Source organism: Crinia signifera, chromosome 2 (assembly GCF_055691185.1).
Source record: "Crinia signifera chromosome 2, ASM5569118v1, whole genome shotgun sequence".
Taxonomy (NCBI): Eukaryota; Metazoa; Chordata; class Amphibia; order Anura; family Myobatrachidae; genus Crinia; species Crinia signifera.
This window is the reverse complement of record NC_139218.1, coordinates 78,431,689-78,720,046: the sequence shown is the minus strand read 5'-3', so window position 1 is coordinate 78,720,046 and position 288,358 is coordinate 78,431,689. Positions and strand designations below refer to the sequence as shown.

Sequence of the window (288,358 nt, the reverse complement as noted above, 5' to 3'; positions counted from 1 at the left end):
GAGCCAGAACTGCATTTTTGTGTAAAAAAATGTAATTTTTCATTTTCACTGCCCACTTGTATCAAAATTGGTGAAACCCCTGGGGGTTTGAAATGTACACTATACCCCTAGATGAATTCCCTGAGGGGTGTACTTTGCAAAATGGGGTGACTTGTGGGGGGGTTCCACTGTATTGGTGCAACATAGCACCCACCATTCATTCCACCAGAATCTGTGCTGCAAAATCCAAAAATCACTCCTTCCCTTCTGAGTCCTGCCATGCACCCAACTGGTATTTTTTGGTCACATGTGAGGCATTGCCGTACTCGGGAGAAATTGGGGCACATATTTTGGGGTGCTTTTTCTCCTTCATACCTTCTGAAAATGAAAAATTTTGAGCCAGAACTGCATTTTTGTGTAAAAAAATGTAATTTTTCATTTTCACTGCCCACTTGTATCAAAATTGGTGAAACCCCTGGGGGTTTGAAATGTACACTATACCCCTAGATGAATTCCCTGAGGGGTGTAGTTTTCAAAATGGGGTGACTTGTGGGGGGGTTCCACTGTATTGGTGCTTGGGGGGTCTTGCTAATGCGACATAGCACCCACCAAAATTCCACCAGAATCTGAGCCGCAAAATCCAAAAATCACTCCTTCCGTTCTGAGTCCTGCCATGCACCCAACTGGTATTTTTTGGTCACATGTGAGGCATTGCCGTACTCGGGAGAAATTGGGGCACATATTTTGGGGTGCTTTTTCTCCTTCATACCTTCTGAAAATGAAAAATTTTGAGCCAGAACTGCATTTTTGTGTAAAAAAATGTAATTTTTCATTTTCACTGCCCACTTGTATCAAAATTGGTGAAACCCCTGGGGGTTTGAAATGTACACTATACCCCTAGATGAATTCCCTGAGGGGTGTAGTTTTCAAAATGGGGTGACTTGTGGGGGGGTTCCACTGTATTGGTGCTTGGGGGGTCTTGCTAATGCGACATAGCACCCACCAAAATTCCACCAGAATCTGAGCCGCAAAATCCAAAAATCACTCCTTCCGTTCTGAGTCCTGCCATGCACCCAACTGGTATTTTTTGGTCACATGTGAGGCATTGCCGTACTCGGGAGAAATTGGGGCACATATTTTGGGGTGCTTTTTCTCCTTCATACCTTCTGAAAATGAAAAATTTTGAGCCAGAACTGCATTTTTGTGTAAAAAAATGTAATTTTTCTTTTTCACTGCCCACTTGTATCAAAATTGGTGAAACCCCTGGGGGTTTGAAATGTACACTATACCCCTAGATGAATTCCCTGAGGGGTGTACTTTGCAAAATGGGGTGACTTGTGGGGGGGTTCCACTGTATTGGTGCAACATAGCACCCACCATTCATTCCACCAGAATCTGTGCTGCAAAATCCAAAAATCACTCCTTCCCTTCTGAGTCCTGCCATGCACCCAACTGGTATTTTTTGGTCACATGTGAGGCATTGCCGTACTCGGGAGAAATTGGGGCACAGATTTTGGGGTGCTTTTTCTCCTTCATACCTTCTGAAAATGAAAAATTTTGAGCCAGAACTGCATTTTTGTGTAAAAAAATGTAATTTTTCATTTTCACTGCCCACTTGTATCAAAATTGGTGAAACCCCTGGGGGTTTGAAATGTACACTATACCCCTAGATGAATTCCCTGAGGGGTGTAGTTTTCAAAATGGGGTGACTTGTGGGGGGGTTCCACTGTATTGGTGCTTGGGGGGTCTTGCTAATGCGACATAGCACCCACCAAAATTCCACCAGAATCTGAGCTGCAAAATCCAAAAATCACTCCTTCCCTTCTGAGTCCTGCCATGCACCCAACTGGTATTTTTTGGTCACATGTGAGGCATTGCCGTACTCGGGAGAAATTGGGGCACAGATTTTGGGGTGCTTTGTCTCCTTCATACCTTCTGAAAATGACAAATTTGGAGCCAGAACTGCATTTTTGTGTAAAAAAAATAATTTTTCATTTTCACTGCCCAGTTGTACCACAATTGGTGAAACCCCTGGGGGTTTGAAATGTACACTATACCCCTAGATGAATTCCCTGAGGGGTGTAGTTTGCAAAATGGGGTCACTTGTGGGGGGGTTCCTAACTTTTAGCATCTTATGGTGCCTTGAAACCTACATGGTGCCTAAAAAATAATCTCATAAAAAGGAGGCTCCAAAATCAAGTAGGTGCTCCTTCTATTATGAAGCCTGTGGTTTGGTCACCGTGCACACTAGGGCCACATATAGGATATTTATGAAAACAAAAGAATTGGGGGAATCAATTTTCAGTCACATTTCTCTAGTAAAATGTACTGTGTTCCTTAGAAAAATGTATTAAAATTGCAAATCTGCAAAAAAAAAGAAATTTTGAAATTTCACCTACACTTTGTTTTAATTCCTGTGAAACACCTAAAGGGTTAACAAACTTCCAAAATGCTGTTTTGAATACTGTGAGGGGTGCAGTTTTTGAAATGGCATCATTTATGGGGGTGTCTCACATACAAGTCCCTCAAAGTTACATCAGAACTGAACTGGTCCCTAAAAAAATCAGTGTTTGAAATTTTCTTGAAAATTTGAGAATTTGCTATTCATATTGTAAGCCTCCTAGTGTCCCAAAAAATTAAAAGGAAGTTGAAATAATGATGTCAACATAAAGTAGACATATGGCCTATGTTAGTTATTCACTATTTTGAGTGGTAAGATTATTTGTCTCACAAGCAGAAAATTTAACATTTTGCAAATCGCTAAATTTTCCATTTTTTCACGATATTTTGGTATTTTTCACAAAAAAACACAGACTGTATCGACCCAAATTTACCACTAATTTGAAGTACAATGTGTCACGAGAAAACAATCTCAAAATCACTGGGATAAGTAAAAGCAAAAAAAAGTTATACCCACTTAAGTGAGACATGTCAGATTTGAAAAAAAGGGCTCTGTCAGGAACGCAAAAACTGGCTCTGTCAGGAAGGGGTTAATGGTGTAGGCGAGATATTCATTAACCCAGGGGTACCTTTGCTGCAGGCATAGGGCCAGATGCACTAAGCTTCAAAAGTGATAAAATGGAGAATGATAAACAACCAACCAATCAGCTCCTTCCTCACATTTTTCAAACACAGTCTGTGGCAAGGCAGTTAGGAGCTGATTGGCTGGCTGTTTATCATTCTCCATTTTATCACTTTTGAAGCTTAGTGCATCTGGCCCAAAAAGTGAGCCTTTTTACGGTATATGGGGATTTCATAGTTTAAAAAATAATAAGAAAATGCAAATGTATAAAATTGTGTGAATATATATTTTCATCTTTTGCAATTTGTAAATGATTTTTAAAGGTGAAAAAAACACGTTAAACTGTTCCAAGCATAATAAATGTACTCTAAGTAGAAAGAAAAGCCGTAGAAGTCACAATATATTTCAAAATAAACAAACTCATAAAAGTGAAACATTAATGTCTAGACATTGATTTATTAAAAATGGTTCCTGTGTTTCAGCAAACACTGGCTGCATTAAGTGTGACAGTACAAATAGGTGGAAATCTCATCTGACTAGATGTGTAAATTATTTTGTCTTTAACAAAATCTTTTGATATTTCTGTTATATTTCACCATGTCAGGGTAAGCGCACTCTTTGAAAGAAAACACATATTTTTCCATTATTATTATTATTTTACCATGAGGTTCTTGTTGGATGTAATCTTAACAGGTGATAAAGTCTTTTATAATGTGTTAATAAATCATTCAGGTCTTTAGTGTGTCATATTACGTTGGTGAGAGATTTGGGGGGATTAAAAAGGGTATGAAAACATGTATATAATGGTGATTGAGGGTGACCTTATTGATCCATTAGCCTTGGTTTCCATTACTTAGTCAAAGTCTTGTACAATGTTCTCTTCATCTTGTCACAGGGGAATGCAGTACAAAAAAATCTCTTTCATCTTGAATCTTGTTTGCTTATCAGTATTGACTGATCTATAATGAAAGTCATCTCAACTTGAAATACATTGAACTTATACACCACAAAGAAGCATTCTTGCATGAATCCAGTATTCACTGAGACATAAACAGAAATTGTTAACTCAAGTAAAGTGGTACCTGGATATAATAACAAGAGTCTTCCTCTCTCCTATTGTTTGCAGTACTGGATGTAATAACAAAAGATGAGAAATTAAATTTTTATAAAGAAATTGGCAACATCAACACTTTTTTGAGAGTGTAAAACATTTAACTATAACTTCTTATTTTAATGTACAGATAGTTGGTGGTCTTGCTTGTTGTATATAAGCATAAAACCGGATATTGATTATTTTATTATTATTCATTTCTGAAAATTTTGAGACTAAGACACTGTTGCCCATTTCATAAAGAAAAGGAGATGCCTTAACCTTAGGAAGAACTCCAACCCCCAAAAATTAAATATAGCACAGGTTCTCGAAGTCAACCCTCAGGACCCCACACAGTGCATGTTTTGCAGGTTTCCTTCCAGAATCAAGTGAAATAATTATCTCCACCTGTGAATCTTTTAAAATGTGTCAGTCTGTAATGGGTGCATCTGTCAGCTGACCTGGAAAATGTGAACTGTGTAGGGTCTTGAGGACAGAGTTTGAGAACCACTGAAATACAGTAATGGTAAACCGGGCTAGATAAACAGCTTCAGGTCTCCACATAAAAATAGTCCCATCATCAAGACAGCATGATAATCACAAGGTAATAATAGAATATACCTTCTTAGAGCACCAAAGGGCGCTCGATACAGGCATCACCCAGATGTATTTATTTATTTTGAAAATTGGTAAAAGTGAAACTGAGCTTCACAAGTAGAGTAAGAACTGAGAGAATGTCATTAACAACTTGTTGTAATCAAGAACAGATCATTAACAGGGATATCAATAGGCCTTACATGTAGAAACAAGATGTTAGAGAAATAGAATCATCAATACTGTACACAGAAAATAATAGATGGAGAAACAGAAGGGTTAGGGAAAGGTGAGAGAGAGTAAAGGTGGGACACCCTGCTGGGAGATTGCCCCACAGATAACACTGGTCAACAAAGATTTTGGTCTCCTGAAACTAAAAATAACCTTCATTTATATATTCAATTTGTAACTCATTCGTAATCCCTCTTTCACTTTGCTTATAAAAAATATTTAAAAAAGTGTTCCACAAAAAGTTATTTTTTTGTGGAACACTTTTTTTATATTTATTATATTTTTTTATTGATATTTTTTATTGAAGGTTTTTTAAACAGTGAATGTATATTTGTCTGTACATAATAAAATTTGGCACTTTTTTTGATTAATAAGAGACTTTCGTGGTTTATCTTTGGACAAGCAAAGTGAAATAGGGATTACAAATGAGTTACAAATTAAATATATGCTACATCTAGTTCACTTGACATCCATATAATTCAGCGCTGATAATCTCTTCCAATAAAATAAGCGACCAGGTCGCAGACCAAAACACATGACCTCATTGCAGGCCCACAAAGACACAATATAACACCACACGAATACATAGCAAACCACACACAAGACGTAATAAGCACAGGAACTAACCCCATAGGGCAAAGGTTCCCAAACGTGGTCCTCAAGGCACCCCAACGGTCCAGGTTTTAGGTATATCCATGGCTCAGCACAGATGGTTAAATCAGACTGACTGAGTTACTAATTAAGTCACCTTTGGCCAAGCATGGATATACTTAATACCTGGACCATTGGGGTGCCTTGAGGACGGCGTTTGGGAACCTATGCCATAGGGGTAAATGGAACCCTGCGGCACACTCTGAACCAGACAGGGCCCGGACATATAAACAAGGCAAGATAAAGATATACTGCACTAAAGTTGCAGACAAGGTAACACCTGAGCTCCGACAAGGAGCACTTACGGTGGGACAGATGTAACATGTGCAGAGAGAGTTAGATTTGGGTGAGTTATTTTATTTCTGTGCAGGGTAACTACTAGCTGCTTTATTTTTACAGTGCAATATAGATATCAGTTTGAAGCACACACCCCACCCAAATCTAACTCTCTACATACATGTTATATCTGTCCCACCTACATTGCATATGGTTTTGTCCATTAGCAAACCAAATGTGCTTTGCAAACTAACCTGAATAGGCACTATGTGTTATTAGCCAAAAATGGGTGCTTTTTTGGCTGTATCCATTGGGCTAAAGTTATAATATTAGGTTTTTTTTAGGGCTGAATATAAATTAGGCTAATAGAGTATGGCCTAAAGTAGCAACCAGTCAGTTCCTAAATGTAATTTTTAAAGACAACCTGTAAACTGACAGCTGCTGATTGGCTAGTCTCTCTCTTTGGGCCTTATTTTGGTTAATTCTTTCTGACAAAATCCTTCTTAGATGGGCAAAACCATGTGCACTGCAGGTGGGGCAGATGTAACATGTGCAGAGAGAATTAGATTTGGGTGGGGTTTTACTTCAAAGTGAGATCTATATTGCAGTGTAAAAATAAAGCAGTCAGTATTTTCCCTGCACAGAAACAAAATTACTCACCCAAATCTAATTCTCTCTGCACATGTTACATCTGCCCCCCCTGCAGTGCACATGGTTTTGTCCATCTAAGAAGGATTTTGTCAGAAAGAATGAACCAAAATAAGGCCCTTTGTTACATTTTCCCCTCTGCCTTTTATATACACTGGTCTTCATATTAGCTAAGAAGGCTGTGGTGAAACACATTATTTTACTTGCTCTACAATAGATTCAAATTACTTTATATTGTTATTACACATTAAATTCAATTTGCAGTTTTAATTATTCAAATCAAGCAAACAAACTTGTTTTAACATTAGCAATGTAATATTTAGAAATATTTTCACTTATTTAACGATTATATCTCAAGCTTATTGATCTTTTATCAAAAATTACTACAGTCAAAAGAATTTGTAATATGCAATATTACTCCTGTGTCTATAATAACACGGAATTAGATAATTTTATTATGTTGCATAATTAACTCTTCAATAAACCACTTTGTATGGTATTAAAATGCTGCAGTGCCTAGAACTAAAATTATTTATAAAGAATGTAGCAGATTTTAAAAATACCATTTGGCTAGCTAATATTCCAGCAGTTTCAGAACAAAAATATATTTCTGCAAAAAGTTCAAAATCCTGAAAACACAATTTTTTTAATATGGTTGTAAGGGTTTAGATCCCACACAAAAAAAGGCTCAAGCAGTTTTTAGATGTAATTTTTATTTTTAACAAGATTATGTTGACTTTTTAAGTTTATACTGTATTTTCAGCATTTTGAAGTTTATTTTTTTTTTCAATTTCTGATTCCTTGCTCATTCAGGTTTTTTTTTTGTATAAAAGAAAACAAATGTAAAATAAATGAATATGAAATATATAAAATGTATAGTGTAAGGTACTTTATAAGATTAGGACTATAGAGTGTATTAAATAGTATTAGAGAATGCCAAAAACTGGTATTAAATGCTTGGGTGTATTTTCAGAACATCTGGAGGGCCGCATATTTAGCAGCCCTGGACTATATCAGCGTACAGTATATCAACCATTGTATAACATGTATACTTATGGTAAATAATTACTGATTCTAGTTTCTAGTGTATTTCTTTATAATAAATGCACTGTAATATATTTATATCTATCAATCTATCTATCTATCTATCTATCTATCTATCTATCTATCTATCTATCTATCTATCTATCTATCTATCCAGTATATTTAGTGTTCCATATTGTAAATCAATTGATTCCAAGCAACTCCATATTTATCTCATTGTTTTTTTTTTTAAATATACTTTTTGCCTAGATTTTTACATATTTAAATTAAATTCTATTTGAGATATATTTAATAAGTATAAATAGCACTTGTATTTACCTATTGATATACATGTGCCACAGCTTAATACAATAGTAATTTAGTACTCTATATTCATTAAAATGATAATGAACCAGTGTTATTTCACGATTTTAAGTAAGGAATGAAAGTTTAACCTACCAAATGGAAAAGCCACAGGAGGCCAGATGTTGAGTTATTTTTTTCCTACTTCCCAAGGGTGTCCCCAGGGTTGAGCTAATAATGAGGCAACTTAAGGCAGATGCTCTCTTGTTAGTGGAAGTTGGAATCTCTGGGGTTCATTTATAAAGAGCAATACTTACACTGGAGACATCATTATTGAACATACCCTACTATTACATCAGCTTGTTTCCCATCATTAATTAGAACTTTACTATTTTTTTTTTTTACAAAATACTTTTTTATGGCTATTCTGTTTCTATCATATACTGTCATCTCTGACAAGAAATGAGACAATTTATTTTAAATATTTAAAGTTGCACACTTATGGGGGAATTCAATTAGCTTCAGTAAATTACAGTGGCTAATATATCCCCCGGGGGTATGTCAGCATTAACGGGGTATTTTGTTCTCACTTGCCAGATAAGTTGTGTTTTTCACAGCACAGATGGTGAAAACACATGGATCCAGGAATGGGGTATAAATTAGTACAATTAAATTCCCCCCAATGTGGCTTGTGAGCAGCCAGATTTACTTCTTTTGGCTGAAGTGAGAATCTGTGAACAAATGTGGGTGATTGTACCCCAGCCACTGCATCCATCTATATTAGTATTCGCGTTTGCATCAGCTCCATACTAAAGTAGGTGAAAAAGATTCCTAGAAAAATACTTCTGTTCCCTTCACATTGGACTAAGAATTGCACTGAACTTTCGATATATGCTTGTAACGCTCTTATTAAATTCCCACAAGACAGGATGGGTACATGTGATTGTATTGTTGACACCCACTTCCAGCTCCAAAAGATAGTACCAGACGCAAAGTCTGTCCAGCTCACAATAGTGGGCATTTGCAAACATGACTCCTGCATATGTGCTGTGTGGATAAAGTCACCATACTGTATGTGTTCTTGCGCAGTGATCTGTCTGACTCAGGCCATGTGTGTGTGTTTATCAGCTTTTTGACGAACTTGTGGTGTTCTTGCACCAGTAGCGGATTTACAGCTAGGCAATGTAGGCATCAGCTTAGGGCCTGGTGGGTTTCACAGCCCCCATCATGGGAAAATTGGAGCTCTTTACATAGATAAGGGCCTGCCCATTGCTGAAATGGTCAGGGTGGATGAGCAGGGCCCCTCCCCTTCAAAAGCAACAAGACCCCACCTTCCACATTCATCTGGAAGTCACTGACTAACTCAGACTACTGTACATATTGTAAGTAACTACTGTTGGGGTAACTTTTCTTGTGGGTGGCATTGCTCAGACTGCCTCCGGGCTCCACTTCCTCTGCACCCAATCACCCCCTTTCGGCACCTTACTGTACAGATGGGGCAGGTCCCATCTCCAGCCGCCATCCCCCGCCATCGACATCTGCATAGCGAGAAGGGGATGCGCGCGCAGAAGAGGTGCGCGCATCCCCTTTCGAAGGCGCTTGCAGCCGCTCCCCCGGGTCACTGCCGGCTTGTCAGCGGTAACTCGGGGTCCCCGCCGCCTACCCGCACCCCCCCTAACCCTGTCCGTCTCCATGAGGCGGAGACGGACAGGGTTCCCATCGCCCCGCCGACGGAGATTGAAACGCGCTTGCGCGTGAGACGCACACGCGTCTCAGTCAGATGGTGAGGCAGGCCGCTGGCGGATCGCCAGCGCTGACGTTCTGGCGATTCGCCAGCAAGGAAGAGGCCTGCCCCATCTGTACTTTGCTGTATTCACTCTCATGGAGCTCAGCTGCACTGTTCCATCCAATAAGTACTAATGCGCTGATTGTGGGAATATCTGCAATCAGTGGAGTCTGTAGACAACCAACTCCCTGTGAGATTGGGAAACAGTGATCAGGATTGCCATGGGTGGAGACGGGGGTCTGACACCCACTCACTATCTAATCACAGACACTGCAGAGACATGGTCTGCACATCCAGCTGTGTGACCTGTGTTCACCTTCCTCATGTGGCCTATTAACTGCCCTCCCTAGTAACAATGCAAATTGGAGCTACCGCACATGTGCAGCAACTCCTCAGAGAGACCGGATAGTCAGCCTGAGCTCTCTGTCGGTGCACTGGATGAAAGAAGCTGGGCAAAGGAGAGTTGTTGTGCAGTCTAGTCACAACAGTTCCTCTCATGCCATGTCAAAGCCTTTTGTTTCCTCCCTCCTTGCAATAGCACTGGTGAGTTAACTTGTGTGTGTGGGGGATGGGCATAGGTGTACGCAGAACATTTTATTAGGGGGTGCAGGGGTGGGTCTAGCACCACCTATTGGGCATGTCTAACACAGCTCCCTTTGGTGTGTCTAACACCGCCAATTAGACGTGTCTACCGTCATCTTTTGGCACTCGTTAAATATAAAATGTCTCCCAGACACACCATAATCTCCTGCCTAGTTCAGTTTTAATCTTCCAATTACTCTGTGTAACAGTACATGCAAATAAAGTAAAAAACATATATGGATGACACAGGTGACAATGGTCTAGTACAAAAAACAATGAAAAACACACAGAATTGATCTATGTGTGCTTCTTTTAATGGAATACAGTTCTAAAAAGCAAGTCTTTGGTAAAAGGTATTACTGGTATTGCTAGCGGCAGGAGGGGTTCATAAGGGTGGGCACAGCACTAGGGGGTGCCTGTGCACCCCTAAAACTCAATGTGCGCACGCCTATTGGGATGGGCATGGACTGTCTGCAATGTATTGTGTGTAGTGTGTCCTAGTTTTTTCTTGATGGACGAAAAGAATGGAGACAGTCTACAAGTCCAAGTCTGAGGGAAGGGTAGTCTGCAGTATAAGTGTCCATCCACTAGTGTGATTTGCCATATCATATGCTTTTTACCTCAAATTCTGTGCACATCAGATCAGGGGCCAGATTCTCTAAGCTTCAAAAGTGATAAAATGGAGAGTGATAAACAGCCAGCCAATCAGCTCCTGCCTGACATTTTTCAAACACAGTCTGTGACATGGCAGGTAGGAGCTGATTGGCTGGCTGTTTATCACTCTCCATTGTATCACTTTTGAAGCTTAGAGAATCTGGCCCCAGAGCTATAGATCACTATGGCTGGCACAAAGATTTCTCAGATACTGCAGCCATGACTGGGATTGCATACGATACATTGTATGGAAAAGGACCACATATAGTGTATTATATGCAATCCTGCCTCTAGGGAGGCTGCCATTGAGTTCAAGGGAATTTGCTGGACAGGAAGCCATCATTTGGGTATGGAAATCAGCAATTTTTTGGGAGTGTCGGAAAAAAAAACGCATGCCCAAGGCATGCCCAGGCATTTTTAGGGAGGGTGTGTGACGTCAGTTCCGGACTCAAACAGTCTGTTTCTATCGCAGCCACCAAGTAAGTCCTGGGCTACGCACAGAATGCACACAGTTGAAAGATTATTCAATGGTGAGTGGCTGCGAATGGATTTGCCTCTAATCACAGGGCTGTAATATTTTTGCAGGCTTATCTTATCCTTGCACAGGGTGGGACAGGTCTGAATAACTGCCTATGTCTCTCTCTGCCTCTCTTGATCTGTTTCTCTAACATATATTGCCATTTCCCAACTCCCTGCCAATATATATATTGCCATCTCCAATATGACTAGCCCTACTGTACTTGCACGTCTACATTTTCTCATCTTTCCCTTTGTTGTTGGCCCCCTTTGGCAAACTTCACTCTCTGAAACTGTACCACAAATCTCTTACCGCAGGGTTATGTCCACTGCCAGCTCCCACTAAACTAAATATACTGTATGGATCTGCCCCTGCTAGCACTGTAGTTAAGGGATGATTCTGCTCATCTCCAGCCTTCGCTGTCATTAGCAGCCATCATTAGCAGCTGGCCGGTTGCTGCTGGCAGAGGATGGAGAGGAGCAGAATTGGTACTCAAGACGGCTCAGGAATCTGCCCTATTGCAAGGGAAGTGGGAACAAATACTGCAGGCTCAGGCAGGGACATTGATGACAAGATATAGTGTTATGGATTGTATGAGAAAGAGGGCCCCCGAATTGTCTTGCTTAGGGCCCCATGAGGTCTAAATCTGCCCTCTGCCTTGCATCTGCATATATGACAGTTTGGAATAAACTGCAACATTGAAGTTGTGTCCTTGCTCTGGCATATAGCACTGTTATGTGATAATTCAGACCTGATTGCACAGTCATGAATTCACATAGTGGCCAATTACCGATTCACCGTGCATGTTTACAGCCAGTAGTAGTATGCATGCGTAAGGACGTGCTGCGATGAAATCCTGCTAGTTATTTCACTAGCCCTTCACAAGGTGATTGACAGGAAGTAGGCGTCTGTAGGTGGAAACTGGCTGTTTAGTTGGAGTGCTAAAAGCAGGCATGCCTAGTAAAACACTGGACGTGTTTCTGAAAACACAACACGTGCCTGACCATTTTAGAGGAGGGTGTGAGATATCAGCTCCAGGCCAGATATACCTTTGGTACTCTTTACCTAGAAGGGCGCCCACGATTTTCGTCGATGCGACCGACGCGATGACCGCGATTTCCCATAGGGAACAATGTTAAATGTCCCAATTGACCCGATTTTCCATAGGGAACAATGTTAAATGGCCCACAGAGGCCAAATAGGCTCCCTGAAGTGTGAAATGGCCCCCCCAATTGTTAACGCCACCCCACGATCAACGCCAACCCAAAGCGTGGCAAGCGCAGCGAGCCCGCGAGGGGCGGCGTTACGCGTCCTACGACCTTTTCATACCACTACTATCCACGTCGGCGTGGAGTTGAGAATAGAAAGTGTGGCGAGCGCAGCGAGCCACCGAGCCCGAAGCGTGGCGAGCGCAGCAAGCCCCGAGAGGGAACGCGGACACCTGTGAAGCCCGCGAGGGGACGCGTATACCTGTGAAGGTGTCCGCGTCCGCTCGCCACGCTTCGGGCTCGGTGGCTCGCTGCGCTCACCACACTTTCTATTCTCAACTCCACACCGACGTGGATAGTGGGGGTATGAAAAGGTCGTAGGATGCGTACCGCCTCCCCTCGCGGGCTCGCTGCACTCGCCACGCTACGGGTTCACGTTGATCGTGGGGTGGCGTTAACAATTGTGGGGGCCATTTCACACTTCAGGGTGCCTATTTGGCCTCTGTAGGCCATTTAACATTGTTCCCTATGGAAAATCGGGTCAATTGGGAAATTTAACATTGTTCCCTATGGAAAATCGCGGTCATCGCGTCGGTCGAATCGCATGCGATTTTTTAGTACATGCGATGCCCGCGATGGCCGCGATGGGCGCCCTTCTAGGTAAAGAGTACCATGCCTTTTTACATTGCACCACTGAGTAAGTCTCTGGCTACTCTGAGTCTGCGATGACTGGTGTCCAGTGTAATAATCATCATATGCTGAGCCTGTTGCGATGGGTTTTGGAAATATTAACTTAGATTGGAATTGATTTGTAGCCGTAAACATATCATTCGCACAGTGATCACATTCATTTGCAAGGCAGGATTTTACTCCATCATGGCGTTGTCTACCTGAATGCTGGCTGTGGCAAATTCAGGACTGTGCAATCAGGTCTGAATAGAGCCCTTAGTGATGAACTCCAACATCGCGGAAGTGTCCTTGCACTTGGATATAACAGATAGGTCCAGGTGTATTAAGCTTTAAAAAGTGAACAAATGGAGAATGATCAACAACCAGCCAATCAGCTCCTATCTGCCTTTTGAAACCCAGCTTGTGACATGACAGGTAGGAGCAGATTGGCTGGCTGTTTATCACTCTACATTTTATCACTTTTTGATGTTTAATACATCTGGCCCTTAGAGACAAACTCCATATTGTTAATGTTATTTTACGCACTGTAAACCACTTCTATAATTAATGCATTCTTTTAATGCACAGACGAAATGAGCAATACTGCAAATTAAAACAGACATCGAAACATAAATAAGTTATATGAACACTCTTGGGAGTTAACTACTGTACCATTTCATTGTATATATCATTTCCACTAAGGCGAAGCAACCAACGAGATACTCATTCAATTTGTATTTGCTAGATTCTGCAAAAAAAAAATCTAATTTGCCAAGACTCTCGTTCATGTTAAATGTATTCAAACAGGAAATATTTTGAGCAAATATTTGCATGAATCATGTGAGTTTTATTGCTGTGTTACAGACACACAACCAACGATTGCAGAGAAGTATTTAGCTGGATTTGAAGGAGTTAGGAGTTGCAGTAGATTTTGAAATAAAATAGGTAACAAGTCCACAGACTGCTATTGCATGAGTCCCTGAAGCAAAGAGTTCAAAAACTGAATGCAATATACTGTAACAATGCAGAGATGTAATACAGGAATGCAATGTATAATACATATTGTTTACAGCATAATACAATTTGGTTTTGACATTTTCTCTTGCACCTTATTTTCCTAATGTTCCAGGATGCCCATTACTTAATACTTTTTATTGACAAGTTGGGGAAGGTATGCCTCTTTAAGTCTATGACCTAGCAGACCTCAACCCACGATTAGAGCATAAATTGCAGTGGCAAACGCAGGATTTTCAGAAGCGGGTTTCCAGAGGGGCGGAGCAAAGCACAGAGATGGACACTTAGGTGACCCAGTATATGCCGGGTCAGTTAAAGTATTATAGATAGACCAAATGTATATAAATAATAATAATAATAATATAAAAAAAAAAAATATATATATATATATACACATACAGGGGCAGCAACAGCAGTGTAGACCCCTGGGCATAGCAATGTATTGGGGCCCCTACCGATCCTCCAGTGGTAGTGGTGGGGGAAGCTTTGATGTCCCACGGGTGGTAGGGGGTATTATATCAATCGCTCAGCATGTAGGGCCTGGATCAGTAATTTCCACTAATTACCCCTTTACTGCACAGATGGTGGGAGATGGGGTGGGAGAAGGGGGCATTGGGTTGAATGAAGGGGCCCTGATACATAACTTCCAGGGTGGTAGAGGATGTTTAATATTCAGAGGAGGGGTGTATAGTGGAGTGGGCTTATTATTCATAATTAAACAGCTTGCTTGACTGCAGATATCTCCAGTTCCCGGAAATAGATTTTTTAGATTTTAATGGAATTAAAAACTAGAGAATCCCACCTACCAAATTGTATTATGGACTAGGGGATCAGAGTTCAGTAGGCAGAGCAATCTGCCAACGAGAATATAAAACTACATACCAGGTGTGTGGAGCTGGAGCAGTAACCAGCTGCTTGAAGGCTGATATCTCTAGGTTCTGGGAACAGTAGAGATAAGCTACTAGTTTCCCTTAAAGGGGGAGAGTCCCAGCTTTTGGAATATACCCTCAAAAAAACTACGTCAGACAGAACCTGAAATATCTGACTGGGAAGAGCAATTAACAGGCTTGAATGGGGACCACTGCTTTGAAGTCAGATATCTCCGGTTCCCAGGGGCCGATTTTTAAAATTCTTGTACCCATGGAAAGAGGGGACCCTCAGATTTCAGCCTAGGGTCCTTAGACTCCTGGGGGGGGTTTCTGGGTACTCAGAAACCCCCCCTGCGTGCGCAACTGAATTGGGTATACAATTATTGTGATACCCGATAGCAAATCTCCCGTTTTCAGAGTTAGATTAGGGAATTGCAAGAAGGAAAGACTTTGATGGATTTGGGCACGCTGTCAAATTATTGCAGCATTTTGGAACAAACATTTTCTGGATTTAAATAGTTTATAAAATAACTTATCTAAAAGTGCAAATAAAATACTGGAAAGCAGCCTACTTTGCCTTTTTTGATAATGTCTTTATTTTTTTCCTTAAGTCCATTTAATTCCTGCAAAATGGAAATCTTTTGTTGTTGTTGTTGTTGTTGTTGTTGTTGTTTTTGCTCCTAGATGATTATTTTTATTTTTTGCTTCATAACTTAAAAATAGTTTTACATTGAGTTGTGTTATGTGGTAAAGAGCATGCCCCATAGCTAACAGAAAACAAAATAAGTCACTGTTGAAGGGGAGGTTGCTCAGAGCACAGTACAGCATATGGTACAGCGTGTACAAGCACACTGAGGAAATGTTCTTAGCTTTTCTTTTATCCTGGAAAAAACTATAAGAAATATACAGCCCTATAATCTCATTATGCAGAAAATACCTTTACAGTAACTCCTGCTACAAGACAATTCTGCATCTTATTTCACCAAATGAATAACTATACTACTGTATATTAGAAATAATATATACTGTCTGAAATGAAAGAAAAAAAATAACAAATATAGGACAAAATTAGCAATCATAGGGAATTGGCAATAACCAAACTGTTACAATTCAAAAATGAAGTAGAGTTTACAGCTGAATATATAATGTAATCTCATATTTGCTAATGAGTAGAAATTAGATTTTTTGTTATAAGCTAAGCATACTGATGCATGGGTGGCTTATCAGGGGCGTGTTTGTGTGGAGGGGGGGAGGCAGTGTCAGATGAAGAGGCACCCGAGGGGATGCAGTGGTAGGGGCCCATGCCTGGAGACTTTGCTAGACATGAGTGACTGCATGGCCCCATTATAAATACCATTTATATAGTAAATACTGCTAGTGCATGCAAGATAATGTACATGCAGATTTATAACATTAATAATTGCATTTTAGAAAATACACCATAGTCAATTGCAGTATAAGGTAACATATGTAGAATGCATAATTCGTGCATTATATTAAACCCATACTCGCCTACTTTTGAAATCTAGTTTCAGGGAGATTAAAGTTGGCAGTAGAATTTTGCATAGCGCCCCATTGAGGGGGCGTGTCATGCTCCACTTAAAGGGCGTGTCTAGTTCCATAAATGGAGAGATTGTGAAAAGAGATTGTGAACGTGGCACCTAGAAGCGTGGGAGTGTATTGCTACATCTGAGAGGAATCTTTTATAATGACTTATATCCAAATGTAGATGAGCCCCAAAGCAGTTAGTAAGAGATACTATAGTTGGTAAAGTGCTGGGAAATGGTTCTGATGATTCAATGTAAATGTATCTGTCTCTCATTCCTTTTTTCCCCAAAAAATGTAACAGTGTAATGTGGGCTAGGTGAAATGAGGGAGATTGCTAGACTAATGAGGGAGAGATGGAGATTGCTGCTATTTCAGGGAGTCTCCTGCAGAATGCAGGAGGGTAGGCAACTATGCTTAAACCGGATAACCTGAGGAGGGCGTGGCCCCAAACAGTGGATCATACTCAGGATTTCCTGTTACCTTTGTTGGCTGGTCCATCCCTGTTTATATCAATAAGCACAACTTGTTGCATTGATCATTGGAGTGATTGTTTCATTGCTTACAAGTTTCAGAAAGATAAAATGAACAGTATATTTTGTTACATGAAATCCATAATCAAACTGGGTAATATTAGTTTATTCCAAATGAAGTTGGACTCTCCAGAATAAGGTGGTAGCTGTATACATCGCACAATATTGTAGTTACATCAATTCACCGCACTTTTGCCTAACTTTCTACATTGTAGTTACTGTACATCAGACAGCTACAAAGGAGCACATCTGTAGATACTGTACATGCAGTTTACCAGGATGCGAGGCAAAGGGGATTTTGAATCCCCATGCTGAATTGTCACTACTTGCAATAATGCCAATAATAATTTTCCATGGCTTTTGCACACTTGCTCAGATTTACTGCACCAAAGCTACTTTATTGCAATTTGGCTTGGTCCATTAACTAAATGATTAAGGCTATAATGACACTACTACTTGGACCGACTGTTAACAACATCAAGTGAGAGGGTGTGGGTAGTAGATAGGAATGTGTATGCCTAGGCTGAGTGTCCGTAATGGGATAGTGAGGAAGCTAGTAGCAGGGCAGGGATTTGGCTTTTCATTTCTCATGGTCTCATGTCAATGATAAAATAAAATTGTTAGGGGAAAGTTTACGAAGAATCATATTTCACCTGTGTTTGACCGAGATCAAACACAGGGGATATTGTTCAGACACAGCTACAATTATACACTAAGGGCCTTATTCTGGTTAGGTCGGTGAAACGTACGTACGGTCCGTTTCAAACGTACGTACGGTCCGTTTCACCGTACGTTTCCTGTACGCTCGCGGTGAGCGAAAGTCCGCCCACAGAACAGCCGCACACGGACGGTCACAAACACAGACAATGGGGAGTGGCGGTTACTTGAGCGTATGCCACCGTGCACGGACGGATGTTGTCCGTTTTCACACCGAAACCTTCCGTATATCTGAGCGTACACCACTGTACACGGATGGGTCTCGCCTTTTTCAATGGAAAACTCAGCGTGTCACCGATCATGAGAGGAAGCGTACGTCCGTGCACGGTGGCATACCCTTCAACTATATGGGCCTGCAAAGAATCCCTTTCAAGTTTAATTATGTCAATTGCTCTTAGATGTTGTTTATGTGTCTTTTTCATAATAAAAAACTGGTATGTTTGTGCTACAGTGAAAAAGTTGACACATGTCGACTTCTGTGAATTGAGTGTCCTGCTTTTTAAAGTATACAAAAACACTTTCTTAAAGGGTGTAGATGGTTAAAAAATAACTACCTTGACATATATAAGCAGATATAGAACAATTGGTGTGTGTTGCGCAATTAATAGCAGCTGGCACAGGGCTTTGTCAAGAACCCCAAAATAACTAGTAAAAGAAAAATGGAGGTGTGCCAGCGCTTGCCGTTTTAATAATTGATAACACGGTTCTCTTTAAGATTTTTTTTATATATAAAAAGCATATGAAAGGTATACATACATTTATACAATTATAGAAAATAATAATAAAATATTTAAAATTATCTCGTAGTGGTGTGAATCAATTAGCAGATATTATTGCTTAGAGGTATTAATACCAATCGTCCCGATATAAAGGGGAAGGGTGATATGCTGACAATTATATTACCATCCTTTCTTTCTGGTTCTTTTTCTGTTAGCCAGACGAAATGTGACAACTGTGGTTCTTGTTTGCCTTATCTTTTCAAAGGCTCAAGGGTCCCAATGAAACGTCCTCCTTATCTTGGAAATTAGGGATGATGCTGTAACCCATAAATCGGAATGTCCAAGTAGTAGTGGGGGATTTCAAGGGATGAAAGACGAACCCGGTCACTTTTCTGTAGCAGGATGTAGTCAGCAACAGTGTTAAGCTCAACGCGTTTCCCTGGAACTTCCAGCTTCCTCAGGAGCATTTGCTCCTGAGGAAGCTGGAAGTTCCAGGGAAACGCGTTGAGCTTAACACTGTTGCTGACTACATCCTGCTACAGAAAAGTGACCGGGTTCGTCTTTCATCCCTTGAAATCCCCCACTACTACTTGGACATTCCGATTTATGGGTTACAGCATCATCCCTAATTTCCAAGATAAGGAGGACGTTTCATTGGGACCCTTGAGCCTTTGAAAAGATAAGGCAAACAAGAACCACAGTTGTCACATTTCGTCTGGCTAACAGAAAAAGAACCAGAAAGAAAGGATGGTAATATAATTGTCAGCATATCACCCTTCCCCTTTATATCGGGACGATTGGTATTAATACCTCTAAGCAATAATATCTGCTAATTGATTCACACCACTACGAGATAATTTTAAATATTTTATTATTATTTTCTATAATTGTATAAATGTATGTATACCTTTCATATGCTTTTTATATATAAAAAAATCTTAAAGAGAACCGTGTTATCAATTATTAAAACGGCAAGCGCTGGCACACCTCCATTTTTCTTTTACATATATAAGCAGGTCTTAGAATGAATCTTACCTAAAATTAAACCAACCTTTACATGTTTAGAAGTGTAGAAATATATGCTTCCAATGTGTTTGAGGGCTGTGTGTGGCTTGCAGGTAGTGAAATAATGGTTTTCACTTAATAGCCTGCAGCATTGCTTATTACATTCAGGTGTAGTAATCAGCATTAACTAGCAGACCCAGGCATCTGCTCTCATACGGTATCTCTAGGAGTGGTCTGGAGCTATCTTTGGCGTCCGCCTGTTTTTGGGCCAAAATGCACGGTGCGTTCGCCGATTGAGGCGGTTGTGGCACCATACATTTTGTGTGCACACCCCCGTGTACGCCCATGTTTACGCCCAGTTTTCCTCATTATTTCGGCCGCTCCCCTAAATACGCCCCCATGCCGCCCACAATGACGTGTTCTTGCGGACAGGTTTTTTCGCACGGAGAGACCCGTCCATGAGTGGTGTGCAGTCGCCGCACATGCGCATTGGGAAAGCTACGCTTGCGCAGATGAAAAAAAAAGCCCGATCCGCCCGTATACGGTCCCACCGTACCAAGCAGAATAAACCCCTAAAACACGGGAATTTGCTATGTTCCTGTGTTTTGTTAATTGTTTTTTTTCCGATGGTTTATGTGTCCATGTATATCTGCTGCATTTGCCAGCCTCCAAACATTCCCATACACAAAGCCTGATGAGTGGGATCTGTGCAGTGCTTCTGTATGCAATTACATAAAAAAAAGAGGTAACAATTAGAAAAATAACTGTGTGGGGTTCCCCCACCCCAATAAGCATAATCAATTTCATGCTCTTTGAATCAGTCCTGGTTCTATAAATACAGGGAGGGGACTTTGCTTGTATATAAAGAACCAGCAATAGGCTCTTGGAACGGGCCTGGTTCCAAAAGGATGGGGGGTGGGAAAAACGTGGGGGTCCCCCAAATTTTTAAAACCAGTACTGGGCTCCACTAGCCAGGGAGGTAATGCCACAGCTGGGGGACAAGTGTATATTGGACCCGGTAGCCAAAGCAATTTCTGGGGGAGTGGGGGCACTACTTCTGGAGATATGGGGTGAGATTTAATAGGATGAGAGATTCAGAAAGTAAGAGATTTTGTGAGAAATCTCCAGGTTTTTTTTAAAGCGGCAATCATTTACACTGAAAAATCAGTTAGATTTTGAAGTGTAAATGATTGCCGCTTTAAAAAAACTGGAGATTTCACACAAAATCTCTCATTTTCTGAATCTCTCATCCTATTAAATCTCACCCATGGACTCTGAAACTGGACACATTAATCTAGATAAGGTCGTACCAATGACCTATACAGTGGCATTGTTCTTGTTTTATTTCTGCTGCTGATTCCTATCCCTATGAAACCAAGCATATCACTTGTCTTCCTCATTGCTTTGGTAAATTGTTTTCCTGCCTTTAAGTCACCTGAAATAGTGACTATTACTGTAGATCTCTAGTACATTCCAATATAGTGCCATTAATACTATATTTAGCCTTTGGATATATGAGACCCAAGTATGTGATTTAGAATTTTTTGGGACATTAAACTGTAATTGCCATTCTTATGACCATTATCTACCTAGATCACATCATAGGCTTGAATGGGATCCTGCCTGCCCTTGCTTCCACCTTTCATTCACAGCAATGGGCCCTGGCTGTAATGCAATGCAATCCTACCACAGCACTCTGCTATAAGCAGCAAAGCTGTAGCGGGACATACAGTATCTGTATTGTTAAGTGCTGTTCCACATTTACCCTTTGGTTCTCTCTCATATGTTGGAGGATGACACCCTCGTTGAACTAGCAGCTTTGAGTATCTCATTATTTTGTTAGTTTTGAGACAGCACCATTCTGGTTTGCAACTTTCTATTGCTCTATATATCATAAGGAACCTCACATTCTAAGAGGCGCTATGTGGCATGAATAGAGAAAACGTAAATGAGGACACGTCTGCTTTGTACATTCTTCAACCCATCCAGTCATCTTTGTCCCTCATGAGCCCTCTGTGTGCAGCATGGTGTCTGGACTGATCATAGACTGACTCATGATAGGCAGTCATATGGTCGACCACTAATGGTCAACAGTCAAAAGGTCGACAGGGTCAAAAGGTAGACAGTCAAAAGGTTGACAAGGTTTAAAGGTCGACACACAATAGGTTGACAGGGACTAAAGGTCGACATGGTGAAAAGGTTGACATGGAAAAGGTCGACATGAAAAAGGTAGATATGCATTTTTTAACAAAATTTTCAGGCGAGCGCAGTGAGCCATGCGAGGGGCTGCAGTACACTTAGACAGTGTCCATCTCAACCAATGTCAACATAGACACCCCAAAAACATTAAAAACTCATGTCGACCTTTTTCATGTCGACCTTTTAACCATGACAACCTTTTACCTGTCAACCTTTAGACCCTGTCGACCTTTTGACCATATTAAACAATGCCAAGGGAGGAGAAGAGGGAAAGAAAACTCTGGGTGGGGGCACCCTTATATTACAGATCAGCGTATGTTGTACAATGTTAAGATATAGCTTTTATTAGATATACTTTAAAAATAGTGGGTTCCTGTACTGGGAAAAGATATTTTTATAAAAAAGCGCAGCAAAAATATATAGATAATAATGTGGAGACTGACACTGGTCAGGGTCAGGGCATCAGAAATCCTCATTAATCCCCTAATTCACACCAAGTTGTGGTCTGTTGTGTTGGGGTAAGTATTTAAATCATAGGATTTTATCCTGGACCAGTTCTGTCTCACAGCGCGGCAGGGATTGCAGCAGTGTGCTGTGCAGCCATGTTGAATAATGTACCGAATTGCGGGAGCATATAAAAAGTGTGGCATAAAATAAATTAAAGGTACAGCAGGTAATGAGAAGATGAAAAAAATGAAAAAAATTGTCCACTGGTCGAGACCAGTGGTTACCTGAAAGACCCCACCGGTATGGTAATGGGAAGCCGGAATGAGGTCTGCTGCTGTGGACAATTGAATATAAATAAAAATAAATAAAAATAATTAATAATGATTATATATATAAAAAAAATAATAATAATATAAGGGTTTGTTGGAGCCTGTAAAATTCCATTATATGGGTAGCAAAAGTCTGTTTAAAGCCCACGAGAAATAAGGTTGGCTTGAAGGTTAAGTTAAGTAGCAATATTCTGTAAGGAAAACATTAACCTTCAAGCCAACCTTATTTCTCGTGGGCTTTAAACAGACTTTTGCTAGGGCAGACCAGCACCGCCCATGCACTCATTGGCCAGGACGCATATTTTAAATAGGAGTGAGGCGGACAACTGACACACCTCTGTGACCAAGCGTAGCGAAACGTACGTCAGAGGACTCCGCCGGGACACGTGGTGCACACACGTGACCGGCTCATTCCAGGCAGGGACGCCAGCAGCTAGCAGCGAGCGCATACATACCCGGCACAGCAGCAGACCTCATTCCGGCTTCCCATTACCATACCGGTGGGGTCTTTCAGGTAACCACTGGTCTCGACCTGTGGACAATTTTTTTCATTTTTTTCATCTTCTCATTACCTGCTGTACCTTTAATTTATTTTATGCCACACTTTTTATATGCTCCCGCAATTCGGTACATTATTCAAAATGGCTGCACAGCACACTGCTGCAATCCCTGCCGCACTGTGAGACAGAACTGGTCCAGGATAAAATCCTATGATTTAAATACTTACCCCAACACAACAGACCACAACTTGGTGTGAATTAGGGGATTAATGAGGATTTCTGATGCCCTGACCCTGACCAGTGTCAGTCTCCACATTATTATCTATATATTTTTGCTGCGCTTTTTTATAAAAATATCTTTTCCCAGTACAGGAACCCACTATTTTTAAAGTATATCTAATAAAAGCTATATCTTAACATTGTACAACATACGCTGATCTGTAATATAAGGGTGCCCCCACCCAGAGTTTTCTTTCCCTCTTCTCCTCCCTTGGCATTGTTTAATTACAACTGTTACTCTGGGGTGCACCACTGACTGTCCCATACAGAGGCACCACTAGACACATACTGTCTGAGTGCTCTGGGACCCACTGTTCCTATTAACCGGAATCTAGTCCGTGTTTTACAGATCCTTCATTACCTTTTCTTAATAACCCCATAAATAAATATCAGTGCGGATATACTCCTTATCCCTCTCCCTCCCACTATCCCCTCCCCCTCCTCCATTGTGACCTTTTGACCATGTCGACCTTGTGACTGTCGACCATATTTATTTATTTATAGTTTTGGTACTTGTTTCCTAGCATGGCGTTCAAGATTTCCATCTTATGGCATCTCATGCCATCGCATGCATCGCATACGATGCATGCGATGCAATTTTTAATTGTATATGCACCCTAATGGGTGCTTCAGTGGCGGGCTGGGCTGGGGGGCAGGGTGCCATGTGCTCCCCGGGCCGCTTCATCAATAGGTACTGAGGGCTGCCTGGTGGTCTGGTCCACTATTGCTACAGCCTCTGTTAAGCAGCACCATCCGCGGCTCTAAGAACATGGCCGCCGGTCTCCTGCACTGAGGACATATCACAGACAGTGCAGGAGGCCACTAGAGGGCGGGCTGTGGGCAGGACGAGAGGCCAGAGCACCAGGAAGCAGCGCATCACACGGAACCCCGCCTCCAGAGGCCAGCCTATGCGTCCACTGCACCATCCCCCTGCTAGTGTTGCAGGTTTGAAACAGAGTCTCGGTCTCCACCCGGCGGAGTGGTGGAGAGCCCAGCCTCAGGTAATAGCATCTGCACAGGGGGAGAACAGGACTGAGGAGAAGCCTGTGATGTCCTGACTCATTCACCTGTTATTATGCAGGGGGAGTAGCCTGCAGTGTCCTGTTATTATGAATGGGGATTAGCCAGTGGTGTCCTCCTGTTATTATGCAGGGGGAGCAGCCTGTGGTGTTCTATTATTTTTTATGCAGGGGGAGCAGCCTTTGGTGTCCTATTCTTTTTATGCAGGGGAGCAGCCTGTGGTATCCTGGTTTATTATTATAGTACAGGAGCAGTCTGTGGGGTCCTGCTGTTGTTGTTATTATTATTATTATTATTGTAGAGGGCCAGTGCTCTGGTCTTGCCCCCCAGGCTAACATATGCCAGCCAGCCCCTGGGGTGCTTACAATGTTAAATGCACCCCCACACCACCCCCACTATCCACATCGGCGTAGAGTTGATCTTAGATAGTGTGGCGAGCGGAGCGAGCCACCGAGCCCGAAGCGAGGCGAGCGGACGCGTATTACTTTACATGTATTCCACTTCCCCTCGCGGGGCTCGCTGTGATCGCCACGCTTCGGGCTCGGTGGCTCGCTGCGCTCGCCACACTATCTAACATCGACTCCACGCCGGCGTGGATAGTGGGGGTATGAAAAGGTTGGAGGACGCATACCGTTGATAGTGGGGGGGGGGGGCATTTAACATTGTAAGGACCCATCAGGGTGCTTGTACAATATAAAATTGTATACCATCGCATTGTATGCCATTGTATACGATGCCATACAATTTTTTATTGTACAACATTGCGTTGCATTGCATACCATCGTATGCCTTATTTAGTCTTATGGTATAGGATGCGATGGGCGCCATGCTAGGAAACAAGTACCACAGTTTCTTATATTGCTCAGCACATTCCGTTGTGCTTTACAATAGTAGACAGTGATAAAAGAAACTGGGTAACAACAGACAGACTTGGAGGTAGGAGGGCCCTGCTGCAAGCATATAATCTATAGGGATATAGGAGGGAAACACAAGGACAGGCACCAGTAATAGCATAGCAGTCCCACCAAGTTACAAGTCCAGAAGGGAAGCTATATAATACATAAGTGCCTCAGTTTGTTATGCATGTAGAACTTAAATAAAATGGCCTTGCCTGAAGAGGTGAGTTTTCAGGGAACACTTGAAAGTTTGGAGGCTAGTGGAGAGTCTTATTGTGCGTGGAAGGGCATTCCATAGGATGGGAGCAGGCCAATGAAAGTCCTGTAATAGTGAGTGGGAGCTAGTGATCCCTGCAGAAGAGAGACGCAGATCTTGTACAGAGCGGAGTGGTCGAGATGGGAGATGTTTTGTGATAAGTAGAGAGATATAAGCTGGTGCAGTATGGTTAATGGTTAAGCTTTATATCAGAGTAGAAGTGTTTTATATTGAATACGGTAAGATACAGGCAACCAATGGAGGGACTGGCAGAGCGGATCAGCAGACGATGAGCGTCTTGCAAGGAAGATCAGCCTAGCAGCAGCATTTTAAATGGATTGCAGTGGTGAGAGTCTGTTCTTGGGAAGACTAGTTTGGAGACTATTGCAAGAATCAATGCGGGATATAATGAGTGCATGGATAAGAGATTTGGTAGTGTCTTTTGTGAGATAGGGTTGTATTTTGGATATGACTGTCTATCATGAGTCAGTCTATGTTTTATACCATAACAGCATGATATTGCCAATTATTAAATAAATTCCAGAGCACTGCAATCAAACACGTACGAATCTCACAGAATTGTACAAAAAGTTTATATATAGACAGTAGAGATATGTACTGTATAACAAATGTCTAAAATTATAATGACTCTCCATATTAACATGGCCCAAATGAATATGCTGTATCCAGAGGCATAGCATGGAACCATTGCAAGCTCATGTCAGTGCACCCAACCCCTCCCAAATATACACACACACACACATTGTCCCCGAAAAGCATTCCCATCCACAGGGGGGACAAAAATAAATCCTCATCAGGGGCAAAAACAGTGGGTTATTCAAACCGATCAGATATTCCCCCCCCCCCCCCCCCCCCGCCAGAGTATAATCCCACCCTATGTAAATCAGAGAATGGCTTGTGAAAATCATGCCGATCCGTGAGTAGCTGTATATCCATTTGCAACTCTCTCACCATTAAATGATTTTACCAGTCTGTGTATAACGCAGAACATATTCTGCGAGCCCAGAGCTTACATCACACACCCTCCCTTAAAGCGCCTGGGCACACCAGGGTTACCACCCTCAAATTCTTTAAAAATTGGCTTGCGTATGTGCACTACGATCAGTACACAAGCGCAATTGTTCTATAATTGGCCGCCCTGCAAAATCACAGCAGAGCTGTGATCAAGTCTGAATAACCCCTTAGATGAAATGTTCGTGGAACAGGATCGCTGGATGAAATTTGCTATTTCTAAAAAAAAAAAAATCAGACTTGCTCGATAGGCTGCTTGTTTTCGGATGGTCTGGGATGTCAGTGATGGCCTCGATCAGCCTGTCTCAGTTGCAGATTAGTAGAAGGGTCAGACTTAGTCACATTTGCACAGATTGCAAAAACGTTGTAGTATTTCCAAGACCTATAGTCATGTCTGTTTATTTTTATGTATGACCGAAATATTTTTTAAAAATGCAGCATTACAGTAACTTCAAACGTTCTCTCAAATTTGCTGCTCACATAAAAAGCAATTAGAACAGTTTGGCTAGTTACGTCTGTTTCATAAATCCATTTGGGTTTTACTGATTATCTTATTTATTAGTATTTACAATATTTGAATATGCTAAAATAATAACCCATCATAGCTTTACAACTGCCCATTTTAAATATTATTATCAATAGCTTCCAGGAAAACCTTAATCCCTGTTTGAAAATACAGCAACTGCCACGTATGTTTTACATTAAACCAATCGTAAAGAGAGTTTAATACAGATATTATTTTCTACAGTGACTTCACATACAGAATTCATTTTTTTTGTAACATTGCCTTTTCATTGCTATATGATTCCCTAAACCAATACGCACGTCATTCCCACAGCTTAAATGAATTGTTCCGCTGCTCCTGTTTAAACTTGTGTAATGTGGTTTCTAATGTATATCCACCAGAATACATTTCTGGATGAGCTTTTAGAGATTACCCCTTTAAATTGTCGTACAGTCAAGCCTAACAAACAATTTCTCCATTTCATTGATGGAAGCTCTATTTCAAAAATAAATTTTTAGGGTAATTAAAAATCACAAATTATCCTCTAGTGTACCCATTTCCATAGTATCTGTGATTGTAGCTTAGTCTCGTACATAAGGGGATTTATCCTTAATCGGCACTCACCCGTGCCTGTGTGATATGGATATAAAAATAGACATCAATAAATGACCACCTGGCCTGTCTAAAAATGATTAAAACCCTCTGTGTTATATAATACGCTCACAAGTAATCCCTAATTTCTCCCACCATAAGGTTTGTTTCCAGAGCTACTGTATCACTCTCTACTAGGAAGCTTTCACTGTCTCTGCCTTATCACAACTAAGCTCTGACAACAGAGATCTCATGACATCTTCCTCAGCTCTGCAGCTATGTTATAATTGAGATATTTATTGGCAGTTATTTATATAATACACACATATTCCACATTGCCTTACAGAGAATATTTTAGTCTGTCACATTAGCGAGTAGCCAGAGGAGCTTGCAATCTATGGGCCGAATTCAGTATCAGTTACAGTTTTTTCCAAATTTACGCCCAACATGTCGGGTCCCTATCCGCAATGCAATTGAAAAATATTGCATAAATGCGAATGTATCAGATAAATGTGATGCTCTTACATAACTATGGTAGCCCCTTGCCTGCTCCGCCTGGCTGTGAAGGCAGCTGCAGGGCCCCCATTTTACGCTTGCAGAGGCTGTGTGTGACATCACACATCTGCCGTGAACTGCCATAAAACGTTCGGGATCTGCCTCTGCTGTCTGAACTGCACCACCCAATGCTGTGTCACACCCTGCCCAATGCTGCATTGCTGCCCCCTATCATCACTTAGACTGCTGTCCCTTTTTCTACACTGTGACCGCCATTGAGTCCTTACAAATGCATTCTGCGATGTACGCGCATGCACATTTATTTATTTTTATTTTATTTATTAACAGTTTCTTATAAAGCGCAGCATATTCCGTTGCGCTTTACATAGGGGACAGTAAGACAACAAAACAGGGTATTTACAGACAGTCAAAATGTAGGAGGGCCCTGCTCGCAAGCTTACAATCTATAGGGCACCTGGCACATAATTGCTCAAATAGCCAAATACAGATTATAGCAGTTTTAAGATCAATAATGAATCATCCACACATATACTGTAGTAATTAAGCTCTAAAATAATTACCATAACTTATATTTTCTTTAAGTTTTATGCAGAAATCAATTGTATTCTATTGGCATAGATGTGCCATGATTGAGACGCCGTGTTAGTGTTTATAGATCATGTTTTGTACAGTATGTCTATATACAGACACCATTGATTGCACAATTGAATCCCATTGCTTAGCGCAGATCACGTGTCCGAGTATGGCCTCTTATGTGAGAAATTCACTTTCTTTATATGCAACCACATTTAGAAAAAGTTCCAGGCTATGCTGCATCTGTGGGGTATATGCAGCACTGATGATTATCTGAGGGCCGCGCATGTGCACGGTTTGCAGCACACATGTGTGAGCCTAGGCAGTATGCTGGTGGACAGCTGGATGGCATTTGTAGACATCAACCCAGCATTTCTGGGAGTGACCCAAAAAATCCAGGTGGGCTCGGCCATTGGGAGGGATAGCCACTGATGTCAGCAGCATCCCTGATCTCCACAAGTAAGACTAGACATGCAGTGTTGCACACTGGTGGAGTAGGAATCCATTAGACGACGAGTTATTGCGAACAATTTCCCCATCTTCACATGGGTGCCATGTTCCCAGAGATCTGCACATGTGCAGTAGACTCTGGGATATGCTAGCAGCTAGAGTCTATGGTACTTGTTTCCTAGAACGGCCACACCGATGTTGATCGGGTCAGTCGCATCGCATCGATCACATCGCATGCGACCAAATCGCATGCGATGCGACCGACGCGATGGTCCCGATTTTTACATTGATTGAAATGTGAATAGGGTCCCTGGGACCCTATTTTACATTGGATTCAATGTAAAATTATCCCCAGACCCCAATTTTAACCCCCTCAACTCCACCCCACGATTGACGCCAACCCAAAGCGTGGCGAGAGTAGCGAGCCCACGAGGGGCGGCGGTACGCGTCCTCCGACCTTTTCATACCTTTACTATCCACGTCGGCGTGGAGTTGAGAATATAAAGTGTGACGAGCGCAGCGAGCCACTGTGCCCGAAGCGTGGCGAGCGCAGCGAGCCCCGTGAGGGGATGCGTATAACTTCAAAGGTATACGCGTCCCCTCGTGGGGCTCGCTGCGCTCGCCACGCTTCGGGCTTGGTGGCTCACTGCGCTCGCCACACTTTATATTCTCAACTCCACGCCGACGTGGATAGTCGGGGTATGAAAAGGCCGGAGGACGTGTACCGCCGCCCCTCGTGGGCTCGCTACACTCGCCACGCTTCGGGTTGGCGTCAATCGTGGGGTGACGTTCACAATGGGGGGGGGGGGGGGCATATACAATGAGAAATGGGCCATATTGGACCATTTCCCATTTTTTTACTGATTTCAATGTTAAAAATATTTTAACATTGAACCCTATGGCAAAATCGGGTGCATCGCGTCGGTCGCGTCACGTGCCATGTTAATGCACCCGACCGACGCGATGGACCCGATTTTGCCTTTGCTGGCAAAATGGACCTGATTTCAAAGGAAATCGGGTCCATCGGGGGAATCGTGTATCTTAAGTTAAGGTACACGATTACCCCCGATAATGGCCGTTCTAGGAAACAAGTACCAAGTCTATTTACTGCCAAAGAGGAGGCAGCTCGCAGTGGAGGCTGCAGATGGGCTATCTCCCTTCTTAATACACCCCTGCATGGTTCATATCATGATCCAGAAAATAGCACATCTATTCAGTGTCATGTCTGAGGGAGTGTATCAGAACAGTGGCGTAACAATAGCCCCGCAGACCCCACGGTGGTGGGGAGGCTCTGAGTAACGTGTGGGCGCCGGGGGTCTGCGCCTCCTCTAACCAGGACACGCAGATCTACTTCTCTGTGGTGACCGGTCCCGGTGCTCCTCCTGGCTCAGCTTCTGCTATAATGAAAAATCTCACAGACAAAATGTCGTCCCCCTTACAGTACACCATTTTTTTGGGATGCTAGAGGAGGCGGCAGCCTCCTCTAGCATCCATAAAACATACAGCAGACCATTTTAATGGATGCTAGAGGAGGCGGCGGCCTCCTCTAGCATCCCAAAAAAACGGTCTGCTGTAAGGCGGCGGACATTTTGTCTGTGAGATTTTTCATTATAGCAGGAGCTGAGCCAGGAGGCGTACCAGGACAGCCACCGCAGAGAAGTAGATCTGCGTGTCCGGGTAAGAAGCGGCAGCAACGGGGTAAGGAGGGAAGGAATGTGTCAACTTTTCTGGGGGGCGGGTGTTAACTTTTCGGGGGGCAAAATTCCCGGCAGGGGGGCGCTGTATTTGTAGTTACGCCTCTGTATCGTAAGCTGGGTTCTTTAATGAGTTTGGGTTTCATATTCTGTATTCCTGACTGGGAGCAGGGTAGGAGACCCAAAGGCGTGGGTGTACAAGAAGTCACTGGAAGAATGGAGGATTCAGATAGAAATAATAATAAAGGATATTTGGCTTCAGCCAATATAGGCCTTGATGATGAAGAATATGAAGGGAGCACTGCAGGTGAGTATGTAGCTCAAGCTTGTATCACTAACGCAAACACAGAGGAGTTCAACCGATGATGACTGTGATCGATAGTATCCACCGATGGTGGTGATATCAATGTTGACTCACTGACTGGTGGCTGGTAATGAATATGGTACTGAGATGCGATAACAAAATGTAAATAAGCAGTGAGGCAGGAGAACAATGAATTATCAATGGTACAATGGAATAGTAAAGCTGTAGATGACTTGGATGCACCAAGGTAGTTTCCCAGTCCGGACACTGGAGGGAGCCAGGCTGCAGCACGATAAGCCGCAGGTGCTGTGGAAAGCAGGAAATACTCAGAGGTAGCAGGAGACACTGTTACCCTAAGGACATCATTGCTCTCACTGTTTGCTTGTCCCAGCTTCAGCATATTTATAGGCAGGGAGTGCAGTGGATTGGTTGCAGTAGAGTGATGTCAAAATGGTCAGTTCAGGATTGGCTGAGGAACTCCTGTGAATAAAACCAATATGGCCGCACCCATGTTGTAGATTGAAGTGTAAAGTGCAACGGAATATGCTACGCTATATAAGAAACTGAAAATAAATAAATAAGTGATGTTTGGTGTGCATGTGGAAGGCATGCGGCCTGTAATGGAGAGAAGGCCCAGTGCTGGGAGTTTGTGAACAACAGGGCCACAGACAGCGGCGCCCGCTGAGATGATATCATGGGAGACGCTGACACTGGAACGCTGCAGCACAGACCTGGATGACAGTCTCTAAGCAAGCCTAGAGAAACACCTGGAATGCAAGTAAGATTTTCTCAGACCCTGAATCGTGACACACAGTCCCTTTTTTCTGTCTGTAGCTTTTTCCACAGTGGTCAGGACCCTCATCCTTTAAACTCATGTTAATATAATTTCCAACATAGAAAAACCCTATCCTGCATAAAGACTATGGGGGCTATTCAGTCTGGGATTCTGACCGTCGGAACGTCTCAACAGTCGGATTTCCGGGCCGTTTTAGCTTCTTCAGACTGTCACTTAACAGCTAGGATTCAATGTTCCGGCTGTCCAGTGTCTTAAAGTCTGTGGATTAGCGATAACATATGCGGATTGTCGAAGAACACCCGTGAATTCCACAATCAGCGCCATTTCCGACAAAACAGATCCGACTTTTTAAAATGTCAGATCTGACACCCTGCTGTTGTTAACGGCAGCATTGAATCGGTGAATGCCGATAGAATACCCCCCCATAACTTCAATAATTCATAGCCTAATAATGTCTTCTTCTAAATAGCTTTATACAATTACAGATAACAATGCTATTTGAGTTCTACTTTTGGTATTTCAGCCCTTTTATACAAATTACTTTTACAAGTTTGTTATTCTTTTAACTTAATTTCACTGATGTAATTTCTTTATTTCATCATTTTCTTTATGAACAGTACTTATTTATTTAATTAACATTTTATTTGGTGCTTTTGCTGATAACCATGCAATGTCTGCTGGGATTTTTCCTAAATGTCATGTAATTTCAGTTTTGCTGTCGTAGCATTTGTGCTGGTGCCTGCCTTCCATCAACATCAGCAAAGGGTCAATCATTTTTGAAAGGACAATGATAGGCAATATATGATAGAGATGCTGTCCAAAAAACTGAGGTGCCTTTATATTACATAACATACAGTAGACAAATTCTGGCTCCATCTACTCTGCTCCAGCTCCCACACTGCCTTGCAGAAGTGTGAGTGAGGACAGCAGAGCCACTTACACAGTGTATTAAAATGTAATGTATAATAAACTGAAACAGACATCCAGGTCCAGGTCAATATTGTACCACCCACATAGTATATTGATAATCAATGCACTATGTTGATAGATTTTAATTAGGTTTCTTAATTATTATTTTTTTAATGAGAGACAATACATAATGTAGCAATGAAGTCATTGGAAAGCGTCCCCCATTTCTTTAGCCTACAATTATAAAACAAGTAACATATGTATTTGTTTATTGGTTAACCAAGTTATGTTTTATAATTTTTGTTCAAACATTTGTTCACATTGTCACATACAGTTCAATGTTCAAGCACATACAGTATCATTAAACCAAGAATTATTTTGAATATAGCGCTCCCACTTGGGATAGGGATATAACACTCAGAAAGTTCCAATCATAGATGATAGCTGATCCAATTCAAGTCGACTCCTTATACCTCAAAGACAAAAAAGAGAAGGGATCTCCATCCTCATAGTGCAGGTATCCAAAAATAAACTAAATTTCAATAACTTAAAGAAGATACTTCGTACCAGATCAGGGCCTTAGCTTGGGCCTCAAGATTATTCACGACTGTTCCTCAATTAATTGCGACATCCACCACTGGTATATTTATAATCCTTGATTGCCTTGGACAAGATAGGAGAAACTCCACATAGCATAAAACTATTTTTATTACACACAAATCAAAAAACAATACTCATATAAAAAAGGGCATAGTACCGTCTCAGGCCTTATCATCAAGGCTATGTGCAGGTGTTCAATCACAATTTCCACTGGAGGTCGCGTATCTCCAGAAGAATAGTCACATATGTCCCTTAGATCAAGGTCCAAAAACGGCAGAATGTTCCCCTTCCAGTAGACATCAACGCGTTTCTGCTTTCTTAAGCCTTCCTCAGGATGTGTACTGTATCCCCTTTATTTGGAGCGCAAATCTACCATTTTCTGTTTACATACAGTATTATGTTCAAAGAGCTGGTCATTGCTCTCTTCTCTTTTATGCTGTGTTTCCTTGCTTTACTTTACATTCATTTTAGCTTACCGTATATACTCGAGTATAAGCCGAGTTTTTCAGCCTTCTTTTTAGCTGAAAAAGCCCCCACTCGGCTTATACTCGAGTCAGTGGCTTCTTTCCTGCGTCCAGCCATCCACTTCGCTGCCCGGCTGCACTTTAAACATAGGCGCGGCTACGGCAACATGGCCGCCGGCCTCCTGCACTATACATGTCCTCAGTGCAGGAGGCCGGCGGCCATGTTGCCGTAGCCGCGCCTTTTTTCAAAGTGGAGCCGGGCAGCGATGTGGACGGCAGGGCAGTGGCGGCGGCCGCGTACCCCCCCCCCCCGTGGAGCCTGTCAGCGGCGCACCCTAAACACCCTGGAGTCGGATGATGGAGGAGGTAAGCGGTGGCTGCTCCCTCCCCCCTCCGTGTGTGGTGTCCCTTGCATGGGGATCAACCTGTGGTGTCCCAGCTGTCAGCACAGGAATCAGCCTGTGGTGTCCCCCAGCCTGAGCAGCCTGTAATGCATTATGCAGGAGTAGCAGCCTGTGGTGTCCTGCTATTAGGCAGGGGGAGCCCCCTGTGGTGTCCTGTTATTAGGCAGGGGGAGCCCCCTGTGGTGTCCTGTTATTAGGCAGGGGGAGCCCCCTGTGGTGTCCTGCTATGAGGCAGGGGGAGCCCCCTGTGGTGTCCTGCTATGAGGCAGGGGGAGCCCCCTGTGGTGTCCTGCTATTAGGCAGGGGGAGCCCCCTGTGGTGTCCTGCTATTAGGCAGGGGGAGCAGCCTGTGGTGTCCTGCTATTAGGCAGGGGGAGCAGCCTGTGGTGTCCTGCTATTAGGCAGGGGGAGCAGCCTGTGGTGTCCTGCTATTATGCAAGGGGAGCAGTCTGTTGTGTCCTGGTATTTTTATACAGGGAAATATACCAGTAGCTGCTGCATTTCCCACCCTAGGCTTATACTCGGGTCAATAAGTTTTCCCAGTTTTTTGTGGTAAAATTAGGTGCCTCGGCTTATATTCGGGTCGGCTTATACTCGAGTATATACGGTATACTGTATTTACGGTATCTGGAAAACAGATTTTCTTATGTTCAAGACGGTGTGGTTTGTTAGTCTAGTCTGTATCTCTTGAAGAGATACAATTAGAATCGAGACCAGCTTGGATCTTGACATGGTTTGGAATTTTGATTTAATTCACATTTCAGATTTAGGATTGCAAAAATGTCATAATTTCAGGTGTTTAATCAGGGCCGGACTAGGCATAGGCATGCTAGGCAATTGCCTAGGACGGCAGCCTATTCCTAGGGGTGGCAGCCTTGCTGGGTGACAGACGGAGTTCTGAAGACGTTTTTTATATACTTTTCTCAAAACGCCCGCCGGCCCGACCGCTCGCTGCCCCTCTGCTGGCCCACCAGCTGCCTCTCCACTGCAGCTGCATTCAGACACTGGAGGCATAGGAGTCAGATTACAGATCCAGGTTATTGCCTAATATCCATTGGAAATATTTTTCTATATCCCACTTGAGATAAATTTATCCTGTTGGAAAAGAGTGCTTTTCCATATACATAAAGAACACCAGTAAGTGGACACACTACTTTAAAAAAAAAATTTTAAACCGAGCTTCAATGGTTTAGATAATATAGCCCCTGATGAAATCATTTATGATGAAACGCATCGGGTATCATTATATCTTGGAAGAATTGGATCATTGATTAATACATTTTACATATTTTTAATTGTTTGGTCTACCCTTGAATTGTATAATAAGGTGGTGGACTGTACTAAGCTCTCTCTCTCTCTCTCTCTCTCTCTCTCTCTATCTATCTATATATATATATATATATATATTTATATATATATAGCTGACACCTGACAGCTGAGGAGTTGCCGGACCACACAATTTGTATATATATAAATACACACACATAAGATATATATATATATATATATATATATAGCGGGGGATAGACCGGCACTCCAGCAGATAATAGCACTGACAGACCGGGGTGCAGACACCAAACAATAGGTACAGGGGGGTAGACGGGCGGCACTCTCTCGGATTTGCAATAAGACGACACCAACAAGAAGGTGGGATAGTCGACGTTTCGGAAGTCACTCCTTTATCAAGACAAGAACAAATGAATAACAAAAATGCACATACCTATGTACCCCATGTCCGCGTATATCCGCCAATCCAGGCTCCACCGGAGATAGGTGTCCGCATCCCTCACTCTTCCGGGTTGCCCCGTACTTCCTGCTTCTGCGTGCTGCGTGATGACGCAACACCGCGTCTCCAGTGTGTATCAGAGTTGCTAGGAAACCATCTCCAGGGCGCTCTATGGAAGACAAACACACGCATATAGAGGGTCACCAGAACGTAAAAAACACACAGTGTGAACAAAAATTAGCAACAGTTATACAAATTACAATCATCAGAGGGGCCAAGCGGTAATGAACGTTGGATTAAAGAAATATGTTAAACGAGAATTGTTCATTGAGACCTTGCGGTCTCATAGTGTCCAATTTGTAAATCCAATACATTTCCAGTTGTAACAACTTCTTGGCCCGATCACCGCCTCTCGGGTCCAGGGGGACATGGTCGATAATGACATAACGTAGACTAGCCAGGCTATGTTTTTCTTGGACAAAATGCCTGGCTACAGGCTGGTCATTATCTTTTTTATTAATCGCAGCTCTAATGGCCGAGCGATGGAGTGCGATTCTTTCTCGGAAAGTTCTCACAGTCTTGCCTATATAGCATTTGCCACAGGGGCATTTAATCATATACACCACATGGGTGCTAGTGCAGGTGACAGGATGCCTGATCTTAAATTTGGTGCCAGAGAGGGGGTGAAAGAAAAACTTGGTGTTTGTCATCCCACTGCAGGTGGTACACCCAGTACAGGTATAGCAACCACCCTCCTTAACACGAGTATGAGCCGGGATTCTCTTCGCGATATCTGTGCGGACCACCCAGTCTCGTACATTACGCCCACGTTTGTAGCATGGCATGATAGTGGAATTTTTCAGTTTCACCAGGTCACGGTCTTGTTGAATCACAGGCCACAATTTCTTTGATGCAGATGTAATCATGTTATCTGCATCATTGTAATCCCTGACCCATCCGATCCGGTCTTTTAGATGGTCAGGATCCTTGTTTTTTCTCTTCAAGAGATTTTCCCTGGAAAGCAGATCAACTTTACTACGTGCATTCACCAGAGTGGTATCATCATACCCACGTTGTTTAAATCTGTCCATCATATTAGACAATTGTGTTGGTAGAGTCACAGCATTATTGGTGATGCGTTTAACACGGATGAGTTGGGATAGTGGCAGTCCCCTAATCAGGGCAGGAGGGTGGTGACTCTGGGCACACAGCAGTGTGTTTCTATCCGTGGGCTTGGAAAATATGGATGTCATGATTTGATGATTTTCAATAGATATCTGGACGTCCAAATATTGGATGGAGGTCTGGCTCATACTGAAGGTGAATTTAATGGGACAATCTTGGTTATTGATATCACCCATCAATTCTCTGAACTCTGTTTCGGTTCCCAGCCAAAACAGAAGGACGTCATCTATATACCTAGTATATAGAGCAATCTTGGGGGCAACCTGCTGATTAAAGAACAACATTTGCTCAACCACAGACATATAGGCATTGGCGAACGAGGGTGCCACGGGAGATCCCATGGCACACCCCGTTCGCTGTAGGAAGAATTCTTTGTTGAACCAGAAAAAATTCCTGGTCAAGGTGAGTTCAAGAAGCTGGACAAAAAGTTCAACGGGCGGACCCACATACTCAGGATCTGCCTCCAAGACTTGTTTAGTGGCTAGCAGTCCCCCTCTATGGGGTATACTCGTATACAGGCTGCTAATGTCAAGCGAACAAAGCCACATCTCTGGAGTAATATGTTCGAACTCACGGAGTTTGATGAGAAGAGAGGTCGTATCCTGCAAATAGGTGGGCAGTCTCTGTATGCAAGGTTGCAAATAAAAGTCCAGAAATTTAGAAACTGGAGAATAGAGAGATTCTCTGGCAGCGATAATGGGCCTACCCGGTGGCGACTCAAGACTTTTGTGCACTTTGGGAAGACAGTATAACAGTGGAGTTCTTGGACAGTCTGTAGTGAGAAATTTCTTCGTAGCTTCAGAGATCCATTGTCTCTTGAAGGCATCCTCTAGTACTTTGTCTAACTCAGCTTTATATGCCATAGTAGGATCAGTGTTGAGCTTGGTGTATGTCGACTGATTATTCAATTGGGAGTACACCTCTTTTTTGTAGGCTTCAATGTCCCAAATCACCACTCCCCCACCTTTGTCGGCGGGGAGGATCATGATGTCATCATACGTTTTCAAAGCTTTCAAAGCTTGCCATTCATCTTTGGATAAATTAGGCCAAAAAGGTTTTTGGGTGGCTGCTTCTTTTACCTGTACATCCAATACCTTGATAAAGCTGGAAATCGATGTGTTAGTGGATGGAGGATCAAAGCGTGATTTACATTTAAAGGGATTATTATCAACTGTGGGCATAGTGGCATCTGTTGAATTTTTGAAGAAATCTTTCAATTTGAGACTTCTGTGGAATCTGTGCAAGTCAATTTTCCATTTGAAATCATCGAACCGTTGTGTCGGCACAAATGATAAGCCTCTATTGAGGACTTTGCATTCAGGGTCAGATAGAACTCTGTTAGACAGATTGAAGATCAAGGTTTTCTCGGGCGCCCTCGGGTTTTGATTTCTTCTACCCTGTCCCCCTCTCCGCTGAGGTCTTGATCTTTTCCCCTTCCTGCTCGGGTCCTCACTCCGGCAGGAGGTTTCTGCACGTTTTTTGACCCCTGTCGATTATTCCTATTGTCGACATTAGAGGCTGTTGACTCATTGCTAGATTCCGTATCAGTTTGCCATCTGTTGGGCCGTCTTCTGGGTCGATCATTCCGTCTGGATGCCCTGGTTGATCCAGAAACCCAGAGATACACTTTATTTTCTGAATAATCTCTATTCACGCGATCAAATTTGGTCTTCTTAAATGCAACCAGTTCTTTCTTGAACGCCATGGTTTGGGTGGTAAGCTTATTAAGCCAATCCTCGCTTTTGTCAGCAGCCAGATAATCCTTATGTATTCTCTCATATTCAGCAATCTTAGTCTGTAAAACCGACATCTCCCGTGCCGACTCCTCGATCACTAATGTCATCAAATCTAGAGAGCAGGTGTTTAGTATGGCCACCCACCGTCTGCAAAATTCATTGTTGAATCGGCCGATGGTCGGCGAGTTCTTGATTCTGAAGCCTCTGGGAATTTTACGTTCTCTGTAATACTCAGAGAGAGTGATACCATGCATCAAGAACTCAATTTCTTTTTTCTTCAATTTCAGTAAGCCATTATATAAATCTTCTGTGGAGGGAGCCTCAGCCGCATCTTGGAACCGTTCTTTAAATAGGACGGACGTGGCTTCATCCTCTGAGAAATGCAATCGTTCCCCGATGGGAAATGCTGAGCAGCTGAATCCTTCACTGTCCGACATGGTGTCGACACGGCGGTGTCGTCAGCAAACTGGATACATCCAACCACATATATGTCCACTCAGTCTGATTGTAAAACACCACAGTGTAGATAAAAGCAACTGTCGTTATGCTCAATGCACCAATAGTTTGGTAAATAACGACGGTCCACACTTAAATGTTCCAGTCTTAGAAGCGAGTCTCTGGCAATACTCGCATGTGGCGGGTGCACAGATCTGGAACACAGACCAGCAGGTAAGGGTTCCAAAATGTAGCGGGGGATAGACCGGCACTCCAGCAGATAATAGCACTGACAGACCGGGGTGCAGACACCAAACAATAGGTACAGGGGGGTAGACGGGCGGCACTCTCTCGGATTTGCAATAAGACGACACCAACAAGAAGGTGGGATAGTCGACGTTTCGGAAGTCACTCCTTTATCAAGACAAGAACAAATGAATAACAAAAATGCACATACCTATGTACCCCATGTCCGCGTATATCCGCCAATCCAGGCTCCACCGGAGATAGGTGTCCGCATCCCTCACTCTTCCGGGTTGCCCCGTACTTCCTGCTTCTGCGTGCTGCGTGATGACGCAACACCGCGTCTCCAGTGTGTATCAGAGTTGCTAGGAAACCATCTCCAGGGCGCTCTATGGAAGACAAACACACGCATATAGAGGGTCACCAGAACGTAAAAAACACACAGTGTGAACAAAAATTAGCAACAGTTATACAAATTACAATCATCAGAGGGGCCAAGCGGTAATGAACGTTGGATTAAAGAAATATGTTAAACGAGAATTGTTCATTGAGACCTTGCGGTCTCATAGTGTCCAATTTGTAAATCCAATACATTTCCAGTTGTAACAACTTCTTGGCCCGATCACCGCCTCTCGGGTCCAGGGGGACATGGTCGATAATGACATAACGTAGACTAGCCAGGCTATGTTTTTCTTGGACAAAATGCCTGGCTACAGGCTGGTCATTATCTTTTTTATTAATCGCAGCTCTAATGGCCGAGCGATGGAGTGCGATTCTTTCTCGGAAAGTTCTCACAGTATATATATATATATACACATACACACACATAATATATATACACATATAGCACATACACACGCATAAAGCAATCTACAAACGCTGTAGAAATCATCTGATGGTGGGCACCAAGGCTGCAAGGCTGCGAATGGATGTTTATACTAAACATCCATATGCATGTGTGCTGGGAAATCGTGGGGGGGGGGGGGGGGGCGGCAAGGGCCTCAGATTGGATAGGGCTTCAGATTGGATAAGGCCAGCTCTGTGTTTAATCAATTGTTATCGATGTTTTTAAACTAAAATCTGTATAAGAATCAAAGCATTTCATGTTTGTTTTCAATACTGCAACACAACAACAAAATCAAAACATGACCATCAGTGCACTAATAATGCACAAGCAATACCTGCTTTTCATTTATGTCTGTGTATAAAATGGTCAAAACATATTGCACTAGATAGTATCAGAGGAACAGAAAGTCAATCAAAGTATATAAAGGATGAGTTGCCCATCATACATAATATGGTATGCAGGCAACTATTTTCTTTGAGATTATACAGTATTATGCTATATATTCTTATATACTTTAAATATTTGAAAATCCATGGGGGGATTAGATCAATATAAAGGATTAAGTCTACAATATCAATAAGGTATCAATAAGATAGACATCTTAAAACTGCACTGTGACATGCCGGTACATTATTATATACTGTATCATTACTAAGGGACAGATGTTTTAAGCTTGCAAAGAGATGCAATGGATAGTGATAAACAACCAGCCAATCAGCTCCTGTCTGACATTTTTCAAACACAGTATTCGACATGGTAGGTAGGAGCTTATTGGCTGGTTGTTTATCACTCTCCATTTTATCACTTTTGAAGCTTAGTGCATCTGGCCCTAAGTCCCTATTGCATTTCATATTGTTTCATAGTGTTTCATTTCCATTTTCCTCAGAGAGAGGCAATTTACATTGCAGTTGGAATTGGAAAAGCAAAGAACCATGTTTACTGTGCTGTTCACTCCTTTTGACTACAGCGCTGTCTCTTACTTTTTTCTGACAGACTTATCCATTGCCAAGACCAGGGCCGTTTCTAGACTATTTGGCGCCCAGGGCGAAGTTCAAAATTGTGCCCCCCCTCCTGAAAGGGGTGTGGCCTCTTAGAAAGGGGTGTGAACTTTAGAAGGGGTGTGGCTTTGCAGAAAAAGACTACTTTACATCTCAGCTTTGCCCAGATATTTGTCACCATTATTTATTTTTCATAAAAAATACCACTAATACTTTATGGCACATACCATAATGCACATGATAGATTATGCTACATGGTATGATATTGATGCCATGTGGGCCACATCACTGAAATAACTTATCTGCTGCAGTGCAGCATACTACTAGTAGTAGTACTAACTCACCAACAAAATGGTCAGAGCCAGACTGAGGCAGCAGTGTGCAGCACACAGCAGCAGATTAGGTAGGTAATGGTCAGAGCCTGAAGCTGGACTCTTGAGCAGGAGATGGAGGAGCAGCTGCGTAGTAAGAAAATGGCACCGGAGCCAGGAGAAAAGACCTGCCAAAACTTGACCGCGCAAGAATATTCCCCCTCCCAGGCCATGGAAGCACACACACAGCACTCACTCACATTACATAGTCCTGGCTGGGCTCCCGGCTACTAGAATAAGCGTCAGTCTGCTAGCCTACTCTGTCCCTCCGGAGGCAGTGAGTGATAGGCTGCGCAGTGTGTACACTAACTGGGTCGGTCAGTGAGTGACAGCCTGCGCATAAGCCCGGATCCCTCCTCCGTCCCCTGGGTGACCAATCCTCATAGCAGGAGGGGGAGGCAATACACTTCCTGTCAGTCATACAGTGCTGCGTACCACCACCGGGTCCACTCAGCCTGGATTCCAAGGCTCCCTCTATGCTCCGCCTCCACCCATCAGCCCTATGCTGTGCGCCGATCGGCGCCCACAGTCACAGCCGCCTGTCACTCACTCACTGATAGCCAGGCTCGTCAGCAGCACCAGTCCAACAGCAGGCAGCCTTGAAAAAACGGGACGAGCCGTGTGGCTCCCCGGGCAGTTGCACGGCTCATCCCCCTGTAAAAACGTCCCTGGCCAAAACCTGAAATCACTTCCCACAATCAACTGACATTCTACACAAAGTAGGTCTGTTATACTGCAGATACAGTATAAATGAAAATTAACTTTTTACCCATAACTGTTATAAATATATGCCAATTCATTAAGGAATCAGAGTTCCTTTAGGCACAACAGTAATGGCCACATTCTTCTGCACAGTTTTATTATTTCATTTTTTGGTTATAAGCCCTCATTCTGTAATATAGCAATAAAGGTACTTATGTAGTAGCCCGGCGCCCAATTTGCATACGTACGGTAACTTAGGAAAATTGCATCGCATTGCAGAGGCCTTTTTAAGGACCATGCGATGCAATGCGATTTTCCTATGTAATTTATTCACTGCTCTCTTAGCCCCGCATCGCATTGCACCTCCCGCAAAATCGCATGCACGCGTCCTCCGACCTTTTCATACCCCCACTATCCCCATCGGCGTGGAGTTGATTTTATATAGTGTGGCGAGCGCAGTGAGCCACCAAGCCCGAAGCGTGGCGAGCGCACGCGGATTACTTTACATGTATTCCGCATGCGCTCGCCATACTTCAGGCTCGGTGGCTCGCTGCGCTCGCCACACTATATGAAATCAACTCCACACCGACGTGGATAGTGGGGGTATGAAAAGGTCAGAGGACACATTCCACTGTGGTCGCCACACTTCGGGGTGGCGTGGATAGTGGGGGGTGCCTAAAGTCTCATTGTATGTCATACAATGATATTATTGTATAGCTAATGTAATGGCATCGTACACCCTATAAAATCACATGCGATCACGCGGAAGGTGTGATGCGATGCAATCCACCAGGGCTAACATAGCAGTGAATAAATTACATAGGAAAATCGCATCACATCGCCTGGCCCTTAAAATGGCCCATGCGATGCGATGCGATTTTCCTATGCAGAATAGCCCACTAAGCAAATTGCTTAGTGGGCACCTGTCGACTACATAAGTACCGCAATAAAAAATATATGACCCATAACTTTTTGTTTTACTTATGTATAGATTTTTAGTAAGTAGGCCCAATAATTGGGGCAGTCTGTCCATGTACTGGATGAAGGCATTTACTATACGGGGCTAGCAACCTTGGCTGATGCCAGCAGACCAGGGTCAGAATCTTGACATCAATGAGGATGACCGAAACAGAATTTCTACTGCTGGGATGCTGAACCTTAGTATGCTGGGGCAGGGAGGGGGGGGGGGGGGGGGGGGGTTGTACTAGAGGGAGATTTATTGTTAGGCTGTTGGTGGGAGAGGTAGGCTGCAGAACATCACAAATTAAATTGAAATGTATCACTGGGGTAACAAAACTGGTAAACTAGTGGCTACTATGACCCAAGCTAATAAAGGTAAAAATCACATTGTGGCAATTAAGTCTGACTTTTTTAATTCTCCCCTTTTCCACTTATGCTATTGTTGATTCTTTCTTCCAATACACCACAAAACTTTACATGGCAATGGCCCCATGTCCTTTTCTTGTGGACCACTTAAGTGGTAAAGCATAGCTGCCTACTCTCACCTCCTTGCAACGCTCCCCTCTAGATACTGACATCATGCGTGACAAAATCTCTACAGTTATTTCCAAGGTACAGTTATATAAATTCCCTGGCCTTCCCTTCTTCTTGACTTCTATAGGACCATTCACTGACAATACACCTCTTACCCTACTGTATGTTTAAACAAGAATATACCACTATCATTCTTAAACTGAACAGCCTACTGTAGCTTTTGCTCTTCTTACTTGTCTATTAGCAAAAACGTGTTTTTTTTTCGGTACTTGTTTAGTTTCACGGCGGAAGATATATTGCATGCGATATCGCATGCGTTGCAATGCGATCGGATGCGATTTTGTACCTGTTCATAACTTCACTATCCGCTATGCATGGATTTGATTTTATATAGTGTGGCGAGTGCAGTGAGCCCCGCGAGGGGACGCGGATTACTTTACATGTTCTCCATGCCAAACGCAGCGAGCCCCACAATGGGATGCGGAATACATGTAAAGTAATCCGCGTCCGCTCGCCACGCTTCAGGCTCGGTGGCTCGCTGCACTTGCCACACTATATAAAATCAACTCCATGCGTAGTAGATAGTGGGGTTATGAACAGGTACAAAATCGCATCAAATCGCAATCGATCACATTGCATTGCATCACATGCGATGCAATCGCGCCATTTATCCGCCGCCGTGAAACTAAACAAGTACCTTTTTTCTCATCTAGATTAAGTTAACCCCCTTGATACATTATTACAATCCTCTCCTGCTAAATGAGCAATAGTCATTCACTATGAAATTTTGAAATGACTATTAGACCATATGTTGCTGTCCTCTGCTCTACATTATTGGTTGTATTCTTTTCCCTAACGGACATTTTCCAAAATATCTTTCATTGAGATTATTTATTTCTTCATAGAAGATTTATTATTGGCCTTAGATCCAATATACATTGCCCAAAGTGTGATGTTTCTCACACTAGTTTGTTCCGTTGCCTAGTTATTGGGTTTTGGATCCTTGTCTGGAGGTTTGCTTTGGATACCTTTCTCAATTATGTTCCCTGTCTCCTGACTGGAATATCTCAGGGATAATTCTGCAAGGCATCAAAGTTTATAAAGGGAAAAACGTAATCCTGTCCATTTCATTAGCAGCAGCAAGAAAGTGCATCCACAAGGTTTGGATTCAAATAGGGATAAATTATTTTTCACTAGCATATGGGTTGGTTAAAAGCTTCTCCCATAAAAGAGAACAAACAAAAAATTTTGGAGATAGGGGAAAGCTTTACCAGCTCCCAATCTACCTCTGTCAAGGAACAGATTTGGAAATGCTTCCAATCCACACTCAATAATGATAATCGCATGTTCCTACAGGAATCTTCCTATCAGTACGGGTTAAGTATCCCTTATCCAAAATGCTTGTGACCAGTAGAATTTTGGATAACGGATTATTCTGTATTTCAGAATATTTTTATATTTTAATTATGTATTTGGAGGTATCTTGCATTTATGTTGTACAAACACATCAAACACATAAAATACACACAGATATATTTTAATTGTGCATAAAACAACCTTTCAAAACATGAAACAAAGTTTGTGTACTATCTCAGGTACTGAAATTAAATGTAAAAATGAACAAGAAAAATAATGAGATATGCTAGGTGCACTCTATAGATGCCATAATAGGATTCCATCCTATTTGGGATTATAAAAATTCACCTTTATTTGAGCTTCCCTTAAAATACCCATTATCGTATAGGGTATGTGCTTTATTTAAGTATACATATTTTATTTTATTTATATTATTTATATTAGTGTTTTAAAAAATAGTTGAGATTTAAAGTATAGATTTGTGAAGATTAGAAAAAAGAACAGTTTTCACTGTTAGATTGTGGGTGTCTGCCCTTCTTGTAACTGTTTGTATCCGGGTTGCTATTGCCCTTGGTGGCAGTATTTGATTATGTGATACATTGTGAAAGTTGTTTAATGTACGTTCTAGTATCCTGGGGTTTGCCTTACAAACTCTCTCCTGTCTTTTGCAACACTAGTGCTGTAAATGGATTCAGTATGAAATGCCGGCGGTCGGGATCCTGGCGTTCAAAATCCCGATGCCAGAATCCCGACCGCCGAAATCCCGACGTGGCTCGCCCCCCCCCTTGCGGGCTCACTGCGCTCGCCACGCAGCGGGCCCTGTGCCTCGCTACGCTCGGCACGCTAATTTATTCTCCCTCCAGGGGTGTCGTGGACACCCACGGAGGGAGAAAGTGTCGGGATTTCGGCGGTCGGGATTCCGGCGTCGGGATTCTAAACGCCGGGATCCCGACCGCCGGGATTTTAACTGCATCCCCTGTAAATGTATCACTAGAAATTAGGCAATTGTTGCCAGTTTCTATTCAGTGCTGTATATTTAAACTTTGTTACTTTGTATTCCAATCATTCTATTGAAATACTTTCCCCTGTTTATCTCCTCAGAGATTACAGGTATTATGATAGTCAAGAATAAAGTTTTTTTTTCCCCGTTAGGGATCACACCTATGGCTTCCTCAGGATATCTGGCTTCTTCTTGTCCTGAAGAAGCCGGATATCCGGCGAAATGTACATCGGCATGATGCTGGAGTGTCTGCCAAAAAAACTAAAAATAAATGTGGCTAATATAAATGTGTATGAAATGTTGTAACTGACCGCAATAGCAGCGGCATTATCCATAAGGAGTACTTGATAGTTACAGTGCACCACTGACTGAACGGCGGCAATGGAATGCTAGTTGGGTCCGGTCTCAGTGAGAAGCTTGAGCCGCAGCAACAAGTACAGCATTGCCTTACCGCAATATAAATGTACATGAAAGGTTGTAACTGACCGCAATAGCAGCTGCAGTATCCTCAAGGGGTTCCTTGGTCAGTGAGATGCTGGAGCCGCAGCAACAAGTATGGCATTTCCTCGCCGCAATATAAATGTACATGAAAGGTTATAACTGACCGCAATAGCAGCAGCAGTATCCTCAAGGGGTTCCTTGGTAGTTACAGTGCACCACTGACTGAATGATGGCGATGGAATGCTAGTTGGGTCCGGTCTCAGTGAACGTTTGAGCAGTAGCAACAAGTACAGCACTGCCTCGCCATAATAACAGCGGGATACATACGGCCCAAGAATTATACAGATAAAATATTGCAAAGGGGTAAATACACTAAAATCATGTGTGCACTCACATTAAAGTGCAAACATCGCACATAAAATACAATAGAGGTACACATCTGCAGGGATCAAACAATCTGCACAGATCCCCCTGCTAAATGTTGAGCAGTAACTTAAATTCATTAAACAGAAAATAACTCCAAGAAGAAGTGCCATAGGTGTGATCCATAACAGGGAAAAAAAAAACTTTATTCTTGACTATCATAATACCTGTAATCTCTGAGGAGATAAACAGGGGAAAGTATTCCAATAGATTAATTGGAATACAAAGTAACAAAATTTAAATATACAGAACTGAATATAAACTGGCAACAATTGCCTAATTTCTAGTGATACATTTACAGCTCTAGTGTTGCAAAAGACAGGAGAGAGTTTGTAAGGCAAACCCCAGGATATTAGAACGTACATTAAACAACTTTCACAATGTATCACATAATCAAATACTGCCATCAAGGGCAATAGCAGCCCGGATACAAACAGTTACAAGAAGGGCAGACACCCACAATCTAACAGTGAAAACTGTTATTTAAAACACATTTTTTTCTTTTTTCTAATCTTCACAAATCTATACTTTAAATCTCAACTATTTTTTAAAACACTAATATAAATAATATAAATAAAATATGTATACTTAAATAAAGCACATACCCAATACGATAATGGGTATTTTAAGGGAAGCTCAAATAAAGGTGAATTTTTATAATCCCAAATCCGCTTTTCAGTGGAATCCTATTATGGTATCTATAGAGTGCACCTAGCATATCTCATTCTTTTTCTTGTTCATTTTTATGTTATGTACCTTTGAGATAGGTAGCACCAACCCACGAATAATACCGGGGGATAATTATTACAGTATCTTACCCAATGAAAACACCAATAACAGGTGCTGATTAACTTATACCCCTTTCAGACAGAAAAAAAGACCCGGGAATTTCCCTGCTCTTGCCGTGTCGACCCGGGTTTTTCTTCTGTCTGAAAGGGTCAACACGGGTCTAAAGTTCCGGGACTTCAACCCAGGTATTTACCTGGGTTTTTCCCCTGTCAGACACGTGTTTGCGGCTGTGTGAAAGGGTCCGACCGGTGTTTTTCTCCCGACTATTGAAAAATCATGCTGATTGGCTGTGCAGCATGGCGCTGTGTGATTGGCTGAACTTTACAGCTTCCCTGATTGGCTGAGCGGGCGTGGCAGTGGCGTGCAGCGCAGCACTAAATTGCAATGGCACATTGCAAAGATGAGGAGATCCGTTTAATGCAATGTTTAATGTTTAATGCAATGCAGTGAGCAGACACCTCCCACTTTTCATGATCTCATCTCTGTGTGCCTTTAAAACTTTCCTTTTCTTATGACACACATAGTTTTGCAGGAAAAATCCGGCTTCTGTGTGAAAGGGGTCGACAGGGGAAATACCCGGGTTTTTGCTCCTGTGTGAAAGGGGGTCAGCCCCTTGCTGCCTAGTTCTACCCGGGTTTTTGTATCCGGGAAATACCTGGGTTTTTGGGATTTTTCTGTCTGAAAGGGGTATAAGGTATTAATTAACATTTATTAGTGCGGATCAAACCATTGTCCCATACCCCCTTTTTCCCTTTCTAAAACTGAAATTAAATGGCAAGCAATCATTTTCTTGCACATATTTAGTGTCAGTTACATATCATGTCCTCAGTAGTGCCAGTTACAGATGTCCCCAGTAGTGCCAGTTACTGTACATATCATGTCCTCAGTAGTGCCAGTTACAGATGTCCCCAGTAGTGCCAGTTACATATCATATCCTCAGTAGTGCCAGTTACAGATGTCCCCAGTAGTCCCAGTTACATATCATATCCTCAGTAGTGCCAGTTACAGATGTCCCCAGTAGTGCCAGTTACATATCATATCCTCAGTAGTGCCAGTTACAGATGTCCCCAGTAGTGCCAGTTACATATCATATCCCCAGTAGTGCCAGTCACAGATGTCCCCAGTAGTGCCAGTTACATATCATATCCTCAGTAGTGCCAGTTACAGATGTCCCCAGTAGTGCTTTTAGCAAAAAGAAAAATCACTTTCTGAAATGTATGGTTTTCTGAATAATTTGGATAAGGGATACTCAACCTGTATATGATTCCTAATCTGGTCTTCTTGTCTACTTTGTTTAATTGCTAAAACCACAGATTTGCATGCAGTTTTTATTTATTATATTTATAATACCATTTTTTTAGTATATTAATATAGAATTATTACCAATTTTCTTTATGTTTTATGTGGCATTGTAACATATTTTGTTGCATTCTACACTGATATATATATTTACTTCATTAAACAAATGAAGATACTGTACATATGATCAGTGAAGAATTTATCCAAAGTGTATACCGACTTATTTTATAAAGCAGTTAGCCAAATGTATCTACTATTAAAAATATATGTTTTATTTTATTAGTGTGTTGAACTTCGTTGATACATGCACATATGAAATAATAATGTAGGGACAGCAGTACCACAGTGCAGCATAGATGCACTAATTATAATAATTCTTCCAATTTAAATATATGCTACATAAATGATCTGAACTGACCATCAAACTGCCCAATTCACTATGCTTGATTAACATCATAATGCTAATAAAAATATTTCTTGCTGGAAATAGCATATTAATTGGAACCAATTTTCTATGAAGCTGCTCAAGGTCAGTGAAATCCTCAAATGTCTAATTACAATTGTAGAATTATTTTAAATATCTGCATTATACTGTAGCTCAGGAGAGGTGGCAATTTACAAATATATCAAATATTGTTTGAATGTACTTTATGGTGTTACAAACTTGTATTGCTTATAGTAATATACATTTGTCAAATGACTTAAAACCTAGGTGAAATCTCCCTAGTGGAGTGCTTAGTAGAGAATGGACAGGGGAGAAGCAACCACACTGCATAAAAACAATAGAGGCTGTGGTGTCCAGCCAGTGGCGTATCTATAATGGGTGCAGTGTGCAGTTATATTTGTAATAACCTCCAGTGTCCAGCGGTGGCGGCAGGAGCATTGCTGATATTGCTGAAAAAAAATTGCCATCTCACAGTTTCCAGTAATCTGCACATGTGCAATGGTGTCTGAGCGCCCAATTGCTCATATTCCACAATGCTGTGCTGCTGCCAGCAGCAGCAGTGCTGCGGAAATCACCAGAAAAGGACGCCACATCAGTTTTTGGGAGATTCGCACATACGCAGTAGGGTCTGAGCGCTCTAGTGCTTAGTCCCTTACATACAGTTTTGCAACTGGAAGAGAGGAGGGGGCCCAGATGGAGGAGGCTGCAGATGGGTCTCCTCCTCTCTTAAGACGTCCCTGTGTCCAGCACATACGTGAACAGAGTATGCACTACTTAGAAGAGGCTTTCTCCAAGAAGAGTCTGTTTTCAAGTATAGTTATCTCCCCCTTCCCCCCTAACTCTAACCCTCCCTACTAACCCCCCTCCTTACCACCTAAACTTAACCACCCCATGCTCCACTTAACCCCTCCCTCCCAGGCTGCATACTACCCTACCTTGCATACTCACCATTAGGGTTGTTGGGTGTTGGAATTCAACATCGGCATACAGTACTGTTCGACAATCCGGCGCCAGTGGGTTGTTTTTATTTTTGTAGCTCATGGAGCCTGACTCACATGTTACAGTATGATGATAATTCTTTTTTTTGCATCAATAATTTTTATTAATGTTTTAGTCCATTAAACATGGACAAAAGGAGAAGGGTACAACAGGAAAAAAATGAGGGTAGGGGGAAATCTATATAAAAAAAAAATTCTGACCACTGGGATGATGATTGCAGAATTGTTCATCGTTTTATGCTATACCAGATAAGCAGATCAGGCATGTTTTTAAACCATAACCAGCTCTGATTGCCATATACATACTGTGGGAGGGATGCAGCAATGTGTAAAAGGCAGACAAACCCCTAATAATGCCATTTTCTGAGGTTTTCCCATGTTCCACATATGCACCAAGCCTGGAATACGATCAATTCCAGGGCCTGGATGCGGTTGGCAACACCATCTTCAGATCAGTGTTGCCCTAAAGAAGCCTTTGGGCTTCTATCATGCCTCCCTGCTGTGAGGGATTCAATTGGATCCCTCTCAGTACCCCCATGGTGCGTACGTTACTCAACGCATGTGCAGGTAGGTAGGTGAGACAGGGGCAGTTGTGTAGCTTTGCTTAGGGCATCTAGATGGCTTGCACTGGTCCTGGATGTATCAAAATTAGGAGAGATTATTTTTTTTAACATAGCCTGTTAAAATGATAGTTATATTCTGTTTGTATGGTGCTTTATCTCTACAAGGTTTGATATGTCTGGCCAAAAGTATGATTCACATCAACAAGCCTATACTGAATAATGCTTTTCCAGTTAGGCTGAACTCTGCATCAATTAGTATTTGGAGCATGGTTAGTGTCACCGAAGGAACCTGCTGAGGACTCATACTTGTTGAAGTTTGTGGAACCTGCTGAGGACTTGGACTTGTTGAAGGATTTGCAGAAGCGGGCTTAAAGAGAGCTGGTTGAATATACGACTTGCTCATACAGTCTATTGTAAAGAAGGTGATAAATGGAGACTTGAAAGAGGTATTTGCCTTGAAGACTTGAAAGAGGTATTTCAGAAAATATTCTCTTCATTCTCTTCAACAGCACGTCACACAAAATACACTTCCCTTATGTTGAGTGTTCCCAAAGGGGTATTCCAGGATCATATTTGGATTTCGTGTATCAGTGGCAAATCCCTTGCAATGGTTGTCAACATGCAATAGAAAGGATCATATATAGCATAATACCGTTTTAATTAGAAATCCCATATAGATACACATAAAATCCAAATTACAGTAAAATAATCACAATAAAATCACAAGGTGTCGGTTATTGCTGTAGAAGCGTAGTTACCAAATGTGTAGGAACTATTTGGTGGAAGAAAGAGTTCTGAATAGGATTGTGCAACAATTGCAAGCAGCCACGGCAATCTAAAGTTGATGGGATCCTGTTAGATCAGGGCTGGGCAACAGTGGCCCTCCAGCTGTTGATGAACTACACATCCCAGGATGCTTTGCATTAGTTTTGCTATGTGGCCATGCTGAAACTGATGCAAGGCATGCTGGGATGTGTAGTTCACCAACATCTGGAGGGCCGCTATTGCCCAGCCCTGTGTTAGATGGTACCACACCTCACAGCTGTCACCTTCTCCTGGGAAAGGATTCCAATGTATTTCAACCTGTCCTCATGTTTTTTTCAAGGCTTTTGGCATGTGCAATTTGTTTTCCATTATGACCCTATAAAGTCACCCCCCACCAATCACTGGAAATGGGGGCGGTTCCAGTCCTCTATATATTACTATAAAGGATGCGTCTCGGATGTTCCGGATCACATGACCGCTTGTTTGGTCACATGTTCAGTGGGCTCTAATAGTGCTCCTCTCCGTTCAGCCATCCAAAAAGGGGAGGTGAGGTTCCAGTAGGAACATTGGTATTCTAATCCTCCCCCAATAGTCGAATCACAGCAGCCTCACTGTTAACCGTCCTGGTGTCACTTCCACCTAAATTAGGTATTTGCCTTGAAGACTTGAAAGAGGTATTTGAAAAGTAGAATGACCAAATAGAATGGACCGGAGTTGAAGAGAATAACTGCAGGCTTTATCTAGAGAAAGACCAAATTGAATAGACTGGAGCTGAAGAGAATAACTGCAAGCTTTATCCGGAGAATGATCTATAGAATGGGCCAGAACTGAAGAGAATAACTGCAGGCTTTATCCGGAGAATGATCAATAGAATGGGCCAGAGCTGAAGAGAATAACTGCAAGCTTTGTCTGGAGAAAGACCAAATAGAATGGACCGGAGCTGAAGAGAATAACTGTAAGCTTTATCCGGAGAATGACCAAATAGAATGGGCCAGAACTGAAGAGAATAACTGCAAGCTTTATCTTGAGAAAGACCAAATACAGTGGACCGGAGCTGAAGAGAATAACTGCAGGCTTTATTCGGAGAACGACTAAATAGAACGGACTAGAGAATAACTGCAGGCTTTATGCGGAGTGACCATTTCTGGGGCCTGTGCGGGCATAATTACATCCTTCACTTTTCCATACCCCCTTCTTCCAAATTCCACTTTGAACACTACTTATAAGTGATTTTGGACATTGACAAATACAACTCACCCAACAAAACCAGCTAATTATGTGCAATTTATAGAGCCATTTTGTGTCCGACTCAGACTCCATTACATCGGCCACGTTGTATATTTAACATGGCCAGACACACCTGTACGGCATTTACCGTACATCAAATTACAAACTCTATACCATTTATATTTTCTCTCCATTACAAAGATGCAAATAGCATTACCAATAATGCATTGTGAAAATATGTTGTCACAATCAGTAAGGTATAAACTGCTATAAAAGCTTGTGTACAGTTGGCATTCTGAGCAATAATAAGCTATTAGTGTGACTATTAACATTAAGACCAAGGGTTATTTTCTGATATAACAACCCCTTAAGATGCTTCAACGCTGTATTTTTTTTTTTTTTTCGATAGTTAAGCTTCCCTTAAGCTATCAGCAATAATCTCCTGGCTTCCTGAAACAGAGCAGATGAGACAGCATATCCTGAGCTGTTAGCAGGAAAACAGGGCTAGAGGCATTCACAAAACAACAGTGCCTAGGCAAGGATGGAGACAAGCAAAATGATGTGCTGTGAAGATAGAAATTCTAAGTGAAATTAGAAAAAAAACTGTCCCTAGATTACCTTGTGCAAGCAGAGGTAACACATAAGGGAAAACATATCCCCTTGCATCAGACAATGCTACTTGTATCTCCAGCAGATTAATTTTATATCTTATCTGACAAAATAATATTTCCAAAATCAATTTTATAGCTGCTCCCAAATGTAACGTTTCTACATCGAGTTCTGCAGCAAAAATATACTCCCTCAACGACCAGTCAAAAAAAAGCTATTTTTTACAGTCTGTGGTGGATGGATTGCGGTATCTTCCTGTAATTGTTTGGTTTCAGGAAATAAATATGTATCATTTAATATTGGCAACCGGGATTGCATTTTTGGAATGCATTAAATCATTTTAGAGAGAAGGAAGCATTTTACAATTGAACAAAAAATTGAGCATGTAGATTATTCAAACATACTGTACAATTTTATTGATGCAGACTTTTCATACAGCCGGAGGCTCAGACGAGAAATCTGATGTACTTCATTTATCCTTCTCATCAATGAAAACAATTCAGGATTATACTTATTTTATACTTTACTGTCAACAAAAGATAATACTAGCAGAGTTAACTGTAAAGTGAAATCTGTTGTTCCACCCATCGGATATACCATATATACTCGAGTATAAGCCTACCTTTTCAGAACATTTTTTATGCTGAAAAAGCCCCCTCGAGTGAGGGTCCCACTTCAGTCAATACGTTTTCCCAGTTTTTTGTTGTAAAATGAGGTGCCTCAGCTTATATTTGGGTCGACTTATACTTGAGTATATACGGTATACATTTTTTTCAAAAAGCCATACAAAATATTGTATCCACAATGCATTGCATGTAATCAGTGCATTATACATGTAGGGGTCACCATGACTAGTGTAACAGTTATCATTACTACCTCACATCGCAACTAGTTTCAATTCCCACCCTGGCCCTAACTGTTGTGTGGAGTTTCTATATTGCTTGGTGGGTCTCCACCAGAAACCCTGATTTTCACCCATAGCCCAAAAATACACTGGTAGGAAAATTGGCTCCAAACAAAAATGACACAAGTGTGTGCACATATGTTAGTGAATATAGGGTTTTTTTCTGGTTCACTCGCAAAGGCAAATTCACTCTCTAATGGTCAAAACTATATGCAGTACAGGTGGGGCTGATGTAACATGTGCAGAGAGTGTTAGATATGGGTGTTATATTGCTAATGTGCAGGGTAAATACTGGCTGCAATATTTTTTCAATGCACTACAGATCAGTTTGAAGTACAGACCCCACCCAAATTTAACTCTATCTGCACATGTTACATCAACCCCACCTGCATTGCATATGGTTTTGTCCACTAGAGAGTGAATTTGACTTTGTGGGTGAACCAGAATAACCCCCATAGTTTGTAAGCCCCACTAGAGCATAAAATTATGTGAACGGACAAATAGTCTCTGCAAATAGGTGCTGATTATATTTAGTCTTATCTTTATTGTGCATCATTGCCTAAGCCAAGCATGATGCACCCTAACCCATCCCTTGTGATAGTGCCAGTAAGCACCCATCCTGCTCATGTGCAGCAGAAACATAGCAACTTAAAAAAAGGAGCTTGAGAAATGCTGCTGAGCAGTCACTGTACAGTAAGATAAGTTTCAACAGGTTGTAATTGATTGACTTCATTTACTGGTTTCCATGCAACAGATCTTATTGCATTTTGGATGGTCTGTCCAGAAGACAACAGTCTTAAGTGAAATGTTGAATTAATGATATTCTATTATGAGTAGCTCAAGCCACAATCTGAAGTTCTGCAGAGCAACTCACAAGTTGTTATTAACTTATGGTATAAGTTTGAACTTGCTAAGAATGATGCTACAGGTGTGTCTGGACAGAAGGTGTTGAGCAGAAGAGGGAAGTCCATCTCTTCTCAAATTCATAAGTACCATAAACACATCAGAACCATCACTATCATTTTTGTCTAACAGGTGCTTACGTGAATTAATTTTCTATATTTTAGCTGTGGATTGCAGGCAGCAACACTTTGTCGCATGCATAGTCTACCGATAAATGCTCGGCTGTGCCAACATAGGCATCATGTGCAAATCTGAATCAGGCTCTAGGTCTTTTGGAAGTAATCTTAATACCTGTATCAAATTTAAAGTAAACTGACTGCCCACATACAGTGCACTGGATGAAACCATTTTTCCAAATGTTTTTTGTTCCTATAAAAGTACATGAATGGGATTTTGGGAGAGTGGGCAGGTCCATGTGATTTAATGATGTCATGAGGTAGTCTTGCAATTAACTTCTGGGAACATATTGAATGGCCACAATATCTTTTTGGGACCTACTGGGTCCTAGGCAAGTGCCTAGGTTACCATGCGGAAAATCCGCTTTGGACATGCATATGCATCGCATGAAAAATAATCCATGCCAAATGCCAAGCTGTGTATTGTTGTACTCATTGAGACTGTTATTGCATTACAGAAGGAATAGAGAGACTTGAGGTCATGAAGAAGATCCCTGGGGGAAGAAGGCAAGCCATGCAAAAAAAAACATTGGCCAAGATTATCCCTGAGTGTGGGATATGCACCTCCATGAACCTGAAAGAGAGGATATCAAACTCCATGACATTCAGGTCATCATCAGTATCGGGGACACCAGAGTCCAGAATGTGAACGTGTGATAAGGCATCAGTGACATGGAGGACCTTTCCTTTTTTGTACACCACTTACATATGAAACCTTTCAAGCTTGAATATGAAATGTTGAATTCATGCTAAGACACTATGCTGGAGATTTCAGAATAATTTAATCAGGGGTTAATAGTCATTCTTGACAAGAGCTGGATGCCCACAAATGTACTTTTGACAAGCAAATTTAACAAGCAAAGACTAGATCTAATGGTTCCTTTTCAGTCTGAATACACTACAATGATTATCGGATGACTATTCCATGGTGTGACCACAAACAATGTCAACCACAATGATCTTTCCAGGGCATCCCTCATAAAGGGGCTTCATGCAATGTTGGAATTCTTCACTACCAGTGCTAGAGGGTATTGGAGGAAGGTGTACCTACCCCAAAGTGTCATGAATGTGGAAGGCATGTAAGATTATGTTTCTAAAATCCACATTTGTAATACAGAGTGGTAAATATCTGCATTTAGCATGTCAGTCATTACTTGTCCACAGATCTGAGGGGGTGATGCGGTCTAATTAGAGTTTTGTTCAAATAGATAGGATCTTTGTGTGTATCAAACCATCTTTTCTTTACCACAGCAGTGATACCCAATGCTGTAATTTTATTTATTAATTAGCAGTTTCTTATATAGCGCATACATATAATGCAGCGCTTTACAGAAAATATTTGAACATTCACATCAGTCCCTGCACCCGTGGAGCTTACAATCTATATTCCCTACCACATGTACATACACACAGACATATTCTCCCCGTACTTGCGTGGGTTTCCTACGGGTACTCCGGTTTCCTCCCACAATCCAAAAATATACTGGTAAGTTAATTGTCTCCCAGCAAAATGAACCCTAGAGTGTCTGTGTGTGCGTGTACATGTGGTAGGGAATATAGATTGTAAGCTCCCCGGGGCAGGGACTGATGTGAATGTTCAGCTATACTCTGTCAAGCGCTGCGTAATATGTGTGCGCCATATAAGAATCTGTTAATAAATAGAAGAATGCTAAGACAATATGCTGGATATTTCAGAATAAATTAAACAGGGGTTAATGGTCATTAGATTTCAAATTTACATTTAGAAAGTTAATGGCATGCCTCTTTAACTTTCCAAATGTAAATAGTATCTGAGATCTGATGTAATGTTTAGAGCAGAAAGCATCCAATTTTTCATATAACCCAGAATGCGATATATAGTATTGCAGGCCACGAAGTAATGGTAGCCGAGTTAGCAAGTCTCACACAAAACAGGTTTTTAAAGTCAGACATAAATAGAGCTGGTTTGTTTGGGTAAAAATGACAGCACATTTGTACCAAATAAACATTGTAAACATAATTTCTAATGGGCCCCATACATCAGCAATCACAATTTATGGATTTCCAGATACAGGGATTTTTTGGCCAGATAAATGGATTTTACAATCTATCTGACTTTGCCCACACATTACAGATTTATTTCAGTGATCGGCAGATTTTTCCATCTAAAGATTGCATCTTCATATCTGGAAATTGCCCAACCGATTGCTGTTCATAATGTAAATAGATGGAGAAGACTAATTGGGAATGCCCACACAAATGAAAAAGAGAACTATAGAGTGTGTGGAGAAAATATCCCCACTCAGTAGCGCTGCCACACTCAATAATCAGAAACCCAGTCTTGTATAGGAAATTACAAAATATTTTACTTGGGTGTCAAATAATACATTTTAAAAGATACACATTACATACACATTATTACACTCAAAAAGGACATACATGACATACAACATAAAACATATAGGGCATGGGCTGGCTATGAGGCTTGTATCTGCATATATATGAGGCAATAACAAACGTTTGTTTATGAGCAAATAGTTACCAGTCCTCCTTATGGTCAGCACTTTGTGCTATATTGGATGTAGGTCACCAGGTCCTATATCTGAGCCTGTAGATGCTGCTGTAGTGGCTCACTCCCTATTGGGGGAGAATCGGCTCCAGGTACTTGTTTCCTACAGTGTCCAGATCCCCACTGGGATATTTGTAATCCAGAGTAGTGCAGTCAGACTAAGTGTCTGGATGACCAATCGGCTGGTTCTCTATGCGGCTAAACTGCGGAAGTCGCGGAAGCCCGCGAATGTACAGCATATAAAAACCGGCGTCAGAGGAGACAGGGCATCCAGCTGATGAAGCCGCCGAGTAAGAGAGGCGGAGAAACGCGTACTTGGAGCCCGCTCTAGCCGCATAGAGAACCAGCCGATTGGTCATCCAGACACTTAGTCTGACTGCACTACTCTGGATTACAAATATCCCAGTGGGGATCTGGACACTGTAGGAAACAAGTACCTGGAGCCGATTCTCCCCCAATAGGGAGTGAGCCACTACAGCAGCATCTACAGGCTCAGATATAGGACCTGGTGACCTACATCCAATATAGCACAAAGTGCTGACCATAAGGAGGACTGGTAACTATTTGCTCATAAACAAACGTTTGTTATTGCCTCATATATATGCAGATACAAGCCTCATAGCCAGCCCATGCCCTATATGTTTTATGTTGTATGTCATGTATGTCCTTTTTGAGTGTAATAATGTGTATGTAATGTGTATCTTTTAAAATGTATTATTTGACACCCAAGTAAAATATTTTGTAATTTCCTATACAAGACTGGGTTTCTGATTATTGAGTGTGGCAGCGCTACTGAGTGGGGATATTTTCTCCACACACTCCATAGTTCTGTTTTTTTCCACAGAGATCCACAATCTCTCTGTAAAGGTGGCAGCAGCCATACTCAAAGTGTATATTGAATTAAAGTAGGTCTGATCCCCCAGTAAAGTCAGCCAGCGCTACTGAGTGATTTTTTCACTCTTCCCATCCCCTTTTTCCTTCCTTGGTTTATTGTCACATATGAAAAAGATCTGCAGATAATACCAGATTATTAAACATGTTTAAAAACCTGATTAAGCAATCGATTGGCGATTTTGATTGGGATTGCCAAAAGGGGGAGCCCACACATCTAAAATTAATTGTGGCAATCATCTCCATATCTGAAAATTGTCACAATTAATTGCTGATGTATGGGGCCCTCTCAACATTAAAAATGAAAAATATACTTTGATCTGTAAAAATACAGTAGCTCATGTTCTGTACATGTCATTTTTCAGTTTTGTCCCCGTTAAATGTATCTTATGCTAAGTAGATGCACACGCAGCTTTTGCAAATTAAAATGATACACAGCATGCCTATATTCTGTATGTAATTGCAACTGTATGAAAAATGTTCTGCTACAGCCAAACAGCGTAACATTATTGGCTATGCAGCTACAGTCGCATACAATGATATACTGGCTTGTCTATATGTTATGTGTAATTTCAACTGTATCTGCATATTTTGGCAAATTGCAACAATTTGTGGATCAATGCATAGGGGTGGAGGCAATATGATGCGATTCCATTACAAGTGCTTCATTTTGGGACATCCACCTACCAAATGACCTCCAATCATGGCAGGGCTTAGTAATATCGTCACTGCTCTCATTCCTATTTGCAACATGCTACTGCTGTAGGTAAGATAGAATTTTAGGTACTTATGTATTATCTGGGCTCCCATGTTAAATGCACCCCATTTTTTCATACCCCTACTATCCAACTACGCATGGAGTTGATTTAATATAGTGTGGCGAGCGCAGCGAGCCCCGCGAGGGGACGCGGTCTCATAAGAAAAACGGGAGCCCAGATATTACATAGTACCGAATTTTATTTTACATGTTAGAATGAAAGACCTCAGCTACCAAAGGTTTAAAATGATATGCCAAATTAACAGTAATTTGAAAAGAATTGCTTTTTAAATTGCCTTTTCTCTTTAAGTCTTCTACACTTATTCATATCTTATTTAAAATATTTTGATAGAAACTATTTGTGTGTGGACTGATTTGTCTTACAAACTCTAATTAGTTCATTTAAAGTGAACTAATTAATCATCTAAGATGAGTAATCCTCAATAAATTTCAATTTGCAGACACTGTTTGATAAGAAAGGGGATTGACTGTGACCATAACATTTTGATTTATAATCTATCTTAATGTCTTAGTCCAATAGTAATCTAAAATTTGATAACGATGTTCCTCTATATACGTATCTTTTATGAGATAGAATGTTACATTAACACACGCATTGCCTTTCTATCCTTTTCCAATCTGCATTCAGGAGCTGCAATTTGAAAGTGTCATAACTGGCTGGGGAATCCATTAGAAACAGAGTGAATATTGCCAGTGGTGATAGGCATGCAGTGACTCCATTTTCCTCATCTAGATTATAAAGTAGCTTCAAAATCCAGAATAGAACTAAAAACTCATCAGACATTTACAGAGGCTGAATGGCTAAATGTCTTTGAATAGGTTAATTGGAATTATTTTGAACTTCATGTAGCTAGATAACTGCCCTGTCCTGAAAGAGATGTTCATGCATGGTATTCTAGATCAGTGGTTCTCAACCTCGGTCCTCAAGGACCCCCAACAGTTCATGTTTTAGGCAGGTGCACAGGTGCACTCATTATTCACTGGTACATTTTAGAAGATCCTCAGGTGAAGCTAATTATTTAACTTGTGAGTCTGTGTGGAGACCTGGAAAACATGACCTATTGGGGGTCTTTGAGGACCAAGGTTGAGAACCACTGTTCTAGATGATAGTGACTACAGAAATTAAGATATAAATAGTTGTGATCATTTGGTAACATTATCTATCTAATTTTTTAGACCGGATTAAAGAGGGAAACATACATAATGGGAAAATGAATTATACGGCTTAAGGTTGGTGCCTGGTCTACAAGAAATTTTCGAGCCCCCGCCCATCCCACCAGGTCGACATGGGCTAGGTCGACAGTCAAAAGGTCAACATGGGGTTTTCACTGTTTTTTGAGCTGACATGTGCTGACAGGCGGTATTTCATGCCCTACCATCCACTAGGGCATGGTGGGAGAAAAGAATTGTGTGCTGAGCGTAGCGAGGCACCGTGCCCGAAGCATAGCGAGTGATGTGGTGTGCGGGGGTCTCTTTCACCTCCATGGATGCCTCCTACTCCCCTCACAGCAGGAAGCCTAAGCAGGCTGTCCCCAGTGCCTCCTCCTCCCCCCTGCTGCTGTGACCCATCCAGGGCTGAAGCCCGAGGCTGTCCACAGTGTCCATGGGCTGTGGATGCTGGATTGATATGCGTAAAAAAAAATGTTTTTTTTTTTACAGGTGCACTACAAGTCCCAGTAGGCCTCCCCCACATGCTATGACTTGTCACATGACCATATGAGGAAAATCGGTATACAGTCTTAACTATTTCAGTTACTATTCCTAATGAATGGCAGTTACTCTCCCATCGCACAGTACAAAAACTGTGCGATGGGAGAGTACTAGAATGGGTTACCTTGGCTGACCAACTGCATGTACAGTAAGCCTCACAACACCAAGTCCAATGCCAAGCATCCAATGAAGTGGGTTAAAGCACATGACACTGGACTGTGGAACAGTGTGGAGTGATGAATCACACTTCTCCAATTGGCAGTCAGATGTGTGAGTCTGGATTTGGCAGATTCCAGGAGAATGTTACTTGCCTGATTACATTATGCCAACTTAGAAGTTTGGTGAAATATAAATAATGGTGTGGGGAAATGGTATGAGGCAATGCCATGCTTCAAACTTTGGGAACAGTTTTGGAAAGGCTATTTTCTATTCCAACATGACTGCCTCCCAGTGTACAAAGCAAGGACTATTAAGACATGGTTTTATTGGTTTGGAGTGGAAGAACTTGACTGGCCCACACAGAGCCCTGGCCTCAACTCCATCAAAATTAGTTGAGATAAAATGGAATTTAGATTGCTATCGAGGCCTTCTCATGCAATATCCGTTCCTGACCTCATAAATGCACTGTAGAATAAAAGAGCCCAAATTTCAACAGAAACACTACAAAATCTTGTGGAAATCCTTCCACAAAGAGTGGACGCTGCTAAAATTGCAAAATGAGGACTAACTCCATATTAAAAGTATATATATATATATATTTGATAACAATGTGATTACAGTCCCTATTGGTGTAATTGTCAGGCTTCAGAATACTTTGTCCATATAGTGTATATTGTGGAATATAAATCACTGAGTTACTGTAATTGCCAAAACATATCTGCTGTTGATCAGTTATTCATTTATCTGTATATTTTGATATACAAGACATGTTACAAAAAAAAAGTATGTAAAGTGAGTTCATATTTACCAAACTTTTAAATAACCAGTATCCAGTCAAACGTATCTACAGTTCAATCCTAATGCACAGTAAACACTGGCTCAAACAATAGATGGTCATCCACTGAAGCTGAAAATACATTTTAAACTTGATGAGCCAAATATACATGTCACCCTGATTTGCTTGTCACCTAAAGCAAATAAATGACCTGTAACAATAAATGACTTTCAAATCTCAAAGTATCTAACATTTTTCCCCCTTGAAATAAAAATATAATAAAATATGCTGCATGAAAGATGTGTCATACCTACATGACTCGATTCCAAAAATCTGGAAATATTAGCCAAGGTATTGTGTTATTCAAATGTTTAATTTTAAACTAAAATAAAATAAACATTATATATATACTGATTTAAATTGCTTCATTTCTGACAGATGTTTTTCTCAAATTACAAATGCTATGGTCTGGTTATTATTTTTAGTGGTAACTATGTCAATATTAGTTATAATATAGAGTCCTTGCTTTTGAATCCTGGGACAATATTGTCCACCTTGTGTCATAAATCTATATAATCTCTATAATCCATGTTATAAATTGAAAAATAGATGGTTTTTACGATTTTCTTACTGTATATTACAATACAGTGAACTTTGTAATGATAAAAAAAGATGAGTTACCAGGAGATAAAAGCTTACAGTGTATATTTGATAAATTATCCATAATGAACCTACTGTATACTTCTAGGTTTAAACTTCTGTGAAGGCTGGTGACATTTAATATTAATGGCAGATAACCACACTTAGATGCCTGGTGGATTTTTTTTTGTAGAGTGAACAAAGCATTGTACTGTACTTTTTCCAGCTCACGATAGCAACTGGAGTATAAGTACAGAAGGAGAATCGGTACTTGTGTAATTTCTGGGCGCCCGATGGTTTTATCGCATGCCTTAACTTATGGCATGCGATGAGACGCGATGCAAGCAGTTTTTCGAAAAAATTGGTCGCATCACATCAATCTCGACCGACCTGATTTTTACATTGGACCCAATGTAAAATGGCCCCTCAGACTAGATTTTACATTGGGTCCAATGTTCAATGCCCCCAATACCCCATTTTTAATTGTATACCCACCCTGATGGTTTATTATTATGTCAAATGCCCCCCCCCCCCCATTGTTAACGCGACGCCACGGTCAACGTCAACCCGAAGCATGGCGAGCTCACCGAGCCCGCGAGGGGCGGTGGTACGCGTCCTCCGACCTTTTCATAACCCCATTATCCACATCGGCATGGAGTTGATTTTATATAGTGTGGCGAGCGCAGCGAGCCACCGAGCCCAAAGCGTGGCAAGCGCAGCGAGCCCCACGAGGGGATGCGGAATACATGTCAAGTAATCCGCTGTGCTCGCCACGCTTCGGGCTCGTATTCCACGTCCCCTTGCGGGGCTCGCTGCACTCGCCATGCTTCGGGCTCGGTGGCTCACTGCAGTTGCCACACAAATTAACTCCACGCCGATGTGGATAGTGGGGGTATGAAAAGGTCGGAGGACGCGTACCGCCGCCCCTCGCCGAAAGAAAGTTCTGCTAAGGGTAAATGTTTTGCCCAATTGTTGTGACACTTTGAGATGTAGCAGCAAAGACATTTCCCAAGTGATTTGTGATGCATTCACTCTGCCCATTCAATTATATAACCAGAAAAAAGGCAGAGGTTGATACCCAAAATGGAACAGAATGTTCTCCAGAATTGGGTGGTTGGATACATCTATCCAAAACAATATAATGTGGTATACTCTTGCAACATAAAAATGTATTGAATGGATAATTTTGCCAGATCTCTAGAGGCTGGCAATTTTGGTTACCGAAACAAAATAAACCATCTTGGTCAAATGGTCAACTTCCACCCAGATGCTTTTACACTTGGAAGCCAATGGAAGATCCACAATAAAATCTATGGAAATGTTAGCTGCCACCACGGCCGACCATCCAGCTTACCTGGCAATTCTCCTGTACTTGCCGAGAGGATGTGGACCGTTGGCGAGCGGTGTCCTTCTCTGCTTCCAGCAGGCAGGCGTCGGGGATGTTGCCCAGCAATGCCCCGAGCTTCTGCCCGGCAGGTCTGCGGCACACCCAGGTCCCAGGTCCCAGGTCCTGGTTCTCTGCGTCCTGTGAGACCTCCTAGTGCTGTGCCTCAGTCTGCCTGCTCCAGGTTCCTGCCTCAGCTCCTCAGCTTGCTCAACCCCTGTGTCTCCTGTGGTTTCCATCTCCCAGATCAGTCAGGGGTGGTTTACATTCATTATTCTCTCTGGTATCACATTGTGTATTGTTGCACCTATTACTTAGTATTACCTTTTCCATCTCGTGTATTGTTACATATATTTATATTTCCCGGTACCATCTTCTAGCATTGTTGCTTCCCAGGGGTCCTGTGGAACCTGCTCCCAGATTCCTCTCAGAAGCCTGTAGACTCTATGGGTATCCCATCCCATCCTCTGTCTTAGTTAGTTTATCCTCTTGCCTTCTCTCTGCCTCAGTGAACGCGTTGTCTCACGTAAGACCTGGCGGCATCGGGGTTGGAGCTGGCATAACCAGCTCCTTTGAACACGGCTGTTAAAGGTGAAGCCTAGCACTGCATGCATCCGCCGACCATGGGTAGAGGCAACAGAGTATAGGGTTCCGATTTGGTGGTATCCTCCTAGAGTCATAAGAGGAAATATGAGACCAGGGTTTAGAAGGTTCAGGCAAAAGTAGGCGGGGGCTTGTGTCTGCATGGATCCCGGCAACTAGGTCTTGGGCAAGACTGGCATAAACACATTAATTTAGAATTATTGGAATCTTTAGAGGCATGAAATCTTGCACCAGAAGGATATTATGAGATAAGGAATCATCCTTTACATACGTATGGGGCCTACACATGGGGATGTGCTGCAAGAGCATTCTGAATGATACTAAATCGATCAGTATGTTCAGCATCGCTCAGCAAACAGAACTCCATAGCAATGTGTAGCTGAATGATCTGTCAGGGTCAGTGTTCTCCATTGAGAACTCTGGTCCTGACCCCAGTGACGATGGTGATTACCTAGATATTGCCAGCATGCAGGATATCAATCACTGGGGCAATAGTGACACACGTGGCCGCACATCACTATCACTATACCCCTACTCATGGAGCAATGTAGGGGCATTTTCTTAATGATCTAGTGAGTTCCCAATTTCCAACATCATAATTGATCTCTGCAAGGGAATGCTTCAGAAAAAAAGTCAGCACGTGAATGTAATTTTTCATCCATGGAATTCCTCTGATAAATGATTGCCACCACCTCCACCTCAGAGGCATCTATTTCCATAACAAATGGTAGATCTGGGTTAGGGTGACCCAGAACTGGCACAGACACAAAGGTTTTCATTAAAGCTTCAAAGGCCTGAATGTATTGAGGTGACTAATGGGAGGTATCAGCCTCTTTCAGATCAACAACAGGTGCAACAATACTGTAGGATTAATGGATGAATCTGAATTTAATGTGATTCCTAGAAAGAGTTGTATGACATTCAAGTTACTGTAGTAGAACGGACCCAATAGAAAAGCCTGCAATTTACTGGGGTCCATAGAGACTACATTTGGGTTGATGCTGTATTCTAGGAAAGAGAGGTTCTCCACTTCAAATTTGCTCTTCTCCAATTTTGCATAAAGGTGATGTTTGCAAAGCTTTGCCAGAACTTGTGTGATGTTATTATGATGCTCATCCAGTGACTGTGAATAAATCAAGGTACACTACCATGAATTTTTATTTACTAAATAAACCACACAGTTTTCAACCCATCTGACTCTTTTATTCATAAAAGGTTATATGATCCAAGTAAATCCATTTGTTAAAAGATGGTTGCTTCTCTCAGATGGACGAAAAGGATTGAGATTAGAGCTAGTTAATTCTTGACAGTGACTTTCTTTAGACCCCTTTAGTCAATGCAAGGCCAAAGCAAGCCATTTTTGTCACAAAGAAGAATGCTGCTCCTATAAACGAGTGAGAAAAATTGATAAAGTCTTTAATAATATTTTCTTGAATGCAGTATACTGTATTCCTCTATAGCAGCGGTTCTCAAACTATGGGTCCTGACCCCAAAGTGGGTCCCCACCTGCTTAACATGGGGTCGAGACTCCATGTTGGTGAACATCAGACTGATGACTTTTCTAATCTCAGTCAGTGATTGAAGGAGTCTGAACAATCTGTTGAATTGTCTGTTATATTAGGCTTCTCACATCACTGTGTGCCTCCACAATGCTGCATGTATGTGCTGTCTGCTGTATACACATGTGATGTGATGACCTTCTGCAGTAACTTGCTGGGGTCCCGTAAATATTTTTATTCTCTGGTGGGGTCTCAGAGCCAGGGCCGGTGCAAGGCACCGGAGCGCCCCAGGCGAGTCGGGGTGGGGGCGCCCCGGTGCCGGGGTACCTGTTGTGCCATCTGCAGAGCGGGCAGGGGGGTCCAGGCTGGCGTCTGACAGGAGCCAGCCCTGCAGTGGTGTCCTTGCCGCGCGGGTACCTCCTGCGGCGCTGAGTATAAAGCTGGCGGTGGTGGGGGGTCCCTTCAGTGAATAAAAAATCGCGGCGCACAACGCTGATTGGCTGAGATTCAGCCAATCAGCGTGCGCTGTGCAGCCAGTGTTTTCAAAACAGAAGCGCTTCCCGCGCCGCCGCATAGCGCTAGTGATTTCTTATTCACTGAAGGGACCCCCCACCGCCGCCAGTTTAAGCTTTATACTCAGCGCCGCAGGAGGTACCCGCGCGGCAAGGACACCACTGCAGGCTTCTGTCAGAAGCCGGCATGGACCCCCTTTGCACGGGGGGTGAGGGGCGAACTGCTGCCCTCCAGTGGCCGGCGCCCTAGGCAAATGCCTAGACCTGCCTAGTGGTGGCGCCGGCCCTGCCCAGAGCAAAATAGTTTGAGGACCCCTGCTCTATAGTGTTGGTCTCTTGGATATAGAAAAGCATATAACCTCTCTTTAGTAAGATTTGTTCCAGACATGAGCTTAATGGCACAATTGTATGGACAGTGTGGAGGGAGAGTCTGTCCTTTTATTTTAGAAAACATATAGATGAGAGAGAGAGCAACCAATCAGAGCAGTAGGAACAGAAAGCTCATAGTAATTAGTGATAATCTGCAGGTGCAGCACAGCACACACTTCTGACTTACTGAGCACCAGTTAACCAAAAACAAAGTAGCTGTCATGAAACCAGCTGGAACCTCCAGGCACTGTAGATGGAAGATGTAGTGGTATGAGGGAGCCAGCACTGTGGGGATGCATGGACTCTAATGTGTGTGGCCTTCTGGATGGAATCTACTGAAAAGGTTCCTCCAAAAATGACTGCCTCCTTGGAGGAAACAGATGCTAGAGTACCTACTGGACTAATGGGGGTCCTACTGCATAGCCTATATCACTACCTGGAAGTTACAGATTCCAGGAAGTGATATATATGTGTGTGTGGGATGCAGTGTAAATCCCTGCGGTCGGGATCCCGGCGTTCAGAATCCCGACGCTGGAATCCCGATCGCCGAAATCCCGACACTTTCTCCCTCCGGGGGTGTCCACGACATCCCCGGAGGGAGAATAAATTAGTGTGCCGAGCGCAGCGAGGCAACGGGCCCGCTGCGTGGCGAGCGCAGCAAGCCCGCAAGGGGGGGCGATCCACGTCCCCCCCTTGTCAGGATTTCGGCGATCGGGATTCCAGCGTCGGGATTCTGAACGCTGGGATCCCGACCGCCGGGATTTAATACTGAATCCGTGTGTGTGTGTGTGTGTGTGTGTGTGTGTGTGTGAAGCTGCTGTTATGAAAGTACCTTCCACCCTTGGCCTTCTTGTCAGTGATGTCTCTTGCAAAAGTTGCTCACTGCCCCTCAGGCTGGTGGCTCCTCTGCTATCTTCACTGTCATAGTGGGATATTATTATGTCATGTCTTGCCATACAATAAACTTTATTATACAGGCTGGCAGTGACTACTTCATTATGGCATTTTCTGTGCAGGGCAGGTGCTAGGGTGCACCCTCCCATACTTTACAGTGCTGAAAAATGGGTGTATAGTGCCCATAGTAGTGCTACCTATACACTTAGGGCCAGATATATCAAGCTTTAAAAAGTTATAAAGTGGAGAGTGATAAACAGCCAGCCAATCAGATCTATACTGCCATGTTACAGGCTGAGTTTGACAAATTACAGATAGGAGCTGATTGGCTGGCTTTTTATCACTCTCCATTTTAGCCTTTTTTTGAAGCTTGATACATCTGGCCCATAATGTGCCCAGTAGCAGCAGTTCCACAAATAAACATTTCAGTGTCATGCACCAGAAAAGGAATTGGTGCAGCCCCCCCCCCCCCAAATCTTATTACTAATGCCCTTTTGCTCCCCCTCCCTTGCAGCAACCGAGGGGCATTACTAGTTTGAATGAGCAGCTTTTACATTGTTTTTATATGCAAGAGGCATTTGTTGGGACCTGCATTTGGAGGGCATGCTGGTTCCTGTAGTGTCACAAGGAGAATTAAGGGGTAACTCCTTATAGGCTGGCTCTCAACTTAGATATATTGGTAAGTGTTGTTATCATGTAGTCTTACAGTAGACAATTATATGGCCCAGATTGGGTGCTGTTATCATGCAGTGTAGGACTTCCTGTATCAGAGAAGCCTTGACGAGCCCCGAAAGCTTATCATATCTTTTGCAAAATATATGTAACTAAGATCTTTGAATTACCTTCTATTATGTTGGTTTTTCAAATCTTATTACTATTGCCCTTTTGCTGTGCTAGGGGTTCAACCACCCTCCCTTGCAGCACCTGAGGGGCTAGTTTGATTGAGCAGCTTTTACATTGTTTTTTGGGTTTGAAAAATGACAGGTAGAAGCTGGTTGTTTATCACTCTCCATTTGTATCACTTTTTTGAAGCTTGATACATCTGGCCCATAATGTGCCCAGTAGCAGCAGTTCCTCAAACATTTTAGTGTCATGTGCCAGAAAAGGAATTGACACAGACCCCCCCCCCCCCCCCCCAACACACACACAGTGCACTTCAAAAATGTCAGGCTTGGCTTTCTGAGAAGGAGCCCTGCCGCATTTTAGTACCAATTCACATTACACCGCACACTGTGCCATGAAGAGCCTCTTTTACACACTGCACCAGGATTATGCACACCATAATGACCATTACACATTGTTAAACACCACAAGGTCAATTACATATTATGTCGCACACTGTAATGCCCATTACATATTATTCCACACACCTTTATGCCTATTACACACTATACCACACACCATAATGCCTTTTACATATTATGCCACACACAAAAATGACTATGACATTTTATACCACACACCATAATGCCTTTTACATATTATGCTGCACACTGTTATGTCTATTACATATTATGCCACATGAATGCTGCTTACCTACATGCTCATTGCCAGAAGTTACATTCTTGTTGCCAGGGGTTTCTTGCTTAATGCCAGGGGATACATGCTCATTGCCAGGGGTTACATATAATTGCCTGGGGGTTACATTATCCTTGCGAGGGGATAAATGCCAGTTGCCAGGGGGTTACATGCTCCCTGCCATGAGTTTCGTGCTTCTTGCAGCGGGGGGGGGGGGGGGATGAAGTGCTCATTGTCAGAAGGATTTACATGATCAATGCCATGGGGAATTACATGCTCATTGCCAGGGGGAGTTACTTGCTCCCTGCCAGTGGGAGTTTCTTGCTCACTGCCTAAAGGGGTGTTACATGATCATTGCCATGGGAGAATACATGCTTGTTGACCAGGGGGTAGTTACATGCTCGTGTCCCAGGGGGAGTTACAAGCTTGTGACCCAGGAGGAGTTTCTTGCACGTTGCTATGGTGTAAATTCTTGTTCGTTGCCCAGGGGGTGTAACATGCTAGTTGCTCATGAGAGCGCACTGTACACCAGTGCTCTAGGAATCCGCACTTCTGGGTAGCACTGGGTGCTCTGTGCTCCCTGTCTCCGCAAGCTCTCTGTGTATTCTGCAGCTGATTGAGTGGTAAGCAAAGGGCAGCAGGCGACCCGCAGCTAAGCGGTGATAAGTGAAGAGGCTATGTGCAGTGGGTGACCCGCGGCCCACCGCAGATTAGAGAATGTGGCTCCGGGTTTGCGGGTGGTGTAATACACTGATGGGCCCTGCCTCCACAGAGTGGCATTGGCGGCCAGAGGATCAGGGGCCCAGGCCCAGCAGTTTCCGGTAGAGCAGTACAAGTTCTCTCTTCTCTTTAAAGCAGCAGGGCCCAGGACAATTGTCCCCATAGTACCTTCCTGATGGCAACCCTGTGTAAAATATATTAATACAGGAAGTGAGCCTGTGGTATAAATGGGCCTTATTCTGATCGGAGCGGCCAAACGTGCGTACGTTCGCCATTACCGCACGCTAGCCGTACGCGGCCGTTAGGGTTAGGTCCACCCACAAATCAGCCGCTTACGTACGGGCAGAAATACCGTAGAAGGGGAGTGGCGTACAAATGAGCGTACGGCAACGTACGCGGACGGCCCAGCCCTTGCACTCCGACAACTGGCGTACAACTGAGCGTACGCGCCGTTTACGGACGTCTTTCGTCCGTCTTACCACCGACTTCTTGCGGAGATCTGAGCGTACGCCAGCTTGCACGGACGGGTCCCTATTGTTTTCAATGGAAAACTCAGCTTATGTCACCGCTCGTGAGAGTGAGCGTACGTCCGTGTACGCTGCCATACCCTTCACATATATGGACCTGCAAATCTTGCCTCTCAACTACTAATCTGACAATTGATTAATTAATCTATTTGTTATTCAATTATTGTTTTCTATTAACTCAATTGTCTACCTTAATAAAGACCTAATAAAACTACATTTGAACCCTCATTACATGTATATTTGTTATGTTCTAATGTGGCATTTTAATCACTATCTATGTGTCCCCATATTGCTGTTACTTTTACATCAAGTTATGTTGGTGTTTCTGTATATGTACTAAATTATGTCCATAATTACTTTGTCCACAATGTGTAACATGTATACCTACCCTGATGTTATGTGTGATGTTTTAATCTAACAACAATAAACATGCATGCATTTTCACTATGTGTTATTTTACTCAAAAACACACACATTCACACATCAATCATTACCCCTCACCTCAAATTACAAGTATAACTTACAGTACACATCTGTATGTACCTACCCTTACAAGCCCTCTAACATATTTCTGATTAAAAACACAGGCAATTTCGAACTGTACATAAACTTTTATTTATAACACAAATAATAAGGGGGGGGGGATAAAAAAAAAATTAAATGCGGGCCTCCAGAAGGCCAAACAGGATCTGGAGGTACAGGAGGGTGAGAACGATCTCCCGCATTAGGGCTGCCACCTCCTCCTGCTGCTGTTCAGTGTCTGTAGTGAAGGGATAAAAAAAATAAATTAATATATAACATACACAAATGTTTGTTGTATTTGTACATAATAAAAAGTTCAGAGTTATGTGTGAAGGCCACATACATTTTTAAACTACATTGAAGATGGGTCTGCTGTAAACACAGTACTAAAAAATAATATGTTAACACACACATACTGTACATAGTAAATAACATTAATTCAATTACTCCTTCTTGAATGTATGTATGCTGAGACCCAATTGGTAGTTTGGTTTTGGGGGACTGTCCTCTAACCTCACAATTAGGCTGTGCTATTTAAGGGTTATGACATTGTTGTGGCTTAAGCACTCCTTACTATTTAAAATTTAGGACATTGCTGTACAAATTATAGGCCTCCAGCTATGTTTGTAAAGCATGCATCCGCATGGCCTCACACACTATTAACAAAACAATATCTACATTTATGTTGCACATCATGCTGGGAACTGGAGTTACCCAACACCTGGAGCCACATTACTACCACACCACTAATGTCGGATATCTCATTGGATGTACTGTTATGTCAATTATTCAAGGGGTGAGGCATGGCCACACTCCAAAAAACCACCAAGGGGACCCTTGTTCCTGGAGAAGGACAGGACACACCCAGGGGCGTAACTAGGTTTTCAGCGCCCCCCCGCCGGATGTTTTTTCGGCGCCCCCCCCAACCCGCCCGCCCGCCACCCGCCACCCGCCACCCCCCCACCTAACCTGACCCCCCTTCTCACACTTACCTGTCCCCGCAGTCTGCATCTCGCCCGGCTCTCTGCCGGGACCTGCCTGACGTCACGGTCCCGGCCGGCTCCTGCAATGAAAACTGACTCTTAGAAAATGGCTGCCCCCATACTGCAGACAGAAAACTGTCTGCAGTATGGGGGCAGCCATTTTATAATAGTCAGTTTTCATTGCAGCAGGAGCCGGCCGGGACCGTGACGTCAGGCAGGTCCCGGCAGAGAGCCGGGCGAGACGAAGACCACAGGTAACTATACCTCCGCAGCCCCCCCGGCGGCGCCCCCAATTTCTCTGCACCCCCCCGCCACCGCGGGGGCTGCGGAGGTATAGTTACGCCACTGGACACACCTCATGGTCGCCCTGCAGTGATATGTTGCAACTAATGTTGATGTTGGATACACATATGTGGTTGTTGTGATTGTTTATGTGTAGAAATGTGTAGGTAAACATTAGACACATTATTTACTTACGGCTACTTGAGCCATCCTGGTCGCCGCTGGTTGGCTGTGCGTTGGTTGGGGGGAGCAAGGGGGATGGGATGGGAATTTGGATAGAGGTAGTGGGTGTGAGTGGGGATTGGAGAGGTTTGGGGGTGGGTGGTGGAGAGGTGTAGGGGGGTAGGAAATGGGGTGGGGAGGGGGTGGGGGTGGGGGTTGGGGTGGGGGTTGGGGAGGGGGTGGGGGTGGGGGTTGGGGTGGGGGTTGGGGAGGGGGTGGGGGAAGGGGATAGGGAAATTGTGTGGGACCAAGCATGAGCCATTGGCTCGGCCTCCTCTTCCTCCTTCTCCTCTTCCTCCTCCTCTTCTTCCTCCTCCTCCTCTTCCTCCTCCTCTTCCTCCTTCTCCTCTTCCTCCTCCTCTTCCTCCTTCTCCTCTTCCTCCTCCTCTTCCTCCTTCTCCTCTTCCTCCTCCTCTTCTTCCTCCTCCTCCTCTTCCTCCTCCTCTTCCTCCTTCTCCTCTTCCTCCTCCTCTTCTTCCTCCTCCTCCTCTTCCTCCTCCAGGGCTGCCTGGTCCAGGGCTGCCTGGTCCCGGGCTGCCTGGTCCCGGGCTGCCTGCTCCCGGGCTTCCATACGTGCCCTTGCCCGTGCTGAAATGTTCATGTTGATGGCATAGAAATCGAAGATTGGGTTTCATAAAAAAGGGGGAAAGAAAAATTCACATTAGTCATGCTCATAACCTTCAAAATTATCATTGCTGTGATATTTCAGACATTTATCATGCAAACTAATTGATATCCTACACCCAAAAACTGAGCAACTACTTAAACCCCCCCTATACACCCCCTATACACCCATATACCCCCATATACACCCATATACCCCCATATACCCCCCATATACCCCCCATATACCCCCATATACACCCCATATACACCCCATATACCCCCCATATACCCCCCATATACACCCATATACCCCCATATACACCCCATATACCCCCCATATACACCCATATACCCCCATATACACCCCATATACCCCCCATATACCCCCCATATACACCCATATACCCCCCATATACCCCCCATATACACCCCATATACCCCCCATATACCCCCCATATACCCCCCATATACACCCCCATACTCAGGAACATATTTATAAAAAGTACACAAAACATTGCTAAAAAACGCTGACATACTAGTAATCAAAACTTACATCGGGCAATATGGCGGCGAAGGCTGCTGAGTAGCACTGGCTGCCGCCTGCGCAGGTCTGACCAGCGCCGCTCAACCTGCCCCAGGCTTCTGCGGACGCCGGTCGTCGAGAAGATCAGGCGGCGGGCAGCAGTATACGCCCGCCGCTTGTCCGCATTACAAACATATGGGCCCCTGGGCCCCAGGTGACGGTCCATAACTTCGACCAGGGCCAAAAGCTCAGAGGTGGAAAAGGGCCTAGCTCGAGGACAAGTCATAGTGGCAATGGCGCAGTTATTAATTGTAGGTACATATATCACTTTTGGTACTTGCTGATTGGTCGAAAAAATTGTTTGTTTGGTATTAACTTTATTAATCCCTCTTACATTAACAAACTGGATGCGAATAGAAACTTACGCGGACCGTTCCGATATACACACACCACAACCAACAGCATGCATTCAATGAAGAGAGAAGTACTGTATTTACAGTGTGCGGAAAATAATACACGCAACCCTCTACTTATAACTACGCTGCTTAAAGGGGGCACGATACACCGATATCCATGGAGAGTACTGTATTTACAGTGTGCGGAAAATAATACACGCAACCCTCTAGTCATAACTACGCTGCTTAAAGGGCCACAATGCGACATGTTGCTGTATGACAATGTCATACACATTACATATGTAAGGAAAGCATTGTAACGTGATGTTTTGAAATGTGACTCACAAGGCATACACGAACTCCAACAGATACCAGCTGACAACACTCATCATTGGAATGACAGGTGCACACATTTCACGATGTAGCCCACAATGCTCCACAACCTGTGTATATGCATATACAGGTGATTGATCAGGTGCGTTGATACCTGCGTAATTTAAGCGGGAATTATCGGCGGCAAATATCGGCGTAAATTTGCATCTACCTTGCGGGAAAAAATATACGCCCCCTTGTTCATGGCGGGAGATTAACATATAAATATTCAGTCAGATGCAGCCCACAATTGCTGCAAACATGTCTGACTCAGACGATTCTGCAGCTGAGGACGCTCTGCAGAGAGCTACAGCACAATCCCTGCTTGATGCACTGAACAAGAGGGAACAGGAGCGGAGAAGGAGGGCCCAAGAGAGGAGTAGCCTGCAAGATCAAGCGGGCCCCTCAGTAACAGGCCCTGGTGAACCTCCACCAGCTCCACAAGGGCCAAGCAACCAGCCAGAACAAGAGGTTGCATCTCTCCAAACAGGTGTGACCCAGCAGGTGCATGGTGAGAGAACTGGGGCCACCAGAAAACGTGCTGCAACATCTAGGGTGATGACTGAGCAGGATACCACCACCAGAAAGAGAAACCCTGCATTTGTAGAGGCCGAAATGCGAATTCTAGTGCCCAGGGCACGCAAATGGATTGAATTGGCAACCAGGAAGCCGGGTGCCAGTGCAAGGAGAAACCTTTGGGACAAGATCACAGAGGAAGTGAACCAGGTGGCACCAGTGGTCAGAACTTGGGACGCGGTGAAGAAAAGGTTAGTGTGTTTGTCAGGGCAATTTTTCAGCAGTCTCCAGCAGGAACTGAGGCCCTTATTCTAGTTCACTCTTTCTGCCCAAATATTTCTTAGATGGACAAAACCATGTGCACTGCAGGTGAGGCAGGTGTTACTTGTGCAGAGATAATCAGATTTGGGTGGGGTTTTACACCTGCCTCACCTGCAGTGCACATGGTTTTGTCCATCAAAGAAATATTTGGGCAGAAAGAGTGAACTAGAATAAGGGCCTCAGTTCCTGCTGGAGACTGCTGAAAGATTGCCCTGGTCTTTGTCCCCCTGATGTCATATGTGTGTACATATGTTACATGTATGTTTTGAGACTAATAGAAAGGTGTGTTTGTAGATAGTGCTACACTTCAATGTCACATGTGAACACAACCATGTCTAATAACCCACATTGATATATGAAACATGCACCATTGGTGTGATGTGAGGTTATGGGCACAGTTCTGCTCATGTGAAGTATGTGATGGGACAAGAGAAAGTGTGTTTTTGAAAGAGTTGTTGTAACATGTTCCATATGATGCTACTGAAACAAGAATGAGCAAACTGTGCACATGTAGCTGGTGAGAAACTACACATCCCAGTATGCCATTCCATAGTTAAATTACTCCATAATAACCACATTGTCAAGCTATGGTGGAATGTGTAGTTTCACACCAGGTGGAGGTGCCTAATTTGGCCATGGATGATGTCATTTCTGCATAGTGATGTATGTATGTGCATTTAGTGGCCTAATGAATGAGATGAGACACTGAAATGCCTCCTAATTGAGACATGAATGTGTGTGTGGGACACATATGGCAAAAAAACATAAGATCACCCACACTAGGAAATGTCACGTAGCTAGGGGTACCACATAGTCCCTTTAATTCCGGACACATATTAATTACACAGGTTCTGTGGCTGGCTGACTTCAAGACTCCACTTCACCTAATTTTAAACTGCCACAGAACCTGTGTAAGTAACATGTGTCCGGAATTAAAGGGACTAGGTGGTAACCCTACACGTAGCACAGTGGTGCACATATCTCATGGTGATATTTGTATTTTTAAACTTGTAGGTGGACTGACTTCAAAAGTACACTGAAGAGGAAGATGACTGACCGGTACAACCACAGCATGTCCACCGGGAGAGGTCCTATGCCTGACCATTTGGAGTATACCCCCCTGGAGCTGGACTCCTGTGACGTGATTGATGTGGGGGAGATCAGGGGGATCTCCAATATGGACAGTGAGCTCCCGGCGGAGGTCTTTGCTGCTGCTTTTGATGGTAAGTCACAGTAATGCATTGTATTTAGAAAGATATTTTTTATTGCGTATGTGATGGTGACATTGTTTTCAATTCTTATCCTAGCAGAAGCAGAAAGCCAGGATGTACCGGCAGCATCTTCCTCTGCAGAGCCACAGGTGGAGCAAGTGGTCCAGCCTCCACCAAGACGTCGCCCCCAGCCCCAGCCACAGGAGACATGGAATGAGAGCCTGTTGGTGACGCTGGACAGGATCGAGCAGCAAGGGGTGGATGCTGCGATCCGTCAGCAGCAGGTGGCGGATTTTCTGGCGGAGTGGAAGGCCACAAACCAGCTGCAGGTTGAGGCCTTGAACCGCATTAATGAAACTCTGGCGGCTGGCATAGTAAGCATTGGCCAACACCTCAGCCGCCAGAATGAACTTCTTGCGGAGCAGCTGTCCACCGCCAGGTCCCTAAGGGACAATCCCCCATCTGCTGCCCCACCCCAAGCTGCTCCCCAACCTTCCACCTCGGCTGACCCTCCTGTGTCGACTAGGGGAAGACGCCGAAAGCCAGCTGAGCCAAAGGCCCCTGTCCCCAAGGCCCCATCTAAAAGGGGCAAAAAAGGGCCCAAATGAGACCTGGTTCACTTCCTCTGTGGTTGGAGGCCAAAGGTTTAAATTGCACTGGACATCCGCTTCCTGAGTTGGCCATCGATCCATTTGCGTGCCATGGGCATGAAAGTTCGTATTTTGACCTCTACAAATGCAGGATATTTTTTTTTGGTGGTGTGTATCTTGCTTAGTATTCACCCTGGTTGTTGCAGTACGTATTCTGGTGTCCCCATTTCTTTCACCATTGCATTTGCAGGGTAACACATGTTTGGAGATATGCAACCTCTTGTTCTGGCTGTTTTATTATTTGTGTGTCTATTTTATTTGTTTATTTGATTTCTCACATTAAAGTGTCAAGCTGTGATGCTGAACAGCAAATAAATTTATTTTACAAATTAAATCTAAATTGTGGTATGTGTCATTTCTTGTGTGAAACAAATACTAGATTTATGTGTACTTACTGACCAGGGTATTTTTGAACATTTGTTGAAGTGTGGTCGAAGTTTCCCATGTGTAACCCTCTCCATGGCCATTCCCATGTTCCTATCCAACTTTTCCCTGCTAATTAGTTTGTGTCAGCACATGTGCAGAGCAACTTAATAGGTGAGAAAGCAGTTTGTGTGCAGGTGAGGTAGCTCCTACAGTAGTAGGTAAAAGCAGGTCCAGAACAATGCTTTCCTCATGGAGTGGGTGAGGCAGACAAACAAGGGTGAAAAGGTACATTTGTGTAGGAATGCATATGTGTCCTCCCTAAAAAAAGATGTGTGAATGGGCCAAACATGATAAATTAGCTTGTGAACAAACATGCATAACTTTTTAAATATATATGATTTGACAGTGTCATAATCAGATGTAGGAATCCTTTGTTAGAGAGATGAGAGTGCAATAATGTGATTGGTGGCATCTTACATCCAGAGTGTAGTCAAATCCAAATCATAGCAGATGAGATAGTGGTACAGGTCATTATTTTGGGTACTATACAAAGATTGTGTGGAAAATAGTGGTCATGGGCTTCAAACATTGCTGAAACATCCTTTGTAGGTGTTAGATGTGGTTTATGTTATTGTATCCTAAATACAAAACCTATGTTAGTATTAGAGTGAACACGTTGACACATGTCGACTTGTGTAGATTGAGTGTGCTACTGCGTAAAGTCTATGAAAGCACGTAGTGAATGTGTCTGTTTAGCAAATACCTACCTTAGCGTATAAAAAGATTCTTACCTTAAATTAAACAAACCTTTAAATGTGGAGAAGTATAGAAACATAAGCTTCCAATGTGTTTGCGTGCTGTATGTGTGGCTTGCAGGCAGTGAAATCATGGTTTGGACTTAATAGACTGCAGCATTGCTTATTACATTCAGGTGTATGTGTTTGAGTAGTAATCAGCGTTAATTAGCCAACTCAGGCGCACGCTGGCATGCGGTATCTGTAGGGGTGGTTTGAGCTGGCGGTTGGCGGCCGCCTGTTTGGTGTCCGAAATGAACGGTGCCTTAGTCGATCGTGCGGTAGTAGCACCGCTCATTTTTGGTGCACACCCCCGTGTACGCCCATATTTACGCCCATTTTCCCTCATTATTTCGGCCGCTCCCATCAACACGCCCCTATGCCGCCCCATTACCCGTACACTCGCGTACAGGTTTTTTCGCACGTTGAGAGCCCGGCCGTAAGCGTTGTGGAGTGTTCGCGCCGGCGCATTAGCGTATCTGCACATGCGCAGATCATGAAAAACCCCGGTACGTACGCGTACGGCCCGGCCGCTCCAACCAGAATAAGGCCCAATATGTGCAGTACTGTGTCTCTTCCTCCTATCCAATTTTATTTTCTTATTTTTGTGTAACCTACTGCATATAAACTTCTATAAAATTCTCAATACAACTAGAATGATGAATATTACATTACATTAAATCACCTACAGTATGTCTAATGACATACTGCCAATATCCCTATTTATATATTTTCTCCATCTCCTCTTCTGCATGTATTGACAACAAACTGAATTGATATGAGTCACTGAGTAAATATGCATGGGTTTCTTTTTCAAAAATCTTTATTGTTTTATTATAAATCAAAATGTTTGTTGTGTTATTAAACATAGAGGTAATGTTTTATACAGTATATACTGCTCTAATATTATATATATATATATATATATATATATATATATATATATATAGACTTTGGCGGGTGTGGACGTAGCACTCCAGACACTTGAATAATCCAAAAAGGCTTTATTGAAGACAAGCAACGTTTCAATACTTGCGTATTATCGTCAGGCTCCTGAGCCTGACGATAATACGCAAGTATTGAAACGTTGCTTGTCTTCAATAAAGCCTTTTTGGATTATTCAAGTGTCTGGAGTGCTACGTCCACACCCGCCAAAGTCTACATACTCCCTGACGAGGCACCCGACCAGCAGCAGCAACAGCGCAGCTGTGCTCGGCCACACCAAACAAGTATATATATATATATATACTTGCATGGTGCGGAACTCCCAAATAGGCTCGTGCCTGTTGTGTGGGGTAATATAATTGGGTGTGGTATATTTCAACGTCAGTCGGGATTCCGACAGTCATTACTCAGTCGTCGGAATCCCAACTGCACAGCGGGGGGAGCGCAATGAAGCCCCTTGCGGGCTCACTGCGCTCGCCACGCTGCGGGCACGACTGTCGGGGAGCCGTCTGGCACCCATATAATTGGGTGGTGGATGGCGGCACGCAGAGAGTAAGGAAGAAACAGGAGACCAATGAAGTGTCATTGGTCTCCTGTTTCTTCCTTACTCTCTGAGTGCCACCATCCACCACCCGATTATATATATATATATATATATATATATATATATATATATATATATATATATATATATTATATATATTATATATTATAAACAAATTATATAAATACATAACATTTCAGTTAATATGCTCTCTCTTTCTTTATCTCTCTCGGAAAATCAATTGTTGGTGAACACAGGAACAACAGCACTGTTTGGCAGCCCAAACTTGCACAAAACTCCACATACAGTAGCAAAGACATTTGTGCAAAAGTGTGATTAATCCAAACAGGTAAAAGGCATTTAAACGCTGTGGCAATAGCAATTTGCATCATTCATAGGCATTGCATTCTCTCTCTCTCTCTCTCTCTCTCTCTCTCTCTCTCTCTCTCTCTCTCTCTCTCTCTCTCTCTCACACACTCTCTCTCTCTCTACAGTAACTCTTTCATTGTGCTGTTCTTAAGCCACACCCTGAATTAATTACATGAGTTTTTCACTTGAATAGACATAGGTCCAGATTCATGTCTGATCAGTCCCCAGCGTATTCGCTCCTGGGACCGATGTTTTTGCTCTGCGCATGTGTAAAGCTAATATACGCATGTGCAGGACCGCTGTGCAGATGCCTTCAGTGACTTGCATAGTTGCTGGGGCATTTGCACAGAGGGGGCAGGCTGGAAGCGGTCAGGGGGATGGCGCATGGGAACTCCAGACGTTTTATGAGTGTCCCCATGAAAATGCTGGGTGTTTACATGGGTACACGGCCAGGCCAATGCCTGCCGGGGGCCATGTTTATGCTAAACATCCATTCACATTTCTGTGGATATGTTTGCACAGCGGTGGGGGGTGGGCATTCACTTGCCCGGCAGGCGGCATTTGAGGGCTCGCTAAGCAGGGAATCTACGTTGCTTCGCAAGTCACCTTGAATCCAGCCCACAATGTTCTGTTGTTCTGGCTGGTCAATACTTCACTGTTACAGATACATTTGGCTGTAGAGGTTGTGGTCAATAGGCCACTGTAGTGTAATAACAATGCCCAAGACACTCAGATTTGGAATTTTACAAAGTGGTGCATTTTTTCCACAAATTGTTATTTTGGCATACTATGTCGTTTAATAGATTGTGTTGTAAAGATAAGAACTACCAAATCCCTAGAATTTATCTTTTACCTTTGAATTCTTAAACGTAACCACCCTGTGATGAATGAAAAATAGACAGAGCTATGAATTGAATTTTTCTAGATGTCAGAAACCTCGAGATGCATAGTACATCTTATCTGACTACTGTCAATAGCCTTTGACTTATACTAATACTTATAAAATGTCTATCATGAATAATAGCTATGACTGGTAGCTCTTGCTGTTAACCAATGCCATAAATCATAGTAAAAATGTAACTGAACTAGATAAAGAATCAATACTACTGGGCTAAGCAAAAACACATTTAGAAATAAAAAGCTGAACCATCTGCTCAAAGCATATAACATGTTCAGTATGTTATTTACTATATTTTTTTTAATTATGAGAACCATCATTTCAAAATTCATACCATAGTAACGTCATTACAACAAACATTGTTTAGAGTATGTGCAGTACTAATCTTTTTGCAGATTGCTGTGCAACACTTAATTGGTATGGAAAACAGAATACTATTGGCCACAAAAATAACAATTCACAAGTAGATGGCGCTCTAACTTCTTGTCAATGACGTGTAATGTATTTCAATATGGAATATCAGTGCATATTATATATCTATCTGTATAACACAACATAAAAAGTACATTTGAGTCATTAGTAAATGATAATTCATATCAGATTCATAGCAGTAAGGAGAATTGATCATTTGCACATTTGAATACAGCGTAAACTCTCTGAGAACTGTCCATGGTGCTGAAATTCAGTAGTACGCTATTAATGCATTGCCGGTTCAGTCAGTTATTGATGAAATGTAACTTCCCAGTAGTTATTATTACGCACTTTTAATCCATATGGGGAATATGAGTCAAGCTTTATATATAATACTACCCACAAATAATATTTGCCCGTTTATTCCGCGTTATAAGACACATGGTGACATAAAGCAATCATTGCAATATGAAGGGGATGCAAGCAGACAGCATGCCAGTTTAATATAAGGATGATTCCCTGACATCACCCATGCTGGAATCTCCAATAGAGGTCAGGAGTCTTGAATTTCCCACAAGACCAGTTTTTTGCACATGCATCAGGGATTCTCTAACACGCCTGTTGATGCTTCAGAGTTAAACAGAGCATTGTTGTAATCAGCAACACCTTTCTTGGCTGAAGCTATCAACATCTTGGCAGTTTGAGGCAGAAACACAAGATAATGCTGTTTACATATTTTCAGATAAATTAGAGGGAAACTAATGGCCAGTTGAAATATACTTGACATTAACAATGAGTTGGCTCTGCAGTGGCTAGCAGATCTCAATTCCCACCTGTTTTATCATTCTGTTCTGTTCATTTAAAATCAAGCTCCATTTGAGAGAGAGAAAAAAAAAACCTATTCACTGAGTGAAGATGCTCTTCACTTACATTCCCTGTGAGCAGGCTGCAGCATCACATACAGCATTGAAGCCTGTTGCTAATTCCGCTGCTTCCCAGCAGCAGGACTGAGGACAAAGAAAGTGCACCACAATTCCCAGATGCTCTGCAGACCAGAGAATAGTGCTGGTGATACAGACTGCAAATTCATTTACTAGTATGGTCAACATGTGTATTAAGCTAAGGGTGATCTGATGCTGACAGCCAGCCTGCCTGCTGCACAGTATAGAAGCTTATACCCAGGATATACTGTAGCACACTAATCTTTTCTGGAATTACTAATCAGATAATAAACACAGGGAAGGATACTGCCTTTGGCCATATCCTTAATGTTAATTGCTCAGAAATGGGGGCTCTTTTTCACTGCAGGGTTATCTCATCACGAGGCAGCTAATGAAAGGAATCCACCAGTCAAACAGCTAACATGAGAGTAATCATCCATAGCATGTCCGTTTTCATTTGTTAGCTATTTTCTATACATTAGCAGCTGTAAAGCACCATTCTCCCTGGCATTCTCTTCATCGTGAATCAGCAGCAGCAGCAGCAGCAGCAGCAATGGAGCAGCAGCCATGGGGGAGAATGTGAGTAAGGGGACTTAGGGTGAGGGGGGGATGCCAGTTCCCAAAGTATTTCATGGTGATTTATTCCTCTCTCCTTGTATTTATTTATTTCTTGAAGGAGGGACAGCCCCTGTAGCAGTTGACTAAGGGAGGAGTGGCTGGAAAAGGGGGGAGGATAGGGATGCTCGCTATAGATCATGCTGCAATAGAAGACAGCTTCCTGATGTATGAGGCTTCTATTTTCTATTATTTGGGATTTTCTTACTCTGTCATCAGAGTGTTTTGTATATTGCAGCTTTAAATATATTACTCCTGTTAACCTGTGAGTTTCCAAGTTTAATAGAGTAGTCTTTGCATCTCTGAGCAGAAGACCAGAGGCAGCTTGTTTGATGTTTGGGGGGTAGGAATATTCAGTAGTCAGTTGTTGTCTATATACTGTAGCTGCATAGGAGAACACTGGTAGGTTACCACTGCATTATTGTTTGTGTTTAATTGCAGATATTGACAGGCGTATGGCTGCTGAATTGCAACAAATGAAGATGCCAGTTGCCATCGAGTTCCCTAACTGGATATTGCTGCTGCATACAGAGAGATAGAGAGGTCTGAGCATACAGTAGCTTAGGCGTTTCTGGCTGCTGGGATTTGTGCACACTTCTCCAGTGATGTGCTGACAGTCTAAATCATCGCCTGAGACCAATGAAATACACAAAACTGTATCTATGCGATGATTATTCTTCTGTAACCATGGAACTCCCAGATTCCCGGCTGTGGCTGAGACCTCATCAAGGTAGTGTTAGAAATTTAGGACTCGGGGTGGAGGAAGAAGATCACCGCAACTTTTAAATTGATTAACTTTGCAAATCAAGACAGCCAGATTCAGATGACATCTAGCTGATGTGGTCATTTCATTGGAATTCTACCTCCTGCCACAGCTAAGAGCAGCCATGGAACTCACCTAAAGTGGATTTTGACATTACTTTGATACACTATTACACCTCTCAGTTTGCCTCATTTGTCTTTCATAATTTTTTTTTTCTCTGAATTTATAAATATCAAGTAAATGGCTGGCATTGTCCATTGTTATTAACCATGGTGTATGTATGCTCAGGCAGTAAGGACTGGCTGCCTTTACAGCCTGAAAAATTCGAGACGTCCTGTGCTCATCATGGACAATTAAAAGTCAATTCATCTTGAGAGTAAATACATCAGTTGATGTGACTGTTCAAACGCAACTTCCAAGACTGTTTTTTTTCCCGAATAATTAATTAGTTTCTGTAGACTAAAGCACCCTGGTGAGAGCCACAGCCTTTTTAGGACTGGATTTTAAGAGCAGGATTGCTCTGCTAAAACAAGCTTTGGAAAGTGAGGCACAGATCTAAATGCAATGCTATATTACAACCAAACTACAATATTTTGCACAGATATTTTGCCTTAGTGAAAAATTATTTTTCTTTTCTTATTTTCTCTTACCCTGGACAGATAATAATAAATAGCCAAATCAACCCTAAAAGCATAACGCTGAAGGATTGTTGTCAAATCTGATTTAAAAATAAAATTAATATTTCTTTTGATTTGGGAGCATCTCCGCATGTTTGTGATCCCTGATGGTCCTAGCCAGGCTCTGGGAGAGCCTCAGATCTCAGCCTGTGACTCTCCCCCTCCTTAGCTCCCTCTGCACTAGGATGTTGCGGAAGGTTCTGCACAGGGGGCTGAGAACGTGCTTTTCCAGACTTGGATTTTTTATTGCCAGCCATCCAGTTTTTTTTGTATCAGCCCCAGTGCTGATCTCAATATTGCTGGGGGCCAGTTTTAGCAGGTATAAGGTTGAGGAAAACATTGAGTATTTGCTGGCCCCTAAACACAGCCTAGCCAAGATAGAGAGAAACCTGGTGGATAGTCTATTCCCAGTCAATCGCTCCAAGCACCGTCTATACTCGGATCTCCAGACACCTGGAAGGTACGGCAGGGTGATCATAACATCATCTAGGAGAGCCAACATGTTGGACCAACATCATACAGATCTCATCCTGAAGGTAATTATGCTGCATCGCCTTGCTTTGCAAACCACCTGTTAGTACACTGCTACTTAGCTTATCAGTATCATTCTCCAGAGATAAAACAGAACATAATTAAAAACAGACTCATTTCCAAATAGATCCCATACAATATTAACCTGTTTTGCAACATACTAGATTGATATACATAGTGTTAGTTTTGCTACTGCTTCCTGCTTAATTATGCATAGTGTATTTACAAAACATTTTTAGAATCTCTGTTCATTTGTGATATCGCTAGAACTAGTATTTCTAATGCCAAACCAGTGCAGGAGGTTGGATATAAAACAAAGATTGGGGTTGATGTGTAGGTCTAAGATAAAATAAATAAATAAAAAAAGCATACTGTATGTGCTACTGAATGCAGGGCATGTTTGTTATGGCACAGACAAGTGTTGTTGTTTTTTTAGGGGGGGGGGGGGGGGGGTTGCATTCAATTTTGGCAAGATTTACAACAGGATATATCATTTTGTCATCTAGGGGATTTCCCACTGTTAATGAAGAAGGAAGAGTTATTTGAGTGTTTAGTGATTGCTTTTAGAATTGGGAGCACTTTTGGGTAGCAAAATGACTGTGAGGGGTTTACTAGAGGCATAACTTTCCCCAGTTTATTGGATCCATATTCACCTCTTTCACCAATGAGGTAAGAAAAAAATAATCTTCTCATGCTCAGATTATTCAGAAATGCTGAAAAGCCTACCCTACACTGATATAATGAACAGATGTACCTGCTTAGTGGTCGCTCATCCTTCTGTCTCTTTATACAATGTATTCTTACAGGATTGTAGAAGCGATTGTTACATGTATAAAAAGAAGCAGCTGTTGTTTAGTTTTCAATAGGTATGTTACATCTAGGGGTAAATTTACTATTATGGGATTTGGATTGAAGATGGGATATTGGCCATAACAACCAATCAGATTTGACTTCTTATTTATTTAGCATCTTCCAGAAAATAATAGATTGAATCTGATTGGTTGCTATGGGCTACATCCAAACTTCAATAGAACTCCCATCTTAGTAGAAGTTCCTTTGTCTTTACTGTATGTTGTTTATGGGTTTTACTGTAAATTTGGCAATTAATGTCCGCATTTGCAGTAAAGACTGCCAATGGCCTAATCCCCCATTTTCTTTTGTCATATACAGTACTTTTAACTATGACAACATAGTTGCATCTGAAATGTTGACCAACCTTTCCATGTAGTTATTACCCCAAAAATATACTTACATGATTATCCGGCAAATGTGCCTCTCAGCCAGCGCCGGGGCTCACCGGGTTGCCCCCGCTAGCGAGATGGCATTCCATCTGACTGGGATGCGCGAGCGTCCCACACGCACTCATGTACCAGTTACGGTGTGGGCTGGGACGCAAACCCTGCCCGTTTCCACTTCAGGGAAATGGGCAGGGTTAGAGGGGGGGGGGGAGTGGGGAGGTGGAGGACGGCACCGGGAACCGGCAATGAGGTGGTGGGGACCCAGGGGGAGCTCCGTTAAAAGGGTATGAGCATGCATCTCGTGCGCATGCATCCCCTCTCCGCGGCTGGTGAGGGCAGGAGGCTGGCGATCCGACCGCCAGCCCCTGCAAGGATGTACTTGATCCTTGCTGTCATTTTTCAGAACTTACAACTGTTTGCTAGGCTGCATGTAATTGCAGCCTAGCGAACAGATAAATGTCCGTCCATAATCCCCCCCCCCACCAGCTGCACAAATCCCCTTCCTAGCATGCAAGACATCCCCTTGCATGTGGCCGCATGGGAGAAAAATCATTCAATGGTCAATCACATCATTGATTTTTTTTTTTCCTGTTCATAGAACTCGGAGATGGACAATTTCGGGGCGGGTGCTAATACCATGTGACGTCAGCCATCCACTCTGAGCAGGCATCGACATGCCTTGAGTGTGCAGGGGAATGTCCAGTGTTTTTATGGGCACGCCCATAAAACGCTCAGTGTGCCCCACCAAAGCAGTTCGCTCCCAGGGTATTCGCATATTCGCCAATGCGCATGGGCAAACCTCGACCATCGGGGACAGGGATTCGGACCCTTATTTTGTATCTGTCAAAAAGCACACAATCTTGCGTTAAACTTTTTTTCAATTTAAGGGACCCAGAACCAATTGCAATAGTTGCAATATGGTAAACAAGTATTTTTCTATGATAAATATGTTAGATATTGTGGTTATTGTACAGTATAAAGGCCTCTTTATTAAAGGCTATATTTGATCATACAGTATATTCTAGTGATACAGGTATTTCCGTGTCATTTAGCATTATAATTTTGGGTTCCACTGAATTACAGAATTATGTGAAATACAGTACATTGTGTCTACAGCACATCGCACTTATACATTCCATAAAATCTGTGCCATGCAAAAGAGTAGATTAATTCTGTACGTCTCTTGATAAATGCTGGATCACTAGCTACATAAATATAAATAATAAAAGATTATTTTTCCAAATACTGCCCAGAAATTATCCATTTTTATGATTGCAACAGATACTTATACAGGTTGACGTTTCCTTACCATTTGGGGGCCCTCATCAATGATGTGGCATTTGTACAGTGATGGCAAAACCACTTGCCATTGGTCACAAACCAGCCATGGTTTGCAAACCCTTGGGAGCTGAAGGCCATGCCACCAGTCCCTTTCCCGCAGAGAAAAGATGCCATGTTCATGTGTGCAGAGCATTAGGTAACTGGGAGTCTACCAATCTCCTACCAACAGCAGGACACCTTGGGCAGTGGGTGGACCTGAGGGACCGTCTCTGAAAAGTGGGACTCTTCCACTGAAATTGTAAGGGTTAAGGGATGTGCTTTATTCCCAATTAAGGATCAGGCCTATGACCCTTATTCAGATCCGATCGCAGTACAAATATGTTCTAATTTGTTCTCAAAATGGGTAAAACCATGTGCACTGCAGGTGTGGTAGATGTAACATGTGCTGAGATACTTAAATTTGGGTGGGGTGTGTTAAAACTGAAATCTAAATTGTAGTGTAAAAATATTGCAGCCATTATTTACCCTGCACAGAAACAAAATAACTCACACAAATCTAACTCTTTCTATACATGTTACATCTGCCCCACCTGCAGTATACGAACAATGTAGAACTGTATCATGTGCTAATAACCTGTACATACTATATATGACCTATGTGTTATTATAAGTGACATGGCCTGCTACAAGCTGTGTGTGAGGATCCCCGGGTCTGCAGCTACAACAAAATCAGGGAATGTGCGGTGATAACTGCTGTAAATGCAGCAGGACAACACAATGTACAATCATGTGGAGGCTGAGCCGGGCTTTGAGCCCTAATGATTGGCAGAGATGGCGTTGAGTCCTTGCTGATAGCTACAGTCATAGTAGCAGATAGAGGTGGCCATTGACCATATATGGCAAACAAACCATTGGTGGTAGATGGTTTTACCATTGATGGGGAAGACCCAATTATTTTCCACCATAGCTGGCACTAAGCCCGATGTTTGTACTGATAGTGGTCACATAACATGAAATATATGTGTGTGTTAACCATTTGTGTGTCAACCATTGGGTTGTCAATCTTCTCACCATGGTGACCTTATGTACCTGATGACCTTGGCCTCTGTTACCCTATTGTACCTGATGAACTTAGCCACTGTTAACCTTTTTGTACCTTTTGATCCATAGCACTTGCCAACCAAATGCATGTTGTCCCAGTGGCGTAACAATAGCTCTGCAGACCCCGTAGTAGCTGTGTAAGTGCGGGCGCCAGGGGTCTGCGGGGCTATTGTAATGCCACTGCCGCATCTGTGCTGCTTGAGGCTTGCAAGATTTACTTCTCTGTGCTGCGGTCCCGGCTCCCCTCCTGGCTTCTGCTGCTACGAAAATGAACCATCATAAAATGTCCGCCCCCATACAGCAGAGAGTTCTCTGAAACTGTCTGCTGTATGGGGGCGGACATTTTGTGATGGTCCGTTTTCATAGCAGCAGAAGCCAGGAAGGGAGCTGGGACCTCAGCGCAGACAAGATCTGTGGGTCCCTGCTACGGAAGCGCTGAGCCGCCTCTGTGGGTAAGGCATGGGAAGGCATGGGCAGCAGCGGGGGGGGGGGGGTGTTAACTTCACTTGGGGGGGTGCACATAAGATAGTTACACCACTGTGTTGACCATATGTTGTTAACCTGCTGAATGTTTACCTAGACATTGTAGATGGATTATACCACAGCCAGTCCATCCTTTGATCTCTGAGCTTGCTGTGATCATTGAACCAGGGGTGAACCATAAGTGGGTGGACTATCAATAGTTCCTATCAATGATTTACTACGATCAAAGTTAATTACCAATAGTACCATCAATGGTGAACACACCGATGAACATCTGTATTAGCAGGGAAGCTGGCTCCTCTACTGAGCGGTGCTGCAAGAAGCAGTGAGGATGGGGACAGTGTATGTGGACATCCACTCCAAGTATTGCTCTAGCTGCATTCCTTCCTTCCTTTCCCCTCTTCTGCCACTTGCTCCTGAACTTAAGCTCCCTCTTAATATAATTGTAATATTTTTCCCAATGTAGGATTGATGTTTCCATATTGGAAATGTTTTGATTTAGATCAGCTGCAGGTCAGGTCCAGTCTCTTCCTCAACACCTTTCCCATTGATCTCCAACATTTTGCTCATCTTCTCCGATTCCTTCTCTGCCAGCCCAACATCGAGAAAACCCACAACGTTCTCAGCAATGCTCATTGTTGCTTTTTGGAAATTGATCCTTTTTTGTTCAATTAATCTTTTAAACAAGATGGCACAAGCTGTATGGTGCTGCTCCTCTCTCCTGATTGCCCCCTTTGACTCTTCACTGCTGAGTCTGCACTTGCAGATTTTTGCACCTCCAAAAGTTTATTTTATTTTTATTTGACCTTTTTTGCTTTTTTGTTATTAAACTTACTCATAGTAACATAGTAACATAGAAATTAAGGCTGAAAAAAGACGTTAGTCCACCAAGTTGAACATATCTAACTTGTAACTACTGACTTGAGTAAATCGCAACTATCGGATTCCCTTAGTGGCCAAAAATGCATCCGGTTTTTATTTAAATTCATTAACAGTAGTTGCTGTAATCACCCCCACCGGCAATGAGTTCCAGAATTTTACTGTTCTAATGGTGAAGAATCCTCTTCATAAGTACGGAATTTTTTTCCTCAAGCCTCAATACATGCCCGCTTGTCCTAAGTATAGGCCTGTTAGTGAACAAATCATCTCCCAATTCCATATGATTCCCAATCCTGTATTTGAACATACAGTGCTAATCATATCACTTCTCAACCTCCGTTTCTCGAGTGAAAACATATTCAGCCTGGTTAACCTATCTTTTTATTCTAGTGATTCGAGACCTTTTACTAGCTTAGTCTCCCTTCTGTGTACTTGTTCCAATTCATTTATGTCCTTTTTAAGGTACGGTGCCCAGAACTGCATCTATTATATGTACTAAAGCTGTTATGCTGTGATGCTAGGCTTGAAACTCGCCTACCTATTAAAATCAGGGCTGAAAAATCCTTATGTTACTGATTTGCTGGAATAAAGCTATTGAAGAATACCAAGGACACTGCTGATAACTACACCTCCAGCCTGGTCTATTTCATCTGCATAATTTGGTTTTGTTGGCACTAGTGTTTTTATTTTAGGTTTTATATTTAAACATTTGAATAATTTTTTTGTGGTTTTAACAACCGGCCAGTGTAATAACCACAATTGTAAAACTATAATATTGTATTGTTTATGTGTAAATAATAATTATTTTAGTAAAAAAAAACATTAACCAACTAGCCCTTCTCAATTTGTTTTTTTTTCTTTTTTTGAGGCACACCTCCCTGCTGCTATTGCTATACAACAGTGGTTCCCAAACTTGGTTCTCAAGGACCTGCAACAGTTCACATTTTCCAGGTCACCCGGCAGGTGCATGGGTATTTACCTTACCAGTGGCGGCTACTGCCTCATCAAAGGAGGGGAGTTGCTGCTGGCTATGCTGCCGACACCCATTCCCCCTCCCTGACTGCTGTTCAACACTGCTCCCAGACCCTACCGCTGTTCATGGTCCCAGCGCATGTACAATACATATGAGAGTGTATGTGCAGTATTGGTGACTGTACTGAGCATGCGCATACAATACTTCCATTTTCTATGGGCTGCATTGACTGCAGCCCATAGAAGTCAAATTGGGCTGCACAGCAGGGCAGGAATTGGCTTCCTACCTATCTCAGCCCAGACTGGCAGTGCCAGGGGGCCGGAACACCTTACAATGGGACTACCATTACTGTGGGTGACTGTCAGATAGAACTTGCAATGGGGAGTCACTCCCAGTCACAATGAAGCGAGTACAGTCCCACGGACTGCATCTGGCTTCACAAAGGCTGAGCACAGTTGTGGATATTCTCTGGGGGAATTCAGTCTTGCACCCAGAGGTAAAAACCACCACTGCTCCTTACTCACTGACACATTTGAAAAGATCCACAGGTAGAGCTAATTATTTCACTTGTGATTCTGTGAGGAGACTTATATAATGTGCACCCTTTAGGACCAAGGTTGATAACCACTGTTATAACCAGACACTGGCAGCTCCCTCAGCCCTGCCAGTCCCAACTTTACTCCTAGTCCCGGATGACCCAGGAGTTGCACCTTTATTTCCCCATTTTCCTTCTTCTGCCGTCTTCCTTTTAGCCTGTAACCCTGGGCTCTTCTGTAGTCCTGAGGTCTTTTACCTCCTTGCTGAATCTATAAAGAAAAACATGCAGCGGACATGTTACACGTATTATTAATTATGGTTTTAATGTGTTATATGCAATCTGTTTCTTTTCCTATTGTCATCTGTTTATTATGTACTGATAAGAAAGGGGGAATTGGAGACAGGGTAAACTTTCCAACCCCTGTTTGTAAATGACCTTCTTACCCTCCCAATTATTATACAGTACATTGAATGTGGTGGTAGTTGTTTTTCCCCCTACTTTAGGTATGCTACCCTGCATTTATTTCCCCCCTGCTTGCCTACCCTACCAGGAGGCTCCCAAAAACCGAGACACTCTTCCAGCCACCCAGAAACTTGGAGAAGTCTCCTGCATCCTCAAATATCCCCCGCCCCAATTCCCCTGTGCTGTTTCCATGTGTTACTGTGACTCCACATAGTCATAAGTCATGTCTGTGCGCATTGTGCATTCCTAGGTAAACTGGGTTCATGATCTTATGGGAATTATTATTATTATAAGTGCTCCCAAAGTATAAATATATATATATATATATATATATATATATATATATACACACATATATCTATATAATGGTGTGTGTGGGAGGGGGGTCACCAATATTGATCTTGTCTCCATGCAACTGTGATGAACTTGTGCCACCCCTAACCATAGTCTCCACTCTTGACGCATTACCCTAAGTATCCAACCTAACCCAAGCGTCTACTCGGAAAGACTCGGAAAGCCTTACCATAATCTCCTTCCGAACCCTAGGATCAACTCCTGCAGCCTAATTCTAACCATCCCACCCGTATGTGTATATACATAATGAAGAATCTCCCTTGTTATTAAGTCTGAGAAAACTCCCTTTGTCTTCGTGAGTTTACTAGATATCCTTTATTTTCTTTAATTCTACTGAACAGACGGAGTCTCCTTCATACCCTCTTTTCCATTTTTTTCTGAAACCTACTGTATTATATTCATATCAAATATTCAATGAATCTTGAATGATGACTTTAACATTAAACCACCTACTCATACTTGCCTACTTTTGAAAACTAGTTTCAGGGAGATTATAGTTGGTAGTAGAGTTTTGTAAAGCACCCTATTGAGGCCCCCCCTCAATATCATGCTCCACCCAAGGGGCGTGTCTAGTTCCATATATGGAGAGATTGTGAAAAGAGAGTGTGAACGTGGCACCTAGAAGCGTGTGTGTGTGCTGCTATATCTGAGAGGAATCTTTTAAAATTACTTATATCCAAATGTAGATGAGCCCCAGAGCAGAGCTACTATACTGTAATGTAACTGTATCTATCTCTCATTCCTTTTTGTTTCCTTTTTTATCCCAAAAAATGTAAGAGTGTAATATGGGCTAGGTGAAATGATGGAGAGTAGACTAATGAGGGAGAGAGGGAGATTACTCTTATTTCAGGGAGTCTCCTGCAGAATGCAGGAGGGTAGGAAACTATGCACCTACTGTATGTCTCAAACTTATTTGCCAATGCTCCTCTTTAACTGGGTTTCCTGATCTCCTTTGCTGAATGTATTCACAGCAAATTGAATAGAATTTAAATTTAATTTTACAAAATGCAGAATTGCTTATTTATAAGGTCAAAAAGTTGAATGTGTATTTATATCATAGGGAGGTTGTTGTATACAGTATCCTAATATTATATTTAATTTATATGTGGCATTAAAGAAAACTAATTATAAGAATAATTAACATTTTAGGTATGTACTCTAGCTCTATTCCTCTTTGTATGTGTGTGCATGTTCCCCAAATTGATATTTTAGCATACAATTTAATTTAACAGATTGTTTGTTGTAAAAATAAGAACTCCTACCAAATGCTTAGCATTTATCTCTTACCTTTGAAGTCATACTGTAACCACCCTGTGACGAATGAAAAATTGACAGCTATGAATAGAATTTTTCTAGGTGTCAGAAGCCTCCAAACGCATAGTACATCTTATCTGAGTACTGTCAATAGTATTAGAGTTAGACTAAAACTAATAGAATGTCTATTATGAATAATAGCTATGAGTGGTAGCTCTCTGTTACCCAATGTCATTACTCATAGTAAAAATGCATCGGCACAACATAAAGAAACCAATACTACTGGGCTAAGCAAATACACTTTTTGAATAGGTAACCATAACTGAAATAAAATATTTACACTTTTACATTATTAATTGTATTACAAGATATTAGAATATTTAAGCATCTGTTGAAAGCATATAGAAGTATGTAATGTAAATAGTTAGAAAATAATAAAACTATAATTTGAGAATTCATACTGTAGGAGTGTCATTAACATAAACACTATTTACAATATATATATATATATCTCTATCTATCTATCTATCTATCTATCTATCTATCTATCTATCTATCTATCTATCTATCTATCTATCTATCTATCTATATATATATATATATATATATATATATATATATATAGATATATATTACTACCCTTTTGTTGATTACTGTTCAACACTTAAGGGTTGTACCATTTGGACTGAGCCTTGTGTATAATAAAGATGTACTGTAGTTAGCCACCAGAAATTAGCCGCAGCCAAATATACTGTCAAGGCGGTGTCTAGTGAAAAATTTCTTGCCTGCTTATTTATTTGGCCAGGCGATAGCCATGCTGCGGGGCCACGCATTGCTATCACCCGCTGTGTACACTGCTTTAGAACTGTATCCAATTAGCAGTGGTAATTTACCACAGGTAATTGACTTGCCTGGGGCTATCCTATTACATATGATGTCAGCACTTATAAGGGATTTTGTTTCACCTACCTCAAATCCCCAATAAGTGTGAATTTTTTTTTTTGCAATCAGTGCCACAAAAACATATAGGTCTGTGGCTTTTCACAGATATTTTGTGATTTCCTGCAAAACTAGTATATTTCCTCACCAAAAATCAGGCTTTAATTGGATCGGCCAATAATGACCATACAGCAAAAATGTTGATAAAACAGTGCACTACAATTAGTACAGTGACCTGCATTTGTTGCACTGTCTTTTTCAGAGTGGCTTTATTTTGTCACATAGATTCTTGAACCAAACTGATGCACTACTATTACCATGTACTGAACTGTTTACACTTAAGCTGATTAATTACAGTTCATAAACTGTTCGCTTAAACCTAAGCCAAGTACTACAGTAACTTTTGTGTGCTGAACCCTTTTTACTAAAACTTTTTTGAATCCCGGAACCCTATAGTATCAAATAGTTTTTCACGGCACCCCTACGCCAAAAATGTACAATAAATATAAAAATATATTATATATAAATATAAAATTCATTAAATTATGTTTCTAGGCAATACAATTATGTGGTGGGGGAAAAGATTTGCTTCTGTTTGTCCACATATTTTATGATTTGCAGCCACAAGTGCTGGTTTTGTCTATCAGATTGACCATACAGATGCCCCTCTCATTGTTGCCCAGCGCCCGCCAGAATGTCCCCTCTGGCGAGCACCAGCGGAGAGGGACGCCATTAAACTAGGACGTGTGTGCGTCCCAGTCACTCGGCAGCAGGTCCCTGCCGTCTCTTCTTCAGGGAGATGGGCAGGGTTTGGGGGGTGGGCACCGACTCTGTTGGTGAGGAGCTCCGCCGCCACGGAGTGTGTGCGCGCCCCCTGGTGGGGGGCTGTCAATAGTTTTGCCAGCCCCTGCAAGAACAAGGCCTGTTCCATTTGTACATATTTTTAATTTGGACTACCAATCCAAGACTCTCCTCAAGACACCCCAGGGTGCCATGGCACCCAATATGTAACCAGTAATAGACTTTTTAAGAATCATGAATTGTACCAAAACTGAGCAAGTGTACTGATTATCCATTCTAATTCTCTTACAATTCTCATTAAGAATCTGTTGTCAAAGAAGCATGGTTGTCGGTCACTGTGTCTAAGGTAAGAATTGGCTGATAGGCCTTACTTCTCTGATCATATCCCATACATGGCCCTTCTATGTACCCTACACTCAGGGGTATATGGAAGAACTGGCATTGTGGGGGAGAAGAGGTATCAACCATGGTGGTTTTTACCTATGGGTTGCAGGACCGAAGCCTCCCAAGGTAGAAATATGTCACTGTAGTGAAGCCGGATGCAGGCTGTGAGACTGCAATGGATTCACTGTGACTGGCAGTGACTTCCTATTAAAAGTGCAACCTGCCAGTCACCCCAGGCAGCACCATTGGGAGGTGTTCCCTCACTCCGGGGCTGCCTCTTTGGTTTCTATGGGCTGCATCCATAGATTATCCATAATTATCTATGCACAAGTTACATCTGCCCCACCTGCAGTGCACATGGTTTTGTCCATCTATGAAGGATTTTGTCAGAAAGAGTGAGCTAGAATAAGGCCCACAGTATCAGCTATTGACTATTTCTTGGGTGCAGGTAGCGGAACCACAGGTTAGAAGATTGCAAGTCTCTTGTAGACTCATACACAGTAACAAGACTGTGCCACATATGTGCAGTAGTAGTAGCAGCAGCCATCTTGGTAAGAAAAAAAAGGGTTATTCCCAAAGGCGCCATATTAGAGACTGCACAATACTGCATTCCTAACAAAAAACACATTGGTGATATGAAGCATGAATTCTAATATCAATGTTATGAAAGAAGACATGATATTTTATTTATTTATTAACAGTTTCTTATATAGCGCATACATATTACGCAGCGCTTTACAGAGAATATATGAACATTCACATCAGTCCCTGCCCCAGTGGAGCTTACAATCTATATTCCCTACCACATGTACACGCACACACAGACATTCTAGGGTTAATTTCGTTAGAAGCCAATTAACCTATCTGTATATTTTTGGATTCTGGGAGGAAACCGGAGTACCCGGAGTAAACCCACGCAAGCACAGGGAGTACATACAAACTCTGCACAGTTAGAGCCATGGTGGGGATTGAACCCATGACCTAAGCGCTGTGAGGCAGTAATGCTAACCATTACACCATCCATGTAGCACCATCTTATAATATCGATGTTGCCTTGAAATTACCTATGCTGGATTCACTGTTATAAGTCAGGAGACATTAGACCAGCCCCCTGAATATCCTATATACTGTAGCCTGTTGTTACACATGCATCAGTGATTCTATAACATGCCTGGTTTAATAGGCATTTGTTATAATTAGCAACACCTTACTTGGCTGAAACGGTCAACATCTTGGCAGTGTCACGCAGAAACAGATGATAATGTTATTTACAGTAAATATTTTCATATAAATTAGAGTAAAACTAATGGTCAGATGAGATCTCAGTGGCCACTTGTTTTATCATTGTGTTCTGTTCATTTAAAATGCAGCTCCATCTAAAAAACTATTCATTGAGTGAAGATGCTCGTCCCCTACAGTAGATTCCCTGCGAGCAAGATGCAGCTGCAGATTCAGCATTGAAGCCTGTTGCTAATCTTTCTTCCTCACAGCATAATTGAGGACAAAAAAGTACAGCACAATTCCCAGATGCTCTGCAGACTAGAATCTAGTTCTGGTGATACAGACTGCAAATTGATATAATAGCGTGGTACATATGTGTAGCATGGTCAGGGAAGGATTTAGTATTGCTTATTTTTTATTTTTCAGTGATTGGTTATACAGTAAGCCCTCATTTGATGATAGCCAATTTAATAGAATAATAATAACAACTGAATAATAATAAAGCCGCTTACTGTCACTTTCTTATATTAATTTACTGTAGGTATACATGGGTAGAACAGTTTTCAGGGGCAGTAAGTGCATGTCTTATCTGTTTACATGCCATTCAAGATGACATATGATAGAGTGTGGAGTAAATATTTTGCTGTTACTGGTACATTTTGGGCTCATAGCACCAAAACAAGCATCCAAGTGCCACCCCCAAACAAGTGCCACCTCCAAACAAGTGCCACCCCTGAGTGCAGCGGCGCATTTCCTACTAGGCAACCTATGCATATGCCTAGGACCCAGGAGGTCCCAAGTGGCCACATTAAGATATCCTGGCCGTCCAAAACTTTCACAGAGAAACATTCCGCAACTACCGTGTGACATTTTGACATTACATGGACCTGCCACACTCTGAAAGTCCCATTCATGTTCTTTGATAGGATAAAAAAAAGTTTGGACACAAAATGGCTTCATCCACTGTATGCAGTCAGTTTCCTTTAAATGTAACACAAGTATTAAGCCTTCTTTCAAAAGACTGAAGGTGCCCTTACACTGCCTGCGATGTCTCGCAGCAGTGTATGGACACCCAACATCCTGCAAGCCGCCGGGACCTTCCCGGCGGCAGGGACGCATGCGATCCGTTGTGATGGAGGAGGAACGGGAGGAACGGGTGGTCGGACGGCCTGCCGGTCTGACCACTTGGTCGGGTCCGATGCACACGGGACTGCGCATCAGACCTGACGGCATTTCGGGGATGGAGGATTTGGTCCGATTTAACGGGTCGATTGGTCACAATCAGCCAAAATCGGACCAAATCGCCTCGGTGTGTGAGATTTGTATGTAATGCCGATGTTCACACATCTGAGCATTTATAGGTAAACCGTGCATGTGCCAAGTTACTGTACTGATGCCACCTGCAATCAGCAGCAAATATATAGTGCTAGGGATTGTTGGTGGGAGGATGGGGCCAAACCGGTATCTTGCCTACTGTAAGTGTGATCTGATGTGCACAGTAGCTGCTTATGTCCTCAATATACCAATCTTTCCTATATTTACTATTCTAGTAATACGCATAGGACATCTTTAGCAATGTTGTAAAATTTTGTAAATTTTGTAAAATTACAATTAATGTAAAATGCTCAGCAATGGGAATCCCCTTTCACTGCAAGGGTATTACATCACAAGAGGCAGCTAATGAAACAGTGTGCAAGGCAGATAGCTAACATGATACTTCCATGGCATGTCTGTTTGCATTTGTTTGCTATTTTCTATAGCAGAGGTAAAGCAACATTCACGCTGGCATTATCTTTATCATGAATCAGCTAAAGTCACGGAGCAGCAGCCATGGAGTAGATGTCAGTAAGAAGGATCAAGGTGAGGAGGGATGCCAGTTCCCATGTTTCTCATGCTGATTTATTACTATCTCCTTATATTTTTCTCTTGAATTAGGTACACCCCTTGTGGCAGTTGCCTAAGGGAGCAGTGGATGAAAAATGGTGGAGGATAGGGATGTTTGCTATAGATCATGCTGCTGCAGTAGAGGACAGCATCCTGATGTATGACGTCTCAGTCTTCTATTGTTTGAGATTTCCTTACACATGTATCAAGCTGTTGTATTATTGTAGCTTTACATTTTCTACTGTTAACCCATGAGTTTCCAAGTTTAAGCATAGTATAAATGCATTTAGGGAAGCTGGGGTTTGTGCAGACTTCCACTGATGTGTATGGGATAATGACAATGGGATAAAACGATATCCTTGTAATGATCATCCTCCTTTGGAATTTACCATAGATTTTCCAAATGACTGACTATGGTTGAGTAGTGGTAGAAATTGAGTGTCTGTAGTGGAGGAAGAAGATCACTGCAACTTTTAATATTGATGATCTCAAATAATCATGACTACCAGATTTAATTGACTTCTAGGTGCAGTGATCAATTCACTGAAGTTCTACCTCCTGCTATAGTCAAAAGTAACATTGTTACAGTGTAAATCTGTTTCCTCCACTGTCTTTAATACTATTATATCCTAGCCCATGGCTGGTTTTGTTCATTGTTAATAACAATGTATACAAGGGCCATTATTCTGGTTCACTCGCAAAGGCAAATTCCTTCTCAAATAGACAAAACCACGTGCACTGCAGGGGGGGGGGGGGCAGATGTAACATGCGCAAAGAGTTAGATTTTGGGTGAGTTATTTTGTTTCTGTGCAGGCAAAATACTGACTGCTTTATTTTTACACTGCAATATAGATCTCACTTTGAAGTAAAACCCCACCCAAATCTAACTCTCTCTGCACAAGTTACATCTGCCCCACCTGCAGTGCACATGGTTTTGTCCATTTGAGAAGGAATTTGCCTTTGCGAGTGAACCAGAATAAGGGCCAAGGACTGGCTTCCTTTACAGCATAAACAGTTTGAGACTTCTGGTGGCCATCATGGACAAACTAAAGTCCATTCACCTTAAGAGATTTAAATACAGCAGTTTATGTTACTGCTCAAGAACATCTTACAACTTTTATGAAATGAAAAGTCATTTTATTTTCTCTTACCATGGACAGTTAAGGATCATTAGTCATGAAGGATTGAAAGCAATGATGTAAATCTGTTTTTTAAAAGAAAAAAAAAATGTTTTAATTTGTTTTTTATATTTTTTTTACTTGGGATCATCTCCACATATTTGTGAACTCTGATGGTCCTAGGATGTTGCAGAAGTTTCTTCTGCTTTTCCAGGCCTTGGTCAGCCATTTATTGTTTTTTGTATCATCCTCAATGCTGATCTCAATCATGCTGGGGGCCATTTCAGTAGGTACTGTATATATTCTGTGGAGAACCCCTGACCCCTAAATACAGCCAATCCAAGATACAGTATAATGAAACATGGTGTGTAATCTATACCCAATCAATCGCTCCAAGCTCCATTAATACTCAGTAACTATTGATGGTTTAGCTACTGATGGTTGAGGTCTGTGTAACCAGAAGCTAATGATGTTACTTAACATCAGGGGGGCAATACACCATCCTTGCCCATAAGTGATGGAAAAAAACACTTGCCATTTGTGACAAAACATTGATGATCACTGTCAGAGGAGGACTGGGTTGTAAAACAGCTCTGGCACTGCGCACTTTCGATAACGGTGCAAGGCCATATCTCAAGGGGCACGCCATGAGTCTTTAGACTGTAAGCTCTCATGAGCAGGGCCCTCTTCCCTCATGCCCCTTATAAAGTCACAGGGGCTTGGCCACATGGCATGTCTATGTCTGTAGAGCAGAGCCCCTGCAGCCCCTATCTCATTGGTTGCTGTACAGCTGAGCAGATCTGCTTGACTAGTCTTTTAGGTCGGACCAACCCATTATGCCATCGGCCCATCTGACATTCCCTAGAAGTGCCAAATGTCTAGACCAGCCATCCCTATTATACTGTATAGTATTCTTTCCCAAATTGATGGTCTTTATGTGGGATAACCAACATCAAATATATCCATTAAATCAACTTTAAAATAATGTTGCTATTAAAAGATACATTTTCTATAAACAGATTGATTAACTGATTTTCAGATGAATTGAGATTGATTTTCAGATGTATGTTGCGGTAGATGAACACTGCATGTTTCTGACTGGTCACAACAGATGCAGCCATGTCAGGTAAAGCCAAGCCTGGTACGACCACCCAGACAAGTGGTTAATATCTAGAACCTAGACCAAATTCTGCTTGCAAAGTGCTTGTATTTTACTCACTTAAAGTGTATATGCTACTGATGGCAGCGCGTGCTTTCAATGACACAAAACAATCATTTACTAACATGCAGTACAGTGTTCAGTTTTCAACAGGATATGTCCTGTAGTTCTATTTGTCATATTGGGGATTTTGTTCTGTAAATGAAACATGCTTTTACTGTTATAGTGACTGATTTTCATTTTGCTGGGGAATATATTGACTTGTGGGGGATTTACTAATACCCCTTTCACATTGCCAAATTAACCCGGGTCGACGCAGTTTGAGGTGCGGTGTGAAAGCACCAAACATTATAACTTGGATTGAGTAACCCGGCATTTCGACCCAGGTTGTAAGTGGGGTTAAACTCAGGTCACCCTTTGTATATTGGGTGACCCAAATGTAACTTGAATGCACCAGATCTTGGTCTGATCTGGGATCAAGAGTTTGTGAAGTGAAAGGGGTATAAGCAGTGGTGTCAAAAGGTAATGGCTACTTTTTACAAAGGCCCGGGTCTGCTGGAAGGGCTCGGGTCCCGCTCCCACCTCCCCCATTGCAGAGAACTGGGTAGTGGGGAGAGAGATGACAGGCTGCCATCGCGGCACATCCCCTCTCTCTCCCCAGCTCAGCACATGCTGCTCTGAGTCTGTGCCATGTGCTGAGCTGGGGAGAGAGACAGCTGCAGCCTGTCCTCTCTCTCCCTCTGTGTGAGCAATGATGATCCCGCCTGCCACCTTACAACCTGCACCCCGCACCCTGCACAAATTACGTTCTTACGTTCATTTTATTTTCAGAGGGAAGTGGCCACCCCCCTCCTGGTGGCCTTGACACCCCCCCCCCCCCCCATTTTACTGGGTACTGGAGACTGGCCAACCTGTTGGCACCCCTGGTTGTAAGTCAGTGGTTTCCACACTCATGGTTCATTTATTTCGATATACAGTAACCATCTATGCTCAGCTATGGATATCCTTAAAATCTGTACTGTTAGGTTGCTTTGAGGACCAAGTTTAGAAACCATTGTACTAGGACTTTTCCAAGCATATTGAATCCATATTCACCTCGTTCACCAGTAAACTAAGAAATGTAATAGTTTGCACATGAAATGTGCTGCTGATTGTTTCCTGTGTTCCGTATGTTTCATCTGTGTACCCTGTATTTTTCTAATGTACAGTATGCCATATGTACAGCGCTGCAAGCAATGCCATCTGTGGCACCTTATAAATAAAATGTAATAATAACATGCTCAGACAGCTCAGACATTTTGAAAAACTCTACAGTGGATTCTGGATTGTTACATGCATAAAGGCAAGCTCCTGACACTTACTTTGCAATAGGCTGCCAGAAAATGTCAATCATCAAGGGTTCACATGCTTGGTAAACCCATTGGTTCTGAAGTTTATGCAGGATCAGTATGTTTCCACTCAACAATCCCGGTATTAGGCTCTGGAAAAAGGCATGAATAGCCTTTTGCTGTTCAGCTGGGATTTTTGCATGGGGTAAACCCCACAGCTTATTAAATATTCCTTTATGTAGCTTCTGGTTTAATAAGTTTGGCATTTGAGGAGCAAAATTCCAATTGGCTGATGATGACTGCTAAGGCTTAATCTCCCATTTGTTTTGTCATCTACTTTTCACTAGGAAAGCATAGAATTCATCTGGTGACCCACCTTTCTATACAATCATTTTCTCAACAATACTGTACTGTATATTGTAAGTTTTTGTCATGCTTACATGATCAACCTACAAATGTGTAATTCTTGGTCCTTGCATTCATTTTTCATCACTTACACTGTATTGGGTTCTTGTGTACTATCATGGCGCCCATCGCATCACAGACCATAAGGCATGCGATGGTATGTGATGTGACGCGATTGGCACCCGATGGTATGCAATTTAAAATTGTATACCATTGTATACGGCATACAATGCTATACAATGCAATGTGATTTTAAATTGTATAAGCCCCCTAATGGGGGCTTACAATGTTAAATGCACCCCCACGCCACCCCCACTAGGAACGTGAACCCGAAGCATGGCGAGCGCAGCCGTACGCGTTCTACGACCTTTTCATACCCCCACTATCTACGTCGGCGTGGAGTTGATTTATGCGCTCGCCACCATGCCCGAAGCGTGGCGAGCGGACGCGGAATACATGTAAAGTAATACGCGGCCCCTCGCGGGGCTCGCTGCGCTCACCACGTTTCAGGCTCGGTGGCTCGCTGCGCTCGCAACACTATATAAAATCAACTCCACGCCAAAAAAGTCGGAGGACGCATACCACGCCCCCTCGCGGGCTCGCATCGCTCGCCACTCTTCGGGTTCACGTTCATAGTGGGGGTGGCGTGGGGGTGCATTTAACATTGTAAGCCCCACTTAGGGTGCTTATACAATTAAACATCGTATAGGGGGCTTATACAATTTTAAATCGCATCGCAGTGCATCGGGTGTATGCCATGCGATGCGATTATATGTTGTGCGACCAATTATGGTGGGCGCCGTGCTAGTACACAAGTACCCTGTATTGTAACAATTTACAATAACAACAGGACCCAGAAACAATTGCAAAAGTTGCAATTCAGTAAAAAAGCTGTTTCTATTTATAATAAATATGTCAGACATTGTGGTTGTTTACAGCACATTAGCAAGTCTTTTTTCCCCCTTATTCCTTATACTTACTGTATACAGTGAGTGCTGATCTTCCTGCTACAGCTGCCTGTCATAGCAGCATGCTACTCATCTGCAGTCCTGCTCATCTAGCTGTACTATCTTATCTCCTACAATAGGCTATAAAGGTTGAGTATCCCTTATCCAAACATCCGTTATCCAAATTATTCTGAGAACCATACATTCCAGAAAGTGAAAACATTTTGTTGTTGTTGGTAAAAGCACTACTGGGGACATCTGTAACAGCACTACTGGGGACATCTGTAACAGCACTACTGGGGACATCTGTAACAGAACTACTGTAACAGCACTATTGAGGACATGATATGTAACTGACATTACTTGGGACATCTGTAACAGCACTACTGAGGACATGATATGTAACTGGCACTACTGAGGACATCTGTAACAGCACTACTGAGGACATCTGTAGCAGCACTACTTGGGACATCTGTAACAGAACTACTGTAACAGCACTACTGGGGACATGATATGTAACTGACATTACTGAGGACATCTGTAACAGCACTACTGAGTACATCTGTAACAGCACTACTGGGGACATCTGTAACAGAACTACTGTAACAGCACTATTGAGGACATGATATGTAACTGACATTACTGGGGACATCTGTAACAGCACTACTGGGGACATCTGTAACAGCACTACTGGGGACATCTGTAACAGAACTACTGTAACAGCACTATTGAGGACATGATATGTAACTGACATTACTTGGGACATCTGTAACAGCACTACTGAGGACATGATATGTAACTGGCACTACTGAGGACATCTGTAACAGCACTACTGAGGACATCTGTAGCAGCACTACTGGGGACATCTGTAACAGAACTACTGTAACAGTACTACTGGGGACATGATATGTAACTGACATTACTGAGGACATCTGTAACAGCACTACTGAGGACATCTGTAACAGCACTACTGGGGACATCTGTAACAGCACTACTGAGGACATGATATGTAACTGGCACTAAATATGTGCAAAAAAAATTATTGCTTGGCATTTAAATTCAGTGCCTGAGATGGTACACAAACTTTGTTTCATGTTTAAAACCTTGTCTTATGCACAAATAAAATATGTTTGTGTGTATTTCATGTGTGTGATGTGTTTGTAAAACATAAATGTGAGATACCTCATTGAAATATAAAAATATGCTAAAATACGGAATAATCCGTTACCCAAAATTCTTCTGGTCCCGAGCATTTTGGATAAGGGATACTCAACCTGTATTTGATTAGGGTCCGATTGGTGCTTAAAGGGCCAAATGGGGGAAATCTGTGTTAGGGCTTATGATTAGGGTTGGGGCCATCCACCGCAGAGGCTTGGCCACATGTCGACCTCATGTTGACATTTTGACCAAGTGGACCTAATTGCATGTCAACGTTTGTCATGTGTTAACCTTTTAATTGTTGACCAATAGTGTCGCTCTCACCACTGTCGACCTATCAACCCATACCCAAACTTATATATAGATAGATAGATAGTATGGAACCGTATCCCTAGGGCAGGCACACCAACAGTGCAGGTTTTAGTGATATCTAGGCTTCAGCACAGATGGTTTAATCAGAATCCCTCAGATACTAATTAAGTCACCTGTGCTAAAGCCTGGATATCTACAAAACCTGCACTGTTGGTGTGCCTTGAGGACCGTGGTTGGGAATGCCTGCCCTAGAGGGAGGTGTGAAGTCAACTGGGGGTTTCCTCTGTACCCCTGTAGGCCAGTCCACCCTTGTATTTGATAATGAATTATAATGCTAATGTAGGTATTTCATTGTATTACTGTGACATTATAATTTTAGATTATCTTTCACTAGAATGAAGAACCTGCATTGCAGTGTATGTGACAGACAAAACAGCTTCAGGGAACAATGGGCCTAAAGTACATTCCACTAAAACTGTTGCCATGCAGATAAGAACAAGTGAATTAATGTTGTAAATACTCTGTACTCCTCTTAATCAGTGTTGGATGACTAGATACATAAGTATAAATAACAAAATATTTTCCACCATGGAGTCTCATAGTAGATGAAGCGGCAAATAACAATTAAAATAAAATATTACTCTCATGAATCCAAGTGTGCCATTCCCTTCCTCATATCAATGTGCCGATTCACATTTTCCTGATTGCAGTGTGCAGCATTTTGCAAGTGCATTTATCAAGTTCCAAGTCCAGAGGAACGTTTCCAAACCAGATGAATGTTCACTTGAGCCTCTAACACATGTCTGATTCATTGTGTAGACTGGAACTTCAGTGTTTATGCATGCCTGTGCTAGCTCAGGGCCCACTTTATGGTCCAACAGAGATATAATAACTGTAGCTTGAATAGCAGTTAATTAGGATAGATTAAACCCTATTGTGCATGCACTTTCAGTACACACTAATTATTTTTTGTGCTCAGCTAACTGTGAATGTATCATGTTCCATTCCTTATATTTAAAGCAATCAAAAATGGCTCTGTATGCTTTGACAGAAAACCATTGGAAAACCTGCAGTCGGGATGCTGGCAGTCAGTAAACCGGCAGTGGCATCTTGATGAGACGAAACCTGACAGGGGCTGAATAAGTACACCTACTCTTTCCCCCTAACCCCTACTCAGCCTAACCATAACCCTCGCCATTAGTGCCGAATCCTAACCCTCATTCATTAACCCTTATTCCCCCGGTGCCTAAACCTTACCACCACACTGTGTGGCCTAACGCTAGGAGACCACAACACCCTTATGATCAGGATGTTGGCAGTCAGGCTTGCATGGTCGGCATCTCCAGAGATGTTGAGTTTTCAGCACTGATGTTGCGTACACCGATTGGGAATTCAACACCAAGAAACTGACTGCCAGCATCACGATCACCAGCATGCTGACTGCACCCCGTATTGACAGTGGGTCTAATGCAGTGTTGAACACAATTCCATCTAGTACATGCATTTTGTGTGTTATCACACTGTGACTTCTCAGAGTACCCACAGCTACAAGAACTACCCCAGTCCCAACTCTACTTGCAGCTACAAGGATGCCGCTGGGTTGTAATGGGGTGATCGCATGTAGGCTAAGTTCATTCCAAGTTATGTATATACAGAGATCTATCTATAAGTGTGCAATTGTAATGAGGATGGTTATGAAACTAAAATACAATAAAAAATACAATACAAATCTGCATACATTCAATCAACCACATTTTATTCATGCATGATATAAGACTGCAATAGCAACCAAATAATATTCAACTTTGCAATGTGAACATTTTAGTACTCAAATAACCTATTTTCACAGCTGCAGTGTTTCAGGTGACCACAATGTTGGAACACACGTCATTCACAAATAGGGCATCACGAACGCTGTAATGGCTAGTATTACTGCCTCACAGCACTGAGCTCATGGGTTTGGTACCCACCATGGCCCTAACTGTGCGGAGTATTTATATTTTTCCCGTGTTTGTGTGGGTTTCCTCCGGGTACTCTAGTTTCCTCTCACAATCCAAATCAATTGGCTTCCAACAAAATTAACCCTAGAATGCCTGTGTGTGCATGTACATGTGGTAGGGAATATAGATTCCCTGGGGCAGGTACTGTGGCAGGGACTGATGTGAATGTTCAAATATTCTCTGTAAAGCGCTGTGGAATATGTGTGCGCCATATAAGAAACTGTTAATAAATAAAAATAAATAATAAACATGGAAATGTATATTATTTGTAACATCACCCATACAGGAGGGACAAAATCCTCTGTACCCGGATTTCCCTAAATGCACAATCTAATATACCTTTACTTTCCCCCCCCCCATTTTATATGCCCCCCAAGTCCTAATGCAGCCGTGCTATATATATATATACTGATGAAACTCCACTTACAGATGCATTTGATCACTTGAGATCAACTCCATTATTCATAAAAAATTTCATCAGTGGGAAGGCGATATATAATTGCCCTGAGAACACAAGATTGTTCTTCGGATCACCGGCCATACCCATCTGCTGGTTTTCTTCCCATCTTGGGTCCTTAATCCATGAAATACTCGTAATATACTGATGCCTTTATACCCCTGAAGAAGTCCCGTAAGGGACGAAACGCGTAGGGTTATTTCAGGAAAATTGGCTCTAAACGAGATCAAGCATAGGACCATTTGTTATGAAAACCTTGTATATGACACTATCGGTTTTTATTGTTGTATGAATTCAATTTTATATATTTTTTATGCTAATGTGAAATTATTCTTGGTGAAACTCCTATCAGCGCACTTCTATACTCCCTTTTCTTTATATATATATATATATATATATATATATATATATAGTGGCTAGAATTGGGTGGTATGACTGGCGCAGTTCATAAAAAAACAGTTCATTCAGTGCACTTTTACTATTTGTTTTACATACATTTACGGTACACATGCATTGTATGTGTATGCATTGTTTTATTTGTATAGAGGAGCAAACTGCATTCATTGTATCTTGTTTCGAAAGAATTTATGCTTCTGTAAAAATAGCTGACATATTGTAGAGTGCGAAAAACCTTCATGCAGTACAAGTCCTGATGCCCCAAGCTTCAAAAGGGGATAAAGTAGAGAGTGATAAACAACCAGCCAATCAGCTCCTGCCTGTCATGTTACAGGCTGTGTTTGAAAGCAGATTGGCTGGTTGTTTATCGCTCTCCTCGTTATCACATGAAGCTTGGTGCATCTGACCCACTGTCTTGTCTGTGTATTGATTGCAGATAGTAAAGTAAAATAATATAATTATTTTACTTCATATACAGTATAAAGATTAACAAATGTGACTACTCTGCTCAGCATACATAGCTCAGTACCACTTACTTTCTCCAAATCATACAATTTATTTAAGTATACATAATTCATGAAAGTGATGGTATAGGTCAGTCCTTCCATTGCCTACAGTACCTGTATTCTATGTATCTGTTCAGGGGCAAACTCAGGATTTGTAGGAGGTGGTTTCCAGAGATGGATCGAGCTAAGCATGGGGATAGAGTCTGAGGTGACCCAGTATATGCCGGGTCTGTTAAACTAGTGTACATAGATAGACCTCTGTGAGATAATATATATTTATAGATTCTGTAGATCAAATGTATTTTATAATATTCATAGAGCAATCTCAATTCTAAAAATGTTTAAGAAAATCACCAGGGCAAAACGGGGACTGATATTCTGTAATGCGCGTGTGGATTTTTGCGTATGTGTATATGCAGGGTGCGTGCACTCATGGCGGAAAGACTGTTCACCAGGTGCACGCAGCCAGGACAGTGAGGGGCATGGCGTGCTGTTCGGCCCCATTAGCATATGGGAACACCCATCGTTTCATGGGCATTTCCATGAAAACGCTGGGTGTTCTCATGCTAATAAGGCCATGACGTGGGTGCGCGGGGGCTGGGCAGCTGACATCACTGGATGTCAGCTGCCTGCACATTTCCTTCCCAGCACGCACACATATGTAAGGTTGCTCAGAGCAACCTTACATATGTGTGCACCTTCCACATCTTTCAATGGCTGGCGACCATGGATGTTACTGTGTAAATCGCACTTGCGAATGGGTGTTACTGTGTTGCTGTTACTGTGTATATCGTGCTTGCGAATGGGTGGTTCCAGCTTAATATTCGCAAGGCGGGGTTTAGTGGACTCGCAAGGCTGCGAATTCACAGCCTTGTGAATCAACTATAATATCCCCCTTTAACTGCTCTTATGGTAGAGAAACCATTTTGTCACTAGGTGAGAAACTTCCTCTCCTCCAACCTCTAAACTCCGAAACCACTGAACCGATTGCAATGTGTTTTTCACAGGGGCGTAACTATAGCACCTCAGCCCCCGCGACCGCGGGGGGGCGCTGTGCATGTGCGGGTGCCGGGGGCTGCAGTGCTATAGATACACCCTGCTGCCCCGCCGCCATCCCCCGCAGTCTTTACCTGTCAGTGTCTTCTTCAGTACGCGCTGGTCTCGGCTCCCTTCTTCTGCTGTGAGGACCACAACAAAATGTCCGCCCCAATGTAGCAGACAGTTCTCTGAAACTGTCTGCTGCATGGGGGCGGACATATTGTGGTGGTCCTCATAGCAGAAGAAGGAAGCCGGGACCAGCGCGTACTGAGCGTAGGTAAGACTGCGGGGGATGGGGGGATTGCATGGGCGGCGAGGCGGGGGTTGGTGCGGCGGTGCGGGCGGGGGTTGGTGCGGCGGTGCGGGCGGGGGTTGGTGCGGCGGGGTGCGTGGGTGGGCGCCCTCCCTTTAACACGGGGGGGGGGCGCCCAAAAGCTAGTTACGCCACTGGTTTTTCACCATTGTGTAGGGAATCTTCCCAGGTAGATTCTAGGATGTTAGGGGCTGTGAGTGGGTACTTTATATAAGAGTGGACCCACCAGATCACATGATCATACATTTTTTTTACAATGATTGCACACCTGAACTTCTTCCAACTGTCACAAAAACCCCATTACAGAGCCACAGCTGTATCTCAACATATCTGTAAAAATAAGCATTCACAGAGACACTACTCACAGAAAATAAGCTCACTGACAGCAGCACATCCCTGCCTCCCTGATTGCAGCACATCCCTGCCTCACTGACAGCAGAACAGTGGCGTAACAATGACCCCACAGTTCCCGCAGTCACTAAGTGTGGGCATCGGGGGTCTGTGGGGCTATTGATACGCTGCACTGCTCGGGAGTCAGGCCAGCTTGCCTTACCCTCAAATGTGCCACCGGCGGGACTTGCAAATCTCCTTTCCTACGGTACCAGCACTCCTCCTGGCTCCTAGGCGGCTGCAAATTTGAGGGGTAAGGCAGTTTGGGGGGGGGGGGGGGGGGGTTTAATTTACGGGGGGGGGGCGGGGGCGTTTTGGTAATTTCTGGGGATGAGGGCACACATTGTATAGTTACACCACTTTGCTTCACTTTACGAACATCTTTGCTTCACTGACAGTAGCACATCCCTGCCTCACTGACAGCAGCACATCCCTGTCTTCTCTAAACTTTTAAACATTACCTGAAACCTCAGACAAGCGTATTCAGAACCACCAACATAACCTGCTTAAGCTTTCCTATTGAATTACATTTCCACTGTACAGTCCACACATACTGTAACTTCACATAATGGGGTATATATTATGGCATCCAAGTTTGCCATTGATGCGGGAAGCAGGCCAATCTCTGTCTGATTTTCCTACTGCTCAAGCGCATAAATTCTGGGAAAATGGCTGCTTGTGCGAGTGGAGGCACCCATGTCATGCAGTTCACTATGCAGCAGATGTTTTGTGCCTTGTATTAAAGCTCACTATGTATACAGGCAATGCTGTATGCACATTATTCAAACATTATGGTGACTCACTTCTTGAAGATATTTATCTATGCACATATATGTCCAAAATCTAAGTTTCGGTGTATTGCACTTACTGAGAAAGATTAATGTATCAGGGCACCATTTTTTCAAGAAAATATATAGAAATTGAAATCCATTCAGAAAACATAATGATTGTCTTCATAATTGCCTCTCTTAATATTGTGTATACTTTAGATGCCAATAATCGATTTTGCATTTAGTTTTTTTGCACCTTGGTAAAAGTATCACTTATATTATTGAGTGATGTTAGGTGTGATGGTGGGAATAGTTAATGGACTTTATTTCGGACTTACAGTGAGAACTATTATAATGTGAACCACTAATCAATAAACGTTCTGGATCTTGCAGAGAAGCTAACAAATTACAAAAATGAAACTTAATTACAGACGTTTGTTTTATTTTATTATGCGGCTCTCCATAAGCATCTCATTGAATTAAAAATTATTTTCGGCAAAGGTTAACAGAAAAAAGAAAATGTTAGTTCATTGCAGTACAGGATGTTCTATTGAGATAATTACAGACACTTCTTTTTACATGATTGAATTTGTTTTATTTACAATTTATTTTCCTGTGGGAAAATATAATAGAAATTCCTAAAGCTTATGCAACTTGTAATGCTACTTTTTCATTGTTTGTTTCATGGACCATTAAAGCAATTAATTAGCTGGTATCCAATTATCTGTGAAAACTCATTGGAGAAGGAAAACATTTCTCATGATTTTTTTACGTGTCTTTTTTAAAATAAGTTTTTAAATTTCGTGTCTTTTTTAAAATAAGATTTATATTTTCCTATATGGCTGCCCCTTAAAAAATCCATTATCTTGCAAAAACACACAGGTTAATTGAAACCCGATGTTTTTGTGTTTGCGAAAGCAGGCGCTTCTCGGGGACAATAGATTAGCCCCCGGGAATACAATTACCTGCGTTAAATTGGATACCCCAGAACCTTTAAGATTAATGCAGAATTTTTTATCTTTTTAATCTTACTACTTTGTATTGCATCATTTGTTATTATATTATCTAGACCAGTGATTTTCAACCTTTTTACCTTGCGGCACACTAAATAAGATTTTAATATTGCCAATGCACACCATAAGATCTCCACACATTGGCCCCCCACAGGAGAAAAAAAAAACTATTGGCCCCCATATAAAATACAATCACACAGGTAACAAAAATAAAATACAGTACATTGGCCCTTTACATGAAAAGAAGAGACCAATAACTAACAGTTGAACTGGGGGTGGCTGTAAACTGGTTTTGGCATTTCTAGATCTGGGGGCACACTTGAGAACAACTCAAGGCACACTAGTGGTTGAAAAACACGGATCTAGAAACTGACATATACTTTCATTTTACTGTCAACTTTTCTATTCTTGCTGTCCAGTACATGAAGCAAACCATATTACACAACATAATGGAATGTAGGTCAGGAACATTGGCAGGATATTTGGAAAAGTCACAGAACAGACAAGAATGAACAGTACATGTAGTTTCGAGAAGGTACAGACGTTTAGAAATGTTTACATAATAGACATAAACTGGTTTGTTATATTGTTAACATGCTAACATTGACATCACTATACTTGCAAAGTATCCCTAACTGCCAGTGGTGGCTCCAGATGGGTGGCTGTAGCACAGTTCAAAATTCAAATAGGGGAGCCACACCAAATGCTAGGGAATCAGTATGGAATGGCAGTTGGTGGTTCCCCTATTTAATTTTGAACTCAGCTGCAGCCCCACCTCGGGAGCTGCCACTGATAACCGTTTACCCTAACGTTAACATTTTCAATATGTTGACATTTCAAGTGACAACATTCTATCCATGTCATCCTTTTATCTTGCAAGTGGATCTTCACACGGAATCATCAAATTGCCTGAAGCTGCATAATAATGCATCTCAAAGTTCAGGAATGCTTAATTTGTCCAGCTATCTGCTGTAGAAATGATTAGAGTGCCCAAAGTCCTGACGGATGTGCAGTGCATGCCACAAAGTACCAATGTTTGGTACTTTGTGAATGCACCTGACCCATACTGTGCATGTGCATCTGGAACTTCAGACACATATCATCAGCCATTTGGGGGTGGGGAGGGAGCAGTAATGGCCTACATTTTCCAAAATACTGTACACATGGTTCACCATTGTTGCTTGGGATTGTCAAGGTCAGGATCTCCATCGGAAGGCAAGAGCTACTCACATCTATACAACATCTGAATCATGCCCATCATGCTTCTGTATTGGTCTAGTATAGAGGCGTGGAAGGAATGAGTGATTCTATGCTCAGAGATGCAGAGTAAAATCATTCCCAGTGGCATGTGGCTTCATAGAGAATTTAGAGCCGTAGCAGGGTACCTTGGCTGGTTGGGGCAGGCAGGCAAGCTCTTTTTTGCATCTTAAGGTTTTGTTAGAAGGTCCTCCAAGCTGCATGGTGCTATTCCATTCACCCATCAAACCAAATGCAGGTACCACTGGGCATAGAAAACGCTACCAGCTCAGCCTTGTGCCTCTTAATTAAGGGCCTACTCTAGTCAGGGACGTCGAGAGGTATGCCGGGCCCCGGTAACATTTTTGAGGCATGGCCTTCTCGCGGTAGGTGTGGCCACCTCCCGCCATTATGCCAGGCCTCCAAAATGTTTAGGGGTGCAATAACACTCTAAAGTCAAGTGGGGAGAGTTATTGCCCCCCCCCCCCCCCAGTAGCAGCAGCACACCTACAGCTCGTGCTGTGAGCAGGCTCAGCATGAGCTCTCACGCTGTCAGTGAGATGCTCATGCTGAGCCTACTGTCAGCACAGCACATGCTGTAGGTGTGTGCTGCTGCTGCTGCTGCCCCTGAAGGATGGAGGGGGAAGGCGGGGTCGGATCCCCCGCGGGGTCCCTCCAGCAAGCATGGGCCTGGGTAATTAGTACCCGCTCCCCCCCCTCTCGGCCGCCCTGACTGTAGTAGCTACATATGTTGTCACGATCCTAGGTGCAGCGATACCCCAAATACACGATACTGTGATTCACTGCCACATGACACAGTTACTAAGTACCTCAATGCGTGAGGTCAATTCAACATGGTTGCTGCCACCAGCCAGAGTACCACTTTGGCTTTGGTGAGTGTGACCCAAGGCAAAATCTGCCTCTTGTCTGCACGTAAATGTATTTATATTTAAACAAATCGGTAACTCCTGGTAAACCCATCCATGCCCAGGCCTTTTCAGGGAGGGCGTGTGAAGTCAGTTCTGCCCTTGATCAGCCTGTTTCTATCATACAGTCAGAGTAGGTTCTGGGTTATGCAAATCATTCGATGGTGAGTGTGATGCGAATGGATTTGCAGCTATTCACCAATCGGCGTGATTATCGCAAACCATTTACAGCCTTGCACAGGGCAGGTTTCACTCTACTGGGGCGGCAGCTATCCGATCACAAGAATCTGCAGTTTAGCAGACCAGAAATCAGATCTGAAAGCCCCCCAATGTCCACATTAACAGCTAGCAGCCTCTCCCCTCGGTTAAAACAGAACAGGTTTTATACAGGTTACCCTGTATAACTGAGGATGTGGTGTACTTATACAGTATGTAAAGGAGCTGAATGGGAAATGGCTTTTTCTTGGACACAATTTGTAGCGAATCTGTTTAGTATAATGAATAACAGTGGAGTTTAGAATTAAGCTGTTTTGTCAAAGAGTCTTGACAGCCAGTCAGCTTGCAATATTGAATTTTATTGCAAAAACTGTTTCATATTATAATGTTCACTGCAAAAACTTTATTCCATTTTTTATTTGGATTAAAAGTGAACTGGCAATATTCAGGTATTCTTACTTAGTCTAATGGGCCCTACACACATGCCGATGTGTGCAGGGCTACCTAGCTATGCTAGGTCGGGCTGTGCTGCGCCGCTATCGCCTAGCACACAGAGCGGACAGCCCACACACAGAGCGAGCTGTCAGCTCTGTGTGCTAAGCGAGCGGACAGCGCCAGTGTTCTCCGGTGGGAGAACACTGCCGATGCCGAGATTGATGGACACTGTCCATCAATCTCGGCCACCGATAAAGACGCGCGGGGACGCGCACGGATGCCGATACAGCCCCCACACATACACCGATATGAGGGCATTTGCTAAGCGACTTTGCAAAACTAAGCAAAATCGCTTAGAAAATGCCTTAATATCGGCATGTGTGTAGGCCGTATAAGAACAATATAGGATTGGTGTAAATACTGATATGGAGTAAATATAGTCATATTATTATTGTATTACATTTTTTGTTTTCTATTACTGTGATACAAGGTTGCTTGTGTAATAATCCGGTACTTGTGAGTTATCCGGACGCCCGATTTCTAAATCGGGTCGGATCGGGACATCGCATCGCATCGCATGCGACCATCGGATGCGATGCGATGCGATGCGATGACCCGATTTTTCCATAGGAATCAATGTTAAAATGGACTGAGTCCATTTTAACATGGAATTCAATGGGAAAAAGGGGTCCTTTTCATACCCCTACTATCCAAGTGGGCATGGAGTTGGATATAAACCTGTGGCGAGCGTAGCGAGCCACCGAGCCCGAAGCGTGGCGAGCGAAGCGAGCCCCGCGAGGGGACACGGAATACCGTCCCCTCGCGGGGCTCGCTTCGCTCGCCACGCTTCGGGCTCGGTGGCTCGCTACGCTCGCCACAGGTTTATATCCAACTCCATGCCCACTTGGATAGTAGGGGTATGAAAAGGACCCCTTTTTCCAATTGAATTCCATGTTAAAATGGACTCAGTCCATTTTAACATTGATTCCTATGGAAAAATCGGGTCATCGCATCCGATGGTCGCATGCGATGCGATGCGATATCGCATCGCATCGCATCTGATTGTATGCCTTAACTTAAGGCATACAATAAAAAAATCGGGCGTCCAGATAACTCACAAGTACCAATAATCCTTTTTAAAACAGCATTGGAGCTTGGCATAGTGTTATTTGTTAGGTGAAGGTATGTGCTATCAGCGAAGGTGAGATATGTGGGGGTGTATAAGTCTTCTCATTGCACAAAGATATACCACAAAACAGCACTTTTTTCCTGAGAAGCCATAATAGGTCCAAGAGAAGGGTTTCTACTTAAGCAGGGTGCAGCACAACGAGAGTGACACATTCACTGCAACAATAGCACCCTTTTCCAGAGCAGACTTTGGGGAGATGTCATAGGGTGTGATTTTTTTAGACAGCTAAACAATCGCACCATATAGCACATGTCACATGCAATTTGGGCTGTTTTTGAACAAAAAAATTACACATTACTAAAAATCGCACACTATTATATTTTGCCCTTTGTCTGTATATGTAACAGGGTGCAGCTTTAGGCCACACAGGGCATTCATCTTCTTGCTCCCAGTGCTTCTTCTGAGATGCTGGCAGATACTGACACAGTTGCAGGGCCGTCTTTTTGTATTGGCTTAATGGGCACTTGCCCAGGGGCCCCAGGTGTATAAGGGCCATTTACTGATAGTTGAGGATCCCCTTTTTCCAGGGATACCAGAATTTAGGAAATTGGCCCTGGGGAACTGGAGATATCCAACTTCAAAGCAGCAGTCCACATCCGACCTGTTAATTGCAATTCCAAGTCATATTTCTCACGTTCCCTCTGACTTAGAGTTTTTGTGAGATTATATTCCAAAAGCTGGGACTCTCCCCTTTCTGTCAACACTAGCGGCTTGTCTCTATCATGCCCAGAACCAGAGCTATCAGCCTTCCAGCAGCCGGTCCCTGCTCCAGCTCCAAACATCTGGTGTACAGTTTTATATTTTTGTCAATGGATTGCTCTGGCTCAGTCCTGATCTCTGATCCCCAAGTTCCCAGCACCTCCTGAAAGGGTGGACTCTAGGTTTTTATACTTTTGAAGGCTAAGAAATCTATTTACAGTTAATGGCGATATCTGCAGTCAAACAAGCTGCCCTTCCACCGGAAAATGACGAATATTAAGCCCACTCCATTATCCAACTCTCCCCTGCGTATAAAACACCCCCTACCTCCCTGGAAGTCATTTACAAGGGACCCTTCATTCAGCTCAGTGCCTCCTTCCACACGTTAGTGTTCACCCTCCCACCACCTGTGCAGTAAAGGAGTAATTAGCACAGTGGTCAGGGAACTCGGTCCTCATTACCCCACACAGTGCATGTTTTGCTGGTAACCCAGCCGGTGCACAGGTGTACTAATTACTCACAGACACATTTTATAAGGTCCGCAGGTGGAGTTAATTATTTCACTTGTGATTCTGTGAGGAGACCTGCAAAACATGCACTGCGTGGGGTAATGAGGACCGAGTTCCCTGACCACTGAATTAGCAGAAGTTACTGCTCCAGGTCCTACATGTTGAATGGAAGATAGAGCACCCCCTGACACTCGTGGGACATCAAAGCTGCTGCTATTAGCACCCCCCACCCCTAGGAGGAGAAAATGGGTAAGGGCCCCAGTGCATTGCTTTGTCCAGGGGCCCACACTGCTGTTAAGATGGCCCTGCACAGTTGGACATTAGGACAGAGCCATTGAGGGGCTGTTAGAAACAGTGAGTGAGGGGCAAATTTATTAAGCCTGGTGAAGTGAAAAACTGTCCAGTATAACACACCAGCCAATCAGCTCCTAATTGTCATATTTCAAACCAGCTTGTAACTTGACAGTTTGAAGCTGATTGGCTGGTCCATTATCACCAGCCCCCTTATCACTTAATACAGCCCCCAGGGCTACCTGCCATTGAGTGAAAACTTAACAGGTAGATAATCTGCCAAATATTGAAACATTTTATCAGCGACTCAATATGAATATTTACATTTTTAATTATTATTATTATTATTATTATTATTATTATTATTATTATTATTATTATTGTCATATTTTATGTTAGGAGCCAAAGTACAAGAATGACTGTAGTAAAAAAAAAAAAAAAAAACATCAAAAAGACATTGCACAACAGTAAACAGTACAAAACAAAAATGTAAATAGTGTGTGAATAAATGTTTGTTTAGGGCAGACTAGATGGGCCAAGTGGTTCTTAAAAATTGTATGATCCTATGATTACATAAATATTGTACCTAAACCACAGATGAGGAGCTATAAGTACTTGGGAAAGAGTAGGAAGACTTGCTGTAGCCCTAATCAACAGGTGAAGTAGGTGATTTTAAGGGGGAGTAATAACAGAGCTTCCATATTATGGGTAACATGCTAGTGTCAGAGTCACTGATGAGGAGATGGAGACAAAAGACAAAGAGGTAATCAATGTAGATTTTGCAGAGGTAGCGAGCAGATGTAATACAGGGGTTGATATATGAAGCGGTGATAAGGAAGGGGAAGTGATAAAGTGCCTGGTACTCATCTCCAGTCAATCAGCTCCTGACTGTTAAGTTACAGACTGGGTTTAACCCCTTCCCGACAATTGACGTACATTTACGTCATGGTCGGGAAGTACTTCCCGACACATGGCGTAAATGTACGTCATGGCTTGTAACTGTCACCGCGTCTATAGACGCGGTGACAGTTTCAACATGTCTGCTGTCCCTGACAGCAGACATGTCCGTGCATGCCCAGGGGGGGCTGCGATGCCGCCCCCCCCCGTCGGCGATCGCTGTGATTGGCTGTTCAGTGTGAACAGCCAATTACAGCGTTTTCTGTGTCACCGGCGAATAACGTTTTATATATATATATACCTGTCACTGCTGCTGCTGCAGTGTCATAGAGTGTTAGATAGTGAGAGATAGAGAGATAGAGAGAGATAGTGACAGAGAGTGATAGAGAGTGCTAAATTTTGTGTCTGCTGCCCCCGCCTTTTGTGCTGATCACTATATCTGAGGTGATCAGCAACTTTTTGGGGGTGCAGAGGTTTTTTTTTTTATATATACCTGCCAGTTGCACTGTCAGTTGCACCAAAGGTTGTGCACCTGCTGCCCCTCACTGGTAATCAGTGTCGCATCACTGATCACCTTTTTTTTTTTTTGTGTGTGCTGTGGGGTCTTTTTTTAATTTTTTTTTTACACACACTGTGATTTTGTGGGTGTCCTGTGGCCGCTGTGCGCTGATCAGTGACGTACATCACTGATCATCTTTTTCGGCACAGGGTTGATCTATTTTTTTTTGATCAAATTCCTGTTGCCTTTGAGCGCTGTTCAGTGATGGACGTTACTGACCAACATCTGTGCTCAATTTTTGGCGCAGGACCTTTTTTTTTTTTTTTTTAACCCCTTCAATTTTTTTTTTTTAACCCCTTCAATTTTTTTTTTAACCCCTTCCATTTTTTTTTAGCCCCTTCCATTTTTTTTTTTTTTAACCCCTTCAATTTTTTTTTTTTGTATAAAGTATTTTTTTTTTTCTGCACTACATACACACTACACACTACATACCCCCCGGGTTGAAATAAAGTTTGTACCCCCCCCTACACTATACACGTGTTGAAACATTTCACTACCAGTAACACAAAAATAAAAATGTCATCCCAAATGTCATCCCAAATGTCATCCCAGTCATCCAGAAGAATGTATTCAGCGGAGGAGGCATATGCCATGCTTGCTTCTGACTCTGACACAGCCAGTGATGCAAGCGGGGAATTTGAAGGATTCGCCTGAAGCTCCTCTTCCTCCTCTGGTGATGAGGGACCCCCTCAAAGACGCCCCCGTAGAGCAGCTGAGACCCCCCCCCAATAATTGATCTCGTATGGACCCCACCACCAGACAATTTTGAGCCCCAGGTTCCTGAGTTTTTGGCCATGCCAGGAATCCAATTTGATTCCACAGGTCTCAGAGAAATTGACTTTTTCAAATTATTTTTCTCTGATGATTTTATAAATTTAATGGTGGACCAAACTAATTTATATGCCCAGCAGTTTATTGCTCAAAACCCCACGTCATCATTTGCTAGGTGGACCCCTGTAGATGCAGTAGAGATGATGACATTTTGGGGTCTGGTGTTTCATATGGGCATAGTAAAAAAGCCAGAAATTAGGCAATATTGGAGTACAGATGTTCTGTACAGCACCCCATTTTACCGTATGGCCATGCCCGGGGCTCGATTTGAGACGATCCTTAAATTTTTGCATTACAACGATAATGCACAGTGCCCACCCAGAGATGATCCCACCTTTGACCGGCTATTCAAAGTCAGGCCGGTCATTGATCATTTCAGTGCCAAATTTGAAGACATGTACATCCCAGATAAATTCATTTGCATAGACGAGTCCCTTATACATTTTAAAGGAAGGGTTAAATTCCGCCAGTACCTTCCCAGTAAGAGGGCAAGGTATGGCATAAAAATGTATAAGCTGTGTGAAAGCACCTCAGGGTACACTCACAGGTTTAGGGTATATGAAGGGAAGGATTCAAGAATTGAACCGCCAGAATGCCCCCCCTCCCTCGTAGGTGTTAGTGGAAAAATTGTCTGGGATTTAGTGCACCCCTTCCTGGATAAAGGTTATCACCTCTATGTGGATAACGGTACTTGTGGAGTATCACGGCTCCCACGACCTGCATCATATGCAGATCGTATGCTAAAAATCGCATCGCATCGCATCGCATGTGGCATACGATGGCATACGATGCGATGCGATGTTTTACCGATTTTTGACTGTTTTAGCTCAAAAATCGTATGCCATCGCATAACATCGTATGCCATATGTAGTGGCATACGATGCGATACGATGTTTTACCGATTTTTGAGCAAAAATGGTCAAAAATCGGTAAAACATCGGATAACATCGTATGCCATATGTAGTGGCATACGATGCGATACGATGTTTGACCGATTTTTGAGCAAAAATGGTGAAAAATCGGTAAAACATCGCATGGCATCGTATGCCATCGATGCGATACGATGTTTTACAGATTTTTGAGCCATTTTAGCTCAAAAATCGTATGCGATCGCATCGGATGCTATACGATGGCATCCGATGCGATGCGATGGCACCCGATTTTGCACTGAAATGCATCAGAATGCATTGAAATGTGTATTAAAGTAGTGAAATGCCCCCAAATGCCATTTTTCATAGTGCACCACCCCCACTATCAACGTCAACCCGAAGCGTGGCGAGCGCAGCGAGCCCGCGAGGGGCGGCGGTATGCGTCCTACGACCTTTTCATACCCCCACTATCCACGTCGGCGTGGAGTTGAGAATAGAATAGTGTGGCGAGCGCAGCGAGCCACCGAGCCCGAAGCGTGGCGAGCGAAGCGAGCCCCGCGAGGGGACGCGGATACCTTCACAGCTATACGCGTCTCCTCGCGGGCTTTACAGGTATCTGCGTCCCCTCGCGGGGCTCGCTGCGCTCGCCACGCTTCGGGCTCGGTGGCTCGCTGCGCTCGCCACACTATTCTATTCTCAACTCCACGCCGACGTGGATAGTGGGGGTATGAAAAGGTCGTAGGACACGTACCGCCACCCCTCGAGGGCTCGCTGCGCTCGCCACGCTTCGGGTTGACGTTGATAGTGGGGGTGGTGCACTATGAAAAATGGCATTTGGGGGCATTTCACTACTTTAATACACATTTCAATGCATTCTGATGCATTTCAGTGCAAAATCGGGTGCCATCGCATCGCATCGGATGCCATCGTATGGCATCCGATGCGATCGCATACGATTTTTGAGCTAAAATGGCTCAAAAATCGGTAAAACATCGTATTGCATCGATGGCATACAATGCCATGCGATGTTTTACCGATTTTTCACCATTTTTGCTCAAAAATCGGTAAAACATCGTATCGCATCGTATGACATCGTATGCCACTACATATGGCATACGATGTTATCCGATGTTTTACCGATTTTTGACCATTTTTGCTCAAAAATCGGTAAAACATCGTATCGCATCGTATGACATCGTATGCCACTACATATGGCATACGATGCCATGCGATGGCATACGATTTTTGAGCAAAAATGCTCAAAAATCGGTAAAACATCGTATCGCATCGTATGACATCGTATGCCACTACATATGGCATACGATGCCATGCGATGGCATACGATTTTTGAGCAAAAATGCTCAAAAATCGGTAAAACATCGCATCGCATCGTATGCCATCGTATGCCACTACATATGGCATACGATGCCATACGATGGGAGCCGTGATACTCCACAAGTACCTGGATAACTTTTACACTAGCATCCCCCTGTTTAAGGCCCTTGGTTCAAGAGGTACAGCAGCTTGCGGTACTGTGCGCAAGAACCAAAGAGGCCTCCCAAAAACGCACATTGCCCAAGTAATGAGAAGGGGTGAAAGCAGGGGAATATGCACCGAAAATATGTTGTTGGTCAAATATAAGGACAAGAGGGATGTCCTTATACTGACAACAATTCACGGAGACAGTACCACCTCCGTCCCTGTACGAGGTACCAGTACCCACACCTCAAAACCTAATTGTATCCTGGATTACAATAGGTACATGGGCGGAGTGGATCTTTCAGATCAGGTACTGAAGCCGTACAGTGCCCTGCGGAAAACAAAAATCTGGTACAAGAAGCTGGCCGTGTATATCATCCAGATGGCACTGTATAACGCTTACGTGCTATTCCGTTCTACCGGCCAGAGGGGGACATTTATGCACTTTCAAGAGGAAGTCATAAAGGGCCTAATATTTGGGAACCAGCAGGCAGAGGGCCCCAGTACTTCTAGTACTGGCCCCCGTATTGTACCAGGGCAGCATTTTCCTGATGAAATCCCCTCCACTGGAAAAAAGGGCAGGACACAAAAAAGGTGCAAAGTTTGCTATAAAAAGGGAATAAGAAAGCAAACTATTTTCCAGTGTGACACTTGCCCCGACAAACCCGGCCTATGTATAAAGGAGTGTTTTAAAATATACCACACATCTATGGATTTTTAGGTTCATAATTTCACCGTGCTTCGGGGGTCTTGCTAATGCCACATAGCACCCACCATTCATTCCACCAGAATCTGAGCCGCAAAATCCAAAAATCACTCCTTCCCTTCTGAGTTCTGCCATGCACCCAACTGGTATTTTTTGGTCACATGTGAGGCATTGCCGTACTCGGGAGAAATTGGGGCACATATTTTGGGGTGCTTTTTCTCCTTCATACCTTCTGAAAATGAAAAATTTTGAGCCAGAACTGCATTTTTGTGTAAAAAAATGTAATTTTTCATTTTCACTGCCCACTTGTATCAAAATTGGTGAAACCCCTGGGGGTTTGAAATGTACACTATACCCCTAGATGAATTCCCTGAGGGGTGTAGTTTGCAAAATGGGGTCACTTGTGGGGGGGTTCCACTGTATTGGTGCTTTGGGGGTCTTGCTAATGCGACATAGCACCCACCATCATTCCACCAGAATTTGTGCTGCAAAATCCAAATATCACTCCTTCCCTTCTGAGTCCTGCCACTTTTTGGTCACACATGAGGCATTGCCGTACTCAGGAGAAATTGGGGCACAGATTTTGGGGTGCTTTGTCTCCTTCATTCCTTCTGAAAATGAAAAATTTTGAGCCAGAACTGCATTTTTGTGTAAAAAAATGTAATTTTTCATTTTCACTGCCCAGTTGTATCAAAATTGGTGAAACCCCTGGGGGTTTGAAATGTACACTATACCCCTAGATGAATTCCCTGAGGGGTGTACTTTGCAAAATGGGGTGACTTGTGGGGGGGTTCCACTGTATTGGTGCAACATAGCACCCACCATTCATTCCACCAAAATCTGTGCTGCAAAATCCAAAAATCACTCCTTCCCTTCTGAGTCCTGCCATGCACCCAACTGGTATTTTTTGGTCACATGTGAGGCATTGCCGTACTCGGGAGAAATTGCGGCACAGATTTTGGGGTGCTTTTTCTCCTTCATACCTTCTGAAAATGAAAAATTTTGAGCCAGAACTGCATTTTTGTGTAAAAAAATGTAATTTTTCATTTTCACTGCCCACTTGTATCAAAATTGGTGAAACCCCTGGGGGTTTGAAATGTACACTATACCCATAGATGAATTCCCTGAGGGGTGTACTTTGCAAAATGGGGTGACTTGTGGGGGGGTTCCACTGTATTGGTGCAACATAGCACCCACCATTCATTCCACCAAAATCTGTGCTGCAAAATCCAAAAATCACTCCTTCCCTTCTGAGTCCTGCCATGCACCCAACTGGTACTTTTTGGTCACATGTGAGGCATTGCCGTACTCGGGAGAAATTGGGGCACAGATTTTGGGGTGCTTTTTCTCCTTCATACCTTCTGAAAATGAAAAATTTTGAGCCAGAACTGCATTTTTGTGTAAAAAAATGTAATTTTTCATTTTCACTGCCCACTTGTATCAAAATTGGTGAAACCCCTGGGGGTTTTAAATGTACACTATACCCCTAGATGAATTCCCTGAGGGGTGTAGTTTGCAAAATGGGGTCACTTGTGGGGGGGTTCCACTGTATTGGTGCTTGGGGGGTCTTGCTAATGCGACATAGCACCCACCAAAATTCCACCAGAATCTGAGCTGCAAAATCCAAAAATCACTCCTTCCCTTCTGAGTCCTGCCATGCACCCAACTGGTATTTTTTGGTCACATGTGAGGCATTGCCGTACTCGGGAGAAATTGGGGCACAGATTTTGGGGTGCTTTGTCTCCTTCATACCTTCTGAAAATGAAAAATTTTGAGCCAGAACTGCATTTTTGTGTAAAAAAATGTAATTTTTCATTTTCACTGCCCACTTGTATCAAAATTGGTGAAACCCCTGGGGGTTTTAAATGTACACTATACCCCTAGATGAATTCCCTGAGGGGTGTAGTTTGCAAAATGGGGTCACTTGTGGGGGGGTTCCACTGTATTGGTGCTTGGGGGGTCTTGCTAATGCGACATAGCACCCACCAAAATTCCACCAGAATCTGAGCTGCAAAATCCAAAAATCACTCCTTCCCTTCTGAGTCCTGCCATGCACCCAACTGGTATTTTTTGGTCACATGTGAGGCATTGCCGTACTCGGGAGAAATTGGGGCACAGATTTTGGTGTGCTTTGTCTCCTTCATACCTTCTGAAAATGAAAAATTTTGAGCCAGAACTGCATTTTTGTGTAAAAAAATGTAATTTTTCATTTTCACTGCCCACTTGTATCAAAATTGGTGAAACCCCTGGGGGTTTGAAATGTACACTATACCCCTAGATGAATTCCCTGAGGGGTGTAGTTTGCAAAATGGGGTCACTTGTGGGGGGGTTCCACTGTATTGGTGCTTGGGGGGTCTTGCTAATGCGACATAGCACCCACCAAAATTCCACCAGAATCTGAGCTGCAAAATCCAAAAATCACTCCTTCCCTTCTGAGTCCTGCCATGCACCCAACTGGTACTTTTTGGTCACATGTGAGGCATTGCCGTACTCGGGAGAAATTGGGGCACAAATTTTGGGGTGCTTTTTCTCCTTCATACCTTCTGAAAATGAAAAATTTTGAGCCAGAACTGCATTTTTGTGTAAAAAAATGTAATTTTTCATTTTCACTGCCCACTTGTATCAAAATTGGTGAAACCCCTGGGGGTTTGAAATGTACACTATACCCCTAGATGAATTCCCTGAGGGGTGTAGTTTGCAAAATGGGGTCACTTGTGGGGGGGTTCCACTGTATTGGTGCTTGGGGGGTCTTGCTAATGCGACATAGCACCCACCAAAATTCCACCAGAATCTGAGCTGCAAAATCCAAAAATCACTCCTTCCCTTCTGAGTCCTGCCATGCACCCAACTGGTATTTTTTGGTCACATGTGAGGCATTGCCGTACTCGGGAGAAATTGGGGCACAGATTTTGGGGTGCTTTTTCTCCTTCATACCTTCTGAAAATGAAAAATTTTGAGCCAGAACTGCATTTTTGTGTAAAAAAATGTAATTTTTCATTTTCACTGCCCACTTGTATCAAAATTGGTGAAACCCCTGGGGGTTTGAAATGTACACTATACCCCTAGATGAATTCCCTGAGGGGTGTAGTTTGCAAAATGGGGTCACTTGTGGGGGGGTTCCACTGTATTGGTGCTTGGGGGGTCTTGCTAATGCGACATAGCACCCACCAAAATTCCACCAGAATCTGAGCTGCAAAATCCAAAAATCACTCCTTCCCTTCTGAGTCCTGCCATGCACCCAACTGGTATTTTTTGGTCACATGTGAGGCATTGCCGTACTCGGGAGAAATTGGGGCACATATTTTGGGGTGCTTTTTCTCCTTCATACCTTCTGAAAATGAAAAATTTTGAGCCAGAACTGCATTTTTGTGTAAAAAAATGAAATTTTTCATTTTCACTGCCCACTTGTATCAAAATTGGTGAAACCCCTGGGGGTTTGAAATGTACACTATACCCCTAGATGAATTCCCTGAGGGGTGTACTTTGCAAAATGGGGTGACTTGTGGGGGGGTTCCACTGTATTGGTGCAACATAGCACCCACCATTCATTCCACCAAAATCTGTGCTGCAAAATCCAAAAATCACTCCTTCCCTTCTGAGTCCTGCCATGCACCCAACTGGTATTTTTTGGTCACATGTGAGGCATTGCCGTACTCGGGAGAAATTGGGGCACATATTTTGGGGTGCTTTTTCTCCTTCATACCTTCTGAAAATGAAAAATTTTGAGCCAGAACTGCATTTTTGTGTAAAAAAATGTAATTTTTCATTTTCACTGCCCAGTTGTATCAAAATTGGTGAAACCCCTGGGGGTTTGAAATGTACACTATACCCCTAGATCAATTCCCTGAGGGGTGTAGTTTGCAAAATGGGGTCACTTGTGGGGGGGTTCCACTGTATTGGTGCTTGGGGGGTCTTGCTAATGCGACATAGCACCCACCAAAATTCCACCAGAATCTGAGCTGCAAAATCCAAAAATCACTCCTTCCCTTCTGAGTCCTGCCATGCACCCAAATGGTATTTTTTGGTCACATGTGAGGCATTGCCGTACTCGGGAGAAATTGGGGCACAGATTTTGGGGTGCTTTGTCTCCTTCATACCTTCTGAAAATGAAAAATTTTGAGCCAGAACTGCATTTTTGTGTAAAAAAATGTAATTTTTCATTTTCACTGCCCAGTTGTATCAAAATTGGTGAAACCCCTGGGGGTTTGAAATGTACACTATACCCCTAGATGAATTCCCTGAGGGGTGTAGTTTGCAAAATGGGGTCACTTGTGGGGGGGTTCCTAAATTTTAGCATCTTATGGTGCCTAGAAACCTATATGGTGCCTAAAAAATAATCTCATAAAAAGGAGGCTCCAAAATCAAGTAGGTGCTCCTTCTATTATGAAGCCTGTGGTTTTGTCAACGTGCACACTAGGGCCACATATAGGATATTTATGAAAACAAAAGAATTGGGGGAATCAATTTTTAGTCACATTTCTCTAGTAAAATGTACTGTGTTCCTTAGAAAAATGTATTAAAATTGCAAATCTGCAAAAAAAATGAAATTTTGAAATTTCACCTACACTTTGTTTTAATTCCTGTGAAACACCTAAAGGGTTAACAAACTTCCAAAATGCTGTTTTGAATACTGTGAGGGGTGCAGTTTTTGAAATGGTATCATTTATGGGGGTGTCTCACATACAAGTCCCTCAAAGTCACATCAGAACTGAACTGGTCCCTAAAAAAATCAGTGTTTGAAATTTTCTTGAAAATTTGAGAATTTGCTATTCATATTGTAAGCCTCCTAGTGTCCAAAAAAATTAAAAGGAAGTTGAAATAATGATGGAAACATAAAGTAGACATATGGTCTATGTTAGTTATTAACTATTTTGAGTGGTATGATTATTTGTCTCACAAGCAGAAAATTTAACATTTTGCAAATTGCTAAATTTTCCATTTTTTTACGACATTTTGGTATTTTTCACAAAAAAACACAGACTGTATCGACCCAAATTTACCACTAATTTGAAGTACAATGTGTCACGAAAAAACAATCTCAAAATCACTGGGATAAGTAAAAGCAAAAAAAAGTTATCCCCACTTAAGAGAGACATGTCAGATTTGAAAAAAAGGGCTTTGTCAGGAACGCAAAAACTGGCTCTGTCAGGAAGGGGTTAAAAAGGGACAATTAGGAGCTGCTTGGCTGGTGCCAGGCACTTTATCACTTCTGCTACCTTATCACTGCTTCATACTGTACATCTACCCGACAGTGAGAAAGAAAAATAAGATGATAGATTTAAAGAAAAAAATTAGATGATAGAAGGATAGATTGAAGGGAGAGATGCAGGAAGGCGAATACTAAAGTTGTCAAGATGAAAGATGACGAATGCAAGAGAAAGTGGAAAGATTTAAGAGATGGCTTGAATGTGCAGAGTGATGGAGAAGTTAAATTGAGGATGACAAGCATCAGACAGAAGAGAGTAATATTGATAGCAGAATAGAGTATGTGGTAGAAGAATTCTACAAAGCAGGAAAACTATGTGTTCGGGTTTCACCATGTTAAGTTATAAAGTGCTTGGTCATATAGGATGAGATTGAGAGAGATGTGATAGAACAAAACAGACCTCAGCTTATTTGGCATAGTAGTTGTAGATGGAGAGACCTACTAAGAGTAGGATGAAATAGATGCAATAGGAAAATGCTGGGAGGAGGAATTGGCCTTATGTATGTCTTTAATTTGGGTAGTGAAGTTAGTGGCCAAATCAACGTCGGAGAGGGAGGAAGACAGGAGAGAAGAAGGATGGCAGAGGCAGAAGATGAAAGTGGCATAGTGGGCTAGATTACTGGAGAGGAGATTAGGGATAAGGATTTACATATGACTGTTTAGCATGAGATAGGGTGCAGATCTGCACAACTGATAATTTTAAAATATAATTTAGCTAGACATAGGCTTGTGGTGTGTCGAGACATGTGGATAAATGTATACTTGATGTACTCATTGATTTGATTCATTTGATAGTAATTGTCATTATACAGTATGTATTGTTCTATTCCTATGCCATTTCATAATAATATTACTCACAGTAATGTAACTCTCAGAGCAGCGCAAAGTGTGAAGGTGAAAGGAGTAGGTTCCAGAAGAGTTATGGCTACTAGAGAAGTGCAACATGGGGAACAGGTAAAAGCAGTGGGACTGAGTAAGGGGGTGCATTGGTACAGAATACTGAGACTACAGCCTAAGGCACTGGTCATCGTTTTGGCATCTTTGTAGTCTGATCATTATATGTACATTAGGTGGGAACATCTTGCCTCATGGCAACATGGATGAATTTCTGTCACTAGTGGTCACGTTATACCAGAGCCTGGCATCATCATACTGAGCAGACTATTTTGAGAAATTATTCATGATTAACAAGATTTATACCCCTGGAGTAACATATTTGTGTCACAGTCTGAGCGGTAGATAGATTTGATGAAAACTCAGGAACCACTACAGACTGTGGAGTTACAGGATTACAATGGTCTGGTTTAATGAAATTCCTTTGTATGAAGAATGACAAAGGACAAAGGGAAACAAAACAAACACTCAAATATACAGTATATCCATTTAGCCATAAATTAACAATATGACAATTTTTCACCCTCTATAGCAATCCAACTGCCTTTTTAACTATCAATTCTTATAACACACACAGTTCCAAATTAGGCAGAGGAACAAGACATGGCTGTCCCCTTTCCCCTCTATTATTCAACCTTGCCATAGACCCACTCCTTAGACAGTTTATTAGAGAAAATCATTGGAAGGGGATAAGGGAAGGAGAGGCTGAGATTAAGTTTTAGGCATTTGCCGATGATATTCTCCTTTATTTCTCTAACCCTAAAGGTCCTCCACATATTGACTAAATTTGAGAGAATTTCTGGTTTCAAAATTAACTATCTTAAAACAAAGGCATTAGCCTTCTTTCCAGAAGGACAACGAGGGTGGAAAAATACCTTCCCATTTTGATGGGCACAAAATAGCTGTCTCAAATACTTAGGAATACAGATACCAAGGCACCCGTCTTTACTGTATGATTGTAATTATCATCCACTTCTCCAGAAAACCCTTTCGGATTTTTCAAAATGGGCCAATCTCCCCTTAACATACATTGGACGCTGCCACCTTTTAAAGATGATTAGTTTCCCAAAATTCCTCTATATAATTCACACCTTGCCGATCTACCCTTCAAAACATCTGTTAATCACCTTGAACAAAGCCCTTTCTAAATTCATTTGGGCAAACAAACACCCTAGAATATCCCTACTTAAACTCCAACAAAAACCTGAATTAGGAGGCCTCAACCTGCCTTGTTTGCGAACATACGCTGCCAATTACAGAATAGCCACTGATTGGATTAGTGGCACTCAAACTTACTCAAATAGTGAATTAGATCAAGCTTTTGCACCAGGATGGAACTTGGTCTCCATGTTACACACTTCACCACAGATTCTTCCACCCTCATTCAAAAACAACTTCTTACTTAACTCCACGTGCACTGCGTGGCGTACTTTGCGCCCTAGACTACATTTATTACAATACAAATCTATATTTCTAACTTTATGGGGAAACCCTAAGTTCCACCCTCATCTCAATTCTCCAATTTTTAGGGAATGGCATAGGCAAGGTCTTTGTTACATATTTCAATTCTTAAAACCAGAATCGTTCGCCCTTCTAACACAGTCCCAACTTCAAAGAAAATTCCCAACTTAACAGATACAAATATTTCCTTTCCTACAAGAATGCAGCTATATTAATGTGATAGTGTCAATATTGGGCAATAGGGGTATGTCAACTGATCTCGATAGTATCATTCGACGTAACCCGGGTTCACCTCTAACTATCTCAAGTATTTATAACCAAGCCTGTGTGACATTGAATCTAGAGGGAGACAGAAAGGATCTGACTAAGTGGCAGAGATTTCCCTGACATTCCTATGAAATCGCTCCTTCAAGCATACCAAACCATAAATAAGCAGCTAGTATCTATGTCATATGTAGAGATGAACCAAAAAATTCTACACAGGGCATATTTTACACCAAAGCTTAAATTTGTGATGGGCAAAGCAGACACATCAGCTTGTTTCAAATGTGGAGCCCTGGAAGCTGATATTATGCACTGTTTGTGGTCCTGTCCTATGGTGGGTTCCTTATGGTCAGCTGTTGAAAAATATATAAATCAAGTTTTACATCTGTCTTTTACTATTAATAGTGTGTGGGCCTTCTGGGGTATAATACCTGCTGAATCAAGACAGGGTCTATCCACGGGAAACTTGAGACTTCTTAATAAAATTGCTGCAGTGGCCAAAAAGACAAAATTATCTCAATGGATATCCCATGAACCAGTGTCGATTACCTTATTATTTCCTAGGCTATCTTATTTATTCACTATGGATTGGTCTGAGGTTATTCTGCAAAAAGAAAAGCGTACCAAAAGATTCTTTGACACCTGGTTAAATTATATTAAAACTCTATCTCCAGAAAGTAAAGCACTATTGCGACAAAACTTTCAACTAACAACATGGTATAATACAACTATATTATCTATGGGTCAACCCTTTTAAATAAGATCTGTAACATCTAGATCTCTATTTTCAGGTCAAAAGTTAGTTTGATACTATATATCAAATTGTATTAAAATTTGTTAAAAATATATATATTTTGATCAATTTTAGAATGTATTAACTATATGTCTGTAAAAGAATGTAATGTGTAAGTTATACTGTGTGAAACGACATTTTCTCTGTCAATAAAAACTATTTAAAAAAAAATTAACAATATGACAGCCCCAAATATTGTCTTTGGAGCTAAATCTGAAATAAACAATTATACAGTCCCAGAGATCGGCTTTGAAGGTGGCATATACAAGGGGGTTTAAATAAAACTGTGGATCCAAATATTAATCTTTGGAATTTGGAGAATGAGGAGACCAGTTGCAGGAGAAGTCTGCACACTTCGCCGGAGGAAATGAATAACTAGACAGGACTCCACTGACTGGTTTAGCATAGGTGATAAACAGCGGGAAGAGTTGACATTGAAGAACACAGTCCAGATGAGTGAGTAAGAACAGAAGTGGACTGAGGAATGTGAGGACTACTGTGCTAATGAAATAGTGGGGCAAAGAAGCTCCCGAAGCATGAGGAAGGTCCAGTAATTACCCAAAGGGTGTGACGTATACCTGGCTGTGGAAAGCGTTGCATTGACAACCTACTGACCAGGGTAGGCCATCATTGGCTCCTGGAAATGATGGAGTGGACTGCACCTCTGGATAGTCCAACATACTTGCCCTAATCCAAAATGGTGGCTCTAAACACCAGGTGCCATTATGACATTCACAGAACATATTTGAATTTGGTAATAGCCATCTAGCTACTAAAGGAAACAAATACCTTGGATCAATGTCTTTTAATACCAAACTGCATGTAATATAACTTTTAAAAAGTAATTGTTACATTAACTGTATATGACTGAACTTATAATTCTCTTACTATACGATCTGAAATACTTATGGCTCATTATGTCTAAGTGAAAAGATAAAAAGAACTCATTGATTTTCCATCTTTATCTACTGCAAGCTCATATTTGTCGATACTGGTGTATCAGTTAAATTATGTAGCAAAGCCTCACCTCTTTCATTCTTATATCCATTTTTAGCTGTTAAGGTGATGACAATTATTAATTGACAATTAGTTTGTCATGTTCTGTGCTTTGTGATAAACTGCTCAACCCTGTAGCTTGGATTCTAAGGAAGCCTCACTTAAATATACTGGCTGTATATATCTTTTTCAGTCTATAGTAATACAATAAAGCTGCTGAGATTACATGCATTTATACTAAATGTGCATAATATATAACAGAAGAAACAGAACAGAATATAACAGAAGAAACAAAGTCATTCATATTTAACCAAAGTCACAAACATGCTGTCTGTTAAATTTCTTGACTTTAAAATTTTTTTGTGGCTAATAATTTATCTGCAAGGTAAAAACAACTTCAGTTTTTCTTGCATTTGGAATAGAAAATCAGGATGACCCAACAATTTATTTTAAATAATACATGCTCATGTACATACACACTAAGATTATTATTTTTTAATGGGGAGCCAATTATATTTTTGGATTATGGGAGTGTAAACTAGAGCACCAGGAGGATGCCCACACAAGCCACAGAAGAATATACAAACTCCACACAGTTAAGGCCATGTGGGAAACAGACACATACAAAGCCACCCTCATCTAGCCCTTTAATAGGATTAAGTGAGTAATAGGATTACTCTGTTTATGCGCTACGGATTGTTCTATGTATTGTATTTCAGCTGAGAACAATATGGCTTGGATAGCCATGGCTCACCATGGCTATCCAAGCCTAATTCTGTCCACATCTGGCTGTGTTTTCTCCTAATACCCCTTCCGCACTTGCACATCAACCCAATATTTCTACATGTGTGAATGCTCTTTACCAATGTTATAAAGAGAGGTCAATTCAGACCTACTCGGTGAGCAGCGAATTTGGCAATATTTCCATGTGCACACCCCCAGAGTGAACGCCTTTGGGCATTTGCATAATGATTGACAGGGAGAGGGCGTGCCCAGAAAAACAGTGGGCCTGTTCATGGAAATGCTCGGTGGACACCTGTGAACGCAGGTGTGGCCCTGCCTATTTGGGGCGGGTGGATGACGTCAGCGCCCGCCCTGAATTCATACAAGAATGGCCATCAAGTCCAGGCCTACTTTTATGTGCAAAGAGAGGAAAAATCATTTGATGTTGAGTAACATAGCGTTCTGCGGGGAGACGTTTACCTGCTTGCTAGGCAGCGAATATACACAGCCTAGCGAGCAGGTCTAAATTATCCCTAGAGACCTGTGAATTTGCTGGCTAGCTAGACCTGGGAAATGCCCTGAATGTAGTCTGAAGGGCAGGGGTGGATTGGCCCGCTGGGAAACCAGGCCATTTTCCGGTGGGCCGGTCCAGATTTGTCCGCTTTCCCCCCTAGCAGCAGCGACCAAATCTTCGCTACCCAAAGTAAATCTGGCTGTAAGTGGCAGTAGGCCCCCAAAGCCAGACCAGTAGCATTACCTCCCCTCTCCCCCAAAGCCGGGTCAGCAGCATTACCACCCCCCCCCCAAAGCCAGGTCAGCAGCATTACGACCACCTCCTCTCCCCAAAGCCAGGTCAGTAGCATTACCATCACCACCACCCCCCCCCCCCCCTCCCCGGGCTGCTTCAAGATTTTTCCCGGGCTGGATTTAGTTACCAATCCACTCCTGCTGAAGAGTATAAGAGGCTTGATGTTTGACTCTCAACCCCCTCTGATTGTGATGAAAAAAAGCTAATGATGTTTGGGTAATCGAGGCCTCTGAATGCCCATTGGCCTATGTAGTCTAATGGTTTTAATTCAATGATATTAATATAAAATTAATAATCCAATAGTTTAAAGTGAGAAGAATGTTTTAAATTAATCATATAATTATCAGTATACCAAAAGCCAATGGCCTTTTTGTTCTTTTATTTAACTGAATCTATTTTGCAGATCCCTACTTACATTTAAACCAACATTTTTAAAATAGATATTTAAATTTCACAAATGTCTACAGCCATTTTATGGTTTTGTTTATAAAAGACCTGCTTTATCCATAGTTTACACGGTCAAAGTTTTTCATTGGTTTAATGTACCATTTTCTGTGCCAGGTCAAACTTGTGAACTGATTAATGAGGTTGATTTTAACCATGCTATGCACATTAACTCTGATAACTTTAAGGTCTGTAAAATTGCATGTAAGTTAATCCCAGTGGAATTCTAATATTTCATTTCTGTCATCAGACAAGAGCATGACTGCTGTAATGCAGATCACACATTTGTAATAAAACGCATTATAGTTTGCAAGAGAGTGGAGTGTACAAGTTGCTTTTTGAAGACGTTTAGATCAAAAGTAAGCTTTGAACAAGGATTCACAATATTGTAAAAATCAGAATATCACAAAGGTAAATTCATTAAACTCATATACAGTAGTACTCTATTGGTCCCTTTTTGAGGCTCTGTATATTCAACTACACTAAAATCTTCTAAGTGTCCACTGCACCAGACTAGAATAAAACATACAGTACAAACAGTGAACACCGAAAACTTTTATGAAATATAAGTTTAAGTTAACAAATCTTAGCAACAACATACAGTGATAAAAAGGCATACTGGGTAGGTTGAGAAAAGGGGGTCTGGCTATGGCAAGTGGTGATAATCCCTGAGGCACATGTAATCCCTGAGGTACAGTGATAAAGTGGTGATAAAGTGATACAGCGGAAGGTGGTAATGCACCAGCCAATCAGCTGTGTTTAAAAAATGACAGACAGAAGCTAATTGGCTGGTGCATTACCTTTCACTTTTATCACCTCTTTATCACCACTTTGTCACTTTACCATGGTTTCTTTAACCCCTTCCCGACATTTGACGTACATTTACGTCATGGTCGGGATGTACTTCCCGACGCATGGCATAAATGTACGTCATGCATTTAAAGTGTCACCGCATCTATAGACGCGGTGACAGAGGGGAGATGGCTGCTGTCCCTGACATCAGACATCTTCCCTCATTGCCCAGGGGGGGCAGCGATGCCCCCCCCATCGGCGATCGCTGCGATTGGCTGTTCAAATGTGAACAGCCAATTGCAGCGTTTTCTGTGTACCGGCGAATAACGGCGCTCGGTAACACAGGGATCGGTGGTGATTGGTGCTGTTAAGTACAGCACCAATCAACACCGGGTGTAAAGGGGTCACTGGTGGTCACCCCACCTCAACCCACCTGCCCCCAAGGCTGTGATTGGTCCGTCGGACCGACGGACCAATCACAGCCATTACACCTCAGAGAAAATAACGGAGACAGCCCTGCAGCCGCCATTCTGGTCAGGAACAGCGTGCAGAGCGGTCTCCGTGCCCATCTGTCCTCTTATACTGACCTGATCAGCGTTGGTGCTGACACTGACACAGCCAGTGATGTAAGCGATGAATTTGCATTCGTCTTAAGCTCCTCTTCCTCCTCTAGTGATGAGGGACCCCCTCAAAGACGCCCCCGTAGAGCAGCTGAGACCCCCCCCCCAAATGATTGATCCCGTATGGACCCCACCACCAGACAATTTTGAGCCCCAGGTTCCTGAGTTTTTGGCCAACCCAGGAATCCAATTTGATACTACAGGCCTTAAAGAAATTGACTTTTTCAAAGTATTTTTCTCTGATGATTTTATAAATTTAATGGTGGACCAAAGTAATTTATATGCCCAGCAGTTTATTGCTCAAAACTCCACGTCATCATTTGCTAGGTGGACCCCTGTAGATGCAGTAGAGATGATGACGTTTTGGGGTCTGGTGTTACATATGGGCATAGTTAAAAAGCCAGAAATTAGACAATATTGGAGTACAGATGTTCTGTACAGCACCCCACTTCATCGTATGGCCATGACCCGGACTCGTTTTGAGACGATCCTTAAATTTTTGCATTACAACGATAATGCACAGTGCCCACCCAGAGATGATCCCACCTTTGACCGGCTATTCAAAGTCAGGCCGGTCATTGATCATTTCAGCGCCAAATTTGCTGAGATGTACATCCCCGAAAAATTCATTTGTGTAGACGAGTCACTTATACATTTTAAAGGAAGGGTTAAATTCCGCCAGTACCTTCCCAATAAGAGGGCAAGGTATGGCATAAAAATGTATAAGCTGTGCGAAAGTACCTCAGGGTACACCCACAGGTTTAGGGTATATGAAGGGAAGGACACAAGAATTGAACCGCCAGAATGCCCCCCCTCCCTCGTAGGTTTTAGTGGAAAGATTGTCTGGGATTTAGTGCACCCCTTCCTGGATAAGGGTTATCACCTCTCTGTGGATAACTTTTACACCAGCATCCCCCTGTTTAAGGCCCTTGGTTCAAGAGGTACAGCAGCTTGCGGTACTGTGCGCAAGAACCAAAGAGGCCTACCAAAAATGCACGTTGCCCAATTACTGAGAAAGGGTGAAAGCAGGGCACAATCCACCGAAAATATGTTGTTGGTCAAATATAAGGACAAGAGGGATGTCCTTATACTGACAACAATTCACGGAGACAGTACCACCTCCGTCCCTGTACGAGGTACCAGTACCCACACCTCAAAACCTATTTGTATCCTAGATTACAATAAGTACATGGGCGGAGTGGATCTTTCAGATCAGGTACTGAAGCCATACAGTGCCCTGCGGAAAACAAAAATATGGTATAAGAAGCTGGCCGTGTATATCATCCAGATGGCACTGTATAACGCTTACGTACTATTCCGTTCTACCAGCCAGACGGGGACATTTATGCACTTTCAAGAGGAAGTCATAAAGGGCCTAATATTTGGGAACCATCAGGCAGAGGGCCCCAGTACTTCTAGTACTGGCCCCAGTACTTCTAGTACTGGCCCCCGTATTGTATCAGGGCAGCATTTTCCTAACGAAATCCCCTCCACTGGAAAAAAGGGCAGGACACAAAAAAGGTGCAAAGTTTGCTATAAAAAGGGAATAAGAAAGCAAACTATTTTCCACTGTGAAACTTGCCCCGACAAACCCGGCCTATGTATGAAGGAGTGTTTTAAAATATACCACACATCTATGGATTATTAGGTTCATCATTTCACCGTGCTTCGGGGGTCTTGCTAATGCGACATAGCACCCACCATTCATTCCACCAGAATCTGTGCTGCAAAATCCAAATATCACTCCTTCCCTTCTGAGTCCTGCCATGCACCCAAATGGTATTTTTTGGTCACATATGAGGCATTGCCGTACTCGGGAGAAATTGCGGCACAGATTTTGGGGTGCTTTGTCTCCTTCATTCCTTGTGAAAATGAAAAATTTTGAGCCAGAACTGCATTTTTGTGTAAAAAAATGTAATTTTTCATTTTCACAGCCCAGTTGTACAAAAATTGGTGAAACCCCTGGGGGTTTGAAATGTACAATATACCCCTAGATTAATTCCCTGAGGGGTGTAGTTTGCAAAATGGGGTCACTTGTGGGGGGGTTCCTAACTTTTAGCATCTTATGGTGCCTAGAAACCTACATGGTGCCTAAAAAATAATCTCATAAAAAGGAGGCTCCAAAATCAAGTAGGTGCTCCTTCTATTATGAAGCCTGTGGTTTGGTCAACGTGCACACTAGGGCCACATATAGGATATTTATGAAAACAAAAGAATTGGGGGAATCAATTTTTAGTCACATTTCTCTAGTAAAATCTACTGTGTTCCTTAGAAAAATGTATTAAAATTGATAATCTGCAAAAAAATGAAATTTTGAAATTTCACCTACATTTTGTTTTAATTCCTGTGAAACACCTAAAGGGTTAATAAACTTCCAAAATGCTGTTTTGAATACTGTGAGGGGTGCAGTTTTTGAAATGGCATCATTTATGGGGGTGTCTCACATACAAGTCCCTCAAAGTCACATCAGAACTGAACTGGTCCCTAAAAAAATCAGTGTTTGAAATTTTCTTGAAAATTTGAGAATTTGCTATTCATATTTTAAGCCTCCTAGTGTCCAAAAAAATTAAAGGGACGTTGAAATAATGATGGCAACATAAAGTAGACATATGGTCTTTGTTAGTTATTAACTATTTTGAGTGGTATGATTATTTGTCTCACAAGCAGAAAATTTAACATTTTGCAAATTGCAAAATTTTCAATTTTTTTACGACATTTTGGTATTTTTCACAAAAAAACACAGACTGTATCGACCAAAATTTACCACTAACTTAAAGTACAATGTGTCACGAGAAAACAATCTCAAAATCACTGGGATAAGTAAAAGCAATAAAAAGTTATCCCCACATAAAGTGATACATGTCAGATTTGAAAAAAAGGGCTCTGTCAGGAAGGCAAAAACAGGCTGCGGCGGTAAGGGGTTAAATATCACCATTTTTATCAGAATTTTATAGAATATTTTAGAATACTCCTTTGATTAGGTTTTAAAATATCGAGTATATTTAAAATGCAAAAACAGGATGTGTTTATATCTTTATTTTTATTTTTATATTCACATTGATTTTATATACCTATTAACTCATAGTACTGCGATTGTTTCTAGAAAAAGGAATATTCAAACAAGATAATCCAGAAGCGCTATATGAGAAAAACATGGCCGACAGCAATATAAGAATCCCCATAGAGATGTCCAGGCAGCAGTCACGTGACTTGAGATCATCGGCAATCAAGCACAAAACATAATCGCTGGACCCGGAAGTGACGCGGAGATACGAGATATGCGTCACCGGACTTGAGCGGGAACACATGACGCACGCCACCGGAAGTTGGCGGAGACGCTAGCCACATGTTTCACACAATGTTCCCTCTAATTTTACGTAGGCTGTGTGCGGCAAAAGATATTGGCTGTGCAACTTTGGAAGGAAATTTAAATTTTTGTTCGTCACATAACGTATAAAGGCCTAGGTTTCGAGTTCTGTTGAGTTAATAAAGCAATTTGAATGTTTACAGACTTCACAAACCACACATATAGGCTATAGCAGTGATTTTCAACCTTATTAAACTCATGGCACACTAAACAAGATTTTAACCTTTGTGCTCTCAGTTGTAATGTCTGTGCGCGGGCTTAGCGAGTTGTGTGCGCGCGCACACGTGCACAGCTTAGAGGGAACACTGGTCTCAGATGGCCAGGACTTATAGAAACACCAAGGGGAGCAGAAACAAGTGCTATCAGAATGGGATAGAGTAGATAGAACTTAGTGGGAACCAGGCGATCTAACTACACAACTGGAGGAATTTAAATAAAGGATTGTATAGCAAAAACGGACTTCCGGTCTGGGAGGGCGGAACTGGAAGGGGAGGTGTCTCATATGATATAAATTGGCCATCTTAGAAGCACTAGTCAGAGCCCAGAGGAAGAGAGAGGATCTCGAAACATGTTGACTCTGGACTAGTGTTTTTCTGCCATTGGACTCATTGAGGAGGAGGTAAGTGGAGACAAGGTTGTCCACATCTGTTGGAGATCTGGACCTTACAGAAGAAGTGTTGACTCCAAGTTGTCACTACCCCCACTCTGGGCACATAGCAGCTTTTTAATTTAAAGAAACCACTACGAGTGTGAAATCGCCTAACCCACCATGAGTACGGGTATGCAACCCCATCTTTTTAAAGAAACCTTGATATTCTTGTTTAATCAATCTAAATAGTGAGTCTTGGTACGCCATTGTTGATACAGAGATAAGACGTATCTGGACTGGTGAAAACAATTCTACACACTTGCCCCTTTTTCTCTCACTCATATATTCCTGGACGGGTCTCGAGATAAAGAGTGGAGGGAAGCGGAACGTAGAGATGGAGGATCAGTCATCGAAACACCACAAAAGGAGAGTATTTTACAGTTATCCATTTCCCATAGTGCCCATTAGGGAAGCGCCTAAATTCAGAGTAAATTTTGTATACCGCTGATTCAGACCTACTCGATAGGCTGCATATATTTGCTGCCTAGCGAGCAGGTAAATCCCACCCAGTAGCTGAATGCTACCTCCCAAGCCGCCCGAATTGCCTCATTAGCCGATGCATTTGCATACACATCCTCTTGCATGCACGTAATAAAAATCATTCAATGGTAGCTTTGCTATTAAAAGCCAGGCTGCTGACGTCAGCCGCCCCCCCTCTATCCGGCATCGGCACGATTGTGTTCTCAGGGGTATGCCCAGCATTTCTATGGGTGCACCCACCATTTTTGTGTGGGCCCCTGCATCTGCCTCCTGCCCACCCATCCTGGACCGAGCGCCCATGGCAAGTGTGAAACTCGCTCTCGAGGTTGGCACATGCGCATATTTGCACTCGTCAAACACCAAACATCAGGCGGTGTAAATTCGGCCTGCACCAAGTGGGTCTGAATCGTTCTCACAGCATATTTGTACAGTATATAGTAGACCCGGCATTAGCATATTTTCACAGAACAACTGCATACAAAGAGGCAGTCGCAACAGGAGTTGCATCCACCTCTACATCAGGCCCAAAGTCCATAGTAAGAAAATATGCAGTAATGGAACTCTGCAGCATCTATTTGTATGTTGGTTAATAGACGTGCGTCCTTTCCCCTGAACTACAGACCCAGAAAACTGATGGTAGTGAAGATATGTTTCCTGGAGGATGAAGGAGCTGACTACATTCTGTAACCATCTGTACTGATAAACCAGATTATATACATTATAAAATGTGTTAGTATACGGGAAATAAAGTGACTTTACAGTTTAACACTATTGCTATTTCTATCTCATCTTTGCACACTACTGCTGCAATCATTTTTATGGTGGTCTGCTGAGAGGGACTTGGGCAGACTGAGGACTATATTTCCTAATCCAAAGCAATTTTTCTTTACAGAGATAAGCTACTTCCATTTGATTACTTGATGCATTTGTAGTCGCAGCATGCTGTGAGGTATTTTCCATATATACTTCACATACAGTAGGTGCCTCTTTTTACGAAAAAAAAATAGAGTTTATTTTTATTCTTTCAGCTTAACCCTTCGCCATTTTATTCTCATCACTTTCCAACGGCAACATCATTGATTTTTTAATGTTGTATTCACACAAATTTTCCCTTCAGGAGACACTATTTTCAGAAAATAATATACTTTTTGGACTTTTCGATAAAAATTAAAAAACAATTAACTCTAATTGACAAATAAGTGTTTTTATAGGATTTTCAAAAAATGGGAACCAAAAGCAAACATGTTTTTTTTATTGTCTTAAGAACACCACAAAGAATTTTGGCAGCATGGATGGTGTAATAGTTAGCATTACTGCCTCACAGCACTGAGGTCATGGGTTTGATTCCCACCATGGGTTTGTATATTCTCCTGAGTTTACGTGGGTTTCCTCCTGGAACTCTGGTTTTTTCCCATAATCCAAAAATATACTGTTAATTGGCTCCCAACAAACATATTAACCCTAGAATGAATGTGTGTGCTTGTATATGTGGTACATAATATATAATGTAGGCTCCTCTGGGGCAAGGAGAGGACCAGTAAGAACCAGGATTCTCTGTGTAGGTTTTTTCCTTTATTTATTTAAATTCTTACTGTATGTGTAGGGAAAAAATAGCCCAACAAGAGTTATCATTATTTAAATTAGGTGAAATTGTTACATTTTGGAGAGAGAAAAAGTGCAATAGTTGCCCAAGGCACCCAATCAGCTTCTGACATTTCAAAGAATTTGTTCGAAAAATTGACTTTTTGCATTGGGCAACTTCTCCACTGTATTTTTCTCTAAGGTTTTAGACATGTCCCCTAATTGAGGGATCCCTTATTATTTGACACAAGATGGGAGAGATTTATTTACAGGTGTACAGTAATTATGGGTGTGATAGAGCATGCCCTCCCATTCATTTGAAATATGGCTAACTTCTATTTTCTATAGTGCAGTGTAATTTTGTTGAGTGAAATTTTGTCGAGTGAACTGTACAGGGAGACGAAACTTAACATTACAATAAATAAATAACAGAAATAGAAATAGATGAGTACTAGGGACCCTATAATTTTAATAAAGGGACCCCTCTTTCTAAAATTTTTGCCCCACAATTTATGAATGTCAGGTTGTTGGAGACCTTCCACTGTCTCTGGAATCCATGATTCTTCAGTTGTGCAAGTAGCTTTGCCTACCGGTCACACTGACCTTCATGCAATAATCTCTATAGGACACACAGTTTGAAAGAGAGGACACAACTCTTTCAATTAATGTTGCCAACATTATTGTAGATGGTGTGTTTGGGGAATACAATGGGATTCTTTACCATGCCATTGCATGTTACATTTCAGCATGTTATGTCTGGTATCCAGCTATAAGTATGGTTCTTACAGAAGTACAGTTTTTTAAACCAACTACAGTATATGTTTTCCTAGTAGTAAATAAGCTACATATGCTACCAAAATTATTTAAATATAATGAATGAAATGATAAGAATGAATATAGTTGATATAATACATTTAAATGATGTACTAAATAATAATGAAATATTTGTCCTGAAATAGTATGCTATAATAATTACTAATCTTTTAAACTAATAGGGGCATAATCATCAGGCTTATATACATACATATATATACTGTACATACATACTTAAGAACCTAATAAAGTACATTATGATATAAGAAACAAAAAATAAAGAAATAATTATTTAAATCTAAAAAAAACTTGCTAAAAAAGACAAAACTAATAAAAATGTGCAATTCTGTTCACAAATTGCATATCCAAAGACACAAAAACACTTAATTTTTATCAATTAATTAAATTTCAGCTTCAGATGAAATTATTACATTCTAAATATACTCAGAATTAATATTTAACTTACTGTTATCTCTTTGCAGTTTGAAGTGTCATTGTACTACATAAATCAATCTTCTTTTTAACAAATTAATCAACAATTTTCACTGTAAAGTAATTGCTTAGTATATTACTGATACATTGTAAGCATCCTAATTAGTTTTATAGCAGCTTAGATTTGAATGTACTGTATGGTCATTAAATTATTATGTATAGTATACTCAAGTAAAAATTACTTATCTTTCAATTATATTTTTAAGAAAAAGGAGGGGGAAAACCCCAATGTACAAACAGTTTGGATAGGGGAAAAAAATCCTAAATTCCTAGATTTAAAATACAGTGGTTTTGATTCAAATATTGTATTCCTAATAAAGTGCTTACACAAATAAATGAAACAAAAGAATTAGAACGAAGTTGGTAGCTTTAAGTGCCAGTGCTCTATTTCACCATATTTTAATCAAGTTGGCCCTTTCAAAAGTCTAGCTGAAGGCTGGATTATTTTTTTACTGTAAATCTTCCTCTGCTACCAAAGATCTAATACAGGAGAGTAACTTTGTAGGCCCCATAACAAAATTTAGAAAAGACCCACACAAACACAATTGTCAGTAGAGTGAGAGAGAGAGAGAGAGAGAGAGAGAGAGAGAGAGAGAGAGAGGATGTTAGGGAGAAACAGAGAGTTAGAGAGGGTGTGAAGGAAAGGCATAGATTGAGAGAGGGTGCAAGGGAGAGGCTGGGAGTGAGAGAGGATGCGAGGAAGAGTCAGGAAGTGAGAGAGGGTGTGAAGAAGTGACAGGTAGTGGGAAAGGGTGTGAGGCAGAGACATGGAGTCAGAGATGGTGCAAAAGAGTGACGGGGTGAGGGAGAGTGCAAGGAAGAGAGAGGGAGTGGGAGATGGTGTGAAGAAGAGACAGAGCGTGGGAGAGAGTGTGAGCAAGAGCCAGGGAGAAAGAGAAAGCATGTGATGGAGAGACAGTGAGTGAGAGAATGTGAAGAAGAGACAGGGGGGAAGAGGGTGCAACGGAGAGGCTGGGAGCGAGAGAAGATGCAAGAAAGAGACAGAGGGTGAGAGAGGGTGTGAAGAAGAGACAGGTAGTGGGAAAAGGTGTGAGGCAGAGGCATGTAGTGAGAGATAGTGCAAAGGAGTGACAGGGGGTGAGGGAGGGTGAAAGGAAGAGACAGGGAGTGAGATAGGGTGCGAGTAAGACAGCGAGTGAGAGAGGGTGTGAGGGAGAGGCAGAAAGTAAGAGGGTTTGAAGGAGTGACAATAAGTGAGATGGTGTGATCAAGAGACAAGGCGAAAGAGAGAGCATGTGAGGGAGAGACAGGGAGTGAGAAAGGGTGTTAGGAAGAGGGTGTGAAGGAGAGACGAGGAAGGAGACAGTGAGTGAGAGAGGGTGTGAAAAAGAAACAGGGCATGGTAGAGGGTGTGAGGGAGAGGCAGGCAGTGCGAGAGAGTGAAAGAGAGTGAGAGGGAGTAAAAGAAGGTGTGAGGGATACGGAGAGTGAAAGATGGTGTAAGGGAGAGACAGGGAGTGAGATAGGATTCAAGGGACAGACAAGGAGTGAGAGAGCGTGTGAGGAAGAGACAGGGAGTGAGAGAGAGAGGGTGTGAAGGAGAGGGTGTGCGGGGAACTCGCTCGCTGAGTTCCCTGCACAGCAATGAAGGAATGTTTCGATGACCATTGAATGATTTGGAAGGTGCACGCAAATCTAAGACACTCTCTGGTGTCTTAGCTTTGCATCTTCCCTGTATGGGAAGAGGGCAGGCAGCTGACATCCAATGACAGCCCTTCACAGCTCCATTTGCATGGGAATGCCCAGCATTTGCATGGGAACACCCATAAAATGCTGGGTGTTCCCATTGGTGCAGCCCATCGCCACCGCCCCATGCCCCTGGCCCACACTGCTAAGTGCAAACAAGACAGCAAACTAGCAGTTTGCAGTGCCCACCTTCACCTAGCATCTGCACATGCGTATAAGTGCGCATGTACATCCACAAATGCAAAGCATCGTTCCCCCGTGCAAACGCGCAGCGACCGATGATTAAACCAGAATAAGGTCCTTTATGTGTGTGGGTGGTGTGTACTGCTATATGGGGTGGTGCGTGTGTACTGTTTATGTGTTTAGTGTGTACTGTATGTATATGTGATGGTAGGCAGGGGTTGAAATGAGCCGACACAGAGCAAAACTGCGTTGCATCTGCTGTATTTGGTTTCACCTTTGCCAGCTCACCTTTCCCATCTATGAGATTATTTGTACAGGCAACGCTGTCTGCTTTCTGTGAGCTATGTTAATAGATGGGGCGTTCCCCTCTGTTGGCACTGGTCTGGGGCATGCATTGGAATACAAGGAGAGGAGCTGTCAGCGCACTGAGATGAGACAGGACCCATGTGGATACTTATAGGCAACACTAGTAACATAGGAGGCAAGTGGGGGGGGGGGGCATTTATTTGGTGTGCATACTATATATAAGAGGTACTGCTACTGTGGGCATTTATTATGTATATAAGTGGTACTTCTACTCTGGGCATTTATTATGTGTTAGCAGCACTTATGGTTAGAAGCAACACTTCTCTTTGGCCATTATTATAGTATCAACTACAGTTGACAGCTACTAATTATGGATATAAGAAGCACTGCTACCTCAGGCATCAATATGTGTATAATTAAGTGCGCTGCTACCGTGGGCATTAATATGTGTATAATTAAGTGCGCTGCTACCATGGACATTGTTTATAAGGGGCACTACTGTGTATTATATCATAAATATGGGACAGTACTATGTTTCGTAAAGTGAGCAAGGGGCACTACTCTCTGGTGTAATATGAAATAGGGGCATTATGTGTGGTGTCCTTTATTTGTTTATGTATTAACAGTTTGTTATTTAGCACAGCAAATTCTGTTGCCAATAAGATTGTGCTACTGTGGCATAATTTGAATTGGGATTATTATTGTGTGACTATGCCGCATTGTTGTGATACCATAACCCTTTTTGCAGCACATGTTTTTGACTTGCAGTGTTTCTTTAGACAGAATGGGGGTTAGGCCCTTTGTCAATTTCAGCTCCAGGCCCATGTGAACTTTATGTTGGCACTGTATGACATGGCCCCTTTCCAGAAACACCAGCCTCCCTTAACCCCGTCCTTCCCCACTAATGCCTCTGCTTGTCAATCAGGCAGAGGTGATTGCATTTTTGCAATGTAATCACCGGAGCTGTCCTTCACATGCAAAATTTCCAATTGGGAAAATGTGTTGCAAATCTCTTCTGCGACCCATAAACAATAAAGCTCTTTGTTTTATCATATTTTTTGGGTGTGATTGGACTGTACTTCTACATGTCAGGATAGCTGAGGTCCTGTATTTGCATGGTTGGATTTCACATAATTTTTCAGTCTGAAAATGGAGTTTGCATTTCATTCCACAGTGTCCTGTAGTTAAGGCAAGACTTGGAAAGCAACTAGAACAGCAAAGGCTTTCAAAATAGTGAGTGACAACACAGCAGCTGTAATTCAGACAAATGGTCTTGATTTGGTACACTAGAATTAATTTTACAAGTAATTAATAATATACATCTATTTATCATTGCAAGAATTGCTCTGTCATTGTTCTACAACATTTCATTAACATGTTTTATAATTAGCAATTGTACAATATTGAATGTCATAATTTATTGTTTCAGTACAGAATAGTGTTTTTATTTGTTCTATTATAGATAGGTGCAGGAAGGGTTGGACTGTCTCATAGGGGAAACCTTTGGTTACCCCTACTGCCTGGGGTCCTACCTTCTCTTCCACGGTGCATTACCATTATTAATCTGGTATATTATTATGCAAGCACTAGCAATATTTACTCTATATACATTGATATTGCACTCTCTATGGGTTAGCCAAACCTCTGTGGCAGCTGGCCACACCCCCTCTGGAGATTAGCCACACCCCTAAACAAGGGCATCTATCACTGCACTTACCAGTGGTCCCTTCATGTCCCAGTCTGAAAACCAAGCCTAACTGAACTCCAGGTGTCCGTTTGAATCTGAGTCCTCACTCTTATCTGCCCACCATCTTTGGATCCTGAATTGTGTCAAAACACAACCTTCCCAGCATCAGATCTTGAGTTTTATGGATTTAAAATAAGCCCCCCCCAGGGTAATCAGGTTCAGCACTGTATGGAGAGGGTGTTGGTTGGGCCTGGGTTGATTGTCTTAGGTGGACTTAATAAATATGATTGAGGATACTAATATTGTAGGAATTAAAACAGGCCCAGATTACATGATTTTAGCTAGTTTTAAGCATTTTTATATAAAAAATAAATAAATACTGTATATACAGATCCAAATCTTCAGATGGCGGTTTTGGAAAACCAGAACTAAAACCAAAACCTAAAAATAATCCAGATCCAAAACAAAATTATGGGAGTCAACCCACATCTCTATTCAGTGGCGTAAGTTTGTCCCAGTTGCCCGGAGGCAAGATAAATATTGGTGCCCCCCATATAGCTCAATCAGTAAGGGGTCTGTCTCCAGTAAGACAGGTCATGGGTTCTAATAGAGGAATACAGGTTGTGACACTTGCAAAAATGATGTTATGAGGGGGAGTCAGCCACAGAAGTGATATTGATGGCTTTGAATGAACTGATTCAAACTGACAGGAGAGGAGAGGTGCCCCCTTGGGAGCAGGAGCCCGGCGGCAGATGACTCCATTGCCTCCCAGATTTACGCCTCTGTCTCTATTCTATTATATAACCAGCTATTATAAACAGGGGACCTCCAAATATATACAAGCACTGTGAATGACCTTTTGTTACATTAATTTGCAATTTATCAAATGGGTTCCTTTAGCATATGATGAATCATATGAGAACCCCAGCAAGTGCTGCTGGATCCTGCCAGATCCGACAAATCTTATTTGCAGCACCTGCGATCTCTGGATCTGATACGATGCGCATGGGACGGTGTATCTGATCATAACTTGATGTATGGCAAGCTTTACAGTACATACTCATAACAGGTAAAACTGCAACAATTGCAAATTGTTAGGAACTGTGTAAAAAGTCCTGGAGCAGGGTGGAAAATGTTGAGTGTTTGTACTTTTTTTGTCAACAACAAGGGTAACACTGATACCGCTTTCACACTGCCAAAACGTTTCAAAAACCAGTATTTTTAAACAGTATTTAAAATGGATCTGAGCCTTCACATTGCAGTAGATTACCGTTTTAAATACTGGGTACTTGTTTCCTAGAACGGCCACAATCGGGGGTAATCGTTTACCTTAACTTAAGGTACACGATTACCCCCGATGGACCCGATTTCCTTTGAAATCAGGTCCATTTTCCTGGCAAAGGCAAAATCGGGTCCATCGCGTCGGTCGGGTGCATTAACATGGCACGCGACCGACGCGATGGACCCGATTTTGCCGTAGGGTTCAATGTTAAAATATTTTTAACATTGTAATCGGGAAAAAAATGGGAAATGGGCCAATATGGGCCATTTCTCATTGTATATGCCCCCCCCCCCATTGTGAACGGCACCCCACGATTGACGCCAACCCGAAGCATGGCAAGCGTAGCGAGCCCGCAAGGGTCGGCGGTTCGCGTCCTCAGACCTTTTCATACCCCTACTATCCACGTCGGCGTGGAGTTGAGAATATAAAGTGTGGTGAGCGCAGCGAGCCACCGAGCCCGAAGCGTGGCGAGCGGACGTGTATACCTGTGAAGTTATACGCGTCCCCTCGCGAGGCTCGCTGTGCTCGCCACGCTTCGGGCTCGGTGGCTCGCTGCGCTCGCCACACTTTATATTCTCAACTCCATGCCGACGTGGATAGTAGGGGTATGAAAAGGTCAGAGAACGCGTACCGCTGCCCCTCGCGGGCTCGCTACGCTCGCCACGCTACAGGTTGGCGTCAATCGTGGGGTGCCGTTGAGGGGTTTAAAATTGGGGTCTGGGGAGATTTTTACATTGAAACCAATGTAGAATAGGGTCCCAGGGACCCTATTCACATTTCAATCAATGTAAAAATCGGGGCCATCGCATGCGATTTGGTCGCATGCGATGCGATCGATGCGATGCGACCGACCCGATCAAAATCGGTGTGGCCGTTCTAGGAAACAAGTACCAAATACTGTTTAAGTACCATTCACATCAGTCAACCCGTTTAATCCCTGAACACGTTTCAAGGAAGAATGCAGAGGACAGCCTATCACAGGTCTGTAATCTGTTGTTTTTACTAAATACCGTTTCAGAGCCATTCTTACTGCATAAAAAACGGCTCTGAAATGTGTAGGACCGGTAAATCAACTCTGGAGCTTTCACAGTGCAGCCTTAAACGTTTTGAAATGGGGAAAAAAACGGCAATATACCGTTTAAAAAGTGCGGTGTGAAAGGGTTATGAGTTAATATAAACTGATGTTAGTACCTGATAAAACAAAATCAAGACAAGCAATATTTCTCCATGATAAATGTTTTTATTTAATAGAATTAAATAGCAGTTTCTTTTATATAAAACTATTAGACTCCGGCACATCCTTGTATGATATTTTCTTTGCTATGCTCATATAAGGAATATGTGAGGGTTAGACGCATGAGTTGGAAATTAATTTGCTTCTAGCATTAGAGTAAAAATATTTCATCATTAGAAGAATTGATGATGTACAGGACAAGCCATGATAACAGCAGATTAACATGATGAAGGATCTTTCAGGATTTAATAGAAACTGCCTATTACCCAGGAAATATATGCACATTTCTATTATGTTGCAAGGCCCCGTACTAAATTGTTCTCTACTTTTTAACTGTTGCCATTGTTTTGTAAATCTGTATTAGGCAGCGAATCACCATTGTTCCTGGAAGTGATTTCTTGGAAATAAAGGAACATAACCTCAGAAATTAATTGGTTTATGCAATTGCTACTTCAAAGATCTAAGATGAAGATACGGTATTTAATCAGAAAAAGTAGCTTTTGTAGCATGCAATTATTAGTAGAAAAATGCTGTTGGAGGAGGGTTAATTGGCACTTGTGATGTATAAGCTATAGATAATGGCAGGCTACATTAGACATTTCAATGTTTGAAGCCTCCAGGCATAGTTCTATAGTAGAATAATAGTCTATTTTTAATATAGTGTAATTGTCTATAAGTTTTTTTTTAAGGATTCCTTCTGGCAGGTTCCATTATGTTATACATCTCTAAATATTAGCAACAGTACAATATGACTTCAGTATAACAGAGTACTGCAGTAACTGGGAAAGCATAAAGGCAGCATTGTAGTGACCTCTTCTTATACTAACTTACAATTTATATAAATAATTATTGTATCAGCTCTGCCAGTCCCTCCATTGGTTACCTGTATCTTACCGTATTCAATACAAAACACTTCTACTCGCATACTGTATAAAGCTATTAACCATACTGCACCAGCAAATACAGTATCTCTCTACTTATAACAAAATATCTCCCATCTCGACCACTTCGGCCTGCACAAGATTTGCGTCTCTCTTCTGAACGGATCACCAGCTCCCATTCACTATTACAGGACTTTCATCGGGCTGCTGATCCTATGGAATGCGCTTCCACGCACAATAAGACTCTCCGCTAACCTCCAAACTTTCAAGCGTTCCCTGAAAACTCACCTCTTCAGGCAAGCCTATCATATTTAAGTTCTACACGCATAACCCTCTGAGGCACTTATGTATTATATAGCTTCCCTTCTGGACTTTCAACTTGGTGGGACTGCTATGCTTTTACTGGTGCCTGTCCTTGTGTTTCCCTCCTATGTCCCTATAGATTGTAAGCTTGCAGCAGGGCCCTCTAACCTCCAAGTCTGTCTGTCGTTACCCAGTTTGTTTTATCACTGTCTACTATTGTAAAGCGCAACGGAATCTGCTGCGCTATATAAGAAACTGTAAATAAATAAATAAATAATAAATATTAGGTGAATCTCTTGCCAGGAGCACTTAGGTTAAAATAGGGTTAGCACCATTTTGTTGTCCTATTTCTTTTTCTTTTTGTAAGATTTGCAACAGTAATATTTTATCCAAATAAAAAGGCGAAGGTTGGGCGGACTTGCGACTGGTGTTGTACCATTATACGTCATATGAGCATTCCCACCTGCAGAAGTACTGAATTATTATATTAGGGTTAAACTATTGTCACAGTATCAAACTCATTTGGTCCCCCTTTTTTTTTAATTGAATCTATTTTATTTCTCTCTTTTGATATCTTCAGGTGGATGCTCTAAACCAGAAATGTGGTAAAAACACAGTTATCACGGTTTTTAACACATTTTTGTATGTAGTAAAGCCCCTCTGTCGGGCACTGCTGGTGTTGGGGCACCGCTTGGGAGAGTATCACCAGCATTTGCTGGCGATACCCTTTAGAAGCCTATTGGCGTTGTCACTCTGGAGAGACCCATTACATAGCAAAGGAGTTTTACTAAAGACAGCTATCAGCATACAATGGTCTGGTACTCTCATACATGATAAGCCAGATGCTTTACATTCATTCTAATGGTCTGCAGAAAGGATGTACTGTATTTGTGTTGGAACATTGGGTCGACCACATTTTGGTCAACAGTCATTAGGTTGACATACTGGAAGGTTGACAGGGGTCTAGGTCAACATGGGTCAAGGTCGACAGGGGTCTAGGTCAACAAAGGACAAGGTCAACAGGGGTCTAGGTCAACACATGCGTTAGGTCGACATGGGTTAGGTCGACAGTCAAAAGGTCTCCAAATCAGTTTTTTGACCCGAATGTAGACACAGTCGATATGGACACCGTTTTAAGTGCACCACGCCCCATCACATGGCACGCTGCCTTCACCATGCTTCGTGCACTGTGATTTGCTATGCTTGGCACACTATTTTATTCTCCCACCACGCCCTAGTGGATGGTAGGGCATGAAACACCGCCTGTCAGTACATGTCGGCTGACAGGCGGCTGCTTATGTAAAGTACGAACATGCTTTAGGCTATTTTTATGATATCCATCTTATGTCATTGGAGGGTGACTTCTTCTATGCAGCTACTTTTTGATTGGCTTAATACAGTGGTTTTAACTTATCAGAAGGGAAACTTTTATTTGAGCTTTTCATGTCTCCTGATTGTGGTACTCAACAGGATACCTTGCAGTGCCTTCCTGTCTCCCAATTCCCTCTCGTTACTGGCTTGCTCCATTCTTTATGAGAGCAGCAGGTTTCATGTTGAGTTTTGTCCAGGACAGCTGCTGCTGCTGCCAGCAACTGTTGCTTAATGGGCAATTGTTGCATCCTCCGCAGCAGAGACACTGCAGGTATACACCATTTACAGTGCTGGACATTCAAGGTCTGGGATTAGGTTACTTTAAGAACCCACACAAATCTTGTGAACACCAAAGTGTCTGGAGTAATGAAGAATAAGGTTGTACAGTAGCCCTATATAGAAAAGGTCCCTCTACATGTCAATTATATGGACAGGCCAGACTGGAACTAGAAAACCGCCCTAGTATATAATGTACACTTTATTCTTCACTTCAAGATATAACTGTTTAGACATTTTAATATGTTTACCCAGTGTACTTTGCTAAATGTCTTATTATTACAGTGTAGCCTGTGGTTAAAGCCTGCCTATAGCTTGTGAGATTTGATTTGCATGTAAGTTTCAATGGCTGACTAAGTTTAGGTTACAACCAAAGTATAATGTACTAGGCTCAGAGGTGCAATTCTGGGAGTCAATGGAGTCTTCTGCTGCCAGGCTTTTGCTCCCAAAGGGGCACTTATCCTCCCCTGTGAGCTTGAATCGGTAAATTGAAAGCCGTTGATATCGCTTATGTGGCTGACTCCCCCTCCCAGTAGGACAATAGAAGTCAACTCTCTTATTCCAAACATTTTTTTTACAAATTGAGCAAGTGCTCAGGCGTATGCGCAGTCTAATACCGAAATCCTGGGATTGGAGTTTCCAAGTTTCCGATTGGCTGCCCTAATTAGAACCCATGACCTTTTCCACTAGAAGCAAATACCTTACTGATGGAGTTACTGTATTTACTCCTGCATAGGAAGCATGGGAGGCCTAGGAAGCATGCAAATTCTAGCTATGTGAAGTTACTACACTGCGTAGCTCTGCCCAATAGCACTGATTTTGAAATAAGAATTATACATAAGTAGAATCTGCACACTTACTGTGCAGGAGTAAACAGCTCTATCAGTGAGGTGTCTGCCTCCAGTGACACCCCTCGCAGGTTCTAATCCTGGGTATGACCGCTAAGCATTATATTAGTATAAAATAAAGGATAATGTCAATTTATGTGGTGCAATGTATTTATAGAAATATTTTCTGGAATTTCTGTTGGTGGGAGGGATGACACTCATATTTATCTTGCCTCCGGGAAACCTGGACGAACTTATGCCACTTACTAGGCTTGTAGGATTGTTATTTTTGTTATTTTTGTTGCAATTGAATTAGTATATAGATTAAGCACAATGGGGCAGATGTATTAAGCTTTAACAAGAGATAAATCCAAGGGAGAGATAAACGTCCAGCCAATAAGCTCCTTACTGACTTTTTTCAAACACCGGACGTAATATGGCAGTTAGCAGGTGATTGGCTGGACATTTATCTCTCCTTATCACCCTTGGATTTATCTCTTGTTAAAGCTTAATACATCTGCCCCACTAGAGTCATGGCACAATGCATAACGTGGCACAATGCATGACTGATGTCCACAGTCTTCTGCTTTTTTACTAAGGTTACAGTAGCTTGGGTCACACACAGCAACTGCATACAATACCAGCACCAGTGTCTGGGGTACCCATGCATTCCACTTTTGTTACATCACTAAAATGTGTGATAGGGTGGGCTTAGGTGAAAAGTCTTTGGTGCACCAAATGGCACGATTTGTATTTTCATCTGTGCTTCTGTGGTGAGGCATAGCGCCAGCAATCGATTATATTAAATGCTACCTTTGCCAAATACATAAACAATTAAAATGAGCTAATAAACGGCTGAGTTTTTATTGCTATTGGCACACGCATACTCATAACATTTGTAAGGGCTGTTTAAGTTTAAGTGCAAACATACCTTCACATAAATCACAGTTGTACCTGAATGTAATGTATACTAAATCATACTTTGGGATTTTAATCAAATTAAGAAAGTTAATTCCATTTCATATTATTTCATATTATTTATTTCTAAATGACTGAACATGACCAAAGAAGCATACTGGGAATGATTCCGAGGTGCCAATGTCTACACATTTGGTCATTGCTTTTTGTACGGCGCATGCATTTTATGTGAATTACCAGCGGCATGGGGGGAGCGGGGGCAATTACAAGAATGCGGGAGACTTGTCCACCTTCCTGGGGGGCCGGGAGGCGGACCCGATTTCCGGGAGGCTCCCGGCCATTCCGGGAGGGTAGGCAAGCCTGATAACAGGTACTGTATTCGCCAAATAACAAATCTAGGATTAGAGAAAAAAGGTGCGCTTCCATAGTGCAAGAATCAAATGAACATTTTTTTATTCCCAAACACCAGACAAACTGTTTAGTGTTTGTGAATTAAACCTATTTTATTTGATTCATGCTCTATGGAAGCGCACCTTCTTTCACTTTAATCCTATATATTTATATACTGTAATACAGGAAGGCAAATTATCTTATTTGTTATATATTTATCTGTAGGAGTATAAGAGAACGGCATAATATAAGGATGCACAATACATATCAACAGCAATCAGAGATATGTGAATTTTGACCTCTTGGGCCCACAAGCGATTTTGGGCCCCATCCCTCAAACAATCCATAGCACTATATTTCATTATTGATTTATACCCCAATTATTTCTTGTTTTTCTTCCTTGCATTCTATTACAGTATTTTACTTTATCCTTTCACTGATGGCACCATGCCCCCTCACCTCTAATTTCCACCCAATTACTGCATTTGAGATCAGTTCCCCCTCACTGAATGTAGCATGTTCCCATACCCCATTATTACCCCCTCACTCACTGCATTTTATACGAGTTACCAAGGCTTACACCAACCCTGCCAGGCATACTGATATAAAATCAATACAGTCAATAATGACTGCAATAAAGGGTATCGCTGATATCTGCTGATAAGGAATGGGGAATGTGCTCAACATTCCCCATTCCTTGGCACTGAGAAATATAATGTAGGCACCCATACTTTATAACACTTAATATTACATCCAATCATAGTAGTGTTGACTGCATTATATATGATTGCCTCTACCCATTAAGCCCTGTACACACAGGGTGATTTAAGCCAGTATTGCTGGTTAAATGGACTCTGAGTGACCATATTGCCAGTGTGTTTTTTTGTTGTGGGAGATAAATCTCTAGGAGCGCAGTCCTGCAGCCATCCTTTAATGGTCGCTGGTCGAAAGAACCAGTGACCAGCTATTTCTAGTCAAAATCAACTTATCAACTTATGCTAACAATCAACTTATGCTAATTAAAATGATATACAGCAGGGCTATATTCTATGTGTGGCTGTAGCCATAACTGCATTTGAAATGCTTCACGACAGTTATTTCAATGTTGCATTTCATATGCAGATAAATGCATAAAAAAATATACAACCTCACCTTACATTCCCCCAGTGCAGAGCAGCCATCTAACCCCTCCCCTTCCCCTGTGGCACACACATAGCAATTGCATCTCCTCCTACCTTCCCCCTCCCAGATCACAGCCATGGCTTTGTGTCACCCTATCCACAACACACCACTCACCCCTCATGCAGTAGTCATTTTGCACAGATGGCACTGATCCCTGCTTGCATTCTACTTTACTGCAGCACTACAGTAGTAAGTAACAGTGGTGGCTCCAGGGGTGGGGCCGCAACACAGTTCAAAATTCCAATAGTAGAGCCACACCAACTGCCAGTGAGTCAATTTGGAATGGCAGTTGGTATGGCTCCCCATTTGAATTTTGAACTGATTGAATTTTGAACTGTGCTATAGCCCCACCTCTGGAGCCACCACTGGTCATAATGCATGAATTATAAAGTTAATGCAGATGAAATGCAGTACTCGCAATGTCTAAGCCATGTCCTCTGCCCTGTCGCCTCTTATCCCAACACCCAAGGCATGTGACCAGCTCACCCTTGCCCTTGTTATGGCACTGCGCAACTATATTATTTGAAAATTATCAAATATGAGTTAATAAGACAGGAGGGCTGTGACAGCAATAACACGAATAGATATAAAATGACTAACTCTGCGAACACCTTTTTTTTTTTTTAATGTCTTTTAAGTATTATTATTATTATTATTATTATTATTATTACATATTTTTTTATAAATTAGATAATATAAGTTATATATTTGCTTGACCAAGGTATGAAAAAGATATACCAGTTTACCCAAAAAGCAGTATCAAATGTGCTTGGGTACAGTCTAAAATTCAGATGTTGGTGAACTTGTCTAAAAGGGAAAAATGGCTGTCTAATGAGGTACCATTTTGGAACAGACCCATGATAGAGAAAGGAAACAATAAAATATAATTTTATATAAAATATAATTCTTTATGTCAACTGTATAAACAGAGCTATCCCGACATGATAACTACGTCTGAGGTTGTTATTTGTGCAATCATTTCCCAATGTGCATTACTAGAACTGTACTATAGATTAAGATATCTCTAAATAACCTGAAGTTTTGAATGCTGTATTATTAGCTGGCTTGATCCCTGTTACTATCAATGCTCTTGGCCTACATTTGTATGCTGGATGTTTACAACAGACCCTGCATAAATATTTTGTTTTAATTAATGAAAGAGAAGGCATGCATTGTTGCTAGATCATTTTTCAATCGCGTAACAATTGTTTCAATTCTCATTCTGTGCTCGAGTTGCCATGAGATTTCTAAAACATCAAAGCAATGAGCATAAAATTACAAATTAATATTTTATTTGGGTTTTCTTTTCTTCTTTCTCTCTTTTGTAGTTGCACTCTGCAGTGAAAAGGATTCAAGTTAATCAACCGGGATTTAATTACACATTTGCTCACATTTGCATGTTGAGCAATGAAAAGACTTGCATTGTGGATGATATAGTTCATATTTTGGAAGAACTGAAGGCAGCTCGATCCCTAAATCGAACAAATTTTGTCATCACCTATCCCATCACACAGTTAAAAGATGGCAGAGAAGTGTACAATGGGCACCAGTTGGGAGGTGTCACGGTGCACAGCAAAGACCGAGTTAAGTCTGCAGAAGCTATTCAGCTCACGTATTATCTGCAGGCAATAAACACACTCAATGAACTGGTGGCTGAAAAGTGGGAATCTATTTTCTGTGAGACTGTAGAAAGCTTTCAAAGATTAAATAAAGAGGTCAAACTGTATCCTTTCACGTCGTCATCTCTAGGAGAGGATTTTCAGAAAACCAGCAGGGTTGCAGAACGTTACTTGATTACAAGTCTTATCTTAGTTGTGTCATTGGCCGTTTTGTGCTGCTCTATGCAGGACTGTGTCCGAAGTAAACCTTGGCTTGGTCTGCTTGGATTGGTGACTATCACTCTTTCTACTCTCACTGCTGCTGGGATCATCAATCTGACTGGAGGAAAATACAATTCTACTTTCCTGGGAATCCCATTCATCATGCTAGGTAATAAAAATAATAATTGTTGTAAATGTGATGAACATTATTAATGTGATGTAGGTGCCTTAATATGGTACATGTTATGCAGGGACGGTTTGCGAATTTAAAGTTCCCCTGTAAAAATTATGTGGCCTCAAGTCGGCTGCACCAAATCAAATGTAGACAGAACCAATTCCAGAATAGGTGGGATTTATTCATCACTACACCTGTGTGGAAGCAGTTGGTTTCAATAATCTTAACAGTTTTGTGAACTCCAACTGAGATGTTGTGAAAAACCACAAACTTTCACATTTCAAATATTACCAAACCTTCCCCACTGAGGATGAACATACCCCCAAAACCTCCATCAAGCATAAACAACTCATTATCAAAGTCCCCATAATTTCAAAAATATCCCCACTCCTCCGCAACTGGGGCCCAGAAAACCCAGAAACTGTTAAGGTGCCCATACACGGTACAATTACTGGATACAATGAGATGTGTGCTCCCGTCACATATCTCATCGCACAGCTCAAAAAGTATGTGCTGCACATACTTTAGGTACTAGATCTCATCTCATTGTACCTCATTGCATTGCAATACTTATGCGATGTGATCTAGTCCAAATTGTATACAATAATTGTACCATGTATGGGCACCTTTACACCACAGATAGCCCCCACTCCTGTCCCTTTAACAGATGTCACAATGAATATAAATGAGTATTTGCAGTGTTGGGTACTCTGCTCTGTGAACTGGCACAGATTGTTTGTGTAGGAGACACAAGGAGGATGGCGCCACTAGTCTTGGCAGGGCCACATCTTAAAAAAACCTGGCTGACAGGCGGTCCCACAGGTATGTTGGTCAATAGGGGATCTTCCCTGGGAGGTCTATGACCAATCTGCTTCTGATGATATGTAACAAGAACATGGATGAGGTGAATGTTTTTGCAAGGTAAGTAGAGATGTGCGGATTCAGATTTAACCTGATTTACCAGGATCTCAAAACGGGATCTCTTTGGCTCTGCGGCTGTCACATGTTTTGGAGGCAAAAGGTGACAGCCAATAGCCAATAAGATCCTGTTTTGAGATCCGGGTAAATCGGGCTAAATCCGAAACTCCATATGTCTAAACATAAGCCAGTATGTGTTGATGGAAGCAAAGAGAGTGTAGTGTACTGTATAAAAGAAAGGAATGAACTGTGGGCCTCTGCATTTCTTAGACCCAACCATGTGTTGCTTGAAGCTACTGTATATACAGTACTTGTGACTCAAAGCTGAATGTATGGTATGCTCTTGTGCTTCCTTTGGAAATGGGCGTATATGGATACAGAGTTATAGCTTTTTGATTCCATCCAAAATTACAACTGAAGAGTCAGAGCTGGTTGTAAAAGGAAGTTCTAACTTTCTCAGAGTGTTTGGAGGCAAAGCTCTGCAACTACAGTAGTACCAGTATACTGTATACTCACATTACTTTCAGCTATGCATAAAGTCCTTAATATTTATTGGCTTATAGATGGAGAAACATGCAAAAATATACCAAAAAAAATAAATATGAAAGGCCCATTATTAACCATAATAGCCATTGTGTTTTTAGAGTCTACAGCAAATATGGTTTATTTAATGTAAATCATTAGGAATATGCAGGACATAACATAATGGGCATGATTCAGCTTTGTTAGCAAAGCAAAAAAGCACACAAATGGGCAAAACCATGTTGCACTGCAGGTGTGGCAGGTGTGTTACATATGTCGAGAGATTTAGATTTGGGTGACTAAAATCTAAATTTCAGTGTAAAAATAAAGCTGTCTAAGATCTGTGGGCTACATGCAAAAGCAGCCAGTATTTACCACGCAGAGAAACAATATAAATGTATTGCATAAAAATTAGGCATGAATATATTTATTTCTTGCTAGTGACCATTGAACATAAAGCAATCTCTGGCTGCTAGGTGAAAATCTACAATAGCTACTGGCAATCTAGCAATTTTTACAACAATGTTTGGTATTTGTACATAATTTCCCAAACTATAATTACTATCAAATTGTGAACAATGATAATAGTGATTTATAAACATACAGGAGTAGAAATACATCTATAACAGTTACCTCAGACCAGATAATATTATGAGGAGAAATCTGAAGTTGTTTTCAACCAAGCAAAATACCTTATAAACCGCACACCTCCAGGTATAAGAAGGGAAAATGCCTCTGGGACTAATCCATAAAGCATTACTCTTGCAGACTCTAAAGTAAATGATAAGTACTGTTGAAATGATTGCACATAATAGATTTTATGTAGTCATTTGGCAGCTTGTTCTTGTGGTGTTGCATAGGACTTCATTAACTCACCACAAATTTGATCCTATGTGTATTTTCTACAAAATTTTATATTTAAACTTTTTTAGTTACTTATTGTGCATAAGTAAAGAGTTCTGAGAAGAACTATACAACATAGATAAAGTAATTCACAACCTGCAACATACACTATGGGGGTGATTCAGGTTGGTTTGCAAAAGTAAACTTACTTCTTAATGGACAAAATCATATGCACTGCAGGTGGGGCAGATGGAACATGTGCAGAGCGAGTTAGATTTGGGTGAGTTATTTTGTTTCTGTGCAGAGTAAGTACTGGGCTGCTTTATTTTTACCTTGTAATTTAGATTTCAGTTCGAACACACCCTACCCAATCTAAGTATCTAAATATCTCTGCACATGTTACATCAACCCCATCTGCAGTGCACATGGTTTTGTACATTAAAGAAGGAGTTTGCTTTTGCAAACCAACACAAATCACCCCCATAGTATAGAAAATAAGTATTAGTCAAACACAGATGTTGTCATTTACATACCTCCCAACAGTCCCGATTTTATCGGGACAGTCCCGATTGTCAGGGGCTGTCCCGATGTCCCACCCGCGGGCGGCAGTGTCCCGCGGTGTGGGGGGGCTGTTGGGAGTCCCCCCTGTCAGCTGCTAAGCAGCGGGGAATAAACGCTGTGCGCATGCGCACAGCGTCTATTCCCGCAGCCAGGGGACTGGGGGCATGGCTAGAGGCTCACAGAGCCTCTGGGTCATGCCCCCATAGCGGCAAAATGGGGGCGTGGCCTCGCGGAAGAGCCGCGAGTATAGGCCACACCCCCGGAATTAGGCCACGCCCCCAAAAATTTCAACGCGCCTCCGGCGCGCAGGGGCATCGTCCCGCTTCGAGAACTTAGAAAGTTGGGTGGTGTGCATTTATGTCTGTATTTTGGGGCATTTAGGGGTCATTTTACTAAGATCTGTGTTTGCCCGAGTTTGTAAACACTGGAGTGTTTGTTCAGATAGAAGTATAAAACACAGGTGGATATAAACATAATGTACGATCAAATACACAGGATAACTGACCACACTTAGATGTACTTTCCATAAACACTAAAACCCAGTCACCCCCTTGATCTCCCTGTCACTCACTCCCATGCTGCATATTGTGAACTCAGGTTGGGACCTAAATTATGTTTTCTTTCATCCATCCTGGTGACACAGCAAACCTTGGGATGTAGGAGGGTCCGCAGGAGCCAAGGCACCTATGCTGAAGACTTTGGACGCAGGCTCCTCCATTCTGCATCCCATCATGCTTCAGTTCATTTTAGGTGCCCACAGGAGTGGGTGCTATGCTGATCGGCTGCTCCTGCAGCTGCCATTTTTTCTTTGGATTTTTAACTAGATAGCTAGGTTTTTTTATTGTTTTATTAACTTAGTAGTTATTGCAGGTTTTCCAGTGTGTTGCTTCTGACAGAAGCGCTGCACACTGAAAACGCAGCAGAGGCTGACAGAAGCGCGTCCTGTCAGCTCTCTGTGTGCAGGGGAACGCTGTCTGTGTCCGCTACACAATGCTTAACCTCTGTTTTGGAGAGGTTTGCCTGGGCCCTGGGGCTGTCCTGAACTGGCCTCTTACATAGAACGGGATCGTGGGGGACGGACCTCCCGCGATGGTGTGCGCCATCTTGAATGGGCTTATAGACTGAAATCCCACTAGGGTGGTGAAGTCTATTACAGGTGTCCAGCACAGCTGGATGACTCCAAGTGATCCCGGAAAGAAGGGGAGGCACTGGAGGTGAGGAGAAAAACTTGTGGGAGCTGCTAAAGGGGAAAAGGCGCCAAACTGGCTACCCTACCCCGCTGAAGCAGAGCCTTGGTCTCTTCCTGCTCTGTGTGCTGGCGCCATTTCTCTCCATACTGCAGATCTGAAACCTGGCTATCTCTTCAAAGTGAGATCACTGGCAGCAAGAAGCAGACAGATAAGTACACTGTTACATTACTCTGTGCGTTGCCTGATATTGTGCACTGTGGGTTAAATATGACTGACGGGTGTGATGCTGCTGCCGTGGGGGAGGAAGAGCGGGGCATGTTGTTGGACTGCAGATTTTGCGGAGTAAAATTAACATGTGAACAGATGGATCAAGTGGGTTTGTGCCCTGCTTGTGAGTCTCTGCCCAGGGGAGCGCAAGCCCAGAGGTCTGAGCAACAGGAACCTGCGTGGGCTGCTGCATTGGGGAGGTCTATGAATGCCTTAGTTGAGGATTTGAATAGGCAAAAGGATAACTTAGTGCATATTTCTTCCTCTCAAACATCTATGGACTCCATTGCCCCCTCGCAGGGGGACCCAGTGTTATTGCAGGTCATGCAGGATACTGCACAGGGTGTTCATAGAATGAACTCTCTTATGGACCAATTTGCAAAACCTTCTGAGAGTCCTTCCTCCAGACGGCCTTCAGCTACACCTCCTCTGTTAAATTTGGATTCAGATGATGATGGTGTGTGTGAAGAGGATTTAAGTTGTGATCAGAGGGAAGAGGCTGATGCTTCTGTCCCGGGTATTGAAGACTTAATCCTTGCTGTGAAACAGGCATTAGACTTGTCTGAGGAGGACAAAGTGCAAACACATTGTGTCTTTAAAAGGATGCGTAGAGATTCTGTGATGTTCCCTTCGGATGAAGGCATGGTTTCCTTGTTGGGGAAAGCTTGGAAAGTTCCATATAGGAAAGTGACTATGTCAAAGAGGTTTGCAAACATGTACCCCATGCCTGAGTAACATGTGAAATTTTGGGAGAAGGTCCCTTTAGTGGATGCTCCTGTAGCAAGATTGTCTAAGGCCACAGCTTTGCCGGTGCAGAGTGGGGTAGCCTTTAAGGACCTCATCGACAAAAAAGTGGAAGGATGCCTTAAGGCAGTGTTTGAAAGAGTGGGCTATACAATCTGCCCCATTATTGCTTCAGCATGGGTAGCCAAAGCAATGATTAAGTGGGCTGAGGCTTTGGGAAATCAGCTGCACCCTGATTCGGAGGCCTTTACCTTAGCCAAAAAGCTCAGAGGTGCAGCAGAATACATTTCTGAGGCTGGGGAAGAAGGCGCAAAGATGGCGTCTAAGGTATCTGCCACATCAGTGTCTGCGAGAAGAGCCCTCTGGCATAAAGCTTGGGAAGCAGAGTCTCTGGCTTTTAAAGGGGAGTTGGGTACTTGTTTCCTAGCACGGCCACAACGATTTAGATCGTTGTGGTCGTAAGATAAAAAATCGGATCGATCGCATCGCATGCGATTTGGTCGCATACGATGCGACCGATCCGACCGACCGATTTTTCACCCGATTTTTTTTTTTTTTCACCAGATTTGTTTCAATTGCCCCCCCAAATGTTACTAAGTGTGCTAGACCCCACGATAGACGTCAACCCGAAGCGTGGCGAGCGCAGCGAGCCCGCGAGGGGCGGCGGTGCGCGTCCTCCGACCTTTTCATTCCCCTACTATCCACGTCGGCGTGGAGTTGAGAATATATAGTGTGGCGAGCGCAGCGAGCCACCGAGCCCGAAGCGTGGCGAGCGCAGCGAGCCCCGCGAGGGGACGCGTATAACTTCACAGGTATATGCGTCCCCTCGCGGGGCTCGCTGCGCTCGCCACGCTTCGGGCTCGGTGGCTCGCTGCGCTCGCCACACTATATATTCTCAACTCCACGCCGACGTGGATAGTAGGGGAATGAAAAGGTCGGAGGACGCGCACCGCCGCCCCTTGCGGGCTCGCTGCGCTCGCCACGCTTCGGGTTGGCGTCTATCGTGGGGTCATGGCGGGCACATAAAAAATGTGAAATGGGTCATATTGGCCCATTTCACCTTTTTTATCATTTTTCCCTATGTGAGATGGACTTAATCAAGTCCATCTAATCTTGTGCCATTATAATGGCACAAGACCAACGCGATCCTCCCGATTTCAATGTTAAAAGATTTTTTAACATTGAAGTCTATGGAAAAATCGGGTGAATCGTCGGTCGCATCGCGGCCGATTTTAATTGGTCGCGACCGACCGATTGACCCGATTTCTGTCATTCAAAGTGAAAAAATTGTAAAAAATCGGCCACATCGTGAGGATCGTGTCCCTTAATTAAGAGCCACGATCACTCACGATTGTGGCCGTTCTAGGAAACAAGTACCGGGAGTTGTTTTTTGGTTCTGAACTGGAATCCATCATAAAGCAGGCCACGGGGGGGAAAAGTACCTTTCTTCCTACCACAGCTAAAACTCCAGGTTCAAAGTTTGGAGTGTTTAAACCTTCCATTCGCTCATCCTTTCGGGGTGAAGCATCCAGCAGAGGAAAGGCTGGAAGAGGTAGATTCCCAGTCAATAAAGGAAAAGCTTCCAATTCTAGGTTTGGAGCCTTTAGCAAGAAGCAGGTGTCAAAATGAGAGGATAAGTCCTCTGCATGACGGGATGACGGGGGGGGGACGGGGGGGGGGGGGACGACGACAACTCTCCGTTCTGGCCTCAGAGTGAGGGGGTCGCCTCCTACAGTTTCGTGACCGTTGGAATATTCCAACTTCGGACCCTTGGGTTCACTCCATTGTCTCAAGGGCTTACCAGATAAATCTCAGGGGCGGTCCCCCTCGGAGATTTCTTCCCACTCCTTTACCAAGGGATGCCAGCTCACATACTGCCCTACTGGGGGCAGCATTGGCTCTCAGGGAAAAGGAGGTGGTGGTCCCGGTTCCTCAGGAGGAACAAAGGAAAGGGTTTTATTCAATCCTCTTCTTCTTTCCTCAAACCAGACGGGTCTGTCAGACCCATTCTAAATTTAAAGTCTTTAAATCAGCATCTTTGGGTGGATCATTTCCGCATGGAGTCTCTGCGTTCAGTGCTTTGCAGCATAGATCCAGGGGAATATCTAGCATCAGTGGCTATTCAGGATGCGTATCTTCATATACCAATATGCAAGGAACATCGGTCCTTACTTCGCTTTGCGATAGGGGAGACTCATTAACAATTCCAGGCCCTACCCTTTGGTCTGGCAACGGTACCAAGGGTTTTCACAAAGGTGATGGCTGTCATGGCAGCGACACTCAGTCTGGGAGTGATTGTGATCATCCCTTACTTAGACGATCTGCTATTCAAAGCAGAATCAGAGAAAAGACTTCAAGAACACTTAACAGTGGCGACACAGTTCTTACAAGACATGGGATGGATGTTAAATCTGCCCAATTCTCATTTGTTTCCCACACAGAGATTAATGTTTCTGGGGGTAATACTGGACACTCATTTACACCAGGTATTCCTACCAGAATCCAAAGCAAGAGACATCCATCAACTGGTGTTGATGATCTTGTCCTACAGTTTGGCAAGGGGTGAAACTTCTCGGCAAAATGGTAGTGATGTTCGAGACGCTCCAGTTTGCCAGGTTTCATTCAAGGACATTTCAAAGGAACATCCTTTCCTGTTGGTCAGCAAATGCGAAAACCATGAAGCAAGAGAGATTACTTCTATCTCAGGAGACAAAGAAGTCCTTAGTCTGGTGGATGGACATAGAGACGTTGCAGTTGGGGCGTTCACTTCGCTCTTGGGGCTGGGTGGTAATCACGACCGACGCCAGTCTCAGGGATTGGGAGGCTCTTGCCCTTCACCTACGGTTCCAGGGTCTGTGGTCCAGGCACGAATTCAAACTGCCGATAAACATATTGGAGCTTCGAGCGTTTGGAAGACGCTTCAGCAGGCGGAGGAATTTCTGAAGGGCCTCCCGATATGGGTCCAGTTGGACAACTCCATGGCGGTGGCTTACCTGAATCATCAGGGCGGGACTCGCAGCAGGATGGCGATGCAGGATTTTCAGTTGGGCAGAAATCAACATTCCTATTCTGTCAGCTGTGTTCATTCCGGGGATCCGGAATGTAGAGGCGGATTTCCTCAGCAGAGAGGATCTGCTGGAGGGGGGAATGTTTATTACATCAGGAGGTATTCCAGGAGATTGTGAGTCGCTGGGGGCTCCCAGAAGTGGATTTAATGGCATCCAGAAACAACTTTCAGGTTCCGAGATTTTGTTCAAGGACCATCGACCCAGCCGCTTGGGTGGTGTATGCCATGACGGTTCCTTGGCACTTTCACCTGGTTTACATTTTTCCCCTGTTCCCAATGATACGACCGGTGCTGTGAAGATTTAAGTCTCAACAAGTGCAAGCCCTTCTTATTGCACCAGACTGGCCCAAGAGGTTGTGGTATTCAGACATTCTGAGATTGTCAGCAGACTCTTGGCCTCTTCCTCTTTGACAGGATCTTCTAAGGCAAGAGTCATTTCTACACCTGGCTTGGGTCAATTTGATGGCCTGGATTATGAAACCTCCTTATTAAAGAAAAAAGGATTGCCTGATGCAGTTATCCAGACTATGCTAAGGGCTCGTAAGCCGGTGTCTGCTGCAAATTATCATAGAGTCTGGAAAATTTACATCAGGTGGTGTGAGCGTCAGAAAGTACACACCTCTAGGTTCACGGTGTCTAGATTTCCTGCAGGATGGTTTCTCAACAGGTTTGGGATTACAGTCCTTAAAAGTACAGCTTTCTGCTCTGTCCATTTTCTTACAGAAAAGGATAGATTTTTTGCAAGAGGTTCAAACTTTTTTACAGGGTGTAACCAGGCTAAAACCTCCATATAGGCAACCGGTGGCACCTTGGGATTTATCGTTGGTTCTGTCAGTATTGCAGAACCCTCCCTTTGAACCGTTAAGGTCGGCTGACCTTAAATATAGTATGTTTCTTGGAAATTTACTTTTTTGTTAGCCATTGCTTCGGCTTGACGTGTATCGGAGTTAGCAACTTTGTCCTGTAAGTCTCCGCATTTAATGTTTCATGAAGATAGGGCTGTGCTCCGAACAGTGCCTAAGTTTTTACCAAAAGTGGTTTCTTCCTTTCATCTAAACCAGGAGATTGTGCTCCCGATATTTTCCCCTCCAGAAGGGAGGGGCCCCTCTACAGCCCAAGATTAGCTGTGTCATCAGGATGGACTCAGAGAAAGGGGTTTGAATGGTAAGTTCTTACAAAAATCCCCTTTTATAATTTCTGCTCCAGGGGCAACAACCCACAAGCTTCGCCACTGAGCCCCTGACAAGGTCTGGGCCCAGTACGGGTGTCTCCTTTCACCCTCCCTGTTGCTGGCCTTGGCTGTAATGGTGCACGGTTTTGAGGTGCATGGATAGAATATCCAAAGGACATGCCAGCCAGCACTGCAGCAGTGAAATTATCTGCAGGATACTGAAACATGCTATCCAGGTACAGGGTCAGGGAGAATGCTGCCCTGCCTCTGCCTGTGCGATGGCACAGTCTGTCCCGCTCTTCTTACGGCCCTGATATATTATTTACAGACTCCTATATATAATGTTACATTAATGTACTGTACATTACTTTTGCGTTATCATTTACTATCCAATAGTAGGCAGCATGAGTTACATCTTTTGTGGGGATTAATCAGCTCCTGTCATTTTTCAAAAAATCTCCACGTCTGATTATACCCCCCCCACACACACACACACACACACACGCACACACATCCTTCCCAGGGGACAAAAAAAAAGTAATCCATGCAGGGCCGGTGCAAGGCTTCTCAGCACCCTAGGCAAAACTTCAAGCTACCCCCCAAAATCCCCCCCCCCATTATTTTTAGATCGTGTGGTCATCCAATCCCCATGACCCCCCCCCCCCCCCCGGGAGGTGGCCAAGTCCCCTGCTTTTCCTCTGCACCCTTCCCTTTGCCACCCACAATAGAGTATAAGAAGGAGGGGGCAGCAATGTAGGGAAGTATGCCTCAAGGGAGAGTATGAAGGTGAGGTCTTAGAAGTTCCACAGCAGCCACCTGCATTAAGTACAACAAGGATCCTCATAGACATCCTTGATTTTTTGATTTTCAGACTTGGTGGTGCCCCCCCAGATCCTGGCGCCCTAGGCAGCTGCCTAAAGCTGCCTAGTGGTAGAGCCGGCCCTGAATCCATGGTTTGCATTCTCTTCTTCATGATCACTTACTGTAACTACTCCCAAAGCTCTCCTGTCACTCTAACTGAGGTGTGATAACAATATAATATTATAGGATCATTAGCTGTTCTGATACAAGCACTTCAGTATTGAATAGCGAAAAATATGTATTGCATTGAAATATTCTCTTCATTATTAATTAATCGAAAGTGATCTATTACAGTATCTTGAATTTATACAACCTGCCTATACATTGTTCTCCAGTGTCTAAAGTGGTATTGTGCTGCAGATGCATAATAGCGATCTCACAAATGGTTATGGTATAAAGGGTTTACAGTCAAAATGTTGACAGTTTCTAAGTTGACCTCAAATGGTTGACACAAGTAAAAGGTTGACTTGAAAATGGTTGACAAATGAAGAGGTTGACATGAGTTTTTACGGTTTCATGATGTTGTTTTGTAGAATTCAGCACATGGTCCACAAATTAGTGTAACGCTTCACTCACCATGCACTTGCTTTTTGCCATTAACATGGATGATAAAATATGAAAAAAGCCAAAAACGTTTAAAAAAAAAAACATGTCAACCTTTTTATGTGTCGACCATTGCCATGTCGACCATCTGACCACGTAGACATGTTAGCCCTAAGCATGTTGACCATATGGTGTGGTCTTATTGACTATTGACCTAGACTCGATTGACCGGATACCTCAGGGGGTGTGGTATAACTGCGGGGACTCCGATTTAGATGAAACCCCTTGCGGGCTCTCTTCGCTCGCCACGCTGCGGGCACAGTGGCTCGCTATGCTCACCACACATTTTATTCTTCTAAGGGGGTTGTGGACCCCCACAAGGAAAAATAGCCACTGCCCATGTGTTGCACTTTTAGCAGTCGGGATTCCGACATCAGGGTAATGACTCGGTGAGTCCTCCAGCACCCACCTCAAGGATTGCGTCAAACTCCATTGAAACGCTGTTAGTGCAATTGGGCCATGAGAAAGAGGTACTGAAACCCGTCCCTTTGATATAAATCACCATTTCAACTATGGGGCTATTCAACTTGGGTTGCTAATATGCAAAGTTTAACTGCGAATAGTTAGCCACCACCTAGAAAGATAGAAAGCATGCCTCCTGTAAATTTGCAATAGAATTGTGAATGGATTGCTAACTCGCATATACTCAAAAAAATTACATGCAATTCCTGAACCATTTAAAAGTTTTTGTACTCTTAATAAATATGAATACATATATCTGACCCTTCTACTAATATGCGACTGAGGCAGGCTGATCGAGGTCACAAGCCCACTGTTGGGCCATATTTGCATACCTTTAGAGTCTCCTCTCTGGGAGAAGCCCAGAGAGGAGACTCTCTGCAGATTTTCTGGATCTGGGGCTTATTGGCATTAAACCCCGTCCCCATTAAGCCCTGTAAATGTCGTGATTCATGTCTCTTCAGAGAGGTCCACTGCCCACTCCCGAAAGTGCCGCAAATGCCGTTATGTGACTGGCAGAGGAAGGGAGTGCGGGGGGTGATGCGAGAGGCCCCGATAAATGCGACAGGCCCCGCTAAATGTGAGAGGCTGTCTCACCCTTTCAGGGGGCCAGGTGGGGGACACAATTTTTGAGACTCTCTCGGCCATTGCAGGAGGGTAGGTAAGTACAAATGGAGCCTTCTTCAACTAGCCTTCTCTGGAGAGCCATGGCTTATTATCATCTATTGTTCTCAGCTGCAATATAATACATAGAACAATACAGTAGGGCAGGGGTTCCCAATCTTTTTTGAATCATGGCACCCTAGAGTACAAGAGTTTATTTCACGGCACCCCATGGCTAAAAAAAATGTAGAAAAAAATATAAAATAAAGGGAATTGTGTTTATATGAGATCCTTAGTTTCAGTTATATGGTAAAGGGTTCTGTTTGTACACAAATGTTATGATTGGTAGTCACCAGAACTGGTTTTGTCCATAAATAATTGACCATAAATAATGTGACTTGGTTTTGAACCACCAACCCGTGGCACCCCTGCAAGTGTCCTGAGGCACCCCAGGGAGCCACGGCACACAGTTTGGGAACCACTGCAGTAGGGGATTAGCAGAGGATTAAGCCTGACAGCTCTGTCTCACTTAATCCTAGTAAAGGGCTAGATGAGGATGGCTCTTTCTGTATGTCTTGGGCACACTTGCGTTTTTTTTTTCAGACAGACCAGGAAAACTTCAGGTTTGCCGGTTTTCTGTCTGTCAAAGTCCAGTCACATTGTGCTTACAATCCATATGCATTTTCTTTTGCGTTGCATATGGTGCATGCACAGTTACTCAATATTTGCTGGATTTGAGAATTCACTAATTAGCACGTCTAGCGGAATTAGGCCATGTGTTCCAGTTAGAGGTCCAGCTTTCCCACTTTAGTAGCAACTGTAAGGGTTAACAGAAATATCCCAGATTATTTCTAATATAATGTAGTTTCGGTTTTGTTTCTTTTGTCTCCATCAGTCTGTCTTATGCTATTGGTGTATTCAGATAACATACTGTGTATCTTAGAGAGTCACATTTTTTCATTTCGGAAACACATTACATTTTGCCAGTGATGGTTTGGCACTGAGTTATGCTTTTAAAACAATCAGCAAAGCACATTGTGTTTTTGAAGTGAAATGCAGTACTTTAAGATCCTTCTGCAGCTCACTATTATTTACTACGTAAATATCTGTACAGCTGCTAATCTTTCAAATACAATTTATACAATGCAGAAAATATTTCCATTTAAGTAAATGGAATAGTTGAACAACAAACTGCTAAATTTGTAATTATGCTGTCAGCTGAAAGCAGATGGATTATCGTAATTAACAAATGTGACCTGAAATACTGCATTCACGGGTTGCAGAAAACACAATATGAGTTTGCTTTGGCTTAAATAACAGAATGTTTACAAATGTGTTTCTAAAGGATTCCCTGTTAAATAAATATATATTTATAAAATCAAACTATAAGGGAATATTCAATTGCAGGGGGATTTGGGCTGCAAAAAGTTGAGTGGACCTTGTGATTCATTTTGAATTATTGCTGGCACGCGCACTCCCGTTACAAAATTCTATTTCATTTTAAAAAAATTTGGTTGAGAAATGTTTTGCCTCCAAACAATAATATGTCCATGGAAAACCAGGAATTCAATGTTCAATTCAAAGGCGAGAGCGAAAAATGACTGCTATACAGGTGAAGACACCCACAATTAAATACACAGGCATCAAATAGTTCCTTTTTCACATAGTTGAAACAAAAGTGACAAATTGATGGTTGTGGTATGGCGGTCCAGCAATAGGGATCCCGATGGTCAGTATCCCGACCTCAGAATCCCAACTGCCGGTGCTCCTACAGGGCAGCAGAGGCAAAGAAGCCTCTTGCGGGCTCACTTTCCCGCTGTGGGACAGGTGGAATGCTTTGCTCTCCACAGGTTCAATTCTACCTCTGTGGTCCCCCACAAGGAAGAATAGCCCCTGTCTGTCGGGATCCCAACTGTCGAACATTTAAACAGTCGGGATTCCGATGTTGGAGTACTGACCGTTGAAATCCCGACTGTCGAACAGTCATCCGGCACCCAAATTGAATACCCCTTAAACACACACCAAAGATAGGGTGAGGACTCACACACACTGATGGGGGTATAATGCAAACTGACCGGAGGTTTCACACACATTATAGTGACAGGGGGTCTCACACATGACAATGATTTAACACACACTGTGATAAACAAGGAGAAAGACTTCAGCATGTTGGGGAAGCAGGAGAAGCAGAATTGCCAGAAGATAAGGTACTGTAATTATGGACTAATTAAGCAAATTGGAAACCTCCAATTGTATCATTTGTCATTAAGGTGGACGGTGTCCTGGAGGTTCTGGAGCAAGTCCTGACAATATTTTCTTAACCCTTTGAATGCGAAGCGAATTTGTAAAATTTGGTGTAAAAAATTGCTAAGCAACCATTTTTATTCACCATAATGACCTTTAATGTTTACCTTATATAGGACATAGGGTGAAATTAATAGGATGAGAGATTCAGAAAGTGAGAGATTTGGTAATAACTCTCCAGTTTTTTTAAAGCATCAATCATTTAAACTTCAAAATCAAAATGGTTTTGCCGTGTAAATGATTGCCGCTTTAAAAAAAAAACATTGAATTCTTTTTTTACACAATATTTATTATTTGAATTTACATTAAAAAATGTAAGCAACACATATTTTTAGTGGATATTTTGAACATCTCTCACAGATACGTGAGAGTTAAGAATAACATTTTTAGAAAAGCCTGGACTTGTTCAGAGTCTGCAGTATTACCATTACTGGTAATATTTTTATTATAATTTTTCATATTATTAATTATCATATGATCCTATTCAGCTTTATGAGGCCTATCCAGTCGGATAGTGAGGGTAAGGGCCCACTGGGGGGTGTCCGACATGTGATGTCATGAAGAAGGGGCAGGTCCGCTCAGTCTCCCTGCCAGGTGCCTGCAGCTGCTCCCAGCTTAGCATGTGTGCTCCACTTACCTGGCAGGAAACCAGGCAACCAAGTTTCATCCAGACCCCGCCCACCTCAAAAAGTTGGAAGGGTCAAAATTTACCAGGGCTTACCGGGGGAGACTCCCTGTCTCCCGCTGGCCAGTACAAGCCTAGGCCTCATACATTTCTTTAGTCATGCACCAAACTTGATTTAACCATATCATCTGTGTTAATGGAAAATAAGGAGTGACCCACAAAACATTTAACCATTGCTGGGTGTTTGTACTGTATGATGTCTTTTGCATACCTCCCAACATGACCCTCTCCAGGAGGAACACAATGCTCTGATCCTTAACTTCTCTCTTAAGTTATGATCGCCATCACATGTGTGAAACACCTTTCTTATCAATTAACCTGTTTAAAACAGGTGATGGCAAATATACTTGATTGCCATTGATTGAGTGAAGTCAAGGAACCAAGCATTGTGTCCCTCCTGGAGAGGGTCATGTTGGGAGGTATGCTTTTGTACAGTAGTCTTCAAGCGTCAATAGCAAGTTTTATTTTCTACTTCCAAAACTGCACCGCGTTTTACAGGGAACAATTGCAAACAATGCAATACAGTACATACAGTATATTACCAGCACTTCAATGCATCTCAGGGGTAAGTGTTTCATTAAAAAATGTGTTGTTTTACAAAGAGTGAGATATTAAGGGAACAATAGCAAACTAATTATAGGCACTCATGCTTTATGGTGTTAACAGTTTAAACTAGAGTTCTTAAAATTCCCTGCTGTGAAAGCTGATGTTCTACTGGCAGAAATAGAATCTTTATTTAGCTTTGTAAGTGTAGCCTGTATTTTTTTACATTATTCATCTGCGAAAAATATTATATGAGCTACCTGAGAATCCAAAGACAAAATCAATATACACAGCAGGGTGTGCTTTTGATTTCACCATGAATACCAGACATACATTCATTCATCTTTGTGGGTAGAAGAACGTGCTTCCTAGATGTCATCAAATACTCTCTTTCTTCCTAACGCTCTCTCTCTGTCACACTGACTCCTTCATTATTACGGACACTGCGTCTCTCTATCTCTCTTTCTCTGACACCATCACTATTCCTGACACTGCCTCTCTCTCTCTCTCTCTCTCTCTGACACTCAGTCTCTCCGTGACTCTGTCTCTCTCCTCCCTCTCTGATGCTGTCTCTCCCGATCTCTCTCCCTAATATTGTTTTTCTCTTTGTCTCTCTGGGTGAGATGCACTTACTGTCTTTCTAAACAAGTCAGCAGGATCAATAATTTCAGTATTTTCAGAGCACTTTGTTCTTATCCTGATTCTTTTGGTACATGGAGTGAGCAAAAACACAGTCCAAACACCTAATGTGTCATTAGGGTAATGCCATATAGAGATAGAAAATTTGTATTTTTTACTGACGAAATGATACATTTAGTTACTGGACACTTATAATACATGGTTAGTTTTTGCTTCTATAATAATGGCTTTTCCAGCTCCACACGGACAATAACAACACATTGCATTCCCTCCTGAATGCCATCATTTGGGGGTCCATATGATTCAGGCCAAGTGTTGGATCAGATTTCAAAATTGGACAGCGACGTTTAGTTAATTTTGCTATGGTTGACAATTCATCATATTGAGTTACAAACACCATGCAATTCATTGCTTTCGTTGACTGCCTGGTAGTGCGCTGTCATGCCCTTACAAGGCATCCATCAATGATTTTTGGTTTATAACCCCTCATAAGGATCCATTCTTTAATTTCACTCAATTGGATCTCTGCTACCTTTGCATCTGTATTATTTCTGAGCACCCTCATAAACTGTGAGATACAGTAGGTAGTAGGTAGGTAGACTGTCCTTTAAGTGTAAAGGATGGCTACTGGAGGCATGTAGGATCATGTTCTTATTGTTTCCTCAAAGTAATATGTAATCTATTGTCAACTTTTGTGATAGTGATGTCCAATAAATTAATGGATGCCCTGCTGACCATGCCTGTAAAACGCACAGTGTTATCCAATTGGTTCAACTCATGAACCATAATGGTGAATATATACTCTGAGCCCCACCAAATCAATAAAATATCATCAATAAATCTCATGAACTGAACAAAAAAATCGACCATAGTTACAGTAGGTAAAATCTTTGTAGTCTCATACTCATGCAAAAAGACCCCATGCATATATGGGCGTGATATTATACCCCATGGCGGTATCAGCCACTTGGACATACTGTAGTACCGCCCATCATACATTTATTTATTTATTAACAGTTTCTGATATAGCTCACACATATTCCCCAGTGATTTACAGAGAATATTTGAACACTCACATCAGTCCCTGCCCCAGTAAATCTTTCAATCTATATTCCCTACCACATGTACATGCACACACAGACATTCTAGGGTTAATTTATTGGGAGCCAATTAGCCTACCAGTATATTTTTGGATTGTGGGAGGAAACCGGAGTACCCGGAGGAAACCCACGCAAGCACAGGGAGATTATACAAACTCTTCACAGTTAGAGCCATGGAGGGAATCGAACCATGACCTCAGCGCTGTGAGGTAGTAATGCTAACCATTACACCATCCGTACATGAAGTAATTATGCATGAGTATCAGTTCCAAAAAGGAAACAAATGGCATGGACTTTCCAACTGTTGTACTGAGAGACATCAACAACTTAAACTGCCGATATGCCTTTACATGCGGAATAATAGTATACAAGGAGGACACATCCATTGTTACCAACAGTGTGTCCTCTGTAAAATCATTAATATGCTTGATTTTATCAAGAAAGTCCCCTGTGTTTTTAATATAACTGCAGATTAAAGGTGTTAACTTCTGAAAGAAACTGTCCACAAAGATTGCCAAAGGGGGTAATTTGAGTGGCCTGCGACGCGACCGATGCGATGCCCCCGATTTTTCCATTGAAATGCATTGAAAACAGTGAAAAATCGGGTCGGTCGCGTCGTGTGCACCTAAAAATGTTTAAATGTTCCAGACGCGATGCCCCCGATTTCCCCATAGGGAACAATGTTAAATGCCTCAATTTACCCGCGATGACCACGATTTCCCATAGGAAACAATGTTAAATGGATCAATTTACCCAAATCAGCATAGGAACAATAGTAAATGGGCCAAAAACACCCCTGAACATTGAAATGTCCCCCCAAAAGTAGTTGACGCCACCCCGCCATCAACGTGAACCCGAAGCGAGGCAAACGCAGCGAGCCCGCGAGGGGCGGCGGTAAGCGTCCTCCGACCTTTTCATGCCCTACTATCCACTAGGGCGTGGAGTGAGAATAGAATAGTGTGGCGAGCGCAGCGAGCCACCGAGCCCAAAGCGTGGCGAGTGCAGCGAGCCCCGCGAGGGGACGCGGATACCTTCACAGGTAAACGCATCCCTTCGCGGGCTTCCCAGGTGTCCGCGTCGCCATGGATAACTGTGAAGGTATCCGCGTCCCCTCGCGGGGCTCGCTGCACTCGCCACGCTTCGGGTTCACGTTGATGGCGGGGTGGCGTCAATAACTTTTGGGGGGACATTTCAATGTTCAGGGGTGTTTTTGGGCCATTTACCATTGTTCCCTATGATAATTTGGCTAAATTGAGCCATTTCACATTGTTTCCTATGGTAAATCGTGGTCATCGCGGGTAAATTGAGGCATTTAACATTGTTCTCTATGGGGAAATCGCGGGCATCGCGTCTGGCCATCGCACCCGATTTTTTTAGCGGCCGCGATGCCCGCGATGGCCCCGATTTTACCCCCGATGACCGCGATTCTGATCGGTGTGGCCATGCTAAGAAACAAGTACCAAAATACCTTTCAAGATAATATTCCTTTTTTTACTGTATTCCAAGGAGTGTGTATTTTTTTTTCTCTGTACCTCTACACTGGAAGTAAATCAGACATTATTATACAGTATTTGTGCTTAAAAAGAAATTAAAAACTACAAGGAAACATGTTTCACTAATATAATAAATGTCAAGGGTCTTTTTTAATATGCTAAGCACTTCAAAAGTATCAAAACTTTCAAGCATCTATTTATGAATCTTGCTGTTTCAGTCAAATATTATTTACAGAAGTTCCTTTTAACATTTTTGCTCTTAACTAAAACGCTCTGAAATGTTGATCTCATCGCATGTAAACCCGTGGAGCATTTTTAGATAACATACGCATTTGGATTTAAAACGACAAAGAATAGAGCATCAACAGACTGAAGACAGATTTGAAAGTTTTAATCTCTGACTATCCAGAGATTTCAGGTTTTTTTTTAAAAATCCATATAGATTTTCTAGAGCAGGCGCTTTAGTGCAGGCTGTTAAAAAAATGATTACTGGATAAAATATTAGTACTATAAACCCTCTGGTCAAACACAAGATGAAGATGGACTAATGGCATATAGTAGTTTGTGCAACATTGGAAATTTTATTCACATCTTAAAGCAATAAACATGCAAAAATAAAATAATAATAATTTTTAGTTGTAAATGAAATGTCAAAGTCATTTGAAATTATTGCCCCGCTGCTCTTGTTATAGCCCAACAAAATTCCAATGAGTGCAACTTATTTTTATTGAATAATAGATTTTAAGCCCATAAACTATTGTTTTTTTCTAGGACATAAAGATTTATGTAACATTTTCTAAAAAGAATCATGTTTCCTGGTTTGTTCGTACACATTGTTTAGAATTTGATTTAATAATTTTTATAGAATATTTGACTGATTAGATTTTAGTTGATGATCATCAGCTTTTTGCTGTTTGATAGATTGAAAAACACTTTGAGTGTATTATTTGCATGTCAGTTTTATAGTCTTCTTAAAATTGAAAAAAAAAAAAAAAACAGTTGTCATGTGTGAATTGGCCAAGATATTCAAGCAAATTTTTATCATAGTTGCAATACAGTTTTATATTAATCAACTTCTGTAATTCAAGATCTGAATAGCACATTAAAGCTTTGCAAGGGTGATAACTATGGCAACGGAAATACTGTATGACATGCTAAAAAGTACATAATCTTATGTATCACCCTTTAAAAGGTGTGTGTAATAACCAGGATGAATTAAAATATCAATGTATTGATTAAGACAGTGGTGTAACTTCATCCCAGTTGCCTAGAGGCAAAATAAGGGTGCACTTTAAAAAATAGAGGCCCCCGCTCCCAATGGTGACTTCAATTTTGAAAAAGCTTTAAACCTGACTTAAGGTTTGTGAGCAACAAAAATACAAGCAAGCATACCTACTGTAGCATGCATAATAATGCACAGTTGTATGAGCAGAGTGAGCTGTTATTTCAAGATGATAATGTAGTGTAATTCTTTTTTATCTCTAAGTTAAATACAGTAACCATTATCGGTTAGTTTTTTTTTTTTATCATTGCATTTAAAGTTCAATCAATGCTTACCATCATTTTGTATCCCCTATCAGAGAAAGTACACATATAAACCAAATACACATGTAAACCAAAAAATAAATAAAATGATTAAAAAGAGCTGTGTATTAAATAATAAGAAAAAGCTACCTTAAAATTGGCTTTGTGCATAGCAGGACTGGCTCTAGGCATAAACAGCTGAGCCATCTGCATAGGGTGATAGTAGCATAGCCAGAAATCACCCTGATGGAACATGTGATTTAAGCCACTCCTCTCATTGCATTTGATACCAACCCCTCTTCACAATGCCACAGATAATGTTGCAAGTGTGTGGAGCCTAATGACTTCCCATCAGTTACCTATGGTACCTGGTCTGCTTCTGTGACTGCCACTGCTGCCTCTGATAAAAATGCTGGTGGGTGTGTGTGTGTTTTCAACTCCGTCTCCAACCCCCCCAATGCTTGTGGCACCCCCTCTCTGACAACCTGGGTCAGGTCACCCAGGAGCAAAATGGGTTGTCAGAGAGGGGGTGCCACAAGCATGGGGGGGTTGGAGACTGAGTTGAAAACACACACACCCAGTCAATGTGACTTTCTTTACTATAAAAAATGCTATGCAGGCATCTTTGCCAGTAACAAAGGAGGGCAGTCTGACACGAGGGGAGATCCCTTCCTTTCAGGAATCTCCCCTCAGGTAGGGGAAATTCAAGCCATACATGGCATCTAAAATCATGCCCCAAGTCTTGTGGCCATGTTTGGCCATCAAAAGGAAAAACAGAGGAGTTAGTAAGATGCTTGTTGCCCTCCTTCAAGTGGTCAGAATTGGAGGAGCATGGAGAAGACAACAAGGACAGCCTCCATTATTGTACTGTAAGTAATTACTGAAGGGGAGCGCAAGTGTGGGATGTGGATAGGAAAAGTAATCACAATATAGTCTGGATAAGAGAGAGCACAATGTACAATGTGCAGGGGGGAGTACAATGCAAAAAATTTAGAAGACAATCAATATCTTAATCATATATCAAACTCACATACTTTCCGTAAGTAAACTTCCCTTTGATTGACATGTGCAATTACAGTATGTAGTGCTTTTCAAATACTGTTGTTGTTGATAGAGTCAAACTGAGGTGTTCCTCCAGAATTATATAGTTCATGAGAACAGTCTTAAAGCCATATAGGTGGTTAATTACGCATGGAATTGTCCAATATTATAATTTATAGTTACCACTTTTTACATTAGGGTCATGTCGATGTTCACGGCTTGTTTAGATGGTTCCACATATTGCGTTTTTTGCAGCTCCTTGCACTGTGGTCAGTGGTCCACCTTTAAACTCCCGACTGTTGGTGATGTCCTATGAATGGTAGCCTTATCTGGAGTGTGGGTGGTGAGTGGTAAGAATAAGCAGAGAGAGGTATGCAATATCAGCTGTATGTTATGGCCAAATAGGTTTCCACTTACGCGTTTCTCAGAATGCATCAGCAGCTTCCTCAGAGGATATAAAATGGCATATTAATATTGCATTTTATTTTTGTACCTTACTGATTTCTTCAGACAGAAAACACAGAAAAGCACTGACAGATAACTTTTTCAGAAAACTATCATGAATCCCTGTCAGGTTTTGTTATACTGCAGTGCTAAACTGCATCTCAAGAGAGTTACCTGCTGACTCCCATCATCTTTTCAACCCTTAATCTGCAGAATCCCATATGTCAGTCACCATCAAAGTCAGACACTTATTACCGACAGATACAGAGAGCTGTTGTTAGAGGGCTGGCAGCAAGGCAGAATGAAAATAAGATAAAATATGTTGGGTGCAATTTGGACGGACAATGGCTAAGCTTCAATATTCTTGAAAGTACTGTACAAATAACATCTTTATTAGAAACCCTTCAGATATTTGTTCTAACTTGTTTTGTGATCAAATTTTCTTTTCTTATTCTTTAATATGTTTAATTGACATTTTTTTTAAAATATTGGAAGTAATTACAATTAAATTAACACTGTATAAAGTATATTGCACACAAAAGCATAAACTATATAGCATCCTATTGTTTTTTAAGGCAATATTGCTTTACATACAGCTTTAACCCTCTGAGATTTACCATGACAGTCTTTCATCCTGCAAACATTTTATCCCCTTTTAATCTAAATTCCAAACATGTCTCTTCTCTGGCAGCTGGTCAAATGATGATATAATAAACCATAGATGGTTTCTGGAAATAGTTACAGATCTGCAAAGATAGTTTAGACTTTTGAATGTAAGTGGTAAAAAAATAAGTGAAAAAAACAAAAATTAGAAAATATAAAGATTCTTCTGTGGTGATCCTTATATACTGTAAAGTATGAATGAGATCCTGCATGCTTTGAGGATAATCTAGTAATTTTCAGAAATTGCTATGTAAATCAATATATATAACACACATATAACACATATACTGTATATATATATATATATATATATATATATATATATATATATTCAAACAAATACAAAAAAGGTGACAATGCGCAAAGGTAAATATATTAAAAGTGGGAGTAAAAGATACCAGTCCCAGTGGTAAATGACCTGTATATTACGAGGATCAGGTGTCTTAAGTTTCCACACCTACTGTATGTTGACAATCCTTTATAGCACTCCGCTTATAATATAAGCTGGCAGCGCCACTCATGAACAAAAAAGTTCTACCGGATCCAACGGGTCAATTTATTCTAGAACAGAAGAATGTGGGTGCTCCAATAGTGCATTACCACTTTAAAAGACAATTTTTATTTATTAAAACATAGAACAAAAAAGGAGGTCATGTACCGCAGACAGCGGCTCTTACTTGCCACAAGTTTAACAGTATAGAATGGTACAAGGTATCTAGCCAATGTCAGAGTGGTTACACTCTCTCCAGCTCCACAGTCACGCTGATGCTAGGCAACACCCCTATGCGTTTCATCACAGCGAACTTCGTTTTGACGAAATCCGGTGTGACGAAATGCATAGGGGCGTGGCCTAACATCAACAGCTACAAGCGTGTCCTTGCGTCAGCAACTACAAGCACCGAAACTCTGTCGGGAGTGATGACTGCCTGGTGGAGGGATTGCGGACTGAGGTCTCTTGTTTAATCTTCTACAATATGCTGATAAGTAGACACTCCCTCTGCTTTTTAATCTGATTTTCACTTTAAAAAGCCTTAAAATAAACTTATACCTTTTTAACTGATGTTGCTGGCTTTCTAATGCATGGCATAGGTTAAAACAGGGTGCATGAGAGAATATAAACACTATAAGACTAATTAAAAAATGAATCTAATAAACAAAATACACTAAACATCGGCACTCACCTTTCCTAGGATTGGGCGGCCCTATGGCTTGTAACCACATTGTTTAAACAGAAATTGTAGGGGCTCTGCACTCACTAAATTAACTGATATTAATAAATAGTGGAGATTAAGTTCATGAATTAATCAATGCATTTAAGCCTGCAGCCCCCTTCACAGGACCCCACTTTTCTGCAGGTCCTAACACTTTTGCTCAAAATGGCTACACTACACATAGCTATCACATCAATGCTTGATTCCAGGCATGCTATCTGGTCTAAGGCTCACAGCAGTCTGTGCTTTTATAGGTGAGCAGTTACCAACACACCTGTCACTAATCATCTAGGGAAATGGTTAACATAAGCTATGAAATATAGGTTAAAACAGGGTGCATGAGAGAATGTGACCACAATAAGACTAATTAAAAAGTTAATGTACTTATTTCCTAGCACGGCGCCCATTGCATAGATTGTATGCCTTACTTAAGGCATACAACCAATACAATTAAAACGATTTTTTAATTGTTTGGATCTCATCTTATGCATCTCATGGATCTTATGCATCCATAAGATGCATAAGATCCATGAGATGCATAAGATGCTATAACATAAAAATCGTGAACCCCCAATAACCATTGTTAATGCCACCACCACTATCAACAGCAACCGGAAGCGTGGCGAGCGCTGCGAGCCCGCGAGGGGCGGCGGTACGCATCCTCTGACCTTTTTACACCCCCACTATCCACGTCGGCGTGGAGTTGATCTTATATAGTGTGGCAAGTGCAGCGAGCCACCGAGTCCGAAGCGTGGCGAGCGCAGCGAGCCCCGCATGGGGCCGCAGACTACTTCACATGTATTCCGCATCCGCTCGCTGCGCTCGCCACACTATATAAAATCAACTCCACGCCGACGTGGATAGTGGGGGTATGAAAAGGTCGGAGGACGCGTACCACCGCCCCTCGCAGGCTCGCTGCGCTCGCCACGCTTCGGGTTGGTGTCAATAGTGGGGTGGCATTAACAATGAGGGGGCCATTTCACCCATGAGGGGGGGTTAGCAATTAAAATTGGAGTTTTGGGGGCTTTTTACATTGGAATAAATGTTAAATTGGGTCTCAGGGACCATTTCACATTGATTCCAATGTAAAAATCTTGTCAATTGCGTCGATTGCATCATCGCATGCATCTTATGCCGCACAAACACATAAGATGCATGCAATGCTTGAGATATCAGCCCAACACATACAATCTAGATCGTGGGCGCCGTACTAGGAAATAAGTACCAAAATTAATATACATATATATATATATATAAAATGTAGTGTTGTACCGGAGTACTTAGGCGGCACTCACAGGACTTTCCAATAAAAGTAATGCAGACCACACCAGCATTGATAATTCTGACGTTTGATTTAAATCTTGGTACTTGTATATTTTGGCGGCGCCCGATTTGTGCATCGTACGATGATCGTATCGCATCGCATGCCATGTACCCGATGGCATGCGATGCGATGCGACGCGATTTTGACCCCCTATACGATGAAAAATTGTATAAGTACCCTAAAGGGTGCTTTTAAGCACCCTTATGGGTGCTTACAATGTTAAATGCACCCCCACGCCACCCCCCCACTATAAACGTGAACCCGAAGCGTGGCGAGCGCAGCGAGCCCGCGAGGGGCGGCGGTACGCGTCCTACGACCTTTTCATACCCCCACTATCCACGTCGGCGTGGAGTTGAGAATAGATTAGTGTGGCGAGCGCAGCGAGCCACCGAGCCCGAAGTGTGGCGAGCGAAGCGGATACCTTCACAGGTAAACGCGTCCCTTCGCGGGCTTCACAGGTATCCGCGTACCCTCGCGGGGCTCGCTGCGCTTCGGGCTCGGTGGCTCGCTGCGCTCGCCACACTAATCTATTCTCAACTCCACGCCGACGTGGATAGTGGGGGTATGAAAAGGTCGTAGGACGCGTACCGCCGCCCCTCGTGGGCTCGCTGCGCTCGCCACGCTTCGGGTTCACGTTTATAGTGGGGGGTGGCGTGGGGGTGCATTTAACATTGTAAGCACCCATTAGGGTGCTTAACATTGTATAAGCACCCATTAGGGTGCTTATACAATGTTTAATCGCATCGCATCGTATGGCATTGTATGCCATGTACAATGGCATACAATTTGAAAATTGTATGCCATCGTACACTAACCACCGAAATCGCGTCGCATCGCATACCATCGCATGCGTTATGGTATGCGATGCGATGGGCGCCGCCAAAATAAACAAGTACCTAAATCTTTTTATTGAAGTTTGTTTATCACATAAAATGATAAAGATGAATAAAATATGAACATGGAATATAAATGAGTACAATGCATTTGTCCGGCACTGTATACTTGATGGATACATCTTGAAATTTTAATACCTATAGTTGTCTAGTTATACAGTTCTTGTATATTTCAAATAACTATTAGATATAACAGTGCAGAATAGATATAAGTGAAATCTGTAAACATGTAAATTAAAAAAGACATTTAGAATATTGGAATAGAGACACAGACAAGGAGGGAGAGGGGTAGTGTAACACATTAGGGTCAGAGAAGATTAGGTTATATCTTGATCAAGCAAATAATCTAGTTCAGAGTCCCATCAGTTGGTCCAGTTGTGGGTCTAGTTAAGTTAAGGTAATGGGGTCTCAAATGATGACATGCATCATCTCCAGAGGCAGAACAGTACATTCCGAAACTGGATATTATAAGATATAACTCATTGTAGTCAAACCGCAGTAGTATGAGGGGCATCTATTTTGGGTTTGATTCAAAGTCCTTATATTATAAAGAGGTGTAAGAACTTGTTGGGAATGTGGATAGGATTCTCGATTTCTGTTGATGATCTAGAGAGTTTATGAGTGCCTCCCATTTCTTAAAGAATTTACAAGGAGAGAGATTGGTTCTAAGCAAATCAGACCTTCTGTCGAACAGCACTAATTGAAGTAAATTGTTTTGGAGTTCACTAATGGAGGGGGTTGATGGTGCAATCCAATGAATCAGTATAAGTTTTTTGCCATTGTTGGTTATAAGGAGAGGGAGGCTATCTGAAAATTACGGGGGGGGAGTAGCCAATTGGAGAAAATCAGGCATAGGCATGCTAGAGGGTCAATTGTCAGTTTAATTGAAAATAAGGTGTTAATAACTTACTGTAGCATTCCCCATTTTGCATTTGCAACACTCCCCGAAAGCCTCTGGAGACATATATTTGCTATGTGCAGGTGACGTTGCAGCAATTTAATGCCTTTTTCAATATATATATATTTTTAGTGTCCAATCTGTTAATTCCTTCTGGGCACTGATATGATTACAGTGTTGGTCAGATACAGTGCAGGATATAGAGAAAAAAGAGAATGGATTCTGTGTGTTGCGCAATCAATAGCTGCTGGCACATGGCTTGTCAGACCCTAGTTTTGAGGCAGAAAAAAGAAAGATGTGTGCCAGCGATTGCTGTTTCAATAATTACACGGTTCTCTAAAATAATTATTTAATAAAAATTAACATATAAAATACATACATACATTTAATATGAAAAATAAAAATAAATATGAAAATAAAAATATTTTGAGTACTGGTGAATCATTTGTATATCACTTGAGAATAATCTCATACATATATGTATAGTCCCGTAATAGGGGAATATTTGAGGCTGACTGATGCAATATTGTATATAACCATCCAATGTGTCTGGTGGATTTTGTGTCCAGAAATCTGTGACAGCAGTGGTTCTGTGGTGCCTTGTAATTTCAAAGGCTCAGGATTCCCTTGCGACGATCCTCCTTTTTAGTGTGGATTGAATTAGCTGTTTTCATATTATAAATCCAGAATGTAAATGACAGATTATATTTGCAGTGGCATATATTTAATACTGTATGTCCAAGATGTGCAGTGCACACTGGCCCCTGAGTCCAGGGGCTCACCATGCACTCATTTATTAAATACTTACTCCTCTTATGCATACACTTCAATGAGAGCTAGTGGAAGCATGCACCCACATCCCATTGAGTTCTGTGAGAGCTGCAGTATGTGACATGTGTATGAACAAATAATGCTGCAATGTATTCGTATCACAATCCCACTTTAGCAGGCTGCTATACGACCATAGCTGTAGTGGGACACTTCTGTATAGAGGCAAGAAGCACTGCTTGCAAGCTTATAATCTATAGGGGAATATACGTTGATACACAAGGATAGTTACACAAGGATAGTTGTTATCTATTGCATAATATAATGATGCTGACAACACTTAATTACCTATTTATGGTCATTTAAATACTGGTGTGTATTTAAGCAGTGTCATAAAATCAGATAATAATTATTGTGGGCAAGTGAATATCATTTAAATTGCAATTAAGTTATAAAAATGAAATAAATAGGAAAATTAAGGTGCATAATGGCATAATACTAACAATTGTAAAGAAGATGACAGTAAATAAGCAACTATAATTAACAATATATTATGTGGCTATGTGAATGGTTTCTATATGTTATCTAGTTCACTTAAGGTGAGAACATTTTTAACCTAAAAATCCAATAAGGTTCGCTCTTGTAAAGACTTCTAAATCAATCACCACCTCTGTTAGTATTCCTTCTTGGTCTTCCACTAACAGTGGGATCTTTGATGTCTCCATTTTTGACAACTAATCATTAAGTAGACTATGCATTTTATTTTTAGCAAGAACTTTTAATCTTTGCCATAAAATGTTAAATGTAAATTCAAAAAGCTTTTTTTTTTTTTAAATGTTCCTTAAGAAGAATGAACATTTCAAATTGTTCATCTACAGAATAAAAACTGTTTTTTACTTTGTTTTTAGATAAAATGTTGGCTTATTTGCTTATCAGAAAAAAACATGTTTACTGTATCTTACTGTTATGATTACCTTGAAAAAAAAAATGTGCCTCTCAAAGTTCTAGAGTTACTGAAGCATACACATAGGTGTATAACCATATATGTATCCCATACCATTCTATAAGTAAAAAACTGTATTTCTGCATCAATATTTTATAACCACAAAACATAAGAGTTGTGCTGTAGTGCTGAAGAAACTAGATTAATTATAATTATTTTATTTTTATGTACGTTTATGTACTTTTGAAGTAATAATACATTTCTATGCACCTCTGTCATCTATTCAAAAGCCACAAAAAAAAGTCTTTAGGAAATCCGTGAATGCTAAATGAATCACATAGATTAGTTCCTAGACTCAGAAAGGCACCATCTGTGAAACTATTTCTCTGTCCAAGATTTGACATGATTACTATAATTTGATAAGTAAACTTTCGAATTGAATTCTTCAGTAAACAGTCTTTTTCTTTAAATATTTGAACTACAGTCGCTGATCAAGCAATTGATATCAATATGAAATATTATCAGTGGAGTGAACTAGTAAACAGAAAAAACAAGAGTAATGCTATTAACCCTTTGAGTGCCAACGGTACTGTGAGAGATCATCAATATGTCCACAAAAAATGCCTACATTGCTCACAGAGACTGTTCTTTTAGTATAAGTAAATACAAATAGTCTAGTCAATTAATTCTAGTTTAGTTAAATATTGTACCCAAGAACAGTTGCTGTGATTGACACTAGCATTTTTAGTAGATATTTTGAGGATCCCTCACAGCAATGTTTGCACTCAAAGGGTTAAGGCAGAGGTTCCCAAACACGGTCCTCAAGGCACCTCAACGGTCCAGGTTTTAGGTATATCCATGGCTCAGCACAGATGGTTAAATCAGACTGACTGAGTTACTAATTAAGTCACCTGTGGCCAAGTATGGATATACTTAATACCTGGACCATTGGCATGCCTTGAGGACCGCGTTTGGGAACCTATGGGTTAAGGTATATGTAAAATATATATAATGAAAGAATCATACCCATTCCAAATAAAAAAGTATAATTAAATTATACATGTCATAGAGAATAAGGCTCACACTGTATCTGCCACCCAATATGTTTTGTTCCTCATACACTCACATACACAATAGAGGTTGGTGTTACTTGGTGCAAAATTTGTTCCCATGGCTGTTCCATATATTTTGATTTGAACTATTTTGACAGTAATTTTAGGTTAGAATAAAGTATTACATATATTGCATCTTTTCAAGCTAGTAAAACATTTTTTACTACATTTATACCTTCAGCATGGGATATATCCAGGTATATTGAAGTACCATAACACATTAAAAATGTATAACTATCTTTTAATGTGATAAAAAAAAAATACTGTAGTGTCTATGATAAAATGTATTATTTTTTAAGTAACTCGTACGTTTTAGTATATTTCTTTGCACTCCCTTTACTCCCTTGTTTGGACTTATAAGCATTGCTTGTGCACCTTTACAATGACCTTAACTTGAGATTTTTATGTCAAGGCACTTCTAGAATACAGTCCAAAAACAAGATTTACATTTTATACAGATTTCTTATCCATATACAGTATGACCAGTTGTGACAAAAAACAAACAAAATGTTACCATCATAAAATCTTCTTTTCTAGCTTAATATGTTCTAATTATATAACTAAAAATGGTATGAAGAGAGATTTTCTTTAACGCAAAATATTTCTGACTGTACCTTGGTGCGAGCACCCACCTATAGCATTCACTGAGAGTAAGCTATAGGCACACACAGAATAAATTGGTTCCCTTGTTACTAACAATATACCCAATAATCAATAGATTGAAAACACGTTATCGGTTCTGTACTACACTGAGGAGTAGATGTATGAAAAAGCATTAAGTGCGTATGCTGTGCTAACTCTTGTAAAATGTTTTTTTTTTTTTTTGATTCTAGGAATGTATTAATTATATGCTTAGCATGCAGTACTGGCAGCATGCAGCTTATCCTTCTGGTGCCGCTGTATCCTCAGGCTGTCTCACTGTTTTGGTGATGTATTAATGTCTGTAAGATGTATAAGCCACTCTGTCCAGTCCTCTAGCCCTAGCCTAACATTATCCTCTCTCCACAGCAAGGACAATGCTATCCCTGCTGCCAGCTCTGGGCTTTGCAAAAGATCTCACAATAATAGAGAGATCTTGGGCATGCCCAGTACAGCTGACCGGGGGTGCATGAACATTAGTAATGTGGGTGCTGATAAGGAGATACAAAGAGGCAGGACATAACAGCTTTCCTATCGGCTGAAGGCAGGATGGCATATTATGGGGTAAAGGTGCCCACTTCTCTTTATGATATTGCAGGAGAAGCGGGACCCAAAACTTACAAAATGTAAAACATAAGGTTAAGACATCTACCCCTTAATGTTCTGTTTATTGATAGAAGAATACTATACTTTAAGACTTTATTTGTGTTATTCTTTTTATGTTCACAAACTGGAGAGGATATTGATGTGAAAAATCTCATTCAGATGATTTAGCTTCTTTATAAACAAGTTGCATGCCTAAACCCTACCTACAATCATTAAGGAACAAAAAACACTCACTTTTGTTAAACAATGTTATTATATATGTCAGCAATATATTTATTGTAGTTTTAACAATATTGGGTACTTCTTTACTTTCACGGCGCCAGCATGGCGCCGCGCGTTCTTCCGGGTTACGCTCGCCACTAGCTAAGTAAAATAAACTAAGTTAACGCCATGCCAACATGGATAGTTCATACCTCCACTATCCATGTTGGCATGGAGTTGATTTTAATTAGCGTGGCGAGCGTAGCGAGCCACCGAGCCCGCAGCGTGGGCGAGCGAAGCGAGCCCCGCAAGGGGACTCTGACGCGCGGCGCCATGCTGGCACCGTGAAAGTACAGAAGTACCCAATATTGCTTCAGGGTTCACATTTATTTTTGTTACCATACAGTATTCTCATGATGGATTGTGCACGCTCAAAGCAACAGCACAAGGAGCTCTGCTACAGATGGAGCGCCACTCATTAGAGGGTCCTAGCGATTCTATCACCAAACTCCAGGACCCGCCATCAGACGAAAGGAGGCCTGAACGCACGAGATGCTTGTATGCCCCATTTCATTGGAGCCCACCACCGCCCTCTGACGCCTCCTTGTCACTCCCCCCATTGTTTCCCGCAGCCCCCCACACCCTCCTAACCCCTGCCTGATTCCCTGAAGTGGAGACTGACAGGGATTCTGCTTCCCGCTGCCGAGAGACTGGGACATGCATGCATGTGAGATGCTCGCACATCCTTGTCTGGTGTTGCGCCTCTCTGCCAGCTCTTGCTAGCGGAGGGGATTTTGTGAACAAGGGGCGCTCCATCTGTATATCTGCCAATAAAACTCATGAACCATTCATTTGGGTCCACATTCGGCCCCATCCCTGATGTTCGGGGTATTCGCAATCGCAATTATGCCAACCCTGGGAGTGAAGGCCAGATTTTCACACTTGCTGAGCTGTTCACTTGAGGAGGGGGTGGAAGCAGGGGAACGGCTAGCGTTTTATGGGCATCCCCATAAAAAAGCTGGTGTTCCCCTGCACACGCAGGTGTGGTGATTCCTACTTGGGGCGGGTGGCTGATGTCACATGTTGTCAGGGCCCACTCCCTTTTCACAGCATTTTCCTTTATGGTAGGCAGCGAACAGGTTTCAATCAGTCTTTTTATTCTCCTCCCATCATTTCTCTCACTGGCCAAAAGTAATATGTGCTACACAGGCAGTATTTCTGCCCCACCATTAAAGTCCTAGGCTTTATACTGTAGATATAAAATAAATAATTTACATACTCAAAAGCAAATAAGAGTTCATGTTCTTTATTACAGCATCACAATAATTATTAGCATTGTTTAAAATAATATTTACATTTTTTTTAAATATATTTTCTGAATTAACACAAACAATTGTGAAGATTTGACAGGTTTGATGGATAAGATTGACATATTCTTTGACATTTTATAATGCTGCTTTAATCCCTTACAGCCAATTCTCTACCATTAGAAAGCAAATTGATGTCTCCATACTGTTCACTATAATAACGTAGGAAAAGAAATAATGCACTGAAATTAGAAGTGACTGGTTATAGGTGAAAGTGTACATAATTCTAATGTAATTAATCTCAATGTATTTTTTGGCATTACTTTAAGTACTGAATGTAATGTTCTCTTATACCAAGAATAAGCAATATATGAAAACTGGGGAAATGTTGCGCATAAATAACGGGAATATTGTAGTTATCTAAAAATAAATGAATCTGGATATGTAAATCTCACATAACTTTACTTTTTCCTCTATAAATTGTTTATTAACTTTTACATACTGTATATATGTCTATGATCCTCTACAATGTACTCTGAGGGGAGGGGAGCCTAGCAGTGTGTGTCGGAAACACAATCTCAAGATGCCCCATACTCACTCCTCTGTGCCCACTTTGTACAAGTAAAATGCTCATTAAGTGATTTCTCAAAATAGAGTGAATTGATTGGCTTTGATACTTTTTGCCACCATTTTGACCAACAATGAGGTAGCGGGTCTCCATTTTCTGGGGACATCTCATGACACGTTTATTCGCACAGCACAGAGGGATGGCATTGTAACTGGAATCATCTCCTGATTGTGTGTTTGCAGTCAAGATTAGAGAACCATTATCCCAGAATCAGAAGTCATCTGTGTCATCTCCGGGAACAACAAACACCGGTATTTGAATTGTATCCAAGGTTGACTCTCGGTCACATGGCCACAGGAGGCTGATATCACTCCTGGAAAACTGCAAGATTAGAGTAGCGGTAACCAGAAGTGAAAGTAACCCGGTAACCTGAGTATCAGAATTTTTTCAATGACACTCCTAGACCAAAATGTTCTCATTGAAAAATCTTTACAATTAAATTTTTGTATATCTCATCTTTCGGGTCAGATATGTGGTATTGGACAGGATTTCCTGCTGTTTTTTCACAATTTTTCTTTTACAGTGGTTATAATTAATCTGAATTGGTAATGAACCATCTACCTCGGGCACCCCTGCAAGTCCCCCAATCACCCGAGGGTGCCACGGCACACAGTTTGGGAACCACGGCTTTAGATGTTGTAAGCACTATACAAGTGGTTTTGGAACCATTTTCAAGGGTATTTAGAAATGTGCATCTTCTCCATAATACAATCTTTAGATAAAAAATAGGTTCATTCATTTAATTTATTTGCCATTTTTGGAATGGAAATGTTTACAAAGTGCAGAAATCTCTTAATCACCATCGCCCAAACAAAATTTCATTACTTTGTCAATATAATGAAGCTTATTTTATCTGCATACAAAGTAAGACTGAAGTAGGGGGGCTGTGTCCACTGTCCAGGGGCTGTGTCCACTGTCCAGGGGCTGTGTCCAGTGTCCAGGGGCTGTGTCCATTGTCCAGGGGCTGTGTCCATTGTCCAGGGACTGTGTCCAGGGTGACGGGCTGTATCCATTGTCCAGTGTAACGGGCTGTGTCCAGTGTAACGGCATATATCTAGTGTCTAGTGTGACGGACTATATCCAGTGTCCAGTGTGATGGACTATATCCAGTGTCCAGTGTGACGGACTATATGAAGTGATCAAAATTGACTAGAAATGAGTGGAAATTAATGTTGTTGAGCTCAATAATACTTTAGGGGAAAAAACAGGCCTAAAATCTGTTATTTTAGCAATTTTTTTCATTTTCCCCCAAAAAATCCAGATCCAAAACCAAAACCAAGACCCGCAAGGGTGGTTTTGCAAAAACCAATCCAGATCCAAAACACAAAGGGAGATCCAGATCCAAAACCAAAACCCGAGAAAGTGCCCGTCGCTCATCTCTAGTTATAAGCAATGGAGATTGACCTTTAAGAACGAAATGTTTTTTTATTTTTATTTTTATTTATTGCAGCACTTCTCAGTATTATCTTTTTCATTCAGACCCCTAGGTAAAGAGTATTTAGTTTATAAGCCATAGATGATTTTTTTTTTTTGCAATAGCAGCCATGCAGAAGCCACTTTAGTGTTAAGCTTTGTTACTTGTCCAATTCCCAGACATTAAAATCTTAAGATTTTATGATTTAGCTCCAATGAGTGACTTTCCAATGGCTGAGAAATACCTTAATATCAAATAACTCATTTGTGCTTACTCATCCATACTGTATATTTCCTATTCTTCTTGCCTACATATTGTCATCACAAGGACAGCTCATCCTAAAGCATACATGGATTCATATTATTTTCCATTGTGACACTATAACATGGATTCATATTATTTTCCATGGTAACACTATAACAAAATGACTATCACTGTACTACCTTTTATTATAGTAAATATATTTATAATAGTATTACTTGTGTTTTTGGTGTTTATTAAACCAAGTTAAAATGGTGATTTGGGGATCTCATTCCACCTTTGGGTGCAGCAAAGCGCCAGATAATGTAGCTAGAGAGTTAAATTAAGATCACCCTAAACTGTTCCATCCAATCCAATCATTATTTACCGTATACAGTATGTGTAATATTCTAATGTTGAAAACTGGATCTGTGTGAAAATAGGGACATACCGCAGGGAAACAATTTACTAGTGAATAGCGGGAGTCAGGACTATCAAGACATTTTATGGATACAAGGCATAAAGGCCAGCTCAGGGGTGGCTGTTCCACACCCTCTGTAAAAAATGAACAGTAAGTTCTATGTCCACCATTGCCTTGGAGAACCAGGCCTGAGTAAAAAATTATTTTGCCTGCTGAAGATAGGAAGGGGGGCATGAGCCTTTCAGTAGCATGATCAGTGTGAAGGTTCCTCCTCACAGCCATTCTGACCTCACTGAAGCCCAGTACACAGCAGTGAATGCTTGGCTGGGGAGACCGTGACAGGATGCTGACTGGAAAGAGGGGGAGGCCAACCCGATTCTCTGCTATGTTTCTTAAGCAAGCCTCGTCTGGATAATTAGTATGGTGGCCCAGGTCTCATCCAAATCATAATAGGCAGGCATAAACATTTCCATATTGTGTTTCATACAATTCTACATGAGTCTTATTATCTTTCAGCTGGGTGATACATATATTTTTCAGCATCTATATATCAATTTATAGTGAGTGGTAGTAAGGAACTCATGTTGGTGTAATAGTTCCATCATCTGGCATTGAAAAAAATGGTTCCTTGTTTAATATAAAAGTCCTCAACTATTTTGAGGTAAATCAGTATACTGGAAAATGTGTTTCTGAAAATCAAACTGAAAATAACTTAATATTAACTGTAACAGCAGATTTTAAATGCGCTGCGGCTTAGTAAAATGTCACATTGTATATTCCTGGTAATAGAATAGAAAGGCATTTTGATAAAATAATGACATTTGGCCATTTTGTGCAGACCGCTGGAGGCACTGGCTGGTTATTGAGGGAATGTGTTACACACATGGTGTGTGCTTGTATTATTTATGAGAGAAATTCTAAAATATTCATCTAACAAAGATGATGGAACTGCTTTATTTAAAAGATCTTTATTCCTAGATTACTTTTTTCTGTGTAAATGTTATATATTAATTTATATTTTCCATTGAATATACTATATGACAGGTTGTTTTGCGGAAATAAATCTGAGAATTATTTTACTTTGGTATATATTTATGAATATGCTGAATTAAAAAACATTTTTAGCATTAAATCCAACAAAGTACATAATTTTTTTCTTATTTCTGCAATACAGATATCCATTTGATTTGTTATTATACTGTATTTTGGAGTTCATACTCTCAGTAAATTTGATTGTATCACTGACTGTGTCTCTGTTTGCTCTCGCTGGGGTCAATGCTGAGTTGAACAGCTATAACTGTGCAAGACATCTGCACTGCTGGGAGAGGAGTTTTCTGTAAGTTTTGAATCTTATTTGGATTGTGGAAACAGCAAAACACTGATCACAGTGTACAACAGACAGTTGTCTGCAACTTTAATTGCAGAGAAAGTAGATTTAAACACGTAGAAAATCACAGATGAAGCACAATGGAACTTGGCATGCAAAAACAATGCATCGTAGCAAGGCATATATGTACATATTCAGACTCAATTGTACACTGTATAGATGTTACTTCACTTGTACTGTAGCTTCAAGTTGTTCTTTTTGTGTAAATTGGATGCATATTTGTAGTGAAAAGATGCTCATTATAGCTGAGTTGCCCAGATTCAGTGCACTAAAGCCATAGGGGTGTATTCAATGCCAGGGGCTAGTGTATGAGGAAACACCTGTTCCTTACTGTATAGCAGTGCTACAAACGTCAAAGAAATCTCAGTCATTATTAATACAAATATGGTCAGACACATTTGCAAAGCTTGCCACATTCATGATTTTTGGTATGTAGTCAAGAATTTTGGAACTAAAAGTGAACTTGGCCAATTTTTGATCAGTTTAGGAATGGTCATGTAGTATTGTGTACAAAGTTGAGGGGACACTTATTTATTATTTATTTATTAACAGTTTCTTATATACAGTAGTGCACACATATTCTGAAGTGCTTTACAGAGAATATTTGAACATTCACATCAGTCCCTGCCCCAGAGGAGCTTACAATCTATATTCCCTAACACATATACACGAACACACAGACATTCTAGGGTTAATTTGTCGAAAGCCAATTAGCTTACCAGTATATTTTTGGACTGTGGGAGGAAACCGAGTATCCGGAGGAAACCCACGCAAGTATATATATATATATATATATATATATATATATATATATATATATAAACTCCGCACAGTTAGGGCCATGGTGTGTATCAAACCCATGATGTCAGTGTTGTGAGGCAGTAATGCTAACCATTACACCATCCGTACTGCCCCAACACTTTGTACACTTGGTGCACATGCTTAGAAGGTGACTGACGCAGAACAGGCCTTGCAATTTTGTCTGTAGTTCCCCTCTGCTGCTGACTAACTAAAAGACAGCTGTGTTAAGGAGGTGGGTGGGGGACGGTGGGAGGCCTGCATTTCTAGATACAGAGGAATGGTGCACCCATTTTGTGGGAGTAGAGAGGTAAGGGCCTTTATTCACTGTGTAAACTTTACTTTTGCCTTGCAGACGACAATTCCATTGGTCAGCTGCATACAAGAAGCTGATTATTTCTCAACTAGCCAATGACCAGTGGCCATAATGCTGGATCCCAGCTGTCAAGGTTGCTCACAGGGCTAGTTGCAGGGGGTGTCTCAGCTACTGATAGTCTCTTGCATGTTACTCCTTCAGTCCGGACAGAAAATAAAACTACTTACAGGAGGCATTGAATTTCTATCTGCCTCTGAATCAAGCCCCAAGTTTCTACATGCGAATGTTAGGTGGTATATATTAAACGCAACTTTTTATCCTCCAATGAAAATAGGTAACAGAACCACAGAAGGTACACATGGTGCTCTATTGAGATCAATCCTGACATTTGGGAACTTCAGAAAGCATCCAAACACATACAGTACCTGTATTCTAACAAAATGTACATGTATTACAAATCCATACTTACAAACATTTATGTCAAAAGGTCGGGCATATAATTACAAATATATAATGTGAAAAAGCAAAAACGCAATTGGTATATATTGTAGAATTAGAGAATACAAAACAAGATTAGGAAAAAGGGAAAATTAATATATTCCATAGTAAAACCTCAAATGCATTAAGTAAATATTCTGGTAATTAAAATTTGATTGCCAAAACCAATAAAAATAAAGATAATGGAATTGTCATGCTCTTGCTCTTAATACAACAATAAATATGATTCATTTTTTTTTACTGCCTCACAGTGCTGAGGTCATGGGTTCGATTTCCACCATGGCCCTAACTGTGCAGAGTTTGTATATTCTCTCCGTACTTGCGTGGGTTTCCACCTGGTACTCCTGTTTCCTCCCACATTCCAAAAATATGCGGGTAGGTTATTTGGCTCCGAACAAAAATTAACCCTAGAATGTCTGTGTGCGTGTACTTGTGGTAGAGAATATAGATTGTAACTGGGCAGGGTCTGATGGGTCTGATGGGAATGTTAAAATATTCTCTGTAAGGCTGCGGAATATGTGTGCTATATAAGAAACTGTTACTAAATAAAATGAATAAATTATCCTGTTTACCTGTGGCCTTAAAAATTCTTCCAATACATCCCAGCTCCTACCCCTACTCATTTTTACGACAATAATCTACGAAAGTCAGTTTACAAAGAGATGAATTATCTGCCTATGAAATGGAAAACAATGGTTCCGCAATTAAATTAATCTTTTTTATCCTGTAAGAAATTGGAATTTTTTTTCACTGTAGCAGTAAATCAAATGTGACAACATTCTGAAGGGGAAGTAGGAGGTGATGAATCATTCCAGTGTTTAGAAAAATAAAAAGTTTTAGTTTTAGTCAAAACATGAAAGAGCAGCTTATGAAGCATAGCTATTGTCCATTCAAACAAATGAATAGATATCCCCCAAAAGCATGTCAATCAAAGACTGTACTTCCTTCCATAAATTTTAAAATTTTTAGGATAGAACCAGCAAAGAGTCAGAAGTCTCCTATTTTCTGTAACCATGGTAACATTGAGAGGAATTATGATTGGAAAATTAGGGGCAGATCCTACTCCTCTTTCAAGGAGAACTTCATTGAGGAAATTATTCTGTAGCTATTATAAAAAATATTAGCTAAGTAAGTAAGTATTGCAGGAATTTGTATATTACCAGGCTTATGAATAATTGAAAACTTCAATTTAGAGGTAGTATAAAAAATATACTACCCATAATTGCTACAGTATGCTGAAAAGACTATACATATAGAGCATAAACATAAACAAATGTAGCAGTGAAACTATCAAGCCATGTCTGCCTACCCTGTTCCTTCAACCTTATTAACTTTGGCCAATTTCTTCCCAAAGTACTTCATATTACAACTAGACGTTCTATACAGGATACAATCATTTACAAATAAGTTAATGGTAGTGTCTAAATCATGGGTAGCCAACACTAGTCCTTAAAAGCTACCAACAGTTCATGTTTTTCAGGCAACCTTTGGATCCGTTGATTGTGTTGGTTAGGAATAAATGCTCCACATAATTGAAATGTGAAAGTAATTACTACTACTACTACTACTAGTAGTAGTACTACTACACCACCAGCAAGTTGGTCTGGGAAATGTGAACTGTTTGGAAGACGGGGAGGGATTGTCACAAGCAAAATTATTGGGTGGATAGGTGATAGAATTATAAACGTGATAATAGCACTAGATACTAGTTATACCAACATACGACCAATGTTAACTGATGTTGTCAGTGGTGCTGGGTTGGTGGTGCTCCCAAAAAGAGGTTCAGCAATAACGCTGTATAAAGATATGTGTCCAAAAGAAAGGATCAAGGAAGAACAAAACTGGTTTTTGGGGCACTCTTTATACAAAATTGTGAAAAAATGTATAATGGTTGAGTTAATATATAACTTAAAATATATGTGCGTCTAAATGCGGCGTCAAAGATATGAAAAATAAAAAAATGTGAACTGTTAGCAGCTCTTGAGGATGTGGTTAGCCAGCCCTGATCTAACTAATATAAATATTTTTGATCCATTTCATAGTATTTTTATTACATTTTAGCAGACATTTGGATCCCGTCTGAATTCAGTGGCTAACAGTAAATTCATTCATACTTTACTTTTTTGAAGTTAGCCCATTCAAAATGTTTTTAGTACATTATTTCTTGGATTTTAAAGTTTTGTAATCAGATGGCTCCTAATAATCCTTATGAGCATCCCAGTTGTTAATATTGCTGATTACCTGGTGTATATAAACAGACTAAAACATCAAAATGGTGTGGCAAGGCTGAGGAACCACTATCTAAACTGCTATTTTAAGCATAATATGATATAGCTCTTTTGCATATACTCAGGGCCTGATTAAGGTCTATGGTGGTCCTGGACAACAACAATTGTGGGGGGGCTCCTCTTACACACACCCCCTCTCACACCCCCCAGTGCTATAGACAATCACAGTGCAGTGTGTACAGTCAGTGCTGCCAGTGCTATATGCTGTATACACAATCACAGTGCGGTGTATAGTCAGTGCTGCCAGTTCTAAATACAGTCACAGTGCTGTATACTATCAGTACTATATACAATCCCAATACTGCTGCCAGTAATGTATATGCAGTCAGTGCTGCCAGTGATATAGACAATCACATTGCAGTGTATATAGTCAATGCTGTATACAGTCCATATGGAGCCTCACTTACCTCAGTGCCCCAGTGCCCCACAACTCACCCCCACACTCAGGCCGAGAATACTACCAGTTGTCTAGTAATGGCCATGCTGGGCTGCGGCATTGTATCAGTGAGTTGCTGAGACACAGCCTCACCTCCGTGAGTCACCTGCTCGGGTGTGACAGTCCCCGGAGTCCACTGCAGCTGCTATGTCTCCGAGGTCTCGGGGTGCAGTGCAATGTTCCCCAGTATTGTTCCCCAGGGGTCCCTGCAGCGGATGGGTAGTGGTGGGTCCCTGCAGCGGATGGGAACTAAACTAGTTCCCATCTGCCGCATGGACCCCACCGCTGACTGTCCAGGTGCCGCAGGGATCCCCTGCCCACCCTGCGCTGCCCAAACCCCACTGCCTGCGACCCACCCACCACCCAATGCAGACTGGAGTGTGGGAGCCCCTGATGTGTGGGGGCCCCGGGGCGACCACTCCTGTCGCCCCGTGGTGGATCCGCCCAGGGCCAGTGCAAGGCACCAGAGTGCCCCAGGCAGGGGGGGCACTCCGGCACTCACACGCCCGGGGGGAATTCGGCTGCCACGCCGCTCCACGGGGAGATGGGGGGGATTCGGTCGCTGCGCACTCCACTCCGGGGGATGGGGGGTTGATTCGGCCGCCAGTCCAAGGGGAGTGAGGGTTGCCGGGGTCCCGGGTGAGACCGCCGCGTCACTCCAGGGGGGGAGATGCGGCAGCGGCTCCACAGGGGGGGGTTTGCTCACCTGAATTCGGCTCCCTCCTGCTGCGTCACTCCAGGCTCCATTCCACGGGTGGGTGAGTTGCAGGGGGGAGCGGGTAGTTGCTCATCTCCATCCTCCCTCCAACCGCTGTCACTCCAAGGGGGGGGAGAAGCGCTGGCGGTGGCCGAGTGACTCCAAAGGGGGGGGGGAGAGTTCCCCACCTCCGTCTATCCTGCTCTCTCCTGCCGCCCTCCAGTGGCTGGCGCCCCAGGCAGATGCCTAAAGCTGCCTAGTGGTGGCGCCGGCCCTGGATCCGCCACTCATAAACTATAGGTGTTACCAAGGTTGAACATGGTTACTTTACTGTACAGTACTTTAAAAAATAGTATTCATTTAATATATAGAATATTCACTCAACATTTAAACATAAAGTCTTTACAATATGAGTGTATTGGAGTGCTTTGGAAGAACATTCATGAACAGATAACAGAAATAAAGGAGGGGTCCACGAGTAAGGTTTTTTTTATACCTTTTTCTCTATGGATTAAAAATAGGAGAAAAATTTATAAGAAAATGGGTGTAATAAGGGGTGTAATATTAATGCAAGCAAGAGTTTTTGAATGTGTCAGCAAGGATAAGACAACTTTTTATTGTATCCTCCAGTGTATCACTGCTAAACTTTAAGATGACTATAAATTGGTATAGATTGCCCTTTCCTTTTAATTTAGAATCACATACATAAAATAAAATAAATGATGAAGATGAGTTTTACCTGAAAAATTTGTCTTCTGTAGTAGCAAAAAATACCCTGCCAGCTGCTTGAGTGCTATAAAATTCTTAGAATATGTCTGAGTTTTATTCACGTCTTTAAATTTCAAATAAATAAGTTTAAAAGTCAGCTTCGATGATAGGACTTTATATGCAATGCAAGCAACAAATATAAAAGTATAGCAAATCAAATTAATTGTGAGGATCACAATCCCTGAGGGAAAGAGAAAAGTAATGGGAAAGTAGACTGGCTAATTGAACGTAAGGTATTAGCCAACATTTTAAGTGAGTGAAAACTCATGTACACAGTGTTTGGGTTAATTTGGGACAGTATTCATGCATGCCTCTATAAGCAGCAGTTTTTGCTAAATTAAACAACACTTTTAGAGCTATTTAATTAAAAAAACAATCAGAAGTGTGAGATAACTGCCATCAAAATTAAACAAAAAGTTATCAAAACAAGATTGAAGATAATAAATTAACAAGAAAATCATGTGTCTATAAGAAACAAGTCAAAACTCCCCAGGCTTGTTAAATTGAAGGGGGGGGGGGGGGGTCTTGTTAAAATTAAATTAAAAATAAAGCGTAAATAACCTAAAAGAAAAGTGCACAGAAAATAACATATGTTGGCATACAGTATGTCAAAATCTTTAGATACATACTGTATACCTGTGCATTGGGAGTATACATTAAGTGTACTGCATAGTTACTACATGTCATAATAGTCATATGACAATAGCAGGTGCAAAGTTAACAATGTTTGTGCATGTGGGCTGTATGTATATGAGGGGGTCCAGGGGCAAAGAATGTGTGATGAGCCCTATTAAAAACATTGCTGTCTAATACCCGCTCTCCCCACACTCACACACTTTACTTTACCTGGATGGGACGCATTAAAGCAGCACATGCTGGGAGCTAACGGTCATGATCTTGTGTGGTAGATGACTGACTAAATAGATGTTCTCCTTGGTTCTCCTTGGGTTGCCATATACCCTCCCAGGACCCATCCTTTGTATCAGCCAATCCCACAAGCCAGAAATCCTCCTTGCTGACATCTCTAGAGGTTGGGGTTGAGTTTGTCCTCCTGTGGCTCAGAAGGAACTGAGGGGTGTGCTATCCCCATGTGGCGACAACAGGAATAGAGGTACCTGGACATAAACAGTCTATTAGGACAATCCATTGGGCCCAATAGGAACGGACTCATGGATAAGAATCAAACCAGCTGTCACTAAAGTGGAAACCAGTGGGTGAATATAATCTCACACTATCGTGTCATTTTTCAGATGAGAATTTTCTATTAAATTTTTAAACTTACATTATTAATTGCATCCATTTTTATTAAAATGTATTAATATTTTAATCCGGTGTTCAGCGCTGTTACCCGCTTCCTTTCTTGTTTCCTTGGTGAGTGCTGTTAATGAACAACTGGGCTGCCAGAAGGAATAGTACTTTACAAATCTCACTGGGGCTGCCGAATGGAATACTACATTACAAATCTCACTGTGTAGGGCTCCAAGCATGTGGGATCATTGGGATGACCAACAATGTTGCCCCTTACTTATTCTGATCCTACCCTCTAGTTGCCTATATTAACTTAAAAAAAAATGTAATACCTCAGATTCTAAAAAAAAAGATTTCCACTTAAAGACAACATTTCAGTGAATCTACAAAAACACTTAAGGGATGAGCTTGAATAGATGCCGAAGAAGTGAACGTGGAGGAAAATATGTCTTGCGTCTTTTGACAAGTAGGCATTACCAGACAAGCTTTCTGTCAGCTACATTAGCAGGCTTAAGCAGGACCTTAACTAGGTGTGTGACAGTGGTGCCTTGCACACAGGGCATTTTCACTGTGGGCGCACAATCTGGCAGCACCACCCACAAGGCCACACTCCGGCCCCCTCTTCTTTCCTCCAGTGAGCACTAATATGAGTATGTTGTAAGGGGCAATAATGTGAACTCTATGTAAGGTGTGGTAATGTGGGCACTCTGTAAGGGACACTATTGTTAGGTACGGTGTGAGGGGTACTACTATGGGCACTTTGTATGGGACACTACTGTGGGAATTAAGTGTAATGGGTACTACAGGGGGCATTTTGAAAGGGGCACTACTGGGGGCATTGAGTATAAGCAGTAGTTATGTGTAATGGGCTTTACAGTGTGTGGCATAATATTTAATGAGCATTACATTGTGCAGCATAATGTGTAAAGGGCATTATGGTATGTGGCATATTGTGTTATGGGTATTACGTGAGTGACATAATGTGTAATGGGCATTATGCTCTGCTGCAGAATGTACAATGGACATTACGGTCCGCAGTATATGTGTAATGTTCATTATGGTGTGCATTATCCTTGTGCAGTGTCTCTAAGGGGCTCTACCTGATGCAGTGTATCTAAGGAGGTCTAACTGTGTGGTGTAATGTAAATTGGTACTATTGTGTGGCCATACCCCTTCCCCACATACAGTAGTCACACCCTGAATTTTGGTGTGCACGCACTATCCCTATTCTGAGTATGGGTTTGGAGAAAGGTGGTCGCAGAAATTCCATTTCTGGCACAGGGCACCTAAATGTTTCTGGCAGTGGGCTTAGCAGATATTAGAATCTGAGGGAAGCAATCAGAATTGGTAAAGAATGACTCAGACTGTACAAGAGTTTTTATGTTTCATCTGGATCTTTCCTGTGTTATCAATAATTGGGCGGGATGTTCTAACATCCGCAGCGCCCATCTCCGACATAATTATCGCATATGCTCTTACATGTACGATAATTATGGCAAAGGACAGCTTTTGCGTTAGGAGCTGTCCTTGGGGGTGAGTCAGTGAGTCAGTACTTTCGCAGATCCATTTGCAAAATCCAAACCATCAAATAGTTTTTTCATCTGAGTAAGTCTAGGGCTTCCACGAATTTGCTGAAGAACCTGACTGGAAGTGGTCATCCCTAATGTTAGAGACCCTCCCCGGCACAGTTATTCAATAATTGAACGGATTGCAAAACCTCTAATCCATGATGAATTCGGCCCAAATTACAATATTTAAAAACTATTAAAATAACAAAATACATTAAAACAATTCATGCACAGAAAGTAGTACTAAAATTTTACATATTACAGTCACCAGTATTGCAAAGTGATATGTATCATCCAAACGACATTTGGTGATCTACTATAGGTTGTGCCATTAAAATGGTTTAACATAGTCAATAACCACCAATTTAAAAATGCATACAAATAGTACATATAAAAGAGAACAGTTCTGGTACACCATCCAGCCAGTGGCTCAACATTACCATGTTGGTAAAAGCTAGCATTTAAATGGAAATATAGTTTATTTTTGTGCCTGAGAACATTCTCTGTTTTAATACAACTACCTTGCCCTATGAATGCATGTAAATGAGTCATTATTTTCTAATGCTTAGTTTTGAAAAACTATCATGATCTCAGATAATGAATTATTTCCTAGCTGTATATGCTAACAATGCTTTTCTCTCTGCTGTTACATTCATTCTTGTGTAAAGGGAGCCTTTAATTTACAGTTACTAGTTTGTATAATGTACATGATTACACAGTGATTTATTATACACTGTAAGAGTGTAATTAAGTTCCTCATTAGATTTTTGATGCCAATTTCAAGTATTAATTTTGCTATGTCACAGTTTTCCTTGTAAAAGGATTCCCGGTGATTCTCCCGCGCACAATATCACAGCTTGTAAAAATGTAAAAATAAACATGTTTTATGAATAAATTACCTAACACACTACACAGCTGTAGCCCAGAGGAATATCACTCATAAAGGGAAAAAATGTATCTGTACTTTTTCACTACTAAAAATAAATAGTCCGTACTATGTCAATAAAATAGCATCTGTGCCGCTTATCATTTCAGTGACAAATTCAGGAAATTGCCTAGGTTGCGTATCTACCAGTAATTTTTTTCTTCTCATTTTACTGTTATTGTTTTTTTGTATTATTGCTAGCATTATATTAGACAATTCAACAATATCAATATGCTTGATGTTATCTATAGCATACTGAATAATATGTATACGATATTGTGGTATTACATAATTACTAGTTGATGTGCCCGGATTCAACCAGGCAAGAGTTTGCTGCGTAAAACATTTGACCATTTTTACCCTCTTGGCATCCCTGCTTAGTGGGTGGCTTTCAAACAACCCGGTAGGTCACATGTTCCAAGTCACCCAGTAGGTGGCCACTGACAGATAAAAAACGGTCACGTTTTGAAAGAGCACAATAATGATGCATTGTTATTGGCTGGTTGACGTTGTGCCACATTACAATTTAATTATGCTCATCTACAGACCAAAAGCTTTAATTTGGTATTCAGGGTGTCCTGGTTAGTCAAAGCCATCATAGAAATAAGTCACTCATAAAAATCACCTGTATGCTATTACTATATACATTTAATTCTACTTATTTAACTACAGTACATATTTTTTTCTATCTATATGTTGTTGAAAACTGTTTTATACATAAACATAATAATATTATTATTATTATTATTATTATTATTATTATTATTATTATTATTATTATTATTACTATTATTATGCACCGTTTATTCTATTGCACTTTAAAATTGGGAACAAACCGTACTAAACAAGATTGGGTAATAACAGACTGACAAACTGTAGAGGTAAGAAGGCCCTGCTAGCCAGCTTATGGTCTATATGGAAATAAGCATTGATACCCAAGGATAATTGCTACCCATTGCATAATGGTCCAGGCAGATTGCAGAGTTCATGATTGGCTGTAGGATCCAGTCAAACAGCAATGATGCTCTAAAGTCAGGAGGATGTGAAAGTAAAGAAAGAGAATGTACTGAATGTAAAGTTATGTTTGAACTGTGTAGAGGGGATGTAATTTCGGTAGGATAAATTATGGAGGTTATGTAGGTGGTTCTGGAATCTGATAAGCTTCCCTAAAATGATGAGTTTTCAGGTAATGCCTAAAGGTTTGGAGATTAAAGAAATGTCTTATTGTGCATTGAAGGGCATTCCACAGAGGGAATGCAGCCTGAAAAAGTCCAGTAACCATACATGTAATCAAGTACTTGTGAATGAGGGACACACATTTTGAGCTATGCAAGGATTTGTACATTGGTGCAGTTTAATACTGTACTATAGCTTTATTTATACTGAATACAGTAGAATGCAGGTAACCAGTGAAAGGACTGAGGGGTGAATTTATGAAGCTTGGAGAAGTGTTATCTATCCCCATAAAGAACGTTATGAGCAAGGTGATAATGGTTCAGCCAATCAGCTACAATATGTAAATTGAAAGGTAAGAGCTGATTGGCTTGAACCATTATCACCTTGCTCATAACGTTCTTTATGGCGATAGATAACACTTCTCTAAGCTTCATAAATTCACCCCTCACAGAGAGCAGCAGACCATGAACTTTTGGAAGATCAGCCTCTCTCATGGATTGTGGAGTGAGAGTCTGTTTTGGAGAATACAGGTTAAATAGACAGGAAATGAACAAAAGAAGACAGGTGGTGGTGCGCTTGAGGGGCCACTTGGGGTCTTTAATTACTTAATTTCAATCAAAGCAGCAGTGAAAAAATGTGGATACTTGGCCACAATTAGGATAGACAGGAGACTGTGACATTTGGGAAAAGATTCCTGTTTTTTAAATGTCTTGTGTAAAATATGGTCATATTCTGAATTGAATAGCCAATCCTTGGATCAGAATCATCATGATCTGTGGATTTTGGCTTGAAATCAACAAGATTTGAATGTCGGGTTTGGAGCTTCCAATCCTTGGATTTCAGGATTAGTCCGTGCATGCGCTGTTAATGCCGGACAGTGCTGAGCACCTGCTTTAGACAGAATTCCTGGTACAGTACATTGCTTTGTATGTGGCTATGATGCAAATCAGGTGCTACGCAAGATGTACAGTATCATGATACACCTGTTTACAAGATACAGAATATATTATCCCATATCCTATACTGTATTAGTTTATTGGATGAAAACAGGCAGAGAAGCTAGAAGCCCCCACTGTAGAAATGCAGTTATCGGTGCACATGCTTACGGGAGTTTGGCCAACCCCTAGTGAAACATAGTCAGCCACAGCAGACAAATGGTTAGACATGACTTGATACTTATCTTAGTTCGTATAGAAAAAGAGTCAACCGCCCATCTTTATCAGTGGACCTTCTCCAACAGGTAACTAACCCTCTAATAGAGTAACAATACATAATTTCAATACACAGTTTGGAACTGGACCACTAGAGTAGAGAGTGGGGCCATCAGACACTGTGAACCATTTGGAATTTGGGCCAGGTCAACCCTGACAGCAGGACACACATACTGTAAGTATGCTTCTTCTATATAAAAATAAGGTTATTTTAAATATAATATTATCCTAAAAAACTAAGGATAATGGTCTGTTCTGTGTTTTTGTTTTTGTTGGGCAAATTGGAATAAACAGATGTGGTCCACTTTCTGTCTGATCCCATATAATATAGGGGGTTTAGCTGGTTCACTCGCAAAGGCACAATCACTCTCTAATGGACAAAACAATATGCACTGCAGGTGGGGTACATGTAACATGTCTAGAGAGAGCTAGATTTGGGTGTGGTTGGTACTTAAAACTGATATCTATATTGCAGTGTAAAAATAAAGCAGCCAGTATTTACCCTGCAGAGAAACAATAAAACACCCAAATCTAACTCTCCCTGCACGTTACATCAGCCCCACCTGCAGTGCATATGGTTTTGTCCATTAGAGAGCGATTGTGCCTTTGCAAGTGAACCAGAATAACCCCCTAAGTGTAGTAGAACATAAGTATGCCTGTGGGTTGACTATACTGTAGGTGTTGATTGTGCAGTGCAAACCATTAATTGAGTATAACCAGTATTAAGTTTCCCAAGATGATGATATTCAACGATATCATGAACAAATGTGTGTATATATATATTAAATTAATACAGTATTTTTAGATTTTTTTGGTTAAAAAGTTGTCATAATCCACCGTTTGGTATAAAAACTACTGTATATTACATGTTAAAGGCACATATACTCATTTGGGATATACTGTAAACAAGACAAAATACTACATACTTTTTTCTTAAATAGTCATAATAATAACTTAGGTCCCTAGGTATATAGGAATATAGTGGAGGTATTTTTAAAATATGGGTACTCTTTACCTAGATGGGCACCCGTCGCGGGCATCGCGGGTACATTTATGTGTGGCCGCGACGCGACCGACGCGATGCCCGCGATTTCCCATTGAAACCAATGTTAAACATGGAAATCGTGTCGGTCGCGTCGCGGCCGGCCATAAATGTACCCGTGATGCCCGCGACGCGATGCTCCCGATTTCCCATAGGAATCAATGTTAAAAGGCGCGATGGACCCGATTTTACTGTTAAATGGCTCAATCCACCCGATTTGGCCATAGGAATCAATGTTAAATGGGCCACAGAGCCCATTAACCCTTAAATGTCCCCCCAAATTTTTAACGCCACCCCACGATCCACGCCAACCCAAAGCGTGGCGAGCGCAGCGAGCCCGCGAGGGGCGGCGGTACGCGTCCTCCGACCTTTTCATGCCCTACTATCCACTAGGGCGTGGTGTGAGAATATAATAGTGTGGCGAGCGCAGCGAGCCCCGCGAGGGGACGCGGATACCTTCACAGTTATGCGCGTCCCCTCGCGGGCTTCACAGGTGTCCGTGGTGACACGGACACCTGTGAAGCCCGCGACGGGACACGTCTACCTGTGAAGGTATCCGCGTCCCCTCACGGGGCTCGCTGCGCTCGCCACGCTTCGGGCTCGGTGGCTCGCTGCGCTCGCCACACTATTATATTCTCACACCACGCCCTAGTGGATAGTAGAGCATGAAAAGGTCGGAGGACGCGTACCGCCGCCCCTCGCGGGCTAGCTGCGCTCGCCACGCTTCGGGTTGGCGTGGATCGTGGGGTGGCGTTAAAAATTTGGGGGGACATTTAAGGGTTAATTTGGCCTATTTGGCCCCAAATCGGGTCCATTGAGGCATTTAACAGTAAAATCGCGGTCAATCTGCCGTTTTAACATTGTTCCCTATGGGAAAATCGCGGTGATCGCGGTCATCGCGGGCATCGCGGCCATCCCGATTTACCCGCGATGCCCGCGATGACCGCGATCACCGCGATTTTTACCCCCGACGCCCGCGATTTCAATCGCTGGCGCCCAACTAAGTAAAGAGTACCAAAATATGTATTAACCCCTTCATGACAGAGCCAGTTTGTGCCTTCATGACAGAGCCCTTTTTTTCAAATCTGACATGTCTCACTTAAGTGGGGATAACTTTTTTTTGCTTTTACTTATCCCAGTGATTTTGAGATTGTTTTCTCGTGACACATTGTACTTCAAGTTAGTGGTAAATTTTGGTCGATACAGTCTGTGTTTTTTTGTGAAAAATACCAAAATATCGTGAAAAAATGGAAAATTTAGCAATATGCAAAATGTCAAATTTTCTGCTTGTGAGACAAATAATCATACCACTCAAAATAGTTAATAACTAACATAGACCATATGTCTACTTTATGTTGCCATCATTATTTCAACCCCCTTTTCATTTTTTTGGACACTAGGAGGCTTCAAATATGACTAGCAAATTCTCAAATTTTCAAGAAAATTTCAAACACTGATTTTTTTAGGGACCAGTTCAGTTCTGATGTGACTTTGAGGGACTTGTATGTGAGACACCCCCATAAATGATGCCATTTCAAAAACTGCACCCCTCACAGTATTCAAATCAGCATTTTGGAAGTTTGTTAACCCTTTAGGTGTTTCACAGGAATTAAAACAAAGTGTAGGTGAAATTTCAAAATTTCTTTTTTTTTGCAGAGTTTCAATTTTAATACATTTTTCTAACAAATACAGTAGATTTTACTAGAGAAATGTGACTAAAAATTGATTCCCCCAATTCTTGTGTTTTCAAAAATATCCTATATGTGGCCCTAGTGTGCACGATGACCAAACCACAGGCTTCATAATAGAAGGAGCACCTACTTGATTTTGGAGCCTCCTTTTTATGAGATTTTTTTTTAGGCACCATGTAGGTTTCTAGGCACCATAAGTGCTAAAAGTTAGGAACTTTCCCCACAAGTCACCCCATTTTGCAATCTACACCCCTCAGGGAATTCATCTAGGGGTATAGTGTACATTTCAAACCCCCAGGGGTTTCACCAATTTTGGTACAACTGGGATGTGAAAATGGAAAATTACATTTTTTTACACAAACATGCAGTTCTGGCTCAAAATTTTTCATTTTCACAAGGAATGAAGGAGACAAAGCACCCCAATATCTGTGCCCCAATTTCTCCCGAGTACGGCAATGCCTCAAATGTGACCAAAAAATACCAGTGGGGCGCATAGCAGGACTCAGAAGGGAAGGAGTGATTTTTGGATTTGGCAGCACAGATTTTGGTGGAATGAATGGTGGGTGCCATGTTGCATTAGCAAGACTCCCAAAGCACCAATACAGTGGAACCCCCCCACAAGTCACCCCATTTTGCAAAGTACACCCCTCAGGGAATTCATCTAGGGGTATAGTGTACATTTCAAACCCCCAGGGGTTTCACCAATTTTGATACAACTGGGATGTGAAAATGGAAAATTACATTTTTTTACACAAACATGCAGTTCTGGCTCAAAATTTTTCATTTTCACAAGGAATGAAGGAGACAAAGCACCCCAAAATCTGTGCCCCAATTTCTCCCGAGTACGGCAATGCCTCACATGTGACCAAAAAATACCAGTTGGGCGCATGGCAGGACTCAGAAGGGAAGGAGTGATTTTTGGATTTGGCAGCACAGATTTTGGTGGAATGAATGGTGGGTGCTATGTTGCACCAATACAGTGGAACCCCCCCACAAGTCACCCCATTTTGCAAAGTACACCCCTCAGGGAATTCATCTAGGGGTATAGTGTACATTTCAAACCCCCAGGGGTTTCACCAATTTTGGTACAACTGGGATGTGAAAATGGAAAATTACATTTTTTTACACAAACATGCAGTTCTGGCTCAAAATTTTTCATTTTCACAAGGAATGAAGGAGACAAAGCACCCCAAAATCTGTGCCCCAATTTCTCCCGAGTACGGCAATGCCTCACATGTGACCAAAAAATACCAGTTGGGCGCATGGCAGGACTCAGAAGGGAAGGAGTGATTTTTGGATTTGGCAGCACAGATTTTGGTGGAATGAATGGTGGGTGCCATGTTGCATTAGCAAGACTCCCAAAGCACCAATACAGTGGAACCCCCCCACAAGTCACCCCATTTTGCAAAGTACACCCCTCAGGGAATTCATCTAGGGGTATAGTGTACATTTCAAACCCCCAGGGGTTTCACCAATTTTGATACAACTGGGCAGTGAAAATGAAAAATTACATTTTTTTACACAAAAATGCAGTTCTGGCTCAAAATTTTTCATTTTCACAAGGAATGAAGGAGACAAAGCACCCCAAAATCTGTGCCCCAATTTCTCCCGAGTACGGCAATGCCTCACATGTGACCAAAAAATACCAGTTGGGCGCATGGCAGGACTCAGAAGGGAAGGAGTGATTTTTGGATTTGGCAGCACAGATTTTGGTGGAATGAATGGTGGGTGCCATGTTGCATTAGCAAGACTCCCAAAGCACCAATACAGTGGAACCCCCCACAAGTCACCCCATTTTGCAAAGTACACCCCTCAGGGAATTCATCTAGGGGTATAGTGTACATTTCAAACCCCCAGGGGTTTCACCAATTTTGATACAACTGGGCAGTGAAAATGAAAAATTACATTTTTTTACACAAAAATGCAGTTCTGGCTCAAAATTTTTCATTTTCACAAGGAATGAAGGAGACAAAGCACCCCAAAATCTGTGCCCCAATTTCTCCCGAGTACGGCAATGCCTCACATGTGACCAAAAAATACCAGTTGGGCGCATGGCAGGACTCAGAAGGGAAGGAGTGATTTTTGGATTTGGCAGCACAGATTTTGGTGGAATGAATGGTGGGTGCCATGTTGCATTAGCAAGACTCCCAAAGCACCAATACAGTGGAACCCCCCCACAAGTCACCCCATTTTGCAAAGTACACCCCTCAGGGAATTCATCTAGGGGTATAGTGTACATTTCAAACCCCCAGGGGTTTCACCAATTTTGATACAACTGGGATGTGAAAATGGAAAATTACATTTTTTTACACAAAAATGCAGTTCTGGCTCAAAATTTTTCATTTTCACAAGGAATGAAGGAGACAAAGCACCCCAAAATATGTGCCCCAATTTCTCCCGAGTACGGCAATGCCTCACATGTGACCAAAAAATACCAGTTGGGCGCATGGCAGGACTCAGAACGGAAGGAGTGATTTTTGGATTTGGCAGCACAGATTTTGGTGGAATGAATGGTGGGTGCCATGTTGCATTAGCAAGACTCCCAAAGCACCAATACAGTGGAACCCCCCCACAAGTCACCCCACTTTGCAAAGTACACCCCTCAGGGAATTCATCTAGGGGTATAGTGCACATTTCAAACCCCCAGGGGTTTCACCAATTTTGATACAAGTGGGCAGTGAAAATGAAAAATTACATTTTTTTACACAAAAATGCAGTTCTGGCTCAAAATTTTTCATTTTCAGAAGGTATGAAGGAGAAAAAGCACCCCAAAATCTGTGCCCCAATTTCTCCCGAGTACGGCAATGCCTCACATGTGACCAAAAAATACCAGTTGGGTGCATGGCAGGACTCAGAAGGGAAGGAGTGATTTTTGGATTTTGCAGCACAGATTTTGGTGGAATGAATGGTGGGTGCTATGTTGCATTGCCAATACAGTGGAACCCCCCCACAAGTGACCCCATTTTGCAAACTACACCCCTCAGGGAATTCATCTAGGGGTATAGTGTACATTTCAAACCCCCAGGGGTTTCACCAATTTTGATACAAGTGGGCAGTGAAAATGAAAAATTACATTTTTTTACACAAAAATGCAGTTCTGGCTCAAAATTTTTCATTTTCAGAAGGTATGAAGGAGAAAAAGCACCCCAAAATCTGTGCCCCAATTTCTCCCGAGTACGGCAATGCCTCACATGTGACCAAAAAATACCAGTTGGGTGCATGGCAGGACTCAGAAGGGAAGGAGTGATTTTTGGATTTTGCAGCACAGATTTTGGTGGAATGAATGGTGGGTGCTATGTTGCATTGCCAATACAGTGGAACCCCCCCACAAGTGACCCCATTTTGCAAACTACACCCCTCAAGGAATTCATCTAGGGGTATAGTGTACATTTCAAACCCCCAGGGGTTTCACCAATTTTGGTACAACTGGGCTGTGAAAATGAAAAATTACATTTTTTTACACAAAAATGTACTTCTGGCTCAAAATTTTTCATTTTCACAAGGAATGAAGGAGACAAAGCACCCCAAAATCTGTGCCCCAATTTCTCCCGAGTACGGCAATGCCTCACATGTGACCAAAAAATACCAGTTGGGTGCATGGCAGGACTCAGAAGGGAAGGAGTGATTTTTGGATTTTGCAGCTCAGATTCTGGTGGAATGAATGGTGGGTGCTATGTGGCATTAGCAAGACCCCCGATGCACGGTGAAATGATGAACCTAATAATCCATCGATGTGTGGTATATTTTGAAACACTCCTTTATACATAGGCCGGGTTTGTCGGGGCAAGTTTCACAGTGGAAAATAGTTTCCTTTCTTATTCCCTTTTTATAGCAAACTTTGCACCTTTTTTGTGTCCTGCCCTTTCTTGCAGTGGAGGGGATTTCGTTGGGAAAATGCTGCCCTGGTACAATACGGGGGCCAGTACTAGAAGTACTGGGGCCCTCTGCCTGCTGATTCCCAAATGTTAGGCTCTTTATGACTTCCTCTTGAAAGTGCATAAATGTCCCCCTCTGGCCGGTAGAACGGAATAGCACGTAAGCGTTATACAGTGCCATCTGGATGATATACACGGCCAGCTTCTTGTACCAGATATTTGTTTTCCGCAGGGCACTGTACGGCTTCAGTACCTGATCTGAAAGATCCACTCCACCCATGTACTTATTGTAATCTAGGATACAATTTGGTTTTGAGGTGTGGGTACTGGTACCTCGTACAGGGATGGAGGTGGTACTGTCTCCATGAATTGTTGTCAGTATAAGGACATCCCTCTTGTCCTTATATTTGACCAACAACATATTTTCGGTGCATATTCCCCTGCTTTCACCCCTTCTCATTACTTGGGCAATGTGCGTTTTGGGGAGGCCTCTTTGGTTCTTGCGCACAGTACCGCAAGCTGCTGTACCTCTTGAACCAAGGGCCTTAAACAGGGGGATGCTGGTGTAAAAGTTATCCACATAGAGGTGATAACCCTTATCCAGGAAGGGGTGCATTAAATCCCAGACAATTTTTCCACTAACACCTACGAGGGAGGGGGGGCATTCTGGTGGTTCAATTCTTGAATCCTTCCCTTCATATACCCTAAACTTGTGGGTGTACCCTGTGGTGCTTTCACACAGCTTATACATTTTTATCCCATACCTTGCCCTCTTACTGGGAAGGTACTGGCGGAATTTAACCCTTCCTTTAAAATGTATAAGGGACTCGTCGATACTAATACATTTATCAGGGATGTATAGCTCTGCAAATTTGGCACTGAAATGATCAATGACCGGCCTGACTTTGAATAGCCTGTCAAAGGTGGGATCATCTCTGGGTGGGCACTGTGCATTATCGGTGTAATGTATAAATTTATGGATTGCCTCAAAACGAGCCCGGGGCATGGCCATACGGTGAAATGGGGTGCTGTACAGAACATCTGTACTCCAATATTGCCTAATTTGTGGCTTTTTTACTATGCCCATATGTAACACCAGACCCCAAAACGTCATCATCTCTACTGCATCTACAGGGGTCCACCTAGCAAATGATGACGTGGGGTTTTGAGCAATAAACTGCTGGGCATATAAATTAGTTTGGTCCACCATTAAATTTATAAAATCATCAGAGAAAAATAATTTAAAAATGTCAATTTCTCTGAGACCTGTTGAATCAAATTGGATTCCTGGGATGGCCAAAAACTCAGGAACCTGGGGCTCAAAATTGTCTGGTGGTGGGATCCATACGAGATCAATTATTGGGGGGGGGGTCTCAGCTGCTCTACGGGGGCGTCTTTGAGGGGGTCCCTCATCATCAGAGGAGGAAGAGGAGCTTAAGACAAATCCTTCAAATTCCCCGCTTGCCTCACTTGCTGTGTCAGAGTCAGAGGCAAGCATGGCATATGCCTCCTCCACCGAATACATTCTCCTGGATGACTGGGACGACATTTGGGATGACATTTGGGATGCCATTTATATTTTTGTGTTACTGGTAGTGAAATGTTTCAACACGTGTATAGTGTAGGGGGGGGGTACAAACTTTATTTCAACCCGGGGGGTATGTAGTGTGTATGTATGTAGTGCAGAAAAAAAAAAAAAATACAAAAATAAAAAAATTGAAGGGTTCAAAAAAAAAAAAATGGAAGGGGTTAAAAAAAAAAATGGAAGGGGTTAAAAAAAAAAATGGAAGGGGTTAAAAAAAAAAAAAATGGAAGGGGTTAAAAAAAAAAAAGGTCCTGCGCCAAAAATTGAGCACAGATGTTGGTCAGTAACGTCCGTCACTGAACAGCGCTCAAAGGCAACAGGAATTTGATTAAAAAAAAAATAAAATAGATCAACCCTGTGCCGAAAAAGCTGATCAGTGATGTACGTCACTGATCAGCGCACAGTGGCCACAGGACACACACAAAATCACAGTGTGTGTAAAAAAAAAAATGTAAAAAAGACCCCACAGCACTCACAAAAAATAAAAAAGGTGATCAGTGATGCGACACTGATTACCAGTGAGGGGCAGCAGGTGCACAACCTTTGGTGGTACTGACAGGTATATATAAAAAAAAAAACCTCTGCACCCCTAAAAAGTTGCTGATCACCTCAGATATAGTGATCAGCACAAAAGGCGGGGGCAGCAGACACAAAATTTAGCACTCTCTATCACTCTCTGTCACTATCTCTCTCTATCTCTCTATCTCTCACTATCTATCACTCTATGACACTGCAGCAGCAGCACTGACAGGTATATCTATATATAAAAAAAAACCTGCGCCCCCAAAAAGTTGCTGATCAGTTAATTTATACTGATCAGCACAAAAGGGGGGGCAGCAGTCAGTTATAAAAAAAATATATAGCACAATCTGTCACTATCTCTCTATCTCTCTCTCTCTATCTCTCTCTATCTCTCTCTATCTATCTATAGCTCTATCACACTGCAGCAGCACAAAATATAGCAGTAGGCCTCTCTATCTCTCTCTATCTCTCTCTATCTCTTTCAGTTATATAAAAAATATATAGCACAATCTGTCACTATCTCTCTCTCTATCTCTCTCTCTCTATCTCTCTCTATCTCTCTATCTATAGCTCTATCACACTGCAGCAGCACAAAATATAGCACTAGGCCTCTCTATCTCTCTCTATCTCTCTCTCTCTAACTCTCTCTCTATCTAATAAATCGCAGCAGCACAAGATGTCACAGGATGTCACAAGATGTCACAAGCATAAGCAATCTCAATGATCAGGTAAGTATTTTGGATGGGTTCTGGTCAGTATAGGCGGCAGCTGGGCACGGTGACCGCACTGCACGCTATTCCAGACCGGAATGGCGTCTGCAGTGCAGTCACCGTTAGTTTAAACCCCCCTCCATGGCTGTAATTGGTCCGTCGGTCCGACGAACCAATCACGGCCTTTGGGGGCGGGAGGGGTGAGGTGGGGTGACACCAGTGTCACCCTTACACCCCGCGGTGATTGGTGCTGTACTTTACAGCACCAATCACCTCTGATCCCGTGTCACCGGCGAACGTTATTCGCCGGTGACACAGAAAACGCTGTGAATGGCTGTTCACAATGAACAGCCAATCACAGCGATCGCCGACGGGGGGGCGGCATCGCCGCCCCCCCTGGGCATGCACGGACATGTCTGCTGTCAGGGACAGCAGACATCGTCCCTCTGTCACTGCGTCTCTAGACGCAGTGACAGTTTTAAGCCATGACGTATATATACGTCAACGGTCGGGAAGTACTTCCCGGCCATGACGTATATATACGTCAAATGTCGTGAAGGGGTTAAGAAGAAAGAAAAATCATTTTCTTGGAACTCATGAATGAAAAAGATTTCAATTTTCCATCTCCACACAAAATGTGTATATATGTAAAGAGATTTTAAAGCTGTTTTATTTCCATAAATAAAATTGTATTCATCACAGTCAAACTACATAGTTGTTTCTGTTCAGTTGGTTTTCATTGTCAGATACTTAAATTGTATATTTCACCCTTTGTAGCTTATACATTTAAATTAGCTTTCTATCCTTTTTTATGCATAGCTACACAATCTCTTTGGCTGAATGTAATATTTCTGCTATTTTACAATGCTTTACAATTTACTCTGCAAGTTGCCCTTATATTTTTGTGGTTGTTGTTTCCATTGCCTTATTTAAAAACAAAAACATTGTTGTAATAAATTCTAGACTATATTTTTTGACATTGAGGGCCTTATTTTAGTCAGCTCCTTCTGGCAAATTCCTTCTTAGATGGACAAAACCATGTGCACTGCAGGTGGGGCAGATGTAACCTGTGCAGAGAGAGTTAGATTTGGGTGGGGTTTTACTTCAAAGTCAGATCTATATTGCAGTGTAAAAATAAAGCAGCCAGTATTTACCCTGCACAGAAACTAAATGACTCACCCAAATCTAATTCAATCTGCACATTTTACATCTGCCCCCCTGCAGTGCACATGGTTTTGTCCATCTAAGAAGGAATTTGCCAGAAGGAGTGAACTAGAATAAGGCCCTAAGTAATTTCTAACAACCCCGGTTTGTCTTTTATTATAAGTTTACACCTCTCTTAATAAAATAACACCAAGACATGAGAAAAATGTGTAAAACTATTTGCCTTGCACTGTATTTAAACACAAATGTCATACTATCCTCTAGTAGTATGTGGCTTTAGGTGTCCATGTGGAATTCCTCCTGTCACTTGGATTTTGTCTAGAATTGAAACCACACAACAAAGCAAAATAAAAAGCATAACATAATGTCATACATTGTACTAAACAGAAAAACATATTGTTGTCCAAATTATGAGCCAGAGGATCACCAGCAGGATCCTCATAGGCGTTCACTGAGACACCCCAAAAAGAACAGCATTAGTGGAACTTATATAGGCGATTCTCTAGTTCTTCTATCTTAAAACAGTTGTTCAAATTGAGAAAATTGCTAAAGTAAATTGTCCAAAAAAAAATAAAATACATGTGTGGTTACTTCTTCAGGAAGCAAAACTTCACAGTTATACATGAATGAGGAAGAACATTATATGACCACCTTAATTTATTCGCTCTAGTACCAGCCAGTTAAGGTCACATACAGTATCCCTGTTCAAAGACCAGACAAAATTCCAAGCCTGTAGAAAGGCCATACTGCAGAACTGGGAAGATAAAAACTTGTTGGTTCTTTGCACCTCTTCTAAGCAATTTGTTCACCCACCAGAAAAATATTTGTTCATCTTGGGCCAGAATTATCAAGCTTCAAAAAGTGATAAACTGGACAGTGATAATCAGCCAGCCAATCAGCTCCTAACTGCTAACCTGCCTGTAACAGGCTAGGTTTGAAAAATGACAGGTAGGAGAATGGGTCATATCAGAAGATATGGAATAAGAAGATTTAAAGACAAGGGGTCAGATGTATCAAGCTTCAAAATGTTATAAAGTGGAGCGTGATGAACAACCAGCCATTCAATATCAAATTTGCAATATCAAAATTGTAATATCAAAATTACATTGGTTTCTCATGCATTCCTGGACTCTTTTTAGCATCTGACACTAAGGAGATTATTCCGCATTACAGAGTATAGAGTAGCTATAGAGTTGGGAAGACGTGGAGTCAGATTTACTACTTTCTGCTAATTTAATAATTAATATTGTAAAGCTAGTTTCATAGTTACTGCATCTGTACGGCAGTACGGATGGTGTAATGGTTAGCATTACTGCCTCACAGCACTGAGGTCATGGGTTTGATTCCCACCACGGCTTTAACTGTGCGGAGTTTGTATATTCTCCCCGAACTTGCGTGGGTTTCCTCCGGTTTTCTCACACAATCCCCCAAAAATATACTTAATTGGTTAATTGGCTGATGTGAATGTTCATATCTTCTCTGTAAAGCGCTGTGGAATATGTGTGCGCTATATAAACGGTTAATAAATCAATAAATCTGCAAGCAGAAAGCCCATTGAGTTTACATAAGCCACTTTAAATCTGAAATACCCAATTTTACAGAAAACAGGTAGAGGCGAATTGGACCCACCTTAAATAGGATGGAAATGAGCAAAAAATAAGCCAAACATAGGCAACTATGAGCATCTATAGATGAGCTGAATATATCTCATTTTCACGTCTACTTGCCACTGAATGTGTGTAACTGTATTGCAACAAGAATATTGCATGCAGGTTAAATATCTTGTGTCTGTGCAGGTGGAATTGTAGCATACAGTAGTTCTGTTTAAATGGATATCTTGTATTAGTATCAGGCTGGTGTAACTACACATTGATATTGATTATAGTGATGATGACAGCAGACATAGGGATATATCCAATGCCGTCGGCGAGCCCCTGACAGCAAGCTATATGGTGAGCAGTGCCAATAGCTCGCCATCAGAGTATCCAACGCCACCCCCTTCCCTTGTCGTTTCCTGCATGCTGTTTTTTTTTTATAGCGAACTGAAAACAGCGAGTGTGACCATCAAAATGAAGGGGCTCACCACAAAATGCAGTGGACTCGGGGGTTGGACGGCAATGGTTTTCCATGCCAAAAATAACCATTCTCGCCGATCAAGCACCCCTCACCGCTGCTCGCCACCCACATTGTATACACCTCATAGATGAATACCACTCTTCATAATGATGAAGATTTGCATAGAACTGCTTGTGTGCAACTCTAATGTAGGCCCCTAATTGCAACTAGTATGCCTATAGACTTTTATAGGTTCCCCCAGTTACAACCTATGTAAGGTATGAATGGCACACTTTGTATTATTGCCTAAATATCTTACTTTTGTACATATAACAATATGTGCTAGTTCTTTACAAAATGTGTAGTCACTTACAGTATCTGATTCTAATGTCCTTTTTATTCACATTGTTTCAATAAGATATATACTGTAACTGCAACAATACTATAAATATTTTTAATAGTATCTCATTTCACCTTGCCTTTTTCACTGAAAAAATAATGACATAATAATAGTAATCATCATTGTCATCCTCATTATCATCATTTATTATTATTATTTTATTATCAGTCTCTTATATAGCGCACACATATTTTGCAGCGCTTTACAGAGAGAATATTTGAACAGTCACACCAGTCCCTGCCCCAGTAGAGCTTACATATTTCCTTCCACATGTACACACACACAGACATTCTAGGGTTAATTTTTCTTGGGAGACAATTGACCTACCAGTATATTTTTGGATTGTGCTAGGAAACCAGAGTACCCGGAGGAAACCCACACAAGCACGGGGAGAATATACAAACTCTGCACAGTTAAGGCCTTGGTGGGACTTGAACCTATGACTTCAGTGCTGTGAGGCAGTAATGCTAACCATTACACTGTCATTACATCATCATCCTCATTATGTTAACAGGCAGAATGTCAGTAGATGATTTTCGGGTTACACTGCAGTTATGGTTAGGGTTAGGTTGTGGTTAGGTTTAGGGTTAGTTGACATGTCAGTGGAAAAAAGACAACCTATTGTCAATTTCAACATTCTGAATGTAGACTTTTTACACCACACCCAATGTTTGCCGACTTATTACATAGTGCAATAAGAACAAGATCAGTAAAGTGTAATTGCTGATTTTGCATTATCACCTTCGTCAGCAATATCTCCTTTTAAGAACTTTCATACAGGCAAAACTTCCAGATTTCCTACATACTTTAGTAGTTGGCCAGTTGTCAGTCTTATCCATCCATCCATGTTTCAGTTACACACATTGCTGCACACCTCCTGCAACCTCTCATGTACAATGCATCTAGTGTCCTTTTCTTTTTCCAGACTTGTATTAAATCATCATTCCTTGTTTCCATTGTCCTGGGATTCATCATTCCTTGTTTCCTTTGTCCTGGGATTTAACACAGTTCTGTTCTTTCTGTATTAGATGCAATTGTATTCAGAGACCAGCTTTGTGTCTTATCCCAGAACAATGACAATAAAGAGCTTTGCCGTAGGATATTCTGTAAAAACACAGCTGAACAGAACATCTTGAAGCGAAAAAGAAATGGCAACATATGGGGTATAGTCTCCGATGGTCATGTACATTACATTTTTGAAGGTGAAAATCATTTCCAGTAAAAATTTAAGAAATTTGTGGATTTTCCTTTTGTAGATTACTCCACTTACATATTTTCCTTACATTTTGTATGTACACCTTCTAAACCTCCAGAGGGTCTTCCTATAAGTGCTTGAAATAATTGATTGTTATGATAAGTTAGAAACTTGCTAAAATAGCAGAACAATATGATGGGATTTCCACGTCACAATGCTGGATTAGACATTATCAACATATAAGAGGCTTGGCTGACATTAAAAGGGTTCTTATATTTGATGCCTATACCAGTGGCTCCCAATCTGTTTGCCAAGGCACCCTGGGGTTCCGCAAGGCTCTTGCAGGGGTGCCTTAGGTTGGTGTAAAGGATAAATCATATTATTTGTGGTCAAATGTATAGGCAAAGCCAGAGCTAGTGGTAAATAATCATAAAATATGGACAATCAGAAGCAACTTCCTTCTTAATGCCCACGCACATCTTGGGTTACCTCAGGTTAACCAAAGATGTGTTTGTGCCTTCCACATCATTCGACGGTCGGCAATCCCACACAGCCAACAAATGGATGGTAATATTAAACATCCATTCGCAGCCCCTGCATACCAAAGCGAGGGGGGGCGTGCGCATCGCCATTCGCAGGGCAGTGTCTGGTGGATTTGCAAGGCTGTAAATTCGCAGCCTTATGAATCAACCAGAATAAGTTCCACATTGTGGCAGCAATTAGAAGCCACCAAATAAAACCATGTTGCACTGCAAGTGATGCAAATGCAACATGCAGAGAGAATTAGATTTGGGTGACTGTTTTCAAACTGCAACCACTCTGCAATGTAAAAATAAAGCTGTCCAGTATTTTTATGCTACATGTAAAAGCAGACCGAATGTACCCTGCACAGAAATTTTTTTAACCCACCCAAATTTAAAGCCATCTGCCCCTCCTGCAGTGCAACATGTCTTTGCCAAGTTGCTTGCTTTTTTGCTTTACTTTTACAAACAAAAATCATGCCCAATGCATTTCTCATGGATATTGGGAGCGACAAATCACATGTGCCCATTCACAGGCATGTTTATCATGGCAAACCAGTCACACCCACAAATAGTTAAAATTATAAATTGAAAAAAAAACCTTTACCCTTATGGTGGCAGGCCTCAAGCTAATCTATTTTGAAAAGGAAAAATATTTATTTTTTTAAAAATATCTAAACTAAGAAGGCTGTGATAAGTACAGTGCTGTAGCAACAGCAGAGAGAAATGTTGTGTTTCTAGACTCCGCACGTGTTTCTCCAAGTATGGCCCATTCCAGCATAAGCTGCAAGTAATTGAAGAGGTGGGCAGTATCATAGGTTTTAATCTGAATCCAGAATTTTTTTTATTGGTGGTCAGTCCTGCCAACAATGATTTACTATAATGAGGCATCTAAGGGCAAAATTAATGGGACTGTAATCCTATGAGGCTACATCTAGATGGGGAAAGATACAGAAATGCATATCTTTATATACAAAAACTGGTGAAGTTTCATTAATGTAAAGCACAAGTTTCTGTAAATTGAGAAACTCATTGTTGAATGCTACAGGTTGAGTATCCTTATTTGAAATGCACGGGCATTTCGGATATGGGATTTTTACGGTTTTTGGATATTTTTTTTAACATACTTACCTGGTCCCCCAGATGGTCCCACGGTGTCCCCCTGCATCCACGGCAGCCTTCAGGATCTCCTTCAGCGGTCCCAGGGGTGCATTGAGTTTACAGACGCCCATTGACTTTACATACACGCCGGTGACGTCACCGAAGCACCCATGCAATGCACTCCTGGTACTGCTGAAGACGCTGAAGAAGATCCAGAAGGCCACCGTGGACATCGCGGGACATGGTAAATATGAAAAAAGGAGCAAGGGGAAAAAAATAATCTGAAATATTCTAAAACAAAAACACGTTTTTTTCTCCAGATACTCGACCTGTAGTACATCTATGTTTATCATAATAATGGGCATGCTGGGTGATTTAAAAACATGAAAAAGCTTTTAGCATTTTCCTTGTAGACAGAGACTTACTCCAGGCAAAAGGAAACTTGCTTGGTACAAGTAATGCGCCAAAGACCAACCCCCATTCATTTTCAATTATTTGGGAGAAACATTATTGGAACTTTTATTTTATTTTTCATATAGACTGGGTGAAGACATTCATTGACAAGTTGAAAAGTTTTACCATACTCAGCACAAGATGTATCATAGGACAGGTTGGGTATCCCTTATCCAAAATGCTTGGGACTAGAATAATTTTGGATAACGGATTATTTTGTGTTTCAGAATATTTTTTTTGTGTACAATCTCAGGCACTGCATTTGAATGCCAATCAATCCATTTCCTTGCACATATTTAGTGCCAGTTACTGTACAGATCATAACCCCAGTAGTGCCAGTCACGGATGTCCCCAGTAGGTTTAAGACAATTTGGAGACTATGGCATTCGGAAAAATTTCTGACTCACCCAGTGGTATAAAACCCAAATTTTCTTTGGTGAGCCTCCCACTGCGTTGCCTGGCATCCGAGTGCCAGACATCCTTCTTTATTTATATTGTTTCAGGAATTGCTAAAATTGGAAGGTAGAGACTAGAGTCATGACTATTGAGATTCCAAGCATTTCTTACAGTATGCCATGTCGATAAAACAGTTATTTAAAGAGGATTGTCCAGAGGCATTCGGTCATACATTGCCGCTACTGTAATTTCCTCCCCATTAGTATGCTTCTTACCCTTGATTTGCACAAAGCCTTTGATAGGGTCTTTTGGATACACATGTATGAGTTTATGTCATGTCAAGCATTTGGACAGGACTTCTTTGGCTTCATACACTATTTTTGTACCTTACCCCTCACTAATCTTTTTAAATGGACTGCGGAAAGGTGATATAACTATGAGTAGAGGCACTCGTCGGGCTTACCCCCCTGATATCTCTGCTTTTTTATTTATCTTTGGATCCTCTTATTTGTCTGCTACAGCAATCATTGGTTATTTAAGGTTTTCGGTTTCTTCACAGGCTCATGGTTAGAGCATTAAGTGATGATAATGTGTTCCTTCTTTCTAACCCCTCTTCTTCCCTACTAAATTCTATGTGCCTACTTCAGTACTTTAAAGTAATCTCTGGTCTTCAGATCTACCTGAAAGATAAATGAAATGTTTTATTGTACATGTTACAATCTCTCCCCTTTACTTTAGCAGACAAAAAGAAACTCAATTTAGCCTTCAGTAACTTTATTTGAAATAATAAAATACATAAAATTGGCCTGTTTCACCTATTACAATCAAAAAACCACATGCGGTAATGAATTATCCTAATATTACCCATTATAACTTCCCATAGGTGTCCACACTATAATGATAATACCACAGTTTTTTATCACTGTTTATGGCATTGCCCTTAAGGCCTTCTGGCCTTGGGTCAGACAGACAGTTTGCTCTAGTGCCTTTGGTTAATTTTGTACACTTCACTCCTGAATTGCATTAGGACAGTGGCATCACTTGGGGGGTGATGTTCACATCCAAGGGGCAACACCAGTGCCTGTTTATTCAATAAACTGATTAGACTTCAGATTAGGGAGAATAATGCATATGTGAAATCAGTTGGGAATGACTAAGAATTTAGGGATAACAATATTTAATGTTTGGGCAAGTTACATAAATACTCTCCTATTGTAGACACAGTGGCTGTTTTTTTATGCTTTTCATTCACTTATTGGTATTTACTGTTGTTGGTTGATGATACCCCTCCTATAGCTCTGTTGGGGAACTCCTACTGAGCATGGCACTGGTGTTCTGCTCAATTTATGTTTTTGAATTCTCTATCTAGACCTTTATTTCTAAACTTCCTCGGTGGTCAAATTATTTATATATTTTTTCTGCACATTTTGCCTATGGATCATTTCTGCAGTTCATTTTTGTGCTCTTTAGAATTATTTTATAATGGCATTGTATACTATTTGAATATTTGTGTATACTGTTTTTTTTAATTAATCAAAAACATATTTAAAATAAAAGTGGATTATCCAATAAATTAAGGTAATTTTCTTGCTTGGGAATGTGTAAGTAGATCCACGTGGGTCAAAAAACGCTGCTCCAAATAGTCATCAGCATACATTTCTTGTTTATATAAAATAATCTTTACTATACATACTCATAACAGCCATGGGGTAAAGCCAAAAATACAGGGACATTGACGCCACACCTCAACCTCGTCTTCTGCAGAATAAGCATACTAATTTTATGTTTTTTGTCATTCCAAATAAAGAAACGAAAGGCTTTGAGAATAGCAGCCTCATGTACTTGTAATGGATAAAAAAAAATCACGAAATTCAGTACAATATTATTATTAAGTCTGCTTTACCTAAATAGAGGTAGATGGCTCCAATCAGCACATCAAGTTAACGCAAGAAAAGATATTTAACATAAATAAAGTATAAATAATTACCATTACTGGGTAACTAGATTCCCAAATATTTTATATATTTTCCCCCAATGCCACATGTCCAAGAGGGTTGTTCCTCAGTACCTAAAGATGTATACTACATCTAATTTTTTTATAAGACACAAACCAAGCTAGTTCAGTGTTTTCCTATCAAGAAGGCAACAGAACAGAACACTGTAAATGTAAATATAGCAAGCATATTCAATATCAGGCTCCTAACATTTGTTATTTTCAATTAAATTATTTAAGTTATTTGCAGTACGCATGGTGTAATGGTTAGCATTACTTCCTCACAGCACTGAGGTCATGGGTTCGATTCCCACCATTGCCCTAACTGTGCGGAGTTTGTATAGTCTCCCTGTACTTTGCGGGTTTCCTCTGGGCACTCCAGTTTCATCTCACATTCCAAAAATATACTGGTAGATTATTTGGCTCCTAACAAAAATTAACCCTTGAATGAATGAGTATGCATGTACATGTGGAAGGGAATATAGATTGTAAGCTTCACTGGGGCAGGGTCTGATGTGAACATTCAAATATTCTCTCTGCAAAGTGCTGCGGAATATGTGTGCGTTATATAAGAAACTGTTAATAAAAAAAAAAAAAAATTGAAGTTATTTTCTAACTATTATTTTTTTATATGAATGTCCTACAAAAGCTACAAATCTATAAAAAATGTATTAGTTGTGTGAGGTGGGGAATTTTTATTTACAATGGTACATAAGTGAACATCCCTAAACACTCTTACAGCACATGCATCCCACGATGTGTATACACAAAGGCACAGTTTCATAAATGGATTGGTATATTTAGACACACTGAGATGGTCAACCTTATGGACATGTTATAGGAGTGTTGCAGGTATGTCACTGAAGTGTTTGTATATACAGTACTACAAATCACTCCAATTATAGGTCATAGCAGAGGGCTGGTGCAACCAATGGATGCATCTAAACGTATAACAAGTACAATTACAGCTCAAATGGACATTTCAGATACATGTGTTTACACCTGTGGAAGACTAGGGCAAAAGACACCGGCATCCCAATGTAGAGAATCCCAACAGGGGTCAGGTACTTACATTCCGCGGCCTCCCTCTAAAGCTATATTTCCCTCCCTGCAGTCGCACCCTATCCCTCCCCCACAGCCTGGCCCTAACCCTTCTCACCTATGCCTAACTCTAACCCTTGACCCCCCACCTAACCCTACTCCCCCATGCAGCCTATCCCTAACCACCACTGGCATACTTACATTTACTGTAGCATCCCGGCAGTTGGGATTGTGGCGCTGACCTCCACATTGAATTCACACGCCAGTCTATTGGTGGTAGTCAAGATGCTTGCATCAAAATTAGTGATCTGTAAACAGTTCCTTACTCATTCAATGGTGCACACAAGGGGGGTTTCCGAGTACCCAGGAAACCCCCCCCTCAAAAATTCCCAGCTATGGACAGCTCAGCTATCAGCACTTCCACATCAGATGGCTTTTATAACTAATAAAGCACCAGATGCAGAGCAATGAGAGTCAGCTTAGAAACAGTCCTGATCCCCCCCAAACCTGCTTAGCAGCCATGGCACAATGCTTACAGGTGGGTAGAGGGGAAATGCTGGTGCTGCTGCAATACCCCTGTGACACGGAGAGGGAGAAAGCCAGCTTCACAGAGTGCAATCAGCAATGCTGAGGGAGCGCCACTGCAGGACCTACTCCCTGAACATCTACCATCATCATGAGGATGCTGGCACCACAGACTAGGGGGTGCCCAGCAAGCCATGTGAGGACACTGGGGGGAAAGGCGAGCTGCTACTGAGGGTTGGTGAGTGCTTGTAAAGAGGAAGGGGGTGCTACCACTGAGGGCTGGGGAGGGGGGATTGCAACTGGGGAGGGGGGATGCTGCTTCTGAGTGTTTTGGGGGTGGACTAGGCACTAGGGGCAACTCAGATCTTGGCTGTGAAGGTGGAAGGTTAGGTTAAGTTAAGCTGTGGGGAAGAAAGATTAGGCTGCGGGTAGAGGATTAGATTTAGGCAGAAGGGTATGGGGTTAAGGGTTCTTCAGGATGCCGGCATCAGAATTCAGAACACCAGCAGACCTTCATATGTATCCCATATATATGTGTATATACACAAACATACATTTGTAAATCCCATCATAAAATCCCTGCGTTTGCCCCTGACATTGTCTACTTCATTTAAAATATACATATTCTTTAGTTATTAAACTTGTAATTTGACCTAAATTAAGTCATGTCTAGAAATTATTTAATTAATCTGATTTTGTGTCTCTTTGAATATTAACATTTCCAAGCCACTGAATGATTCCATTGGAGCTTATTTAAAAAACAAAAATAGCCATAAGGCAAAAGGCGAGAGTTACTGTACCATTAATGGCCTTCTGCCTCGAAACGCATCTGTTTTTCTGATGCAGTTGAAGTCATATTGAGAAAACCAGATAACCAAATTAGGTTTCTATCATGAAACAGATAAGACAACATAAAATAATTGACATTTATAAGTTAGATTATTTTTTACTTTTGACCTTTGGTTTCAGAAACATTCAGTGATTTATTACTTCTGGTTATTTTGTCAGTAACCATTTGGCATCAAGACAGTGGAAATAACGCTATGTATTCCTTTCTTTTGACAACTATAAGTCAAAAGAACAAAATAATACTAAAGCAGGTTTCAATGTTTATCTACAAAAAAAGATAAATGTTTTGGCAAATGTTATATTTCTGGCAGTTAGTATTTTGTACCAGTGCTGTTTTTCTTTTCTAGGAGTTTCCATATCATTTAACGGCTACACCTCTGTATTATTCAGGTAATATAATTTAGGTGAATGCATTTATTTGCCCCACAAAAGCCTTCTATTATTATCCTTAATTTATAAATCACCAACATGTAAAGCTGCGATGTTCATGTCCCAAACAAAATACATATAACTTGATGTCCCGTGCTAAAATTTGACATGCGAATACGATTAATTTTATAGCGTGGTTGGTGGTTTGTAGTATGATGAAAGAAGAACCGGCTCATTTGTATCAACGCATCCAGGGAAAGAAACTCTAGGGCCAAAGTCAATTTTTAAGCTGGATTTTTAAACAAACAATACAATGTGCAATTGTAAATTGTAAGCAGCCTTTCTTCGCGCTGACTTTGTGTGCCCTAACTCTTATTCCCCAGCCACAGCTTTAAAACCAGGGCTGTGGTGCGGGTGGCAAATTCTCCAGCTTGTACTGAAGTCTGTATTTGTGTGTTCGTCCTGCTGCAGCTGCACAGAGCTTTTGGCTCTGCTGTCAGAAGGGATGCAGAGCCAGTGGCCGGCATCAGAGTGGGGCCACATGTCGCATGCTCACGTCCTGCAGCGATGGTGGGCTGCAGGAGCACTAAGTAGCTGAGTGGACTCTGTTTTAGCTGTCAGGTGGGGTGGAGAGAGACTACACAGCTGTCTGGTAGCAGCACTGGCGGTAATGTATTTCATACACTGAGCACACAGTATTCGGGGCAGCGGGAAGGTGGAGAGCCAGAGCTTGCCAAGCCAAAATCAGTTTTTAACTTAACTGATTTTTTTAAACAAACAATAAAATGTTCAATTGTAACTTAACAATTTGCCAGAAGTTAACTAAATTTTTAAAGATAAGTGTGAAGGGACCAAGTAATCAAAAAACTAACATGCATCATTTTAGTCACGAGCTTTCAACATTTTTTTTTTTACATATAATTGTTACATTTAATAGTTACCAATGGAAACTGTGATGATGATAATATGGTAATGCAGAAGATACAGGACATGCCATGATAAAATACTAGTTAGCAATAATGGGAATAAGACCACATGAAAACCACTTGTCCAATTTATCATGGGACTTTCAGGAATAGGTGGAAATGACCTGGTAAAACATGTCTAGACTAATGGGCAATTGATTTGGCAGCAGCTTACTGAGCAAAAAAAAATAAATGTGTTGGCAGAATGTGTGTAGTCTCAGGAAGATTCTGAGCATAGTCATGTTTTGGCTCTAAGCATAATTAAAAATAAAAGAATTAAAAAGATAACATAAAACTTTTTTAAATGTATATAACCAATTAATAATTTTATATGTTTAAATAAAAGTGGATGTCTTTAAAAAAAATATTCACTTGTGCCCTTAGGGCCTGATTCAGGACCGCTCGCTAAGCAGTGGTCGTTCGCTGCTTAGCAAGCAGCTTAATGCCACCCACCAGGTGAACGAATGCCCGCCCCACAAATCCCCTCTTGGAAACATATGATTTGATGAGTACGCTGACACACCCATTCGCATGCGAGTGTACAAGGGAAAACACTCAATGGTCGCCGAGCATCAAATAATTTTCCCTTGTTCGCAAATAAAAGGCAGTCTACATTGACTGTTATTTGGCTCGGAAATGTCAGAGAACGGGGTGGTCATGTGATGTCAGCATAGGGACCCCCAGAATTTTTCCGGGTGCACACACTGTTTTTGTGTACACACCCAGAAAATGCTAGGGGTCCCCATGTGCCATTCCCCTGTCTGCCCAGATGTGTGCAAACACTTTGACAAATGCGCTTGTGCATAATTCCGCATGCACAGTTCCCGAAACATCTGAAAGGGGACCGAATTGGGACCAAAAATGAAAGAAGCTGAATCACCCAATGATTCAGGTGTGCAAAAAAGTTTTTATATCACATCCTAATAGAGTAGCCAATGTTTTAAGAACAGATGTGCCATGCAGTAGCCATGCTGCCAAACAGCCTTCATTCTGCTGCATGTCATTTTAATTATTCTATTTGTGCATCTTATTTGCATAGCGTTGGAAAAAGACACTCGCTGTTGCAGAGTGACAGCTGGTGTCCTTCATGCGCCTTGTGTACCGTGACTCATTACGTATATAGGCTAGATGAGGAAGGATGCATCTGTGTACGCATGCGTCTACACACAGGGAGGCAGCACAGAATTATAGTGGAGGTTAACAGGGTGGGTGAAGCCAACACAATTGTCTCTCACAGGTTGCTAAAATCAACTGCATTCCTAGGTGCCCAGCAGGAGGCCGTCCTCAGAAGGAGAAACTGCCATAGCACTGGTGCAAGTTTTGATGGTGCATGTAAAAAAAAAAAACGGAAATGTTTCTTGCACACATAGGGGTGTATCCTATTAACCCCAATGCCAGCGTCTCTTGCCCTGAAACCAATGTTGAAATTTTATTGTTTTTTTGTTATGGGGTATCTCTTGTATTTTATATTTTGTCTATAAAAGTTACGTTTTACTATCTTTTCTGACCAGCGCATCCATTTACGACGTTCATATAGTCATTTATATTTTTATACACTTTTAATACAAAAATGCATTAAACTTTTAAACACATCATTTTATTCAGTTAACCCTTTATGACCCCTTGTCAATTTCAATGAAAAAATAAATTAAAAAAAGTATAGTGTAGACTGTGTTTTGATAACTATTCAAATCCTAATGGCCGTTTAAACATACAAAAATACTGAGAATATATTCCGGCAGTTGCTAGACTATACATATCATATGTCCTAGCTACAATGCTTTGTGTGCTAAAACAAAAATGACCAAACCATAATTTCTGTCTACTTTACCAGTGTCATCATTGTGAAACAGTGTAAATAAACAATGGGTCATAAAGGGTCAATTACTGTTTACATTCAAAAATAATATAATTAATTAAAAATCTATTTAACATACATAGGGGCAGATTTATTAAGCTTGGAGAAGAGATAAACTGGAGATAAAGCGGAGAAAAGGTAAAAGGAGAAAAAACACCAACCAATCAACTCCCAACTGTCTTTTTCAAACACAGCTGATTGGCTGTGCTTTATCTCCTTTTACCTTTTCTCCGCTTTATCTCCAGTTTATCTCTTCTCCAAGCTTAATAAATCTGCCCCATAATTACAAAATATATTATTTTAAATATCTTTATTAATAAAATTAATATAAATGACCACTTACAGATCTAGTGGATTGACATTTTGTCACTTTAAAAATGTATTAATAAAAACTATACTTGGTATCGTGCTATATCTTATTAATGTTTTTTTGTATACATTACAGTATATGTATTTATTATTTATTTCTACAATTTCTTATGATACGTTTATACTTTATACATGTATAATATTTTTGTTTTGTTTAGTGTACAGGGAGTTAAAGCTTCACATTTTATAAAAATGTTAATATTCTTACTGGACCCAGGTGTCTGGTTCTGACAGTCGGCTTGAAGCTTACTCAGGCTGGCCATTATTTCCGGAGATCAGAGTCCGGTAAGTCTATGTCCAATAATACAGATGCTAGTCCCGTAATACCTAAAAAATTTTAGCGATTTGTAGACCTGTGGAACAGTGCTGAGTGCCATCCCCTATCTTCCCCCAAATGCCGCAACATATTACTCATGTGGTGGCTGATGGGGTTGTGAATGATAAAGTAAGATGAGTTTTGCACATGCGCAGAATAGGTCTTGTGCCTGGACTGCCCCACAATTGGATTTGTATGTATACCATCAAGTTTATATACAAATCTGAATTAGGTCCATAGTATAGTAATTAGTGTAATAACAATTTAAGCTATATTCAAACGGGTTTATGTAGTAGAAATTTTCCATTATATTTATGCTGTTAAAATGTATTTCAGAAATTAAAGTACATGAAATTATTAAACTCCTATCTCTTGGCCGATGATTAGATACAGTACGTGTTGGAAAGGTCAAACGTTTTTTATTACTAGCACTGCAGAGATAACTGCAATATCCCTGCTGGGGTTTGAATATAACTATTTAGAGTGCAATTAATAATAAATTGTTATTATCTTGTTTCATACTGTAATTATATACTTGCTGCAGGTATATTTTCTTATTTTGTATATGTTTTTTAACCTTTCTGTATTTTACAAATTTTAATTGTAACCTTTCAGCCACAATACTCTGACTACTGTCTAAATTGGAAATTCCTTTATTATTCTTAACTTTACAAAACATATACAATTTAAAAATATATAGTTTAAGAATTTCAATACAGTTTTGGTTGACTCACAAGGCTGACTCACATTTTAAAAAGATAGTTTAAGAATTTCAATACATTTTTGGTTGACTCACAAGGCTGCAAATTTTGACGCCACCCACATGGGTTATATTATTATATGCGGGTGGCACAGGAGAGTGTACTCAGCCTAAACCACATACACACACGGCAAAGTAAAAAAAAAAATTATACGGATTAAAAATAACCCTTTTATTTAGGGGTTAATTATTATATGCGGGCGGCACAGGAGAGTGTACCCAGCCCACACACACGGTAAAGCCTGAAAAATGTACACGGATTAAAATAAATCTTTTTTTTAGAGTGTACACTGGACTGTCACTGGATTTATATGGCTGTTGGCTGTACCACTGGACTTAACAGCAGTGCCACTGGACTTATCAGCAGTACTGGACTTAACGGCAGTACCACTGGACTTATCAGCAGTACTGGACTTAACGGCAGTACCACTGGACTTAACGACAGTACTGGATTTAGCAGCAGTACTGGACTTAACGGCAGTAGCACTGGACTTAATGGCAGTACCTCTGAATTTAACAGCAGTATCACTGGACTTAATGTCAGTACCACTGGACTTAATGGCAATTCCACTGGACTTAACAGCAGTACCCAGCCCACACACATGGCAAAGCCTTAAAAATGTAGACAGATTAAATTAAATCTTTTTTTTTTAGAATGTACACTGGACTGTCACTGGACTTATACAGCTGTTGGCTGTACCACTGGACTTAACTGCAGTACCACTGGACTTAATGGCAGTACTGGATTTAGCAGTAGTACTGGACCTAACGGCAGTAGCACTGGACTTAATGGCAGTACCACTGGATTTAACAGCAGTACCACTGGACTTAATGGCAGTACCACTGGACTTAAAAGCAGTACAACTGGATTAAATGGCAGTACCACTGTACTTAGTGACAGTACCACTGGGCTTAACAGCAGCACTGGACTTATCGCCAGTACCATTGGATTTAACAGCAGTACCACTGGACTTAATGGCAGTACCACTGGACTTAAAAGCAGTACAACTGGATTTAATGACAGTACCACTGGACTGAATGGCCGTACCACTGGACTTATCGCCAGTACACTGGACTTAACGGCAGTACCACTGGACTTAACAGCAGTACCACTGGACTTAACGGCAGTACCACTGAAAGTTAACTTCAGTACTACTGATTTATTATTGACTGGCCTTTACAGCACAGCACTATCACTGGGCTGGCCTATATCACTGGACTGGACAACAGCAGTATCCTCACTGTACTAGTAGTAATAACTACTAAGTATCAGCGGGGCAGGGGGCAGGCAGGCAGGCAACCAGGACACACACTGCATCTTCACTTTCCTAGACTGGAGTGAAGATGGCGTCCTTTATAGGATCCGGATCTCATGAGATCCGACGGAGACCCGCACTCTGAGTCTGGGCGGGAGCTCCCAAACAGGCTCAGAGCACAGGTTCAAATTCGGGTGTCTGGGGGTGCCCAGATTCCCCCAATCTGAACTCGCACATTCCCTTATTAATGTTAGATACAGATGTAGTTTTGCTTAACTTACTAATGTGATATGTGTACCATTCAATTGAGCTGATGTTTTACAATATTTGCAAAGCTATTGTTTAACAAGTTTATTTTATATTGTTAAATCCTAATTTATAAAATCTGAAAAAGATTTGTGAATAATACTATGGTGGTTATTATTATGTATCTGAGTAAGGGGGTAAATGGTGTGAAGGAATCCTCTCCTCATCTCCTGAGGATTTAAAGAAGTGGAGAAGTTACCCATAGCAACCAATCAATCAGATTCTAGCTATTATTTATCTAGCACCTTTTGCTATGGAAAACATCTTCTATAAACTTATATAAACCTGCACCCCAGTAAAGTTACCCCTGGATGTCCCTCCTCACCCTCTGCTTCCCTTTCCCACATTTTTTGCTTTTTTTATTTCGGTAAATATAAACCCTGGGTTTAGTATACTACTAAAAATTTATTGGATTGGCCTTCCATTGTGAAATGTTGAGTTAAATGGCAAAAATATTGTATATTGTTCATAAAATTACTAATATCCTGAAGGGTTATCCACTGTGATTGAGAACCCTATATTCTACATTGGGTGCTCCCATAATTAATAAATATACCTTAAAAGGATAAAATACTGTAAGTTACAAAATATAGAATAGAATGAAAAATGTGCAGATTCATTATACTTGAAATGACAAATGGATTATACAGTACTTGTCGTTTCTAGCAAATTGGTTTTTATTACACCCAAAAGTACTGATACAATAAAGTTACATTTTAGATAATAAAACATCATTCTCTATTGAGAAATTTGAGTCTAATATCAATGACTTATTAGTTATATACCTTGGAACAGACAGAAAGAAGTGAAATAAGGATTAAGGGTCCGTACAAACTGGGCTCTTTTGTCCAGCGTGCATGCACAGTTATGATGGGGAAAAACGCTTTTCGATTTTCCTAGGGAGTGAACGGCTTTCCATAGAAGGACACTATGGAAAGCTGTCCACCCCGCTGCTCATCTGCTGGTTATACCAGCAGATGAGCAGTGACAGCCGGAGATGATGCAGGAGTGCGAATCAGCGCTCATCGCTGGCCCCTTAAACACTGGGCTGCTTTTCAGCTGAAAGCAGCTCAAACGACAAAACTGATCTGTTTTTAGCTCAAAATTACCTTGTGCATATGGGCCTTTAGAAGCACGGAGACTGGGGATGCAATATTAGGTGAGAGTTACTTCCAACCAGAAGGGGACACTATGTATGATGCTCACTGCGCTCGCCACGCTACACTCGGCACTTATTTTACTTTCCCCCTATGGGGGTCGTGGACCCCCACGAGGTAGAATAGCCACTGCCCGTGTGTCTGGCTTTTAGCAGTCGGGATTTTGACGTCGGGGTAATAACAGTCAGAATCCCGACTGGCGGTGAATTCTCTGGCATCTGTCCTCAAGGCAAGTACTTTGACCACATTTAAAATGTGCCTCTCATAATAATTAGTGACAATTATGTATCTATACTCACTGCACTCTTTGCAACCTTTTATTATTTGATGTAATATAGCTTACTGTTCAATTTTGTTTTAAAGTCATAATTGCAAGTAGTATTAGTGGTAACTATTAGCAATGGAGCTTTTTACTAGGTTCAGATTTTTTATAAAAATGAACTAATAACTTTACAATGATGTTATTAATTAGTCATTTCCTTACTAAATAGTAAATGACTAGTAGACATTTGTAGACACAGGAAGGAATAGAAGGGATTCCTGCTGCTGGAACATTTTACCAGGTTAAAATATTAATGTTGTTCAAGTGTCCTAACATTCAACGCACTCAATGATTTTCCATGTCCAATGTCTTATAACATTGAAGATGATCAGAATGGTTTTGTTGAACTCTGAACGTTGGGGTTTCATGTAAAAATGATCAGCCTCAATATGGTAATGCTGCTTTCACATCGCAAAACCTGCTTAGACCCAGTATTTACCCTGTATTCTGAAAACAAATTTTATTACAGTTCTTGTACCTTTCACATTGAATCCGTTTCACCCATAAAAAACAGGTGGGGTGTTTGGTGCACCCTCGAACACCCCCCCCCCCCAAAAAAAAAAAGTTGTATGTGTTACATATATAATAAATATGGTAGACGCTGGCTGACAGATGTCCAGGTTGCAGTGAACACTGAGCAGCTAGTCCCGCTCCGTGCATATCTAATGAGGGGGACCCAGCGCAGTGCATATTCAATGAGTGTGTCCCTGCCCAGGGGGCGGGGACCCGCTCATTAAATATGCAATGTGCTTGGGTCCCCACTCATTAGATATGCACGGAGCGGTACAAGCTCACTGTCTGGGTACTAAATACCGGTACAGACCCATTCACACTACATAATAATGTGTCTGAACCATGTAGGATCCTTCTATTTTAACATTTACAAATACCAGTTTTCTGGAACGAGTAAATTCACTAGGGCGCTTTCACGTTGCAGCTTTTACCTTTTTAAAACATTTTAAAATCGCAACATACCAAGTTTTAGCTGGGATGTGTAAGGGGTATAATACTGGGTTTGCATCGCATTCAAATTGCGGATTAGCACACACCACTATCCCCGTCTACCCGAAGCATGGCGAGCACACGCATTACGCGTCCTCCTGACCTGTTCATACCCCCACTATCCACATCGGCATGGAGTTGATTTTATAAAGTGTGGCGGACGCAGCAAGCCACCTCCGCGGAAAACGATCCCGAAGTGTGACGATCACAGCGAGCCTCGCGATGGGACACAGAATACACATCAAGTAGTCCACGTTCCCTCGCGGGGATTTCTGTACTCATCATGCTTTGGGCTATTTTTTCATGCCCGCTCACCACACTAAGGGCTTGGTGGCTCACTGCGCTCCCCACACTTTAGAAAATCAATTCCACGCCAACGTGTATAGTATGGGTATGAACAGGTCAGGAGGAGATGCGATTTGCGTACGATGGGATGCGATCCCAGTGCCGCCATGAAACTACTGTACACAAGTGCCCAGTTTTCTGTCTTATTGTGATCATTAGAATGCAAGCTGGACTAAATATATAATAAAAAGCAATAGAAGTAAAGATAAATAAGTTTACGGGGTCATGAGTCAACTAGCACAAGGTAAGAGTACGCTTTTTCATAACATTTTAATTATTCATTTCTATTCAACATTGCTTCTGTGGTATTATCACATTTAGAACTCGTGGTATTTATTCAATAGTACTGTGCTTTTGGCTATAAGCCTACCGTTTTCCAAGAACACATTTTGTATAGAGATTTCTGGGCTAAATATAAGTGACTCATTAAATCTTCTTTTTCTTCTTCTCTGGCATTTGGCAAAATCGATACTGTATTATATCTTTGTGCACTGCTTTTTTATTCTTTTATAAAGAAAATAAATGTGTATTCATACACAGTGCCTCAATTTACACCAATGACTGGGCCCTTGCAAAATGGCTGCGCTGAGCATCTTTCTTTTCGCAAATCTACCAGAAGTAACAAAACTATCTTAGTAGTGTACACGGACCGTTGGTACTCAGGATACTTGTATACCTGTGTGCACCAGAGCCTGAATCTGTGTAAAAAGGGCTCAGATGCAAGCAACTGCAGATCTGCAGAGGCCAGAGTGGGCAGCAGTGCAGTGAGTATTACTAAGTATTACTAGGGGCATAATTAGCAAGTGGCACAACTTAGGGCGTAATGTGTTATGTGAGGCACTACTGGGGGCATTATGTGTTATGTGAGGCACTGCTAGAGTGCATTATGTGTTGTGAAGCACTACTTCGTGGAATTATGTGTTATGTGAAGCACTAATGGGGGGCATTAGGTGTGATGTGAGGCACTACAGGGGAATAATGTGTGAGGCACTACTGGAGGCATAATGTGTAATTGGCACTTCTGGGGGCATTATGTGTTATGTGAGGCATGACTAGAGTGCATTATGTGCGATGTGAGGCACTTCTGGGCGCATTATGTGTTATTTAAAACACTACTGGAGGAATTATGTGTTACGTGAGGCACTACCGGTGAATAATGTGTGAGGCACTACTGGAGGCATAATGTGTAACTGGCACTAGTGGAGGCATTATGTGTGTAAATTGCATTACTGTCTGCATTATATGTGTAAGAGGCACTACCAGTATTCCTGCATTGGGATCCTGATCTTTTTGAAGTTCTGGCATTGTTGTTGTGAGGGCAGTTGGCACGCCGGCATTGGTATACTGAACACCAACATCCTGACTATCGGGATTTTAACTGCGTTTCACAGAGGATAATATATAATAATCCTTCTAGTATAAATGGTTGTATGACATGCAGTAGTATAGTTGCGGATGCCTCGAGTAATGTCCACATTATTCTAGTTTGTGTACTTGTGTATATGTGGGGGTGCTGTGACATAAGCTTGCTCTGGGTGCCATGGCTCCACACTACATCTCTGCTTTTGTGCTTCATTGGCAATTGTGCATGTTGCATAAATTCTTAGGTGATTGAAGATTGTGTTCAATGGGGCCTACACATGTAGCAATTCCCGGACATTTTGAAGCGATCTCATTATCTCATTACTAGGGGCAGATTTATTAAGCTTGGAGAAGAGATAAACTGGAGATAAAGCAGAGAAAAGGTAAAAGGAGATAAAGCACCAGCCAATCAACTCCCAACTGTCTTTTTCAAACACAGCTGATTGGCTGGTGCTTTATCTCCTTTTACCTTTTCTCCGCTTTATCTCCAGTTTATCTCTTCTCCAAGCTTAATAAATCTGCCCCTGAATCTCTTAGAACAGTGGTTGTCAAATGGGATACGGTCATTGGGTCACCAGCAAGTTGTTAGACAGTCATTAGGTCTACACCATTAAGTCAACATGCATTTAGGTCGACATGAGTCTAGGTCGACATGGGTTAGGTTGACAGGTTCATTAGTTCGACATGGGTTAGGTCAACAGTCAAAAGGTCGACATGGGGTTTTTCACTGTAACCCATGGTGACATACACTCATGTCGACCTTACTGCATGTCGACCTAGACACATATCGACCTAAATGCACGTCGACCTAATGGTGTAGATCTAATGACTGTCTAACAACTTGCTGGTGACCAACTGATCCACACCCTCTCAAACTCGGTCCTCAGAACCCCACACAGTTCCCATTTTTCTAGGTCACCTAAAAGGTGCACTCATTAATGACCAACTTTGAGAACCTGTGGCTTACAAAATGCCCCTACATCACTCCATGTGTAGGGGCACAGGGATAGCGATGTGCGGCCATGCGTGTCACTATCTCCCCGGTGATTAATATCCATCATGCTGGATAAATCGAATTAATCAAAAGGCTCAGGGCCAGTGTTCTCAGTGGAGAACACTTGCCCTGACAGATTGCTCAGCACAAAGCGCTGACATACCGCTGTGTGCTGAGCAATCTTGCGGAGGCTCAGCAGTGTCGCTGTGTATGTAGGCCCTTTTAATACTACTTCTCAGAGCATCTCAGGCGAGGCAAATGCCTTGGTCTGTATGGCACTAAAATTCTCAATGTATAAGGTAACATCTGTTTTTCATAAATGGTTATTTGTTAATGCAAATTTCCTGGCACTACAGAGATAATATAGCTGCGGCAGTGAGCATATGTAGATATATGAATGCAATTTTTGTATATTCAAATTTTGTCAGATACATTCTGAGAATGTATCTTAATAGCAGCAAAATATAGACAGGGGGCCTTTTTCAAAAAACATAAATAAGTCTACACACTTAGGCTTCGACTTGAACATTTATGATGTTCACGTTCTAAAATTATTTTTCCATAAACAATATTTATTACATTGAATGAATGTTCTATTATTATTTTTCTGCCTGTTTAGTTGATTTGTTTTTCCAGCTGAATGTATAACAATTCGGATACACTCTATTTTTGCAGCAGTTTTTCATATTCACACCTGGAATAAAGAAAAATATATATATATTTGGCATGCCGTTAGAGTACATGAAGATTAATCATATATGGTGCTAAATTCAAGTATTTTTGCCAGCTCTTATTATTGCCAGTCAGGTCAAGGATAAGCAACTCATACTGCCCCAGATACTTGCTTTGATACAGAGCCCATTACAGATTTTGCCCTTGAACACTGTATTCTACGTAATTGACCATATTTCATAATTGCTGACAATTCAGTAACGTCTGTAAGGAGAAACGAATGGAATGAATACTAAATGTGTGTTCTTTTCTGCAAGGTCAGATTACTGCACTAAACTAGATATAATAAGTCATTGTGTTTTATACGTGTTCTTAATTGTCAATAATTTTCAAGTGCAAATGTCAAACAAAATGTGCTGATTGTTCTTCCAGAACTTTTTTTTACAATGGTCATTACAAAGAACCTATAAAAAATGAATATATACGATATCTATTGTTGTTTCCCATCTACTAAACTACATTTTGCAGTTATATGGGATATGAAACCGATACAGTAAGTGTTCTAACAATATAGTAAAGCCATAATAAGCAGTAATCCATAATAGAATACTAATCATTTCTTTTTATACTACAAAATAAAGCTTTATCTGTATCTATTTATAAATGTAGACCATTATTGTCATTAATAGTCATTATTGTTAGGCCTAAAGAAAAACATTAATCTCACTATAACTACTTGGATATACTTTTTAATCATATAGAAAAAAAAGCAAAAACACAGTACCAGTTTGCGCTAACAGTAGACATAAAGGGTCCGATTCTGGTTCACAATGAGTGAACTGAATTCAACCCCTGCCCCGATGGTCAGGGTTTATCAGGACGACCTTTATAAGTGCAAAGTGCTAAGTGCAATGAAACAAAACAAAATCTCCAAAATTGCGCTAGTGAAAATAATGGTCGCTGATAATACTTGATCCCCTATTAGTGGGACCTCTCTACCTTAGTACCACACCATGGGGTGATATAGCGCCGTATTATGACAATTTTCTGATTGTACAGACATCAACACTTTGTATAGACATCAATGAAATTTCCATGTATAAAACATTTATTCAAATATATATATATATATATCAATCGCATCAAGCATTTTATCAACAGTTCTTTGTAATATGAGTGACTTTTTCAATTCACAGATGAAAACATGTAGCCGACGCGTTTTGTATCACAAGGAGACTTCCTCAGGGGTGTAGTTTTTATATAAATCTCTTAATACCCTCTATTGGTCAAGATGGTTACATTTCCTTAGATAGTTTGTGAAAATTCACTGTGAACAATGAAGTTCTTATATATAATACGTATTGTCTTTTTCAGAAGTAGTTGATAATTTCACACCCCTTTTTTATATAGGGACACCCAATAGATACCAATTGTTTCAGGATACTAAATTCTTGCTAAATAATTCTGATTGACCAAAACAACTTCTACTGGGAGATTCAAATGTATCCGAAAAATAAAAATATTAATGAGCATGTGGACACTGAGAACAGATGCAGCCAGGAGTGGCCATTCACCTTGTTATAAAATGAACCACCCAAGGAGAGTGAATTCTCCACCATTTGGAGGATAGGAGATCCATTCACTTTCTATACATAAACGTAGCAGTTTGGACACTGAGGAGAACACATGCACATGGTCATTCTCCTTGTTATAAAATTAACCACCCAAGGAGAGTGATCCCTTCTTGACGCGCCAGTCTTCGTGTAACTCGGCTTGCACAAAAAAAAAAATGTTTGCATCTTTTCTGCTGGTATATGTGCCTTAATCAGAATGCGATATGACAAAACCACTTTTCAAGATTGCACCAATTCATTTATTATGCAACACTTGTATAAAGTGAGGTCTAATTCTGTGTACAAAGTGCTGTGATGCAAGGCCATGCCTATTCAACATATACAGTTTCAGATGGTTGCATCACATTGCGAATACAGTAGGCACACCTGAGCAAAAAAGATAATACACAGCTCACTCGCGCTAAGGGTAGGTGCATGAGAACACATCTGCACATTATTGCTTAATGATTTTAAATAACATCTAAATAAAATGTAAAATTATGTCATGAAGTAACAGATCACATTTTAAATTAATTATTTGACCACAAGCCTCAGCAGTAGATAAATGGATGTATGGATGGACAGAGCATTACATTATAAACACTCTGTGAAACTTTGTACTAATTACAGGAGTTTAAAGACCTTAACTTTTACATGTATTTGATGCCTAAAAAGGAAACACATCTTTATTATAAATAGGAAGGAAATACTTATTTATTATAAATATTACCTGTATCAAACAGAATTCAACAAAAAAAGCATGTATATTGTATAGTAGGAGTGTACTGTATGTTCATTTTAGATGGATGAACCTGTTTGTGTGTCTGTGGATATATTTTTAGAAAGTCTCCAATTCCTGTATGAGAGATTGAAAGAAAATATTAGAAGTTAAACATAGCAGAACTCTCAATGTATTAAATTGCAGCTTCTAAAGGACGTGTTCAATATGGAGATTAAAATGATAGGTGCAGTGAATCACAGGAAATAGGAATGCAGATGCTAAATATGTTGTCTAGATGTCAGACTCCTGGCTGGTGTAATAAATATCTCTAGAAAGTGATGTACTCTAGCTAATCAAGTTTTGTTGGGAGTATGTGTTGTAACTTTGTGGTATTCTTTCTTCTTTCAAGGTCATGGATTATACGGGACATTTGAAATGTTATCTTCTTGGCGGAAAACAAGAGAAGACCAACATGTAAAGGAGAGGACAGCTGTTGTGTATGCAGACACCATGACGTCCTTTTCTCTCACCACTGCCATGTATCTTGTCACCTTTGGGATTGGTGCCAGTCCCTTCACAAACATTGAAGCAGCAAGGATATTTTGCCGCAATTCATGTATAGCAATCTTCTTCAACTACCTCTACATACTGTCATTCTATGGCTCTAGCCTTGTGTTTACTGGGTACATTGAAAATAATTACCAGCATAGTATTTTCTGCAGAAAGGTGCCAAAGCCTGAAATTCTACAGGTCAAGTCGTTGTGGTACAGGTTTCTAATGACCGCAAGATTTAGTGAAGACACAGCAGACTCCGAAGATACAAATTCTTATGAAAGTCATCTTCTGGTTTGCTTTCTCAGACGCTATTACTGTGACTGGATAACTAATACATATGTAAAACCTTTTGTAGTTCTATTTTACCTTGTTTATATTTCCTTTGCCTTAATGGGCTACCTGCAGGTGAACGAAGGATCTGATCTGAGTAACATAGTAGCAACCGAGACTAGAACCATTACTTACACAGGTATACAGCAAAAGTATTTCAGCAACTACAGTCCCGTCATAGGTTTCTACATCTATGAGTCTATTGAATACTGGAATACAAGTGTTCAGGAGGATGTCTTAGAGTATACAAAAGGGTTTGTGAGAATATCCTGGTTTGAGAGCTACTTAAACTATCTCAGAAAACTTAACATGTCTACTGGATTACCCAAAAAGAACTTCACAGATATACTGAGGTACTCTTTTCTTAAAAATCCACGGTTTTCCCATTTTTCTGAAGATATTATCATACCTAAAAAATACAACAATGAAATAGATGTGGTGGCCTCTCGGATGTTCTTGATTGCAAAAACAATGGAAACAAACAGGGAAGAACTCTATGACCTCCTTGAAACATTAAGGAAACTTTCTCTAACCTCCAAAGTAAAGTTCATTGTCTTCAATCCATCCTTTGTATACATGGATCGTTATGCTTCATCAGTGGGAGCTCCATTACAGAACTCCTGCATAAGTGCTTTGTTCCTGCTATTCTTCTCTGCATTTCTTGTGGCAAGCTCTATCATCAATGTTTGGATAACGTTAATCGTGGCCTCTGTAGAGTTTGGAGTTATAGGATTCATGACTTTATGGAAAGTCGAGTTGGATTGCATATCAGTACTTTGCCTAATCTATGGAATTAATTACACAATAGATAACTGTGCACCACTATTATCAACTTTTATCCTGGGAAAAGATTTCACAAGAACTAAATGGGTGAAAAATTCCTTGGAAGTGCATGGGGTAGCCATTTTACAGAGCTACCTCTGTTACATTGTTGGTCTGATCCCTTTAGCAGCTGTGCCTTCAAATCTGACCCGTACACTGTTCAGGTGCTTGTTTTTGATAGCCTTTGTCACTTTCTTTCACTGCTTTGCTATTTTGCCAGTTATGCTGACTTTTGTGCCACCATCAAAGAAGAAGCGGAAAGAAAAAAAAACACAGGAAAACCGTGAAGAGATAGAATGCGTTGAGATGGTGGACCTGGACAGCACCAGGGTGGTTGACCAAATTACGACTGTCTGATTCTAAACATATATTTTTTATTATTTATTTGTTGTTTTTCACCCTAGGTCTTACTAAAAGAATGTGTTGATGGAACTTCTGATCTGTGTGGGTAATAAATATTAAAACAAGTATCCAATACAACCCATCAAATGATGTTCCAAAACGCGTGATAGTTTATATATATATATATATATATATATATATATATATATATATATATGTAATTGCATAGGTGCGGCACTCCAAGAAAATGCAACTGCTAGTGCAGTGTTAGTCGGGTGCCCGCTCAGATGTACCAAACCGAACCGGCAGGTGTGATGTATAGCTTGATAGACGGCGGCACTCACAGACGTAGAAATAAATCAAACAGGAAACCTGGCTTGTGACCAACGTTTCAAGCCTCCGTGGGCTTTTTATCAAGGTCTAATGCACCTTGATAAAAAGCCCACGGAGGCTTGAAACGTTGGTCACAAGCCAGGTTTCCTGTTTGATTTATTTCTACGTCTGTGAGTGCCGCCGTCTATCAAGCTATATATATATATATATATATATATATATATATATATATATATATATATATATATGAATGAACGAAATAGATTGAATATCAGGAAAGGGAGAGAACACAGATCCATTTGCATTCATTTAAGCAGGAAATGCTATTTCTATGCTGCTTACAAGGCTGTTACTGTTGCTGAGTCCAAATGCCTACAAAGTGAGTGTATAGTTAGATTGTGTACCCATACATTGTTCCCCTCCCCCCAGATTGTGTACCCATACATTTTTCAGCAATATTGTTACCTTATCTTACTTTATCAGAACAGTCTGCTCTTTATCCTTGCTTTTGAAGTATTTTCTTTCAAAGCAAATATATTTATTTTCCCCAATATAATACACTATGTGCACCATTGTAGTATCAATTAAAACACTAAACTAACTAAAATAACATTGTATCACTCACTGTACAGCACCCGTGTGTGAGATAGGAAAGTTCCTTTGATAAATATATATAAACTAAGGAAAGAATCTTAAAAAGTGTTTACACTCACGTTGTTTGTGTTTATGTATATTCTAGAAGGATAGGTGTTTATCAGTGAAGTTGCTAAGTTTCTAAAAGACCAATATTTCAGTGCCACAACTAAGATCTGCAAATACAGGTAGACCACCGATAATCCGGCATTGTTGCTTCCAGCACTGTGTTGTATTACCCGTTTTGCCGGATTATCAGTGGTATCATCTGCATTCACACAAGCCCCCTGCAGCGCGATCTCCGCAAAATGAACCCCCACCCTCAGCTCACCTCCCACTAGAAGGGTATCTCAGACCTCGCAGCACGTCACAGCCCCTGCAGCGCGACTCTCAGGTGCCAGAAAATCAATGTTCATCCTGTGAATGTTTTCTTCCACCATGCATATAGACACAGTATTATGGGGAAGGTGTGTCAAGCCTTCTAAAGAGTTGAGAAGTTGCTCTTAGCAACCAATCAGCTTCTACAGTAGCTATCATTTCTGAAGTACACTCTGTAAAATGATAGGATAAAGATAAATGGATGCTAAGAGCAACTCCTCTAGTCTTTTGAAGGCTTGTTACCACTTCTATGTACAGTATATCTCTTTTTTGTGATTTTATTCTGAACTGACATTTTAAAATCAAAAGTTGAGGTACTGTATTCAGAAAAAAATCACACAATCATTTGCATTTGTTGTATTTATCTTGCTATTGGAATCACACACCAATAGTTGCTGTGATAATTGTCTGTAAGTGAATACAAAATCTGTTTTAGACTTACTGTAGGGCTTGGGTCCCTGGCACCAGAATAAAACAATGCCTATATTTTTTCCATAACAATAAAGTACTGTATGGATATTTTTCTAAAGGCGTTTGGATACAGAAGTAGATAAATACTCATCTGATGTAGCATTATTTTTTGTTTGTTTGCCTGTTGTGTTTTATTAATTCCTTCCAAGATTTAAAACCATTCTCTACCTATTGGCACTAACTAATTTGTATTATATTATATATATATATCACAGTAAGGTTTTTTGTTTCTTTATTTATTTGTTTTTTAAGGTCCGGAGTTGTACAAGCTCAGGGATCTTGCACAAATGTCCTTTTAAGAATACCACCTTCAACATTTACATAATGCAGAAATGAAAATAAAAAAACATTCTACATGCTATTACTGCAAGTTCTCGCTGTTTTTATTCACACAGATTTTTTTTTCTTGTACAACCTTCAGAAAACAGAACTAGAGATTTAAGGTTTTGTCCTGTACAAATCCAAATTCACCTGAATTTTCTGGATCCGAATCAAAACCCAGTCCAGATCACATGAAGAAAACTAAAATCGGCATCAAGTGTTCCTATAGTTTGGAATTCAGATATTAAATCTGGAATTTATCTTGCCTACATTACATGATTTTTTCTGTTTTTATTGATTTTTGTTAATTTATGTCAGTGATTATAGAATTTATCCATTTAAAACCGAACTGAAAAGAGAGCCAAAAGACTTTAGTGTGGTTTTGCCTTGACCAATATACCATAATGAATTAAAACTAAAAGGCAGTGGTCTGCACACATCTTCAAACAAAACTAGACACATACTGTGTACAGAAGTCCTAGATTAGGGAATGTAAATATTTCCTATTGAATGTTTTGGGAATTCACTTTCACTATACATTCTGTACTAGAGATGAGCGCATCCAGATTTCCTAAATTCAGACGCCCCCCGAATGGCCGGGATCCAAGCTGCTATACGAGTGATGTTCGGATTTTCCCGCCAGGCACGTATGGCAGAACGAGGCAAAATATCATAATCCTGGTGTGTGATTCTCATGAGATCCGAACTCTATATAATCCCCCGCTACCCGCCGCCATCTTCACTCCAGCATTGGAGAGTGTTGAGGGAGGTTTTGGACAACTCTGTGTTTCTCTGGAAAACTGGCATAGGGTGGCGACCTGGTTGCAGAGGTGGTATCCTGTGCAGTACAGTGTTGTCCAATCTTGTGGTACTGTGTTGTCTGCTGCCAGTGTTTGAGTACTGTGCTGGTGTCCTCTGCTGCTGTATAAGTCCATGCAGTGGTGCTGTGCTGTCTAGTTCTGCCATTAAGTCCATTGGTACTGCTGTTAAGACCAGTGGTACTGCCATTAAGTCCAATGGTACTGGCATTAAGTCCAGTGGTACTGCCATTTACTACAGTACAGCTTTTAAGTCCAAATGTACTGCTGTTAAGGCCAGAATTCTTGTTAAGTCCAGTGGTACTGCTATTAAGTCCAGTGGTACTGTCATTAAGTCCAGTACTGCCGATTAGTCTAGTGGTACTGCCGTTAAGTTTAGTAATGCCGTTTAGTCCAGTGGTAATGTCATTGAGTCCTGTACTGCTGTTAAGTCCAGTGGTATGGCCGACAACTGTTTAAGTCCAGTGACAGTTCAATGGTACTGCTGTTAAGTCCAATGGTACTGCCGCTAAGTCCAGTGGTACAACCGACAGCCATATAAGTCCAGTGACAGTCCAGTGGTACTGCCGTTAAGTCATAGTTACATATGTACATAGTAGGTGAGGCTGAATAAAGACTTGCGTCCATCTAGTTCAACCTATGTTTATAAAAGTTTATCCCTTGTTGTATAGTATGTTCTGATATTTTAAAGACAGATTATTTTATTTATTCATACCCATGGATGTTTTTAACCAATAAATGTTTATCCAACCTTATTTTAAACGTATTTATAGTGTCTGCCGACACCACTTCTCCAGGAAGAGAGTTCCAAAGTTTGACTGCTCTGACTGTAAAGAAATTTTTTCTTCTAGATTAACAAAATCTTTTTTCTTCTAATCTAAACTCGTACCCTCGCATCCTAGATTCCTTTCTAGCAGAAAAAAAAGGTGTTTGACAGTTCCTTATATTGGCCCCTAATACATGTTGAGCATGTCCCCCCTTAAATGTCTCTTCTCTAGTGTAAATAGTCCCAAATTGCTTAATCATTCCTCGTAGCTTAAATTCTCCATTTCCCTAATAAACTATGTTGCTCTTCTTTGGATTTTTTCTAATTCTATGATGTCCTTTTTATAATGTGGGGCCCAGAATTGTACTCTGTATTCGAGGTGCGGTCTAACCAATGATTTGTACAGAGGCATACTGTAATTACGTTTGAGTCCCTAGTTTCCATGCCCCTTTTAATACAAGCTAGAATTTTGTTGGCCTTTTTTGTTGCTATATTACATTGAGCACTACATCCCATTTGTTGTCTATTTGGACTCCTAGATCCTTTTTGAGTACTAATTACCCAATTCATCCCCGCTTAGGTTATAACTAGCACACTGGTTATGTCTCCAAAGGTACATGACCTTGTATTTGTCCATTTCCACTTTTTTGCCCACTCATCTAGATTGTCAAGATCATTTTGAAGCGTGGTGACATCTTCTGATGATTTAATAACTCTGCTCAGTTTTGTATCATCCGCAAAGATGGATACATTGCTGAGTAACACAATACAAAAGACTTTGTAACTGGCGCTTATTGGGTTGCAGCTTGGTTCTTTCCTCAGGAGGCCATCAATCCTCCAGACAACAATAGGCAATTTGACACGCGAGTCGGGATAATTAAATAAGTGTGGTTATCATAGCCCACTAAAGCACAGTACCCGTGCCCCGATCTTCCGGCTCACAAGCAAGTTTCCCTGAATCTCTGAGCTGGTTATTTCCTAAATCTTTTTTGTTGAATTGCACATTGCTGAGTAACCCCATCCCAATATTGTTAATAAAAATGGTAAATAAAATGGGCCCTAGAACCGAACCCTGTGGCACTCCACTTAGTACTGGTATCATATTTGATACGGCACTGTTCACAACCACTCTTTGTTCTCTATTACACAGCCAGTTCCCTACCCATCTACAGATATTTGCCCCTAATCCCAGGTCCTCCATTTTATTTATCAACCTCTTGTGTGGCACTGTGTTGAAGGCTTTAGCAAAATCTAGGAAAATCACATCTACAGCGTTTCCATTATCAAGGTTTTTGCTAACCTCTTCATAGAAACCAAGTATATTAGTTTGGCATGAACGATTTTTCACGAACCCATGCTGGTTATTACGGAGTAAACTATGAAGTTCTAAATATTCCTGGATATCATCTCTAAAAAATCCTTCAAATAGTTTACCCACTATAGATGTTAAACTAACAATTCTGTAATTAGCGGGATCCTCCTTTTTTCCTTTTTTGAATAATGGCACTACCTCTGCTATTCTCCAGTCTTTTGGTACCTTTCCTGATGATAGTGAATTATCAAAGATATAATGTAGAGGGGAAGCTAATTCCTCCCTTAATTCAATTAGTACCCTAGGATGAATCCCATCTGGCCTAGGTCATTTATTTGTTTTGATTTTGCTGAGCCTCAATAATATTTCCTCAGTAGAGAAATCAATATTGAGGTCTGGCTTGTTCATCCCATTTGTGGTATGTGTGCGTTCCACAGTCTGCTCTCCCTTAGTAAACACTGATGAGAAGAACTCAGTTAACAGTTCTGCTTTTCCCTTATCCTCCATAAAACTTTTTCCAGTGATATTGGTTAGTGGGCCTATGTTGTCCTTAATTATACGTTTACTATTTATGTATTTGAAAAACTTCTTGGGGTTAGTTTTACTTTCAGTGGCTATGCGCTCTTCATAATCCCTTTTAGCTACTTTGATTGCCACTTTGCAAATGTTGTTTGATTCTTTGTATTTGGTGAACACCTCCTCATTTAAGTTATTTTTATAGAATTTAAATACTCTTGTTTTATTGTTGATTGCTGCCCTAACTTTTTTGTCCAACCATGGTGGCTTTTTTTTTTATTGAATTTACCTTTTTACTTTAGGAATGTATTTAATAGTTAAAGATTCGAGTACATTTTTTAGAGTATCCCTCATTTCCTCCGCATTTTTCCCCTCAAAAACCGTTTCCCACACAATTCTTTTTAGGGCTTCTCTAAATAATTCGAAGTTAGCTTTTCTGAAGTTTAGTATTTTTGTCCAGTACTGCCGCTAAGTACAGACGACAGCTGTATTAGTACAGTGACAGTCCAGGGGTACTGCCAGTAAGTCCAGGACTGCCGTTAAGTCCAGTGGTACTGCTGTTAAGCCCAGCTGTACCAGCTGTATAAGTCCAGTGACAGTCCAGTGTACACTCTAAAAGTATAAAGGTTATTTTGAATCCACATTTTATTTATGCTTTGCCATGTGTGTGTGTGTGTTTTAGGCCGAGTACACTCTCCTGTGCTGCCCGCATATAATAATTTTTAAATACCCCAAAAGAAAAGGTTTATTTTAATCCATTGAATCTGTTCATGTTTTATTGTGTGTGTGTGTGTGGTTTAGGGGTACACTCCCCTGTGCAGCATATTATTATATCTTCAGACAGATAATGGAGAACAAAAATATGGAGGATAAAATAATAAAAGAACAAGAACCATTTCCTCGTAGTGCTGAAGATGCTGCCACTAGTCATGCCCAAAGTCATCGTAGAGGGCATGTAAATTTCAAAATGCCATAGTTCAATAAGTTGAAGAAAAACAATAAATGTAAATCATTTGAGGAGAAACGCAAGCTTGCCAATATGCCATTTAGGACACAGAGTGGCAAGGAATGGCTAAGGCCCTGGCCTATGGTTATGACTAGTGGTTCAGCTTCACATGATGTTCGAAGCCCTCCTCCTCCCCCTGCTACAATTTTTAAGAGAGTTAAGCTGTCATCAAAAACACAGCCAACCATTATGCCTTCTAAAGACATGCTATCATATATCCCCAGGAGAGTCCAAGGGTGTTGGTGGTTGCGATGCCTGACCTTCCCATCACTTTACAGGAAGAGGTAGCTCCATCCACTATTTGCAGCACTCCCTCTGCATATGCTGGAAGGATTACCCACATTACAGTTCTTGATTTTGATATTGCAGGTATCAATGGTGTACACCTAGTGGAGGATATCAATGTAGCTGGCACTATGGAGGAAGTTGATGAGGAGGATGCTCTCTTCCTGGTAAGGTGGTGTCACCAGACACAATAAATACATTTAAAATAAGGTTGGACAAACATTTATTGGTTAAAAACATCCAGTGGTACAAATAAGAATAACAATATGTCTTTAAAAATATCAGTATTCACTACATACAGTATAACTAGGGTTAAGCTATTGAACCAAGGTTGAACTCGATGGACGCAAGTGTTTCTTCAGCCTTAACTTCTATGTAACTATGATGCTGCTGATGGTGATGTGGTTTGCTTAAATGAGGCACCGGACAAGACACTTGAGGTCCGTGGGATGCAAAAGGACGTTGCCATGCCTGGGTAGAAGACAAAAAAATGCACCTCTTTGGTCTTGAATCATTTTTATCTAGACCCGGACAACACTTTTCTCGCCATATGTAGCTTATGTAATGCTGTTTAGTTCACTGTTTAGTCACTGTTTAGTTCAGAAACTGTGGCTAGGACTGTAAGCAGTTCAGGGACACACAAATCCCTTGACCCTTTTGTATCCAAGCACCTGAAAACAACACCAGCAAGTCACTCCTCATCAATTTCCTCTTCCATCCAGATTGGAGGTAGTCCTGCTGGCCATGTCACCAGCATGACTGACACCATTTCTATCTGGAATTCCTCCCAAGGATCCTGCAGTGCTATGCCTACTGCTGATGCTCTTGCTGCTGGGAGTAGTTCCTCATCCCAAAGGGAAAGTCAGAACACGCTACATCTTTCACTAACCAATTGACTGTCAACCAGTAATTTGTATGAGGATGACAGCGGTCATCCTATGGCAAAGCAGCCTTAACAGCTATGTTGGTGTTAGACGTGCGTCCAGTGTCTGCCATCAGTGGAGTGGGATTTAGACGATTAATGGAGGTATTGTGTCCCCGGTACCAAATCCCATCTAGATTCCACTTCACTTGGCAGGCGATAACCAGGATGTACAGAGACATCGCAATGTGTCCTCGGTGCCCTCAAAAATGCAGTTGTACCCACTGTACACTCAACCACGGACATATGGAAAAGTGGTTCAGGGAAAACAAAGGACTATATGATTGTGGCAGCCCACTGGGTAGCAACAGCAGCAGCAGCATCTCCGAAACGCCAGCTCCTTCCAAGGTAGACTACGCTGTATATTACCGGTTTCAGTAGCCGACAACTTCTTAGAGAAACTGAGGAAAATCATCTGGCAGTGGCTTACCCCACTTAGACTCTCCTGGGGATTTGTGGTATTAGACAACACCAGTAACAATGTGCGGGCATTACATTTGAGCAATTTCCAAGATGTACCATGTGTTGCCCATACAATAATTTTGGTGGTGCAGCATTTCCTCAAAAGTGACAGGAGCATGCAGGAGATGCTTGTGGTGGCAGAAAAAATTGCAGGACACTTTCGATATTCTGCCACTACAAAGCAAAAAAAAAAGGATATGCAGCGCTCTTTTAATGATGCAATCAGGTGGTATTACAAAACATATTTATTAATAAAATACAAAGATAAAATATATATATTGTGTGACAATATTATTAAAAATGAAAGAAAGATTATACAATAGGGACCTGTCAATGGAGAAAAAAATATAAATGTATAATATATAACCTGCTCTGGTCACTCAAAAAGTCCCGGCACTAATGGAGGAGGGAGATGGATGGAGTCCAATATTGTAATCCAAGACACTGCTGGAGGTGTCCCAGTCCTTTTTGGGGGACTGTAGGCTTAGGGCATCCTCTCTAGATTGCGGCTGTGCTTGTTGGTGGTACTCCAAATCGTACTCTCTGTGTTGCTCTCTGGAGGTGTCCCAGTCCGTCAGGACTAAAGTTGAAGGGAGTCCTCTTTAAAGTGCAATGTGCTTGGGAGATATGTAACCCAATTTCAGGGGGATTCAGTGCAAGTCCAGATAATTAAGCAGGATGATGGTAACAGGTCTCAGACAGGTCCCTGGAGTGACACCAACGTGTTTCGCTGTCACTTCAAGGACAGCTTTTTCAAGGTGACCTTGAAATGCATAAATCCACCTGTCTGAATGCATAAATGCATCCAGCTTTATTTTAAACTCATTTACTGTGTTTGCTGTTATCACATTTCCTGGCAAAGCGTTTCAGAACTTAACCGCTCTCATGGTAAAGAAACCTCTTCTTAATTCCGTATGAAATTTTGTCTCTTTAATTTGTAGTGCATGCCCACTTGTCCTAAGTACCGCCCTGTTACTGAATAAATCATCTCTAAGCTCCTTATGATAAGTATGTTCAAGTACAGGATGGGAATTCATATCACCTCTCAGTCTACATTTTCCAAGTTAATACATATTCAATCTGGTTAGCCTATCTTTATATTCTGTCGACTCTAGACCCCTTATTAATTTAGTTGCCCCTCTCTGAACCAATTATGTTCGTTCATATCTTTCTAAGGTGACGTGCCCAGAACTGGACACATTGCTCTAAATGAGGCCTTACCAAGGATTTGTAAAGCGATACTATCACGTTGGCGTCTCTTGATTCCATTCCCCTTTTAATACATGCCAAGGACCTGTTTGCCTTCACCGCTGCACTTCAGCAGTGTGCACTATTACTCATTCTATCATTTATGAAAATGCCTAAATCCCTTTCCGCTGCAGAGCTCCCAATACTAACCTCATTAGTATTTTTGCTCCCGAAATGAATTACTTTGCATTTATCTACATTAAATTGCATCTTTTACCTTGCTGCCCACATTGCAAGTTGCAGTACTTCCACGTCCCCTTCTGAGTTAATTACCTTGCTCAGTTTTGTATCATCTGCAAATATGACAATATTACTTTGCAGGCCATCACCAATATCATTAATGAATATATTAAACAAGGTTGGACCCAATACTGAACCCTGGGCAGTGGAAACTGATTTCCATGTTGTACAAGGTTCTCCAGCCATTTTAACTTGCCACATGTGAAGTCAGTTCTGACACTGCCAGTTTGAGTCTGGTCATTACTCTGATCAGGCTGTTGCAGAAGCAGCTGGAGAAAGTGAAGCAGGAGCTAAAGCGTTGCGATTCCACAAAGTATGTAGCTATTGTGGATGAAGCCCTTCATATGCTTTACATGGCAACAGCTCTTCCTTTATATTCTCCCACAACTGTGGCTATGAGGAAACAGCTCAAATTTCCTACCTGACCTGCTGACGATGATGCAGGGCAGGCAGTAGTGAGTTTGAACATCTGGTCCAGACTGAAGGACCTGCCAACTATTGCTGACATGTCTACTGTCGCTGCATACGATGCTGTCACCATTGAAAAAATGGTGTAGGATTACATTGGTGACAGCATCCACGTAGACATGTCAGACAGTCCGTACCTGTACTGGCAGGGAAAAAAGGCAGTTTGGAGGCCCCTATACAAACTGGCTCTATTTGACCTTAGTTGTCGCCCCTCCAGTGTGCATGCCAAAAGAGTTTTTAGTGCAGCGGGGAAACTGGTCAGTGAGTGGCATTGGAGGTTGCTTCTACAAAATGTGGCGAAGATGATGTTCATCAAAATGAATGATAAATTCTTCAATGAAGACCATCAGTTGCATCCAGAGACTACAGAGGGACCTGTGATTCCAGCAGGGGATGATAATCTGTGAGAATGAGGAAGTACACACTGAATCAGAGGATGAGGATGAAGGTGACAGCTTGCACAGGGAGAGATGAATTGCTTCTTTTTTTGTGGGGGTCAAAACAAACCAATCATTTCAGCCATGACTGTGGCAGACCCTGTCGCTGAAATGATTGGTTTGTTAAAGACAATGTGCATGTCCTATGTATGAAACATAAGGATTTGGCATTATGTGCTCTTTGGGGCCTAGTTTTTCAAACTGCCATCCTGTCTGCCACTGCAGTGCCACTCCTAGATGGGCCACATGTTTGTGCCACCCAGTTGCTTGGCATAGTCATCCAGCTACCTTGGTGCAACCGTTTGTCCTAAAAACTACATTGTGAGATGTGAGGTGTTCAGGATAGACTGGAAATGAGTAGAACTTAATGTTATTGAGGTTCATAATAGCATAGGAGCAAAACCAAACCAATTTCTGCAATTTTAGCAATTTTTATGGTTTTTAAAAAAAAAAATACAAATACGAAACACAAAACACTGAAGGCTGGTATTTTGGAACTGATCCAGATCTAACACACTGCCGGAGATACAGATGCAAAACACATTTCACGAAACACTAAAAGTGGCCGGTGCACATCCCTACTCTGTACATTCTATGCACTAATTATACTTTTTTTTTTCATTCAACATAAACAACCTACAACAACTGCACATCAATTACAAAATGGCTAGAACAATTCTATAGATGGAGAGACATTTACATCTCATAACAAATTTTATCACGAACATTATTCCGGAATATTGCAAAAATTGTATCACTTCTGCTGGACCTTACACTATGAGATTGTCTGGAAATTGTAAGTTTTCAGTGATTGGATAGACATTGCTACTGCTATGAACACATTTGGCCCTGTTACTTGTAGACATGTGGAAAGCATCTCAAAATTGACAATCTGTTTTCTGGGCCTTGCCAGTCAAAGTAGGAGACAAAATCAGAATTTTTTATTGTGTAGTCTGTGACAGCATTGGTGTCAGTAACAAAGCTCTACACAACATTTGCCACAAGTTAACATTAGGTTACAGCCAAGCCACAGATATAAAGTCACTCTTGTCCTTTCTGCGACCCCCTAATGCTACTCTATTGGTCTACTAGTTCCTGACTGAGGGGTGTGGGGGGGAATTCAGACTTGATTGCTGGACTGCTAATTTCCAGAGCCCTGCGATTAGTCGTCACCCATCCAGAGTGAAATCCCACCCTGTGCAATCATTACACCGATAGGTGATTAGCAGCAAATTCCTATGCAAGCCGCTCTCCATTGAGTGATTTCACAAGAATGTGAACCCTGTGCAAAGCCCAGGACTTCCTTGATGAGTGCGATAGAAACAGGCTGATCAGGGGCAGAGCTGACGTCGCACGACTTCCCTTCAAATGCCTGGGCATGCCTGCATTTACCCTGACACGCCCAGAAAATGCCTGGTTGCCATCCCCAAATGCTATACAAACAGAAAAATGTGAAATCGATATACAGTGAGGCGCAAATGATACTTAAAGATATAGCAAGGTTTGTTCTTCCTTTTTGCTAGTAGAATTCTTTTCAGTGGTCTTGGGGTCGTTTTTATCCGATATCAATATTGATCCCCAAAAAAAAAAGCAAATAAACAATTTTTACAATGTGTACAGTGTCCCAATAAATTATTCCATTGGAAAGTATATGTGTATTTAGAACAAAGTGGTATATGCGTACCAAACTCACGTTTGTATACGACAATATAAACTCATAAAGGTATCTTTCTTGGTGATTCTCCAGAAAGTGTTCGCTAGAAGCAAGTGATTTTTTTCTCCTTTTTCTTTTCCTTTTTTCTTTTATTCAAAATATACTCGGAAAAAGGAAAAGACAAAAAAAAGGTGCAATGTGTAGATCCGTTGTGTGGCAACAGAATTTTTTAGAAAAATTTTTTTGTGTGTGAGGTGCTTTAATTGGCGTACCTCACTCACCCAAAAGTGAAGAAGAAAACATACATAAAGGTTTCTTTAACTAAAAAACGGGCGTACCCCAACTCACGATGTTTAAGGAGTTGTCCAGGCGCATAAAGGTATCTTTTTTTCTATCTTTTTCTCTCCTCCTCCAGTAGTAATGTAGATATTTTCCGGTTTATCTCGGAACAAGAGTTTGATAAGATATCAGAACTTAATCCTCACTCCACAATAACAGCCAGGAAAGGAAGATATAGTAATTATTGGTGGGCGTACCCAGACTCACACTTCGTGTGTTGGGCAGTCCACTTATAAAGGTTTCTTTCAAATCCACCAAGGTGTGGGACTATTAGATTTTCTCACCACATATCCCCAAATGCTGGCTTCCTGTCAACCAACTAGCATACCACCAGTAATAAAAAAAAAGTAGCAGGATTTTATCGCAGGATGGCGTTGTGCATGTGTACTATGAGCCATACGCACGCACAGTCATTCAATTACCTCAGCCGTGCGATAAGGTTTAATAACCCTCTGGATTGTGGGAATTTCCCAAAAATTGTATGTTGGCACTTTAAACAATCTTCGTTTTAAATGAAAGACTGAACAAAACGAAAGAAAGCTTTGTTTTACCATTGCTTAAAATTCATATACAGTATGTAGCTCGCTGCCTTACAATTAGATCTTAGGCTGTTTTGATAGGATTGCTGATTAGATTTATAATCCACTACTATTAGGTTTCGCATATTGTCTAATACACTGATTAAGCTGTTTGTGCCGTCAGGCAAAGACGTAATTAGCTCAAAAGAAAGAATTCAAGAGGCAATAGTTAGCATAAAATAATTATTTTTATTACAAATACTTCATTTTGATTCTGGTCACATCAGTATGCATTTGAATGTACAAACGTTGTGTGGTGAACATTTTACTCTCTTACAGTATATGAGCACCTTATGTTCTCTAAGTTATAATGGTCTACAGTAAAGACTATGGGACACATGTACTAAGCTTCAAAAGTGATAACATGGAGAGTGATAAACAACCAACCACTCAGGCCATTTGGATGTAATTCAGACCTGTTCACTTGGCTGCGAATTCTCAGTGGCCAGCGGCCAGTTAAGCCACTACCCGCTAGAATGAATTCCTGCCTTGCGAATTAATGTGCTCGCTGTGTGCATGGATGTCTATTCACAGCCGATATGTCCAGTCAATGGGGAGTCCAATACCCATCATAACAGGCTCCCATTGACTGGGCACCAGTCATCACAGGCTCAGATTAGCCAGAGACTTATTCTGTGGTGCCAGGGCCAGCTCTACCACTAGGCAGCTTTAGGCAGCTGCCTAGGGCGCCGGGATCTAGGGGGGGCTCCACCAAGTCTGCCTATCATAAAATCAAGGATGTCTGTGAGGATCCTGGTCATACTTAATGCAGGTGGTTGCTGTGGAACCTCTACGACCTCACCTCCATACTTTCTCTTGAGGCATACTTCCCTATTTTGCTGCCCTCTCTTCCTGTACTCTGTTGTGGGTGGCAAAGGGGAGAGTGCTGGGGGCCTCCAGAGAAAGCAGGGGTCTTGCCCACCTACCTGAGGGGCTGGGAGGACCACTCAATTTTGGCAGGCTCCCTGCCATTCCAGAATGTTAGGCAATTATGCATTAAGGGGTTGGAAAATGGTTATTGGTTGCAGTATGGGCAGGGGGGGGGGGGGAACGCGGCAGTAGGTTGAAGTTTTGCCTAGGGTGCTGAGAAGCGTTACACCGGCCCTGTGTGGTGCGATTGAAAATAGATATTGGAGCTGACATCACACACCCTCTCCTAAAATGTTCAGGCACGCTTAGTGTTTTCCCGGACACTCCCAGCATTTTCCTAGGCATGCCTGTGTTTTTCTTAGTACTACCACGAAAAGGACAGTTTCCACCTCCAGATGCCTCCTTCCTGTCAGCTTGCGGATGGCTTGCAAATAGAAAAAGTAGCACAATTTAATCGCCAGAGGGCCTAGTACATGCATACCAGAGGCCTTTTTCGTGCAGTATATTCATAATCATCCGCCAGGCAAATTCACAGCTGCATTTGAATAAGTTCCTTTGTGGGCAACAGTTTGGGTGCAAATGATTAAGATCGTTCTTTTATATGGCACCACAAGGGTTCTGCATCGCTTAACAATACATAAATGAGCAAAAGACAAATTACAGTCAAACACAATTTAGTACAAATACATGGTAAGTAAAGAAAGTTGCATCAGGGGACAGGACACTGGAGCATATTTTTGGGTGGCAGAGATACTGTATATTTATTCTAAGAAATGCATATGAGTAGAGAGGGCCCTGCTCGTGAGAGTTTAAATTCGAAAGGGGAGGGTCAGACAGTCAGGAGTTATACAGAAGGGGTAGAAGTGAGCATAAACAGAAGGATAGGCTGAGAGATGGCTGGGTGTTATGAATAGCGGGTATTGAGAGCCTGTTTAAAGTTTTGTAGGGAGGTGAAGCGTCTGATAGATAAGGTAGAGAATTCCAGAGATAACAAACAAACTAGTCACATTATCAGAACTCATCTAGATGATTTCTCAAGTCTCTCATGAGTCTACTGTCATATTCAGAGCCTAGTAAGCTCGCTAGTTCTAACTTCATGTGGAAAAACCTAATAAAGCCTCCCAGGTTTTTACATGTTGACTCCATCCCAGCTCCCACTGTAAGCTCCAGTTCTAGTGCAGAAAAAACTATTTTGACAAATACATTTTGAATGCAGCCGCAGGGCTGATGTAATTATTCATTGTTTACTGCTACATTTTGTTATCATTGACTATATGTATTCTGCCAAATATGAAATACTTTTACTTGCACATAATGCTATTAACATATATCTCTTTGCTTGTCTCAAAATATATCCCAGATAGACTTCTTCAATCAGCAGAATATCGTTTTCTCGCATTAACTGCCTCCATTCATCGCTACAGAACCTTTGTTTGGGCTGCACACTCTCTGAGGAACAAACTCCCACTCACAATAAGGGGTAAACATACTAAGATGGGAGTTCTATTGAAGATGAGATGTAGCCCATAGCAACCAATCAGATTCTATTTACGTGCACACACAGACATTCTAGTGTTAATTTTGTTTGAAGCCAATTAACCTACAAGAATATTTTTGAATTGTGGGAGGAAACCCACGCAAGTACGGGGAGAATATATATATATATATATATATATATATATATATATATATATATATATATATATATATATATATATATATATATATAATAACCAATGTATGTGAAGTAGGTTTTCTATAAACAGGAAATAATATGAACTACAGAACATTGATTCAACTGGATAACACAAATACTATACAACTAAAACACATAAAAGTAAACAAGTTAAAGTACACAAATGCTTTCTTTATTTCTCTTTTAGGTTGACACTTTCATCTACAGCGGCATTGCGGCTTATTTAAAGCTGAAATCACTTTATGGTGAAAAAAATAGCAATTTTTTTTCTCCATTCTGATAGACAAACAAAAAAAAAACAAAAAAAAAAAACCCGAAGAAACAAACCAGCAAATAACAACAAATATAACAGGAGGACTTCATAGTGACAGCATGGCATAACTTTCCCTTGCAGCACTTTTCAAATCCGCTGCCTCTTCAGCCGCAGAATAGTAGTTAAATATAATATATTAAATATAACGTAGACCTTCAGTTGATTTGTAATTAATATTATTGCCCCTTTGCTATTATGCAGTAGCTTTGAAAAGCTCTGAGTAGTAAAACTTTTCCCCAAGTGCATTTATAAAACACCATAATATCTAGATTAAAAAAAATAATTCACCAGTTATATACTGTAGTTAAACATTTTTCTTTAATATTAACTGAATATACTGTAAAACACAAAATAACAAATAAAACATTAGTGGGCTGTGATGAATTTAAAATAGATACCATTAGGAAAATTGGCTTAATGCACAGTGGGTGCACCACTGTCACTCACCTAGTCTACACAGCGGGGAGAGGCCGGACAGGACCAGCACTCTCTCCGCTCTGTCTTCTGTTGCTGTCTGGCTGGTGTGGGGAGAGAGGCCAGGCAGTAGCAGGATTGCACCAGCCTCCCTCATTGCACTGAGGATTGCACTGCTGGCCAACAGCTACACATTAAGAAGACTGCAGGCACTGCTGGGACCCTTGTGCCACGGCCACACAAACACCACTTGCAATGCCAACACCATTGGCACACCTGCACTGCTGACACCATTGTCTCCCTCAAACTGATTACACCACCAGCTCACCTGTGCTGCCACAGCCATCTCTCCTGCACTGCTGCCACCCCGCTCTGAGCAATCCTGATCTGCTGACACCCCATGTCCCAGTGAAGCTGGTTTCACATTGCAAAAACCTGCTTTCAACCCGTTTTTGCAAATGGGTCTCAAAACTGGTCAAAAGCCAGTTAAACCCCTTTCATATTGCATGTTGTAAAGGTATATTGCAGTTTCAATACTGTTTTTGTACCTTCAGATTCAACCCGTTTCACCCATAGAAAGCCCTGCTTGTGGGCGGGGATCATGCAGGGAGATAACCTATCACCCTTGTGTGGTTATCATTTGTAGCAAATGCCGTTTCTGAGCTGTTCAGACTGCAGGGAAAACGGCTCAGAAACGTGTAGGATCCTGCTTTTAACACGTTTCAAAATACCGGTATTTTGTAACCGGTTAAATTGATTGTGGAGCTTTCATATTGCAGCTGGTAGCGTTTTAAAGCAGTTAAAAATCAGCAATATGCTGTGTTAAAACTGCAAAATGTGAAAGGGGCTTGAGTGAACTATGGGTGTATCTAACCTGCACTTTTTCCAACACACACTATGGCCCTTATTCAGATCTGAATGAGGTACAAAACCATGTGCACTGCAGGTGGGGCAGATGTGCAGAGAGTTAAATTTGGGTGGGGTGTGTTGAAACTGAAATCTAAATTGCAGTGTCAAAATAATGCAGCCAGTATTTACCCTGCACAGAAACAAAATAACTCACACAAATTTTAACTCTTTCTATACATGTAACATCTGCCCCACCTGCAGTGCACTTGGTTTTGCCCATTTTGAGAACAAATTTTTGACAGCAATCAGATCTGAATAAGGGCCTATATCCCAGACTATGGGCCTGATTCTGATTCACTTGCAAAAGCAAATTCTCTCTCTAATGGACAAAACCATGTGCACTGCAGGTGGGACAGATGTAACCTGCAGATTTGGGTGTTAATACTGGCTGCTTTATATTTACACTGCAATATAGATATCAGATTGAAGTACAAACCCCACCCAAATCTAACTCTCTCTGCACATGTTACATCTGCCCAACCTGTAGTGCACATGGTTTTGTCCATTACAGGGAGAATTTTCTTTTGCAAGTGAACCAGAATCAGGCCCTATATTCAAACTGCTCTATATCCCGCACTGTATCCAACCTTCTCTATATGTAACCCATATTGTATCTAACCCACACTGTGTCTCGCACTCAGTGGTGGAACTAGGTGCCACGGTGCCCAGAGCAAGGGCATGTTTTGCACCCCCCAATTTTTAGTAGGCGGGGGCTCTTGCACGGCAAAAAGAGGGCATGGCCTAATAGAAAAGAGGGATGGCATCAAAAAAGGGGCATGGCATTACACATTATACCACATGTCGTAATGCACATTGCACATTTTAGCAAACTTCGTAATACCTGTTACACATAAAGCCAAATGCCGTAATGCTAATTACTCATAAGGCCACACATGATGCCCTTACATACTATATAACAAACTGCAATGCCCATTACACATTGCGCCAAACATCATGATGCCCATAACTTACTATATAACACACTGTAATGCCCATTACATATTTGACACATAAGTGCCACTTACCTACATGCTCATTCCTAGGTGGCTTCATGCTCGATGCCAGGGGCTTCATGCTCAATGCCAAGGGGCTTCATGCTCAATGCCAAGGGGCTTCATGCTCAATGCCAAGGGGCTTCATGCTCAATGCCAAGGGGCTTCATGCTCAATGCCAAGTGGCTTCATGCTCAATGCCAAGGGGCTTCATGCTCAATGCAAAGGGGCTTCATGCTTGATGCCCAGGGGCTTTCTGCTCGATGCTATGGGGGACTGGAATTGCTTGTTGCCAAGGGGGACTGAAATTGCTCAATGCCAGGCAACATCACTGATAAATTAGGTAATTGAAGTTAATACCTCAGTTAGATAATTTTCTAATGAGGTGGCATTCTTATGGCTACCATCCTTGCTTTGGGGACTGAAATTGCTCGTTGCCAAGGGGAGGGTGAAATCCTGCTGTGGTCTGTCTTACAGCCGGGGAGAGACAGCAGTGCACTGCCAGCTGCATAGTTAAGGTAGGTGTGTCCACTGCTAATTTCAAGTCTCCTGCTGGACTGCGAGCCAATAGGAGCTCTCAGTCCAGCAGCCACCACTGCCACTCCTGATTGGCTGCTGGACTGCAAGCTTGACTCGTGGTCCAGTGGGAGACTTAAGAAAAAGCGGCAGACAGACCTGCTTTGTGTCCTGAATCCTGCACTGTCTGGCAGCGGCTCCCACAGCTGATATTGTGAGCCACAGCTGGGTGGTGCAGGAAACAGGTCACAGGAGCGGGCAGTCAGGGGAGTGGGTGAACATGCGGGTGAGCTGGGCGAGCGGCAGAATTTGCAGTGCTCGGCTCCAGTGCTCTGTGAACTTTCAGTGCCCAGAGTTTGTACTCCACGCCATTTTAAAAAAAAAATATTTTAATTCACACTGCAGCCTGCACAGATCTGTCTGATCCGTGCAGGCTGCCAACTTGCATTTGTATTTAGCGGCCATGTATACGACCGCTAAATATGAATATGGTGCATACGGATGCCTATGCCATTGGGAGAATACAAATCAGTAAATAGGGCAGATTAGTGAATCTGCCCTATTTACGATTCATATTTAACCGGAAATACAGCTGATGCTGGTCGCATTAATTCATAACCGGCATCTGCCATATTTGACCATCTTAGTACATTTCCTCCATTATGTTTAGAGATGGTGTGGGCAGTCCAGCCCCCACTCCCTTATTTAATGTATTTCACTGGTCTTAAGCTGTTAGGTATAGTATGGTAAGCCTAAACATTCGGAAGGAAGACAGCAGTTAAATACAGAGACATGATCAAATGTTTAAAGCCTAGGGAGTCAAGACTTGGGTGGGGGCACCTTGCGGGTGGCAGCTGAGCAATAAAATGAAGGCCTAATTTATTCCATGCTTCTTAGCCATCACCTGTCCCAATGTACTGTGGGGAGTTGTAACTTGCTGATGGCACTATGGAACTATTATGGAACATTATGTACATTGTGCTACAGTGCCAACTACAGTGCCAGCTGGGTAGCCTAAAGCCAAAGTCTCCATCACATGCAACAAGATACATGCCAGTTGTGTTACCTTTGTTACATGCACATAGGGCACCTGGAACTTTTAATCAGTCACTAATAGTGGGGAAATACAAGATGATGAAATGAGCTAGTTTTGTGTCTGCCGTGATGCAAGGTGGAGCAGAGAAATTGGGTGTAATAGAATAGAAATAGACAAATCCTGTCTGGATTTGTGGAAACCCATAACTGGGACCACTGAGCTATAGAAGACGCTAAGTACTTTAATGATGCTCCTTGCTCGAATAAACAATGTGTTAGAGCCAGTAGATGAGAGCTGCAAACCTGGCTGGAACCAATGGAATAGAACACTGCACTGGGACCAGTGGATGGGAGCTGTATACTGGGTTAGAACTAGTGGAACTGCACATTAGGCATGATTTAAACCTGATTGCTGTGCTGCTAATCTTCGGAGACCAGCTATCAGTTAGGCACCGCCCCACCGGAGAGTAATCAATCCCCTGTGCACAGCTGCAAATACAAATATTGGGAAATCCATGCACAATTACTAATCATCAAATGGAACCCCTCCCCCCATGTGCAGCAGCCATGTACCCATATACTTACTTGGTGCGGTCATGCAGGAGGTGAGTTCAGGGATGGAGCTGACATTAGAGGTCCTCCCTGAATATGGCAGGGATCCTCTTCCATTTCCTGCAATATTTCAATTAAACGGCCGGGTGCCGTCCCAGAGCTCAAGTCACATTGTGAATGGCCAGCAATGAAGAAGCCATTGCTTCGATGCATGGTAATTTGATATTCAGAATGGCTGCAAATTTACAGCCTTGCAAATGGATCTGAATTAGGCCCATTGTGCTGGAACTAGTGAAACTGGACATTGGGCTAAGAGCAATGGACAAGAGCTGGACCCTGGGCCAGAATTGATGGATCTGGATGCTGGTCAGATGCTGGTCAGAAGCCAGCAGTTTTGTGATGGAAACCAGGTAGGTACTGGTGGTTCTATGCATATATATTGAAGTCTATGACACCTGGCTGTGATGGGTAAGCATGTGGCATGTCATGCTGTGTTCTTATTATGATCTTAATACAGCAAAATGCTATATGCAGGAAAGCTGTAGCTGGACATATGTGTTTATGCTTGCTGCAGAAGAATGCTGGAGGAACATTATGTGCTAGCAGCACAGATCTGAGTAAAAACGCTCAGTAGAAGACTGAAATTTGCATACAAAGCAGATGAAGAACTTGCAGGAATATGAGAGGTAAACTGCACACGGAGATTCAGGAGATCAGCAGGAAGTGAATAGCGCACTATTCCAAAATCAGAATGCAGCTAGTTATAAGTAGATATGGACTGAGCTATGCAGTTCTTGAAAGCAAAAAACAAGATACTCTGCAGTAGAGTAGATAAAGTGCTCAATGGAGGAAGCCAGGAGAGTCACAGCAGAAATAAGATGCAGGCTTAGAAACAAGGATTTAGATTTCGGGAGCAGATTTCAACACAGGTAGTAACTTGAGAACACTGGGAAGGATGCAATAATGGCTTGAGATACAGAAGTAATTGTTTTTATAATAGCTTGGAATACTAAGACATAGCTAATGAGATGGCATGGAAAGCTACAGTATCCGGTTAGTGGCTTGGAAAGCTGCAACAGCACTTATGCTTGCAGAAATTAAATCAAGGTATACTAAGGCATTGTAGTGAAGCATGGATCTACAGACGTACTGCTTAGTAGGAGCCAGGATTTCAGATTGTGAATAATTGCTCTGGCAGTGAGCTGAACAGGAAAGGTTTAAATCTGAGCTGCAGGTCACAGATTGGCTGCATAGTCATCTGAGTCAAGGAGCACTGATAAGATGCCATCAGCTGACAAGATCCAATATAGCTATGTCCATGCATCAACTCACAATACAAATACAACAAAAAATCTGACCTGGGAGACAGGTATGTGATGACCCACTTAGTACATGAAATGAGTGTTGAAAGCTCAGTTACTTAACAGTGGCATAATTTATTGAAGATTCAGCAAGTACAGCCTTACACACTGGTATATGCACAAGTAGATGAAGTACAAAAGAATTTGATAATGCTTACCAACCAGTGAGTGTATACAGATATGTGTATGTGCAAATTTGGTCTTACAATATTGCCCACAGCCCCTATTAGCTGTAGCATAATTGAGAGGCTTTGGCATCTAGGGGTTGGCTACCAAGTTTGTTTTTGAAAAAGGAAGCTTGTCATCTGTGTTTTGCTGGGTCCAGGGTCTGTGCCATTGGATGGAGACTTCCAGCTGTTTGGAGCTGATGGCCATTGCTTATCATAGGTGGATTTAGAACTCATGAGTCCCTAGGCAAGACACCGGTTTTGTGCCATCATCCCATCAACAATCCATAGCACTTCATTTGCTGCTTATTGCAGGTGGTGTAAATAGAGTACCTTGGCACTTGCAAAGTCTACCAATAAATGCTCAGCTGTGTGAACATTGGCATTATGTATACGAATCAGGCTCCAGGTATTTTGGAAGTAAGCTTAATACCTGTGTTACATTTCAAGTAAACTGACTGCATATAGTGGATGGAACCATTTTGTGTGTCCAAATATTATTTTATCCTATCAAATAACATCAAAGGGATTTTAAGAGTTTGGGCAGGTCTATGTGATGTCATAACGTCATGCGATAGTTGCACAATGGTCCCTCTTGGAATATTTTGATTGGCCAGGATATATTTATTGGGGCAGTACAGATGGTGTAATGGTTAGCATTACTGCCTCACAGCAATGAGGTCTTGGGTTCGATTCCCACCATGGCTATAACTGTGCGGAGTTTGTATATTCTCCCTGTGCTTGCGTGGGTTTCTTTTGGGTACTCCGGTTTGCTCCCACAATCCAAAAATATACTGGTAGGTTATTTAGCTCCTAACAAAAAAAAATAACCCTAGAACGTCTGTGTGTGCATGTACATGTGGTAGGGAATATAGATTGTAAGCTCCACTGGGGCACTGATGTGAATGTTCAATATATTCTCTGTAAAGCGCTGCGCAATAGGTGGTGTGCTATATAAGAAACTGTTAATAAATAAATAATACATAAATAAACTTATTGGGCCTCTTGGGACCTCCAGTGCCCTAGACTAGCACCGTTCCTTGTGGAAAATCTGCCTTTGGAGCTTTAATGCAGACTGTGAAAGGGTGTTGCGGCGGTGTTCTGCGTTCCCGGCTTCAGCTATCAGCTGCGCTGCCGCTCGGCCGATGACGTCACTGCAGTTGCCGGCGGAGTGGGGAACGGAGTTACTGCTGCTGTCCTTCTGTGGGGGATCCACGCTCACCAGCCACCAACTGATGAAGCACTTGCGTCACATGAGATAGATGCAGGAGATACAGTAGCTGTCTCCTATAGCAAGCGTCCTCTTGCTGACAGCATAAACCACTACAATAGTCTCTTGACTCACAAACTCTGGACTACTATCACTCATCCTCTTCTGGATATCTTCGACATTTGTGACCTTTAAATATTACAAAGTACATTCGCTTGTCTTGGACTTTCACAAGCACCAATCTGAAACTTTGGTTACTAGATGAATTAAGGCTCAATGCGATATTTGCAAATTCTTCATCTTACCTCTTAGGTGAATTACCAATATTTAATCTTGCAGAAGACATTATCTATGGCTGAACTTCCACACTGGTAGCCTCTAGCTGCTGGCATTCTCTGACTTGTGCTGTTTATTTGAATATGACATCTCTAGACTTGACAAGCTTTTTTGGTACTCCGATTCCATCATATGTAACCTTTACTTTCATGGCAGTAGCTAAGTATGATGTATTTCACTGATTTAAAATCCAGCTTGCGTCTTCTTTCTTTTGGTTTGTGAACATACCAAAGCTTCTAAAACTTATGGAGATGTTTTATAATTTGTTTTCTGTTTAACCACATTTCAGTCGGTGGTATCCAATCAAAATCGTTTTTCTGGGCCTGTATCCTTCAGCATACATCTTGCTTTGTCAACCAGTGTATTTCTTATGTATGTTCGCAGCCTAACGAACAAGTAAAAATCATCCGCCCCCACATTTGCATGCAAGGGGATGTGTACTCTTACACAGCCACTCACATGCAGCCGCACGGTTGAACATCATTTTTTTTTTTCCATTCGCAAATAAGTCATTCTAGACTGACTTTTATTTACAACGGAGATGGCAGAATTTGGGGCGGGCGCTGATGTCATGTGTGTTGCCAGGGGAACACCCAGCAATTTTGTGGGGATGCCCATAAAACGCTTGGCATTCCCCTGCCCCAGTCAACAATTAATAACACAGCTTAACTGACACTTGCAAAAGTGAAAAATAGTACCCTAAATATAAATGCTGTAAAGAGGAACTTGCACTACATGAAATTAGTTCACTGACAACTGATAAAACACAAAGACACTGCTTATAGCCCGTGTTCTTGTACCTTCGAAAAAGCAGCTGCAAATATCCCAAACATCGAAGTTCAATTTTACAGCTTGAATGAGGATAGTAATTATACTGTAAATGGGTTCTCTATATTTAAGATATTAGCAGACACTCCATGAATCATTTCTTGTGTTCATTACAATGTAATGACACTCTCAGTTGGCAAATAAGAACCCCAGTTATATATATGCGTTCTGCCAAGATATAGGTTTCCAAATCTGCTGTTAGTGTTACAGTACATAGCAAGACATATTTCCATGCTGTCAGTACCTATTGCAAACAACATGGCTCTGCTAAATGTTACACTTTATGAATTATTGTAGACATGGGGCCTGATTCTAAGTCACTTGGATCTCTTCTAATTGATGGAAATGGCGCTTTGGGTACAGTACTGCTGCAGATGCAAATGTGTGCATCTTTGCTTATTCTCATCCTAATCTTGATCTGTCTCTCTGTGAAATAGAGCGTTTCGAGCATTCGTTGGGCAGTGGTAGTATGATTTCAAGAAATCCCCTTTGTCAGGAACCACGGTTCTCGTGCTGCTCGTGCACGCCACTTACCAGCACTCCGCAGATCAACCACTGGTGTGCTCTGCAGTCCCCGGCATGATGTCTCTGTGTCACAAATCCTGTTCTATGCCTCATGATCTAGAAAACTCTAGGTGTAATTCCTGTCCGGTGTATGCTGCTGCAGCAAGTCACATGATCCAGGTGAAACTCAACGCATACTTCCTGGTTCTGTGTGCAGCTGCTGCAAGCTGCTGACAATCAGCAATCACCTGGAGGAATATAAGCCAGCGTCCCAGAGTTCTCCTTGCATTGAACAAATGTTTATGCTGCTCCCTGTGTGGTTATGTGACAACCCACTACAGTGGTGCCCCTAAACTGCCCATGCACCATAGCAGGGCTCAACAATTGTGGCTAATGCTGCTGATGGGACGCTATTCTTATTGTCCAGTACTGAGGGGGTTAACTGGCCAGCAAGCGCCCCAGCTCCATTTCACGTGCGAGGAGCGTGTCTGGCTCCTGATTGGCCGGCTAGAGAGCGCGGAGAAGAGGAGGTCAGAGGTGAAGGTGGATTGCAGAGCTGAGCAGCGTGAAGGAGGGAGCTTGCTGAGAAGGGAGAAGTGGAGCGCGGCTAACCTGTGTTGTTGCAGAGCAGTGCACAGTGGGTGTCTGAAGAGGAGCAGCGTGCAGCCGGAGACAACAGTGAGAAGAGCGGCCTCCATCGCGAAGTCCAGGCTGGTGATTGACGGCGGGCGGAGAGAGAAATGGGCCGCGCCGCTGAGCAGAAGCCGGGAGGAGAAGGAGACGCTGACCGTGCATTGATCCAGGAGCAGCAGAGCTGCAGGCCGGGGTCTGGGCAGAGGAAAAGTGTCACGGCGGGAGTCAGGAGCCGTGTGAGAGTCAAGAGAATCGTTTCCTGCCAGAGTCGGCATCTGTAGCAGACACAGCAGGTACACTGGGTCCCAACTCCGTTAAGTAGCCTCAAGGCCTTCCAGTATACCCCACTAAGCCACCGACGCCCCTGTTCCCTTCATCCAGCCCGAAAGCAGGACAGTGTGTTATACTCAGGGAGATAGGCCCCGGAGCAGGCCGCTACGCCTCCCCTTTGTTAGGCAGAGACTGCCCTATAGCTGCCTTCGCATCAGCCATTCATTGAGGCGGGCCTTGCGCCCTCAGTCACAGCCCCACAGACCCGGGGAAGCCAAAGGGCATTCACAAATCTGGCCAATGAGAGGCCAGTGACCCCATCACAAGGTTTATTGTAGAGCAAGACTTCTTTACTAACAGTCTAGCGCAGTGGTAGCCAACCCTAGCCCTCGAGAGCTACCAACAGTTCACATTTTCCAGACAACCTAGCTGCTGCACAGCTGCACTCATTGCTCACTAACACATTTTAAATGATACACAGATGGAGCTAATTAGCTAACTTGTGATTCTGTGAGGAGACCTGCAAAACATGCACTGTTGGTAGCTCTCGAGGACTAGGGTTGGCTACCCCAGGTCTAGCGCATTCATTACAAGGTGCTGCCCCAAGTAACGGGAGCTTGCTTGTCCCTCATTAGAGGTTGTTGTTCACTTCGTCTTTAACGGGAACTCGCCTGTACCCCTTTAAAAAGGGGACTGTTAATCCATTCTGTAGTGTGCACACTAAGGCAGGGACCACCCTTCCCCTGAGGATTTATCTTCGTGGGACCTTTCTTTGAACTCAATGACTGTGTATTGTAGCTGGGACTACAGTGTTAAGATGCACTTGTGTAAGGTATAGCGCCATCTGGCGAATATTCAGAGGTATTGCAACCTATTTACAGTAGCGTGGCTGAATGCTAGCCCTATTTTTCCTGATGTCATTTTTCTTAGAGGATCTTCTTTAATCACATTCTTTGGTCATTTCTTATTGAGATCTTTATGATATGTCATTACACATATAGAAGTGTGAAGGATATTGTCTTTTTGATAAGGAGTCATAAATGAACAGTATCGACCTGCCCATGTCTTTTTGAAGTGTTCATTGGCTGATAAACTAGGACAGCAATGGTTAAATGTCTTTTTCTTTCATGTGATGTTTTCATAAAGTCTTTGAAAGTATTGCAGCAATTGCATATCGTTTTTCATTAATGAATACTCATTGCTGCTAACCGTGGTTGCCATCTTTTCTTGGTGGGTTTTCCCCGGGTCTTGCCTCCAGTGTCTACCATCAACAAGGGCCGTGAAGAGAGCTGCATTCCCTGCCGTTGCCATACTCAGGTACGTGGTGGTACTGACCGCACTCACAGGGAGCACCTGTCACAGTTACCTCAGAGATAGAGATTTCCCAGGCTCCAAGCTATCCAGTGCTCCCAGTGATTCCACCTTCAGTGTCCTGCTGCCGCTGATCTGGTTAACCCATCATCTACCAGTTACTCCTGCTTACTTCATCCCTGCAGTTGATTGTGTCCAGCTATCCCCAGCAGAGGTCACCGATGGGCCTGGCTAGCTATTCCCGCTAGCTCCCAGGCTAGGCATCCCCAGGCCAGTCTCCTTCTATTGCTCAGCATCAGTAACTATCACCAACTTTATTCCTGACTGTCGACAGTACTGTTTACCCCTGGGTCGACTATCCAATACTGCAGTCTCCAACAATAATTACCACCAGTGTCCTGACTGTCAACATCCCAGGTTGCCCCACGGCTTTTGTGCTTCAATAGAGACTTTCTCCACCAGTGTCATACCCTCCAACTGCACCGATTTAGCCGGTACAGTACTGTTTTTTAATGGTCTGTACCGGCTAAATCTAACTGTACCGATGTACCGGTTTTTGAGGCGGCTCCGAGTCCTGCGATTCAAGGAGTTGTAGTTTTCTAGCTTGCGCTGCTCTTTCGGCAGTGTGACAGGAAGTGGCTGCCAATACTACATCTCCCATAGTGCCATGCGGGTGGAGTCAGTAGGCTCGCCTCCCCCTGCTCATTAATTCCTCCCTGGCGTGGCAGAAGAACACCTCTCCTGAGTCCCCTGTCACAGACACAGTGACACAGCCAGCAGCAGCATATCTATGTGTACCACTGCAGCACACTCTGGGACTGGAGGGGGGGAGGAGAGAGCAGCAGCCTCTCCTTGTTTGTTCCATTTGTATTTGGTCTTTCCTGTAGGCAGATCCTTCCCCCCAGTACGAACCTTCTGCACCTAATTACAGAGAAAGAGCAGCGCAGCTCCAGGGCACAACGCATCACCCAGATCCTTCCCTGTAACTACTGCTGAATGGGGTGCACCTTTGCTGGATGGAGACAGCAGCCAGAGAGTGAAGGTGAGAAGAAGGACAGTGATGATGTTGTAATAACTGTGTGTGTGCGAGCTGGCAAGCAGAAGTAGCTACTGATATACTGTAGATATATCTGTATATACACAGCTAGGGGCAGGCCCCTTAAAAAAACTGCTCAGCACACATTCGGAAAGTGGAAAGGGGGTGTGACCATGCCTACTTTAGCTTTGGCCACGCCTACTCTACATACTGGCCACTCCCCCTTCCCGACTGTGTACCGATTTCTGCCCTTCAGATGTTGGAGGGTATGGAGTGCCCTGGCTGACAACAATCTTCAACTGCCTGTGTCAGCTTCCAGGCCGTCAACGGCCTGTGTCAGCTTCCAGGCCGTCAACTGCCTGTGTCAGCTTCCATTCCGTCAACTGCCTGTGTCGGCTTCCAGGCCGTCAACTGCCTGTGTCGGCTTCCAGGCCATCAACTGCCCGAGTCGGCTCCCAGGCCGTTGACACTCCTCCGGCTCCCAGGCCATCGACACTCCTCCGGCTCGTCTACGGTTCCCAGGACGTCGACAAGTATCTCTCCGGCTCCCAGGCCGTTGACACTTCTACCGACTCCCAGGTCATCTCCAAGTATTAGCGGCTTCCAGGCCGTCTCCAAGTATCTCTGGCTCCCAGGCCATTGATACTTCTACCGACTCCTTGGTCGTCTCCAAGTATCTCCGGCTCTCAGACTGCTACCTGTCATCCCCCTGTGTTTCCCAGTGTCCCCAGTGTTGCTATACAGCATTCTGTGCCATTGATCCACCATCAATGGTTAAAGTATTCCATTATAATCATTGCTCTGCAATCTCCTGAGAATCACTCCTGCCTGTCACAGAGGAACCCGGGCAGAGGGCCATGACCTGGCCGCCAGTTTCAGCGAAGTCCATATCCCCTTGCAGGGGTCACTGGTGAAAACCGCTGATGGCTTAGACTCCGCACCTCTGTCTTAGGGTCTCTCCAATCCTCTGTGCCTCCCACAGGATTCATCCTAGTGCATGAGTTCCAAATACCTGAAACCACCTAGCTTCCAGTTCCCTGCGCCCTCCACTGGCTCACCCAGGTCATTACTGGGAACACAACCAGACCAGCCCATGACACCCTTGACTTGTGGGAGTTTCTTATATAGCACATACATATTCCACAGCACTTTACAGAGTATAGCTGAACATTCAGATCAGTCCCTGCCCCAAGTGGAGCTTACAACCTATTTTCCCTACCACATGTACATGCACACAGAGACATTCTAGGGTTAATTTCTGTGGAAGTCAATTGACCTACCAGTAAATTTTTGGATTGTGGGAGGAAACCTAAGTACCCGGAGTAAACCCATGCAAACACGGGGGAACATACAAACTCCACACAGTTAGGGCCATGGTGGGTATCAAACCCATGAACTCACTGCTGTGAGGCAGTAATGCTAACCATTACACCATCCATGATGCTCAAAAGTGTAATTCCTAGTCATGTGTACGGAACTTCTACCTGGTACTAGCACTGCTCCTATCTGATTTTAGTACAGGTGCTTGCATTGCGGTATACAGATGGGTCAGGTCCCATCTTTGCAGGGGATGGCAATGGCGATGCCAGCCGCCATCCCCCACCAGCGCCATCTCTATAGCGAGAAGGGGACGCGCGCGCACGAGAGGCGCACTCATTGCCTTCCGACGGCACTTCCAGCGCTTCCCCCGGGTCACCGCCAGCTTGTCGGCAGTCACCCGGGGTCCCCGCCGCCTGCCCGCACCCCCCCTAACCCTGTCCATCTCCCTGAAGCGGAGATGGACAGGGTTCCCGTCGCCCCGCCGACGGAGATTGCCAGACTCTTTGGCCGGCGCTTGCCAGACCCCTTGCGTGAGAGAGACTGGGACGCGTGTGCGTCTCACACGCATGCGCGTCCCAGTCTCTCGACGGTGGCGATTCGGGTCCCTGCCCGTCTCCGCTTCAGGGAGATGGGCAGGGTTAGGGGGGATGCCGGGGCAGCGAGGGGCACCAGGGGAGGCATCAGGGGAGGCGGCGGGGACCCAGGACAAGCTCCGTTGCCACGGGGCGCGCAAGCATCTCGTGCATGCGCCCCTGGCATGAGCCGGCCGCTGGCGGGGCTGGAAATAGAAACACCAGCCCTGCAAAGTTAAGGCCGGCTCCATCTGTAGTTAAACTCTGTAAATGTAATAGATGTAATGGATGGCATAGCCTAAATTAAAACATAATAGGAAGTGCTACCATGCTGAGACTTGTAACGATATGAAGGTAAAAGAAAATGCAGGTGCACACTCTAAAGCCCCACACCCACTACACAACGGTGGCTGCGGTCTATATAGTTTACCATATTTGGCCACAGCCACGGGTGGCTGATATTGTCTATGCAAACACCAATATTGTTCAGTGACGTCACAGGGGCCAGCTAAACATGCACATCATGTGGCCATATTGCAAAGTTGACCTGCATGTTTGGAAGACATCAATCATTAGCTATGTGCAGGAGAGCGCATCAATAACGATATTGGTTGTACACACTAGACCAGTGTTTTTCAACCACTGTGCCGTGGCACACTAGTGTGCCTTGAGCGGTTCTCCAGTGTATCCCCAGATCTAGAGATGCCCAAACCAGTTTACAGCCACCACCAGTTTAACTGTTATTTACTGGTCTCTTCTTTTCATGTAAAGGGCCAATGTATTTTATTTTTGTTACCTGTGGGGACCAGTGTGATCGTTTTTTTTGGGGGGGCCAATAGGTTTGTTTTGTATTTTTCCTGTGGGGGGCCTATGTGTTTTGCCCTTTGGGGATCTCATGGTGTGCCTTGGCAATTTTAAAATCGTATTTGGCGGGCAGCAAGGTAAAAAGTTTGAAAATCACTGCACTAGACGTTATTGTAAACAATATTGCTCAGAAGCCCTTTTCATAGCGATATTGTACAAAATATAGCCTAGTGTGTATGGGGCTTGAGCAAAAAAAGGAAAGGGTGGTCACCCGCACAGGATCCTCCTTGTAGTAGGAGGAAATTATGGACCCCCCAAGGTTTTGTAATAACTAGCGTGTAGTCAGGATGATCTCATTTATGGGAGGTGTGCGACCACTGGACACTTAGGGAACAACTTTAATACAGAGAAAGAAAAAGCGTGTCCTTAACGGGTGCACCTGAAAGGTCCTTAGCAATAAAATTTAACTTTTAATAAGTGTTTGTTAAAACTCAAGCGAAATATGACAAACACACAAGTAACATGGACATGTGAATACGAGGGAAAGGATAGGTGTGTTTATTTAAAAACGGTGGCCTACTCGTATCGCACTGATCTGTATAACAGGTTTTAATAACCACGTTTGTATCTGCACCTTAAGGGTTAATAAAGATTAATAAAAATATTGCCGCGTCAGTGTCTTATATCGTGTCTCCAGTCATTAAATCTTAAGTAGTGTCTATGTGTATCCTCAAATCAAATTATGATTCTCTTCACTGAGATAAGAGGAAAACACACACCCAAGGAGTCAATGCCTTTGTTAGTATAGGCAGAATCACTTATGTTGATTCTGTGTCGTCTCTCAAACTGTATGTTAAATCTTAGGCCCCTTTAATTAGTGCCGTGTTTATACATCCTCAGGGTGCCAATACATACAGTCCGGCGATTATCTGCAACACCTTTATTAAATTCAGATGAAAAATGTGTGGTATGTCCACTGTTCCCTGTCGACACCAGGTTTTACGTGTGAATGCAGCAGAAGATGTAGTTGTATTTCTAAGCCACAGAATCTGTGTGTGAGATAAATCTTCTTCCTGCAGACCAATCTTTGATCTGACGAATATAAATTTTAAGTCAGATTAGTATAGGGTGTGTCAAATCGTCGTGTGTCGACACAAAATATATATATATAGATCAGTAAGGTGTGTGCTGTCTACATAACACTGTAGATTTCTACACAGGTTTGCAGGAGGGGATAGTTGTTGATTCAAGAAGACACTTTATTTAGACATTTTGCAATCAATGCCTTTATTTGTATAGGCAAATTCACTTGTGTTAATTCTGTGTCGTCTCACAGGCTGTATGTTAAAACTTAGGCCCCTTTAAATAGTGCCGTGTTTAAACATCATCAGGGTGCCAATGCATACAGTCCGACAATTTTCTGCAACACCTTTATTAAATTCAGATGTCGAAAATTATGTGGTATGTCCACTACTGCCTGTCGACACCAGGTTTTACGTGTGAATGCAGCAGATAATGTGGTTATATTTCTAGACCACAAAATCTGTGTGTGGAATAAATCTCCTTCCTGCAGTCCAATCTTTAATCTGACAAATATAGATTTTCAGATTGGTGTAGGGTATGTCAATCGTCGTGTGTCGACACGAGATATATATGAATTAGTAAGGTGTGTGTTATCTACATAACACTGTGGTTTTCTACACAGGTTTGCAGGAGGGGATAATTGTGGAAGACACTTTATTCAGACATTTTGCAACATTGTGTTTATACGTAAGACCATGAGTTCATGTGGTTGAATTCTATTTGACACATGGTAGTAATACGTTGCATTTGACAACGGATGGTTACAATATCACTGCTGCTTGCACATTTAAATGGGGTAGACTACAATGGTATCCCTCATTATATATGCAGACACAGGAAAGTGTAGAAATAATAATGGTGAGAATTCCCTGCAGCATACACTGTACACTTATGCCATGGAGGTAGGGGGTTAGTTAGCGTATATCTCAGCTCTATGGCTGTGTGGCCAGCCCCCTATCTCACCAGTAATATGCGGGGTTACGTGGTGAGCTATATAAATGACACAGTTACAATAACGTGCCAGATATTGAAGCCAAAGTCAGACTACCGCCATTGCCCGTCTGGTAGATTGCGGGAACAACAGCCGGTAATAGAAATTAGCCATGCTCAAATAAAACCTGTGGGTAAAAAATGCATAAATCAAAATACAGTACTAAATATTGGCGAACGAGTAGGCACCACCGCTAGCCGGCGCGCGCTTCGCCTCCAGCAGTTTGAGAGACGACACAGAATCAACATAAGTGATTCTGCCTATACTAACAAAGGCATTGACTCCTTGGGTGTGTGTTTTCCTCTTATCTCAGTGAAGAGAATCATAATTTGATTTGAGGATACACATAGACACTACTTAAGATTTAATGACTGGAGACACGATATAAGACACTGACGCGGCAATATTTTTATTAATCTTTATTAACCCTTAAGGTGCAGATACAAACGTGGTTATTAAAACCTGTTATACAGATCAGTGCGATACGAGTAGGCCACCGTTTTTAAATAAACACACCTATCCTTTCCCTCGTATTCACATGTCCATGTTACTTGTGTGTTTGTCATATTTCGCTTGAGTTTTAACAAACACTTATTAAAAGTTAAATTTTATTGCTAAGGACCTTTCAGGTGCACCCGTTAAGGACACGCTTTTTCTTTCTCTGTATTAAAGTGTGTATGGGGCTTTACAGCTAAGAATACTGTAAAAACTGTACAAGATTTATTGTAAAAAAAAAAAAAAAAATACAATTAAAATGGCATATAAATGAGATTTTTAGCACATGTTGGGCCACAAATGCTTTCCCATTTACCACCTCCCATTTATCAATGTATCCAGGATTAGCCTATAGTTGGACCCATTCTAATATATATACCGCTTTTACCTTCATATCGTTACAAGTCTCAGCATGGTAGCACTTCCTATTATGTTTTAATTTAGGCTATGCCATCCATTACATCCATTACATTTACAGAGTTTGGTACTTGTGTATTATAGCGGGCCCCGATGTACATCGCGCAATGTTTTTATCGCATCGCATGCCATGCACCCGATGGCATGCGATGCGATGCGATTTTGGCCCCCTATGCGATGAAAAATTGTATATGCAAATGGGTGCTTACAATGTTAAATGCACCCCCACGCCACCCCCCACTATAAACATGAACCCGAAGCGTGGTGAGTGCAGCAAGCCCCACGAGGGGACGCGGATACCTGTGAAGCCCGCGAGGGGACGTCGATACCTGTGAAGGTATCCGCGTCCGCTCGCCACGCTTCGGGCTCGGTGGCTCGATGCGCTCGCCACACTTTCTATTCTCAACTCCACGCCGACGTGGATAGTGGGGGTATGAAAAGGTCGGAGGACGCGTCCCGCCGCCCATCGCGGGCTCGCTGCGCTCGCCACGCTTCGGGTTCACGTTTATAGTGGGGGGGGGGGGTGGCGTGGGGGTGCATTTAACATTGTAAGCACCCATTAGGGTGCTTATACAATTTTTAATCGCATCGCATTGTATGGCATTGTATGCCATACACAATGTCATACAATTTTAAAATTGTATGACATTGTACAATATCGTGCGATATCGTGTCGCATCGCATACCATCGCATGCCTTATTGTATGCGATGCGATGGGCGCCGCTATAATACACAAGTACCCAGAGTTTAACTACGCATGAGATGCTTGCACGCCCCGTGGCAACGGACCTTGTCCCAAGTCCCCGCTGCCTCCCCTGACGCCTCCCCCGGTCCCCCCTAACCCTGCCCATCTCCCTGAAGCGGAGACGGGCAGGGACCCACATCGCCACCATCGAGAGACTGGGACGCGCGTGCGTGTGAGATGCACGCGCGTCCCAGTCTCTCTCGCCGGCGCTTGCCAGCGCAAGGGGTCTGGCGAGCGCCAGCCAAAGATGAAACATGCTCCACCTGTACAGTATATTTACAATATACCAATCAGAATGTGTCCTGAATTCCTATGCGGAGCTGTCAAGTGATGGTAGTGTAATACCAAACAGGATTATTGGACAACTCCCAAGGTGCTAGATGTGGTTTGGATTCACTTTCTTTCCAGGATATTGGCCCCCTTCCTGTACCCTATAAGAAGTGTTCATTCTTTCTATTATTCTTTTTCTTCACCGATTTTGTAACAGATATTACAATTAGACACCGTTTAAAAAACAGGCATATTTGCTAAGAAGTAATACATGTTGCCAAATCTCCAATGACGCACGTCTTCTATTGTAAACGTCAACCCAAAAATCACAATATTAATATACAGCAAATAAAAAATGAAACACATTTTTATATATAAAAATAGATTCTATTATGACTGAACCTAGATTTTTCACTTTTTCTTTTTCTTTGTATAGTTGGAGAAAAAAAAAGATTGAGCAGATGATGAAATTGTGAATTCCTTTGTTCTGTAAAGAAAAATGTAATACAAAGAAGTCAAGACTAGTATTGTCAATGAGCTCAGTAATATCAGCTTCATTTAATGCCCTGCTGAAATAAAAAGAGCACAGGAAAAGGGCACTAGGATAAGAATAGCACTAGGAAGTAGAAGGTCAAAAACATCAATGATTGAAGCTTTGTATTAGACACAAACATAAATTATAATTGTAATGATTCATCCAAAATGAGAGATTATTTAAGGCTAAAGCATAGATTGTAAAAAAAATATGGCAAATGCATGGGTAAGATTAAAGCTAATCATGCAAAATGTCTTTATAATCAATACATACTATTTATAGTTGATTATATGATTATACGCAAAAAAAGAACAAATTAGCGTTTTAGTCAGTAGAAACATTATGGGAAAAGATGCTATGGGGGTTATTTAGATGGGGTTGGAGTTGCTTCCTTATTGTGCATGCATGGGACCAATACTGTGCATGGACAGCAGCAGACTGTCAATGATTGGTTGCAACGCTAACCAATAATCATATATTATTATCTTTTATTATAACTTAATATAGTACTTATTTTAAATCCACTGTAATTTTACTTTGTGGGTCATAAAGACTGCCCACAACGGGTCCAAATCATGTTTGTAAGTAGAGCAAAAAGGCACAATTGGACAAAACCATGTTCCACTGTTGGCTGGGCAGATGTAACATGTGCAGAGAGATTAAGATTTGGGTGAGGTGTGTTCATACTGAATTGCTATGCAAAAATAAAGCTGTCCAACATTTGTGGGCTACATGCAAGAGCAGCCAGTATTTACCCTGCACAGGAAAAATATATCTCAACCAAATCTCAATTTTACTGCATGCTACACCTAGAGTGCCCTGTTGTGTATTTTTTTTTTGTTTACTTAGAAGCATGAAACAGGCCCAAAGATGTAGCAGATCCGCTGATTATTGAATTTCAGACTAGCACTAAAGCCACATACTAGACTAGCAATATAGACACAGGGGGTGAGATTTAATAGGATGAGAGATTCAGAAAGTGAGAGATTTGGTAAGAAATCTCCAGCTTTTTTAAAGCTGCAATCATTTACACTTCAAAATCGAACTCGTTTTGCAGTGTAAATGATTGCCGCTTTAAAAAACTGAAGATTTCTTACCAAATCTCTCACTTTCTGAATCTCTCATCCTATTAAATCTCACCCAGAAAGTGAGGCACCACAGTCATTATAAATGTTTACAAGATCACAAATGCTGATTGAGACAAGCCTCCAAAATGGAACATCTGTGTTTGAGTTGCCACACCCATGTTGCCTTCCACAAACAGTCCCTGATTGTGAGTCACTTTGCAATTAAATATTATCTGCAGATACCAATTCAAGACCAATGTGGCACATAAACATTGCCACTAAAGGCCCCCATACATTAGGCTAGGGTTACCACCTAGTCCCTTTAATTCCGGACACATGTTAATTACACAGGTTCTGTGGCAGTTTAAAATCAGGTGAAGTGGAGTCTTGAAGTCAGCCAGCCACAGAACCTGTGTAATTAATATGTGTCCGGAATTAAAGGGACTAGGTGGTAACCCTACATTAGGCCGACTTGTCCTAGGGACAAGTCGGACCCAATTTACCTGCGAGCCGCCCGGCAGCTCCCTGGGAGGCTCACATACAATTTGGCACTTGATGTGCCATTTTTACATGGGATAAATCGCATGCGATTTATCCCATGTAAAAAAAAACCCGGGGAGCTGCAGGGCGGTGAGCAGTAGTGGGGGCGGGCAGCGGCAGTAGTGGGGACGGGCAGCGGTGGTGGGGGCGGCCAGCGGCGGTAGTGGGGGCGGGCAGCGGCGGCGGGGACGGGCGGCGTTTGCGGTGAGCGCAGTGTACTTACACATAGCAGCAGCGGCGGGGACGGGACGCGCAGTGGCGGCTATTATATTTTTAAAATACTTGTCAAATGACCGGCCGCTCTCTGATTGGCTGAGAGCTCTCCGGCCAATCAGAGAGCGGCCGGTCATTTGACAAGTATTTTAAAAATATAATAGCCGCCACTGCGCATCCCGTCCCCGCCGCTGCTGCTATGTATAAGTACACTGCGCTCACCGCACACGCCGCCCGTCCCCACCGCCGCTGCCCGCCCCCACCACCGCTGCCGCTGGCCGCCCCCACTACTCCCCCGGTGTCTGTATGCATATGCCTGTCAGGTGGCAGGCATATGCATACAGGGAGGTCGGACGTGATCGTATGTACAGACCGTCCGACCTCCCTGATCCGGTCCGATGCGCACGGGACCGCGCATCGGATCGGATCAAATGTCACATACCTACGATTTTGGGCCGATTTCATCCGATTATTGGCACAAAGTGCCGAAATCGGATGAAATTGTCCCAAAATCGCATAGTGTATGGGGGCCTTAAGGCTCTGTGCCCGATAATTACTTAATTGCCGATATATTGGTATAATGTATGACTCTTAACCATGCCCATAGGCCAGAATGTATTAACAGTGTATTTGCATAACTGTGAATAGTACTGCTGCAGTTTATGTAACTTCTGAAACATCTCAATTCAAATCCAGATTATTTGATTTGATTAACTTACAGTTAAAATTAATTTTTTTAACTCTTTCATTAAAGACCTCAGGTTGAGGCATTCTCAAGTGGGGGGGGGGTGGTGGCGTGGGGGTGCATTTAACATTATAACCGACTGGTCTGTTATAGGAGGCATGGCATTCCATGTGGGGGTGTGGTCACAAGCCATTGTGAATACGTGGTATATTTTTCAGAAGCTATCAGTTGATTATTGAACTTCTGAGTAGCCCTATGTATAGCTTCTGAGGAAGGTACCAGGTATTCACCATAGTCTTTTACCACTCCCCCACACAGTTGGCCATGCCCCCTATAACAGACTTGCTGAGAATGAGAAGCTTGCTGAAACTTGCTGATCAAATTTTTAACTCTTTCATTTACAATAAGCCATTTGGTGGTGCAGAGAGTGTAACATCATGATGCGGAAGAGAATAGAATAGAATTCCTTTTATTCATCTTACCAATGGAGAAATTCATATTGTTACAGCAAAATGCAGGCTAAACAAACCATGAAGAGATGCAACAAAGTGCGTGTGGGCTGGAAAAACATGTGGCAGAAGATAATTGGGGAGAATGGAGAGGAAGTAAAAGAAGTGGGATGGTGCTGAAGATACATGCTGAGATACATATGTGATGTGCTGGAGACATTGTGACATTATCTTCAGTGCCCAGCTCCTGTTGCTAAAAATGATACAGCGGTGCAGCAAACGTCAACGAGGGCATCAATTATCTCTGGGAATGTTGGCAATTGAGTGATTTAAATGGGGGGGGGGGGGGGACTGCAATCTCTTCACATGAGACCATGCCCCATTTTTCTATACTGGGTGTCACCATACTCAGTGATGCCTCTGCTGGAGAGACACAGGAGGAGTATGAATGATGATAAGACACTAGGGTAGATGTGGCAAGAGACACACGAGATGGGTTTAGGCTGGAAGACACAGGGTCGAATGATTATACAAACAGAAAGCTTTTAGCAGCTGGAAGGTGGATATTCTCACTCTTATGAATGATCATTTTAAGAGAGCGTCAGCAGTAATGAATTTAGGGGGACACTAGGGAATGTGCCCTTCTTTTGTCTCTGGCACATCTGCTAGCACAGTCTGCCGGCATGGATTATGTGACCCATTTCTCTGATGACATTAATGCCAGTTGCAGCCTTCTCCTTTCTTGATCCTTCTTCCCTGCTCTCTCTTATATGGCACTCCTATCTCCCTGCGCTCCTTCTTTCCCTCCACTCTCTTTCTCTCTCCCTCCACTCTTCTTCTCTATCTCTGACCCTCAGCTCTCCATTTTTATCTCCCTTCTCTCCCCTTCTACCTCTCCCTCTGCTCTTCTTCTACCTCTCCCTTGCATTTTTTCTTCTAACTCTCCCTCCGTACTTCTTCTACCTCGCCCTCTGCGCTTCTTCTACCTCACCCTCAGCTCTTCTTCTACCCCCTCCCTCCGCACTTCTTCTTCCTCTCCCTCCACCCTTCTTCAACCCCCTCACCCATTCTTCCTCTGCTCAATTTCTCCCTATGCTCTCCTTTTTTCTCTCCCTCCACTCTCCTCTATCTCTTCCTCCGCTCTCATTCTCTATCTCTCTTTACACTCCTCTTTGTCTCCCTCCGAACTCATTTTTCTCTTTCTCTACTCTCCTTCTCTCTCTCCCTTTAGTTTCCTTCTCTATCCCTCCACTCTCTCCCTTTAGTCTCCTTCTCTCTCTCTCTTTCCTTCCACTCTCCTCTCTCTCCATCTGCTTTCCTACTCTATCTCTTTCTTTCTCTATCACTGCACTCCCATTCTCTCTCTGCACTCCCCTCTCTCTCAGCACTCCTCTCTCCCTCTTCTCTCATCTCTCTCTATTCCACTCTCTTCTCTCTTTCCCGCTTCTTCTCTCCTCCTCTCCAAACTATCCTCTCCCCCTCCACTCTCATTCTCTCTCCATATACTCTCCTCTTCTCTTCCTTCACTCTCCTTCTCTCCCTCTCCTACTGCTCTGCTTCTCCTTCTCTCTCTGCTCTCCTACTCTTTCTCTGTGCTTCTGGATCTGCCCTTGAGCTAAATTTAAATCATTGACCAGAGGAGGGACTTCCATGAGAGGGAGTGGATTATTTATGAAGGGCACAGACTTGACAGGGAAAGTTTTTATGCAGAAAGGAGGGTCAGAGGATTCAATGATATTAAAGAGACCATGAGCCTAATTCAAACCTTAATACAGGGCAAATTTCTTCTCAAAATGGGCAAATGTAACATGTGCAGAGAGAGTTGGATTTAGGTGGGGTGTACTGAAACTGAAATCTAAATTGCAGTGTAAAATAAAGCAGCCAGTATTTACCCTGCACAGGAACACAATAACTCACTCAAATCTAACTCTCTCTGCACATGTTAAATCTGGCCCACCTACATTGAAGCATGGTTTTGCCCATTTTGTGAACAAAATTGTCCTGTGATCAGGTAAGCATTAGGCCCTATATGTATTGGATGGTACATTCACCAGTAACAATTTAAAACATGTGGAAGTTAACCATGATTGAAATAAGGACCAAGGCTAAAGAACGACCTGACAATTTAATTAGGATTGTGCTTTTTTCCTTCTTTTTTTCATTTACATGTGTTTATGTGTTTGGTAAAACTTTAAGGTTTCATTGTATTGGCAGCTCATTCCAGATATCATTACCCTTTATTTTATAGGTGGGATGAAGCTGAGAGACACAAGGGATATAGAGACACACAATACAGATGGAGCGCATTATGTGATTACTTCAAGGTTTGCACTTTGCATTCATACTGCAACATTCGACCATTCGATTTTAGCTAAATCTATCCCAGAAACTAAAATTGCAAATGTCACCAAGTATGTGATTAGCTATCGGGGCCAATACCCAGAAAGTGTCGCTTTTCAGATCTTGATACATTTCAGAATCCAACAGCATCCCTAGGTTGTCTATGGTACCACTTTTGAGATCAAAACAGTAGCCCTTCAAACCTTTGAAGGTTACCTAATATTTCAGGAATCATATGAAAATGGCCCTAGATAAAATATGCCCTAAATGCTTTCTGCTGCTGTTTCATATGCTACTGCTGTGGATTGGGTTTACTTGCTGGAAACTAAGGGGGTTATTCTAGTTCACTCTTTCTGACAAAATCCTTCTTACATGGACAAAACCATGTGCACTGCAGGTGGGGCAGATGTAACATGTGCAGAGAGAATTAGATTTGGGTGAGTTATTTTGTTTCTGTGCACGGTAAATACTGGCTGCTTTATTTTTACACTGCAATATAGATCTCACTTTGAAGTAAAACCCCACCCAAATCTAACTCTCTCTGCACAAGTTACATCTGCCCCACCTGCAGTGCACATGGTTTTGTCCATCTAAGAAGGATTTTGTCAGAAAGAGTGAACTAGAATAACCCCCTAAATACCATACAGTACGATTTGTAAGAGTGTGTTAAAAAGATATGTGTATATTTTTCATTTGTTTCTTTCTTTCTTTATTTTGATCACACCTTTATCCTTTCCCTAAATCTGTAATGACAATAACCGTCTTTATTTATAAAAAATATTACATATTGATATCCTGGGGAAAAAAAATATTTTCTTTTATTTGTCTACATTGTTGTAAGCAAAACAGATGGATGAGATACTGTATTTATTTTGGGAATAAATAGCTACCTGGTTTCATAGCTTGTTTTAATGTACTGTTAAACTTCAAAATTAATTATTTCATTATTGGAACTGTACTTTAAGTTCTTTGCAAGGACAATTTCTTAAGAGTTGTACGTGTTTTACTGATATATACTAAAATGCACATACTGTATGATTTCAATTCTATTATCCCAAGGTGATAAGTAATGTGGCCAGGGGCGTAATTAGGTATTTGTAGGCTCTATAGCAAATGCATGTAATGGTCCAGTTGTACCACACAATGGAAAATAAATGTGTATAACACATGTAACTTTAACAAGGAAGCTCTCAGATCTGGGTTCCATAGCAGCTGAACCCCTTACACTTATTGTACACTTATTGTAGTAACACCCTTGCCAGTGGCAATGTTTCATTATCTCTGGTCAACAGCATTCCATATAAAATGGTACTTGCTTTTTTGTAATACTTTTCTCTCAGGAGCAGGAAGGAGACTGTGCTGCCACTAATGTCCCGGTGCGAATGAGGCCTACGTGCAGGCCACACATATCCTCTCTCTTTCTTTTTCACATTTCCCACCCTCCTGATCCCTGGCCAAACTGCTGGGTCACTGTATCATACAGCACACCAGGAACTTTTCCATTCTGGTGGACTTTATGCAATAGAGAATATCTATCCTTGTGTATCAATGCCTATTTAACTATCGATTGTAAGCTTGGAATCAGGGCCCTCTTAACTTTGACTGTCTGTAAATACCCAGTTTGTTGTATCACTGTCTCCTATTGTAAAAGCGCAAAGGAAACTATTAATAAATAAATAGTTTATTAAAAGTAAAACAATATGCATATATGCAAATTATTTTACCTAGATGGAATTACATGATTGTGAATTACATAATAATTGCACTATTCTGTGTAGTTAACATATAGGAAACAAGGAATGGTGATTTAAATATTGTATTTTAAAAGAAAATATATATTTCCAAAAATATACAGTATATAGTTTGCCTAATCCTTATGCTGTGTGACATAAACTACCCCTTGTATACAGTAATTGTATTTATTTTTAGCTAACCTCCATATGTTAGTGAACTGTATAAGCTACCTATCTGGCATAAGCTCAAACCCTGGTCTCCTGCGCAAAAGGCAGGGATATGATTCTTTCCACCCTGCAGTACCCTGCGTTGGCATTGCCAGCTCTGGTCATGGTCTGCAAGGCCATCACATCATCTGGGGCTCTAAAATGGACAGTGTTAAGTGGACAGTTATGTGCAAGAATCCCTTCAAGGATAGCAAAAGTATTCCTGATATCCCATTCCCCATCATGCTGAGGTTCTTCTTTGTGTGTATATGCATCCAGGGCTCCCCTAAGCAACTGCCAAGTGTGTGTGTGTGTGTGTGTGTGTGTGTGTGTGTGTGTTTGACCACCAAAAGGCTCACTAATAGACATAAAGACTTATCATGGATCATTAATGGCAATTCAAGGTGACTGCTCTTCTGGTCATTCATGCACTCCCGAAACTTGTACGAATACAGACAATGCCCTGTTGCCTCATTCACAAGAAAACAGCTATGCCCTTCTTTTAGGACTGTACATATGCACAGTTGTTGTTGGATGCCCTGGAAAGTGAATTCAGAGACAATAAACTGTCTTTCGTACTATTTGGTACGAAAACCCTGGCATCCACACATATGGGGCAATCCAGGAGGCCTGGCACCTTATAAACTGGATGCTTTGATGCTTGCCAGGGATTGCCTTATACTAAGGAGAGAAATTGTGTCCATCCAGGACTGTCAAAGTTTGATTCACAGCCTGCTAAAAGACTATTCCTTCATAGACAGTCCTCAAAAAGAATAGGATTAAATGCCCCTTCTTTTGGCAGTCTCACAATGTTCTCAATCTGTCTTCCCCTGAATCAGCAGTTAATGCTAGTATCACAACGTAAGGGAATGGGGATGTGTTGGGATAAGACAATTTGGACAATTTTCTTATAGTCTAGGATGAAAGAACAAATCTGACTATTTAAAACAAGGAAGCACTGTAATATTTTAAAAACTATTATATCTTTTCTTTTTGTATTTGGTTTATCTGATCAGTTATCTCTAGCTGGAAACAAATTCTATTTATTAGTATATCCATGATTATATTAATCATTAAAAAAACAGTTTAATTCAGTCACGTAAACCTTTGAGTGCATAAATGTTCAAAAAATCCACAAAAAATGC

At 41.8% G+C, this 288,358-nt stretch overlaps 1 protein-coding gene across 2 annotated transcripts; it reads left to right on the top strand.

The window, feature by feature from the left end:
- Window positions 1-83,453: 83,453 nt before the first annotated feature.
- PTCHD1 (patched domain containing 1) lies at window positions 83,454-244,961 on the top strand. 2 transcript variants are annotated; one of them, XM_083172462.1, is made up of 4 exons: window positions 83,454-84,010; window positions 84,488-86,022; window positions 158,220-158,880; window positions 242,967-244,961. In XM_083172462.1, exons 2-4 carry the CDS (start codon window positions 85,594-85,596, stop codon window positions 244,619-244,621), a joined length of 2,745 nt encoding a protein of 914 aa, XP_083028588.1. In that variant the 5' UTR covers window positions 83,454-84,010; window positions 84,488-85,593; the 3' UTR covers window positions 244,622-244,961. The 2 variants fall into 2 exon arrangements, with proteins under 2 accessions (XP_083028588.1, XP_083028587.1); XM_083172461.1 differs by lacking the exon at window positions 83,454-84,010 and adding an exon at window positions 84,149-84,214.
- The last annotated feature ends 43,397 nt before the right edge of the window (window positions 244,962-288,358 follow it).

Excerpts from the sequence above, each read along its gene's own strand:
- PTCHD1 (XM_083172462.1), top strand. The coding sequence starts at position 85,594 with ATGGTCCTAGCCAGGCTCTGGGAGAGCCTCAGATCTCAGCCTGTGACT. Across the intron at positions 86,023-158,219 it reads ATACAGATCTCATCCTGAAG|TTGCACTCTGCAGTGAAAAG; the intron begins GTAATTATGCTG and ends TCTCTTTTGTAG. Across the intron at positions 158,881-242,966 it reads AATCCCATTCATCATGCTAG|GTCATGGATTATACGGGACA; the intron begins GTAATAAAAATA and ends TCTTCTTTCAAG.